This window comes from Myodes glareolus, chromosome 21 (assembly GCF_982192425.1).
Source record: "Myodes glareolus chromosome 21, mMyoGla1.1, whole genome shotgun sequence".
Taxonomy (NCBI): domain Eukaryota; kingdom Metazoa; phylum Chordata; class Mammalia; order Rodentia; family Cricetidae; genus Myodes; species Myodes glareolus.
In genome coordinates this window covers 50,770,962-51,006,043 of record NC_142046.1, presented here as the reverse complement: position 1 = coordinate 51,006,043, position 235,082 = coordinate 50,770,962, and the positions used below count along the sequence as shown (strand labels likewise).

At 40.1% G+C, this 235,082-nt stretch overlaps 6 protein-coding genes and 2 pseudogenes across 21 annotated transcripts; 3 read left to right on the top strand and 5 right to left on the bottom strand.

The window, feature by feature from the left end:
- Positions 1-1,811: 1,811 nt before the first annotated feature.
- Ubr3 (ubiquitin protein ligase E3 component n-recognin 3) lies at positions 1,812-131,133 on the bottom strand. 6 transcript variants are annotated; one of them, XM_087900040.1, is made up of 40 exons: positions 130,580-131,133; positions 106,993-107,132; positions 103,757-103,915; positions 101,633-101,776; positions 100,881-100,930; positions 95,469-95,535; positions 93,967-94,097; positions 92,044-92,272; positions 87,248-87,427; positions 85,882-86,015; positions 78,008-78,094; positions 75,535-75,600; positions 75,353-75,442; positions 74,555-74,683; positions 73,891-73,943; positions 73,656-73,789; positions 73,240-73,325; positions 72,144-72,285; positions 68,224-68,320; positions 63,146-63,287; positions 60,980-61,084; positions 59,108-59,281; positions 58,909-58,941; positions 56,268-56,731; positions 51,693-51,781; positions 50,010-50,159; positions 46,173-46,306; positions 43,035-43,145; positions 40,284-40,496; positions 37,867-38,003; positions 31,299-31,384; positions 28,164-28,269; positions 21,576-21,679; positions 15,323-15,447; positions 12,513-12,620; positions 12,282-12,407; positions 7,425-7,604; positions 5,641-5,850; positions 4,702-4,841; positions 1,812-4,419 (listed from the first exon to the last, which is right to left on the bottom strand). In XM_087900040.1, the coding sequence occupies exons 1-40, from the start codon at positions 131,116-131,118 to the stop codon at positions 4,302-4,304; spliced, it is 5,712 nt and encodes a 1,903-aa protein (XP_087756166.1). In that variant the 5' UTR covers positions 131,119-131,133; the 3' UTR covers positions 1,812-4,301. The 6 variants fall into 6 exon arrangements, with proteins under 6 accessions (XP_087756166.1, XP_087756168.1, XP_087756167.1 ...); XM_087900042.1 differs by having other exon boundaries at positions 40,296-40,496; XM_087900041.1 differs by having other exon boundaries at positions 103,757-103,912.
- An 8,732-nt stretch (positions 131,134-139,865) lies between these two features.
- Mettl5 (methyltransferase 5, N6-adenosine) lies at positions 139,866-150,984 on the top strand. 4 transcript variants are annotated; one of them, XM_085680988.2, is made up of 8 exons: positions 140,228-140,563; positions 142,029-142,112; positions 143,407-143,521; positions 143,953-144,134; positions 145,137-145,219; positions 148,582-148,633; positions 150,415-150,464; positions 150,881-150,984. In XM_085680988.2, the coding sequence occupies exons 1-8, from the start codon at positions 140,455-140,457 to the stop codon at positions 150,917-150,919; spliced, it is 714 nt and encodes a 237-aa protein (XP_085537114.1). In that variant the 5' UTR covers positions 140,228-140,454; the 3' UTR covers positions 150,920-150,984. The 4 variants fall into 4 exon arrangements, with proteins under 4 accessions (XP_087756165.1, XP_085537115.1, XP_085537114.1 ...); XM_087900039.1 differs by lacking the exons at positions 140,228-140,563; positions 142,029-142,112 and adding an exon at positions 139,866-140,002; XM_085680989.2 differs by lacking the exon at positions 148,582-148,633 and having other exon boundaries at positions 140,225-140,563.
- Positions 150,683-164,387, bottom strand: Ssb (small RNA binding exonuclease protection factor La). Of its 3 annotated transcripts, none has more exons than XM_085680986.2 (12): positions 164,240-164,387; positions 161,877-161,968; positions 157,726-157,829; positions 157,362-157,536; positions 156,714-156,821; positions 156,539-156,639; positions 154,471-154,542; positions 153,811-153,850; positions 152,292-152,432; positions 151,612-151,801; positions 151,364-151,501; positions 150,683-151,073 (listed from the first exon to the last, which is right to left on the bottom strand). In XM_085680986.2, the coding sequence occupies exons 2-12, from the start codon at positions 161,940-161,942 to the stop codon at positions 150,985-150,987; spliced, it is 1,224 nt and encodes a 407-aa protein (XP_085537112.1). In that variant the 5' UTR covers positions 161,943-161,968; positions 164,240-164,387; the 3' UTR covers positions 150,683-150,984. The 3 variants fall into 3 exon arrangements, with proteins under 3 accessions (XP_085537112.1, XP_048281665.1, XP_087756164.1); XM_048425708.2 differs by lacking the exon at positions 164,240-164,387 and adding an exon at positions 160,274-160,341; XM_087900038.1 differs by lacking the exons at positions 161,877-161,968; positions 164,240-164,387 and adding an exon at positions 160,125-160,145.
- A 9,089-nt stretch (positions 164,388-173,476) lies between these two features.
- Positions 173,477-174,749, top strand: LOC125394890 (UBX domain-containing protein 2B pseudogene; annotated as a pseudogene).
- Positions 174,750-183,613: 8,864 nt separating this feature from the next.
- Positions 183,614-196,715, bottom strand: Klhl23 (kelch like family member 23). 3 transcript variants are annotated; one of them, XM_048426065.3, is made up of 4 exons: positions 196,546-196,715; positions 193,624-194,838; positions 190,178-190,330; positions 183,614-186,012 (listed from the first exon to the last, which is right to left on the bottom strand). In XM_048426065.3, the coding sequence occupies exons 2-4, from the start codon at positions 194,834-194,836 to the stop codon at positions 185,702-185,704; spliced, it is 1,677 nt and encodes a 558-aa protein (XP_048282022.2). In that variant the 5' UTR covers positions 194,837-194,838; positions 196,546-196,715; the 3' UTR covers positions 183,614-185,701. The 3 variants fall into 3 exon arrangements, with proteins under 3 accessions (XP_048282022.2, XP_048282023.2, XP_085537116.2); XM_048426066.3 differs by lacking the exon at positions 196,546-196,715 and adding an exon at positions 195,985-196,194; XM_085680990.2 differs by lacking the exon at positions 196,546-196,715 and adding an exon at positions 195,648-195,744.
- A 5,772-nt stretch (positions 196,716-202,487) lies between these two features.
- LOC148118726 (splicing factor YJU2 pseudogene) lies at positions 202,488-203,690 on the bottom strand (annotated as a pseudogene).
- A 1,768-nt stretch (positions 203,691-205,458) lies between these two features.
- Positions 205,459-210,953, bottom strand: Phospho2 (phosphatase, orphan 2). 3 transcript variants are annotated; one of them, XM_048425953.3, is made up of 4 exons: positions 210,686-210,953; positions 210,222-210,255; positions 208,342-208,496; positions 205,459-206,227 (listed from the first exon to the last, which is right to left on the bottom strand). In XM_048425953.3, the coding sequence occupies exon 4, from the start codon at positions 206,199-206,201 to the stop codon at positions 205,476-205,478; it is 726 nt and encodes a 241-aa protein (XP_048281910.2). In that variant the 5' UTR covers positions 206,202-206,227; positions 208,342-208,496; positions 210,222-210,255; positions 210,686-210,953; the 3' UTR covers positions 205,459-205,475. The 3 variants fall into 3 exon arrangements, with proteins under 3 accessions (XP_048281910.2, XP_048281911.2, XP_085537118.1); XM_048425954.3 differs by having other exon boundaries at positions 210,819-210,947; XM_085680992.2 differs by lacking the exon at positions 210,222-210,255.
- Positions 210,954-211,060: 107 nt separating this feature from the next.
- Cfap210 (cilia and flagella associated protein 210) lies at positions 211,061-232,276 on the top strand. 2 transcript variants are annotated; one of them, XM_048425951.3, is made up of 9 exons: positions 211,061-211,212; positions 212,136-212,362; positions 216,716-216,889; positions 217,004-217,197; positions 219,365-219,521; positions 221,774-221,913; positions 225,132-225,324; positions 229,397-229,561; positions 231,835-232,276. In XM_048425951.3, exons 1-9 carry the CDS (start codon positions 211,164-211,166, stop codon positions 232,177-232,179), a joined length of 1,644 nt encoding a protein of 547 aa, XP_048281908.1. In that variant the 5' UTR covers positions 211,061-211,163; the 3' UTR covers positions 232,180-232,276. The 2 variants fall into 2 exon arrangements, with proteins under 2 accessions (XP_048281908.1, XP_048281909.1); XM_048425952.3 differs by having other exon boundaries at positions 212,015-212,362.
- The last annotated feature ends 2,806 nt before the right edge of the window (positions 232,277-235,082 follow it).

The following is a 235,082-nucleotide window of genomic DNA, read 5'->3' as shown; positions in this document are numbered from 1 at the left end:
ATGCTTACAAACCACTTCTGCGGTTTGTTTTCCCTTCCTCTCCAAACCACCTATGCTCAGGGCCAGATGGTTCCTCTCAGCCCCATAGCTACTCTGGATCTCTGGGTCTGCTACAGGTCTGAAATGATTCCTCTCCTGCTCCCCAGATGTCACGTGGTGTTTAGTGGTCATCTACATCGCTAGTGCCCACAAGTTTGTTCAAACGCCCCATTCTGATAGGAGTGGCAGTTTCCATTCTGCCTCCAACACATCTTTAACCTTTATCAAGCACAAAACTACGTGTGACCATCTGACTCCTTTCCCCCTTTCCCATTATATTTCTAACATTTACCACACTGTATAGTAAGGGTCCAATAAATGTGTACTAAATAAATAAACTTTGTGTGTGTTTGTGTGTGTACTTGGTTTTTCAAGACAGGATTTCTCTGAACAGCTCTGGCTGTCCTGGAACTTGCTTTGTTTATCAGGTTGGCCTCGAACTCATGGAGATCCACCTGCCTCTGCCTCCTGAGTGCTAGGATTATAAACATGTGCCACCACCGCCTAGCAATAAATGAACTTTAAACACTTCTATACTGAAGAAAACTGACAGCTCCCATCCAATCTAATCTTCAGGGGAGACAGGCGGCCCAGCGGGTAAAGAAGCTTGTCGAGAAGTCTGATAACTTGAGTTTGATCCTGGAACCAAGAGAACCAAGTCTACAAAGTTATCCTTTGACCTCCACATGCATGCTGTTACACCTGCCCAACACACAGAAACATCCTACCCATGTGTGCACATGCACATGCTTGTGCACATACCAATATTTTAAATCTGCTCCTTAGTCAGACAGTGCTGGCGCACACCTTTAATCCCAGCACTCAGGAGGCAGAGGCAGGCGGATCTCTGTGAGGTTGAGGCCGGCCTGGTCTACAGAGTGAGTTCCAGGACAGACTCCAAAGTTACAGAGAAACCCTGTCTCAGAAAAAATAAATAAATGAATGAATAAAAAATTTGCTCCTTAAACCATACAGTGACTTCATCTCTCAAGTCATGCCTGATTAACAGGTAGTTTTTTAAGTATTGTAAACAGAGAAGGAATCACATTGCTCGAATGAACTCTACCCTTTTCAGCTGATTACTCTTGAATTAAAGAGTGCTTAATATAATCCAGCCAGAGAGTAAGGCCTGAGGAAAGGACTGGTGTGGACAGGAGTGGAGCCAGCCTTCATTCTCCCCCTCACAGCTGTAGATGATCCTTGGTGATCTGATTTCAGAGGTTAAAGCCACAGGTTTTGTTTTCGTTGATGCTTTATTTTGTTGTTTTCCAACATGACTTCAGAAAAGCCAACAAAAGGAATTTGAGAATGAGCAGTTACTTTCCCAAAAATGGTATGGAGGGCCTTGGGTTTATGATCAGCATCTTGTATAGATCATAGAAATCAATAAATATCAGAAGTGTAAAACCAAATTGCTACCTTGTGAACTACGAGCAGAGGTGCACTGACGGGACCTGTCAGTTCATGTAGGACCGCAGACTATTCTAAACAAATGCCCTTAGGAAGCCGTTTCCAAGTGTAGGTGGGAACTCCCAGCGGAAAGCAGGACCAGGGCAGTGTGCCTCGGGTCTACACGTGCATCTCTCTTCCATTCCCCAAACACAAGCACTTCACCAAGGCGTGCTTAGGAGAGCACACAAAAGAAGCATGGCCTGTCCTGCAGGAGGAAGCAAGAGGGCACCCAGGCCTGTTGCTGACCCTCTGCAATGCAGTTCCTAATTACATCATCATTCACTGGGAATATCGTTGGAAAAGAACATAAACATTCAACATTTTAAGGATCTTGCACAAAGCAAATGACAGTAGGTTTTATTAACATATCTTACAACGCCACTTATTCCTAGTTTTGTCATTTCTGCTTAATTATAAAGGTTGACTTCGCTTCTACAGTAATGTACTGTATTTAAATGATCATTCACACAAGATCACACCAGTACATGGTTTTGAATATACACACATCACTCTAACTTGGACCTGTTATTTTTGAAAGTGGGCTTATAAATGGGACTTATAAAAGCTAGGGGAAATGGGAGTTCTAATTTAGCAGCATGCATGTATGGATTCAAGTACAATTTTCAACCAAGTGCTTTTTTAAAATTTACTGGTGACTAATTCACCAATATCAAAATAAACACTATCAAATATCCAAATTTTAAAGTTAAGGCTAATATTTTCACTTCACATCCATATGCACAACCATAGACATTCCATTTAAATATGTAGTGACCAAAGTCTGAATACAGTGTACCATGTATATAGAGCATCAGAGTTCCAAACTGTAGAATTATTCAAGTTCATGAAACCTGTAAGAGTATTTACTAGAGATGCAGTTAGCATTTTTCTCCTCAACCACACTTACGAATGGGCTGGTATTCATAATGACCGATGCAAAAAAGGGAACAGGCTGAACTTACAACACAGGATTGTTTGAAAGAGCTGATGCTGGGAGGACAGTGACTGCTGGACAAACCATTCTAGTCTTACAGAAGGGTATCTCAGTATTGGAAATGGACAGAAACATAGCAAGCCATTTCCACACAGAAAGTGCTCCTGGTGACCTGACACTGCACCACGGTGTTCCTCACTCTAACGCAACGCCATCCATCACTTCATGCTAACTTTCATATTCGGTAATGCATGTCATTCCAGAAGTTTAGAACATGGGTCTGACGTTAATTTTCTATTTTCTCATTTGATGCTTCTAAGTTTATTTATTTTATTTTATCTTATTTTATTTTATTGAGACAGGGTTTCTCTGTGTAATCGTCCTGGCTATCCTTGAACTTGCTTTGTAAAACAGGCTGGTCTCGAACTCAAGAGATATACCTGCTTCTGCCTCCAAAAACTGGGATTAAAGGTGTGTGCCACCACCATTTTACTTTTACAAGTAAAAATATAATTTTATATAACAAGCCATGGAAATCCAAAGTACCAGGAATTGCCTGATAGTACTATATATGCAAAATAATCATCAAAATACTAAATCGCCTGTAAAAAAAAAAAATCTTGGAAACAATAGAACATGCTTTTCTGTCATCTTCATCCCCTCTTACTGAGTATATTTTAGATCAACCATTCCCATGCTGAACTAAAACCCCTACTACATAAGCCGATCTTCACAACAGTTTCTGAAAGCAGAGGATGACTCATGAGCACCAGCACCTCTGAGCCTTCTTCCTGTACGAAACCACACAGAGATCGCAGTGATTAGATTGCATGAACATAATACAGATGAGTGCTTCAGTCAGTAGGGAAGTTCCAAAAATTAAAGTCCATCTGTTGGGATGAGGGAGCATTTTCAGTCTGATCACAGAAATAAAAACTTGGTTGGTGATGAAGGTGAGCATGCACAGAATCAAAACTCTGCCATGTGTATGTTCTTAACCCTTTTGATTTTATTGTAAAATCTGTTTGTCACTAACAACTTTAATAGTTCATTCCACTGAAATGGCAAGTTGATTTTTGAGTGTGTGTGGTGCTTAAGCAGAAACTCGGGTTCTGTGAATGTTAGCTGAGTAGTCTGCCACTGAGGGAGACCTCAGTCTGTAAGTTCTTATTCTTGAGGACCTCCCAACTACACAGAAACTCCGCGCCACCCCAGCGCACTGCACTCACTAGACTGACAGCAGCTATCTATTTTACAGCTAGTTCAATTATTTACCCGGGGAAAGCGTTTATGAAATTCCTGAGAATGAATTAAGTTTTCAGCAAAGCCTTAAACTTTTAACAGATTCCTCACAATAAGAAAAAATTTTAAAGTTCTACTATTAGACCAATTTTTACTATACAATATTTCACATAAATCATGTTTTACATTTTCTAATTACATACAGCAAAAACCTCAAATCAATACAGGGTGACAAAGGAAAAGATGCACTGTGTTTAGCAGATGCAGATGAAACACAGAAAGAGCAGTGAGCTTCAGATCAATCACATCCGCTCTATCAGGGAACAGCCGGTCAGGGCATTTAGGAGAAATCGTTTCTGAATGATTTTTGTGGACAAGTTGTGCTTTTTATTAATTGTGCACTTAAAAAAAATGACCACTAAAGAATGATTTAACTTATTTGTTGTCCAGATACTTGAGAAAAATTATTATACCATTAATGTGGTTACCAAGCACCTAATTTTGAAAAGGCTTCATAATGTTTTCTTTTTAATCCCTCAGCAAAGACATCAATCCCCCAAAATTAAATTAAAGCTTATTGTTGATGAAATCAGTATCAATGAGAATGGTAACATATGCGGTGCTGAGGTGGGGGTCACAGTCCGTTGTAGTGTGGACCCCATCTTTTATTGATGTGATCGAAAGTGTGCGAGACCCACTGCTGCTCGAGCACTCGGTACCGCTCCTCGCAGATGTAGAGAGGCTTGCCTCGCCTGCAACACAGACCAAGACAGAGTGTTATGTCATACAATCCAACCAGGCCTTCCTATGCATTTCTTCTTTAACACACCGTGGCAAAGATAACAACAGTATGATTTTATTGTATATAGTCTGTATTTTGGATAGGAAAAATAACTCAGAGATAGAAATAACTATTTAAGTTAAGATTGTCAGACTTTGTAATATTTCAACAGTTATAATTGCAAAACCAGGTGGCACACTGATTTCTATGCTGGAGCTTCAGGAAAACACCTGACACATCCAGGTGGGCTGACCTAAGGTCGCGGTCCTCTTCTCCATGCGCATCCAGATAAACGGAGCCCCAGAGGCAGAAGCGATGGCCTCGGATGATGATAATCACTGATGCGTTGATTAAAAGGAAAATTCCGGTTCCGGCTCCACAATTCTGAGAATGCTTTAAAAAAAAATGCTTTTTTAAATCAAATGCCTTTATATAAAAATCAAGAACATCTTAACCAATAGTTAACAATATAAAGCTATTTAGTTTTAAAATAAGATTTCATCTATTTAAAGCCATAACCCCAGCCCCCACAGCTCTTTAATACATTGGGAAGAGTCTGGGTAAGCATTGTGTAAGAAGCAGCCATAGCTCACCTAGCTGAGGCTAGCACCCTTGGGGCATCAGTGAAGGCTGTTTCCTAGCTGGTTGAAAAGTGGGTAAGAGAAAGAAGAGCTGAAACTGTACTTAAGAGAGGCTTTGTATCTTAGTACAGTCTGGGTTTACCTCTGAATGTACTGTTTAACTCACAGTCTGAAGAGCTGAAGCTCTCATTGCACCACACTTCCCCAAGGCTGGGTTTTATGCCTCTGCCACTTGCTCACCAGCACACACCCAGGGTAACAATGCTCACCAGCACACACTCACGGTAACTGTGCTCACCAGCACACACTCATGGTAACAATGCTCACCAGCACACACTCACGGTAACAATGCTCACCAGCACACACTCACGGTAACAATGCTTACCAGCACACACGGTAACAATGCTTACCAGCACACACTCACAGTAACAATGCTCACCAGCACACACTCAGGGTAACTGCTCACCAGCACACGCTCACGGAAACCATGTTCACCAGCACACGCTCAGGGTAACAGTGCTCACCAGCACACACTCACGGTAACTGTGTTCACCAGCACACACTCACGGTAACAATGCTCACCAGCACACACTCACGGTAACTGTGCTTACCAGCACACACTCGCAGTAGCTCTGCTGCTTGCAGCACAGTCCTTTCAGGCACACAAAAGTGCCACAAACAAGGCAAACAGCTGGGTCCTTAGGAACCTTGGTGCAGACACTGCAGGTTTTTCTATGGTAGTACTGAAAAATGGTGTTGTAATTCTCAGGCAACTGTAACAGGTGTGGTAATTTCCATCTTGATTCTTGGATAAGCAAAGCCTAAAACATCCAAAAATATAGTCATCAGCCTCATGTATATGGTTACTAAAATTACATATCCAATTTTTAAAAGGCTTTTATTTTAGGAAGGAAAATCTGCCTTCAAGGATGTGACTTATTGAATGAAAACCCTTCCTTTTCCATTTTACAAGCAATAAAAACAGATTTTTATTAGTCTTTATTTCTATACAGATTTCAATTATAATAAATGTAAAATTTTAAAGTAAGCACCCTAAAACATGCTATTTTTTAAGAGGAAAAAATGAGTATCTCTGAACATGCATGAAAATGTATCTGTAATTAAAACAGTTAAACATTTTCTGACACCCGGTCTTGACACAAATGACGCTGAAGTCAGGACTCCTATCTCAGGGCTTTACATGAGCTCCTTCCTAGAACAGGTAATGTTCATACACTTCAGGCTGTAAGTACCAGCCTTTAACTCTTTAAATACACTTCCTATTTGCATTCCTGTAAGAAAACTCCAAGTTAGTTAAAGCTTCCCACAAACTTTATTTTCTGATCCCCAGCTGTAAAGAGGTATTGGTGATATTTTCTGTAGATGGTACTCCATTCACAGTACAGTTCTGGTGCGGGAGAATTGTCTGTATTCTGTCAATCATGTTTTAAATAAACGCTAGTTGGCCAGGCAGGAAGTATAGGTGGGTCAACCAGACAGGAAGTAGAGGCGGGCGATGAGAACAGGAGAATGCTAGGAAGGAGGAAGCCCATCCCTCCTATTCCTGCCCAGACCACCGAAAAGCAAGATGTAATCTGCCCTGCTAGAGAAGGTACTGAGCCACGTGGCTAACATAGATGAGAATAATGGGTTAATATAAGTTATAAGAAGCCTGAGTTAATGGGCCTATCAGTTTTATAACTTATGGAAACCTCTGTGTGATTTTCTTTGGGGCTTGCCGGCTGTGGGGGCAGAAACCCCAATAAGCAGGCCCCCTCATGTAACACAGTTCCATATATTTATTAGATGACTGTTTGGGATAAGGCTTCATCACAGCCCCTGGCATCCACATATCCAAAGAGTCTGGAATGTTCGAGTGGAAATTCCATCCCAAACAACTCTGGGAGTTGTCTCAATCCAGACTCTACCTCTGAGAAAGTATGCCAAATGGTGACACCTCCCCAGAGATGCTCAAGACCATTCCCACAGGGTATTTAAACTGCCACCCAAAGAACAAGCACACAAACCCACTTTCAAAAGCTATAGACATAATCTTTTAGTTTTCGGTTCAAATACTTTTAAACATGAGACAGTAGTTTTACACTAAGAATATATTTTACTAACTAATTTTTTTTTCCTCTTTCAACACTACTGTGACAGTTGCTTAAATTACTTAATCAAAATCTACTGGCTTAACCTAAAAGTAACAACTAATACACCCTTTTAACTGACACATTTCTGCTTTAATACTTATGAGTCAACTATTTTTACAACTCTCTCAGTTTGTAGCCTGCTGCCACAGATGACCTGAAATGTGAGTGTTCCCATTACTCTCTTAGCCATGAGCAAGCACACTGTCACCACGGTAGGTGATTCACTCTTTCTTTCTACGTACCTTCCCTTGCTCTGCATGCCTCTCCGTGAACGATCTGATCTCAGAACACCACTGAGTGATAATGTCCAATGCTGTGACTGGCCAGTCCAGACATGAGGCACTGAGGAACGGGTGATCTGTTTGGTAAAAAGTTGGCAGAAGTCCCAGGCAGCTGGCAAGAACTGAAAATTCTTCTTCTTCCTTTTAGGCATGACAGAAAATTTTCAAGATAGTTTAATTTTCATCCTCACCAATTACTTTGGGACAATAGGGTTCTTTCTCAACTGAAATAAGTGAAGGAAGCAAAAGTAACAACAAGGAGAGGCAGCTCCTCTTTCTATTTTATCCACAGACCCTCCAAACATGCTTTCTGTAATTAGAAGTTGATTCCTATGAGTCTTAACATCTGCTGTCTTTCTACAGCTGTCACATCTGATGAACAGCTCTTTAGGAAACAGAAGAGCTATAGTGAGATCAGAAAGCGCACACACTGAGCCAGGTGTGGTAGCACACGTGTAACTTAACACTTGAGGCAGAAGCAGAAATATAAATGCTCACATTTGAAGAAGCAGAGTTTGAAGGCAGCTCGGACTATGCCTCAAAAATCAAGGGCTGCAGATTTGGATGGCAACTATGATTCACAAAATGAGATGTATTCCCATTTTGTGCTGCATCCACTGTGAATTCATCAGATTCACAGTCCAGATAAAAAAGATACGTGATTCCATGGCTGTCATATAACTGACCATGCCTCTTCACTTGTGATCACCTTTACTAACTTGTAGTCACACAAGTACTGCACCTCATAACTGTTTAGACTCCTTTTGGTGATTCCAATCAATTAGCATGTGAGCTTTTCTATGTAATTCCTGAAGAGTGTTAAGTGAAACTGGGCAAGGCATACACCAGGCAGGAACACACAAGGCTCTCAGTGCCTCAGCTCCGGCCACCACCATCTTGCAGAGTTTTCATTCAAACTGGCCGGATTTGAGCAGCTCAGCTGGTGATACCAATGCCGAGAGATGGTGGTGCACGCCTTTAATCCCAGCACTCGGGAGGCAGAGACAGGCGGGATCTCTGTGAGTTCGAAGCCAGCCTGGTCTACAAAGTGAGTTCCAGGACAGATCCCAAAGGTACAGAGAAACCCTGTCTCAAGAAACTATAGTCTGGGTGGACTGAGTGACAGGGTGCTTGCCTCTGTGTCGGTTCACCAGCCCACGCACTGGGGCTGTGGTGGACTGGTTGCCAATGTAAAGAACAACAAAAGCATAGAATTCACAGGAAGAAGAGCTAAATAATTTTCTCGGGCTCTCAATTCACAGAAAATAAAGTCTGTTTTTTTTTTTAAGTGCATGTGTGGTGTGGGATGTGTGTGTGTGTGTGTGTGTGTTGTTTTTTTAATTCATAGAATGACCTGTCAGATCTGAAGCTCTGTTCACTAATAAAATAAAAAGAGAAATGAGAATGAATAACTTATATATTATTTAAGTTTGCTTGCTTTTCTTCCTTTTTTTGAGACAGGATCACACTATGTGATCACACAATGTGATGACATTGGCTGACCTGGACTCTCTAAACCAGACTGACTTCAAAAGTTTTATTTTCTTTCTGAGACAATGTCTCGCATACCCCAGGCTCACTTTACATTCCCTAAGTAGTCTGGTCTTCTTGCCTCTAACTCCTAAGTCCTGGGATAAAATGCCATGTCCAGTGCCGGGGACTAAACACAAGGCTCTATGCAGGCTAGGCAAGAACTCTCCAACTGGGCCACACCACCAGACCCCTTAAGTTTACTTTTAAAGATGCTTGTCAGTCTTATAAACACAAACAGAAATTACTTGGCCCTCTTTATTTAATGAAGAATGTGTTGAGGCTAATAAATCTTCTCTCCTTCATATACTGGGCCAATTCCTATTCCATTCAAAGCCCATCTTCCCAGAGATGTAACTAATGACACTGCCTAGCACCCAGCTTCATTCAGGAAAGGAATCAACATTTGCAGATGCTTTAATTCCTGCATATTTGCTTTTTCACTAATAACATGAAAAATAACTTCACCTCCCTATAAGTCTAGGTCCACCAATGCTTGGCATTTAGTGAACTTTTATAACTGAGCTAATTTTATGCATGAAGTACAACATTCCAAACTCTGTTGCAAGAAAAAAAATCACAATGATATGCAGGCTGAAACTACAGATCCTCCATTTTATACAACTATACAAAGAAATGACTTTAAAAACCAGCTTTACTGAAGCATAACTTATATGCCATGAAATAACACTCATTCTAGCTGCAGTTTGGTGAATTTCATGTGTGCATATAATGCACCCACTGTAGCAAAAATTTTGATCAGTTCCATCACTTCTAATATTCATTTATGGCCCTACGCAGTTAATCCTAGCCCATATTATTGGCAACCAGGCAATCACTGGTATGCTTTCTACCATCACAACGTTGGCTTTAATTTTTTTTCATAGTAAATGGAATCATACAGTATAGTCTTTTGTATCTGATACCTTTTCACTTAGAATAATTTTCAGATTCATGCATCGTGTATATCAGTTTTCCATGACTCCCCCACCCCCACAGAGTAAGGGTCTCACTATGCAGTCCTGGCTGGTCTAGAACTCACTATGTAGAGCAAGTTGGTCTTCAACTCACAAAAATCTGCATGCCTATGTTTCCCAAGTACTAGAGTTAAAGGTGTAAGCCACTACATCTGGCAAGATGCAGCGCAAGCTGGCCTGGAATGCATTATCCTCTAGCCTCTACCTTTTGGCATATGCTACTAGTACATGCCATGACAACCAGCTATTCCTTGTAATTGCTGATATACTAAAATTCATTTGTGCATTTCTAGATGTCTGGACTAGTTTTTCATTATCACAGGTCAGGTTGTTATAAACATGCATTTAAGTCTTCATAAGCCTTCATATAGTTTGCTGTATATCTAGAAACAGAACAGCTGTGCTGTAAAGCAAACATATGCCTAATTCTTAAGAGAAACTAAGAAATCTTTTCCAAACAGACTGTACCATTCTCCATCCCCAGCAGCAGTGAATCACGACCTGGCTCTCCACACCCTCAGCAGCACCTGACCACGGCCTGAGCAGCTGACTTGGTGCCATCGCTTGTGCTTCTCGAAGGACCATCGAGCACTTTTCCTCTACTTGCTGCTCATTCATATACATTTACATATGCTTTTCACAAAGTGTTGAATATTTTTGCTCATTTTTATGTTGACTTTTTTAACTTTATTACTGAGTTTGAAGATTTTGTCACACAGTTGTGAGAACGTGAGGCACAGTTTGTAAACCCCAACACTACCATCGCATGTTCAGAAGGGCAACACCGCACCAATGGCCCTCTGACTCTGTTGTAATAAAATACTTCCTAATTTCATTTTTATTTCTACTTATTTGTATCTATCTCCCTTGAGTCTAGGTCTTTCTATATAGTCCTGAGTGGTCTGGAACTCTTTATGTAGAAGAGGCTGATGAAAAACTCATAGAGATTTACCTGCCTGCTGCCTCCCAAGAGCTAAGAATGAAGGCATGCACCACCACACCTAGTTTAAGTTCATTTTGAGGATAATTATTCCTAAAACATAGAAATAAAATAAATTTTAATAGATTGTTCTTATACCCTAAAACTTTGTGAAACTTGCTCATTAGCTCTAGTAATTTTTAAAAATGACTTCTGAGGGTAGAGATATGGCTCAGCAGTTGAGAGCACTGGCTGCTTCATGCACCTGATTCAGCCTGTTTCTCCTTGGTCTGTCCCTGCATCTGGTGCTCTAGAACAGGCACCACTGGATGCTGACACAAATGCCACACCAGTGCCAGAGTTTCTGCCTCCAGACACCAAGTTAAAGGGTGAAATACCTGCTAATAAAAACAGACAGAGGCAGAAGCAATAAGGTAGCAAGCACAACTGGCTAGTAGCCTGTAAGTGTGCAGGGAGGATGTTAATTTTTCTTGGGTAATCTTCAAGCTCAAATATGCTCAATATATCAGAGAACAAGCTTTCTATAAAGTTAAAATTGTTTTTTTAAAGAATAAAAAATCTCACCAAAAAAGTGGGGGGGGGGGTTCCTCATTATTGAACATTTTAAATTGAAGCAAGATCTTATAACTCTAAGTAGATGGTACTGGTAACAAATATACAGTTTATCTTGGAGCACTTAATAAAAACCAAACTATCAAACTACTTAACATCATATTCAACTTCTTAGTACAGAAGGAACAAAAAAGTTATCTATGTCTGATATAATTCAGGCTTCAAAGGCCATAAGTACAGTGAGTTACAACATTACATCAAACTCTCTGAGTTGGCAGCCCATGTCAGGCCCGAGTCAGTCCCCACACCAGGGTTACCAGCCTCCTAGTTTCCTGCCACGTTTCCCTCTCGCCTGCTCTACTGAACCCACAGCTCTGTGAACTAGATTAAACCAGCAGTAACCCCGGCATTCAATTTTTAACACAATTGACTATAAAGCAAACATTCTATTGCCAGAAAAACCTAAATCTTGCAATAACGTCTACCACCTTCTCTTCTGAACAATGTAACCCTTAAGAATATTAAAATAAACCCAGCAGAATGAACACCATTCTTACTCAAGCATTTGGCCTGAATTTGCACTAAATTGATCTAAAACTGCTGAACCACCCAAAATTAGCAAGGTTATCAAACCAAAAAAGTAGATGCTAACAAACACAAAGGAGTAATACTGAGGACATCTTGTCCTTTGAGCTAGACCAACTTACCCTGATAACACAGTTCTGCATACTAGAGACATAAGAACTCTACTATGAACCAGTATGACTCAGAAATTAGCCTACTGTAACAAAGCCCCTTACTCTCTACCCCAAATTATACCTGGCAGCTTGGTAGGTCTTCCCCGAAGAGGTGGTGCTGAAGAAGGCTGCTGATCCTGAGAAAGGGCAAACAGAAAGCCTGGATGTATTTTTCCATGGACTCGGGAGACCATGCAATAGGACTAACCTAAAGTTAAAAAAAAAAAAAATCCAAGAATTCATTCTCCAATAGATGCAGCTTTTCAAAAGTTCATTCTCAGTAGCAACAAAATTTAATTTAACACAGGCATACCATTGCACACTCCTGGGTTCCTTCTTCACAATATAACTTCCCTTTAGACAGTTCGCTTATAACAAAGCTCAGTAGCACTTCACAAGACTTTTCTGCATCACACGTATTCTGGGAAACAAAATATCAACTTTACATTGGGAACTGAAAAAAGTTCACTGAAAATAATCCCCTTTAATGTAGTAAAATTGTAACTACTACAATTATATTTTTTCTCAAACACACGAATTTCATTGCTTCTAAATCCAGGTTAACTACATACTGTATTCACAAAATTGAGTAAGTGGTTAAAACTATCCCAATTATGTCTTTAAAAGACGACTGCACGCCTTTAATTTCAGCACCTGGGAGGCAGAGGCAGGGGGATCTGTGAGTTCGAAATCAACCTGGTCTACAGAGCTAGTTCCAGGACAGGCCCCAAAAGCTACAGAGAAACCCTGTCTTGAAAAACCAAATAAATAAAATGCAAAAAAAAGAGAGAACTGTAATATATGTGTGCATATGCATGTTTGTGTGTGTGCGTGTTTGTGTGTGTGTCTGTGTGTATGGGATGCATGTAAATATCCCAAAAGGCCTTCAGAGGAGCCCCCTGAATTATGGAGCACTAATTTAGAGAGGTACTTTACAGGCAACAAAAACAACAAATCTGAACTATATGGAAAACTTAACAGCCTCCGGACAGTGGTACAAATCTTTTCGTATGTAATTAAAAAAAAAAAAAAAAGATCACAATGTCTACAAATTCCCTAAAGAGATTTTTCTAAAAGTTTAGTGCAAAAATCTAACTGTGATAAAATATTTACCATATAATATATAAATAGCTGCATTAAATAATGACTTATAAATGAAGCTTAATAACCATTTACATTTTTATAAGAAAGGGAAAAGTTATGAATTAAAACTTTTCAATAGCTGGGCATAGTGGTGTACACTAATCTCAGCACTGGGAGGCAGAAGCAGGCAAATCTCTGTAAGTTTGAGGCTAGCATGGTCTACAAGAGCGAGTTCCATGACAGCCAGAGTTGTTACATAGAGAAACAAATTTTGTCTCAAAAAACAAAACAAAAAAAAATTTCAATAAAAATTTCATATCAAAGAAATATCTTACTCATTGCTATATTAAAGGATAGCATAAATAGAAAATTATAATAATAATGTATAAATCAGAAGAAATATTTTCCTAGGATATCATTCTACTTATTAACTATACTTTTAAAACATAAAGAATAATTGAATAAACACCAAGGAATGTAAGTTTGCTCTGAACTCTTACTGTTATTAATTAAATTTTAAATTAACTAATTCACATTCATACATGTATATAATACATACCGTCCACTCTCATTTCCCACCTCCCTACCATTCCTGTCAAACCTTTCCCTCTAGGGACCAAATTCAGGGGTGAAGGCATGCTAAGCAAGCCCTCTACCTTTGAGCTGCACCTCCAGCACCACCCCAGCCTGGAGACAGAATCTGCTATCCAGTGACACTTGGTTCATTTACCCTCATTGTTTCATCCACGTTTCTGCATTCTTTTTACCTAGACTGTGACTTCCACAATGTCTATAACTATGCTTCTATTTCCCACAGTCCTCTTCATAAAGAAACTCTAACAACAGATAGGCACTGCTAATGAGTGGAACTTTTTTTTGATAATTTGCAGCTTCTGACCTTAGAACTTGTCTGAACATGTTTTTTTTAAATAAGCAAATTCTTATTTAAAGTTTTCTCTTCTGCTTTCTACTGTACCTAGTTGTGTATATTATGTCTTAATTCTAAATTACAAAACATTCCTGATTTTACAACTGCTCTCATAGTGTGATATGCCTCACTCTTGCCCAATTAACAGAATGATTATTTCATAAATATCATCACTATATATTACACATAACTTACACAAATCAATACCTTACTAAACATCAAAACAGTAAAATGCATTTATAAGTGGATCTTTTGAAACAGAGGCAATTTAAATGGGCATATTTTTTTTAACATAACTTCTCCAGGTTTAAGGCTTTCTACAAAATCAAGACAAAACTGTTAAATAAGTTGATGGAGGTCAAATTTAGAGATACAGAAAGCCTAACAGTACAGTATTGGCTCGATCTGTGTCAACTGGAGACAAGCTAAGGTCATCTGAGAGGAAGGAACCTCAACAGAGAAAATGCCTCCATAAGACCAGGCTGTGGGCAGGCAAGTCTGTAGTGTATGTTCTTGACTAGTGATTGATGGGAAGGGCCCAGTCAATTGTGAGTGGAGATAGCCCTGGACTATTGGTTTTAAAAAAACAAAACAAAACAAAAAACAAACAAACAAAAAAAGCAAGCTGAGCAAAGCCATGGGAACAAGCCAGTAAGCAGCAGCGCTCCTCCATGGTCTCTCCATTGGCCCTGCCTCCAGCTCCTACTAGGCTTTGAGTTCCTGCCTTGATTTCCTTCGATGGACTGTGACTCGGGCCATGTGAACCAAATAAACTTTTCTTCTCTAAGATGCTTTTGGTCATTACATTTTATCACAGCAATAGTAAGCCTCAAGACATGCAACACATCATTTTCCTATTTTTTTTTCTTTTTTCCCCCAAAGGTGCTCCATTTCCAATTAAAACAACTTTTAATTCATTTTGCCTCTCAACCACTCTTGGGCTGAGTGACAGCACATTCAGGAGGCCTGAAACCCCCAACACCACAAAAGCAAAACAACAACAAAATTCATACACACAGAAAAACATTCCAAATACATACTCTCATTCATTCCATCCCCAACTTGAATGGCTTCCCAAAGTACTGAGAGAGACGGAGTTCAGGGGAGACTACCTTCCTAAGAGCTCCAGCGTGTTTCCAGGCCGACCGATCTTCTTCGCTGCCCTTCACTGAGAGTGCTGCCAGAGCCTGAGTGTACAGCAGGGTGAAGAGCACCTTCACGATGCAGCTGAAGTGCTCTGCAACAGGAAGACGACAGCACCGCTGGTTTGAAATGCCGACACTCTGAACCCAAGAAAATTTCACGTGTCCATACCTTTCCCTGCATGTGTAATTTTCAGCATTTATGCAGTTAATAACACAAAATTATAATGTGCCATATTTCTTTTATTGTTGCTATGACCAACATTCATGGCATAAGGACTTCAAGGGCTGGAGATTGCTGTCTCATCACCTCAGCTGTAGCATCAGTCGGGGGGACGTTGGGACTCTCAGCTGCTTTCCCTTCCCTTTTCCTGTTGGCACCCAACCTGTGAGAAATACTGCCCACACTCATGGTTGGTTTCTCCTCCCAAGAAACCCCCTCGCAGACACAGCCAAACTGTACTTCTAATCTCCTAGAGAAAGAATACTCTCACTATGTCTGCTAGGCACTTCTTAAAATTCAACCAAATTGGCAGCCTAAATCATCAATCACACTTCCCAACAAATTCAAAATTATAAAAGCACCTCTACTATGAAATTATAAAACACACCTCTAGAGGATGTGTGTCAGTGAGAAGCAGTGCCTTCTAGAAGGTGCTCTCACCTGAGCCTGGTAGAGCAGAGCTGTCATCCCAGCTACTTGGGAGCTTGAGGCAAAAGAATTGCAAGTTCAAAACATACCCAAGTGAGCCCAAGGTTAGCCCGAGTAATTAATGACCTTGCCTTAAGAAAAAGAAAAAAAGATGGGACCTGGGGAGGCAGATCAGTCATTAAAGTGCTTGGCACACAAACATGAAGTTGAACAAAAGATCAATCCCTACTTAAAATGCTTCTAAAGCAAACAGACTTCAGGCGTCACAGTGGTGCCCCACCTTAGAAGCAGGGCCTGGGGAGGCCACGGGCTTTGCCTCTGTTACCAGACTGACACTGGCCGTGACACAGTGTTGGCACTGCAGGCACAGGCCTGGGATTCAATACCAGCATAGGACATTCATTAAGGAGAAAAGGTCTGCTCCTACTGTCTACTTAAGAAAGATAAGAATATATAAGAAGATGAGAAAGTAGAAATATGAACTTGGGACTTAAAAAGTGAATTTTAAAGTAACACATCATATTCTTTGTTTGTTTGTTTGTTTGTTTGTTTGTTTGTTTTTCAAGACAAAGTTTCTCTGTTGCTTTGGAACCTGTCCTGGAACTAGCTCTTGTAGACCAGGTTGGCCTCAAACTCACAGAGATCCGCCAGCCTCTGCCTCCCAAGTGCTGGGATTAAAGGCGTGCACCACCACTGCCCAGCCCCAGTTTACATGCTTAATCTACGATTCTTGACTGCTAAAAAGTGGTAAAACAAGAATAAACTGCCACACCCAACCATTACACTATGTCAAAGGAAATGTCATGAACTCAGGAAACTAACATTTTAAATAAATAATATATTAAATTTTGCCTATATTTCCTATTTCTTCATAAAGATAAAATCTTGAAGAACTACAAAAGCTCTTTTCTCATAAATTGTTTTAGAGTTAAAATAATACAAAAGGGTCTAAATTTCATTTTAGGATGAGGTAAATATACAATGCAATGGGCCTAGGGGAAGAGTGTGCAAGAAAAAGGACAGAATATAAAGATGCATTAAATGCTTTAGCCTTCTCCTAAAAGTGCCACAGAAATTTTTTTGTTAAAACAAAAACAAAAAACAGGATGGTGGTGGCGTGTGCTTTTAATCCTAGCACTCCAGAGGTAGAGGCAAGCAGATCTCTGTGAATTTAAGGCCAGCCTGGTCTACTCTACAGAGTGAGCTCTAGGACAGCCAGGGCTACACAAAGAAACCCTGTCTAGGGGAAAAAAAAAAAAAAAAAAAAAAAAAAAAAAAACACAAAACAAGGAAGAGAGAGAGAAGTGGGGGGAATCTTCTATGGAGTACTTTGCACTACATGGAAATACCAAACTTCCTTATTTTTCCCTTTTATCATCTAGCGTTACTAACTACATGTGACCAATCCCTCCCCCAAAATATAGCCTACAAAAAATTAATTTCTGATATACTTTCCTAGGTCAGGTCAGAAGCTACATTCCATTTTCTCTTTGATGAGTGAAGAACCCAAATAATTTAATAAGATTTTACTTGCCTTAATTATGATAGCACTAAGAAAAGATCCCAGAGTGTACCTCACACTTACTAAGGTAGCTGATGCTGGTCCTTGAGTATACTTCAGGCAGCTGAATTTTTCTAATAATCTGCCTGTTTGGTCGAAAGCTCCCTAACACCCTTTATACAAAAAGTCCAGATTGTTTGGCTGGGAGCTTCACCCCAGCTCCTGGAATAAGCTCCCTCCACTGGGATTTGCCTCAGTCTAAAGCCTGCCAAACGGTGACCCCTCCCCAGGGAAGGTCAGGACTACTCCCACAGGCTATTTAAACTGCTCCCCCGCCCCCAGGGAATGAACGCGTGGTGTCCCTTTCTCTCTCTTTCCCTCTCCATGTTTTCCCAGGACTACCCGGGAGTATTGCACTAAACATGGGCATCTTTAATTTGGTTTAATTCGGTCTGATTGGGATTATTTACGTTGGTGGAGAGGCTCATCTAAGACAAAATACCTAACACTGCCAACAACCCCAAGAACATTATATAAAAGTGATCACAACAGAAGAGCTAAATATTGAAGTGAGAGTAATAGTGTTTTTGAATTTCCAAATAAACAATTATACAGAAAATAAAATCACATCATTGAGAGAACTGGGGCGGGGGGGGGTTTAACCAGAAATCTAAGTTTTAGTTTCAGTTCACTAAAATGAGACAGAGCTAAACAGACAGTCTTAAGAAAAACCACAGCCTTCTGCTGACTCAGCAGGCCCCCAAAGCCCCTTTGCCGGCCCAGCAGGCACACCCCCAGTCTTCTGATAACTAAAGATAGCTTTTCCCTACTCTGCTGCTAGAAGGTCCCTAATCACTAGAACCTTCCACCAATCAGCACCCGAACTAATCTTCCCTCTGCCAATCAACCCCAGATTAATCCCTCCTCTCTGGAATTCCCCTAACTCTACTTGAAAGAAGCTTGTGACCTCCTTTGGGGGTCACCAAGTGCCACCCCAACGTTGGAATTAATAAAGCGCTCTTGTTATTGCATACATGGCTGTTGGTCTTCTTTGGGGGTTTCTCTCGGACCCTACACTCATTCCATTCTGCCAATGTTGACTGACTGTATGTGTTCTGAATGAGAATGACCTATAGGCTGACATATTTGAATGTTTGGTTTCCAGCTGGGAGACTGTTTAGGACAGTGAAGAGGTGTGGCCTTGCTGGAGGAGGTGTGTGACTGCAGGTGGACTTCGAGGTTTCAAAAGCTCATGCCAGGCCCAGTCTCTTTCTGCCTCCACCTTGCAAATAAGACGTAAGACCTTAGCTACTGCTCTAGCACCTGCATGCACCCATGGTCCCCCACAGTCAGGAACTAATCCTCTGAAACTATAAGCAAGGCCCCAATAAACTGCTTTCTTTTATAAGCTGCTTTGGTTATGGTGTCAAACAAAGCAATCAAACAGCAGACAGACTATTACATACCACGTGGCGGGGACATACAAGAACACCTACTGACAGTGAGTGCCAATGGAGAAGCGTGGGCAGGTTAATATGGAGAAAGAAAGGGACGTCTAAAGGAGAGGCCGGAACACTGGGAGTGAGTAAGCGAAGAATGGAGGAAAGCAAACAGTTAAACATGCTGACCATGTCCCTAGCCTGCAAACACAATAACTACCCTGGTTTCTGCCCCATTTAAACCCCTCCCCACCCACTACTGCCTTCACCAGTTCTCTCTGCTTTGTTTTCTCATCTCTCACTTTTTATTCCACTTTTATCCATTGCTTCTATAACTGAAAACACAACTTCTTACAAAACTTTTCTTTGTCTATGGCCAGAAATCCTCAGAAAATTCTTCAATATCCTTTTGAACCCGGTAAAAAATTATGGAGCTGTTGAGAAAATGTACATATACACAATCAACTTTTCCAGACAGTTTCAGAAGATTCATGGTTTCACTGAAGTCCACAATAAAGTCTGGAATCACAGTCTTAAAAGCTCTTGTCTAAAGATGCTACGAAAGATCCAGTAAAGTAGCACACTCCTTAATCCCAGCACTTCTGAAGGCAGAGGCAGGCAGATCTCTGTGAGTGCAATGCCACCCTGGCCTACACAGTGAGTTCCAAGACAGCCGGGGCTGTGTAAAGATCCCGTCCTCGGTCCTCCTCTCCTCTCCACTCCTACCACCCACTCATGGACACTAAACAGCAGCTCCATCTACCCCAGCTTTCCACAGTGTGCTTCCTTGCCACAGGCCATAAAGAAGGAAGCTCGAGCAATGGAGACTCTGAACTATGAGCCCAATAACCCCTTTAAAGTTGATTGTCTACCCCAGGACTTGACCAAAAAGATGGAAAGCTGACTGACCCAGAAAAACAGAACAAATTATTATGAAATCTTAAAGCACAAGTTTTGAAAGCAATTTAACTAACTACAGGTAAATTTAATGACTGCTAGAAATTCATCTACCTGGTTCCCCAAGGGCAAAGTACACATGTTGTTCATCTTTGCATGTCTAGTATCCAATAAGTGATGTTTCAACATGGCCATAGTAGGCATTCACTAAACATTTCTTAGGTCTGTGAAGTGGCTCAGCGGGTAAAGGCTGAGCTTTCTACCAAGACTGAAGACTGAGTTTCATCTCCAGGCCCTGCTGCAGAAAGGAGAACTAAGACCTAGAGGTTTTCCTCTAACCTGTGTCTCACCCAGGCATACGTGAGCACACAGAATCAATATAACTCTGAAAATAGTTCTTGAGCAAATCAGACAGTGACTTCACAACTTAGTACTAAATCAGCATTTGCTCACTAAATATGTTCACAAAAATACTTTTAAATATATTTAGGAGGGATTTAAGGAACACTTATAACATTTCTTTTGAGGGGTAGGTTTCAAGACAGTGTTTCCCTGTGTAGCCTTGACTATCCTGGAACTTGCTCTGTAGTTGGTCTTGAACTTACAGAGATTCGCCTAATATAATACCACTTTTGGGTATATATCCAAAGAATGTTCAATCGTGCCACAAAGACATGTGCTCAACTATGTTCACAGCAGTTTTGTTAGTCATAGTCAGAACCTGGAAACAACCTAAATACCCCTCGACCAAAGAATGGATAAGGAAAATGTGGTACATTTACACAATGGAGTACTACACAGCAGAAAAAAATAACGACAGCTTGAATTTTGCAGGAAGATGGATGGCGCTAGAAAACATTATTTTGAGTAAGGTAACCCAGACACAGAAAGACAATTATCACATGTACTCACTCATAGGTGGTTTTTAAACATAAAGCAAAGAAAGCCAGCCTACAAACCACAATCCCAGAGAACTTAGACAACAATATGGACACTAAGAGAGACTTACATAGATCTAATCTACATGGGAAGTAGAAAGTAGAAAAAGACAAGATCTCCTGAGTAAATTGGGAGCATGAGGACCTTGGGGGAGGATTGAAGCGGGGAGGGGAGCAGAGAAAAATGTATAATAAATATCAATTAAAAAATGTATTAAAATTTTAAAAAAATCTGTAGGATCAGATATTTCAGCATATTGATAATAAAGTAGTAAACTATCTTTCAAAACAAAAGAAAGTTAATTTGCTGACAAAATATTTTAAATGCTTTAAAATAAATCCTATGAAAACTATGGGGCAATAATTAAAAGTTGTTAATTTAATATTGAAGCTGTTCATCTAATATCAGAATACTACCACTAATTTAAAATGATAGAACATTTTTTAGGATATCACATTTTTAATAGATCTATAATTAACTACTGTGTGCACATAAGTGGGGTGGAGATATTAAAGCTGACACTTTGCTTTTCAAATTTTCTTTTGTAAGAATACTTCAATACACAAGGCACTGTGTCCCATAACATCTGTAGTAAAGGGGCAGTACTGAGCTTGCGTTCTCTGTTATATTCCGCTGGAGTGCACCCCATGCACGGGTTGCTCCCAGCTGCGTAGGAACCATCATCTTTTCTGCATCATCTTCACAGTCATTCTTCCAGCCTAGATGTCCTATTTGCTTCTATAATTTCCAGAATACTTCAAATGTAATCTGAGAGTCCAAATTTTAAAGAACTACCTTTGCGTAAGGGCTGTGGCATCATCAAGATCTGGATGAGCAGAAGGGATGTCACATCATGATAAAGGATTGGAACTTCAGGCTGCTGCTCTTCATTTCCCAGCCTAAAAAAAAAAAAAAAGAAAAGACTGCATGGTTACATCCTAGTGCACTTTATATCTTTCTAATTCATTTTGTATCTGATATGTATGTCTACAAAACAGAAACAAAAAATAAGAAAGAGATCTTAACTGAAGTATAAGGCCATATTTTGTTTTACTAACAATATGATCATTATGGTAATGCATAAATTTCCTTTTTCTAATTTGAAAACACCACATAAGAATTTTATTAAGCCTTACCAAAGTAAACATGTAAGCTGCATTAACGTGACACCGAGTCTTTAAAATCACTGAAATTACAGAAGCTAAGTGAGGCATTGAATAGAACATGAGAAAACAAGACAGATGAGGCAGCTCAGGCACCATCACAACTAGCTCAAGGGAAACGCTCACCATACAAGGAAGAAGGGGCACAGATCTTCTCTACTTAATAGTCTCATTAAAAACTGTTAAAACTTTATTGCTGACACAAATTCTAACAAAAGCCTTAACACTTGCAGTTTGAACACAGAGATCAAAGCAGAACATCTCACACTACAAAGACCTAGAGACGCACAGCACTATGAAAACACAGACCTTAAAGCAGAGCCCATACCAAAGGATTCCCTAAGTGCTTTAAGTAGGGAAGGTGGGAGGGTGTGTGTCTATCTGTCTGCCTGCCTGTCTGTCTAGCTAGAACTGAACTCAGGGATCATACATATCTATCTAACAAGCACACTATAGGTGAGTATAGCCCTAACATTGGAGAGTTAATTATTTTTATTACAGGTTTAAATTTTAATAAAACAGTAAATCTCAAGCTTCCAAAACTGATTAAATTCTGAAGCTATATATCTGTCAAGGCTTTAGTGTTGTCTGTGCCTGTGATTAGGCTGTAATCAGAAAAGTAATCAGTAAGTGTTGGCTCCTACTATGTGCCAGGCATTGAACAAACAGCTGGATAAAACAATTCAAGCTTCTGTGAATTTTATGACTGCCAATGAAAGACAGCTCTTTGAATGTCTCCATTCTCTACATGTATATCTTCACATACTGTACTTATCTTCCTCTCTAAGACCATGGCTCCTATTATCTTGTCTCCCCAGTTTTCTATGCTCCTTGCACCTAACTTCATAAGACTAAAATTGGGGAGGGAAAGAAGGAAAGGACCATTTCACTATCAAACTCCCTCATGGAAATAAATTTTCCATATGATAATTATTTCTTAATCATAAAATTTAGTGGACATTCTAAGTCTTCATCTCATTGACCTTTAGATATACTTTGGATACAACTACCTGGAATTATGGTTATCTTTCCTGATACTGCCAGTGAAAATTAATTCCAAGTTATATATACATATATTTATATATTAAATATTATATATAACCCCATGAGAAAACTCTGAGAAGAAAATTTAGGTAAATATTATGAATCTTAAGACTGGGAAAAGATTACTGGTTATGAAAGTAATCAACAGATCTTGAGTGAAATGGGATTCACTGCATAAAAGCAATAATAAAAAGATAAAAACCAAATTTGTTTCATAAAAATTTCAATTTTCTAAATGCTGAGCAAAGTAATTATAAGGTCAAAAGACAAATATACTTTTGGGAAACTATGAAGAAAAAACAACATAAACAAACCCTCACATGTACCTCTTAACCTGACTGTAAACAAAATAAAATTCAGTATCTTAAACCATAAAAAATTATTCAGATACTTTAAAAAATAAGATGCTAGCTAGGCAGTGGTGGCCCACAGCTTTAATCCCAGCACTCAGGAGGCAGAGGCAGGTAGATCTCTGAGTTGGAGGACAGTCTGGTCTACAGAACAAGTTCTAGGACAGTCAGAGCTACACAGAGAAACCCTGACTTGAAAAACCAACCAAAAAACAACAAAAAATAAGATGCCAACAGAAAAAAAGAACAAAGATCCTAAAAGCAAAGTTCACAAAGAACAAAGCAAGATAGTACATGCCTTGTAATCCTAGCACTCAGTGGCTGAAGCAGGAGCTCCATTAGTTCAAGGACAGCCTTGACTACACTGCACTTACACTATCCTTTCAAAGTACAAAAGAAGGGCTGGAGAGATGGGGCCAGTGGTTAAGAGCTCTTACTGCTCTTGGGGAGGTCTCAAGCTTGGCTCCCTCAACAAGAGAAGCTTCTTTTTACGGTACATGGTGATTGATACAGACACAAACACCTTAGTCAAGGTGCAGAAAACAAAACATTAGTGTGTCCACCTCTATACTGTATATAGATATATCATATTCTCTCTACATTGTATATAGATATACCATATTCTCTCTCCTCTACATTGTATATAGATATACCATACTCTCTCTCCTCTACACTGTATATAGATATACCATATTCTCTCTCCTCTACACTGTATATAGATATACCATATTCTCTCTCCTCTACACTGTATATAGATATACCATATTCTCTCTCCTCTACACTGTATATAGATATACCATATTCTCTCTCCTCTACACTGTATATAGGTATACCATACTCTCTCTCCTCTACACTGTATATAGGTATACCATACTCTCTCTCCTCTACACTGTATATAGATATACCATACTCTCTCTCCTCTACACTGTATATAGATATACCATACTCTCTCTCCTCTACACTGTATATAGATATACCATACTCTCTCTCCTCTACACTGTATATAGATATACCATACTCTCTCTCCTCTACACTGTATATAGATATACCATATTCTCTCTCCTCTACACTGTATATAGATATACCATATTCTCTCTCCTCTACACTGTATATAGATATACCATACTCTCTCTCCTCTACACTGTATATAGATATACCATACTCTCTCTCCTCTACACTGTATATAGATATACCATACTCTCTCTCCTCTACACTGTATATAGATATACCATATTCTCTCTCCCTAAGGCTCAGGGCTCATCATGGAAGATGGGACAGAGAGAATATAAGAGAAAGGTAGTGGGCATCACAGCGTCAGAGAATGTCATGACAGCACCACTGCACACATAAACTCAATGGCTGTAAGACCATGCACAAGATCTGCAGAAGATCAAGTCAGTCATAATCCCAGGATGGAGAGCGGAGCTCATCAAGTCCCATCCCTAGCTGATGGCTACCAGGGCTGGGAGAATCAGTTATCTTCAGAGATGCAGCCCTTGAGCCTGCCTCTCTCTCTCTCTCTCTCTCTCTCTCTCTCTCTCTCTCTCTCTCTCTCTCTCTCACTCACACACACACACACACACACACACACACACACACAGATATCTTGTCTCAAAGCATTTTCATACATGATACTCAATTTGTAGATACAAAGAATGAATAAAATAACTCCAAAGGGGAGAGGCTTGGCAATTACTCCCACAGCCAAACGACCAGAGTCGCTGTGGTAAGTCATAGGACAAATCATGCCTCCTGATGTGTAACATCAGGAGCACATCAGTGTGGTGGTTTACAAAAAGTTTATAATCTGATCACTGGGAGATAATGGACAAAAATAAATTTTAAAAACAATCTATAAAATAATTGGCTGGCCTTAGCTCTTTTTTAAAAAATCAGATGTCATGAAATACAAAGAAATATTCAGAATCAATTTCAAAGAATCAATTTCAAATTACAAAAAAATTAAAGAGACACTAAAATCAGATGCAAACATGATCTTTAAATTTGTAATGTTCTTTTGCTACATCTTTCTCCGAGCAATGGGCAAATCTGAATAGAATTTGTATGAGGCAGTAGTCAATATTGTTTTCCATGAGACTATCCAATTAACTCAGAACAACATCAGAAAGAATATGCTCCCAGCTGCTCCATAAACTCGCCTGCCATAAACCCACTATCTCGACACATGGGGTCTGGTTTACTGTCTTTTTTCTACACAAACGGTAGCACAGTCTCCATCTTTTCTCCTGGTTGCTCTCTTTCAACTACATGGCAGTAAACAAAAGCACCTTTACCTTATTCTTTCTTGTTAAATTGTAAGTCCATTTAAATTTGCTACTAAGTAAAGGTAAATAATAAGATATTTTACAGCTATATAAACAAATAAAATAAAATTCTGTATAATATCTATACCATACATTATAATAAATTCCAAACAGATTAAAACCATGCAAGTACTAGAAGAAAACATGGGTAAATTGTGTTATAACAACAGAGTGGGAAAAAAACCTGTTGACTCAAAATGAAAAATTAATAAATCCCTAATTTTAAAGCTTTAACAAAAAATAAACCAGGTAAAAATAAATCTGAGAATCCGGTGACAAGTATTTTCAACTCACAACACAAAGGACTCACATCCATACTCTTAAGCATTACAGGAAATTAGAAGTAGTTAACAGATAAGAGGCTTCACAGTAAGTAGTCCATGGAAGACATATAAGGCTAAATTTACTTTATTACTGAGGCTATACTTTGAGGGAAAAGATTGATTGATTGACTGATTGATTTAGAGTTTTTCAAGACAGGGTTTCTCTGTGTAGCCCTGGCTATCCTCAAATTCAAAGATCCACCTGCCTCGGCCTCCCAAGTGATAGGATTAAAAGTGTGTGCTACCACTGCCTGAAGAGAAAATGTCTTTTAATAGTGGGGGAAAAGATGAACTGAACCACACATCAAGCTGGTGGTATAGGGACGCAACACTGTTATGAAGCTTTTTTTCTTTAACTATATACACCTAATGACACATATACTGAGATCAATAGGTGTCTGGTGAGGTAGTTTATCTGACTGTCTACTTGACAGGACCTAGGATCACTGAGGAAACGAACCTCTGAATGTATCTGTGAGGAAGTTTCTAGTTTGGGTTAAATGAGGTGGGAAAACCCACCTTAAATATCCATGGTCCTAGACACGCCATAGTAGCTGATCCCTGACTGTGTATGTACTGCGACCGCTACCTCCCACTCCTGCATCTGCCACCTCCCTGCCACAACAGCTGCCCCCTTAAATTATGAGCTGAAACCAGCTCCTCCTTAAGTTACTTTTGTCAAGTATTTTGTCCTAGCAGTGAAGAAAGTAACTAATTTATCTGGCCAGCAGTAACAGTGATGCTTAAAAATCAATAATTGCAGATAATTACGAAAATAAGCAGTAACATTAATATCAAGAATCAAGGGTTTTTTCCAAACAAAAAGATAAAAATGACAAAATGCTATGACTTAAAGGTTCTGCAATATTACAATAACCTGACTTAGGAATATTAGTAAGGGAGCTGGAGAGATGGCTCAGTGGTTAAGAGCACTGCCTGCTTTTTCAAAGGTCTTGAGTTCAATTCCCAGCAACCACATGGTGGCTCACAACCACCTGTAATGACATCTGGTGCCTTCTTCTGGCCTGCAGGCATGCATGCAGACAGACTACTGTATACTTAATAAATAAATCTTTTTTTAAAAAAAAAAAGAAATATCAGTAAGAATTCAAGATCTGTTCTCAAAAAACAAACAAACAAACAAACAAACAAACAAACAAAAACCAGACAGCTCAAATGTTAAGAGTGCTGGCTGCTTTTCCAGAGAACCCAGGTTTGGTTCCCAGCACCACCTCAGGTGTTCACTGCCCTCCCCAGCTACAGGGAATTCTGACTTCCATGGCATCCACGCATACATAGCATACATTCACTCAAACTCACATACATATACAAAATAAATTGTAAGGAGGAAGGAAGGGTGGGTGGGTGGACAGATAAGACAGGCAGCGAGGCTAGCAAGCCGGCAGAAATGATGTGAAAACACCAACCCAGCAGTTGTGTTAGACCCCTGAGGGCCCAGACCATGTTTTCTAAACAAAGAGAATTATACAGAGAAATGGCAGGTTCCAGGAATAACGTGGTCAAAATGATCATTACCAAAAAACAAAAGATATTACAAAAGACTATTTAAAACATGTCAAAAGTGAAACAGTCAACCTAGGAGTTTCTCTAAACTAGAGAAACAATGTGCACTGAAAAGAATGACTAAAATGAAATGCATTAAACGTATAAAAATAACACAATATAAAATAAACAAGCAAGTGCAACTTACTGGTCATTAGCAAGAGCTGCCAGAGCGCTAATTCATTATCCTCAGAATGAATAAACTAGGAAAATCAAGCCGTCCTGCTCTCAGACTGTCTCTCAAAGTCAGCAGATGGGCAGTTTTTATCAGAGGTGGTCAAGTCATCAGCTGAAAACTAATGTGAGCCTTTACAAAGGCTGAGTGAACCCACTGACCAAATTCTAACAGAAAACAGCACTCAACCTTTATATACCTTTATTGGAATGTGTCTTAAAAATCAGCAGGATTCATCTAAAGATTGTCTCACTTGGTAGAAACTTTTGTGCAATTTTTACAGAAAGTATAATGGTGAGTAGTATTAAATTTTTATAATACACTAATTGTTTCAAGAGGAAATGAAATGGATCCATATAGAACTTTAATACCATTTTTAAATTTAATGAATATTTTTCTAAAAAGAATTTTAACTGATTTTAACTTTTCAATAATACTTACTGTGAATTCATATCTTCTACTAACTGGGTGAGCTTTTTCCAGGGATTATACTCAGAATCAATAGTATAAAGCCGCATGTGCAAGGCTAATACATGGAACAGCTGATCTGAATAAATTGGGGGAAAAAAAATAATGAGAAAGTTGATACAATTCTTCCAGGACAAAATGTTCTCAAAGTTTTAGTTACTTTTAGTTACTATTTTAGTAACTAAATAGTAACTAAATAGTAACTAATAGTAACTAAATAGTAACTAATAGTAACTAAATAGTAACTATTTTAGTTTTAGTTACTATTTTCTAGTTACTTTTAATAAGGAAATATAATATTTTATTTTGTTCAGTCATTATATATAATTAATCAAGTTTACCCTGTATGTTTCTTAGGTTTTTATTGTTTTAACAAAAGACTATTACCAAAGCACCTTGAGGAAAAAAGTTTATTTCATCTTTCAACTCTCAGGTAACATTCCATCACTGAGAAAAGTCAAGGCAAGAACCTGGAAGCAGGAATTGAAGCAGAAGCCAGGGAAGAACACTGTTTACTTGCTTGCTCCCTATGGCTTGTTTACCTGCTTTTATATACCATCTAGGACCACCTCCTCACAAGTGGCACTCCCTCCAATGAGCTGGGCCCCCAACATCATTACTCAAGAAAACTACCTTCTGGACAATCTTATGAAGGAATTTTCTCAATTAATATTCCCTCTTCCCAGATATGTCTAGGCTTAGACAAAAAATAACTAGTACAACCAAGATCAGCCATTACAAGCTGCAACCACTTCATTCCCGTCTACGGTGCTCTAAACCTAACTCCACATGATGTCTAACAGAACCCAGACTGTCCTTATGCTCAGCCTTCTCTCAGAAGTGGTCTGCTTTTCTCATCTGCTACAGATCTGTTTTATTCTTGGTGAAGTTGCTTGTTAGAAACAGCATACACAGATAGAAGTTATTTAGTGTACATCATGAATTATACCTAAATTATTAGAATTTCCCGAATGAAGGTATCAGAACAAAAAGTTACCTTTTTTGACTAAAGCTTAGGCTAATTTTGTGTTCTATTCTTGTTTATGGTGATGGTGTGGTACAGGTCTTGAACAACCAGGCAAGTGGTCTACCACTTGAGCTATACTCCTCGTGTCAGTGTTTAACCTCTATGAAATCACAGACTCCACTAGAGCTGTAACCTGTGGCTTCTCAACTACAGTAATAAGCAGAAAGTCTCAGACCCAGGTACAGGAGATAGTTGACTCTCATGTGATGCTCTGACACTAATAACTACCCAATGATACCTGCCGATGGCTTCAACAATTTCTACTTCTGGAAAGAAAAAAACCTTACAGCCTATAATGTCACCAGACTCTACAGAGTTTCATATCTATTTTCAAATCATTTCAATAAAGAAGTAAACAGAATAACATTCGTAACAACTTTCTCTTAATAAAAAGTTAAACACTATTTTTTATATTTGCTTGATCCTACAGCTACTGAAGTTCTATCAATACAAACTTCTTGCCTAATTTACAATAGCTCTCTCATTTATCTTTCAAAGCCTTGTTACAATGGCATGCCCACCAAAAGCTTCACCGGTTCCACTGTATAGAAATGATCCCCACCCTTCAAATTCCTAGAAGAGTCACAGGCAACAACCTGTCTTACAGTCAAGGACCAAGTGTTTGTCTCATTTGCTGGACACAGTTTCTAAGGGTCTGCCTGGGGTCCCTGTTGGATGAGGAGGAATCGGGAGCAACACTGCAGGAGCTGCTATGGATGTCTACAGATGGTACTCTTCAGGATCAAGGGAGAAGCAACCAGAAAAGTGGTAAGAAACAGAACAACTGGAAGCCAAAGAAGAACTTGAGAAAATGCCACTAGAATTTCATTCACTCTTGTCAAGATTATGGATAAATTCACCAATTCTAAGTCTCTGAATAAATGTGAATGTCTTGGAAGAAAAATGTGCAAAAACTCTAAAATTCCTTTACTGAGAACCTTCTAGAACAATTCTCTAGAATAGTGCCAAACTATTTAAACTTATGTAACTGTACTTTGAGCTAACTCAAACATATTATAAACTATACTTTCTTCATCTCAACAATTGCCCATTTAAAACACATTACTACACTATAGAGTATACATAGGGTTTAAGTGTATACATTAGAGGTCACTAAACATGTAATAAAAAAAGGACTTCCTAAATCTTTGATTCTAGAAATCAAGTGATAACCCAAAAATAACCAAAACAATTATAAACATTAAAAACTGTTAAATAACTTTATCAAAATTTTATATTTATATTTTTATGGTACAAAATTTGAGGTTCTTTAAATTCATCCTAATACATAGCTTTTCAAAATAATATATACATAGATTATGTTTAAAAGCTGGTATGTATTGCTATTGAATATTATTTTTAGCATGTAACAAAATAAATTCATTTTCCTATATACCATGTATTTTAAACAAGTTATATTTCCTATGCCAGCAACTTAGGTAACATTTCAACTCTAGCATTTTGGGGCTAATAATGGGTATTGTGACATTAGGTAATATTACTCCTAGTATCCTAGTATAAATTCTCTAATCAATGAGCAAACAACATGAAAAGCCATGTTCATGAAAAACTTAGTCTTAGGTTGCAAATTACACTTCTCTTAAGCATATCTTTACAAATGGTGTTGAAGAATTATGTCTATAATATAAAGCATACACATAAAGGAAATAGGTATTATTTTAATACATGTTAGTTAATATATGGCAAAACAGAGCACATTATCCTCATTAGTTAACAGCAACAATATAATAAACATAACTATCCTTATAAAACTATATTTTAATCAACTCAATGTAAAATTTCTTTCAAAAACTTAAATTTAGTTTACTTTTTTGAATAATACATTTTAAAAAATTTTTGAACTAATGTAAATCTGACCAATTAGACATTTATATTGCTGACCTATCATAATACAGATATCCTATTGTTCTTCTAAAGATAGCAGCATTTTAAACATTTGAAAGCTAACATATGAACAGAATTTGAAGAAAAACAACAATACTGAAAGACTACTTTCCCTATATAGGCTTTCAAATCTGACATAAATAGAAATCTCAAATTTAACACTGTTCAATACTTACTCAAACAAGATCTTTTACCAGCTGTGCTTGCACCGCCTGAGCAAAGGCTGCCTCCTCGATGAATCAATTCCAGTTCCAAATTGGTTCTGTAAGCAAAGCATTAAAACCCATCTCAGTCAAAGGCAAAAAGATTTTTCTGCTTTACTGACAGAGTTCAATCAAGCTAAACAATAAAATTCTTCAACTTTATTGCTGGCAAAATCATAGCTTATAGAGTAACGATTTTTTCTTATATTTAGAAATTAAAAGTAACAATTTATCCATCTTTGTTTAGATGCTCAAATTTATACCTGAAAAAAAATTATACATACAACTATGTAATTGCTGCAAAGACTCAGCCCTTGGCAAATACTAAAAATTAGGCCTCAACAACAAAAATCCTGCAATGTATTTCATAAGCCTATGTATAAATTACATGAAAAAATATGTACTTCAGCTGCCAGCTACCAGGTAGATAATTACTGTCATTAAAAGAAATAACAATTTTTTTCTATCAAAGAAATGGTTCTCATTCATTGGAGATTAGATGGTATCTGGAAATCAGTATCATGAAACAAAACAAACACTGAAGTGACTATGATCAACACATAATTAATTAATCATGATCTCTTTTATAAACTTCTACAATTCTTAAAATGCATTATGCAACTATTGATAGAGGTAAAGATCAGTATTGCTCACAAACATCTGAAATTACAAAGTGTTCAACATTTATTAGCTTACAGAATAGCAACTATTAAATTGATGTTTTAAAAAGCAAACCTATGCAGAACTGAAATATTTACTCACAAAGAATAACAGTAGAAGAATGATTTATCAAAATAAAAAAATAAATTTTGAGTTATAACTTCAATTTGCTGCATTTCAATAGTACTTATCACCTTAAATATTTGTTTTCAACAAACAAAACTGAATTAACTAGTTTGTATGCAAAGTATGCTAATGAGACACCAACCAACTCAACCCAGCCTTAAAGAGAGGCAAAGCTTACTCTGCTATGAATTTAAGAAAAACTACATCCTATTTTATTTACAAACAAAATATTTAAACTGGCTTTGGCTACATTTTAAAATGGTATTTTCATGATAACTTGTAAATGCAAAGTTTAAAATATTAATATTCCTGAGTCAGTAAATTTGCCACCCATTTCTAAAGGATGGTTTAATCTTCTTGGGGTGGGGAAGATGCAATTTAACACTGATAATGTTCCTGCTCAGAGCTCCATCTGGTTGCTGCTGATAACGGCATCTGTGTGACAAGGGAATTTTCCACCCTTCAGGAGATTTGCAATGCTCACTGAACTTCTAAAAACCTACCAGCAAGGAAGCAGGGACAAGGATTTCATATTAGTGGACAGAAAGCGAGCGCGGAGACCAGCATGTGTTCCTTCATCAAGGGAATATAAATGAGATCAATACATTTTGTTTTCACAAATCTTCTGTTGCCTAATCTGTAGAAAAAAATTAATGGCTATATTCTCTTATAAAAACTATAATTTCCTAGATAGTACTTTTTAAAGTGCCAACCAAACACACCAACAAATCTTAACAAATGAATGTCAACTTTCATCTCACTATTTACAAAAATGTTCATTAAATTATAAAAACAATTCTGTTTATTGGATCACCATATATACTTTAGAAGGATAACAAATAAGTTATGTGAATTTTATTCTAAAAGAAATATGCCTGTTAAGTCTGACATTATTTAAAATATGCCTGGGAGATCTCCTGTATAGTTCTATTTCATCTTTTAAAACTGTCTAACAAAGGATTAATATAATATCTAGAATTACAAAAAAATCAATGTCACAGGCCCTAACCAACACTATTTCCTTGCTTCATTTATACCGAAACTGGCCCTTTAAGACTCACTAGAGTAAACCACCCAGGTGGCCATGTGTCCCCTGTCTATTACACCTCACAGTTGAAAACCACTGCAATCTGGTTTTCTTTCCTGAATGGAAAATACAAAAATAAAAATAATTTGGGAATAAATTTTCTATGCTTCTTATTCTTGGAGAAAAGTAAATTCTATCCTGCATTTTCTAGCACAAAATGTATCCAAGTGAATTTGGCAGCAGAGAAAACCTCTCCATTCCAAAAAACGACAAGTCTGCTGAAAGCTATCAGTGGACCACTTAGATACACCATGCATTAAAAAAATCCTTTAACTGCATATTAGTTCTTTTTAATCCTTAATCAACATTTGTGCTCCTGTTATGTTCCCCTTCTTACTGTTATTTTTAGAGCAATAATCTGAAAAATGGATGTACATATGCGCGCGCGCGCACACACACACACACACACACACACACAATCAAACCAAACTAGGACAATAGGTTTTAGAAATCTGCAGATATAAGGGCTGGAACCTGCCACTCAGTTTCTCAGCAGGGTTTGGCGGTGGGGAAGCATACCTTCACCCAAAGCAAAGCCTACATTGAAGATGCAGCTCTTCTAGGAAGCCTTTGAGACAGAAAATAAATTATTTCATATACTTTGTTTCGATTTGTTTATAATCCTTGTACTAACTAGTCTTATGCCAACTTGTCATACAAACTAGAATTAGCTGAAAGGACGGAAAACAAATTGAGAAGATGTCTCTATAAAATCCAGCTGTAAGGCACTTTCTTAATTAGTCATTGATGGGCAGGGCCCAGAGTCCACCCTGGACTGATTTCCTAGGTTCTATAAGAAAGCAGGCTGAGCAAGCCACAGGAAGCAAGCCAGTAAGCAGCGTCCCCATGGCCTCTGGATCAGCTCCTGCATTCAGATTCCTGACCTGCTTAAGTTCTTATCTGTTAAAGTTCATTACTTTGGTAATGAACAGCAATGTAGAGAAGTTGAATATTCCTGACCTTCCCAACTTGCTTTTGGTTATGATGTTTCATTGCAGCAACAGAAACACTAAGACCTTTGAAAGTTCTACAGCATCCTGCCTATATAACATTTTTTTTTCTTATTTTATTCTGCTTTAGAACCTATTTTATTCTGCTTTATATGCAGTGTTTCTTAGTTTTGGCTCTCCAACTAAATTGTAAATTCCTGAAGAACAGTGACATGTCTTAGTGTCTAAATCCTCAATGATACTTATTTACATGCTTTACGTAAAAAACAAAACAAAAACCATGGTAAGATTGGGGATGGCTCACGGGGTAAAATGCTTGCCTTGCAAGCATGAGGTCTAGAGTTAAGATCTCCTATACCTACATAAAGCCAGACATATTTAGCAGATCACCAGAAAGCCCAGCATTCAAGAGGTGAAGAGAGAGGATCCCAGGTGCTAGCTGCTAGCCAGGTCCCTAAACAGAAAGCTCCAGAGCCAGTAAAAATGGCCTCAAAGGTGAAGAGTGGCTGAAGAAGAAACTCCATACCAGCTGCAGGGGAAACACCCACACCCACACACACACTTGACAACTTCTATCTTTTGATTTGTAGTTATCTCCTTTTGCTGACCCTTCCGATCCTTAAATGCAACAACAACTAAGGGGGAATAGATTTTTTTTTCCCCAAGGGGAAAAATGAGACATGAAACAAAAGTAAACTCAAAGGTTCAGTCTGACACTGGATATGGTGGGTTTTGCCCACAGTCCCAGCTACTCAAGAAGCTGAGATGGACTGCTTAAGTTTAGAGTGTGGAAATCAGCATGTACAGCACAGTCAGATTCTGCTTACAAAAGACAAAAGGCCGATCACTTGGCACTTTAGAAAGCATTCCTCCTATTTCCAGCATAACTCCTTTCAGAGACCTAGACTTACAGCACAGTATATGATGACAGGTACATTCACTCTACTGAACACAAGTCCACTCATGATGAAAAGACATCTCTGCTCATCCTCAACTCAGATGTTCCTACTTCTTTCTACCATTTCCATTTTTCTTACAATACAGACACCAAGAGCCATAGGCCAATACCTCTAAATTATTTGTGACTTAGATACAAAAGCCCTTAGGTGAAAATCAATTACTGAAAGCTATGTCTTTCTTATTCTTAGGAAGAAAATAATGAATGACTATCGAAGGACACCTTCTCACCTATCATAATCTTTTCAGAATCCATTTTATGACTAATATTTGCAACAGAATGAAAATTTCAGAAACAAGTTGAAATTTGAATAAAGCAGCTATGGTTAATTTGAGAATTAATTTTCAAAAACACATTCCAACAATTTCTCCTCTGTTGCTTTCAGGAAAAATCTTCCAGAGAGTTTTCATACAAGTCAAACTAAAAACAAAGACATATGCCCTCTTCTTGAGGAGAATGAGTTCTGTAGCTATCCTAACGAGTACTGTCTTCCCGAATAGCAGAACTGTTAAGCTTCCTAATGAAGAGACAAAATATTTACACAGCTAGAAATTCAACTAAGAAACTAGAATTGTGTTTTATTAAAATATCAAATAAATCTTCAACAGTTAATTCAAAGTAAGTTTATTGCAACTTATTTCACAAATACTTAGTTTCAGAAATATTTTTCCTGAAATGTAAGCTCTAAAATATTTAGCAGGATTAAAATATCTTAACAAAATAAGTTGCATGTTAGACTAAGATAAAGGCCTGGTATCACATCTTGACATTACCGACTCAATACCATAAAAACTTTTCTCCTTCCATTTAGATTTTGATCTTAAATCACTTTGGCCTTCGCTTGTACAGCACTCATTGCAGTGACTAAGCACTCAAGCTCACTGTGAGAGTGGGGTAGCTGAGCTGATCTGCTAACCAAACAGTCACTGTCTTGCTGCCTCAGAGAAGGATGAGGATGGTACATGACTTTCCTCTCTCTACCTATACCTTTAGCATCTGATACCTGTCCTTGCTTCTCTATAAAAGTTATTATATTTTAAGACAAGAAAACAAGGATCTAAAAGATCACCCAAATTATACTTTAATCAAATTTATACTACAGAAAAATTCCATTTTTGGAATTGCATTCCATTGCACAATTCAGCGTACAAAGAAAAACAATCAATCATTTGAATAAATTCCATGTAGTGATCATTCCCATTCAATCAGAATCTCAGGATCTTCCAATAATGCTAACTCTAGTGAAACTGAAGGCATAATATACAAGTGACATGAGAGACAGAAAGAGAGAATATATGTGTGAGTATAATAGGAACTGCATTCAACCACAATGTTATTATATTTTATATAGAAGATAAGCATTATCCTAGATCCTTAGTAAAGATGAATATATAAAATCTATGCTAAATTTAGTTTTATAAGTATATTTAGTTATGAGTATGCAATAATCGGTAACTCCAGAAACAAAATAGTTACTGTATACCTCTCCACCACCACCATACACAAACACACAAAAAAAATCATTCTGGACAAACAACAGTCTAGGAACACATATATTAGAAGGTCATTTTCTAATCCAGCAGATCCTTCTGTATCAACCTGGGTCCAACATTTATATTTTCACACGTAAGAGCTCCTGAAGAGCTCTACCTTGCTTGCTATAAATCTAAGTCTGGAACCATTTTTCCTGGGTTTAAAAGTTACATATACTCTTTCATTTACTGCTTTGTTGCACTGCTATGGACATGAGGCAAAGAGATTAGAAAACACAACACCCCCTATGAAAGCTGAACACAAGACAGGAAAAGAGGTAACTATCGAAAAAATAAAACCACTGACTCTTCACTCAAATGATCTGAATTCCAGTTCTTTACACCAGGAAGTTGTTGAATGACTTTGAGTCACATCATCTCTCTAAATCTTATTGACTACAATACTATTTAAACAAAATAAGTACGACCCAAAGCTACAGAGAAACTTTGTCTTGAAAAACCAGAAAGAAAAAAAGAAAGAGAGAGAGAGAGAGAGAGAGAGAGAGAGAGAGAGAGAGAAAGAGAAAGAGAGAAAAAGAAGTATGACTACAAAGACATCCAAGGCTCTACAGTGTCAGCTTTGAAGAATGTGTTTGTAAGCGCCTAGCTGTATGTACTGCTTCCTTCCTACTTACTTCTTTTGTGTCTCTCCATTTTCACACATTTTCCAAAATTTCTGTTTCAATGTGTTCACTGGTGATGGTCCACCTACTCAGCAACTAGACTAATGCTTCCTGAGCCTTCCACCAAGCTCGGAACACCTGCCTTCCTGTGCTCTCCTCTCTCTCTCTGGTTTTCTAAACCAGCTGTCATTTCCTAAAACACTGTGAGGGTCAACAAAGAAACAAGTTCTCTTGATGCTGTGTTTTCTGTAATGAAGGAACATAACATTAGGTTTTAGTTGTTGGCATCAGCACTTGACAGGACTTAATCACACATAAAATATCATACTTTAAGAAACTTATCTATCCCAAGTAAGCATTATATCTTCCCCTTATGTTCCATAATGTTCAACAGCATCCAAACTGTGCATCAAAGTAATTTTAAAAATAACTTCAGGAAATAACCTCCTGGGAGGTTAAAAAATGAGCTATTCTTTTAACCAATATTAAAGATACATATCCCTTCTTTAAACAAATATAAATAGCAACAGATAAAACAAAAATTCACTGAACAATAAAGAAAAACTAATATTAAGGAAACACTAATAATTACTACACACACCTACCTAGCAACAGAGTACATAAAGAGAAAATCATTGTCTGGTGAGCCCGGGGTCTTGCTGTAGTCTCTGTATTTCTTCTGAGTGGTGTTTTTAATGTCTTTCATTACAGATTCCATTTCTTTACTTAAGTTAGTTTCTGACTATAAAAAAAGTGAACATACACGTAAAGTTTATATTCATTTTCCTTAATAAAAGCTTAAAACTGAAATATTTATCAAATGAACACACTAGAAAATTAGCCCAAGTCAAAAGAGATGTAACATGAACAACTTTGCACAATTTAGTGTGCAAAGAAAATAAATCAAAAATAAATCTTTTTTTAAAGATGTATTTATTCACTATATATAAAGTATTCTGCCTGCATGTAAACCTGCAGGCCAGAAGAGGGCACCAGGTCTCATTACAGATGGTTGGGAACCACCATGTAGTTGTTGGGAATTGAGCTCAGGATCTCTGGATAAATTGTCTTATAACTGTTTATTCAAATTCTGAATAGCAATTAATAATACTCAATTATGACTAAGCCAATTATAAATTATTATGAGTTAGCCACAAAAATTCTATTCTAATCTAGTGAGTACATAACACTAAATAATATTTTAGAACCATTTCAGGTTTGCAAAAAGCCTGACTTTATTTAAGATTGATTTTCAAAGAAATTTATTATCAGTGTCCCTTATTTTTAGGCAAATTTTAAACACATAAATTTGCATGCACACACACACACACACACACACACACACACACACACACTCAAATTCTAACTTGAGAAAGTAAAAGCCAAGAAACAAATCTGAGTTGTTTAATACAAATTTTTGTTCCAAAAGCTAAGCGTCTTTAGGGGCTAGGAACATATAGCTCAGTGGCACAGCACTGGCCTAGCACATAAGAGGCCTTCAGTTCATTTCCCAGCACTATAAAACTACAGGGTGGCAGGCATGTGTCACTTCTGTAGAGACCATAACAGAAATCTACAATATAGCTAAAACATTTTAAGAACTTAAATCACATAAATTCTGTTGGTGGAGATTACAAAGCAGATTCATTTATTCCAAATTCACATTATAATAGACTAGTTTATAGTGAATTGTCACATAGTATTTTCTAACATACACACAGTAAATAAAGATGTGTGTAAATACATTCTTTTTATTACATTCATTTATTTGGTGAGTGTATGCTTGTGTACATCTGAGTGGGCTTGTGCACACTATGGCACATGGGTAGCAGAGGCCAGAGGACAACTTGGGTAAGTCAGCTCTCTCCTTCCACCATGTGGGTCCTTAGAGATTAAAATCAGATTGTCAAACTTAATCTTAATGTAACAAATATATTTTCAAATGATTACATTGTACTTGACACTTATGTTGTATATTTTATTTGTACATAGAGACAAAAACAGAGAGAGTTGCATACTCGTAGTGGAACAGAATGGGCCACAGACATACTATGACAGTCCCTTTAAAAGATAGTACCTAGAGACATCAAAGTCATTTGGTTTATAAAAATGTACTCTGATGTTCATTCAATGGCAAAATTATCTACTGATGCCATTTTCCAAATGTATCTATTGCTAAATAAGCAATATAACATATATCCTTTTTGTTTTGGTTTGTTTTTAAATATTTCAACTTCTTTAAAAAGCCTAACCATTTAAGCTTGTGATGGCTATTATTATGTCAATTTGATACAAGGGAGACTCAGCTGAGAAAATACCTCTATAAGGTCAGGCTACAGGCAAGCCTGTAAGGCATTTTCTTAGTTAGAGATGGAGGAAGGCCCAGCCTACTATGGGTTAACCCTGGGTTAGTGGTCCTGGGTTCTATAAGAAAGAGGCTGAGCAAGCCACTTGGAGCAAGCCAGTAAGCAGCACCACTCCATGGCCTCTACATCAGCTCCTGCCTCCAAGTTCTTTCCCTGTGTGAGTTCCTGTCCTGACTTCCTTCAATGATGAACAGTGATGTGGAAGTGTAAGTCAAGCAAACCCTTTCCTCCCCAAGTTGCTTTTGGTCATGGTGTTTTGTCACAGCAATGACAGCCCTGACTAGGACAAAGCTTAAGTTCACAATCTGGAAGACAGCCTTACTACATTAAATTATAATGATTTTGACTAAGGAAAAGTACAGTGTCTAATAATTTCTAATATTTTTATTCTGTTTTTAATAAGCACAATTAAAAACCTCTAAAAATCAATTTCTATTAAATCAATTTCTTTATACATTTTTACTAAATGTATAAAGGCCCAGGATAATTTAGGGAAAAAAAGAAAAGAGTGTAAATATAGCAGGGAAGAAGGGAGGGGAGGAGGAAGGGAGGGAGGGAGGGAGGGAGGGAGGGAGGGAGGGAGGGAGGGAGGAGGGAAGGAAAAAACTGAAAAGCAAACTAAGTTAATAAGTTAACCAGGATATTTTCTGCCTTACACTGATGCTTACTGGGAAAGCTCCCGGTCGTCCCTGCAGCTCCTCCACTTCCTTTATGAGATCTTGTGTGCTTTTGTTACTAGGACGTTGCCAAAGGTTACTTTCCACATTGCTTCCAGGATAACATGGAAGAACACTGTTAGCAAACTGTCTACAGAGGGGACATGTGAATTCTCCTTTGTCCACTGAGAAGCCCTGAAGAACCTGGTCATTCTGAAAGATGAAATAAACATGCAGATACCTGATGCACACATTTGCAACAAACAAAAATTACACTACCAGATTTTACAGTAAACTCACATACATATCAAAGTTATCTCTAAAATGTCACAAAGAAATAAAATCTCTGGTTTAGTCGTCAAAGGGTTTTTTGGTGGTTTTGGGGGGGAGGGGTTGGTTTTTCTGTATAATAACCCTGGTTGTACTGGAACTCACTCTGTAGACCAGGCTGGTCTCAATCTCGCAGAAATCTATCTGCTTCTGTCTCCTGAGTGCTGGGCTGAAAGGCATGCGCTACCACTGCCTGGCCTGAAGCACTTCTTATAATACAGCATTATGCCAAATCACATACAAGACACTATCCTCTTTCCTACGCAATACTGCACTTTTCCTCCATATGCAAACCTTTAATATCTTTCTCTGAGGAAGTTATATAAAGTCTCAATTGTTTATATGGACCACAAAGCTCTTTACAATAAGATTTCTAATTAGTTCTTCAAATATACAGATATAGATATAATGACTCAAAAGTACCTTTATTCATAAAATGTTATGGCATACTGCAAATGGTCACTAGGACCCTGTGTATACCTTACAACAGTTAGCATTCTTGTCCACCAAATGTACAAAGGATGGCTAATCTGACTGTCAACTTGACAGATCTAGGACTTCTGATGGGGTGTCTAGATTGAGTCAACTGAGATGGAACGCCTCCGTCCACACGGGAGAAGCAGCGCTAGGGTCCAGACCAGGGTCTGGACTGAATAAAAAGGAGAAAACAAGCAGAGTACTAGCATTCAACTGTGCTTCCTGGCTGTGGGCCAGTGTGAGCAGTGCTTATGCTCCTGCCACCACGTCTTCCCTGCCATGCTGGACGGTGCTCTCACTGGGAGCCAAGAAATCCTTCCTTGCTTTCATCCTTTGCTTCCTTCTAGTACTTGTCAGGTATATCATCACACAATAAGAAAAGTAACTAATAAACACCACAAATTCTTTGAAGAAAGATCTGTTTTGTTTATTGTTCTATCCCCAGGATTCATCACAGAATCTGCAATGCTCTAGAACCTAACAGTTCATAACAATGCATAATGTGCTTAAGAACCATTAACTTATTAATCCTGACAACAGGCAAGCTCAGACCATGGAGTACATGAATGGCATTCAGAGAAGCTTCATTCTATCAAGAGGAAAACAAAAAAGTATTGTCACATGTCACAACTGATTTACATTTTAGGAAGATAGTAAATAATTAGAGTAAAGAAATTAATATTGAAAACAATCACAAAAATCAAGTCAAAAGAGGACATATATATGTGCCAGGTGGTGGTGGCGCACACCTTTAATCCCAGCACTTAGGAGGAAGAGACAGGTGGATCTCTGTGAGTTTGAGGCCAGTCTGCAAGTTCCACGACAGCCAACACTATACAGAGAAACCCTGGGGGTGGGGGAAGGCATACACAAAATATTAGTGGAAACAATGAAGGCAGAATTAATGCCAAGTGACACTCAAGAGCATCCAATAGAATCCTGGCTAGTGACTGACCATGAGTGACGAGGAATAGGGAGGAGAAAAACGCTCCTGAATTAAGGATCTTTAAAAACATGAAATTTACTTTCACAGTAGAAATATTTTTAAACTTCAGTTGTGTGGAAGGTCAAAGGAAGGATTTTGAATGAAGCAGACCTGAGTATCTTTATATACTGAGAAGAGACAGGAGAGACAACAAAGCAACGTAACAAAAAAGATGCTATCTTCAATCATGGCTTCTGCAGTGCTGGAGACAAAGGGCTCCTAGAGTACAGACAGGGAGGCGGCTCCCAAGCAGCAGGAACAGTGCTCCCAGAAGCCGAAAGGAAAGGACATGCTGGCACACAGTCACTTGCTAGGTAACTGTACTTTACATGAAAGGAGGTAAGGAGTGTGATGAAGACGCACTGAAATCTTGGTGGCATAAGCAGAAACAGAATCTAACGAGTTAAATTCTTAGGATTTAGGAGAAGTTCCTGGATGTAGGAAGGCAAAGACCTGAAATAGCTGCTGAGGCAAACAGGAAAGAAACATGATGAAAGCAGAGATATAAATGAAAAAGTGCATTTCTAGGCCATGAACATAATCTCAGTCGAGGACATAGGAAATCCCTTTGTCTTGTGACTTTCTACCACCTTCTGGCTCACTTCTGCGTCAAATCAAAGGCGGCTGACCAATGCTTGGGAATAAAGACAGACGAGGCTTAGCACAAGAAAGTGAAGCTAATCAACTAGGAAACGTGCAAAGGTTAAAAGTGCTGATGGCAGGGAAAATAAGACAGGGTGATCATGTAAAAACATGATCTATACGGCAGTGGGGCTTAGCACTTAGAGCAACAGTAACCAAGACTAACGGAGAGTTGTGGGAGCTGCAGCTAATACATAAAAAACACGATCCCTCAGACTGGAGAGGAAAACTGGATGTGTATGACATAAAAAAAAATTAATGCCTGGAAAGAAAACAGGTATCTTTAAATTTTTTAATTTTTTTTCTAATCAACTTACCCGTAATGATTCCATATAAGATTTATGACAATCTATGTGTAACGTGTGGCCACAAGTTTGTACATAAACACCTCCTTCCCAGCCAATTGATACTGCCAAAAGGCAAGAACTCTTCAAATAGAAAAAAAAAGATAAAAATGAATTAACTTTTAATAAAAATTATGAACATACTAAAATACACCCAAGAAATACATCCAACCAAACCTGCCATGTTTTTATGCATAGCCTAATACACAGATTATAGTTTTATGACAAAAATTAATAAATGACTAGATAGTCCTAAAGCAAGATCTCTAAAATTAGAATACTATAAGTTTTAATTTCCAAATATCTATGCTTACAATAAAAGAGAATAAACATCATAAACAATATTTTTTCTATCTTATAATATATAGCCTTTCAATATTATAATTCAGGGGCTGGAAAAATGGCTCAGTCTGTAAAGTGCCTTCCATAAAAACATAAGAACTTGAGTTCAGTACCCATGTCAAAGGTAACAAGAAACACTACCTCTAAACATAAAGTAAAGTGTGACTGAGGAAGGCACTCAACATCAACCTACAGACTGTGTATACATATTCACACACGCACATACACACATTCATATACAAAAAAAACAAGGGTTGGGTATGAACTACGCTGCTGTTGATCATTTTAGATGTTCTGTATGGCACTAACCTCTCCATTTCTGACATCAACTCACAGTTTCTGTTTTGGAATGCAGACCTCCCTCTAACTTCCATAATGTCAATCTCTCTTAAGTTTCCTTCCCTGTTATACTTACTCTTCCTTTGTTTACCCACCCCTTCAATGTATGTACTTCTCAAGGGAGTGCTATTCTCTTGCCATTAAAACTGTGCCACCTATGGAATTAGTTCATAATTTCACCTATCCTATAATCCTGGGTGCCTTGCCGGATGGATGGATGGATGGATGGATGGATGGATGGATGGATGGACGGACAGACGGATGGACGGACGGACGGACAAACAGATAGAAGAGAGACACACAGAAAGACAGACAAAGATATAGATAGGTAGACTATATAACATAGGGTCTTTGTCCTAAGCCAGAAACTAGAAATCTCTAGTTCAGTGTCCCTCAGTTAACATAAAATTACTATGTCAAAACTCTATCATTCTCCCCATTCTCTTCCCCTTGGCTTAAAGCTACACAAGTGCTTACTCACTGTCAAAAAAATTAAGAGTCATTCTTTATCAGCCCTTATTTACCTACACACCACACATTAGTTCCCAACCTCTATCACACATTACAAAGAAGACAAAGACTTCAAAAAAAAAGGCAATGCTCGGGGGCTGGAGAGATGGCTAAGCGGTTAAGAGCATTGCCTGCTCTTCCGAAGGTCCTGAGTTCAATTCCCAGCAACCACATGGTGGCTCACAACCATCTGTAATGAGGTCTGGTGCCCTCTTCTGGACTACAGGCATACATGCAGACAGAATATTGTATACATGATAAAATAAATAAATATTTAAAAAAAAAAAGTCAATGCTCCCACCCTTTCTCCTTTCCCTATCTCTTATTTTATCATTTGACTTTATAAGTATTTTAAACTATTATATGTTTATCTAATTCAGAATTTATTAGTTTCAATCTACAAAAGGAAGGAGATCTTATTTGATAACCTCCTCAAAAAATAGAAAAAATAAAAATTGACACAGCAATTTTACTTTTTTTCTCGGTGCTGCAGATGGAAGCCATGGCCTCACACATGGTGGGGAAGTGCTCCAGTGGTTAGCAGTGTCATTGCTGCTGAGGTAACGTTTAAAGTCCTGGGACACTACTAATGCTAGAGGTTAAAGCTGAAAAAAGGCTGGAAAATAAACGACCAAGCTCACAGGAAGTAAGAGAACACAGTCTATATTACATTTTAAAAATACCACATGAAAATTCTAGTATTCATCCTTTCACAAAAGTAAAATGTGGTAAAAACATGCATAAAATATTCACACACTACATGAATAATTTGAAGAGTTAATACTTATTTCATTAAAATAAATTAAGTAGACTTCACAATAAACAACATTTAAAACACATATCACACTTACTACTTGACTTTTTGTATAAAGTTGAGAGACATCAAAAGATAGTTTCAGATGGTAACGCAAGTTAGAATAAAAAGTGAATTAGGTACAACACTTGGGACTCACCAAGATAGGATAGATACGGAGTATTTTCTCTGAATTTAGCAAGTGCAAATGGACTGGACATTGTTGGTGTACTTATTTCCTGTATATATTGTATATAGTTTTTCTTATATTAGCTATAACCTTCTTTATTGTAGACAAAAAGGGGGAAATGTAGTGATATTTCATGTGTGTAATCTAATAAATAAAGCTTGCCTAAATATCAGAATGCAGAGCTAAGCCCCTAGTTAGCCATAGAGACCAGGCAGCGGTGGCACACACATTTAATCCCAGGACTCAGGAGACAAAGGCAGACAGATCTCTGTGAGTTCAAGGTCACCCTGGGCTACACAAGATTGAATCCATCTAAAAGAGAAACAGAGCTCACACAAAGGTGATCCCAGCACTTGGGATCACATGCCATTAATCCCAGCACTAGGGAGGTGGAGACAGGAGTGATAGGGCTAGACGGAAAGAACTCAGATGCAGTCTGAGGATTCAGTCTGAGGTTTCATAGAGACAACAGCAGTCTGAGGTTTTAGAGAGAGAGTCAGTCTGACGTTTCGTGAAGACAGCATGCAGTCTAAGGTTTTGTAGAGAGAGACTCAGTCTAAGAATTTGTAGAGACAGATCGCCCCTTTTGATCTGAGCATTGGTAGAGGTAAGAACTCCCAGAACTGATGCCCTCCTATGACTTCCAAAGGAATCAGGTACACACATGACGCACTTACATACATGCAGACAAAACAGGTATATACATGAAAATAAATAAATAAACAAATGAATAGATAGATAGATAGATAGATAGATAGATAGATAGATAGATAGACAGACAGACAGACAATAAACAAATAAATAAAGCAAGCAAGCTATTGGGGTGCTAGGGCTATAGCTCAGTGGTAGAACTCTTGCTTAGCATGCATAGACGCTGGATTCAATCTCTAGCACCACTTAAAAAGAGTTGAAATTGTTTGATAATAAAAATACTTACATCTTTAAAATAACGCTGCAATAAGGAAAGTCTCACATCGTGAACTGCTGCACATGTGTCCCATGGGTAAATCTGTTCCTCCTCAGTGATTGGCAGCTTTTTTGGGTCAGCATTGTCCCGGCACTGCCCTAAAACTAAGTAACAACAGAGACAAAAGTTCACTAAATAATACAAAGATCTAAATAACAATCCAGGTCCTTCACAACAACCAACAGTAAATTTCAAATTTCTCAAATTTTTTAAATATCAAAAATTAAAATTCTACTTAAGTATCAGTAATGTTTAAATCTCTTATTAAAATATTCTGAAGACCTTAATAAAAAAAAAAGAGTCGTTGCCAAGCCTGGTGGCACACACCTTTAATCCCAGCACTAGGAAGGCTGAGGCAGGCAGACCTCTGTGAATTTGAGGCCAGTCTGGTCTACAGAGTGAGTGAATTTCAAAACAACCAGGACTATGTAAAAAGACCCTGTCTCAACAAAACAAAACAAAAAGAGTAGTGTGTTTTTATAAAGAAAGGCCCAACTAGGGCAGCATTTACTATTAAAATAATATTGAGATGTGGTGGCACAGTCTTTTAAACTCAGCACTTGAGAGACAAGGCAGGAGGAACTAACTCTATGAGTTCCAGGCCAGTCAGGGCTACAAAGTGAGACTCTGTCACAATAATAAAAATGAAATATGAGTGTGAATGGATGATGGATGATTTCCTAAGTCTGTCACACACACACACACACACACACACACACACACACACACACAAACCTAGAAACAATGACTTTCTCATATCAACCTACCTCATTTTTTTACTATGTTATTAAAAGAAAGCAGAGCTGCTTGAAGAAAGCAATGAGCCCAGGTTGGAGAAAAGCAGGAGGTGAGCCTGAATTACATGTGACAAAGAGAAGGGCTCCATTACTGAGCAGATAACCTAAAAGGACCTAGGCCAAATTTAAAAAATGTAGTATCAGAAAGAATGATGCCAAAGTCAGATGTTACACTCATGGACTCAGGCAAGAAACACCCAGTGAAAGACAAAAGGCCAATGTGTCACCGATGGAGCACTCTGACATGGAACCCTCCTAAAGCCATCAGAAGGAACAGGCTGTGGAATACCCTCTCCAAAGTGTTTGCTCTGGACCTCACAGTAAGAAAATAATCACACAAATCCACATGTTTCATCTAAGGAACAGCCAATCAGAGAAAGGCTCTGAGAAACTGCTCTAAATTAAAGGAGAGCCACACAAATGACCACCAAAGACAAGAAATACATGCTATACAAAGAAATGACGGGGTAGGTGATGTGAAAGAAATATCAATTAGCTGTACATAACTCACTCTACAATATATACATGTATCAAAACAACACAATTACTAGTCAGAGAAACAAAAAAGTCAGATAATTAGGAGAATTTGAACATAGACATAATATATAATATTAAATCTACTGAGTATGACAGTAGTGCTGTTAATATATAACATAATGTCCTTAATTTTCTTCTGGAAAAGGGTGTTTATGTTCATACCCCTATGCATCCATGTGTTTTCTGGTGCACAAATGTGACAATATAGGTACAACTAGCAGCAGGTAAAAGTTATTCAATTTTCTGTAGACACAAAACACTGAGAAAAAATTAGGAAGACAGACATAAATATGACTAAGGCTACAATTCTGTAAGTATAAAACATCAAAAATCAAAAGAAGAACTACACAGACAAGAATATGACACAGTGCACTTCCAAAGCACCACTGTCAATAGTTTATGTATGTTTGTTTTTAATGTATCATTGAAAAAAAGAATGGTAATTTTTTAATGCATTTGCATGGGAAGAACTGCTTTGGAGAATGGGACTCTAAGGTATATCACATTGCAGCTGGGTTGTGGAGATTTATAGTAGCTATAGAAATAAAGCAAAGAATCAAGGGGATGCTCACAGATAAAACACACAATGTACAATTCACTTAATACACTCCCAAATTCATTCACAAGAATTTTGATGAAGGCTTTTGCATCTACACTTGGTAAACGCATTCTAGTACTTGTGTGGTGTGGAAAATCCTTCTGTCTATGTGTTGCTTTTATTGGTTAATAAAGAAGCTGTTTTCTGCCAATGGCTTAACAGAGTAAAGCCAGGATGAAAGAGATAAACAGAGTGAGTAAGAGGTGTCAAAGAGAAGCCATGTAGCCACCACTGGGGACAGATGTTTCCACTGGAGCCTGCCAAAACTTTGTCCATAGGCCACAACCTCATGGTGATGCACAGACTGATGGAGATGGGTTAGTTTAGGATAGAAGAGTAAGCTAGCAATATGCTCAAGCTATTGGCCAAACAGTATTGCAAATAATATAGTTTCTGAGTGATTATTTCATGGTCTGGGGACCTGGGACCAAACAAGCAGCCTCCACCAACACTTGGTTATCAAGGGAATGCTAAACCTCACATGGTATTTTTGAAAAGGTTCCTTCCTCTGTATTTTTTGAACAAGTTTTAGATGGCTTGGTACTAATTCTTTTAATTTTCAACAGAATTCACTAACCTATACTTTGCTGACAGGGGTTCTGATCTTTCTGCCTACATGTCTCCTGAGTCCTGAGATTATAGACATGCACCATTACCTCCTATTCATGCATTCAACTCAAAGTTTTGTGCATGTAAGCATGTATTCTACCAAATGAGCTGCATAGTGAGCTCAAGCATTTCACCTTCAATCTACTTGCATCTTCAAGTCTAAAATGAATTTCTTTTTTTAAGAAAAAAAAAGATTTTATTTTATTTTTACCTTATGTGTGCATTGATGTTTTGGCTGCATATTTGTCTAGGTAAGGGTGCCAGATCCCCTAGAACTGGAGTTACAGACAGTTGAGAACTGCCATGTGAGTGCAAAGGATTCAACCTGGGTCCTCTGGATGAGCAGCCAGTGCTCTTAACCACTGAGCCATTTCATCAGTCCTACAGTGAAGTTCTTATCAATAGCATACTGTATGATCATTTTTTAAAATATGTCAATCTCCACATACTAACTAGAAAATTAAGTTCACTGTATTTCAAGTGATTACTGACAAAAAAACTTGATTCTGCAATTATGCTATTTTGTTTTCTACTTGTTCCTTAATTCATGCATTATTGTTGCTTTCACAATTAAATTTTCTAGTATGGAATTCTGAGTCCCTTCCCATTTTCTTTTAATATGGATTTTTTATTATTTTTATTATTATTATTGTTGTTGTTGTTGTTGTTATTTTGCTGAAGAAGTCATTTTGTGGTTACCTGGAGGACAGAATTAACAACTTCACTTTGTAATAGTGAACTTTGAATTAATATCTACTTATTTTCAATAATATAAACCTCTTTTCCATTTCATCCTCCACCTTCACCTCTGTGTTTTTGTGTGATGCCTACATTATTTATGTAAGAATACACCAACACTTGGTTTAAACTCTAGATATACAGACTAATTTCCTCATACATCCCGTTGCAGAAGAACTAAATCCATCAAGACTACATTGTCTAAGAACTATTACTACTTCAAAATTCCTCAGAATGGGAAAGGAAGGACAACATTTCAACAGATTGGCAAACAGAGCAATCTCCCTGCTGTGTCAAGAACTACTTCTGTCTGTTTTAAGAACCCAAGAATCCACAGCAGAACTGGCAGGACACACCACATTAACTAGAATGTTGAAGTGAACAATAATAGATGTCGGAGGCTTGTAGATTCTACAATAGTGAACAAGAGAGCTGAACTCTAACACCAGCTCTCATCTCATACTAACAGTTTCTGTTCTGGACGCCACTGTCTACAATGTTCCTATTAAAAACTTTCTTTGACTTCACCTGATGATGCTTGCAACAGCACAACCAGTCCTGCAGGTCTGTCCTCAGAGGAAGGCCCACTTTGTCCACAGATAACACAGTCGTACACAGCCTCAGACACTTGCGGCTCTGCTGTGGCAATTTCCATAGGAATCTCGTTCTCAGGAGAATCTGGAAAGGAAAGCCATAACTCATAGAAGAAAAGTCCCTTTCAATAAACCCTTATCCCCAAAGATCTACTTCAAATACTTTTCAAGTCAAATACTAACAAAGTTGCATCATAACACAACTACTGAGACTCTTATTCAAGTAAAATGTTAGCTCTAAGACCACAGATGTGAAATGATAAAAACAACTTTATGTAATTTATGATTTAATATTTTTATGTTGTACCAATTACAGATAAAAATTGACACTAAAAAACAGAAACAAAAACATCCATATAAGGGGCTGGAGAGATGGCTCAGTGGTTAAGAGCACTGACTGTTCTTCCAGAGGTCCTGAGTTCAATTCCCAGCAATCACATGGTGGCTCATAACCATCTATAATCTGATGACCTATTCTGTCATGAAGGCATGCATGCAAACAGAGCATTCATATACATACATTAAAAATCTTTTTAAAAATCTATGTAAGAGAAAATTTTAATTAAATTTTTAAGGAACAAATAAATCATTAGTTTCAATTTACTTTGAGATTCTGAAGAGAAGAAATTTATAAGATGGCAACTCTTTGAAAATTGGTAGTAGTATATACTAGGGGATAATAGAGGAAAAACTACTTCCTAATTATCTATTTCAGTAATATATTTCAAGTAATAGTCATCAATGTTTATATAAATTAATAAACAGAATACAGAAAATAACAGTGACCTGTTAATATATCATAAACAACAAGGAATTAAGACACACCAGCAGACACAGAAAGATAACCATTAGGTATTTCCTCATATATTCAGAAAATGATAAGCTTAAAGATGATAATCTGAAAGTAGCGAAGGAAATATTATAGGGAGAGGAAAGAGGAAGGAGGAAGGGAAAGCATAAATATATTTTTAAAAGACTATTCATAGTTCTACCACCATATAGGAAAATGGTATTCCTTCTCATTATAAAAATCCTAAAGCCAATATGAATTAAAAGGTGTATGTGATTTTTAGGAATATCAATGTGATGACACAAAGAGACACCCAAAAGTGTTTTTAGAAATCATTACAAGAATCTTAGGCTAACATCAGAGAACAACACCAAAATAAATTATCAAATACTTACTGACAGACCTGACACACATGAGGGACAGATTTATAGAGAACAGGGAGAGCTCTTCTTAACTACTGCCTTTGTTCTACAACACAGTGGCTATAATAAAGATCTGATCCGAGGCAGGCAAGAAGGTGCAGTGGGTAAGAAGGGTATTTCCCCAAGCCTGACCACCTGAGTTCCATGCCCAGAACCTGCATGATAGAAGTAGAAAACTGACTCCACACAGCTGTCCTCTGACCTCCACATGTGCTGTGGTACCGGCTCACCTGTGCCCATGTGCACACACCGTAATTAAGAATTATTCCAATCCCTCCATTACTCTACTGTTTAAATAAAGACTGTAAATTATCTGTACTATTTAGAGCTGCTGAGAGCTTAAATCAAACTATTCCTATAAATAGGAACTAATTGTGAGAGTTTCAAACTAAAACTCTTGACTTACCAACATCCATTGCAGTTTCCATAAAGCTTTTCTGCCGTGAGGCAAACTCTGCAAGCAGTTTCTGCTGCCTTTCTCTGGCCTTTTGTCGCCTAAAGAGAAATGAAGCTGTAAGTACATGGTGTGCTCAACACTAATCTACTGATCAGTGGTCACACAATCAAGAACAACCTGTTTTCTATATTACATATGAAATATCATGTAAGATTTGAATGTCTCTGAAACAATTCTATCCCTTCTAAAAGACTTCGAACCCACTGTTTGCATAAGCAAAGCTAAAGCAGTACCTACAGTATGAAACAATGGGGTAGACAGAAAACCCTAAACATCCTACCAGGGAGCTCTGACAGCTGGTAAACACTTTCAGCAAAGTGACTGGGTACAAGGTTAACTCAAAAAAAAAAAAAAGTCAGTAGCCCTCCTATATAAATGACAAACAGACTGAGAAAGAAACCATGGAAACAACACCTTTCACAACAGCCTCAAATAATATAAAATATCTTGGGGTAATTCTAACCAAGCAAGTGAAACACCTGTATGACAAGAACTTCAAATCTTTGAAGAAAGAAACTGGAGAAGATGGAAAGCTCTCCCATGCTCAAGGATGAGGTTTAATATAGTAAAAATTAATTAGGATTAATATAGTAAAAATGACCATCTTTCCAAAAACAATCAACAGATTCAACATAATTCCCATAAAAATTCCAACACAATTCCTTACAGACCTTGAAAGGACAATTGTCAACTTCAAATGGAAAAACAAAATGCCCAGGATAGCTAAAACAATCCTGAATAATAAAAGAATTGCAGGATGTCCCATCATCCCTGATTTTAAGTTGTACTACACAGTTACATCAATAAAAATGACATGATATTGGCATAAAAACAGCCACGCTGATTAATGGAACTGATTGAAGACCAAGACATAAATCTACACACCTATGCGCATCTGAGTTTTGATAGAGAGAACAAAAATACACACTGGAAAAAAGACAGAATCTTCAACAAAATGATGCTGTTCAAACTGGGCATCTGCATGTAGAAGAATGTGGAAAAGTCCATATTTATCACCCTGCATAAAACTCAAGTCCAAGTGGATCCAAGGCCTCAAAAGAAAACCAAATATGCTGAATCTGATAGAAGAGGAAGTGGAGAACAGCCTTGAATGCATTGGCCCAGGAAACAACTTTCTGAACAGAACACCAATAGCAAAGGCACTAAGATCAACAATTAACAAATGGAACCTCAAGAAATGAAACTAAAAAGCTTCTGTAAGCAAAGGATATCATCAATAGGACAAAACGGCAGCGTATCAAATGGAAAAAGAGTTTTACCAACTCAACATCTAACAGAGGACAAATTTCCAAAATACATAAAGAACTCAAGAAACTAGGTATACAAAAAACAACAAACCCAATAAAAAAGAGTAGTACAGATCTAAATAGAATTCTCAATTAGAGGAAACTCAAATGGATGAGAGGCACTTAAAGAAATGTTCAACATTCTTAGCCATCAGGGAAATTGAAATCAAAATAACCCCTAGATTTCCTCTTACACCTGTCAGAATAGCTAAGATCAATCACACAAGTGACAGTTCATGTTGGAGAGGATAGTTTTGAATGTATAACAACAGGTAAAAAATAATAACAATATCTTTTCTCTTCAGCCTCTAATGCAAAAAAAAGACACACACATAAATTTTTCCAATTCTATTCACTAAAAACACATGAAAACAGCTACATTTCATTATAAAAAGAACAAGGATTAAGTTTCTAAATCCCATTCTCTAGTAAAAGCAACGAGAACTCCACAGGAAATGGCTGGCTTCAAGTGCAAGATTAGCCTGGAAGATCACTCTGCCTACAAAGAGGAGTATGTTCAAGGCATGATAAGAACCAACCAAAAAGGATAAAGATCTTAGCATTAAGGAACTCTTAGTGGCTAAATCTGGAATATGTGATCATCAGAATACATCAGGTAGATGATAACTCAAACTAAAGCAAGAACTTCAGGAGCCCATGACTAGTGAAACAAATTAATAGTACCTTCAAAGGTGATACATGAGAAATTACAGAATCTCAAAGAATAGCCCTACTTTAAATGATGAGCTAATTACAAAGGAGTAGCGTAAACAGACAGTGCAGAAATCTGGCAGGCAGTTCCCTAACCAGCAGTCAATTGTAAACACTACTAACAAAACAAACAGAAATCAAGTGACCTGGTGGAAGCAGCAACATCTCGCCGATGTGCCTGCCAATGGCAGACTAGCCCATGGTGAGGCGGTCTACAACGACCCACTGTCCTAACCTTCAGAGATTCAAAATCATGAAAATAAAGGAAAGATGGAGAAACTGTTCCACTTTAAAAGTGATAAAAAAAAAGATTCAACAACTAAATTCAATGAGCAATAATAGAGTGGATGTTTCTTTGATGAGAAACTTTGAACAACTGTTTAAACATGGGATCTTATAATGTAATCATACTTAAATACAAGGTTAACTTCTTAATCTTGTAGTTCTACTTTGATTATATAAAAAAGGGCTTTTCCCCCTAGGAACTACACACTGAAGTATCCCAGTGTGGAGGGTAACACATCAGCAACTTACTCTGAAACCTTCAGCAAGTTCCTGGTACTGTCCGTAATCCATTTCTCTACATTTAAGATTACTTTGAAATAAAAGCCCATAAAAATCTAAGTGTATCCTCAGAGAAGAAGTGTTCATTGTGTGGATACTCGAAGCATTCCACTAGTGATGCAAAAATGTTCTGATAGACAGTAACTTTGATTAATCCATGGGTGGTCTCTTTTACCAGCACTAGGTGAGCTCTAAAGTTTCAGATTTTTTTCATTAATGCCAATCTACATCTCACTTCTAAGTATATGGCCAATAAAACAATATACCAAAAATAAAATCTGCTATCAAATATAAGAGAATCTCAAGTATAACTAAAATCAAAATGCATTTCTCGGGTGCTGGAAGGATGGCTAAGTAGCTAAGAGCATTCGCTGACCTTGCAGAGGATCTGGGTTTGGTTCCCAACCACCATGTGGCAGCTCACAACCATCTGTAATTTCTGTTTCAGGGTATCCAGTACCCTCTTCAGGCCTCCACAGGTACCAGGCGCACACATGGTATACAGTCATACAAATACCCATGCACGTAAATTACATGAATTTTGTTTTAATGTGTTTATCAGTTTTCTGTGAAACCAGCATTTAAAAAAAAAAAACCTACATTATTGCTTTTCTAAACTAGGTAAACATGTAAATTAAAGACCATTAACAAATGACAATTCTGACAAATTTAGTACATTTCAGAATTATTCTGAAGGTCGAGGACACTGAAGTAGCAAATTAAGAGAAAACTGTCCAAGACTTCCATTTGTACCTTGTGACTAAAATGGCTTCTCATACAGTTATCACAGATCCTTCACATCCTTCATCACTAGCAAATCACACAGGACTGCCAAACTCATAACACCAAACAATCTTGATACAGGTTTTCCTTTCTGATCTCTTATATCTTCTTTAATGCCACTTGTACTAGTCAGCTTTAACTATCAGTTTTACATAGTCCAGAGTAAACTGAGAGGGGAGCCTCAGTTGAGGGATTGCCCAGATCACATTGGCCTATTGCCATATTTGCAGGGAATTGTCTTGATTGTTAACTGATGTAGGATGGTCCAGCCCACAGTGGGCACCACTATTCCCTGGGAATGTTGCCTTGGGCTATACGTATAAGAAAGACAGTTAACCAAGAACCTGTGAATGAACCAACAAGGAGCACTCTTCCATGGTTCCTGCAACTTGAGTTCCAGGGGATCTGATATCCTGATAACGTCTGACTTTCATATGTACCAAGCATACATGCAGTGCAAATACATACATTTGGGAAAAACACACATAAAAATAATAAATCTAATTTAAATTTTTTACCTTTGAAAAATTAGGAAACAAAAGTTGGCAAAAGAAAATTTTAAGAAACATTGCTTTCTCTAATAATTGACAATCATATAGCAATAAACTCAAGTACCAAAAATCCAAATAGTTTGATTTCTATTTTAAGAAATACCTAAGGGCTGGTGAGATGGCTCAGCAGGAAAGACCCTTGCAAGTAAGCCTGATGACCTGAGTTCAATCCCCAGGACACACAAGATGGAAAAAGGGAACCGATTTCCAAAAGTTGTCCTCTGACCTTCGCATGCACACTATGATATGTGTGTTGACATGCAAATATGCACACATGTACATACACAAAATAATTTTTTTAAAAAGTATCTAAAATACTTCTATTTTTACTTAAAGTTACAAGAGAATTCTGAGGTGTCATTGCAATAATAGTATTAGCAATGTTTCTGAAGAGGTTTCCAACTTTCAACACTGGGGCCAGCAACACTCATGTTTTTATCCCCCAAAGAACTGAGCACCACACACACTAGCACAGGCTATGTTCAATCACTTACTTTACGAAGTAAAGTTGTAACTGAAACAACCAGGTCATGAGCCCTGAATGACTGAGAAACAGAAAAACCCAAATCATCAACTGTACAGATTTAAGACACTAAAAATGAAAATACCTTTCCTCCTTGTCCAGAGTCTTCTTCTCTGCTGCAGTGATTTTTTTGGGTGGCACAGGAGGGGTTACTTTCCTGCATATCTCTTCAATGATGCGCTTGTTCATTCTGCTTTGCATGGCAGCTTTTAGCAAAATTCTTTCTACTGCAGTTATACCATCCCCATGATTGTATTTAGGAATTTCTGGTTGTATTAAAACTTCTATGTCATCAAGCCATGGAGGATAGTAAGAGTTTTGTTTTCCTGAGAGTTTGTGATGAAGTTTGATTAGCAAAGACAATATGCTTTCCTTAATTTCCAAAATGGCTGTGGTTAACTGGGGAGCTGACCCAGGAGCTGACCATTTCTTTGGAGTGTAGGGCGGTCGAATCACCTGGTTTGCTTCACTGCTGCTTCTATTGATGATCTCCTGGAATTTCTTTCTACGCTCTGCTACTAAGCTGAAAACTTGAGCTGTGCCGGAATTCTACCAGTAAAGATAAGAAAAACAGAAAAAAGAAGTTACTCAATACCAATTCTAAAAATATATTACTATATTTTTCCAAAGATCTCTCCAGCAGATAAACCTGTTTCTTCCATTTCTTTCTCAAATACAGCCCCGCTTTAAAAGGGACAGCGGTGAGGAAAAGGAGGTCACCTCACTGCAACCGCCTGACTCTATGTTCCACAAAAAACAAACAAAGCTTGAGCCATACCTGCAGCCATATTACCAAAACAAAAAGCCTATAAACTAAGTTTCTCAATAAGGGAAGCTTCTGTATTATCCACCACCCATCAAGAAATTCATTATTCACTTCTGAAAGCCTGCTACAGCTTTCACATAATAAGAAAAGTTGTTTATCTTTTTTTTTCTTTTTGTTATTTTTTGTTATTGCTTTTTTGTTTTTTGAGACAGGGTTTCTCTGTGTAGCCCTGGCTGTCCTTGAAACCACAGAGATCTGTGTGCTTCTGCCACCTGAATGCTGGGATTAAAGGCATGCGCCACTACCGCCTAGCTTTCTTCACTTTTTTTTAAGACAGTAAATCTATAGTGAAAATTAATTTCACATTTAAGGAACTTCAAAAGTTTGAAAATTACAAAGATTTCAAGTTATAAAACTGAAATGTAAGGATAAAGGAATAAATTAATTTGCTTCAAACAGCATATCACCATATGTTATTTGAATAGACATTTTTAGTCAAGTGTTCGTCTCAATAATTTGTCTCTCTTTTTTTTCCTTATTTATTTATTTAAAGAATTTCCACTTTCTCCCCTCCTCCCAATACCCTCCCGCTCCCTCCACTCCCTCTTCTCCTCCCTCACCATTCCCAAGAGCAGTCAGGGTTTCCTGCCCTGTGGGAAATCCAAGTTCCTCCCCCCCTCCCTCCAGGTCCAGGAAGGTGAGCATCCAAACAGGTCAGGATCCCAGAAAGCCAGTCCATGCAGACGAAACAAGACCCAGTGCCATTGTCAATGGCTTCTCAGTCAGCCCCCATGTCAGCCACATTCAGAGAATCCGGTTTGATCACATGCTCGTTCAGTCCTAGTCCAGCTGGCCTTGGTGAGCTCTCATTCAATCAGTCCCCAATAATTTGTCTCTTAAACAGCCTTTTTGCTAAAGCAAACACACATTAGGCCTCTTAGAAATCATCTTTTAATTAAGTTATCAATCAGTTTAATGAATTTCATTCATTTTTCTAAAATGAGCATAAGAAGTATGCTTTTCTAGCTCAAATTATAGTATTCAACGTTATTTTAACATCCAAGATTTTCAAAGTATTTTGTAACATTAGAAGCAAAAGGGGCTCAGACAGAGATTTCAAGTTTTTAATTAAAACCCTTTATAGTATTCACAACAAAAACATGTTGCTAAAAGCAAAAAATAGACGAACAAATAGACTCGACACAAAAAAACACTGAATTCAGTTCTCTTTCTCCACTCACATGACACCTAGTTTACAGGAAAATACTACTTAATTATTTGGCATGTCATATGCTATGGGTGCTAGGCTATATGCATGCCTGGTACTTGGGACTGGAGTTACAGGCAGTTGTGAGTAGTCATGTGGGTGTTGGTACTTAACCCAGGTCCCTGAAAGGGACGTTAGTGCTCTTAACTGCTGAGCCTTCTCTCCAGACTCACTTCTCATTTTATTTTTAAAGATTAATTAAGCATCATGCAAAGAGCTGCTTTTCACAATGAGTTCCCAAACACAATACACAGAATACAAATATTTATGGGCCTGTTTCAGTTAATTGCCACAAAAGCACCCCCTTCAAAAAAAAAAAATCTTTTGATGGCCATGCTGCCAGCACTACATTTGCTTTGACTTAGGAGACAGTCATCTGTAAGGGGTTAGTAAACAGCTGCAGTGCTAATGGAAGCAGAGCCAAGTGGGCCACTTGTCACTGGTCCAGAATACTTTTAACACTAGCAAGAAAACTTTGCTACTAACCACTCAGCATTTTTAATAAGTAACATAAACTTATTTGAAATCAAATATAAATAACTTTATTAAAAGTAAAAAAACATTAAATTCAAGAAATGTTTTAAATTTTATTATATTAATCATATACATACACACACATACTCTAGTGGGTTTTTTTCCCCTCGTTTCCAATTAGTCAGGCTGCTAGTTAATACAAATATCATACACATCTACCTCTCTTTGAAGAACTTTAGGCCGTCGGGAATTCTATAGCAGGTTAAAGGAAAAAGACTGGTTAAGCAACAACATTTAGACATATCAGGAAATAAATGACAACTTCCAGCATTTCCTTCTGAATGCCATAGATTATCTATGCAATATCTCAGTATAATGTAAACCATTCCCTTTCCATTTCCCTCAGTTTTAAACTTACTTGTAAAGAGCCCAAATCATCAGAGCTCGTGCCGGCAAGTGAGTCCCTTTTCAACTCAGGAGCAGTCTCCGGGACTCGCACTCTGACATAATTTATAAAATGTCGCATATTTGATACCAAGTTACTTCCAGGGAACCAACTGTCATGACAACGTTCTGGTCCACCCATTGATACCTAAGACATAAAAAGAGAGTGGATGGATGGATGGATGGATGGATGGATGGATGGATGGATGGATGGATGGATGGATAGATAGATAGATAGATAGATAGATAGATAGATAGATAGATAGATAGATAGAATGAATAAACATGTGTACACCAGAAACTTGTCACTTCGAGTCTGAGATACAATGAAGTTCTCACTCAGTGTGTGCTTCTTCATAATTGATGCTCTCACCATAATACCAAAAAATACACAGACAGCTTTTCTCAACGTTTTTCATTTGAATACTAAATCTTCAATTTCAACAGTTCCATATATAATGTAATTCCATTTAGAGGAAAGCTTCAAAGGACCATATATATTTTCAGAATAAAGGTTTTTTAATGCCAGAGAATTGGCTCAGCAGGTACACTATCTGCCAAGCCCTACAATCTGAGTTAAACCACCAGATCCCATACAGCAGAAGGAAAGTACCAAGTCTTTCCAAAAAACAAAAAAACCATGCTATCCTCCACCTGCACATGTGCATTGTGGTGTACACCCCACCCAGATGCTAAATAAATATATGAATAGGACCATCTTGTCAGGTCTCCAAATTTAAGAATTAAGAATATGGGGCTGGAGAGATGGTTCAGCGGTTAAGAGAACTGGCTGCTCTTCCAAAGTTCCTGAGTTCAATTCCCAGCAACCATATGGAGGTTCACAACCATCTATAATGAAATCTGATGCCCTCTTCTGGTGTGCAGGCATACATGCAGACAGAACACTGCATACACAATAAATAAATAAATAAATAAATAAATAAATAAATAAATAAATAAATAAATAAATAAAGCTGAAAGCTAGAGAGAAAGTTCAGTGGTTAAGAACACCATCTGTTCTCCCAGAAAACTTGGGTTCAATGCCCAACACATTTTAGCAGCCCACGACCATCTCTAACTCCAGTTCTGGGGAACCTGGCGCCACTTCTAGTCTCCATGGGCACTTCATGTAAGTGATACATGGATAAAGATGCAGGCAAATGTCCATATACATTGTAACATGAAGGGCCTGCTTGCTGGGGGTTCTCTGTCCTGCCCGACCCCCCAGCTGTTTAGTCCCAGAGAAAAATCACACACAGATCTCTGTAAGTTATAATGCTAATTGGCCCATTAGGTCAGGCTACTTATTAGCTAACTCTTACATCTCGAGTAACCCATTTTTCTGATCTATTTTAGCCATGTGGCTCAGTACCTTTTTCAGTGGGGTAGCTCACATCCTGCTGCTTTGATGATCTGGGCAGGAGTGGGAGAAATCAATTTCTTCCTCCCCAGAATTCTCCTGCTCTCTTTGCATCATTTTCACTTCCTGTCTGGTTTTTCCGCCTATACCTCCTGCCTGGCCAATCAGCATTTATTTAAAACATGAAAGACAGAATACAGACAATTCTCCCACACCAATACATAACAAAAGTAATGTTAGCCTAGTGGAGGCAGTGCACGCCTTTAATTCTAACACTTGGGGGCAGAGGCAGGTGGATCTCTATGAGTTCAAGGCCAGCCTGGTCTACAGAGTGAGTTCCAGGACAGCTAGGCTACACAGAGAAACCTGTCTTGAAAAAAAAACCAAAAAAAAAAAAAATCCAAATGAAACTTCTTGAAAAGAACTGCCTGATGGCAGACAGAGATTGCTTCCTCTTAAATGTTCTAAGACAGAGGCAGTGCTTACCTCTTCCTCAGAATCATCCTCAGCAGAGTTTTCCAAGCCTAATTCAATCAGATACAACACCATGCACAGCACATGTTCAGACAGATTTTGATGATCCATTAGAATCTAAAAAAAAGAAGAAAACACCTCATAATTAACTTTTTCACAATATATATTGTAGTTAAAGAGATGAAAACATTCTATTACAAACAAAAATCACAATCAAATAATTATCAGATATAAAAATGCAAATCTTAGTGAAAATACAACCTAAAACACTAGGTTTCCTTTGAAGATTATACAGAACTTTTGCTAGATTTATTTAATGATGTGCATGGGGTGTGTGTGCACATAACTGCAGATATTCTCATCAGTCAGAGTCATATATTGAATCCTCCAAGGTTGAAGTCACAGGTGGTTATGAGCTGTACAATGAGGGTGCTGGAAACTTAGCATCCTCTGTAAGAGCAGATATACTCTTAATCACAGAGCCAAGCATCCAGGCCTACATAAGAATATTATGCAGTATCTGGAAATAGCAGTTTGAAGACTTCATAAATAAAGAGTACCACATTTAACAGACAGAAAAGTCACTAATATAAATACAGCAGTATTTACTAAAATAATTTACCAAGAACACTTTACATTATAAGCTCCTGATACTCTCCTGAAGACAGGGTGCAAAATAAATGAGTTAGCTAACTAGCATAATTCATTTAAATGCAACTGTATTTGGCTGACAGCTGAAATCCAATATGAATCATTAGTATTGATTTTGTCTTTAATGTTCTTGGCCTCTAAATTTTGTGTGTGACTATATAAATATGTAAGACAATGTATGTTTTACATTATAAGAATGGAAAAAGGAAAATTCAATGAACCTTACCTTATACATAAATTACACAACTCAAACCTAACTCATTTTCCACAGGATTTAAGGACTGTGATAGGCCAGTGATTGGTCTAAAGATATCTAAACTACTACAGGAACAAGGACATGTGCTCAACTATGTTCATAGCAGCTTTGTTAGTCATAGTCAGAACCTGGAAATAACCTAAATGCCCCTCGACCAAAGAATGGATAAGGAAAATGTGGTACATTTACACAATGGAGTACTACACAGCAGAAAAAAATAATGACAGCTTGAATTTTGCAGGAAAATGGATGGAGCTAGAAAACATTATTTTGAGTAAGGTAACCCAGACACAGAAAGACAATTATCATGTGTACTCACTCATAGGTGGTTTTTAAACATAAAGCAAAGAAAGCCACCTACAAACCACAATCCCAGAGAACTTAGACAACAATGAAGACACTAAGAGAGACTTACATAGATCTAATCTACATGGGAAGTAGAAAGTAGAAAAAGACAAGATCTCCTGAGTAAATTGGGAGCATGGGGACCATGAGGGAGGGTTGAAGTGGAGAGGAGAGAAGCAGGGAGGGGAACAGAGAAAAATGTAGAGCTCAATAAATATCAAAAAAAAAAGAAAGACATGAATAGAAACACTAAGAGTTCTACTTAACTAATTAATGCATGCTTTCTTGAATAATTAAAAATTATCTGTACACAGTCAATGGAGATCTATATACAGAATAGAATATTCTCAGTTTTCTTTCTAATTTTTCAAATGAAGGAAGAAAAATTAAACATTTCCTTTATTTCTAATTATATAACACCTATGCCTATTATTTCATTGATGCTTATTTATTTGAGCAGTATTCTCCAGGTATGATTACCTGATCCTTCATCTCTTATACAGCTTAAATCATTAAAAATCCCACAGTATACATATAAAGCAGAGAAAGCCACTCTAAAGTAAGGTCAATGGTTCACACACTCTGTCTGCCAAGCAGGAGGCTCGCTGACTATTTGCTCCCTTAGTCCACTACATAATTCCTATAACCACAATACTTCTCATTCAACAGAAGCCATAACAAATACTCCAATGTAAAGCTGAAGAAAACAAACATTTTCCACAGACAAGTATAACTGCTTCATAATTGTTCAATTAGGACTTCAAATACATGTAATCATAACTTATACTCACACATTAAAAAAATTATAAACACATTTTGCTTTTTATAAGTGGTACTTTCATATAAATATTATCATTTAGCATTTTGACTTGAAAATTATGAAAATACATTACAATCCACATCATTCTAACCAAACTCTACTCTACCTTGTACAGCAGAGTGAAGAGCACAATGTGCAAAGTTTTGCAATGCAGAAGTCTCAGGAGGCCTCTGTAGCTGGGGCGCAACGGTGCTCTCTTCTTATAGGGAGGCCAGGGATTGCCAGGGAACTTTCCACTTTGTTTTAAACTATAGAAATAAAACAAAATCAAAAGTATATGATAGACTCAAATTTAAACTGATTTACAGGCATTAATTTCTATCACATCTTCTAAACATTACTAAGTGATCATAAATGTTTTAAAAGGCTAGATACTTACTACACAATAAATATTATTTTTTCCTTTCCTATTGGATAAAAGTTTACCAAAAAAGCTAGGCTAATAACTAAAGATAAATATAAAAATACTAACAAAAATAACATATAGCAAAGCTATTTCCTTGTCTAACACTTGACAAAATCAGTCATCTGAAAGTGTTCCCACTGCTAACGGCTGGAAAGTAGGTAAAAAGAGGCACATTCTTCTGATCCCACACTGAGTCCTAGAGGAGAAGTGGACTAGAGGTGTCAGAAGAAAGGGTCACCAGTAGTCACTGATACTGTGGAGATAGTTTTAAAGTCTTTTGGGCGAGTGAGATGGCTGACTAGGTAAGGACACTTGCCCCCAAGCCTAATGCCCCACACAGCAGAAGAGAACTGGCTCCTACAGGTTGTCCTCTGGCCTCCACACAAGCACCTATGGTAGTAACACGTGTCCACAGGCACGCACACTAAACAAATGCAATTTAATAAATACAGTATTTCAGTAGTATGTCTACTGTGCGCTGCTTTGTTGGGCCAAAATTATCTCAGGGCCTGTAGGACTGAGAAAGGCCTGACTCAAGTTTGAGGGAACCGAGAGAGGATGAGACAGCAAAAACTAGGTAGACAGCCCTCCAGCCAGAGGGAGGGCTTGGCTGTCTCTCACTGGCTGGAGGTACCCCCATATCACACCATGTCACTTAACCTATATAAGTTGACACTCACAGTAATAAACTGAGTTCCTGCTTTGACTTGACTCCCTATCGTGTCTGATTGTCCTGCATCATTGGACGGCTGAGCGGGTGGATAGCACACTGACCTTTCCCTGGCGAATAAGAGGGCTAAGGAGGCCTAGCACTGCTTAAAAAGTGTTGGATTCACACAAGGTCCAGACATGGAGATGAGATACCTCTATTGCTGAGACCTAGAATATCTTTTACATCTAAATGAGGAGACTAACCCCCAAGGAGATGTGTTTATCTGTATCTGAACAGAGAAACAGGAGGACCCCAGAAAGACAGTAATTACAATCCTACACACAAAATAATAGCAGGCTCAAAGCACAATAAAAAAAAAAATTGAGAAAATTACATAGAAAAGTTGACAGACCCATGTTACTCATAGCTCAAGGGGAGGGGGGGAGGAAGAGTTTTAACAAAAAAATTAATAAGTCCAAGTCTATAGCTTATTAAGTACATTTAATACATTTATACAAAGTGCACTCAGGGGATTTATAAAAAGTTGCTAAATAATGCAGGATGCCCTGTTAAACAGACAATAAGAGCTGGAGAAAGAGCCCAGCAGTTAATGGGCCCAGAATTTGTTTCCCAGCACCCACATCAGGGGTTCAGAACTACCTGTAACTCCAGCGCTAGGGGACCCAACATCTCTCAAGTGCACATACCCCCATGCATACACGTAACTAAAAGCAAAAGAATTTTGTGAAGTAGAGGCTGACAGGATGGCTCAGTAAGTAAAAGCACTACCACACAGGTCTAGTGACCTGAACTCCATCCCTATAACCCACACAAAGATGGAAAAAGAGAACAAAACTGCCCTCTGAGCGCCACACTTCATGGCATGCATGCATCTACACAAAAACATCATACATACATATAGAATATAATTGTAAATGGAAATTTTAAATATACAATGACACTATCAGTATCTGCTGTATCAATAATCATAGGTGGGACATTAAAAGCTAAAAGAAATAAGGGCCTAAGTTGCCCTTACCACTGTAAAGGATTCCTCTCCCTGAGGACAAAACGTCAAGCACAGTAAAAGGGAGAAGACAATATTAAAGTCATGATTTGAATTTGATTCAAAACCATTAAGCCCTGTGTCTCAGTTTGGGTCTCTATTGGTGTGAAGAAACATCATGACACGGAAACCCTTGCCTTGTTTACAGTTTCAGGGGTTCAGTCCATTATGATCGTGAAGGGGAGCACGGTGGAATGCGGGCAGACATGGTGCTGAAGTTGAGAGTGCTACATTTTGTAAACAACAAGAAGTGAATTGACTATCAAACTGAGGGAAGCTTGAGCAAGGACCTGAAAGCCCATCCCCATAGTAACATCTTCCTCCAACAAGGCCACACCTCCTAATAGTGTCACTCCCTCTGGGGGTCATTTTCTTACAAACCATAGCACCCTGTCTCTCTCCCATTTGGTTTACAGACTAATGTGAGGGAGGCCATTACCTCTGGGAAGATATTTAAAGATACTTCTCTGAGAAGGCTAATCTAAACAACCAGACACAGGCTTCTTAACAAACCTACCTACAACATAGTCTATGAAAACTCTTATTCACACGCACCCAGAAATATCAGAATATGCCCATGACCTGGAAGCTAGACATGGAACAATAGGTAACATATCTCAAGGGCAAGAGATACCAGGGGGAAAGAGGGCTAAAATAAACATCATTAACATAGCATTAAAATGATGCTGCACTATGACCACATGCACAGGATGGCTCAATGGGTAAAGCACATGTTGCACAACATGAAAACCTGAGTTTGGATCCTATAACCCACATAAAAGCCAGGAGTGGTAGCACATTCTTGTAACTCCAGCACTAGAGGGCAGAGATAAGCAGATCCCAAGGGGATAGTCAACAAAACAGTCAGCTCTACGTTCAGTGAGAGATCTTATCTCAAAAAATAAGATGGAGAAATGTGCCTACAAGGGTGAGCACATATACGGGCAGGAACTAAATACACAAATGAGACAAATGGAGAAATGTGGAAAGACAAAGAATAAAAGAGGAAAGTAGAAAATGACAGTTTAAAATCACTTTGTAGATGTGATTTTATATGACTGTATGAAGTAGTTATCAATAAAAAAATTACTTAGACCTAAGCAGCTAATGACAGAACATTGATTAGAAGACATATTATCCCTCCAAGAAAAATTCTAAGTCAGTTTATGCCAACAGGTCTCTCTGCAATAGTAACCATGACACCGCAGTCAAGAAAATCAGGATATAGGGATCAGTTGTCAGCAGCAACTCTACCAGTCATTAGGGAGACAAGACTATGCCTACTTGAGAATTCTGCTCTTAAATAAAGAGAAAAAAAAAAGAAAAGAATAGAAAGGAAGGAAGGGAGGGAGGGAGGGAGGGAAAAAGAAAGCTGGCATGGTGATGCATTCCTTTAACCCCAGCACTCTTGAGGCAAAGAATCTCTGAATTTGAGGCCAGCTTGTTCTACAAAGAAAGAACCTGTATCAAAAAAGAAGAAGAAGAAGAAGAAGAAGAAGAAGAAGAAGAAGAAGAAGAAGAAGAAGAAGAAGAAGAAGAAGAAGAAGAAGGGGAAGAAGGGGAAGAAGGGGAAGGAGAGGAAGGGGAAGGGGAAGGGGAAGAGGAAGAGAGGAGGAAGAGGAAGGGAGGAGGAAGGAAGGGAAAGAAAGAAAGAAAGAAAGAAAGAAAGAAAGAAAGAAAGAAAGAAAGAAAGAAAGGAAGGAAGGAGAGAGGGAGGGAGGGAGGGAGGGAAGAAAGAAAGAAAGAAAGAAAGAAAGACAGACAGACAGACAGACAGACAGACAGACAGACAGACAGACAACTGCTTTCCTATCATAGTGTCTGGCATGTGACAATAGATACACACTATAAAATAAAATTTCCCCCTACCAAACTGTTTATGTGAAATATTATTTTTTCTTTTTTGGTTTGAGACAAGGTTTCTCTGTAGCTTTGGGGCCTGTCCTGGAACTAGCTCTTGTAGACCAGGCTGGTCTTGAACTCAGAGATCCACCTGCCTCTGCCTCCCAAATGCTGGGATTAAAGGCGTGTGCCACCAAGGTCCTACGTGAAATAATTTTTTAATGATTTATTTATTCCTATTTTATATGAATTGGTATCTTGTCTGCATGGATGTCTGCATAAGAGTGTCAGATCCCCGGGAGTGGTAGACAGTTGCAAACTGACATATGGGTGCTGGAAATTGAACTCAGGTCCTTTGGAAGAGCAGCCAGTGCTGAGCCATAGCTCCAGCCTGTGTGTGAAATAATTAAATAGAACTTTCATTAAATTTTTATTAGTTTAATAAATTTAATAGTAAATTTATTAAATTTCTATTAGTTACAAAGTAATAGACTATTAAATTTATTGTATACTTACTTCTTAAATATTCAAAAGGACTAACATCCATAATCATTGAAAAAGTCATAATAACTTATAGATTTTCCTAGCAAATGTTTCCTCTGAATTTTACATCTTTTAATTTCTGTTAGTTTTGTTGTATTTTGTTTTGTTTTTCCAGACAGGGCTTTTCTGGAACTTGCTTTGCAGACCAAGCTGACCTCAAGATCACAGCCTCCGAGTGCTGGGATCAAGTGCTGCCAGCACTGCCCGGCTTATCTTTCAATTTTTACTTTTTCTTTCTTTTTTGATTTGGTTTGCTTGTTCTTTGAGACAGAATCCCATATAGTCCTGACTGTCCTTGAAAGGGCTATGTAGACCACGCTAGCTTTAAATTCACAGAAATCTGCCCACCTCAGCCTCCTGAGTGACAGGATTAAAGGTGTGTGTAACCATGTCTGGTATGTTCCAATCTTTCAACATGAACTTTTCAATTTTACTTGTCTGACAAATACTTGCTAGATGACTGCCTACTAGGAGACTACATCTAGTTTTATATCAAATTTTTATAAAAATTTTGAGAAAATAAATCTCAGCTAAATTGTTTTTAAAAAACCTTTAGATAGCATTTTCTCTTAGATTAGGTATATTTTAATGAGATCATATCATGTGTTACAATGGAAACTTTCCTATAGAAATACAACTTTTCCATAATGACATTAACCAACTCCTTAGACTTACAAGGTTGTGTATCTGTCCATTGCAGACTGCACATCCCGGCGGTAAACTGTTCGAAGAATGACCATGACGGGGTCAAACTCCTGATCCCAGACTTCAGCTATTAGACAAAAGAAGCAGAATCAGAAACCTGACTTCTTAGGAATAAATCAAACTCAAATTACTTAGCAAATTCAGTGAGAATGTTTTAAATTCAAAAATTGAAACTTAAATTTAATTAAATTGCCTTAATGAGATCTTGATGCTGTGATTACTTTTACTAAGTTAAAAACCATAATTTCAATTTTAGGAATGTCCTCTTGGGTTCTACAAGCCTCAACAAGCGAAAGTTTTATAACATAACAATGCCACACTATATAGTTTATTGCTCTTGGATTTAAGTATCTTTTTCTTATTTTCTTGGTAAGGTACATATTAGAAAGAGTGAAATACCTTTAAAATAATTCAATTGTAAAATTATGAAAACTAAATTAAAAATGTACTGATCAGCTGAATCACTTTATAAGTTGTTGCTTTTTGCCCCTCAGCTAAAAATCAGTGATGATTCTCCTTCTGTTCTGTACAATCAAGAGTCACGATCCCATATACTGGGTGTGCACAACTGATGATGCACAGGTTGTTGTTAGTATTAAGTGTATATACAGCATTTTTTAATACTTACATAATTATTTTCAACATGCAATTTTCAGATTTAACAAGTAACTATAAGATACAAATAAAACATATAATCTCATAAATAATCATGTCTGGATAAAGAGAGATTACAAAAATTAACCCACTGGGGGGGAAAGAGCAATGAAACCCTAAGTAAGTAACCTAAGTATATCTAAAAGGTAGCCCAAGGAGTTGGAAAGATGGCTTGGCAGTTAAAAACACAGTCTGCTCTTCCAGAAGGCCCAGGGCTCAATTTCCAGCACCTACATAATGGTTCACAGATACTTTTAACTCTAGTTCCAGAAGATCTTATGCCCTCTTCTGACCTCTGAAGGCATCTGGCATACATGTGGCACATACTTGACACACATATCTGGCACACATACATACATGACAGACAAACACTCATAAAAGTTTTATAATAATTTTAAAAATATGTCACTATCCAGGCAGTGGTAGCACCTGTCTTTAATTCCAGCAGAGGCAGGTGGATATCTGTGAGTTCAAGGCCAACATGGTCTACAGAGTGAGTTCCAGGATAGCCAGGACTGCACAGAGAAACTCTGCCTTGAAAAAAACAAAAAATAAAAATAAATAAATAATGATAACAAAAAATATGTCACATGTGGTGGCTCACACCTTTAATGATAGCATCATGAGGCAGAGGCAGGTGATCTATGTGGCTTCAAGGCCAGTGAAGTCTACATAGGAAGCTCCAGGTCAGGGTTACATAGTGAGATCCTGCCTCAAAAAATAACTGGCCAGCCCTGAAATCACATATACAAGTAACACTGGGTAGACAAAGCAATTTGTATTTATATATTTATACATGAGAGAGAGAGAGAGTAACAATTAAAACGCCATCAATTTGAGTGAGAGCAAAAAGGGGAAACATGAGAGGGGTTAAAAAAAAAAGAAAAAGAAAGGGAGATATTATATAAATATATTTTAATTTCAAAATGGTTTAAATTGAAAATAAATACTAAAATATGTCCTGAGAATAATTTTAGAAACAGTGTATGTTTCACTAGTTTGAATGGTTTTTCTGCTCTCCACTCTCTAGCAAAATCCTTAGCATTTCCAAAGCCATACAGGTTTAAGCTTATCCCACTCTAGCACAGGACACTGCTGACAGCAGTCCCTCGACTACCTTGAACTTTACTGTGCACAACAACCATCCACAGGGCTTGTCTACCAAGCAGTTTCCAGATTTTTGCCCAGAAAGATTCTGGTGAAAGCAGAGAGGAAATGAGGCATGGAATGAGCCTGGTGTACCTCAAAAAGCATGGCATCATACAGGAAGGCTAGTCCATTCCTAAGATCTTCTCAACTTCCAAAACAATGTGCTCTTTACATAATAAAGACATACTCCGCGGGCTGGAGAGATGGCTCAGAGGTTAGAGCACTGCCTGCTCTTCCAAAGGTCCTGAGTTCAATTCCCAGCAACCACATGGTGGCTCACAATCATCTGTAATGGGGTCTAGTGCCCTCTTCTAGCCTGCAGGCATATATGCAAAATACTAAGAATACTGTATACATAATAAATAAATAAATATTAAAAAGTAAATTCTTAAAAAAAAAAGACATACTCTTTATTGGGATCATAGTCCACCTGGATACTGGATTGTTCCTTCTACTTATGAATGTCACAGGAAATAACACATAAGGCTTTTCTTCTATCCTTTGCTAAATGCAGTACATGCTATATGTAACTTCAAAATGCATACTGAACTTTCATTTACAAAATAATGCTGAGGAGGTAAAAGAATAGAAACTTAAACCCTTTCATTTTCTTTTTTTTAAGAGCAGTAATTGCTTTTTTTAAAGATTTATTTATTATATACACAGTATTCTGCCTGTATGTATCCCTACATTATGGATCTCATTACGGATGGTTGTGAACCACATATGGTTGCTGGGAATTTAACTCAGGACCTCTGGAAGAGCCATTTCTTCAGTTCCAACCCCTTCAAATTTTTAATGTGAAAACCAGTGGTTTTTTCTATTAAGACCTCTCTGCCAATCAAAATTCTACCTACTTTTCACTCTTGTCAATCAAATCATATAAAAACATAAGAGGAAACCCTCAGAAAAACAACCACTTAAGGAAAGGACTTCTGTGAGTTTAAACTTATTATGCTGAAAGGACCGCCAGCATCCTATACAGACTTTACCTATCTCAGGTTAAAAGTTAGTGAGCTCAGCATTATGGGAAATACCTTGAATCCCAGCACATGGGAGACAGAGGAAGTAGATCTCTGTGAGTTTGAGGCCAGTCTGGTGGATACAGCAAACTCCAGGTCAGTCAAAGTTACATAGTAAGACTTTGTCTTTTAAAAAAATTCAAAAGGGGCTGGAGAGATAACTCAACAGTTAAGAGCTCTGGCTGCCCTTCCAGAGGACCCAAGTTCAATTCCCAGCACCCACGTGGCAGCTCACAAATGTCTGTAACTCAAGTTCCAAATCTGACATCTTCACATCAATACACATAAAATAGTTAAATAATTTTTTAAAAATTCAACAAAATAAATGAATAAATATAATAAAAACTGCTTCAAATTAAATTTTAAAAGATACCTTCTTTCTTTTATAATTTATGGTTCATTTATGTTAGTGATCACTTACAGAATGAAATAGAGCTCCTAGCTAAGGCTGTTTCTGTAACTTAATCATTTTAGAAAATAAATACTTTCTGTTGTTGTTTGAGACAAGCTCTCTTTATTATGTAGCCCTAGTTATCCTGGACTAGCTATGCAGACTAGGCAGGCCTTGAATTCATAGAGATCCACCAGCCTCTGCCTCCTAAATGGAAGGAATACCACTGTTAAATATAAAAAAAAAAACAATTCATTTATAAGAAATCTGGCAGAAGAATATCAAACCTGAATTAATAAAAAAGGTCACTATGTTAGGGGTAAAGTCAGTAAAGTTCTTGTTTTAGAGTACAAGGATCTGAGTTCCACCTGAGAACACATATGAAAAGGCCAGGTAGCATGCACTTCCAACCCCAGAGCTAAGGAGGTGGGGACAGGCACATCTCTGGGGCCCTCAACCAACAATCAGCCTGTGAAGTGAGATCCGGTTTCACTGAAAGAGCTGTTGCAAAGAACAAGGAGAACGGCTGGAGGAATGAACAACACATTCAAAGCTGACCTCTGGCTTCACGAATACACACACCCACACAAACACGCATGCACACTAAATAAGTAAATACACAAACAAGAATTTTCTTTCAGTGTACACAGGAAAGAATTTACGTGTAAACATACCTTTGGGAGTATACATGCCTTGTTGCATAGAGCCTCCAGGTTCAAAAACAGGAGCCTTAAAATCAGCTACAGCAGATAAAACTGATTCAAAGCTGTAACTTCCAGGAATAATGCCACTTTTGGGGTTGGGATTTTCTGGGATATGATGCATTTGTCAAGAAAAAACAATGACTAGGGCAAGCTTCAAAGTCTGCAAATTACTTCTAATTCATTTTACCAACTAGAAAATGACTGGCCGTAATGTATAAGGCTGGCCACAAGAGGGCCACATAATCAATCAGTATTAACTTTATTATGATGTCTTTTTCAATAATTTAAATCTAGGAGCTAGTTAATAAACTATACAATGAAGTAGTCCCAAGTATACTTTCCCCTGAATAAATTCATCAAACTACATCAAATGAGAGAAAAAACAAGTTTAATTATCTCCATTTTCATCAATGCATAAATATGCTGCACCCTTCTTCAGACGAACAGGTAGAACACACATTTAATCCCAATACTCAGGAGACAGAGGCAGGTGGATCTGTGTGAGTTCGAGGCTAGCCTGGTCTACAGAGCAAGTTTCAGGACTGTAGGAGCTACATAGAGAAACCCTGTCTCAAAGACCCACTACTAAACAATTAGTTCAACACCAAGGATCATGCTGCCAGTAGGCAAAGGATAATCCATAAACTTGAAAATTCAAGACCCAATTCTAACAAAAATCTTCAGAATGTTTAAAACCCCAGCAGTGGTAAAATTATAAAGACTCTCTCTAAGCATTCCAGGTTGGCTACATAAGGAAAAAAAACATAGGTACCATTTACAAAATGTTCAGCTTCTTCTCCCTCATGCTGTTTTAGAGGATTGGGTCCTATGTGTCCAGAACTATCAGTTCTGAGGCCAACCTGAAGTCTAAAAAAATCTTCCCAAGAGACAGTAAGAGAAGACAAATACTTACCACCTGCCAGCACATATCCTTCAGCAAACAACTGAGATTTTTCTCCTTTTTTCTTCGTATTTTCAAGTTTTAAAAAATCTTTAAAAATTGAGATATTTTAATCCATAAAAGTAATTCTTACCACAAGCACCAGATCACAGTTTTAAAGGATATGAGGTCGAGCAAGGAGCTGTGTGTCCTATCATTCATGCACAGCTGCGCCACCATCTCTGCCCTGAGAGTCTCGTCATCAGACATTCCTAAAATTATTAAAAACAGAATTAATCTATATAGAGATGCATTATAAAAATTCATCACATATTTTATTATAATGTTCTACAAAATGTGAAATGCCTTAAGCTAAAGAGTAATGACTACAAAGCCCAAATCAAACTGCAGCTTCACTGCCTTGATATTGCTGCTCCTGTAAGCAAAGAACTTTTTTTAAAGATTATTCTAAACCATGTGTGAATTGTACATGTCAAGATTTTAAAGGTATGTTTTAAAATATCCACATCCATAAATCCAATACTAACAGAGGACTAGGGAAGAGAAAGAAACAGTCATTAATATCACAATTCATGGTTTACCTAAGTGTAAGCGAAGACTCAGAAGAATCACAAGGAAGGTGAGTGCTCCCTCCAGCATTGACCGCTCATGCTCCACATCAAGTACGGTATTGTGGTGCTGGGAAGCCATGGTCAGTAAGTCCACCACCTTAAATCTAGAAGAAGAAATATTGCAAATTCATTTTTAGAGAATAAAACAAAATTAAGTTCAATTCCCAATACCTGCTAATACCTGTCTTATTATACATACGCTTACCTTTCAAAGACAGACGATATAAAGTAATCTGGATCAAGTCTAGAAGCACAGACCTTTAAAACACAAGGAAAGCTTTATTTCTCACATTCAGTGTTGCTTCTTAGATTAGTCATGTTTTTAAATTTTCTGTTTTCTTCTACAAGCCATAAGACACACAAAACCAGAAAAACCATCAAGGTCTAATAAAAGATACTAATGATAGCTGGGGATACCTAATTCCTCAACAGTAGGAAATTCACATAGGAATGCAGTCCCACACAAACGTCCACCCAGTTCATCAAACTCATATGTGGATGCACTGTTTCCCAAACCCTCAATGACTGTAAGGTTGCGCACAGCACAAGCAGGTATAGCACCTATGCTGCAAAGGCTGCCAGAACTATTTAAACTCCTTCCTCCATCCTATCTGGTGTTTCCTATGGAAACCCTCAGAACAGTGCTTGCCTGGGCTTTCTCCAGACTCCTGCTTCTGCCTCTTAACTAAAACGTGATGCTTCCCTTGTGGTCCATATGGTACAGCATCCTTCCTTTGGGAAATTGAAGTAACATATTCTTTTCTCAACGAACTAACTTTTCCCATCATCACTGATACTTCGGTGAATTAAGATACCAGGCACATCAAGGCACTTATAAAGCACAACATCTGAATATCAAGGTGGCTCACCTGTAATAAGTAAATGTCTGGATCAATCATGGAATTGCAAAAATGAGACTGGACATAGGTCATGGCTTGTCCTTTGATTTGCAGACCATTTCGTACCCACATGTTGCTATGAATTTCAGCAAGACTAGCCTAACAAAAAGTGAATTAAAAAAATATATCATCTAAATTCAATAAAATTATATTGTATCAAGCAATTATTTAAAATGTTGACTTAGTCATAATACGAGATTAGCATTCTGTCCAACATTATTCAGTTTAAATACACTTTTTCATTTGCTTGTTTTAGTTTTGCTTTTATATTTAGGATAGGGTCTTACTCTACAGCCCAGGCTGACCACAAATTCACTACGCTCCTCAGGTTGACCTCTGTTCCTCATGTAGGCTTATTTTTAAATATCCAAACTCATGACTGTATGAAGTTTAAGAATGAGCTGGTTTTTCACTATGGCTTTCACACATTTATAGTAACTTCACTAAAATCTTTTTGAAAATTCAGTGCTTATTTTTCATTCTATTTTTCCTTCAATTCTTGCCTTACAAAATATACACATAATGCTTAAAGAATGACCATAAAACAAATCTAATTGATCAATGTCAGTGAATACACTCTATTTTAGCTCAATCTAACTCAACTTTCAACCTAAAAAAAATCTCATAAATAACTAGAACTAAAATCAAAACTCAGATTAGAAATTGTTCTTATTATACTAGAACTTAATTCTTCAAGTCAGCATCAACTAAAAGAGGATGAGACAACAAGAAATCCCATTCACAGTGTTCTAGAAGCCGCATACATACTTGAATTTGGAGGGGATGAATCATTAGTTTCATTAACATCTCCTGATCCGGCAAAAGGGAATCCAAATCTAATTCTTGACATTTCACAGCCTAAAAAATCCATGATTAGAACGTTAGTAATTCAATATTCTCCCCAAATTACAAACAACACCAACAGAGGAATTTGTTATTGACAGTCTCACCTTACTTAAAAACATAGCATAATAACGATGCAGTGGCAGGTGAAAGGTGACCTGGTTAGGTGCTGGCTGGAGTAAACAAAATACACAAGTCAAAGAATGTTTAGCACAAGTTCCAAGGCTTTAACACTGTAGACATAGTCCCACCTAGATTAACTCCTACACTCGTTTTTAATCACCACTTAAAACCTTAGAAGCTTTGAAAAGAACATCTCAACAGTAACTTCTGAAGTTACAAATACCAAACTAGAATAAGTTCTTTGGTGTTAAAATGTAAATTTGACCTCATCACTATATCTGTAGCTATAAAAATACAGACAGATGCAGATATACCTATATCCATATCTACACTCCTACTACTTAATTAACCCCAGGAAGAAGGAAAGGCCACAGCATGAACACAACTACACCCAATTCTTGCTTTCTAAACACTTTTCTCCACTAGAAATCACCAGACAGCCTTACAAATGCTGACTCCAGGAAAGGAATGGGAAAACTATACAATAAGCCTAAAACATCTGAAGGGACATAAAGCACGGACGTGGACACAGAAACCAACTTGAAGGGGTTCTCACTGGTATCAAGTTCAATACAACTATCTGAAACAATATGAGCATCAGATAGAGCACTCTGAGTAAAACAGAACCATGAACCCCTACCATATAAAAATAGGTTAGTGAATTAAAAACTGAATGAGAACATAGAAATATTTGCATAGTTTCAAGGTGTATCCTCACAAAAGATCTTATTACAGTGAGAAAAAGAACTCCATGTTGAAGCAGCCCAGCAGCCATCACACTGAGTGTGTGATCACAGTGAACACGCACTGGGACAGACACGTCACAGACCATCAGACTAGACACAATGAAAGCCTCCAACAGTCTTTCTGGGATGTTCCTGAAAATATATATAATCTGAATTTAATCATGAGGCAAACCTAAACTGAGGCTACTACACTACAAGATAACTAACTTTTTTTTTTTTTTTTGAGGGATGACAATTAATCTATGTCTTTCAAAGTGCCACTCTCTGGAAAGATAAAGAAACATTAAGTGCTCCAGAAAGAGAGCTAAGATATGCTAACAAAATTCACCAAGTGACTGAACCCCAAGAGAAGCAGCACTGAGAACTGGAGAGACAGTAAAATGTACATGAGAACTGTGCTCCAGCTCCCCAGAACTCAGGTCAGAAATGTCAGGTATCCTGCTACTTCCTTATAATCCCAGCACTGGGAAGAGAAGAAGAAGGAGGATCCTAAAGCTATCCAATCAGGCTGGCCTACTTGGTGAGCAACCTGCCAATGAGATCTTGTCTCAAAAAACAAGGTGGACAGCTCCTAAGAAATGACACTGAAACTTGATTGTGACATCCACAGGCATTTGTGTGATTTGCATGTACGTATGTATGTGCATACGTGTGCACACACACAAAATATATATATCAACTACTAAGACAAATGTTTTCTAAAAATTAGATTCTTAGAAGACATGAAATGCTATAAAGTTATACTCTGCTTACGTGAGTGAATATTCTAACTTACAGTGAGTGCATATTAAAGCTTTGGGTAGAAATGGGGATAGAATCAGTAACTCAGATTTCAGAAAAGAAAGTTCTTTGCATTCTTAACTTTTCTAAATTTCTTACCATATTAGAATATTTTTTCAGAAAAAAAAATAAACTATATATGAAGATGCCCATGACTTTGTATGCTAAACTAATTTTTAAAAAGAAGAAGAAAAGAAAGAATTCACCACCTTTACACACATACACAACTGGAGTCCTACCCGTGCAAAGTTCAGAACTTAAACTGGGGAGTTGGGCAATTGGGGAGCACTGTCTGGTCTTTCTTCTGCATTGTGTGTTCTGAGCTACTTCTAATAAAAGGAGTGACTTCTTCAATGCCAACAGAGCGTGCCAGCTCTGTTCATTATTAATAAAACACACCTTGGTTACAGCTCATTCTTCCATTCTCTATCAAGAACACTGCTCAAATACTAAAGCTGGAATAGACTTGTCATAACTTCTTCTCCCCATTCACATCTATGTCAACACTTTTACTTCTTCAACTGAGGCTAATTTTCTCTCCTGAGAAATGACACATAAAGACTTAAAATGGAAAAAATATGCTTCTGTCCTCTAGGATATAAGCAAACACAATTAAGGTATTCTGCATTTTCCAAAATGTCAATCAAAGGACTAGCCATCCCTTTTCCATCTGCGCTGTGAAGTCTTTATGATGCCAATTCTTCTACTCTAAACCCCATAAAAAAAATACTCATAATTTTCAATGTTAAATGAAATCTAATACTTTTTCCTTAAATGCTTTTATAGATGCCAAAAAAACACCCATACTGAGACAGGTTAGAGATGCAGTTCAGTAGGATAGCACTTGCCTAGCATGCACAGAGTCCTGGATTCAACCCCAACACAACAAAATTTTAAGCAATTATTTTATACAAAATATACATAAACATACCTCATCTACAAAGTTAATAGCATCAAACCAATCTTGAAGTGCTTCAAGGCAGTACCTTACAACATTTCGGGTATACTCTTGAGTTTCCTTTAAAACGAAAAAAAAAGTTATGAAATTTCATAGTACATAAACATCCATATTTTCAACATTAAATTACATGTAATAATAATTATAAGCATTGTCTATATAATGGTAAAATGTGCATATTTTCAAGATAACCTATATTTTCTGTTTCAAGAAACCATTTCTTCATAAACTAAAAGTAGCAACCAATGACAATTATGTAAATTACTGAATACAACATGCTGCTTTCTATATATTCTTGAAATTGAAGTAAAGTTGGCAAAAACTTTAAATAAATTAAATGCAGGTTCTATTTCAATGGCTCCCGCAAAATATTACAAATTCATTGCTATTATTACTATTACTCAATAAAGTCTCTTTGTAGATGATGAAAAAGTACTAGACAGAAATAATGGTGATGTCCAAAAATCACCTGAAAATGGTTAAAGAGCAATTTTCAATGGCTATTACAGACAATAAAAAGAAGGCTACAATATATACGTGCTAGAATTAGCCTGTAATATCCTGGTTTGAAGAAGAAATGGTGTGAGCCATTTAAAGCATGAGAACTGTGAAAAGCAATTACAATATCTTATAATAAAATAGATCCACTCAGTTAAGTTTAAGTTAAATGAAAATGTAATTCTAAAGAAGGCTCTTATTTAAAAAAAAAAAGAAAAGAACTATATATGCAAGGACTGGAATAAAAATCTCTTCCCCTACTTCTCTCCAAAAGTATGTGTAGTTCCCAGAAGACCCTGAGAGGTCAGAATTGAAAAGTAGATGGTTATTTTGGTGGACAATGACAATGTCCTATATTTAGTGTAGTGTGGTTGCGCAACTTTGAAAATCCACTATTAACAACTGAATTCTATAACTAAAATGGCTAGAACAGCAAATTTAACTAAATTAAGACCATTATGAAGTGTACTTCAGGAAGCAATGTACAGCATAAAAGTGCATGAAGCGTTTCTACGTCAGTGGCTCAACCTCCACAGCTACCTATATAAATCACCATGCCTTCAAAACCCAAGGCAAATCGTACATTCCTTCCTTTCTTTTCCTGAGACAGAGTCTCCTGTATCCCAGGCTGGCCTTGAACTCCTGAACCTTCGCATCCACCACACCACACTCCCCATTCCGTCTTCTTTCTCCTTTACCTTGCTCTTTTCCACGTCCTGTCACTTCTTCCATGACATTATCATATAGGTCCTCGCCTATTCTGCTGCCACCATCCAGTCCAAACATCACTTATCTGGTCACCTTGCCAACAGTCTCACTCTGTCCCAATCTATCCTGTATAAGATTTATCTTTATAAAAATATTATCTTACACATTCTGCTCCCCATGTCACTGGAAAAAATTTAATGACACTTACAAGTTAATAATAAATAATCTGTCTTAAATAAACTAAAATGGAAGTTAATTCACGTATAAAGAAACTTTGAAGGTCCAGAAAGAAGATGGCTCCGTAGGTAAAGCAATGGCCACCAAGCCTGACCGAGTTCACGCCCAGGACTCACATCGTGGAAGAAGAGAACTGACACCTGATGTCCACACCCACACTGCGGTGCGCTCGGACACACTCAACACCCTCCAACAATCAGCCAACCGGTCAATCAAAATAGATAAAAGTGTGAACTAAGGTTTATATTTTAAGAAAAAGAAACTTTGAAAACCAAATATGCCACTTTAAAAGTCTGAATAGACTGTTACATGAGTGTCTAAACAACAAAACTTTACCACAGAACAACTTAGCCAAAGGCACCAAGAGTGCTTCTGAAAATGGCCTATTAATTCCATTTCCAAATGCAGTGTATTTCAACACTGTGTTCAGTTGATCTCTTCTCAACCTCCCACCTACATTCCCCACCTTAGTGTACATACTGATTGATATTCATCACTTTATAACCTGCTAGAATCAACTTTAATTTTGTCTGAATTTCTCCATAAGATGGGCATAACACAATCTACCTCCCAGTAGTCATGAAGATACAAATGAAATTATGCATATAAGATGCTCTATGTCTGTCTAGCACTAGGTCTCATTAGCAAGTATGTGCCAAGAATCAAGGAGAGATTCATTGAATCTGCAGTAACCAAATATACCACTAGATGGAAGCAATTACACAAAGACAATAAATCATACAAACCATAACTTGTTTAATTCTTAATCCTTTATTTGTATATTTTATAATGGAGAATGTAGATTTTCAAAAAGATGCTTAATTTTAATTAGAATTGTTTGTTCTAGTTTCCATTTCTAAAAACTGTCAGGACTACTAAAAACAGTTCTGGTCATTCTCACTGAAAAATAAATAATCACAATTTGGTAAAAAGCACTGGCTCTGAAATCAGACAGACATGCTTTCAGATTCAGCTTCTACTTATAGCTGGGCAAACCAAGAGTTGTCTAATCTCTGAAGGAAAGGGCTGATACTTTCTGAGAGATGCTCTGAGGGTTGGGAGGAGGTATCTACAGAGCACCAGCACAGCAGCTGGTGTCCTCTTATGCTCACCAGGAAAACACCGCTATAGAAACTGGACGCTTCTTTAACTGAAAAGTCACTCTCTGGGTTACTGCAAAGACTACAGAATAAATTCAACAGGACTGCTTTCTCGGTCTTCTATACCTCTTAGATTAAGGGAATACTTATATCTAGATAAGCATACTATGATTCTGGCCTTCAGAGACTAAAAATAAACCACTGCTTAGAACCAATGATTTATCTATCACAGAGATAAATATAAATCCAGCTTCACAATCCAAATTCATCCTAAGCAAAACTGACAAAATAACCTGCCTAAAACTTTCACCTCCGCATGTCAGTCTATTTTCCTGGACCACTGCGCTGGCTGACAAGGCACCTCCTCCTTCTGTGTCTCCTCCCCTCCCTTCTCTCTTCATGGCTCACATCGCATCTCCCTTCTTGATCCCACCCTCTACAGTACTAAACACCATCTACACGCCAAAAGATCTCAAGCTTATAGTCTCAGCCCAGGCTCTCTTATCAGCGTGGGCCTCACAGCACTGTCCTCTCACTGTTTCCATCTGGACATCTCACAGAAATGCCACACACACCTCTAAAGCTAACTCGGCCCCTCCTCTGTCACTCTGCCCACCTCTGACACGTTATCTGACTGTCAAGTCTTCTCAACAAATATACATCACCAAGTCTATTAATTATGTCTCAAAATACATTTTGAATATTCAAAATATGTATCTTGAATATGACAATTTCATGTTTATGCTTATGATCTCATGTTTAAACTACTATTGTGGCATCATTTAAATTAACTTGAATTTATTTATAGAGTAAAATGTGACATTTTGATGCGTGTGTACACAATGAATGACTATATAAAGGTATCGACAATCATTTTTATTTCTTAAGATTTATTTTTTAGCCGGGCGGTGGTGGTGCACGCCTTTAATCCCAGCATTCGGGAGGCAGAGGCAGGTGGATCTCTATGAGTTCGAGGCCACCCTGGTCTACAAGAGCTAGTTTCAGGACAGGCTCCAAAGCTACAGAGAAACCCTGTCTTGAAAAAACAAACAACAACAACAAAAAAGACTTATTTTTTATTATTTTTAGTTATGTGTAGGTGTGCCTGCATGTGAGTGCAGGTGCCTAGAAGCATCAGATTCCCCTGCATTTTTAATTACAGATGTTGCTAGCTGCCTGAGGTGAGCGGTGGGAACCAAACTCAGGTCTTCTAGAAAAGCAAGTGCTCTTAACCACTGATTCCTCTAGCCCCTTTAGGTCAAAAGGAGGAGGAGGAAGAGGAAGAAGAGAAAGAAGAGGAAAAAGAGAAATGGTATTTTGTGGGGTTTTTTTTAATAACGAGAGTACTCAAAATTTATTCTTTTATGGAATTTGAAATAGTGAGGTAGGCCCAGAGCGATAGCTCATCATGTAAAGGTACATGGCTCCAACGCTTAATGATGTAAGCTTGACCTCTGGACCAGTATGGTAAAAGGAGAGCATCAATTCCAGCACACTGCCCTCTGATCCTCACATGTGAGCCATAGGATTTGAATGCCTATGTATACTAAGTTAAAAAAATTTGTTAAATTTTTAAAAAGAAAAATGTGCAAATGTTAAAACAAGTCCCTCACCCCCCAAAAAAAGTCTGAAATATACACTTTATTAATGTTGATCACCATGCTAAGCTTAAAGTCTCAAAAACATCCCTCTGGTCAGTGTTAAGCCTTGTAATCAATGGTCAAAATCTCCCCTTTTTCCAAAGCTCCCTCACTATCAGTTTCCAGAGAACATCGTTCTTCTCCTCACCTCTAGAAGTACTTTTTAAGAATCATAAGTGAAATATCCATGAAATTGGCTTATCAAAACATCTTAATTAATCTATATGTTCATAATCTTGGGTGTATTGTGTGTTTTTGCGCCTTGCATGTGCTGGACAAGAGCACATCCTCCTCTACATAGTCTTTTATATATAAATCTGATAGCAAACTGTTCTAAAATATTCATAAACCACTCTTTAATTAAACCCAGGACTCTTCAAAGTATCTACAAGAACCTGGACTGCAATCTGATCCCTCTCCCTCCAGTGAAGCATATCTACTCTTGTATTCTAGACACAAACACTTTCCCAGGAGATCGTTTATTCTCATCTACCTCTCCATAACCACCACTAACCTACCCTCTTTTTATTCTTCACACAGCTGGTTCCTTCATATTCTTTTTTCAGAAAGGCCTTCTCTAATTTTCAGATTTACATGCTTTTCTCTCCTACAAAAATAGTGTTACTTTGCCACAGAGCCTAATAGCAAAGTAAATTCCTATGTTTACACTATGTTCATGAAAATAACAACCATGTCTATCTGGTTCAATACCAAAATACCTAAAGTATAGTGTCTAACACAGACCAGCATTTAACAAAGGTGTTTGAGTAAATGACCAACAAACAGTTCTTAAAAAATGCTACAGCTGAGATTAAACAAGGAACTATGAACACAGAAGGAATGCTATTTGATGAAAAGACTTAGTCTTACAAACTTTTTCAAAAGTTAACCCTAATAGTTCTTCACTTGAGTTAGAATTGCTACTCAGATTCAACTGCATATCAAATCAATCAAAATCTCTAACAGTGGGGCTTAGGAATGTATTGGTTTTTTTTTTGTTTGTTTGTCAGTTTGTTTCTTGGGAGATTTGTTTATTTTTACTTCCCAGATAACTTTTCTTGAAAGAAAATCACTGGGTCAAGAAAAGAGAATGAGAAAGTGTTGGGGGCACAGAGGTCCTTGTACTTACAGAGAAGCACTTAGAGAACCAAGAATGTTAATCGCACAGAGATGTCTTGATGGAGACGACAAAATCAAATACCCGCAATCCATCCAGAAAGCTGAGAGTGGATTTTGTTAACAACCTGGTGACCTTTTTGCTATCTGTGGAGGCAGATCTCACCTACCTTTGCTATCGAGGCAGACCTCTCCCTAATTCCCTAGAATGGTTATCCCAGACTCTTCCCTCCCTAGACCATTACCCATCATTAGGGGAGATGTCACATATATTTTATGGTCTGTTGACCTCTATGTTATTGGTCAGAGACAACACTAGATTCTAGGTCTTTTAGCTACAAAACCCATCCTCTCAGGAACATGTGCTTTGTAAAAGAGTCTCTATGTGTTCACACCTTAAGCTTTATTGTGTACATGGAATTGAACTGATTGGAGGAAACCTTTTCCCAAATAGTCCTGTTTTAAATATGCTGACAATAATCACCTGGTATTATTAGACTGCCTGATGCCTGATCCAGGTTGATGAAGTCAATTTGCACTGGGTTTTCAATCTTATTTCTTGGTGGGGTTGTTTCCCTGTATGACACCTGCAGGGAGCTCCCGCTACCACAAGAAAGCATGTACTCCAAAATGAAAGAGTGGAGGGCTACCCTGAACCAAAGCTTGGAAACTAAGAAAGGAACAACCATGGGTCACAGCACGGAGGTGGTGTAAGAGTATGAGTCTACATCTAAGTTAAGGCAAACTGTAGTAAAACTTCAATCATTAATGATACAGTAAATAGCATGAAGAACACAAAATGAAATACAGTGTGGATAAGGGATTCTTTTGAAGCTGTCATGGTGTATACATCTGTAGTCCCAGCACTTGGGAGGCCAAGGCGAGAGGATCATGAGTTTGAGACTCAACAGTGAGAATGTACATCGAAAATAAAAATAAAATCTAATGAAGCAGGGTAACTGAGGTTTGTCTTTGCTTTTTAAAACATGTAAGGTCCTGGATTTTTATTTAACACATAAGTCCCTAGCACTAAACATATACATATTCATTCATTTATAATCTTTGTATAATTTATAATCTTGTATAACACATGGTTATTAGAGATTTGAGACATTTCACATGGTCTATAAAATCGACATGACTAGCATGATGCTTTGAACTTTGAAATTTGAACTACACTAAGTTGCAAGGAATTGAATTTAGAGAAAAGGTAAGTGCGTGGGAGAAAATAGTCAAAATTAAAAAAAAAAACTACTGAAAGAAGCATAAACTTAAAGGACGGAAAGAAACCTCATTATTACCTATAAGGAAAAGCTCACCTTGCTGTCCCATTTTTTGTTTCATTTTGTTGTGTTACATTTGTAAAGGGATTTAAGACAAAAAAAAAAAGACACAAATCTCAAAAAGATGTGATAGGGGAGTTTAGCCAATCATATTCTGTTTTTGGGGCGTGCCGCCCTCAGGCTAAAGCCTGCCTATAAACCTAGCAAACGCGCTCCGCTAGCCCCTTTTTTGACTGGCTCCTGCGTCCGGACGGATTTGGATTCTGGTGTAAGCTGTTGTAAGTCTTACTTCTGTTTATTAAAGTTGTATATTTTGTATCAAGATAGTCTGGGGACTTTTCATTATCAGTCGCCCTGCGGCTTCAAAGATGTTCATGGGTTGACCTAGTCACCCCATACAAAGAGAAAGCAGAAACTAAAACAATGGGCTTTAAAATATTTCCAATGTAAGATGCAACCTATGCAAGGAGTGCGGGCACAGGTCTTTAATCCCAGCACTCAGGGGGCACAGGCAGGCAGATTTCTGGGAGTGCCAGGCCAGCCTGGGCTACATAGCAAACTCCTGACTAGTCAATGATATGTAGTGAGACCTGTAGAACGTTTACTGATACAGGTTAATGGGTTGAGCTTCATGGGGTTTTATATCAAAATTATCATGTAATCCTTAGTTTAAAAGATTTAGAGGAGTCGTTCTGATTTCTAAAGATCCATCAAACTAATGACTAAGTATATATAAAAAACAACTGCAAGTTGTATAAAACTATTTTGTGCTTAGAACCTTAAAATTAGAAACTTTAATCCAGTCATGATAGCACACACCTATAATGCCAACACTTGGACAACTGAAGCAAACGGACTGAAAACTCAAGACCAGCTTGTTAGACAAACTGAGTTCAAGGCCAGCCTGAGCTATATAGCAAAGCTCTGTGTAAAATGATAAACTTTTTTTGAAGACCATCTTTATCTTTGGAAAGACACAAAGTATTAGATAGCCAGGGACAGTTAAAACAAACCAATAATGCTAAAGGTGGGGTATTATGGAGTTTCAACAACTGTTCCAAATAGGGGCAGCTGGGGAGGTTTGGTGATATAAATGAATTTCAATATGCCCAAGAATAAAATATATTGTTTCAGATAAGCTTTCACGAAGATGAATTCAACTTGAAACAGAACTAAACACTACACATTAAATATATTTGCAGGTGTGTTTTCTTTCTTAAGTCATTTCTAAAATGCAGAAATTAATAAAAATACTTCAAACATACCCTAACTTTACAATGTGATAAGAGTCCCCACATCGGCTGTGCACAGGCTTCAAGCTCTGCAGCAAATGCAGCATAGTATGTCTGAGACTCAAATTCCACATGCTCATTGAGTTCTCGCTTGTTCAAGTTCATACCTTGTAAAGAGTAAAGCACACATGGACTTTGTCAATTAGACACAAGTATATAGATTAAAATCAAACACTTCCCTATACTCAACATGTTTTAATCAAGTAGCCCCAATTAATTACACAGAACGTATAAATAAGTTAACAATGAAATACAAAAATAGTTAGTGCTTTTTCTTAGAATTTTACAAACTAACATTCATAAGAAACTTTGTAAATAGCCCAGCAGTTGTGGTGCACGACTTTAATCCTAGCACCCAGGAGGCAGAGGTAGGTGGATCTCTGTGAGTTCGAGGCCAGCCTGGTCTACAAGAGCTAGTTCCAGGACAGGCTCCAACGCTACAGAGAAACCCTGTCTTGAAAAACCAAAAAATTAAAATTAAAAAATTTAAAAAGAGGGGGCTGGAGAGATGGCTCAGTGGTTTAAGAGCATTGCTTGCTCTTCCAAAGGTCCTGAGTTCAATTCCCAGCAACCACATGGTGGCTCACAACCATCTGTAATGAGGTCTGGTGCCCTCTTCTGGCCTGCATACATACACACAGACAGAATATTGTATCCATAATGAGTAAATAAATAAATATTTAAAAAATAAATAAATAAATAAAATTTGAAGAAAATTAAAAAGAAAAAGAAACTTTGTAAATGTCACTAACAGAACTGAATAGCTTTAAATAAGAAAATCAAAAACTGCTGGGTGGTGGTGGTGCACACCTTTAATCCCAGCATTTGTGAGGAAGAAGTAGGCAGATCTCTGTGAGTTTGAGGCCAGCCTGGTCTACAGGCATAGTCCCAGGACAGCTAGAACTGTTACATAGAGAAATCCTGTCTCAGGAAAAAAAAAAAAAAAAAGGAAGGAAGGAAAGAAGGAAGGAAGGAAGGAAGGAAGGAAGGAAGGAAGGAAGGAAGGAAGGAAGGAAGGAAGGAAGGAAGGAAGGAAGGAAGGAGAAATAAAGAAAAAACAATTTTAATTGCTGACAGTCCAAACTGTTATAAATATGTTACAAACCCGAGAAAACAGATTTCAAGTTTCTAAACTAATGGTTTTATGTGCTGCCAGAAAACTACACTTGTTTCTTAATAAACCCTTGCTATGTTACTATGAATATTAAAGTTCTTATAAATAATAACTAATCTAAATAATGAGACATCTGGTTTATAACCTCAATGCTGTGCTATTATTTTTCATTAGTATTTAATATTTTAGTATTAGGTACCTTTCAAACAAAGGTTAAATTCATACCTTGAAAGAAAGAAACAAAGTTCATCCACGTAACCAACAGGCCATGATCTTCCAAAAACCTCTTGGCCACACTTTGATGAGAAAGAATATTAATAAAATCACTAACAAGAGGCCAGTACGTGTTATTCTTCAGTAAGGCTTCTCCACAGTTCACCACAACATGTAAACTATTTTCTTCATCTAAAAAAATCCAAAAATTACTTTTTTAAAAAAAACAACTTCACTAACGATACAAAATATTATTATACACTTTAGAATCAGAAGCACTTAAATCCTAGCTCCAGCATAGCATTTAAAATCTGTATGACTCTAGGCATGTTGTTTAGACTCTTCATTCTTAAAATAAAGTAAGGAGTGTCTCTCCAAGGCATTAAGTGCAATGTTAACGTGAAGCCCTGAATGCACTGTGACCATACATGTCCTCTTCATTGCTGACACTGAGCAGCTACATGCTTACAAAACCTCATTTCCTGGATTCTGTTTCAATCAAAATCACTAGATTAATCTCATTTTAGTTTATCATTCAAGTCTGCTGATTTCAAATGGGACATATTGTTATCTTCTAGTCAAAGAACATGTGAAAATGCAATTTTTTAGCACAGTATTATCTCAGAAATAAACAAACAAAAAACACTGAAACCTCTTTAACACCTCCTCACCCAAAAATCCTTTTAACCTACTCCAACTTAACTAGCATACTGGACTACAGAACCTCCATTCCCACTATGAAACACACCATACTCACAGCACACCAAATGCTCAACACCAGTACTGTTTTCTAGTACACACTGAGGTACACAGTTACCTAAAGTTCATTCTTTTCTGTTCATGCTGATGTTCTTTTTATCATAGATTCAAACAAAGAGTATAACAAATAATGAAATATGAATTCACATTAATAGGTATTACAGAAACTAAATCATATGCTTTGAGATACATTAAAATTAAATGCATAGGGATAAATGGGTTTTAAAAATCTCAGGGATGGGGCTGGAGAGATGGCTCAGCAGTTAAGAGCACTGGCTGCTCTTCCAAAGGTTCTGAGTTCAATTCCCAACAACTACATGGTGGCTTACAACCATCTATATTAGGATCTGATGCCCTCTTCTGGCATAACGTCATACATGCAGGTAGAGCACTCATATATGTAAAATAAAGAAAAAAAATCTTAATAAAAAAAAACCCAGCAACCTCAGGGCAGAAAAGCAAGATTGTTTCAGAAATATGCTAATTCTACTTTAAACAGACTGAAAATGAATTTACAGATACAGTATAGATAAGAATAAAAGGAAAAAACCTTGTAGTGGTCCTAGAGCCCTACCTATTTTATTTGCATTGGTCTCTTGTCTGCATGTCTGTGTGAGGGTGTTGGAGTTACAGATAGTTGTGAACTGGAAGAGGAATTGCCTACATCCAAAATTCTGAAGAAAACTCCCAACTAAAACTCTAACAATGTAAACTGATGAGCCAGAGATGCTGATGAGCCAGTGTTTCAGGATGTTGGGAATAACAAAATAACCTAAATAAAATTTAGAATTGCTGGCCTATTTAACTGAGACTAGAAAATGAATAAGCAGAAACAATAATTTAAAAAAACACTTTTTTTCTAACAGTGCTTTAAATATAACTGTTCTCGTGAAGAAAAAAAAAACACACCTTGTAATCTTTAAAGAAATAAGGCAATTACGATTCCTTTTTTATCCAAGCTGGTACTTTCCTGACTAAAAATGTAAAGAGCAATGATTCAGGGTTAAATGAAATACACTCATCAAGAAATACTTGTTGGGGCTAGAGATAGCTCAGAGGACCCAGGTTCAATTCCCAGTATCCACATGCCAGTTCACAACTATCTGTAACTCCAGTTCCAGGGCTCCAACACCCTCACACAGACATGCAGACAAAAGACCAACACAAATAAAATAAAAATTAATAAATTTAGATCTGGAGAGATGGCTCAGCAGTTAAGAACACTGACTCACTTTCCAGAGGACCTGGGAACAATTCTCAGCACCCGCGTGGCAGCTCACAACTGTCTGTAACTCAGTTCCAAGGATTTGACACAGGATAATGGAAAAGGACACAAGCTTGGTGGGGTTTTCCTGTGCATATTACATGTTGAAGACACATGTAAACAACCAAAAATATGCTCCAATATATAGTCATATTTCCAAGATAGAAGATCAATCAGTGGTTATCAGTATCTGCATTTCTATAGTTATATGATGTATAGTTATAAACTCCATTTTACACAAACTGTTTCATAAGACAAATTATAAAATTTCAGAGACATGAAAAATGAGTTACAGTAGAAATTTAAAGGTATGCAAAACAACTGTGTATATAACAAAGTAAACATATAAGGTAGGGCTCTGGGACCACTAAAAGGCTTTTTCCTTTTATTCGTTAGCTGTTGCTGAGGCATTAAGAATCTTCATTATATTCTCTTTAATCATTACTAACAATAAAGTAATTTTTAATTGTTATCTAGAGGTTAAGAATTTGGCTCAGTGATAAAACACATGTCTAGCATGGATAGGTCCTGGATTTAATCTCAACTACTGTGAGAAACTAAATTTAAAAAATAGAATAGTACCTAGTAACAATTCGTACAAAGACTAAACAGAAGCTATTGAAAATATTTAAAAATTTTAAAAACAGACCTTGTAGAATCTATAACTACTCAATAAAGTTTATGCACATTCTAATACTGTTAACATAAAAATGCACAAATTTATGGTACTTTTGGAAAAACAAAAGTATGCATTCTGAAATGGCATGCTATTATCGAAAGTGATTTTAAAAATCATAGCAAAGTTTAAAGATTGCTAATTGTAGTTTTAGAATATGGCTGGAAGATTGTAATTGATGTAACACACTTAACCAGTAGGCACATGAGTCACACAGTTTTTATGAAGAATGGTTTCAATACAATAGTTATTGGAAAAAAAACTCACACATTTTTTCCTAAATGATCCTCTTTAAAAGCCAAATGCAAACTATATACAAGAACAGCTAAATCAGTTAGTCAAGAAAATAGACTTCATGGACAAGAGCACCTGTTTCTGTCAGTATGAGGACCTGAATTCAAATATCCAACACCCATGTAAAAAGCTGAGCATGACTGCACATGCCTGTAGCACAGAGCGGCAAAGACAGGTGGATCCCAAGAGCACAATAGCCAGCCTAGCTGAAATGGTGAGCTTCTGGTGCAATAAGAGACCCTGTCTCAAGGAAATAAAGTAGAGAGTGACAGAAATCACTCAACATCCTCTTCAGATTCCTGTATGCGCATGCACACTTGTACACACTCAAATGTGTACCCCACATTCATATGTAGTCTTATATACCCATATATATGCATATATATTCTAAATTCTAAGCTTTCTATTCTGTTTTTTAACAAGTCTTTCTATTAAGAATAATTCGGTAAAGAATATCACTGATACAGATGAAAGACGATAGATGCTCTCTCAAAAAGGAAAAAAGAATCTGTGGAATATTCAGCTAACACTCAAATGCCATGATAAAACCATAACAGTTTTTTAATTTTCTTCTATAAAGAAAAGAGGTGTATTGTTTAATATCAATAGTATATTGTTCAATAATTTAATTGAGCTTTCTCTGTCTCAACAATAAGAGGGAAGAGTGACATCGTGACTTAAGGCGCTATCAGGGAGGGAGAGGTGGAGCTAGACACAGCTAGCTCCCTGGAGCTCATTGCCCAGAAAGTCAGGTCAGTCTCTGAGCAGAAAGACATGTAGCACTGGCCTCTCGAGGGCCACCATACACTCTGGCGCTTACGTTGTTTGCATGAGTTCTCAGGATCTTAACTCTGGCCCTCACGTTTGTGTTCTGTGGCAAGTGCTTTAACCACTGAGCCATCTCCCCTGCCCACTTGTTTTGAAGTTTAGTTTCAAATAAGTGAAGAGCCAGTCTTTCAGTGTGGTCCTGTCTTTGTACTGGCACAGAATGGCAGTTCTGACATTAGGAGACATGAAATCCTTCTTGGCACTGTCACCTGTTAGCTGTTGAATTCAACAGTAAATGACTTAATTTCCAAAGGACTTAAGTTCTCATCTTAAAGATGCCAAAGGTAATCTCAGAGACTTCAGACACTGAGCTGAGCTAACACATTTATAGTACTCAGTCACAGTGCCTGGTGCACAGCAAATAGTCAATGGAATGTTAAGGGAAGGTAGATGAAGAGGACAGAAAACAAAAATGGAAAATGTGTGGAAATATTACGTCAAGAAGTAGCAAACACATAGTGGGAATAAAAGATTACAAAAGTTCTTCCTACAGGTATATAGACAATGAAAGATTTATTCCAATTCAAAGAAATTTTAAGAATAATTGTATTAAAATATTTAAGGTAGACAGCAACAAATTTATGGGGGGGAGGGGGAACAAAATAGGAGCCTGGACACTGGGTGGTGGTGGAACACGCCTTTAATTCCAGCACTCAGGAAGCAGAGGTAGGTGGATCTCTGTGAGTTCGAGGCCAGCCTGGTCTACAGAACTAGGTCCAGGAAAGCCTCCACTACACAGAGAAACTTGGTCTTAAATAACAACAACAACAATAATAATAATAAAGTGTTAAGTTATTTGGAAATGACTAAATAGGCATGATTTGAACTTCTTCTTTATACTAAACTACAAACTGTCAAATACTTGTTTTCCAAACATGCATTATTTTTATAGTATTTTAAAGTTATTTTTAAGAATACAAAGTATGTTTAGACCTTGCTACACAAAAGTTACTAGTAATAAACAAATGAATATAATTCTGAATTTACCTTGCAGTTCACTTTTAATAAGGCAACTTTCCATCATGTATAACAGCACAGTGACCATAATATCCAGGAGCTGACATTCTTCTGTCACCTGTCTTGCGAGCTCCTCATTGCTGAACAACTGGACACTAATATGCACAATTCTGTTAGACATTGTGTCTGACTCATGACTTTTCTTCAGTGTTTTCATAATAAAAGCATAATGCTGAACAAAAGTCTTTGTAAAAGCAACCTGTAAAAATTTAAATAGAAAAAAATCAGTTTAACTGCAAATTTAAACTGTTGTTAATATTCTATATTGCATATTATAATCAGCTTTCAAAGCTATTAGTAGCTTATGATGCAATGCAAGTTAAATGAAAAGGTAATTAAATAATGATGGTAATTTTAAGTTATAGTTTGCCTTTTTTGAAACATTAGTAAAATGCTTTGATGGTTTTTAAAGTTAATAAACAGTTTAACCTATTTAAGTTTTAAAACAATTATAAACTATGGTTTAAGAACATAGAATTTAGCCGGGCGGTGGTGGCGCACGACTTTAATCCCAGCACTTGAGAGGCAGAGGCAGGTGGATCTCTGTGAGTTCGAGGCCAGCCTGGTCTACAGAGCTAGTTCCAGGACAGGCTCCAAAGCTACAAAGAAACCTTGCCTCAAAAATAAATAAATAAATAAACAAGTAAATAAATAAATATTTTACTTAAAATTATATGTCAATTTTTTTTGCGGGGGGGGGAGTATCTTTAACCAGGTGGTGATTATACACACCTTTAATTCCAGGACTCGGGAGACAGTCAGTTGGACCTGAGTTTGAGGCTAGTCTGGTCTACAGAGTGAATTCCAAGGCAGCCAGCCTATAAGAAAAATCCCGTTCCTGATGGGGGTGATGGGGTGGGGGTTGGAGATTATCTTTGTTCTTTAAAATCTGAAATCTTAGCTAGAAATCATCACAGTAACATCACTAAACCAAGAGAGTTGGTGTGATTACCCCACAAGAAGTAACTCCCCAGTCCCAGGCTCTGAAAGCTGATCAGCAGCAGTCTGACCTAATGCTCTCCAGTATTAATTACAGTTGGTGTTATTCCCTTTCTATGTCGCAGTACATTTTCTGCTGTACTTTTTAGTGTGTATAAAACTACAAAATAACGCTGCTCAAGAGTGTCTCTCCTAATGTGCACAGGGCCATGCAAGCTTTATGGTTTTCATAAATTATGCTATGTCATTTTGCCATAATCATATAGTGCTCAGAGCTGGGTCCACATCCTTTGGGACTAGAAACTACACCTTCCTATACTTGTATGTGAGTTAGTAACAATTCTCTCACTAACAACATAACCAGCAACTACTAACCTATGCTAAATCCATAATCTAAACTCAATCACCCTACTACATGTTCTCATAGTACCTTGTCATTGTACTACATAGGACTTGACATTTTACATACTACTTGCCTCCTGAATTTTTTTTTATTATTGTTTGTCTCCCATAATTCTCTTCACACCTAGCTCCACTTGGTAAGAACCCGAAACTCACTTGTTTAGTAATATTACTCAGGTGGTTTTAGCTAAGACTTTAGATTTTATTGTTGTCAAAAGTCACAGAACAAAGATAATTTTTCAAAAAAGTGATGTGCAATTGTAAGTAAAATTTTATATTCTTAAGCCATAGTATTTATAACTGTCTTAAAACTTCAATTCAAAAATGGTAATGCTTTGGAATTCTGCTGAGTAATGCTCCATTGAGGGAGAGCTGAATTCTGTGGATTCTGAGCAGATTTGAACAAACAAGAGAATAACCAATGCCCCTTTGTGTTATATCCTTGCAGTTATATTATAATGAGCCTCAGTTCAGGAACGCATCAAAAGAAAAAGATTTAAGGACAAAAAAAGAATGAAACCAAAGCTCCAAAAGGAAGAAAGAAATAGATACCTTATACTCTTGATCTGGAAGCATATTGAGTAAAAAAGTTACCATTTTCTGAGGGAACTCATACTTTATTGTCCAAAACAATAGTTCCTCTAAAAAACTTTTATGTTTCAAAACATCCATTATGGATTGATCTGCATAAGAAAAGAGAAAATTTATCACTAATGAAGTTGCTCATCTCATTTAAACTTTATCATACAACCCAACGGCCCATCACACACGCCTGACAGAACCCCCAATGCAGGTGCCCTCTCAGCCGTACACTGAAATGGGCATGGCTTCCACGGGACACACATAACACAGTTCATCCTAAAATTTTAATATAAAGCAATTATTCAAAATTAAGTATTATTTGTCTTTCTGGTTTTTTTGTTTGGTTTGGCTTGGTTTTGGTTTTTGGTTTCTCTGTGTAAACAGTCCTTGCTGTCCTAGAACTCGCTCTGTAGACCAGGCTGGCCTCGAACTCAGAGATCCACCTGCCTCTGCCTCCTGAGCGCTGGGATTACAGACATGGGCCACCACGCTGAAATATAGTACTTGTTCTTAAATATAGCCCTCTATCTAAAATTTCACTGTTTCAAATTTTAGACTTGATGTTACTAATCCAAAACGTGAAATGCTACAAAATCTGAAATTGAGCACATAACTAGAAAATTCTATGAAAAATTTTCAAAGTTTTTCAAAATTTAAAAAGCATGGTAGCAATAGTAACAAAAAGCCTTTCTTTCCAGCATTAGAGAGGAGGGGAGGAAGGCGGTTCTTAGTGAATTCAAGTTCAGTTTGAATGTACACAGACCTCGAGGACAACCAAGACTACTGCATAGAGAGATTCTGTCTCAAATGAACAAAAAAAAGGGGGGGGGCTCAGCAGTTAGAAGCACTGGCTGTCCTCCCAAAGACCCAGGTTCAATCCCCAACCCCCAACCCCCACATGGAAGTTCACAACTGTCTATAACTGCAGTTTCAAGGGGTCCTATGCCCTCCCACTTCTAGCCTCAGCAATCACTATACACAGACATACACAGAAAATAATAATAAAAAAGAATTTAAAACACTAAAACCAGAAACTGCCCCCAAGTGTTTCAGAACTGCCATTTCCTAACAAGAATAGTTACGGTACAAATTTAAAACAATCTAAAGCTAAAACTAAATATTACTGAAAACATAAAATTTAAAGTTAACATTTTAAATTTATTTAAGTTTAAATAAACCCAGGATCTTGGGTCTCACTATGTAGCTGGGATTCCTAAAGATTAAGTGTTTTGTTTGTTTCTTATCATTTTTAAAGAAAAAAAACAGAATATAACCAGGTGTAGTGGCACACACTTGTCATTAGTAAAATTTAAGAGGCTAAGTCAAAAAGATTGTTGAGTTTGAGATCAACATGGACACCCAGTAGAGTCAAGGCTAGTCTAGGATATGCAGTAAGACCTATCTCAAAAAAAAAAAGAAAGAAAGAAAAAAAGAAAAGGAAAGGAAAGAAAAAGGGGGCAAAATATAAATACCTTTGGTTCCACTGCTTAGCTTTACTCTCTTTCTCTTGCCCAAGCCTTGACTCCCATCCTGGTCCTCCTGGAAGAAACAAAGTCAACATTACCCATAGCTATGCTCAGGTACATACATTACCTATGTATGTTTTATATAAATGTGGCATATACACTCTTACATAATACTGACCAACATAATTCACTTCTATGTAACTACAAGTGTTTTAATGCAACTTTATTGAAATTCATAGTAAAATATCCTTACTATTAAAATACAAACATCTGTAATCTGTACCTATACGGAAAGACTCTTACACATTCCAAAATGCTAAAATAAAAATTTTGTAAGATTATATGCATAACATTAAGGCACAAGGAAGCTAAAGGAATAGGGCAATTTACCATAAGCAGGAAGAAAAGAAAGAGGCAGAACAAAGCAAACAGAGGAAAGACTTCATTGAGTATGCCATGAAATAGCTCAGAAATTCAAATTAAAGGCCAGAAAGATGGTTCAGTGGATAGAGTCACTTTCTATCAAGACTGACGCATTGGGTTTGATCTTCAGGTCCCACATGATATCAATTGACTGGGATTACAAAACGTACCACCACATCCAGCTTTTTTTTAACATGTGTGTGTGTCTGTGTGTGTGTGTGTGTGTGTGTGTGTGTGTGTGTGAGAGAGAGAGAGAGAGAGAGAGAGAGAGAGAGAGAGAGAGAGAGAGAGAGCAAGAAGAGAGAGGGAGGGAGGGAGAGAGGGAGGGAGGGAGGGAAAATAACTTACAAGAGTCAGGGTCTTGAGTTTAAAATTTTGTTTTTTTATTTTATTGTATGGTGTTTTGTCTGACTGTATTTCTGTGCATGTGTGTGCGATCCCCATGGAGATGGAAAGGCAGCATCAACACCCCTAGGACTGGAGTTCCATATGGTTGTTAGCTGCCATGTGGATGCTGCAAACCCAACCTAGGTTCTCTGTAACAGCAGTTAGTACTTTTTGTTGTTGTTGTTTTGTCTTGTTTTGTTCTGTTTTTTGAGACTGAGTTTCTCTGTGTAGCCGAGTGCCCTACAACTTGCTCTGTAGATCAAGCTGGCCTCACACTCATTAGAGATTCACCTACCTCTGCCTGCCAAGTGTTGGGATTAAAGGCATGCACCACCACAGCCTGGGTACTGCTAATGTTCTTAACCCCTGAGCCATGTCCCAGTCCCAAGGAGTTAATGTTCTCCTTGGGGGTTCTCAGGGATGGAGGGCAGGCTGCCAGGCTTGTGCATTTTTACCCTCTGCCAGCAAACCAACCACACAATGATTTGGACTTTTTGTTTTGTTTTGTTTAATAGCAAAAGAAAAAGTTTTCACCTTGCAACAAAAAAGGACCAGGTAAATAAATTATGCATACATGAGGAAAATCAATGCTTATTCAAACAGTCATTCAAAGGTATTATTTTAAGTAATAAAAGCATGCTGCATCTCTTCTACTATAAATCCATGTTTAGTTTAAGAAAGAACAGAACCTTTCAAACAACAATGACTTAACGGTGGGGAATTCCAGGCATTGAGAGAGATGAAAAACAGCTGGGTGAGTGGTGGTGCATGCCTTTAATCCCTGCACTGAGAGACGGGCAGATCTCTGTAAGTTCTAGGCCAGTCTGGTCTACAGAGTGCGGTCCAGGGCAATCAGGGCTCTACAGAGTAACCCTGTCTTGACAAAACAAAACCAAACAAGACAAACAAACAAAAGATAGATGAAAACTAAAGTTGTCATGAGCACAATTTCTCAGCCTCTTCATTCATGATAGGAAGTTCAGAGTCCTTTATGTATCACAGAAAGTATTACAAGGCACTGGGAGAAAACACACTGAATACAGCATTGACTCACATAGATAATACGGCTCTCAGAAACCGTTTCCAGACATTAGTCTGCGGGTAGGGAAGCAGGCACCACTACCACATGTTTTTCCAACACAAATGCATGAATGTAGTAAGTCAAATTATTTTGAGCAGGAACCCTGACAAGAACCCCCAAGAAAAAGATTCATCAATCTTCAAATCGACTTCTCCGCTGAAAAAAAGTTGCCTTTTTTTCTCACAGATTTAGACAGATGAACAATGTGAGCTCCATAAAAAGTTGAGTTAATTCATAGTTTCTAAACAAATTTTTAAAAATGGCAGTGCAGAATGTATAAGACTCCAACAATACTTAACAAAGCAGGCTATGAAGTGAAGTCAAAGAAAACCTTCAGAGACGAGAGTAAGATGAAACGTAAAGTCTAGGGAGTCACTGCAATTTTGCCTGAATCAGCATTTCAAGAACAAGGCTGGGAGGAGTTCCCCCTGCAAAGGGGCAAGCACCCAGGCATTTCATTTACCCACTGTGATTCCTGCCAACTACTTTTAAAAGCTACTTGAAAGACAGACTAACAAAAAGTCCTGTTCCTAAATGATAGCACATTGCTGTCATTAAAGATGCCATCACTATGCACTGGTCCAGATAAATAGATTGCAAAAAGATATGAATTTATTAAATAGGTGAGAAGCTACACATAAAAAGAATATTGCAGGGCAGTGGTGGTGCACGCCTTTAGTCATACAGCACAGGTGGATCTCTGTGAGTTCGAGGCCAGCCTGGTCTACAGAGCGAGAGCCAGGATAGCTAGGGTTACACAAAGAAACCCTTTGTCTCCAAAAAACAAAATATTAAAAATTAAAAAAAATAACTAAAGGTATATATTTAAAGGGAAGACATAAAATTGAAAAAAAATCTTTCTATTGGTCAAAATAATAAAACAATGTATGAAGGGTAAAAATACTGAGAACCTTTTTTTGTTGTTGTTGTTGTTGTTTTTACTTTTTTCAGAGGGGGTTTCTCAACTGCCCTGGTGGTCCAGGAACTCACTCTGTAAACCGGGCAGGCCTTGAACTTTTTCATTTTAAGATAAGGGCCTCACATAGCCCAACTGACCTCAAACTCTAGAGGTCGCTAAGGCCTTGAACTCCCTATCCTCTTACCTTGAACTCTTAAGTACACACTACTCTCAGTAAAATATTGAGAACTTCAAAAATTTTTACTTTCTGTGTATGAGTGTTTGTCTGCACATATATATGTGCTGTGGTGGTCAGATGAGGGCATTAAATTCCCAGGAACTGGAGTTCCAGACAGTTGTGAGTTACCTCATGAGTGCTGGAAAGCCAACCCAGTCTTCTAAAAGAGCAGTAAGTACTCTTAACTGCTAAGCCATCACTCCAGCCCAAAATGATTTGTCAGGACCTCATGCATGCTGATCAAGCACTCTGTCACTGAGCTACATCCCCAAGGTGTGAGAACAACTGTAAAAACTATCAAGCAAAGGAAAAAGTTGTCTTCTAACCAGATAAGCTGGAAGCATTTACACAAAAGTTTACCATCTGTCAAGAACACTGCAAAATGTACTTCTACACTGGAAAAGAAATAAATTAGGTATTTCTAAGAGCTTCCCCAACGAAACTTTATGTGATTCTCCAGTCTCATCCTTTACCATTAACATAATTCCTGATAAATCAAAATACAACTTTAATTCCCAAAAATATATTTACTTTTTTGTCACTGAATTCATTTTTGAAAAATATCTATTTCAATATAAGTTTTGAGAAATTAGATTTTCTTTTATGCAGTACTGAATAGCAGCAGGAATATTCAAATAATGTCTACAAAAATACTTAAACATTTTGCTAATGATTATTTTCAGCTATAAAAGTGTGAAAAGGAAAGGAATAGTCATGAATAAGCAAAACTAATAACAATGATGGCAGGCTGAAAGCAAACTTTCCCTTTTTGTTTTTCCTTTCTTTTTGCCCCATTCTTTCATTTCTTTAAAATGGACATTCAGATGGTCATAGCTTTATGAGAGACAAGAGTTTGATTTCATTTGTACCTCAAAGTCACAGAAACTAATGATCTATTTATGGTTTACATAGATATTGCTACGGACCTCGGTCTATCTAAACTTCCCCTAAGAAGCTATCTGTATAGAATGGTGATGCAGACCTGTAATCCCAGGACTCAGAAGGCCACAGCAGGAGTATCAAAAGTTTAAAGCAGCCTGGGTTACATAACAAGATCATGACTAAAATGGAGGAAAATGCCTTACCGTACAACACACTTCCTTCCCTCTCAGAAGCATCTAATTATAACTAGTCCCACCCACAGATCAGATTGATGATGACTTTCTAGTGAACTAGATTATCTGATAGTCACAAATTTTACAAGTATGTATATTCAATTTTAAAATATTTCATAAAAATTAGATGTGTTCTTGATTTTATTTTTGGTTCCATATAGCACAAACAACATTTTCTGTTATTTCAGATGAGCTACACAAGAAAGAAACAAGAAGTGATATTACGAAAAATGTCATGTATATAAATAGCACTGTTGAGTACACAATGTTCTGTTACTCTAGGGACAACAGAGATAAGTGCCTGACACACTGAAAGGATCAAAATTAAACAGATTGCAATATATATATTCATTCAAATAAAACTCCAAGATAGAAATAAATCTTGCTACTATTGCAGTTTCAAGTCTATTTCTTTTGTATAAATATTTTATCTACATGTATGTAGGTATGCCATATGTGTGGGTGCTCTCAGAGGCCAGAAGATGGTGTCAGATTCAGAACCACTGGAGCTAAAGTTAAGGTGGGTGCGGGAACCAGATTCGGACCCTCGGGAAGAGCAGTGCTTTTAACACCGAACCATTCCTCAAGTCTGTTTTTTCATCTTAAAACTGAAAGTTAAATTAGATATCTCTTCCAATTCAAAATTCTAGTTTTGTTATTCTGCATATGTTGTAGATCAACCCAGGGCAATGTGTTGCTGAACAGCTGCCCTACATATGAAAAGTAACAATCTATTGTAATCGTTTGTCCCATCACAAAGTAGCTGTGATCCCAGAGCTACTCTTGAGCTTCAGAATGTATCTAGATGCATAAGAAACTTACATGAAATAACAACCATAAACCTTCGGTTTTTGTTTTGCTTTGTTTTTTTCATAAATCCTACCTTAATTTAAGTTAATTTTGAGTTGAGGGAGCCAGATGTATGCGTGTTATGTGCAGGTGTGTGCTCCTGCCTGTAATTCCAAAGGCCAGAATCAACAATGGGTACCTGCCTCTATCATTTTCTACTAGATTTTTTGGGAGAGGGGCTCTCACCGAACCTGGAACTCTCCATTTTGCCTAGGCTAGTGGGTCACCTCCTGTCCCTCTCTCCAACTCCTAGCACTGGGGTTACCAGTGCCAGCGCACACCTGGCTTGGGTGCTTAAACTCAGGCCTTCATACTTGCACTGTGAACACTGTCCACTGAGTAGTCTACCTACCCCCAAGCTACAAATCTTTATAGCTCAGAAACACTTAAAATTCTATTTCTAAAATGTTTTCAAATGTAAACTTACCTCATCTGAAGACTCAACCTGTCCCAATGCTCCCGGAGCACCTGCGAGACCTGCGGGTGGAAGAAACAGAGGTTGGCCATCATGACTTCATACACCGAAGTACTTGAAAATTATTGAGATACGAAAACACCAAAACTTTCTATGAGGGAAAACACCACATTCTAAAATTTACCTTGACAGGGTTCAAGGATAACTTGAAATTTAATAACTACAAGTGGTGTTTCCAAAGGAACTTGCTTTTTTTTTTTTTTTTTTTCCCTTTGGTTTTTCGAGACAGGGTTTCTCTGTAGCTTTGGAGCCTGTCCTGGAACTAGCTCTTGTAGACCAGGCTGGCCTTGAACTCACAAAGACTCACCTGCCTTTGCCCCCCAAGTGCTGGGATTAAAAGCATGTACCACCACCACCCAGCAGGAGTTTGCTTTTCAGGTCTGAGCCATGACTGCTAAACACTGAGCTGGTAACACCTAAGCAGCAACTACTGAGCTTCTCACACACATAAGAGCCACAGCACTAAACACTGAACAACTCGCATTTAAGGAAAGCAAAAAAGTAAAGATTCTTTATTATGGTCTGGATATTCCCCCACCCCTTCAGCAGAAAGGAAAGGCCAATCAATTCTTTCTTGATTCTAATATAAAGAATGACTCTGTTAAAGCTCAAAATAAATTTGTTCACTCATGAGGAAAGTTTGAGGAGCTTTCTGTTTTAATAAAATAATGTTGCTACAGTTCAAATTAAATATTTAGACAAACCTTGAACTAAGAGAGTGCTAGTACCAGCAGATGGCTCCTGCATCCCATAGACAAGCTTATCCTCAGGATATGTGAGTCCAGAGCTCTTCAAAGCTATAAGGTACTTCTCATGACTTTTCTTTGCACAAGCATTTTCTCCAAGACCTAATATTTAAAATAAAGTTAGAGTCAGAAGAAAATATTCCACTCAAATTCGAAATAGTCATCCTGTGAACACACATGAGTAAATATTTTAATGGAAGAGGAAACTACAATAAGCATAAAATTCATTTCATATAATATTTTGTGCTTATGTTTGGCATTGACAATTCCAGAATAAGCAACATTTTATAACAGGAACGAATCTGTTATAAACCAGTGATAAAGCAAGGCAAAATAAAATGCTACAATGACAATTGCTGCTAACTTCAGCAGGTGACCTGAGCATCTGTGGCGTTAGGACACCAAGGCTTATCCAGAAAGGAGTGCTCAGAAAGGCTTTCCTGAGAAGATAAAGCTTTAGTAGAAATTTTCAAATATAGCAAATAAAATTACATTTGATTCTTATTTTTTCCAATCTTACCACATCTAAGAAACTAAAAGTATAATTTATAGCCAGGCAGTAGCACATGCCTTTAATCCCAGCACTTGGGAGGCAGAAATAGGCAGAACTCTGAGTTTGAGGCCAGTCCGGTCTACAAAGTGAGTTACAAGACAGCCAGGACTACAAAGAGAAACTCTGTCTTGAAAAATGAAAAACAAAAAGAGAAACCCTACCGGAAGGAAGGAAGGAAGGAAGGAAGGAAGGAAGGAAGGAAGGAAGGAAGGAAGGAAGGAAGGAAGGAAGGAAGGAAGGAAGGAAGGAAGGAAGGAAGGAAGGAAAAAACAAAAAGTATAAATTATATTGAAGCACCACTGAACAATTTCTCTCCACAAGTATGAAAACATTTAGGTTCCACAGTTCATCTTAGAACTTTCATTCAGGCATTTCAATTTACTAATTATTGCTGTTTTTCTTCTTGTTTTTTAATATATTATGGAGAATGAAAAAATAGTGAAAGAAATGAGTAGTAATTCAGAGTTCTTAAGGAAAACTTATTCCCTATATAAAAGCCTAATTCCATGGCATTTGCCAACTCTTAGGTGGTTTGTGTCTTAAGCTCTGAATGCTGCTTACTATGTAATCACACAGGAGTTCAGTGTGTTGAACTTAAAGCCTAGTTCTCCAACTCTAGTTCCGGAAAATCTGATGACCTCTACGGATGCCAGACATGCATGTGGTTCACATACACACATGCAAACAAAATACTCACACATATAAAGTAAGTAAATCTAAAAAGGAAAAAACAAAAAACAAAACAAAACAAAAACAAAAGGCCTAGGGTAGTATCACAGTGAATATTCACTGGTTCTTCAAAACTCTGCCCACCACTCCTTGGTATTCTGCCCCCAAAATTCCAGTTTCCACCAGCTTCAGCAGACCAATATGATGATCGATTTGTGCATTTTTTTAACTCAGCAGGACCACCATGATCTGCTTCAGGGTCATCATGTACAGTCAGGAAATCTCCCAGAACAATCATGAGACTCACACTATTCCTTTTCCCGAGAGTCTACAGTGTGTACTACCTGCCTTGCTATACTTTCAAACAGTTCCCTCGTCTTTTGACCTGTTGCATGTTACTTATGATAAACACTAGAACATCTGTCTGGGATCTAACCCCTTTACCACCCAATTGTATGACCCTCTAGCTCATGACTTGTGCTGTTAGATTTTACTTTGAATAAACATTGCCTTCTTAATGAGGTATTAGCATGTCCCCACCCAAACACCAGGAAATTGATATTCAAGTCTGGTAAGATGGCTCAGCAGGTAGAGGCACTTGTCAGTGACCAGCAACCTGAGCAGAACTCTTAAGTTTCATCATACCTAATGAAGAGACTGGATGCTCCAATAGAAATTAGTTGAGAAGTCTTTAAAAGGCCACGTAATTTTTCTGAAGTTCAGTTTCTTCGTCTATAAGTTTCCTTAATAATTTCAAGCTTTAGAAGTCTATGAAAAATATTAACTTCACTTTTAAATTCTAAAAGATGCTACTTACAACAAATAAGTAGATTGTAAACTTCTCCTACCATTTCACTTACCAGAAGTCAGATCTTTGTAGTTTTGCTGGTTTGTTAACACCTGAGTAAGAACAGACCTCATTGCTCCTCCCATTTTAGTCAGGTCTTCTAAAAAGGAAATTTGAGGCTCCAAAAGCTGCAGGACTTTGTTAAGATCTTTTTCTGATGGCACATCAGCTGCTAAAAAGATTATGACACATATGTTATATATGTATGTATGTATGTATTTACATAATTATATAATTAAGAATAATTTTAAAAGTCGGACCATGGTGGTGCATGCCTTCAATCCCAACACTCAGGAAGCAGGAGGCAGGTAGAACTCCGTGAGTTCAAGGCCATCCTGGTCTATAAGAGCTAGTTCCAGAACGGGCTCCAAAGTTCCCAGTGACTTACATGGGAACACAGGAGATATATAATTGATGTTTGCTTTAGTTTCCAGGAGCTGACATCTAATAGACATTTTAGGGGTAGAGAAAAAGAACCCAAAGCAACTATGAATCCAAGATTTCTGTGAATCCATGAGTTTCTATGATTCTGAATTTATAGTGTGGTCACAAACAAACACAGCTTTTAGGGTTCTGTTTAGGTTTTTGGGAGAGTTTTTTTTTTCCTTTTTTTTTGATTGTTTGTCTAAGAAATTAATGTTAAGCAAGAGAAGAAAACTTAATGAATGCATGTTCATAAAATTTATCCTTATACAAAAATGCTTCCACTAGTTTCTTCATATTTTCAGATTAAAACAAAACAAAACAAAAAAAACAAAAAAGGGGCTGGGTGGTGGTGGCATACACATTTAATCCCAGCAATTGGGAGACAGAGCTAGGCAGATCTAGCTCCATCAGTTAAAGGCCAGCATGGTCTACAGAGCTAGTTCTAGGACAGCTAGGGCTGTTACACAGAGAAACCCTGTCTCCAAAAACCACACACACACACACACACACACACACACACACACACACACACCAAAAAAAAAAAAAAAAAAAGGAAACAATAATAAAGTAAAAAGGTAAAAAGTCAGATGCGGTAGCACACGCCTTTAGTCCCAACACTCTGAAGGCAGAGGCAGGCAATCTGAGTTCAAGACCAACCTGATCTACACAGAGAGCCAGGTGAGCCAGACTACATAATGAGACCTAGTCTCTAAATAAATAAATAAATCGGATAACAGTAGCGTACAACTATCATAGATATGCACTGTACTTAAGCTACCTACCTTTTTAACACTGAATGTTACTGAAGGAAAAATAAGGCACTTTTGTGTGAATATTCTTTTTTTTAATTATTTATTATGTATACAGTATTCTGTCTGTGTGTATTCCTGCAGGCCAGAAGAGGGCACCAAATCTCACTGCATGTGGTTGTGAGCCACCATGTGGTTTCTGGGAATTGAATTCATTGGAAGAGTAGGCAAAGCTCTTAACCACTGAGCCATCTCTCCAGCCCTGTGTGAATATTCTTTAAAGTAATTGTAAAATTTTAAATTCTCACAAAAAATGTTTTATTATTTTTCATAAATAGAATGCTTGTGATACAAAATGCAAATTTCCAAAAAAAAAGCTTAGAAGGTTCACGAGAAATAACACAAAAAACAACTTTGAAAATAGTCCGTCTAGTATCTGCAGTTTCCTCACTCTGAAGAGACAGTAGTCTGGGACTAAATCGAAGCAATATTTTTCTTTATTTTAAGATACATATTCTGAGAAAAGTACTTCAAAATTGATTCTATGTTGTTGCCTAAAACACAATTAAGAGGGTGTAATGGCTTGCTCACAACAGAGAATCTCAAGGATGGTAAGGAGATAACAGAATGGCCATGGTGACGTACACCTGCAATCCCAACACCCAGGAGACAGCGGCAAAGGAGCACCATAAATCTGAGGTCAGTCTGACCTACACAGTGAGCTTCAAGCCAGACAGGAATACAAAGAGAGATCCTGCCTCAAAAAAGTAAAAATAAAATAAAATAAAATAAAATAAAATAAAATAAAATAAACAGATCTACTATTCCTTCACAATTTAAGAATGAGACTAGGAGATAGAAATGTATGCCATATCCTAGCTTCAAACTGAATATAAGATTTACAGATTAAATTGTTTAAAACATAGAAAAATAATATAAAAAGTGGTACCACAGGATAAAAAGTCACTATAGTTAGTATGGCAAAAGACATAAAAAGCTAATAATTTTTTTCTATACCACTATCATCTTTAATTCATAATGTCTTATAACAAACTCTAATATGTGCCTGAATCAACCATTTAAAGCACATTACTCAAGATTATGACAAAATCTTAATACAGTAAGTGTAAGTTGAGTGTTTTTCCTCTTTTTAAGTACTAAAATGCACACTCAGCGCTGATACAGTAATATGAAAGCAAACAATTTCAGTCTATCATAAGTTGTTATATAAAATATCTCAGGGAAGAAAACAATAACAATTTATTATCTAAAAATTTATCAAATTCAAACATTTCTCAACTATATAATCTTGCTCAATCATAATATAATTGCAAATCACTATTTAGAGGCAAAAGTACCAAACTATGCCTCCTATAATGTACCTATAAAGTTGTACATACCATTATTTTTCTATTTTTCATAGTCATTACTTTAAAAATGTTAAACAAAGGAGCATAAGGCACAGCAGAAGACAGTGCAGAAAGGGGATAAGGTTACTTACAATAAAATATAGTATATAAAAATGACATCATGAAGCCCTTTATTTTATATACTATATTTAATGTTTTTTTAAGTATTGAAAACGTTTAAATAAATCTGGACAGTGGTGGTGCACATCTTTAATCCTAACACTCGGGTAGTAGAGGCAGATGAATCTCTGAGTTTGAGGCCAATCTGATCTACAGAACAAGTTCCAGGACAGTCAGGGTGGTTACATGGGAGAAACCTTGTCTCAAAAAAGCAACAATAAAATATTAAAAATGAGTGCTATCTTGGATTGGAGAAATGGCTCAGTGGTTCGAAGCATGAGCTGTTCTTACAGAGGACCTGAGTTCGATTCTCAGCACCCACATCTGGAGTTGCCTAAAACTCAAGCTTTAAGAGATCTGACCCCTCTAGCCTCCCTGGGCACCTGCATTCGCATGCACTAAAACACACAAAGACCACACACACAAATACACACATAGTTAAAAATATAAAATTTTAATAGCTTTATATTTTCACTTTATTATTAGTGCTAAAATTCTATGATGTGATCATTTAAGAGTATTTCAATGAACATATTAAAACATACCTGGTTCATTATAGCCTTCTCTTAAGTATTGAATAAGACAAAAAATAAATCTTGGAAGAACAAATTCAGACATCATCAATAAGTCTTTGGGAACACAGGGAATATTTGAACTTGATTTAATCTGATGTCTTCTGCAAAACCTGTAATGGGGAAAAAAAGGAACTAAGAAAAGGAAAAATAACAATGTCTAGCCAGGCAAAGTTTTATTACTTCTACTTATAATATTTATTAAAAAATACAAGCAAATATTAAAGCCAGAATAATCCTTCTTTGTGATTTTTAAAGCACCAAGCTAAACGAATACAGCTTTAGTAGGCCTTTAAATTAAAAGTGGCACCCAAAGAGACTCTTTCTGAGAAAGACCATAATAGCCATTTCCCAAACAGAACACAAAAAGAAAATCACCATAGTTTTACATTTCTGACTGTAATATATTACTTCCAAGGGCTATTTTATTATTTCCATCCTTTATAAACCTGCGAGTATGCATTCGGGAGGCAGAGGCAAATGGATCTCTTTGACTTTGTGGCTAGCCTGGTCTACAAAACGAGTTCCAGGACAGCCAGGGCTGTTACACAGAGAAATCCTGCCTCAAAATACAAAAGGCAAAATATATATATATATAAACCTGTAAGTACAACTTGATAGTTATCTGAAGTATTTACATTTTTCATTCCTACCTCAATGAATTAATCAGTGATGTAAGTAACCGAAGTTTATTTTAGAAGTTTATACATTCAAGCATATAGACTCTAATTAATCTCCATTACACAGTATTGGAAAAAATGACTGGTACATTGAGCAACAAAGACAAATATTCACAATCCAAATCATCACAAATAAGTTACTTTGCTATCAAACACAAAATTACTAATTAAACATATAAAATGTCTAAAAATAAACTTAATAGGAATACTACAAAAGCTATTTTGGCTTAAAAAGAAGAAAAGAAAAGATTAATGATCTAAATACAAAATAGCACTCTTAAGTAGAAGAATGATTTTATTTCATAAAACACAGAAATTCTTCTAAACTTAAGTGTCATTAAATTTAAAGTGCAACGGAATCAATCAAAACTAATTCTATCATGTGAAACAGTCGATGTGTGAAAAGTGACAGCAACATTTGCAAGAGATAATTAATAACAACAAGCTGATCTATAAAACACAGCACAACTATTTTAACCAAAATTATACGGTAATTTAATAACATGGACTACAACTGAGTCTAGGATAAGGGTATGCAAATTCATGGGTTTAACATATGACTAACACAGCATAACAACTCAATATGGTGAAAAGACTTGAAGACTTTTGTTTGGTTGGTTATTGTTTTTGTTTTGTTTCTCAAGACAGGGTTTTACTGTGTAACCCTGGCTGTCCTGGAACTCACTCTGTAGACCAAGCTAGCCTCGAACTCACAGAGATTCACCTGCCTCTGTCTCCTAAGTGCTGGGATTAAAGGCGTGCACCACCAACAACCAACTGATTTATAAGATTTTTATATCAATTGTGTGTGTGTACGCAAGAGTGCAGGTGCCCACAGGGGCCAAAGGCATCAGATTCCCCTGAGGCTTGAATTGCAGCAGTTTGTGAGCATCCAATGTGGGTGCTAAGAACCAAACTGGGATCCTTTGCAAAAATAATGTGAACTCTTAACTGCTGAGCTTTCCACCCCATGAAAAGACTTTTAACAAACTCTTTTAGGTCAAAATTGATTTATTAAACACAGAAAATAAATTCTATCTCTACCTTAAACAACACAAAATATATACCATTAACATTAAAAATTATATACAAAAAGTCTGAAATAAAATAATATTCTTCATTATCTTGGAGTATAGAAAGCCTATCTATAGATTTAGCTTCTACACAGAGTAACTGGAAAAATACAATATGTAAAACAGATAATTACTGTAATTAGAAACTCTTTAAAATGGAAAAAATAAAACAATAGAAAAATCAGGACATGATATCAAAATTAGCAAAAGAAGTACTTCTTAATAAATATATGATTGTGTCTGTGGGAGGAGGGGCTGAAATGGAAACTTTTATAATTTAATAATAAAAAAATTAAAAAAATAAATAAATAAATAAATATATGAAAAGATGCTTTGGTTCTCTAACAAAGTAATTTTCAAACAAAAAATAGTAATGAGAAAATCATTTTGCAATATCTGCTAGATTTTGTTATGCTCTAACAGTCGTCTCTCTCTCTCTCTCTCTCTCTCTCCCTCCCTCCCTCCCTCCCTTCCTCCCTCCCTTTCCCTCCTCCCCCTCCTTCTTTCCCTCTTTCCCTCTCCCTCCCTCTCCTCCTCTCTCTCCATCTCTGACCCACTCATAGAGGTATTTATTAAGAGAAAGCTTAAGGGAATTGAACTATAACCATACCGATTTTGGTATCCTGGAGGAAAAGAAGGGGCACTGCAATGCATATAAAGTGCACAGCATGAACACAGGGAGTGAACGGCACCAACCTCAAGGGCCAATTCCTTCTTATGAGAAGTATGCAAAATGAAGGAACTAGTTAGTTAAATGACACCTCAAGAAAACAAACAGACAAACTTAAAATGAGACTTTATACATAGGAAAAATTGGTTTCAGTTTCTCTGCAAGCTGTCAGTGTCAGAGGGATCAAGCAGGTAAAAAGGTTACTCTAATCTAAGAGGTTTGAGAGATCAAGTAATCAGAAAAAAATGTGTGAACAGCCAAGGTGATCTGATTAAACTGCACACTAATACACAATAGTGAATTTTATTAGATATGACAATGGCATTGTGATCCTAGAATATGTTCATGGATATTTAATGACAAAGAAATTATTTGGTGGAGACATTCCTTTTAAGATGTGTAGATATCTCCATCTGGATGAATGCTCTGTGGTCTCTCACTCTCTGCACAGTGTCTGCTATTGGCCTATTTGTTCCCATCTGCTGCAGGAGGCAGCTTCTCTAACAACGGCAAAGCAAAGCACTGTTTTATAGGTATTCCATCAAATCCCTCCCAGAGCTCCGGGAACCCTGTGGAAGTAGAAGTGAAAAGACCATAAAAGTTAGAAAGGGTGGAGGACACCAAGAAAACAAGACCGCCTAAATCAGCCAATGCACTTGTGGACACAGAGACCAAGGCAGTATGCACAGGGCCTGCATGCCCTGCATGCACTCCATGCACCAGATGGAGTCCTAGAACTGAAAGGAGAAGTGGACGCATACCCTAAACAGAAGCTGTCTCCAATTGATAGCCACTTGCAAATGAAATTTTAGTTCTCTCCAAGGGACTCTCACTGAGAAACAAACCTACTCTAGAGGGTAGATTGCACGCCCAGCAGTAGAAAACAAACTCAATGGCCTCTTTAGAATTTTGTCTCATAATGGCAGTTCCCCTACACTTTTTTCTTCTTTCTTTTTATTCTACAGTTATTTGAGTCTACATTAAAGCACCTAGTCTAGTGTTATTATGGGATTTCTGAGTATCTCTATATCTTTATCTGTTTCTTGTGCTTTTTCTTGGGCTCTTTGCCTTCTCTTTGTTTGTCATATTCCAATAAGTTAGTTTTTGTTCTATCTTATTTTATTTTATTATTAGCCCTTAGAAGCCTGTTTGTTTTCTAATGAAAGACAGGAAAGGGTGGATCTGGATAGGAGGGGAGTTGGGAGGAAGTGGGAGGAGCAGAGGAAGGAGACTCTATAATCAGAATATATTATATGAGGGAGAAAATCTAAAAGGGGAAAAAGCATAAGAATAAAAGGAAATTATTTGAGTCAGGATGGGAGCACGTGTCCTTAATCCCAGTACTTGGGAAGCAGAGGTAGGCAGGTCTCTGTAAATTTACAATAGGCCTGATTTACACAGCAGTTCTAGGCCAGCCTGGATAGTACAGCAAGTACCTGTCTCAGAGAGAGAGAGAGAGAGAGAGAGAGAGAGAGAGAGAGAGAGAGAGAGAGAGAGAGAGAGAGGAAGAAGGAGGAGGAGGAGAAGGAGGAAGAGTAAAGGAGGAGGAAAAGGGGAGGAAAGAAAGGAGATTAAGCCTAACAAAAATCTAGCCACTATTGATGATTAATGAACATAAAAACTGATCAGAAAAAGCCTATAAGGAAAAATATCACATACATTCATTTGTCAATGACAAAGCAGAAAAATGTTTATAATTCATAATTAGTCAAAGCGCTAACTAAATACAACCCTGTGTTTTAGTCTCAGAATGGCAGAATGCCCCATCTTAGTCCTGGACTCAGTACACATAGCTTACTACCCCAACATTAAGGATAAACTTCTCTAATCTCTTTCTAATCTTAGGACATAATCCTTTAACCTTCTAAGACTGGTTCTTAAAAAATTTCTTTTTTTCATGTTTATATGTATGTGTGTATACCAACCACATTGGCGGGGCAGGGGGTGCATGCTGGAGGAGGCCTAGTGCCAGATTTGCAGTTAGAGAAACAGGTGGTTGTGAGCTGTCAGGTGTTACATGCTAGGAACCAAACTTAGACCTTCTGGAAGAGCAGCAAACAGTCTTATTTGCTTGTTTTTCTTTTTTCTTGGCGGCAGTTTTTGAGACAGCATTTTTCTATGCTGCCCTGGCTGTCCCAAACTTGCTCTGTAGATCAGGTTAGCCTCAAACTCACAAAGATCCACCTGCCTCTACCTCCCAAGAACTCTGAACTCCTAAGCAATCTCTCCAGACTCTCTGCAGTTCTTTAAAATCTTTTGAAAAATTTACTTTCAAATTTTGTAACTACATTAGTTTGACTTTATTTTAAATTATAATTCAGTTATGAGATAAATATTCTGTCACATTTCCTAACGTGGACAGTGATACATGAATACCCATATTGTGGAGTTTTTTTAGGCAAAGTCTCATGACCCAGACTGGCTTCAAAATCCCTAACGTAACTGAAGTTGCCTTTAAACCCCAATCTTTCCACCTCCACATTCCATTGCTGGGATTACAGGCACAGACTACCATACATGGCCCCAGAAATTCTCCTAACTGTACAGAGATATTTTATAAACTCTCTCCTTTGTTTATAAATTAGATGACCAGAAAAAATGTAAGATTTATTAACATAGGGACTCATAACTTACATTAAGATCCCTACTCACTATTATGCAAGCTTGAGGTGTAGTTCATGCTTAGCATGTGTAGGGCCTGGTTAGATTCCTTGTCCAAAGTAAGGAGGGAGGAAGTCCATAAACACAAATACATCACATGTGTGTGTAACTTTAAACACAAGCAATCGAGCACTTCCTGTTTTCTCAATGAGAAAAAGAGTAACACTATTTGCAGCATTAAAGTCACAGTGTGTAGAAATCTAACCCTCTTTTACTTTAGAGTAAATTAGAGGATGAATAACTGAGCAGATATTAAAACTGAAATTATGAAAATTATGACAATATACTTACAGTTTCAGAAATAGAGCTCCTACTTTATAGTTTTTCCTGCTATTTACAAAATATCTGCCAGTGTATATTCAGGAAACTCCATTCCTATACACTATACTCATACTTATATGCTTGCAGATTTTTTTTAAAAAAGTCATAAATCCCTTTATAAGTAGGAATGGGGGTGTCTATATAAGAAATTGTACATCTTGGGATGGAGAGATGGCTCAAAGGTTAATAGCACTGGCTCTTCTTCCAGAGGTCCTGAGTTCAATTCCCAGCAACCACATAGTGGTTTACAACCATCTGTAGTGAGATCTAGTGCCCTCTTCTGGCCTGCAGGCATACAAACACTGTACACATAATAAGTAAATCTTAAAAAAAAAGGAAGGAAAAGTAAAAGAGAAAGAAATTGTACATCTTTGTAACTGACTAAAATATTCTGTTTGTAGCTTAGACCAAATCTTGATTAATAATAAATAAGTCATTGCTAGTCAAAAGGGGAAAGTCCATAAAAAGCATGTACCACTGCCTAGCTCTTGTCCAAACCTTGTTTACCCGTTTAACCTGTTCCCTATATCCAGACTCCTTACTGCAGCTAATAACAGCATCATTTCCCCAAGTATTCATAAGTAACACTTTCCTCTTAACTTTCAGCATGAAATTTAAATAGTTAAGTGACTGCTACATTTAGATTAGTATATGATTTTAAAAAAAAAAAAAGTCATGGTAAAACCAAAACTGCATTATTTATAGTCATTCTTTCATTGTTCTTAGTTTGGATGAGATCTTAAATTAACATATATCCACAGGTTTCCGAACAATTTTATTTGCTTGGGAAAGAAATATAATTTTTAAATTCACAAAACCTGTAACTATAGTACAAAATTTAACCATGTTTCTGATGTTTTGTTTTGTTTTAAAGGAACAGATAATATTTTCTGCCTTTAGGGCCATATAGTCTGTTATAAATAATCAATGCTACTTTTATAAAGTGAAAGAAAGCATAAACAATATGCAAATAAATGAGTATGATAAGTTTTTATTTTTAGGGCCAGGGAGTAAACCCTGGCTGTCCTGGAACTTGTTCTGTAGGCCAGGCTGGCCTCAAACTCACAGAGATCCTCCTACCTTTGCTTCCCAAGTACTGGGACTAAAGTCCTGGGCCACCATCACCTGGAGTGTGATGTGATCTAATTAAATGTTATTTTCAAAAACAAGCATGGAACTTTTGGACAATAGTTTGCCAGCAGAGGAACCCAAAAAGCCAGAGAACAGAAAACACAAATGTCTTCTTAATCCAGTAATCAAACTAGTCCATTATTACACTGATCTATTAATCAAATAAAGTCCTCTTAGACTGTGCAGTGTTTTACACACAGAAATCTGAATCTGCACCAAAGATGTAAGGTAAATCTCAATCACAAAGGAAGAGATGAGAGTAAATCATCTCAAGAACAGGTTCTGATATTAAAATTCTATGCACCCATGTGTAAACTTCAGGACAGGAGCTGGAGAACAGGATGGGCAACGCAGCAAGATCTATATCCCTTACAGCAGAAAATAAGATGAAACCAAGGGGGAAAGACAAAGAATAAAGTTTTAAGAACAATATCCAAATACATCATCTACACACACACACACACACACACAAAGTATTCCTTTGATTTTTATTTGTTGTTTTGAGACAATGTCTCCTACATCAGCCTCACTATGTAGCTCACTAACTGCCTCGACCTCCCAAGTGCTAGAACTACAGGACTTTGTCACACACCTGGTTTCAAAAATGCATCTTAACTATAAAAATACACAGGTTTATATAAGTTGAAAAGACAAAAAAATATTTTACCTATATACTCGAGCATGTCACGACCAATCAAAATAAATAAAATTGTCTAACATTTTTCATTCTAGTCAGGTGTGATCACACATTCCTTTAATTCCAATACCCAGGAAACAAAGGCAAGAGGACTTCTGTGAGTTCCAGGCCAGCTAGGACTACTAAGTACTGTGTCTCTAATTAATTAATTAATTATAAACAATAAGTAGAAGCTAACATGACAGGTTTCCAAGAAAATCTATACATAAGCAGATGGGGATAAACTTCTACTGAGTGTGGGTCCTTTTCTAGGAGATAATTCTTCCCCAAAAATACAGCAGTGCACACTTCTGGAGAACATGAAGACTGTAGAAAGCACCCTTAGGTGAATGCCCTCAGACTGGGACTAAAACCAAGTGGCAGAATTCCTAGTATTATGGTCGTAGATTCAGTGGAGAAAGGATAAAAAAAAAAAAAAGAGGGGAAATGAATTTAACACATAGACTGTACTACAAATATATGCACATAATTAAAGGTATTAAGCATCTCATTAAAAAACATATTTGTTTTCCAGAAGAGAAGATAAGCAATATCACCTTTTCTTCAATATGTTTTAACCAAAACCCCACTTAACTGTAAAGAAAATAAAAACATACATTATTGATTAAAAAACAATTAAGATGCTGAGAAAAATAAAGACAGCAGCAGCTTTGAGCACCCACATTGGAGCTCCAAGGGACCTGATAGACCCATGGAGGCTCAGAACAACTACATAAAAAGGAAAGTCTTACGGGAAGATGCTTTTTAAAAGTGGACTCATGAAACTGGAAAGAAAGATGGTGAAACAGAGCCAGGAGCGGTGAGAATAACAAATTTATACCCTTCACCGCCAACAGGCTGCAAGCACAGAGGCAGTGTGTTGGCCGGCACAAGGCAGTGGCCTGGAGTGCCCACAGTAACGGGTCAATACTGAATAGGGCTGTCCGTAGGTCCATCAGCCAACACCTAGCACGGAGTCACCGTGGCAGGGGGCCATGTGACTTGTCCTACTGGGAGACTGAGAATAGTAGGAAGCCTACAAGCTCAACAGTAGTACTTGGTGAGCCATGAGGGGCGGGGTGATGAGCAGAGGCCTAGAGTTCCCACAGAAACATGTCATTGTTGAAATAGGACCAGTCCTAGACTCTCTGGTCACCCCCCAGCATGGAGTCATTGCCAATGCAGCCTGCACTCCTTGCCTTGCTGGGAGGGAATCTAGCAGTGGCGCTGCCCACAGGCTATAAGCACAAAAGTTGAGCTCAACAAGCCTGGGGTGGCAGACACTGATGGCAGGGAGGTGTGTGATAGCCAAGCACTCTCACAGAACCTGCCCCGAGATGTACTGCTGGGCAGCAACATCACTCTGACTCTGGGCAATAGCAATGGTCCAGTATTTATTTACGTGTTCAGAAATTAGAAACCTTCAACCAGACTCGTTGCAATGAGTATTTGCATGTAAAGCTGAGCAAAAAAATATATTATGTGACATACTACACTATAACAAACGAATATTTGATGGAGAGGTGGGAAAGACGGAGGAACAGCGCGGTGAGTGAGCAAGCAGTAAGAGAGGAAACTAGAGACGCGACTGCGGTGACAGGCGTGAAAGGCTGCAGCAGACGGGGGAACTGGTGTTTGCTGAGTAAGTCCGACAATGTGGTAAGTAGCAGCCTGGAGCTTGCGCAGACTCAGGCCCAGTTGACGATCAACCTGGTTCTGAGCAACAACAGGAAGTCAGTTCATTTTCTGGAATGGACCTCCTTGAAAGACCTCTATGGCCTGTGGGCCTCTGGAGGACATGTTGCTATCCCTGGTCCACTGCCGCAGACCGTGTTCAAGCCCAAGGCTCACGTGGATGGATGTCTGAAATCTGGGCTGCCACTAGAGGTGATAGCATGGTGACGGCCAACTCCAGGAGGCCAAATTAGTGTCCATGCTCCAGGTTGCCGCAGGAGGCCATGTTGATATCTGTGGTACGAGCTGTCACCAAGGGTCCATTCTCCTACTGCAGCTGTGGCCATATCGATGTGTGTGGCCTGTATTACTACCGAAGACCATGCAAATATCAGTGGTCTGTGCTGCCGCCCGAAGCCATGTTGATGTATGTGGGCCATGCTACTGCTGGGTGCCATGTTGATGTGAATAGCTGGACAACCACCTGAGGCCATGTTAACTGTGGTCCATGTTGCTGCCGGTGATCTACTGCAGCAGAGGGCCATGTTGATGTCTGTAGTCTGTATTGCCACAGAAGAACATGCTGAGGTCCATGGCACAAGCAGACATCAGAGACCATGTCACTGTCCATGGTCCGTGCTGTCCCAAAATCTATGTATGTCCAATTATCTGTGCTCCCACTGACTGTAAAGGGCAAGGAAGCTACTTTTGCCATGGTATTGATGACTGCAGATTTCACAGCTGAAAAAGAGGGACATAAAAGGCTTCTGTGACAGTCCCTATCCCTGCCCTCATCCCACCCCACCCTGAAAAAGAAACAGTCTAGACAGAAAGCCATTGATGAGAACTCTTAAAAATTGTGATAAGGATGCTGTAGTGTAGCTCTCCACAATTAGTAGTTTCTAACTGGGTGTGGATGGAAAAGGGCTCAGTTTCCTTTAAGGGGCTGGCACTGGGAGTTTGACCACACCCCAGAGAAAATGTGAGCAACACAAATGGGACCTTTGTTGCTTGTTTGTTTTCCTTTTGGGGAGGGAGGTCACAAGGGTAGTGGGGCGAAACTGGGAGGAATGAGAAGGTAGTGTGATCGGGGTATATGATATGAAATTTCCAAGTGATCATTAAAAATAGTATGTTAAAAAAAAAAAGATAATGCCAGGCGGTGGTGGCACATGTCTTTAATCCTAGCACTTGGGAGGCAGAGATAGGTGGATCTCTGTGAGTTCAAGGCCAGCCTGGTCTACAGAGTGAGTTCCAAGACAGGCCCCAAAGCTACAGAAAAACCCTGTCTTAAAAAATAAAAAAGAAAGAAAGAAAAAGAAAAAAAAGATAACAAGACAGTTGAGATTTTTTTTGGTTTTTTTTTTTTTTTTTTTTGGTTTTTCGAGCCAGGGTTTCTTTCTCTGTGTAGCTTTGGAGCCTGTCCTGGAATTTGCTCTGTAGACCAATCTGGTCTGGAACTCACAGAGATCTGCCCGCCTCTGCCTCCTGAGTGCTGGGATTAAAGGCGTGTGCCACCACTGCCCAGCAGGATATTAACTTCTGCCCAAGATAAATTAAGACACCAAATTAACCTCTTCATCTAAAACAACCAAAATTGAGACAAAATATAAAGCAATGTTTTTCAACACACTAGACATCAAAGAAAGACAATAATCTCTAATAGATAGGAAACAAAGTGAGGTCTACCAATGTCAGCTTACTTTTCTTATGGGATTCCAGGGTACAACACAAAGGAGAATCTAAATGGTCCAGGCAAATTCCTGAGCTGAGAAGATTCTTAGTCTAGGAAGATAAGTGCAGCTACACTCTGTAGGACAGTCATCAAAAATAAAAAATAAAATAAAATAAAAATAATCCAGAGAAATTATCCACTGAATGCATAGAGAATACTCCGGAATCCTTGAGTACTGAACAGCACATAGATGTAAGAAAACTACCCAAGGCCAAGGGTAAACACCTCTGAAAGCACACACACACACAGAGATACTTGGATCAAGAATGGTATCTTTTCTTATAATCACACCAGAAATTACAAAATTCAGGCAAAAAGCCAGATGTGGTGGAATAAGTCTTTAATTCCGACATTCAAAAGACAAAGGAAGGTGGACGTCTGTGAGTTTGAGGCCAGCCTGGTAAGTTCCAGAACAACTAAGGTTACATAGCCAAGACCCTATCTAAAAAGATAGATAGACAGATGGACAGACGGACAGACAGGAAGGAAGGAAGGAAGGAAGGAAGGAAGGAAGGAAGGAAGGAAGGAAGGAAGGAAGGAAGACAGAAAGAAAAATCCAGGCAAGTGCAACTGCTAGCCAAGCACTTTCCCACTTATCTATACCCTCAGCCAAAATTACATTCATTCATAAAGTCAACAACTCAAAAGCATCTTTCCTCAGAAGACAAAACTTAGCCCTAAACTAAGTACTTCAGACCCTCCTAACAAATCATAGAAGACCCAAAAGATAGAAATGTCTCCAAGAAAATAACTTTACACAAAAAACAAAGCTAAGAAATACTTAAAAGAACAATATATAGTGCAACCAACAAGGTACAACTAACAGTGTCAAGCACGGAATCTACAGAAGACAGAGATGGAAGGAACCAAAACTAAGAGAATCATTGATTACATCTGACTCAGAACACACGTGAGAATTAGGCAAAAATCACTAAAAGCCCAAAGGAAAAGCAGACAAGTCAGGGAAGTGGCCCAGTTAAAGTCTTTGTTAAGCAAGCATGAGACCCTCAATTCAGATCCTTGACACCCACAACAAAAAGTGAGGGAGAGAAGCACCCATCTGTAACCCCAGCAACAGCACAGGGGAGACAGGCAGACAGTGGCCAGAAAGTCTAGCCCAAACACCAAGTTCTAGGTTCAACAAGAGATCCAGTCTCAAACAATAGTGAAGAGAAAGGCACCCAGTATCTATCTACCTCTGGCCTCAACACCTCCCTGCATACTAGCACAACTGCATATCCATCAGTGTGTGCACGTAACACATACATAGGCTAGAAGTAAGAGGTGCTATCCACAGTTGCAGGATAGAGCCAGACACTGCTCAATTACAAAGGATCCACAAATCAAATCCATCTAGTCTGATATATTTGAAACCAAAATTCCTAGCTTCAAGCAATCAGCTCAGTCCATGGTTTCTTTTTCTCCTAAGACATTTAAATCCCTTTGCTGCTGGTAGTCAGGGAGAGAGTTTGGCATTCTTATCTCCTTGTCAAAAAACCTGCACTAAAGCTCTTTTTGCAAACACCAGTACCAGTATATTGGCACTGGGCACCAATCTCTTGCTGCATACCACAGTGTAGTAAAAATTATAGCTCAAAAACTAGAAAAGGAAATACAAATATAGCTAAGCCAAAAGAATTTTTTTAAAAAATCAAGTTGGGCATAGGAACTGACTCCTGTAACCGCAGCACTTGGTAGGCTGAGGCAGGAGGACCATCATAAGTTTGAGTCATAAGTCAACCTTAGCTAAGTAAAGTTCCAGGCCAGCCTGGCTACAGAATGAGTTTCCTCTCTCTCTCTCTCTCTCTCTCTCTCTCTCTCTCTCTCTCTCTCTCTCTCTCTCTCTCTCTCTCACACACACCACACACACACACACACACACACACTCCAAAGAAGAAAGAAGAAAGAACAGACAAGATAACTAGAAAACAAGACAACAGACTTAAATATGACTGTAGCTCCAAGTGTTCTTTGTGTGTGAGATGCAAGCATCACTATCAAGAGTTTTAGACTGCGTAAAAAAGCAAAGTCCAATGAAAACAAACAGCTTATCCATTTTTCTTCACTCTATTTTCTTACTTTTCTATGTGTACGTATATGGGGCATGGAGATCAGAGGATAACTTTCAGGAGTTGTTCCTCTCCTTGTACCATGTAGGTCTCAGGGATTGAACTCAGGTCTTCAGGCTTGCAGGCTTTGAACTTTCTCAGTAATTAGTGGAAGAAGTACACAGGAAATTATTAAAAACTCAATGACAGAGTGCTTGCAAAGCATCCATTGAGCTAATGAATACAAAAAGTCCTCTAAGAATTTGAAAGGCTGGGCACCACTACAAAGCAACTACTACAAAACATCAGACCTTTTCCAAATGCATAAGGCACAAGACTGAGAAGTACATTCTATTAATGTATGGCAGTAACAGAATTAAATCAAAATTTACTAGTAGATATTACCTAAACTCCCCCAAAACTTCTACGTAATCAAAGAGGAAATAGAGTTGGTTTTTTGTTTGTTTGTTTTTTGGGGTTTTTTTTGTTTTGGTTTGGTTTTGGGGTTTTTTGGTTTTTTTTTTTTTTAAGATTTACTTATTATGTATGCAGAGTTCTGCCTGTGTGTATGCCTGCAGACCAGAGAGAGATTCAGACCTCATTACAGATGGCTAGGAGCCACCATGTGGGTGCTAGGATCTCTGGAAGAGCAGCCAGTGCTCTTAACCACTGAGTCATCTCTCCAGCCTTTTGTTTGTTTGTTTGTTTTTGTTTTTGTTTTTTCAAGACCAGAGTTTCTCTGTAGCTTTGGAGCCTGCCCTAGAATTTGCTTTGTAGACCAGCCTGACCTTGAACTCACAGAGATCGACCTGTCTCTGCCTCCCGAGTACTGGGATTAAATGCATGCATCACCACTGCTCGGCTGAGAAACGAGAATATTAACTCAATAAAAGTGAAAATACATTGAAAATATGAGATGCTTCCAAAACTATTTTTAGACTCTAAAATTTAGAGAAATGGCAATATTAAAGCTTACTAGCAAAAAAAAAAAAATCACAAAAAGTAGGGCTGAGGAGGTGGCTAAATAGTCAAGCACCTGCTGTGCAAGCGGCAGGAACTGAGAACTCACAGGAAAAGTTGGGTAGAGTGCAGCCTACCTGGAACTCCAGTATCAGAGGAGGGGACAATCAGTCTCTGAAGCTCATTGGCCACCCATCGCAGGCAAACTGACGAGCTTCAGGTGAAGTGAGAGACCCTCTCTCAAAAAACAAAAGTGGAGGACCAAGCAAGTAAAGGTGCCGAGCCTGATGACCTGAGACCAATCCCTGAGGACCACATGGTGGAAAAAGAAACAACTCCCACAAATTTTTCTCTGACCTCCACATATGCATACACACGCATACACATACAAACAAAATTTTAATTGAAAAAATATACAGAGTGATAAAGGCACCTGATGACAACTTCTGGCTTCAACGGGCAAGAAGCATACATGCCTGTGCACATGTATCTGCACACACACATGCAAACACCCACTGATAAATACATACACCACACACACACACACACATATCACATCACACACAAAAACAAAAGCCAGAAAAGACCAATTAATGATCTAAACTGTTATGAGAAAATTAAAACAAAAGGATGAAAGAAAATAATAAACAGATACTAATGAATTTCTAGAGGTGGGAAAAAGAAGAAAAAAAACAAAACCTGGTCTGTCTTCGGTGGCAAGGAGGAAACACAACTCTATGCAGCCCACAGCAATCTGAGTTCTTTACAGAGAACTCTCTACCCAGGGGCATCCAGAATTTTTGGCAGTTTTGACACAGAAACTAATTACAGAACCAGCAAATATGAAGCAGAATTGGAGTTTATTAAAATAGAAAGGCAACCAGGGAAAGAATAAGATTCAACTGACAGTACAAGGTTAGGCTTCTCAGAGAAGATATGTAATTTATTAAAAAGACACTATATTAAAAAAGACATTTTAACATGGATTTTTAAGCAGAGGGATTAAGCATTGAGACCCTCTAAGAAAGAAAGAGACACAGCCAGATGTGGCCTATTAGTCAAGACACTTGCAATTGTATCTTAGCATCATGATATATACTATTTTGGTAACTTTTTTGTTTTTTGGTTTTTTTAAGACAGGGTTTCTCTATGTAGCCCTGACTGTCCTGGAACTCACTCTACAAAGCAGGCTAGCCTCGAACTCAGAGATTCACTGCCTCTGCCTCGGGAGTGCTGGGATTGAAGGCGTGAGCCACCACCAGCTAGTTATTTTGGTAACTTTAAAATTGCATGGCTAAAACAGCTTTTTCTTTTCCTTTTTGATGTAAGATTACAGGGTGGCTCTGGAAACACTCTAAATGAAATTAAATCCAGTGACATACAAACAGGAGCCACAGGCTAAACAAGAAAGCTGAGCATGTATCTTTACTGTAAAGGGAATTTTTAAAGAGAATTCTGGAAAATAGGCTTCTAGCTAGGAAGAAGAAAACATCTCAGGCAATCTTGAGCTGACTGAAAGAATTCTTGAGTCTCAGCTAGCAAGAGGCTTCAACCAGACTTCAGGCAAGGGTCTCTTCCTTGTCACGATAATGTTCCTTGCTTCAATTCCTCCCACCAACTCCAGCCTGAGAGAGTCACAGATACTAGACCTCAGCCCTAAAGACGTGTATGAATGTGGCAGATTTCAGGATAATGACAAACTCCAGAGAAACAAAGAAAAAAAGGGGGAAACAAGGGTGAAGTTTTAGCTATCTTACTAGGGCAGCTCCAAAGCAAGCATGACAGTTATGTCTAGTCCTCTCAATGAGTACAAAGACGTGTTTAACATTATATTTTTGCTCAATCAAGTTGTTTCACAGTTTAAAATAGATTTAAAGTATTAGAATGATAAAAGAAAAATAATTACAAGTAGGAGGACTTCCAAATTGCTGCTCTCCTTAGATTTCATCACCATGAAGTACATCACCATGCCACAAAGTTCTCGCCAGTGGGAAACCATGTCTACACTACTCCTAGTAAATTAGTAATGGCAAAAGGACAATGACTACAGAAAGGGAACTGAGTTTTCTTCAGCTCTTCTTCCTCCAAGGTTTTTATAGCACAAAAGGTATTTTGCTCCTTTGTTTGAATTGTTAGCTTCATGGTTAGATGACTATTTCATTAAAGAAAATTCCAAGTTCATAGGAAAGAAATTTAACAAATAATTCATACAAATACATGCAGACATATAATTTAAGAGATTATCTCTACCAGGAGCGGTAGTGCATGCCTTTAAACCTAGCACTCAAGAAATCACCATGAGTTTGAGGCCAGTCCAGTTTACATAGTGAGTTCCAGGCTAGCCAGGTGTACACAGTGTGACCCTGTCTCAAAAAAGAAAAAATAAGTAATACTAGTACTTCAACCATTAACCATATTACATAATGCAATTAATTAATTTGCTAAAATGTCAGTATGTATAAATGGGATATAAATGTGAGAGTAAAAGCACATATCTTTATTATCAAACTTATACTGATAGTTCATTATAGCTGGAAGTTTCTGTCCTGCCTGGTCCTGCAGCTGTTAAGTCCCAAAGAAACACACAGAGGCTTATATTAATCAAAAACTGTTTGGCCTATTAGCTCAGGCTTACTATTAACTAGCTCTTACAACTTAAATTAACCTATGATTCTTGTTTATGTTTAGCTGTGTAGCTTGGTACCTTTTCTCAGTTCAGCATTCTCATCTTGCTTTCTCTGCATCTGGCTTGTGACTGCTGCATCTCTGCCTTTCCTCTTCCCAGAATTCTTTTAGCCTGGTTTCCCCGCCTACACTTCCTGCCTGAATACTGGCCAATCAGCATTTTATTAAACGAATACAAGTGACAAAACTTTACAGTGTACAAGAGCATTATCCCACAATAGTTCATACCACCACTGCTTCAACAGGTTAACTCAGAAAAAGAAGAGTCCTGGCTAAGCTGGTAGAAGTTCCCATGACCAATGGTAACAACATGATGACATCTGCCATCAATAGAAAGACAACATCTCAGGTACAAAACCCACGGCTTAACAGAAAAGCCACACTGGCAAGATAGGAAATAGAAAAGGCTATACTGAATCTATCACTAGGGTGAGTTAAATGTATACTGCTGAGTTTTCTGTATAGAAGAAAAATGCAAGTAAAAAATTCAAAATTAAAATATTATACATGTTATGTGGGCCAGGATGGAAAGAAACCAATTCATACACTGGGGTGAGTATAAATTGGTTTCTTTAAATGGATCTATCAAAGATTGCAGTGTACACCTTTTTTAACTGAGTTGTAGTCTTTGGGAGTTTATCTTCATACATATGTGTGCACACACAAACTATATGACAATACTGACTACACCAGCATTTACAACATCCCCATGAAAATGCACTGGGATACTAAGTAACTACTGAACAGAAAATAGGTGAGAATGCTGATGCACACTTTAACGCCAGCACTCAGGAGGGGCAGGCAGAACCCTAGGAGTTCAAGGCCAAATGGGACACATCCTGAAAACCTGTCTCAAAAAAGGGGACGGAGTGCTAAAGAGATGCTCAGAAGCTAAGAGCACTGCCTGACCTTCCAGAGGACCCAGTCAATTCCCAGTACTGATATGGTGATGCAAAACCATCTGTAACTCTAGTTCCTGGCATGTAAGTGGTTTGTGGACATACATTCAAGCAAAACACTTATTATAACACATAAAATAAAACAGAAAAGTGTTTTTTTAAAAAAAAAAAGAAAGAAAGAAAAGAAAATGCACCATGTGCTAATATGAGACACTGCCCAATACACATAGGGGAAATAACTGCAGAGAAAGAGTGTTAACCAGATATCACTGCCTCCACTTCAGCACTGTCACAAACCAAACTACCAAAATATTTCCAACAAGACAGCTAAAGTACTGATCCATTATTGCTAGCATCTTTGAAGTGCATAATTAAGGTCAAATGAAAACGAGAGCAATCCCTTATTGAGGAATGGTAAAAAAAGGACCTTTAACTCTATCCACTCATATATATTATAGCCCATATGGACTACTTTTGACATTTTAAAGATGGGGGGAAGGAAGCCATTTCCTAAATAATAAAGCAATTTATCTTAGGGTGACCTTTCAGATATAGCCCAACTTAACATTTAGGGAGCATCTATTAAATGCATCTGTGCTCTCATCTAGGGTGCCTATCTGTAAGTACCTTAAAATCTGAAAGAAAGTAAGCAAAGTAGTAAAAAAAAAAATCTCTAAGACATGATAATATGTTAAAATAACTACATCAAAATTTGAGAAATGTTTAAAATCTCAGTTCTGTTTAGTTTCCCATTATAACCTAAAACCAGCTAGCCAGTGTAGTAAGGAGGCCGCTTGTTTGTCCCGGCCGCCCAGAACCAAAATAATCACACAGAAATCATATTAATTAAATCACTGCTTAGCCCATTATCTCTAGGTTCTTATTGGCTGACTCTTACATATGAATTTAACCCATTTCTATTAATCTGTGTATCGCCATGTAGCTATGGCTTACCAGCTAAAGTTCAGGCGTCTGTCTTTGGTGGGGCTACATGGCTTCTCTCTGACTCTGCCTCCTTTCTCCCAGCATTCAGTTTAGTCTTCCCCATCTAGCTCTGTTCTACCTATTAGGCCAAGCCAGTTTCTTTATTCATTAACCAATAAAAGCAACACATAGACAGAAGAACCTCCCACACCAAGTCAGAAATTATTTTAGATTTCTTTTTTTGCTTTGTTTTTCATCACAGGGTTTCTCTGTGTATCTTTGGCTGTCCTGGAACTCACTCTATAGACCAGGCTGGCCTCAAACTTACAAAGATCTATCTGCCTCTGCCTGCCAAGTGCTGGCATTAAAGGCATGTGCCACCACGCCTGGCTTTATTATTTTAGGTTTTTTATCACATTGTTTTTGTTTGTTTTTAAGTTCACCCAGCCATCGACCATCTCTAATATTGAATAATAGTAACTCTTGTGCATGTGGGAAGCACAGCCTGCTCTCCAGCACCACAGACAAAAACACCATATTGTTATAAATTGTCTTCCTTTTCAAGATTTATTTTATTTTTATGTGTATGTGCTTTGCTACATTCATGTGCATCACATGTGTGAAGTAGCCCCAGAGGCTAGAAGAGGATGCTGGGTTCCCCGGAACTACAGCAACAATGGTTGTAAGTCGTCATGTGAGTGCTGGAAACTGAACTCAGGGTCTCTGCAAGAGCAGCAAGTACTCTTCACCAGCAGGCCATCTCCCCAGCCCAGGACCACAGGGTTGTTAGTACACAGCCCAGGACCACAGGGTTGTTAGTACACAGCCCAGGACCACAGGGTTGTTAGTACACAGCCCAGGACCACAGGGTTGTTAGTACACAGCCCAGGACCACAGGGTTGTTAGTACACAGCCCAGGACCACAGGGTTGTTAGTACACAGCCCAGGACCACAGGGTTGTTAGTACACAGCCCAGGACCACAGGATTGCTAGTACATCGTTCCCATATGTTTTGTGATATCATCTCACAATGAGTCCTCAATCATTCCCTCTTTGTTTCCTGTAGCTGCTAAAACCACTACTACACTGACAATATCAATGATACTAAATCTAAAATGATGCAAGCCAGGACTGGTGGCACATGCTTTAAATCTCAGTACTCAGGAGGCAGAGGCAGGCAGATCTCTGTGAGTTCAAGGCCAGTCTGGTCTACACAGTGAATTTCAGGACAGTCAGAGCTAAGTAAAGAGAACCTGTCAAAAAAACAAACAAACAAACAAACAAAAAAACACCTGAATCTTTCCCTTATTTCTATAATTGCAAATTTGTAAATGAAATGCTAATATTGTTGTGATGGACCATCTCCAACCACAGCAGTCAGACACATGAAAAAGGATTAAGGCACAGCAAGGCTTCTTCTTTTGAGTATGAAGACACAAGGACAAAGTATGGCTCTGGGATAGAGCACATTCCTGGTTACAATCCTAGTTTCAATCCCCAACACTGCAAATAGCCAATACAGTAGTAAGAATCCAGGGAAAGTAGGATCTTTCTGAGATATCCTGAGCAGTACAGTAGAACTCACAAGCTTTTATACTAATGAGAAAAGCAACTTCAAAATATATGAATTCTCAGTTTTAGCTACCTGTAGGGACTGCTGCCCGGGCCAGGGTAACACAGTGCTGTCCACCTGGAACACTGTAATAACACGCTAGTTCTAGTTCTAAAATGACTCCAGAAGCCGCACCTTAGCCTGCACTCCCAGTCATCATCACCGATCTCTCTAAAGGGAGCAGAGTAGGTATTCAGCCCTACTAGTCTATCTAAACCACTAAAGGTTCCAATGTTGTTTCAGTCTTGTCTATTGACACTGGACATAGCAACCCCTGGAACATACAGGCAACAGTTCTATTTTTCTGAGAGAACAATTAAATCAGTAAATATTAAGTGTCAAGTCATGTACAATTGCTACCATGGGCAAAATAAATTCCCCGAAACCTCAATAAAAATACATGGACTTATCTACAGCATGGATGCCCTAAATCTGTTTTTGTTTCGTTTTGATTTAATTTGTTGTTATTGTTTTGAGTTTTTGATGTAGGCTTCTCTGTGTAGCCTGGTTGTCCTGGAACTTGCTCTGTAGACCAGGCTGGCCTCAAACTCAGTGATCCACCTGCCTCTGCCTCCCAAGCACTAGGAGAAAAGGCGTGTGCCACCGCTGCCTAGCTATGTTTGTATTTTTTAAATAAATAAATAAATCATTGCAAGCCGGGCATGATGACTCACACCTATAATCCTAGCATTTGGAGGAATGAGGCAGGAAGACGATTCGCCGCCAGCTGGGATTAGGCATCAAGACTGACCCTGTCTCAAGACAGAGAGAACTGAGTCTCCAGCAGGGTGACTCACATCTATACTCACACTTGAAAGAAGGCGGCAAGAGGGTCACTGAAAGTTCAAGGCCAGCCTGGTCTACACACCAAGTTCCAGGACCCTATGTCAAACAAAACAAAAACCTTACTAATATTATTTCCACTTCCAGAATGAAGCATCATAATTTTAAAGTGCCAGATTTGCATTTTCTCCAGAACAGTCTGATAATTACCACTTTGTTCCAAATTCTAGGAAGAACCAACATTACTTCTTTCATTATTAGTTCCCCTGAATGATAACCTAGAACAAAAGTAAAAATGCCTCAGTGAGACAGCTATAAATCCTCCACGACTTGACGCACCTCTTTTTAAAGGAGGATGATGTGGCTTGTCACAGTCAGGCATCAGTGGTGCAAATCTATAATCCCAACACTTGAGAGGCAGAGGCAGGAGGATTTCAGTGAGTTCGAGGCCAGCCTGGCTATACAGAGAAACCCTGTCTCGAAAAACCAAAAAGGAAAAAAAAAAAAGAGCTTGTCACACAAGCCTGACTCCTAAATTTAATCTCCAGATCCCACAGCTCCAAGTTGTCTTCTGAAATCTGCACATGTGCTGTGTGTCTGTTATTTTTTAATTGGAGGTTTTTTAAAAAATGACATTTAAAATCAAAAAGACAAAACAGCGCTGAAGAGAAAAACCAGTAAGAGTATTTAGAGGCTGGATGTGGAAGAAGGCAGGAGTGCACCTTCTTAGCACGCACAACACAGAGATAAGTCCCCAAAACCAAACAAATTAAAGAACACTTGAGAGATCAGGATATGGAGCCAGCATGCCTAATTTACTACCTGAGTGATCTTCAGCAAGTTTTAAAAATCTGTGCCCTATTTTCCTCTCCAATTCAATGGGAATAATAACAGTAAGTATCTCAAAATTGTTAAAGACTAAATGAGTTAAATTATGTGAAGCAGTTAAAATTTGACACTTTCACCAAATAGAAAAAAAATCCAAAGTTCTGATAACACTGTTTGATAACACTGATAAAGAAGCTACTGAAAAATAGGCTACTCCATACCTTAGTTATAACAAGCCTTAGGAAGGAAATGTTTCTACATCCCAGCTTTTTAATTTACCCCACTGATATATCTGTACAGGTGAGAGAAGGCTAGCACACCGTACACCGGGGTTTTGTACAGGTGAGAGAAGGCTAGCACACCGTACACCGGGTGAGAGAAGGCTAGCACACCGTACACCGGGGTTTTGTACAGGTGAGAGAAGGCTAGCACACCGTACACCGGGTGAGAGAAGGCTAGCACACCGTACACCGGGGTTTTGTACAGGTGAGAGAAGGCTAGCACACCGTACACCGGGTGAGAGAAGGCTAGCACACCGTACACCGGGGTTTTGTACAGGTGAGAGAAGGCTAGCACACCGTACACCGGGGTTTTGTACAGGTGAGAGAAGGCTAGCACACCGTACACCGGGTGAGAGAAGGCTAGCACACCGTACACCGGGGTTTTGTACAGGTGAGAGAAGGCTAGCACACCGTACACCGGGGTTTTGTACAGGTGAGAGAAGGCTAGCACACCATACACCGGGTGAGAGAAGGCTAGCACACCGTACACCGGGTGAGAGAAGGCTAGCACACCGTACACCGGGGTTTTATTTTGTACTAGAACTCTTCATGCCCATCAAATGAACTAAATTAAGGGCAGAAAATTCATGGACATTGTGTAGCAGTTTTTACACAATGGAATCAGGAAACTGATTTACTGATATGAAAGACATCAAAGTGAAGACGGCAAGAGGTAAAACAATGTTACCTTTTGGATGAAAGGAAACAGTAAGTAGGAAACATTTATTGTTGCTTGCTTTGCACTAGAGAAACTAAGCCTTGAGAAGGAACTGGCAGAGAAGAGATCAGAAAGAAGGGAAATTTCGAACGGTCTCTTTATTATATTTTGGCTTATATATTCAATAATATATAAATATTAAAACACTAAAAGTGAAGCAAAAAAATTCAATGTTTAATTGCTAGCCCTGATTATTATTTGCAAGTTCTTCCTATCTCCTTCTAAATCCTTTTTCTTAATCCTTCTGCTCAGAAACCTCTTCCCCGGCCACTAATTTCTTGGCTATTTAAGGAATTTATCACTAACGACTGTAGTGTAAGTGGATTAAGGCATAGGTGCCAACACCAGGTGTACTGCACATATCAGAAACGCATGCGTTTGCCAAAGATGCATGTGTTGAGTGTCTCCTTAAGGACAGATGTTCTCATATTAAAGATTAAGCTGTCCTTAACTAGATAAGATCTAGCACTTATCTCCTAATTCACTCGGCGATTTCCTCCTTCTCCTGGTGGGAGGGATATTCTATATCTGACTGCTCGGGAGCCCGAATCTCCATGTCACTCCAGCACGCCAAATACTCCGCTGACAGCTCAACAGTCCTTTTTATGCAAGCCCCTCCCCTTCCCTCCTCCCTCAACTCCCGTCAGCTCCAGAGCTCGGTCCTTCAGACAGACAGACAGACAGACAGACAGGCACACAGACAGTTCAGCTTTTCCCCCAAGGGTCCTTCCTTGCAGTACTAGACCATCTCCCCGGTCCTCATCATCAGGTGACCCAATTCAGATCCCAAATCACTCCCAGTCAATCCAAATCACTTTTAAGGCTCTTTTCCAGAACCGGGCATGCAGCCGTACAGCCTTTTTCCAGCAAGTGCACAACTGACAGCTCCACGCCAGGTTCCCCCAAGTATCCGCTCGTCTTCCTTGCCCTCTCGCCCCACGCACTGACTCCTGTCTCCCCCATCGGTCGCCCACCCTGACCTCCTCGAAAATCCCCAGCCCGTTTCCCCGCACATGCTGCTCACCCGTCCTCCCCACCCCCTTCCCACCAATGACAGCTCAGTCACCTCCAGCCCCTTGGGTCTGCGCCCTCCCCCAAACGTCCCCCGACAGATGGGGGTCATCTCCCAGATTTCCCCTTAGGCCTCTCCCGACCCCGCAGGACCACACGGCCCGGGTCGCCTCACCGGGGCTCCACTCACCCACTCTCCCGCATTACGTTGCTGTCCCCGCAATCGCAAGCGCCCCCGGCCTGGCTGCGGAACATGTTGAAGTCGTGTCCGGTGTGGTCGCCCTGGTGGAAGCACTCAGCGCACAGCGACATGCAAGGGGAGATGCCGCACGTCCGGCAGCGGTAGGCCACGAAGTTGGCCGTCCAGACCAGGCCGCAGAGCGCCGCGGGGTCGTAGGCCCGCACGGCCGCGCAGAACTCATCGTAGCCGCCGCCGCCGGCCAGAAGGCACTTACACCACTCCAGGGCATCCTCCTCGGCCGCGCCGGGGCCGCCGCCGCCGCCCGCCGCCTCCTCGCCGCCCGCAGCCCCTGCCAGCGGCCGCTCTGCGTTCAGCACCCGCTCCAGCAGCGCCTGCAGCTCCTCGGCGCCCGCACGGTTGTCCGGCCGGCTGAGAGCGGCCTTCAGATGCGCGGCCGTGGCCGCCTTGTCCAGGGCCGGCCCCTGCTCGGGCACCTCCGACTGGGACTGCTGCGGCCCCCCGACGGCCGCCGCGGCAGCCGCCGCCATGATGAGAGCTCAGAATTTGGAGAGTCCAGGGCCCACGGCTCCTCCCGGGAGGGTGGGGGAACTGACGGCTGCGAGGCCCCGGCCCGCCCAGCTCTCGCGATACCCGGCACCGCGAAACACCTCCGCGCGCTCCCCGCCCCTCGTCGGGCTCCGCCCCCTCGCCGGTGGAGGGCACCGTTTCTATTTTCCTTCCCAACCTGTTGGCCCTACTCTCAAAACTGACAACTGCTTACACGGGAACTCGGCCCAAAGACCATCTTTAGTAAGAGTGGGCTTTTCTTTATTTGCCTGGAACATAGGAATTATACACATCTACCAGATGTATCTTAGGCATCTGTATCTGGGCTTCAGATGTTGATTCCTAGTACCAGGGTCTTCATTACTGCTGGATTCCTGCTATTATTGAAACTGCCTCCGAAATATTTCGCTGAGTCAGTTTTCAGCCTCACACTTCTTCCATGTGAATCTCCGAAGATATATTCTTTTTAGAAAGTAAGATTATATTCTTACTGTGTTTTTTTAAATTCCATTTATTTATTTTGAGTAGGGGCTTTCTGATGCAGGTGGTGGTCAGAGAACAGCTTGTGGGAGTTGGTTCTCGCTCCTTCCATTGTGTGGTTTCTTGGGGATCGAACTCAAGTTCTCAGGCTTGACAGCAGGCTGAGCCGGGTCCATAGCTGTCTTGCTATCCTCTTACCCGAACTCTTGGAGAAAAACCAAGCTCCTTAAATTGTCTCTTAAACGCGCCAACATCACTATTTCTCACTGTCTAGAGCAGAGACAGACAGAAGACGACCACTGGAACTGATCATTGCATCAGGAGGGTTTTGGTTAGGTTGGTTTGTTTGCTCATTTGCTTTAAGAGAATATCTTCCGTGGCACCGACTGGCCTCAAGCATTCTATATAGCCTAAAATGACCTTGAACTCTGACCTCCATCTCCCTGTGCTGGAATTACGACTCAGCCTGGTTTATACAATAACAGGAACTGAACCCAGGGCCTCGTGTGTGCTACATAAACACTTTAACAACTGAGCCACATCCCCAGCTCTCTTTTAATTTAGTGGGATAGAGGGGTTGCTGGAGAGATGAGTCAGTGGTTAAGATCCAGGTTTGATTCTCAGCACCCAGAGAGGGAGCACCTCACAACTGTCTTTAACTCCAATTTCAAGAAACTAAAAGGCCTCTTCTGGGCTCTATGGGCACCAGGCATGCACAGAAATACATCCAGACAAAACGCCCATACATAAAAACTTTTTAAGTAGAAAATAAAAGGTTATGGTTTATTTGATAACTGTTTCGAGCAGAAAATTTTTATCCCCACCACATTACGGTTACTTGGTCATTTTCCTGTAGTTTTAAAGGTTGGAATCGGTTGTTTGTTCTGAAGCAACGTGTAACCCAGGCTTCCCTCAAACCAGAGCCTCCGGCTGCCTTAGAACCAGGGTTGCAAGCTGGTTCCTCCACTCCAGCTGGTAAACTTCTCAAGGGCAAAGAGTCCGTCTTTATCACTGCTGGCAAACACTCAAACATCTGTCTGATATTGCTAAATGGGACATAATTCCAATTGGCAACACATTTCTAGACTTTCTAGTGCGTACCAGCTCTTTGATGGTCTTTCTTCTAACCTGCTTAATAGGCCTGTTAAGTGGCAGTAGAGAAAACAGAATTTTAAGTGATTCATATGCCCAAAACCAGACAGCAGGCAGCGTATCTGCCTTGTTCCCAGTGCTCGCCTCAGCCGTCCCAGGGAGCAACTGACTACAACCTGGCTGACATCTGGTAAATAATTCATTGCTATTGTGGGGTATTGACCAGAGAAGACTACTCGGACATGGGCTTAAGCCCATGGAAAGTCTTTATTAGCTGGTTGGCGGCCACACTGAGTGATCTCAGTGTAGCCCTGAGCCTTTGTCAGGAGCGCAAAAACCATTTTCTGGGTTGACATACTTCAGTTAACAAACACAGCCAGAACAGAACTACAGAAGCCAAAAAGTGAGGTTAGTACATTTAGAGGTTTTCCCATAACCATGGCCTTTGATGGATTAGGTCTTTGTTTTCATTTCTGGCAAGTGGTGCTGTCTACGTGCTGAAGTTTACAGCCTGGATGGCACCTCCACCATGGAGTCAGTTATGTTACGGCTCTGTTACACAGCGTGAACAAGGCGTCTAGAAAGCTTTGGGCTTTCATGGATGCAGATAAAGAAATTTCCCTAGGAATGTGTTTAAGGGATGGGGCTGGGGGCATGCAATGATATTAGATGATAACAAACAGACAAACCTCCTGAGAACGACATATGTACCGTCACAGTGTCTTGAGGAGCAGACTGCAGAGGAGTTAATGTAGGCCAGATCGTAAATGCACTGTCATGCCTTTTGCCCAAAAATATTCTAAAACAGGAGCTGAGAAACTTACTAAAAATGCTCTTGTTTCAATATTAAACAAATGAGAGAACAGCAGAAAGTACAGCTGCAAGGTCTAAAGAAAAAAGAAAACGAACCCCCGATCCACGGTGGCGACTGATGTAATCCCAGCACTTTAGAAAAAAAAGTCAGGAAGGTCAGACATTCAAGGTCATCCTCAGCCGTGCAGGGAATTCAAGGCCATCCTGGGCTACCCGAGGACCATCTCAAAACTAAACGATGAAGCCAGACGCGATGGTGTACACCTATACTCCCCGATGCTCCAGACACTTGAGGCCTTCTTTGTTCACACTGCAAGAGCAGCCAAACTTGGCGCCCAGAAAGTTACATCATCACCTATTGCTAGGCCCACCCCTTAAAGGTGCCCGTCAGGCACAGGTCTCTCTCTCTCTCTCTCTCTCTCTCTCTCTCTCCCTCTCTCGCCTTTCTCACATCTTGCTTTACCTGTCTGTCTGTCTGCCTGACTACCTGCCCCTCTCATGTCCCCACTCCCAGAATGCCTTTCGCTCTTTCGCACTCCTTTTCCCCTTCCAAACCTCTATGGTCAAGTATTCAGCCAGTTGCCAACTCTCTTCAACAGTGTAAAGTTAAACTTGACAGTCTCCAAGTCAGTGCAAACAAATATCCCACACATGGAATCCTCGTTTTAGGCTTAAAATAGAGTTTTCTTCCTCTTACAATGGTGAGGGCTCTAATAAATGCAAATTTTCTGTTAACGGCATTTTGGAAGAAACTGTGTTTATCTTTCAGTCATGACTTTTTTCTGTGTAGTTTTATTTTCATTTCAAAGGCAACTCAGTAACGGTGGTCACTAGGGCTGTAGCTCCATGGTGGAACCCTTGCTTAGTGCACTTGAGGTCCCCGGATCCTGGCAAGGGCTGGAAAGTGACGAGGGATAGTAACTCATGCTTATAATCCCAGCATTGAGACAGGAAGATCCCAATCTCTATACTAGCCTAGGACATATGTACTTGAGAGTGTGAGACAATAGGAATCACCACAAATTCAAGGCCATCTTAATAATAATAATGAGATCATGTCTCACAAAATAAATATAAAATAAAAAGAGCTAGAGAGATGGTTCGGTGGTTAAGAGCACTTACTCACTGGCTGCTCTTCACAGAGAACTCTGGTTCAATTCCCAGCACCAACATGGCAGCTCACAAAACCCAGGGAACTTGCGTTCCAAAGGTACTGGTGCCCTCTTCTGGCCTCTGCATGAACTGCATGCATATGAAGGCAAAACACACGTTAAATAAAAATAAAAAAAAATTCTAAGATTTATTTCATTTTTAATGTGTGTGTGTGTGTGTGTGAGAGAGAGAGAGAGAGAGAGAGAGAGAGAGAGAGAGAGAGAGAGAGAGAGAGAGAGAGACTCAGCTTTCCAGGTTGCGATTTAGGTGTTGGGAACTGAATTCTGATCCTCTCGTCAGCCTCTGTTAATAGTTTTCTTGAGACAGAATCTCATTTTCGTTGCCCAAGAAAATTGAAGATCGAGAAAGAAATGAGATTATCAAAGATTTGGCTTAACACTTTGAAATGCTAATATTTCACCAAACAATCCGCCAACTGCTAGCCACTCTTAGTTAAGTTGGATCATGAGCCAGGCAAGGTGGCTCACATCTGTAACTCTAGAGGCGGAAGCAGGAGAGTGGTTAGTTCAAAATCAACCTGGGTTACAGAGTGAGAAAATGAAGGAACAAGAAAGTACCAAGGAAGGGAGACACATTTTACATTCTACAGTGACACAGAACATCTCCTGGCTTCCCAAAATAGCATTTTGTCTTGTTTTTGTTTTTTGAGACATGGTCTTAAGTAAGTAACCCACTCTGGTTTTGAATTCTACATACAACCAAGACTGGCCCCTGGCTCCTGTTGCTTCTGCTCCCACCTCCCTAATCCTGGGTTTACAGGCATGTGCCGCCATGCTAGACCCGGCTCTCACTGACAATAGTTATTGTGTATCTTCTTATTGCCATTCTAGGGGTAGGCATCTCGTTGGAGTTTAATTTGTATTTCTTTAATAACTAGCTGAGCATGTATTGCAAGTTTAATGGATATTTATGTATATATCTTCTTTCATAAAATGTTATTGATTTGTTGGTCATTTTAAAATCTGGGTATAGGGGGCTGGGAAGATGGCTCAGAGGTTAAGAGCATTGGCTGCTCTTCCAGAGGTCCTGAGTTCAATTCCTGGCAATCACATGGTGGCTCACAACCAACTATAATGAGATCTGGTGCCTTCTATGGTGTGCAGGTATACATGTAGGCAGAATATTATATATATATAATAAATGAATTATTTATTCATTTAAAAGAATTTTAAATCTTTTAAAAGGTGTTAATCACATTTTTTTGTACATTTTGAAATCTTGGGTATTTATGAGTCTGTTACAATGTATATCACACTTCCACAAGTCTACAAGCCTATTTTTGTTTTGCTGTGTTTGAGAGATGTTGTTGCTAACGTTGCTGTTATCTGTTTAAAACAAAGGCTTGTGTAGCCCTGGTTAGCCTCAAACCCATTTCTTAGCCAAGACAATCTTGAATTTCTGTTTCTCTTGCCTCCACTTCCTGTGATGGGATTACAGGAGTGAGCCACCATACCCAGATCTAAATCTGGGTGTTTTTAACTTATGTTATTAATGATTATATTGAATGGTTCTCTAATTTTGACATCATGACAAGTATAGCTAAGAAACCTGCTAAATACCTGGGCCTCTATACACAAATAGCTATGTCCCTGCTATTGAAAAAGCCAGGAGGCATTTAAACATTCTTGCTATTGCTGTCCTAGGGCTGAGGAGGAGGTTGATAGGTGGTCGGATTTTGTAGAAATGCATGAATGTGTGGAGACTCCTGAAGTATGTTGGAAGGCTGCATGTGTCAGCAGGCATCATCATGCATAAGCAGGCCCAAGGTCCTTGTTTTTCTCCATGGGAATGTGGTCTTAAAGAGAAACAAGCACACATCCCACAGACACTGATCAATACGTGCTTTGACTCACAGACACTGATCAATACGTGTTTTGACCCACAGACACTGATCAATACGTGCTTTGACTCACAGACACTGATCAGGGTGTGCTGGTGGACACATTATTTCTACACAGTTAGCAGTTAAAAGTGTCCCTATATTTTATTTGCCTTTTTATGGTTTTGGGTTTGTGTGTTGTTTTGTTTTGTTGAGACAGGGTCTCATTTCATAGCCCTGGCTGGCCTACAACCTACTATACAGACCAGGCTAGCCTTAGACTCAGAGAGATTGACCTGCCTCTGCCTCCCAAATGCTGGGATTAAAGGTGTGGATCACAATACCCAGCTAGGTTTTCCAAAATTCTTTTTTATTTACTTTTTAATTTTATGTGTTCGGGTGTTTTAATCTACATGAATATCTGTGCACTCTGTGCATTCAATGCCCTCAAAGGCCAGATGAGGGCACCAAATGCCCTGGAATTGGACTTACAGATGGGTGTCAGCCTCCATGTGAGTGCTGGGACCCGAGCCCAATAGGGAAATCAAGTGTTCTTAACTTGTGAGCCATCTCTCCGGTCCCTTATTTGGGTTATAATTTGGTGATCCATTAGGAGAAATATTGAGAAAACCTTAAATTATGTAACACTGTTAACTGATGATTGTGAAATGATTTACTCATGATATACAATGCTGGGGCACGATTTAACTATATTCAAAGTGTTTCTTTTTGTCTTTTGACTTTTTAAAATTTTTTTTATATATTTATTTATTTATTCTGTATACAATATTCTGTCTGTATGCCTGCAGGCCAGAAGAGGGCACCAGACCTCATTACGGATGGTTGTGAGCCACCATATGGTTGCTGGGAATTGAACTCAGGACCTTTGGAAGAGCAGGCAATGCTCTTAACCTCTGAGCCATCTCTCCAGCCCCTTGACTGTTTTATTGATATTTATTGAGCTCTACATTTTCCCCTGCTCCCTTTCCCCTTCCTGCCTCTTCCCTCCCCCTTCAACCTTTCCCCAAGGTCCCTATGCTCCCAATTTACTCAGGAGATCTTGTCTTTTTCTACTTTCTACTTCCCATGTAATTTAGATCTATGTAAGTCTCTCTTAGTGTCCTCATTATTGTCTAAGCTCTCTGGGATTATGGTTTGTAGGCTGGCTTTCTTTGCTTTATGTTTAAAAATCACCTATGAGTGAGTACATATGATAATTGTCTTTCTGTGTCTGGGTTACCTCACTCAAAATAATGTTTTCTAGCTCCATCCATTTTCCTTCAAAATTCAAGATGGTTTTTTTTTTCTGCTGTGTAGTACTCCATTGTGTAAATGTACCACATTTTCCTTATCCATTCTTTGGTTGAGGGGCATTTAGGTTGTTTCCAGGTTCTGGCTATGACAAACAAAGCTGCTATGAACATAGTTGAGCACATGTCCTTGTGGCACGATTGAGCTTTCTTTGGATATATACCCAAAAGTGGTATTACTGGGTCTTGAGAAACGTTGTTTCCTAATTTTCTGAGAAATCGCCACACTGACATCCAAAGGGGTTGTACCAGCTTGCATTCCCACCAGCAATGCAGTTTTCCCTTTTCCCCACAACCTCTCCAGCATAAGTTGTCATCAGTGTTTTTGATTTTGTCCATTCTTTCAGGTGTAAGATGGAATCTCAGAGTTGTTTTGATTTGCATTTCTCTGATGACTAAGGATGTTGAGCATTTCCTTAAGTGTCTTTCAGCTATTTTAGATTCCTCTGTTGAGAGTTCTCTGTTTAGGTCTGTACTCCATTTTTTTTTTTTAAATTGGGTTATTTGTTCTTTTGGTGGCCAATTTCTTGAGTTCTTTGTATATTTTGGAGATCAGACCTCTGATTGATGTGGGGTTAGTGAAGATCTTTTCCATTCTGTAGGCTGTCGTTTTGTCTTGTTGACCGTGTCCTTTGCTTTACAGAAGCTTTTCAGTTTAGGAGGTCCCATTTACTAATTGTTTCTTTCAGTGTTTGTGTTGTTGGGATTATATTTAGAAAGTGGTTCCCTGTGCCAATGCGTTCAAGTGTACTTCCCACTTTCTCTTCTATAAGGTTCAGTGTGGCTGGCTTTATGTTGAGGTCTTTGATCCATTTGGACTTGAATTTTGTGCATGGTGATAGATATGGGTCTATTTTCATTCTTCTACATGTTGATATCCAGTTATGCCAGCACCACTTGTTAAATATGCCTTCTTTTTTCATTTGATATTTTTTGCTTCTTTGTCAAAAATCAGGTGTTCGAATGTGGATTGATATCGGGATCTTCTATTCTGTTCCATTGGTCGTCCTGTCTGTTCTTATGCCAATACCAGGCTGTTTTCAGTGCTGTAACCCTGTAGTAGAGTTTGAAGTCCCATTGTGATACCTCCAAAAGTTCTTTTACTGTACAGGATTGTTTTGGCTATCCTGGGTTTTTTGCTTTTCCATATGAAGTTGAGTACCATTCTTTCAAGGACTTTGAAGAATTTTGCTGGAATTTTGATGGGCATTGCGTTGAATCTGTTATAATTATTTTTTTAAATCGGCTGTTACTGTGCCTACTTCTTAAACTTCATTTTTCCCCAAATCCACAACTTCTGTTCCCAGTTTAACAAGTTCTATCACTTTTCTCTCATTTGATACCACAACCATATTCTTTATTGTGTGTGTAGCCCTGGGTGGCCTGGAGCTCTCTATGTTAACCAGGCTGGCTGGTCTTGAACTCACAGAGATCCTCCTGGGACTAAAATGTATGTATGCTACCCATGCAGACATATTTCTTTTCTTTTTTAAAATATGTATACAGTGTTCTGCCTACATGACAAAGGGGGCACCAGATAACATTATAGATGGTTATGAGCCACCATGTGGTTTGTGGGAATTGAACTCAGGACCTCTTAAAGAACCGTCAATGCTCTTAACCTCTGAGCCATCTCTCCAGCCCCATAATCTTTCTTTTAAACTCCCTTTTGACTTTTCTTTTCTTCTAGTTTCACTGGCATCACTAACTGCGATGCGGGGCTGAAGAGATGACTCATAGGTTAAGAGCATGGGCTGCTCTTCCAGGGGTCCTGAGTTCAATTCCCAGCAACCATCTATAATGAGATTTGGTGCCCTCTTCTGGCATGCAGGCATACATGTAGGCAAAAGACTATACATAATAAATAAGTCAAAAAAAAAAAGAAGAAAAAGAAAGAAAAGAAGAAACACGATGCTTCAGAAAGAGGGGCACGAAGGGAAGGATGGATGGAGGGAGGGAGAGAGGGAGGGAGGGTGGGCGGAAGGAAAGAAGGAAGGAAGGAAGAAAGGAAGGAAGGAAGGAAGGAAGGAAGGAAGGAAGGAAGGAAGGAAGGAAGGAAGGAAGGAAGACGGAACCTTAGAAGAGGGATGGGAAGTTAAAGCCGAGCTTTCGAATGGAGGACTTCGAAGTGGGTGTGGATCACTACTTTCTAAAAGTTGGGAGAAACCCAGAGAAAAGGTAACATTAGTCTTTATCGCTGTCAATTCTTTCTCTCAAGCTTTGGACGGCTATAGGTACTCAAGACAAAGTTGGCGTTCCCGGGGTCCGTCTCGACTGGTTTGTGACGGGACACGATGGCCGCTTCTTCCGACGTCTCCCAAGCGGACCAAAATGTACTCGAGTGCTAGGCGGAACCCCCGCGCCTGGCGGAGGTTGCCGCTCGGCGCCAGTAGCGTGTGCACGTGCGCATTGGCGCTTCCGGCGCTGCGAGGAGGGCCCGCGAGGATCGTAGTTTGCTTCGTCGTGCTATCCTGCATCCCAGAGCAGCGATCTCGGCGAGATCTGTGGGATTCCCTCTGCATCCTCAATAGTCTGCCCGCTCCCGGCCTGCACCACTAGAGAGGTCCGGGTTAGGTAGATTTCCCTGCAGATCCTGTGCTAACCCTGGGAGCCCAAACTAAAATAAAAACATGAAGAAGTTGAGGCTTAAGGAACTAGAGAGTCGCCTGCAGGAAGTGGATGGATTCGAGAATCCCAAGTTACTCCTAGAACAGTACCCCACCAGGCCACACATTGCAGGTAGGGCAGCTGGTTCATCGGACTCTCTTCTGGGTTTATTCCTGTCCAGTCCATGATGAAAATAAGTAGTGATTTGGATCTAATGATGTTCTTGAGAAACCCCACACCTTTGAGTAGGAAAAGGATTTCTGTGCTGTGTCTCTCTGCCCTACTAAAAACCAGAGTTGCATACATGCTTGTGTATTGAGGATGCGTTTTCATTTTTCACAAATTGCCTCTTGCATGATGCCAAAGATTGATACCGAGAGCGTAGAAGAGAATACAGGAGAATCCATTCATATGTAGCACCTGTTACGTAGTAGCAGGGAATACATCAAAATTCCTTTGGTTGGGGCAATCTTTTTCAATTCCAAAATAGCTATTTGTAAGCTGCCAATAAAACTCGTGGGGGAATACATGTGTTTAACCCTAAAATATTGTCGTAGTTGCAACCAAAGATTTGCATTAATCTGTGTTCAGATGTTATCATTGTTACGTATTTAGTGTGTGTATGTTCATGTGTCTTGTGTGTGGAGGGATATTTTCCTCAATTGCTCTCCGTAAGTTTTTTGAGTCGGGGTTATACTGTACTTAGAGCTTACCTATTCGCCTAAAAAGGCTTACCAGCAAGCCTCAGAGATCGTCCTGTCCCGACTCCCAGCGCTGGGTTTATAATTATGCAGCACCGCACCTGGCCTTTTACATAACTGCTGCGGATCTGAATTCAGGTTCTAATGCTTGCAGAGTAAGTGCGGTACAGACTGAGCTTGTCACCTACCAAGCAAGTCTCTGGCTTTCTCAGTGTAACTTCTTACAGCCTTCTGGTTGTAGGATTTTGTCATGAAATCTAATCTTATCTCCACCACCCCCACCACCCCCCCCCCCCCCCCCCCCCCCCCCCCCGAGGCAGGGTTTCCCTGTAGCTTTGGAGTCTGTCCTGGAACTCACTCTGTAGATCAGGCTGGCCTTGAGTTCACAGAGATCTGCCTACCTGTCTCCTGAGTGCTAAGATTTTAGGATTAAAGGCTTGTACCACCACCGCCTTATCACCTTTTTTTTTTTTTTTTTTTCCTAGACAGGGTTTCTCTGTGTAACAACAGTCTTTGCTGTCCTGGAACTAGCTCTTGTAGACCAGGTTGTCCTCGAACTCAGAGATCCACCTGCCTCTGCCTCTCTAGTGCTGAGATTAAAGGTGTAAAGGTATGTGCCACCATCGCCCAGAGAAATCTAATTTTTAAGAGGCCAGGTATGGTGAAACATACAATAATCCCAGCACTTGGGAGTCAGAGGCAGGTAGATCTCTGTGAGTTCAAGATCAGCCAGGCCAGCTAGTGTTATGTAAATGAGACCTTGTCCCAAAGTAAATATAAATCAGTTCTTTCACACCTAGTTCGTAATGCACATGAGTTTCAAAATACCTGCAACAGTAATCAAGTGTCTCATAGTTGGTTTTAATTTTTTTTTTCTTTTTTTTTGGTGCTGGTAGCAGTGGCTAGTTCTGAAGATCAGCCTGGTCTACAGATCACAAAGATCCGCTTGCCTCTGCCTCCCTTTAATCCCGGGATTAAAGGCATGTATCACCACCATCCGGTATTTGTTTTAAATAAATGTCTGGATCCTCAGATAATAGTAATAGCTAGCAACCCTTGAGTTCTGATATACACAAGGAAAAATTGATGGTATTATTCATGTTTAATATAATGTACTTTTGAGAGTCTTGTTTTTGAGAACTGTATGTAATCTCCGCTACTTCTGCCCTGACCATTTGTTCTGTTATCAGGTCTGTTCTAGATTATGAGTATGTGCATCTACTGACATTACCTCTAAGTTCAGGTGGAGAGATGGCTCAGCAGTTAGGAGCTCTACCTGCTCTTCTAGAGAACCTGGGTTCAGTTCAGCACCCACATGGAGGCTCATAACTATCTGTAACTCCAATCCCAGGAGGTAGCCAGTATCCTCCTCTGGCCTGTATGGGCACCAGATGCCTGGTGTACATCCATGCAGGCAAAACAACAAATTTAAAAAAAAAATCTCTAAGTATATTGTGGATGTAGAAGTTTGAGATGCCTATATTCTTGTGATAAACATACTACAAATAAATTCTGTGCCCTTTGTTTATTGGGGGGTTGCACAAGTCTCTGCCCTCGATCAGTTCCGAGGAGAACTTCTGGCAGTTGGTCATTTATTTCCATCCACCAGGTGGATCTTGGAGATTGAATTTGGGTTGTTAGGCTTCGCAGCAAGTACTTTTACCCACTGAGAGCCATGTTGCCAGCCCCAAATCAGTAAAATTTCAAAATAGTTTTGAAGACATAATACAGGGTTACTAAACTTATTTTACCAAGAATGATAGACTTAATCATTCATAAAAATATCTCAGCATCAAAGGAAAAACTGCACTGTATCTATGTAGAGCAGATATTTTAAACATATTTTTCAGTCTTGGCATTGTCAGCAAAAGCTTCACATAATCCTGTAGTATTTGGGAACCAATGGTGTATATTACCTTCCTTTGTGATGCTTCTTCCTAAATACCAAACTTTATTTATTTATTTTTTTTGGTTTTTCGAGACAGGGTTTCTCTATAGCTTTTGGAGCCTGTCCTGAAACTAGCTCTTGTAGACCAGGCTGGCCTTGAACTCAACGATTCGCCTGCCTCTGCCTCCCAAGTGCTGGAATTAGTGTGCTACGCTGCCACCACTGCCCAGCCCAAACTATTACATTTTATCTTTAAACAATCTAGAGCTATATGTTGGGGAAAGACAGATTATTTTAGAGCCCTTTATTTGCATTAGATTTTAGTAGTAAGCTTGTTAATTAATTCACTAATGTTGGCCTGTTTTTTTTTTTTGTTTTGTTTTTAGCATGCATGCTATATACAATCCATAATACATATGATGACATTGAAAATAAAGTGGTTGCAGATCTAGGATGTGGTTGTGGAGTACTTAGCATCGGGGCTGTGATGTTAGGGGCAGGGTAAGTGATAATTTTTTTCTATTTGGATATGGTGTGGCTTCAGTAAATGTATATAGGATCAACTGCACTATATATTCATAGGACTCTGGGTAAGATGAGGGGAGTAATAATTTGATACAGAATACATTTTGAGTAGGTTAAAGATCAAAACTTTACTTTTAAGAAAGATATCAAGTCAGATTGTGGTGGCGCAGGTATTTAATCCCAGCCCTTGGGATGCAGAATAGGCGGATCTCTCTGAGTTCGAGGTCAGCTTGGTCTACAGAGTGAGTTCCAGGACAGCCAGGACTACACAAAGAAACCCTGTTCGAAAAACAAAACAAAACCCCTTTTGTTAATTGGGTTGAAAACTTCATGGTAAAATAAGTACCGTTTAAAAAAAAAAAAACAAAACTAGGAACCTGTAAGTTGCCTTTTTTTTTTTTAAATAGGTTGTGTGTTGGATTTGACATAGACGAAGATGCACTGGAAATATTTACTAGGAATGTGGAAGAGTTTGAGTTAACAAACATTGATATGATTCAGTGTGATGTGTGCTCATTATGTAACAAAATGTCCAAAGTATTTGATACCGTAATTATGAATCCTCCCTTTGGAACCAAAAATAACAAAGGTTAGTAAAAGTAGAGTATATTTGAATATTTATAGAGTAGTGATCTGGGTTAAGTGATTTTTTATTACTACTGTTTATTAAATTAACCACTTTATACTTATGAAAATTCATATTTGATGTTCAATTGGAAAATTTCATCTTTATTTTCAAATTTGTGTTAATGTATTCTTATTTCTGATTAATAACTGAAAGATTTGACTAGCCCCCATGCTTATAAAACTTTAAAAACATTTTTCTTTTGGAAACTGGATTTTTTGTTGTTGGTGGTGGTGGTGGTGAGACAAGCAGGGACTAAAACGGGGCTCTTACATGCCGAGAACATGTTCTCTATCACCAAGCTGAACATTCAGCTTCTAAAACTTGTTATTAATGCCTGTGGGTTTCAAAGCATGCACACAGGGACTTGCTGTGGTTATTTTTGTGTGTACTGTGGCAGGCCAGAAGTTGCAGTTCAACTCACACCACCACCATTAGACCACGGCCTCCATTCCCGTCTGCCACTTAGAATATTAAAATTTACATTAATCCTATTTTTTTCTAGCCAAACAGCCTATGGTTTCATCAGATTTTATTTTAAAGATTTGAGACAGGGTCTTACTGACTGGCTTCAAATTCCCTCCTTTGCCTTTGAGTCCTTGAAATTGAAGGTGTGTGCCACCACGCCCAGCTTAAGATTTTATTTAATTTTGGGTATAGGTGTTTTGCGTGCATGTCTGCGTCACATTGTGCAGTGCCCCAAAAGGCAAGGACATTGGTCCTCTGGAACTGCAGTTAGTTATGAGTCACTCTGTGGTGCAGGGACTCGAACTTGGGTCCTCTGGAAGAGCAGCACTGAGCTGTCTCTTCAGCCCATATGGTTTTTTGTACGCCTTTTGAATAAATATGAAGTAGGTATTTTAGAGTTTGGAAAGAATACTACTATTCTTTTAATCCTATTCATTTATTCTACTCTGCTAAGAAATACATAATATAAATAGGAATTCTCTTTTTTATTCTTCACAGGTACAGATATGGCTTTTCTGAAGACTGCTTTGGGAATGGCAAGAACAGCAGTATATTCTTTACACAAATCCTCAACTAGAGAAGTAAGCTTAAATCATAACAATATTGTTACTTTTAGCCAGGTAATGGTAGCACACACCTTTAATCACAGTACTTGGGAAGCAGAGGCAGGCAAATCTCTGAGTTCCAGACAGCCAGGGCTACACAAAATAAAAAACCTTATCACAAAAAAAAAACACAATACGTGTGTGTGTGTGTGTGTGTGTGAGAGAGAGAGAGAGAGAGAGAACATATTTTAAGAGTTTGGGGTTTTTTGTTTTGTTTTTCAAGACAGCCTTTCTCTGTGTAACAGTCATGACTAGCATAGACTAGGCTGGCCTCGAACTCAGAGATCCCCTGCCTCTACCTCCCAAGTGCTGGGATTAAAGGTGTGCACCACCACTAATGTTTTTTTATTTGGATGTAGATCTATTTTCAAATGTGTGTGAGCATGCATGTGCCAGGACACACATATGGAGGTCAGAGATCAACCTTCAAGAATCACTTCTCTTCACCCTGGGAAGTTTGGTCCCACCTCAGGGACCAAACTCAGACCCATCAGGCTTGGCAGCAAGTGGTCTTTACTCACTGAGCCATCCACTGGCCCAAGGTTGATTTTTAAAAACATGGCCTAGCTGGGCGGTGGTGGCTCACTCCTTTAATCCCAGCACTTGAAAAGCAGGTATTCTGGTCAAGGCACTTGGGCTTCAGTACATCTATACCATACGACCCTGTATTCTTAAAAATGATAGGCTAAAGCCGGGCAGAGGCAGTCAGATCTCCGTGAGTTCAAGGCCAGACTGGTCTAGAAGAGCTAGTTCCAGGACAGGCTCCAAAGCTACAGTGAAACCCTGTCTCGAAAAACCAAAAATAAGAGATGACAGGCTATATTTTGTATACTTTTCTGGATTAAATGAGTTAATATTTATGAAACACTTAGGTTCATGTCTAGCACATTTTGAAGTATGTCTGTTTGGCATAGTTAATTGATAATTGTTACGTACTATTCTTACCTGAAATAGTATATATACATTTGTGTTTTTAGATTTTATGTGGGTGAGTGTTTTGCCTGTAAGTCTGAGCAAACCATGTGTGCTTGGGCCCAAAGAAACCGGTAGGAGGCATCAGATCTCCTCAACTGGAGTTACAGATAGTTGTGATCTGTCAACTGTGTTGGGAATTTAACCCAGGTCTTCTTAGGAACAGCAAATACTCTGGGCTCTTTTTCTACCATCCTTGTCTTCACCCACACCTGCCTCAAAAAGAACAAATGAGAAAGAAACCAAGTATCAACCTGATCTCTACATGTCATGCTCAAACACAGGTATACATACGTACACACACACACACAGAGCAAAACTCGGGTCAGAGGAATACATTTGGGGTATATGGTAATCTAATAACCCTTGTGAAAATTTAAGATTACTTGCTGATACATGCCTATATTCCCAGCACTTGGGAGGTGGATGCAGGAGAATGATAAATTTAAGATCATCTTTAATTACAAAAGGCTAGGCTTGCACACACTAGACCATTTTTTACAAAGCTTGGATTTAAGCCCCATCACAGCATAAACCCAATTTGTGGGTACACCCCTCTAATTCCAGCATTCAAGTAGTAAATGCAGGAGGAGAAACTCAAGGTCCTCTGCTTCATTAGGAGTTTCAAGGCAAACCGAGATACATTAAGACCCTGTCTCAAAAAATGTAACTAGGCCAACAAAATGACTCATCCAGTAACGGTGCTTGCCAGCAAGCCTGTCAACCTAAATTCTACCCCTGTATTGTGTATTTTGTTGTGATACAATGTCCTGACAAAAAGCTAGAGGAGAAAGGGCTTATTTTAGCTCCTAATTCCAAGTTTCGGTTTATCATAGCAGAGAAGTCAAGTGAGGAACTTCAAGTAGTTAAGAGTCAGGAGCAGAAGGAAAAAATACATGCCAAGCTTATTGGCACACATAATAGTTCAGGATCCAAACTCAGGGAATGGTACTGCCCAAAATGGACTTGGTCTTTCCTCTTAATTAACATAATGAAAACAACCCTCTGGGAGCTTCCAAGACAACTCAAGAGGTTAAGAACACTTTTTTTTTTTTCCAGAGGAATTTAAATGAAATGAAATTTATGTCCTGGCAATGCTGAAGCATGCACGGGCAGCCTATATAGATGGTTTTTGCTTAACCTGTCCATATTGGGTTTCATGGTCTAAGTTGCTGAGGATGACTGACCAGGGCTCTTCCTCAAAGGACCCAGATTCAATTCCTAGCACCCATGATGGCTCTCAACCACCCACAACTCCAGTTCCAGGGAATCTGATGCTTTCTTCTGACCTAGAGCACCAAGAATACACATGCTGCAGACATACACAAGGGCAAAAGACTAAAATCACTAAACCAAAAACAGACAAACAAAAAAACATTACCAACAGGCAAACAATCTCGATAATCCTGCACTGACATTGTTTTCCAAGGTATTTTAGAGTGTATCAAACTGACAATGAAAATCAATCATCATTGGGTTGGAGATGTGACTGTGACTCAATTGTTAAGGAGTACCTGCTACATTTGCAGAGAATCTGAGTTCAGCTCACAACAGTCTGTACTCCACCTCCAGGGAATTTGATGACTCTGGCCTCTGAATACACCTGCACTCAACATTCATATATCCACACACACCCAAATACCTAAAAATTGTGAAGGGGCTAGAGAGATGGGTTCGTGGTTAACAGCACTAGTTGCTTTTGCAGAGGACCTGTGTTCAGTTCCTAATACTCACATAATGTATCTGCTGCTGTATAGGAACACTGTTTAAACTACTTCCTTCTGATCAGATAACACTGTTCAACAGAGTCTGGAGGTGGTGGCACATGCCTTTAATCCCACTCGGGAGGCAGAGGCAAGTGAATCTGAGTTTGAGGCCAGCCTGGTCTATAAGAGCTAGTTCCAGGACTGGCACCAAAAGCTACAAAGAAATTTTGTCTCGAAAAAAAAAAACAAACAAATAAATAAAACAGACAACAGACGAGAAAAATGAGGTAGGTCCAGAATGAATACTTTAGCTAGGGCTACTTTAGTTAGGTACTAAGTAGTAGGACTGAAATCCCAAAGGCCGTGGCTCCAGACTATGCTTTTCTCTTCCATCCTGCCACTGGATGGCATGTTGACCCAGAACTGCTATTCACTAATGAAATAAAGCTACACTGTGTATGTTATGAATTTTGATGGATTTTTTGGTTAATTACATAATTTGGTTCAGATGCTAAGCAGCGAGGCCACTTTGTTCCTAGCTTTTAAAAGTGTACATATAATTAAAATTTGAGTCTAATTTTACTGAAAATTTTAAAGTTTTAATGTTCAGCATTAGATCAGATCTAAACATCAACTCATGAAAATATTATTTGTCTTTAGCATATTCAAAAGAAAGCTGCAGAATGGAAAGTCAAGATAGAAATTATTGCAGGTAAGCTTTATCTCAACCTTAACTGTTTTTTGTCAAGACAGGGTTTCTCTCTGTTGATCAGACTGTCCTGGAACTCAGAGATCTATCCACCTGTCTCCCTAGTGCTGGTATTAAAAGGTGTGAGCCATCAGCTGGCTACAATCTTACTTAAAAGGCCAACAGGCCAGCCTAATTATTGGAGACAGGGTTTCTCTGTAGCTTTGGAGTCTATCCTGCAACTCCTCTGTAGCCTAAATTTTTAAAGTACTAAAAAAAAAATCATGGAATGGTACCCAATTCAGTAGTAGCTTGGAAATGCACTAAACACACTAAACATTTACAAAGATCTGCCTGTGCTTCTTCCTATTTATGCATTTTCTAAACAAAAAATTAATGGCACCTAGGTATTCAGTCATCCAGGCCCTGACAGAAGATTACTATCATCAGTGAGTGAAAACATGGACCTGGACATGGTAGGACTGCTGTGAAGTCCACTATCTGTAAATGCCAGTGATTTATTTTTGATACATAGCTCAACACCAACCTTTCCTTTTCTGGTGGGAATATAAACATCCACAATATAAGAAGAGATGCCTTTTTTTTTCCATTTTACTAAGTTAAGTTTGCCCACAACACAACAGGAAAACCATTAGAAAACAGAAGTCATCCAGTAATTTTGAGAAACTTGAAATAAACAAGACTGGCTTGTGGTAGTGTGCTTCCTTAGCACACACAAGCGAAAACAGGGGAAATTAAATGTGCAATAAAAGGAACATTTTTATTTGTTTGGAAGCATGGTTTCTCTGCGTTTTTCTTTCTCTCCTTCCCTCCCTCCCTAACTACCTGTAGGTGTCTAAGAACTCACAAAGCCTACTAGATTAGGCCTTGTCTGCCTCTGTTTCCCAGTCCTGAGAGTAAATGCACATGCCATCATGCCTAGCCATAGTTTGCCATGAATTGGTCCTATGATGTTAAAGGATCTACCCAAATTCTTCATAAAGACATGTCTGTCTTCCTATTATATTAAGTGTTGTCACAGAACTCAGTACAGAGCAGTTTATATTAGTCCCAACCGTATACTAATCCAGACCTTTGAGTGGTCTTCACATCATCAGCTTTAACAACCCTGGAGCTACACAAACAACAAGATTCCCAGATGACTTGGTCACATATTATAAAGAGCTATGGCCTGTAAGCTATATCCTTATATAGTTATGTCTAATTACATTAGAAATTACAAAAGATACTACTGGTCAATGGTGAAAGTATAGAGAATTTATGTTATAAATTAGAAAGGGCTGGGGTAGTAGTGGCACACGCTTTAATCCCAGCACTTAGTAGGCAGATGCAGGTGGATCTCTGTTGAGTTCAAGGCCAGCTTGGTCTACGAGGCAAGTTCCAGGACAGCTAGGACTGTTACACAGAGAAACCCTGTCTCAAAAATCAAAAAATAAATACATAAATAAATTAGGAAGGAATGTGAAAAATGGACCTTCATTTTGTTAGTGGAAAAAATAACTAGGACTATCCATTATTAAAACATGGACAGGCAATTTTTGAAGCATGAATATCATATTATCAGCTATAGATACATCTGATTTTCATAGAACTCCCCCCCCATGCTTGTGAATTCTTTTAACTAATCTCCATAACCTCAAATTTTGACATGTGATCAAAACAGCAGAAACACTATGCACAACTTGACATGTAAGTATTCAAGGGTATGTCCAAAGTGATGGATGTAAAATGTTATGCATACCAGCACCTAATACTTTAAAGGTGATGTTTGGCTTGTTTTACAGAGCTTCGATATGACCTGCCAGCACTATACAACTTTCATAAAAAGAAATCAGTAAGTTTCCCAATTTTGACCCAATTTTGAATATGTTCAGAATTCAAAAGCTTTGCAATATCACTTTTCACTCACAGCAAGTTGCATGGGTTAAACAGAAAGCCAGCTAGCCTGAGATTGGACAAATTAACTGTTGTCAAAGCAGTCAACATTCTAGTTGAAGTTCTTTGTGAAAAAATTTAAGAGGAAAAAAAAAAGAAAAAAAGTAAACGGTTGGCTATTTTTATACAGCATATATTTTACAAGTTTGTACTAATACATTCTCATATTACAAAGGCAATTAAGAGGAAGAATCTTCCTTTTCATATTTGAATCATCCAAACACAAACAGAACTATACATTTTAAAAAACTTTCATTTAGGTAACAACAACAACAAAAAAGACAAGTAAAACAAATTTTTTTTCCTTTTATACAGGTGGACATTGAAGTGGACCTAATTCGCTTTTCTTTTTAAAAGCTTCTGAAGACAAAAAGCAGCTTAAAATCTAACTAAGATGAATAAAAACACTGCTTACTAAACTACTTGTCTCTGGCGCCATTCTCTCTTTTCTTATGCTTTGATGCAGGCTCTTCTCTGTCTCTTCCATCTCTTGCTCTTTTCATTGGTCCTATACAAACACAAAGAACTCGTTAAATTCAATGTAAGCACTTGCTGTATTAATGTTTGCTACAATTACTAATAATAGCTTCCTTTAAAAATATTAGCAACTTCTCCTCAGGGAGAAAAGGCTTTTCCTTGAGTATAGACTTTCTGACCTTTATAGTTATCTTTTAGCCAACCTCGCAATTGTGCAATAGCACAAAGGAGGAAGACGGCACTAAATGAAAAATATCACTTACACAGAGAGATAGTGTCTTATCAAGTACAGACATCATACACAGAGGACTCGAGACTTACCTGAACCACGTCGATGATGGTGATGATAGTCATCATCATCGAATCTTGTTCTCCTGCCATGAAACTGTCCTCTTCCTTTGGGTCCCCCAGCATAAGGAGGTCTGTTTCCTCTTCCTTTTCCTTTAATAAATCTGCGGCCTGTAGAAACACAATTGAGAACTTAGTCAATTTTAAGCGTGTTGAAAACTAAGATTTTTCTCAAGCAAAGATGAGGTAAAATAACCAATTATTAATAAAAAAATAATGACCTCCTTTCGACTTCCATTTGTTTAGTGATTCTTGCTGATCATCCATGATTTTTTTCATCGCTTCCTTTTCCGCATGTCCTTCTAGTATTTTCCAAGTCACCTTTTTGTTCCTTAATTGTAAGTTACCATTATTTGCACTCCTGGCTTTCTCAAGTGCTTCCTTAGCTTTCTCTTTAAAGAGAATTATTCCCTACACAAAAAGAAAAGAAAAATGAATGTTTCACTCTTCAGTTTGTAGTCAGACAAATTTCTTTATTCAAAGCTATTTCCCAAACCCAGCATATCTATTATTGCTATTTCCAATGCGTCTTACTATATATTAGGAAGGAATGCTTTAAAAGTAAACTTCAGTCTCCAATATACCAAGTTTATATGCCCCCTTCCCCCACCTAAAAGAATTTTTTTTTTCTGGCTCATTATGCCTTCTATAAACCTTGTTGTAAGGTCAGCACACTACCCATCTGACATGGAAAAAAAAGATACCACATCTCGTAAAAAGACTTAAAGATAAAAGTAAATGACTAAGTAGAAACTATTTTAATTAACATGTTTTATTGATTACTTTTTCATTAAACACATTTTTTAAAAAAGACTGTTTCCTAGTAATTTTTATCTTCTAAGAGATAACATTCTATAGACTTTTAAATGAATTGCTAATAAGGATAGAGATGTTCACAAACCTCTTTTGCTCCTCTGACAAAGTCAACCCATTTTATTTCACCGTGATTTGAGAAAAGGATGTGTAAATCTTCTCTACAGGTCTGGTCATCCAAGTCACCTGAAAACTTCAGTAAGCACCCCATCTTTCCTTCTAGAGGTCGCTATAAAAATAATACAAGGCCATCAAAAGGTTTCCTTGAGAGCAACCTCACCAAAATGACTCACATCATTCTATACCTACATAAGGAAAAGAGAAGTCAGTGCTATTTTAATGCAGTTTAACTGTATTTTTCTCTGCTCTCCTGTTTTACAATGGTTTTATTTTATTTAGTTTCTCCTATAGGTGAGTTTATAGCTATCTGTTGATAAGTAATGATCTCAGACAATATTATCTGTCTATCACTGATGTAATGACACTGGTAGAATCACTTAGCCATTCTCTAAGAAGTCCTCAAACATGGCTAGAGGCATAAGCGGTGTATCTGGTATGGGCACCATGGGGACTGCCAGTCCATTCCCAACATCTCCCCCACCCGCTACCACACACACAAAAGTTCTCATACTCTAAAAACTCATTCTAGGGGGCTGGAGAAGGAACACTCCCCACTCCTCCAGTCTACCCAAATTGAGTTACCAGTTCAGATAGTTCACAATCACCTGTAACTTCGGCACCCTTTTCTGCCCACTCCAGGAACCTGCACACATACTGCAAACATTCCCAAGTATACACACAAATAAAAAACAGCCTTAATAAGTATTCTCAGAGGAGGAGCCAGAGGGACTTGAGTTCACTTTCTCACACCCACACTGTACCTCACATATGTAACTAACTTTTGAGGATTGGACACCCTCTTCTAGTCTCCAAGGGTACCTAACACACACAAAATTACACATATGGCTCATCAGGTCCCACAGAGACTGAAACAACAACCAGGGAGTCTACATGGGAATGACCTAGGCACTCTGCATATATGTTACTGTTGTGTAGCTTGGTCCTCTTGTGGGACTCCTAATAGTGGGAACAAGGGTTGTCTCAGATTCTTTTACAGAACTTGGGACCATACTCCTCATACTGGGTTGCTTTGACCAACCTTAAAACATGGGGAGATGCTTAATTTTACTGCAACTTGATATGCTTGTTTTGCTGATACTCATGGGAGACTTACCTTTCCTAAACAGAAAGGAAGGAGTTGACTGGGAAGTAGGAACACAGGGGTCATACGGGGAGGGACTGGGAGGAGGGAGGAGAAACTGCAGATGGGATGTAAAATAAATAAATATATTTATTTAAAAAATAAAATAGAAAAAATACTTAAACATGGTAAGGATTTATCTCTAGATAAATAAAATATAAAGGACCAGCAGATAAAGGTGCTTGCTGCCAAGCCTAACAACCTGGGTGCAATCCCTGGGATCCATATGGGAAAGGAAAGAACTAACAAGCTGTCCTCTGATCTCCACACAACTACAGACAGACAGACACCAACTTCAAAACGACATTCTAACTTAAATTCTCATGTATTAGGTATCAATACTTACTGTTTCAGCACTTCCTGACTTGTGTCTTCCTTCATGTTCTCTAAAAATAAATGTGTTGTGATTATAATATGTTTAAGCTTAACTAAGTAAAAATTCTAATAACCCCAATCACCATTACCACAACCAATTAATCATCAAAAATCAAAGCAATCCTCAGACTTTTTTGATCATACAACACCAGCAATATATGGCTTCCAGGTTATTAAGATATCTTTTCTTCTTCTTTTTTTTTTTTTTTTTGATTTTCGAGACAGGGTTTCTCAGTAGCTATGGAGCCAGTCCTGGAACTCACTCTGTAGACCAGGCAGGCCTCAAACTCACAGAGTTCACCTGTCTGTTTCTGTCTCCTGAGTGTTGGGATTAAAAGAGTGTGCCACCATGGCCTGATTAAAATGTAACTTTGTCTTTTTTCCTTTGGTTTTTCGAGACAGTTTCTCTGTAGCTTGTCCTGGAACTCAGAGATCCACCTGTCTCTGTCTCCCTAGTGCTGAGATTAAAGGAGTGCGCCACCACCGCCCTCAAGGTATTTTAAGACTAACATTTCACTACCAATAAAGACAAACCCATTTCAAAGCTCATCATCAGCTTACCCCAGAACCACTAGCTACACCTGTCAAAGCATTAAGAAATTCAAATGTGTCACATGAATTAAATACTTACTGTTTAGCTTTTAATTTAGCTTCCACTTTGCTCTGCTTTCTTTCTTCATTTTTCTTTGCAAAGTAATCTTCCCTGAAAAACACAAAACACAGACTAAGCTAACAAAGACAAAAATTACTTTAAGTTCTTTTTTTTTTTTTTGAGCCAAGGTTTCTCTGTGTAGCCCTGGCTTTCCTGGAACCCACTCTGTAGACCAGACTGGCCTTGAACTCAAGAGATCTGCCTGCTTCTGCCTCTCAAGGGGTAGGCCTAAAGGCATGTGCCATAGCCCAGCTGAAAATTACTTTGAGTACTTGAAACCCTAGCTCCACAAAGACTATCATACACTTTTTTTTCCCTTGTGATTTTTAAGTCAAGGTCTCACTGTTTATCATACATTGGCTGGGAATTTCCCATGTAGCCCAGGGCTCAAACAAACAATCCTCCTGCCTGAGCCTTTACAGAGATGGGAATACAGATGTGTACTACTGTGGAGAGCTGCGTGGAGCCGCACCTTAAAAATGGTGCTGGCTTCCACCTCCCGCTATCCCGAAAGCAGGTGTTCTTCTTGGTAAACAATACCATATTTGGCTAAGGCCAGGCTCATGCGTTGATCGCGATGATTGTAAGCTGCTTGCTTGAATGGACCTATGGACAATGCCCACATGGCAATCCAGCATTGGCGGCCCAGGCCTACTTAAGGGCTGGGAGGGGCTTGCAAGAAGAGCTCCGGTGTTGCGTCTTCCTTGCTGGTCGAGATGGACGCGACATACTACCACACCCAGAAATTACATACATTTTCTGTCATCTAATCACCTAAAAACTCATGCTACAGAGGTCATGCACATGCATTTTACTAAGTACACATACTATAAAACTTAGCATCAAATAATAGGCTGTATAATACAAAGAAGTATATAACTGTCCTACGATTAACTTTATGAAAATGGTCTAGTTCAACAATTTTTTGCCACAGGCTCATTATGCAGCCCATGCCAGCCCAAACTCTTGCCTTAGCCTCCCACCTGTGACTACAGGAGTACTGGCATTACAGGCATCCACCACCATGCCTAGCCATCCCTTGTGGGTATTGCATGTATGGAGGACAAAAGTGTCTTCTACTATCAATCCCCACCTTACCTTTTGAGACCCCACATGAGTCTCACTAGAACCAGAGAAGCAAATGGCCACTAAGTTTCAACAATGGCCTGTCTCTACCACTCCACCACCCTGGGCCTTCTGCTTGCAGACTGGCACTTTAGTGATCACACCATCTCCACAGTCCTAACCTCATTTTTTTTTAAAGAATTTATTTATTATGTATACAGTGTTCTGCCTGCATGTGTCCTTGCAGGCCAGAAGAGGGTATAAGATCTCTTTAGAGATGGTTGTGAGCCACATGGTTGCTAGGAATTGAACTCAGGATTCTCTGGAAGAACAGCCAATGTTCTTAGCTGCTAAGTCATCTCTCCAGACCCCCAAGCCTCACTTTTTTTAAGGAAAAAAAAAATTTATTCAGGACACAGAGACAGCCAGATCTATGAGTTCGAGGTCAGTCTTGTCTACAGAACCTACAGAACAAGTTCCAAGACAGCCAGAGCTACAGAGTTTAATCCTAAGGACCCATACACAGATAGAAAGAGAAATCAACTCCCCCATGTTGTCTTCTGACCTCCACAAATGTGCCACGGCATGATTGTAAACAATAAAGCTGGAAGCCAAGGGTATGGCTCCGCAGGTAAAAACACTTGGTGCACAAAACTGATGACCTGAGTTTAATCATTGGACTCCATGTAAGGCAGAAGGAGAGAAGCGACTAGAGAGCTGTCCTTTGACCTCCACATGCACACTATGGAACACGTATACCTACACCATACACACCTCAACTCACTAACAATACAAAAGCTGAAAAAAGGTCTTAAAAACCACTTTAATGTTCCCAAAATACTATTATAATTACCACCAAACACAACTTCCAGAGCATACTGAAAATAATATTAATTGTACAGAGGATGCTGCTGTTTATACCTTACTCACAGTATCAATTCCAAATAATAATGTGGCCTGAGAGATAAGCAAAAAAACTTACTTAAAGAGTATTAACAGGCTTGTGTCTTTGTACTTCTGACCAGGGGTATCCACAAAGTTCTTTGCAGACTGAATACTATCAAACACAGCAAATATTGACCCCTATAAAACGACAGAAAAAGATTTTCTTTAAAGTGATATTTTTCAACTAGAAAGTCTATATCAAATAATCATACCTTAAATGTTTTGTGCAATGTTCGTCTCATCTGAATATTCAGTATTTGACCTTTATCATCTAGCCATTCTTTTATGTCATCCAGGGTTGCATCAGTTGGGAAGCCTTTCTGTGAGAAGTGGAAAAAAAGTACAATGATTCCTGGGTAACAACTCTCCCTACAATAAAATTATTCTGTTTTGAAGTGAAGCCAGAAATCTAAGTGTCGAACTTTCTGTTCCTTAATTAATTAATTAATTCTGTTCCCTAATTAATTTATAATTTAGCAACCTTATTCTCTAGTGCAGTAATATGATTCACCTGAGATTTGTTCCAAAATAATCAGTTGGAGCAAAGACAAAACATTATTGTATGTTAAGAACTGAAGTTTGGCAATAGTACATTACACTATTCAGTCTACTTCCTTGTGTTTAAAGCTTTCTATGTATTTAGAAATTTATGAATGAAATTAACCAATGAAAATTACTGTAGAACTCAGCTATTAACAGGACAGGGTTTAACATATATAAATTAACAATGATAAAGTTTAGAAGTACACTTGCAAAAACACAGTAATAGGCCGAACATGTCCTGAGCCTTTATCCTTATTCACTCCATATATGTTCCTTCTAAATAAAAGTAATATGAAATGCACTGAAGATCCACTTACAATATAAACAGATCTGTTTTTTACATCATTCTTATACTCATCCGTCACTTCAGGAAGGGGTCTGCTTGGAGATCTTCTGATTTTAGTTTTGTCTGCACTCACTTCCATAAGTTTTGCCTTAGATTTGCCCAGTGCTTGAACAATTACATTAAAGTCTGTTGTCAGTCGGTTTAGCCTAAAGAGTACACATATAAAAACATTATAAAAGCAAATATAGTAGTAGCTATCAACAGCAAACTTAATGACTCTTTGAAGACTTTTGGGTTTAATTAGCCCCCAAACTAACATAGTTCAATGATAGCACATGACCAAGTTCCTGGGTTTGATCTCCAGAAATGGGAATAAACCAATAAAAAGGTCTTACCTGTTGAATTTTATCATTGTGTCCAAAGGTACCCAGCCTTCATCCAATTTGATCTGTTCCTTTAAAAACTTGTCTCGTGGCAAATTGAAGTCTCCAAAATAATACTGTGAGTAATTATAATGTATTTCAGATGTTAAGAGTACTGTATAATGCTGAGTTCAATCAAATTTTTTTTGAAAACTATTTTTTATACTATCAAGTTCTATTCTTTAAAAATGTATGTTAGAACTTAAGGGACCATAATAGAAACATTTTTTCCTAAATAAACTATTAACAAAATATATACATATAACACATATCAAGAGAAAACTAAAATGCTAATGAACCAGTATAATAGATGTGTTACTAGAATAGAAAGTCTCAAATATAATTAAAGATCTAATAAAAAAAGCATTTCTTTCAGGTTGGAGCTATAGTCCAGTGGTTAAGAAAGAAGTGGTTCCAGAAGACCCCAGGATCAATTCCCAGCAGCTAACAACTGTCTGTAACTCTAAGATCTGGCATGCTCACATAAATATACACGCAGGCAAAACATCAATGCACATAAAAGTAAATAAATTATTAAAAAAAACAAAAATCCTTTCTTTTCCAGTCAATATGGAAAAAAGATTAAGAACTTGGGTTCAATTCCCAGACTAAAAGAGGGGGGAGGGGCGTGTGACTACTTGGAATGTCAAAAGCAACATGAATGAAAAAGGTAAACATTTATTAAGATTCTTGTCAGGCAGCAGTAACACACACCTTTAATCCCACTTTAAGCCCAGCACTCTGGAGGCAGAGGCAGGGGGATCCCTGACTTGGTAGCCAACCTGGTCTACAGAGCAATTTCCAGGACAGTCAAGGCTACAAAGAGAAACCCTGTCTCAAAAAACAAAACAAAACAAAAATCTGATAAATTAAAAGAGAACTCAGATGTAGTGGTTTATGTCCATCTCAGATTTAGCAATCTGAGGCAGAATATCCCTGAAGTTCTAATTTAATAGATCCACCTGCATCTACTTTTCAAGGAGCTGGGATTAAAAATATGTACCACCATATCTAGTCACTCTTAAAAATTATATAACACATAGCACAAACACAAAAAAGTCACTGGATAGTGGTGGCATATGCCTTAATTCCCAGCCCTTAGGCTGCAAAGGCAGGGGCATCCCTAACTTGGTGGCCAACCTGGTCTACAGAGCAATTTCCAGGACAGTCAAGGCTACAAAGAGAAACCCTGTATCAAAACAACAAAACCCGGGGGCTGGAGATATGGCTCAGTGGTTAAGAGCACTAACAGCTCTTCTAGAGGACCGGGTTTCAATTCCCAGCACCCACATGGCAGCTCACAACTGTCTGAAGATCCAGTTGCAGGGGATCTGACACATTCACAACAACGTACATAAAATAGTTAAATAAACCATAAAAATATTTAAAAAAAAACACAAAAGAAGTTTAGCATTACTCATTAAAATCTAAACTAAAATGCCTTTAATTTCAGTGTAGGAAAGTAGAAATAGGTGGAATGAGTTTGGAACTAGACTGCTCTAAGAAGAAAATTTCAGGCCAGCACAGACTAACTACTACACAATGAGAGACTGTCTCAAAAATTAAACTAGAATAAAATGTACATAGTTTTTGTCAATGTAGTGCCTCCTAGGAATTCCATCTTAAACCAACAGAGGAGCTAGAGAGATGTCTTAGTGCTTAAGAGTGCTTGCTGCTCTTCCAGGGCCTGAGTTAGGGTCCCAGCACCTTAGTCAACTGGCTCAGGATGGAATGTAACTCCAGCTCCAGGGGATTTGACACCTCTGACCTGAGGACCATGTACCCATATGCAGACACACACATCATTTAAAAAAAGAAAAGTGGTGGTGCAAACCTTTAAGCCTTTAATCTCAGCAATTGAGAAGCAGAGGCAAACAATCTCTGTCTCAAAAGCAAAACAAACAAAGCTGGATGTGGTGCTCATGCTCTTAATCTTGGCACTTGAGGGGCAGAGGTAGGATGATGATCTCTACGAGTTTGAGGCCAGTCTGGTCTACACAATGATTTCCCAGGACAGCCAGGGATATATAGTGAGACCCTGCTCAGAAACAAAGAGGAGGAGGAAAAAGGAAAGTGGGCAGTAGGCCTGTTTACTAAGATCTATATAAAGAATATCCACCATAGAACTGTTGCAGTTAAAAGATTCTGTACATTAGAGAAGATGAATGGATTATTAATGGTGTATTATTGATGACACAAAACTTTACTCCCTAAAAACATGTCATGTTTGGTGGAGGAGGGGAAAAATTAAGTTATGTACCATTCTAGTTGGGGATATTTGGGAAACCTCTGTCTCTAGGGAATTTTACTGTGAATTTCACGTTACCCTTAAAAATAAAGTCTCCCCCCCTTAAAAAAACAAACAAACAAACATTATTTTAGGGGCTGAAGAGATTGAAGAGATGAACTTCAAGGTTAAGAGCACTGAATGATCTCCCACAGGACCCAAGTTCCATAGCCAGTATCCACATGGGGGCTCATAACCATCTATAACTCTAGTCCTAGGTGATCCAATGCCTACTTCTGGCTTCCATGGGCTCCAGGCATGCACATGACACAGAGACATACATCAAACACCTATAAAATAAACTAAAAATAAAAACATTATTTTGAATATGAAGTGTAAAAAATTTTTAACCCTGATTATCTTTTCTCTAACACTTTTGTTATTGTTCTAAGCATTAAACAGAGCAAATATCACTGCCTCTGTAATTAAAAACAAACAGCAGGAGCTGGAGAGATGGCTTAGTGGCTAAGAGCACTGTCTGCTGTTCCAGAGGACCTTGGTTTAATTCTCAACACACGATAGCTCATTAACTGTCTGTAAATCCCATTCCAGGGAATCTCAGACCCTTGCACAGACACACATGCAGGCTACACACCAATGCACATAATATAAAAATAATTTTAAAAAAACAGCTAAGAGATGCAAAACAAAAACACAAAAAACCCCAATAATTTTGTAGCATGAGCACAATTAATGGACATTTCCTATACAGCCATTATTGTTACTGACAACACTTCAATCTAAACGTCATGCCTAAATTTGAAATGCTAACAACTTGGAGAATACATACTTCGCTAAAGTTACACTAGCTTTCTGAAAAGAACTGTACCTTACCATGAAATGTTATGCTAGCTTTTATTTAAATTAGGCACTAGATCAATTTTTCACATCATATTACAAGTATTACCGCCTTTTATATATTTTTAAATTAATTTATTTATTTGTTTATAAAAATTTCCACTTCCTCCCCTCCTCCCCATACCCTCCCATTCCCCCTCCTCCCTCTCCTCCTCCCTCTCCAGTCCTAAGAGCAGTCAGGCCTTTTATATTTTATAGACTTGGGAACTGAAATGGAGAAATGGCTATATGAGACCCCACGTCTCAAAAATTAAGCAACACTAGTCTGTAGTGTTACCTTTGGAATGTCTGTAATTCTTTTTTTTTTTAAATTGTTTTTGTTCCAACATAATATCTTTATTGATTATCTGGGAATTTCACCTCATGCACCCTGATCACACATACTTCCCAATCCTTCCAGGCCTGACTCTCACCCTTATGACATCCCCCTACCCACCCAAAATAGGAAAAAAGCCCAGTTTGTGTTACCCATATACTAACTAGAGCACAAACTCCTAGTTGCCAGCCTCTAAAGTAAACTGAGTCCTTGCCCACCTGCACCCCTGCCAGAAGCCATCAACTGTAAAGAGCTATACTTCAGTATCCTTATCACACTCTTTCCTTCCTTCCTTCCTTCCTTTTGGTTTTTGTTTTGAGACAGGGTTTATCTGTGTAACAGCCCAGGCTGGTCTTGAACTCAGAGATCCGCCTGCCTCTGCCTCACAAGTACTTATCACAATTTTTAAGAGTTCTCTTTAGCTTTCTGTCTAGGCTATTTCTTTTCTTTTTGGGGGGATGGAGGGGAGGCTTTCATTCTCGAGTCTCCTAATTTGGCCCCAATAATATGAATATGTTTACATTAACTTCAAGAACCAAAGCTAAGCCAAACGTTTGAATAAGTCCACATATGGACATTGGAAGTTTTGTTTTTCATCTTAAAGCCCCACATTTCTTTTGAAGGAACATATAATTTTGCAATTTAAAAACACAAGAATCCTACCTCAATTTGATGACAGATTTTGGCCTCCAGAGCAGCCATTTTTTCATTATCTCCATTTTCAGCCATTGTGGCTATCTGTAAAATTTCTCACACTGGAAGAAAAAGATTATTATTTTTATATAAAATAGCCAAGACAAGAAAGAGAAGGATTAAAAACCACTCTTTTATTAAATTTCAAGAATTTCTAATTTTACAGGTTGTTTCCTATGAATTCCCATGTATCCCAAATAAGCAACACCTTGTATTATGGATGGAAAAATTCAAGGTCAACAACCTGCTATTCCTTTCAGTAAATCACACTTCCCATTCTATTTTGTTATCTTTCTTCCCCAACAATAGTAAATTTAATTGTGAATAAAGGAATGTATATCCTACTCAATGAAAGAACAAAATCATAATCATGATAAACAATTATAATGCTGTGTGATACAAACTCTACAAGTAATTTTGGTTTAACGGAACATTAAGGAAAATATTTATAAAAAATAGTTTACAAAAAAATCCTTATTTTAGTGAAAAACATCAGGTTGGATGGAGTGATGGATCTCATTTCTGCTTTGTTGCTGATTACTAGGCAGAGGCTTTCTTTTACTGGGATTATCTATATTGTTGGAAGTCATTTAATGGAGAAAAAAATCTCAAGATGTGGGGTCTGTGTGAGTCAGTGTAAGCATATGGTCCATCTTCATTTGAAACATGTGATTGCCTTACGTTTCACAAATACATGTTTGTTCTTATAGTTTCCAATTAATCAAAAAAGATTTAATTTTTTATTGTTTTTACTGAGCTACGTATTTTTCTCCACTCCCCTCCCCCCCACACCCCTTTTACCCTCTCCCATGATCCCCACACTCCCAATTTATTCAGGAGATCTTGTCTTTTTCTACTTCCCATGTAGATTAGATCAACGTATGTCTCTTATAGTGTCCTCATTGTTGTCTAGGTTCTCTGTGAACTGTAGGCTGGTTTTTCTTTGCTTTATGTCTAAAAGCCACTTATGACTGAGTACATAAGATATTTGTCTTTCTGGGTCTGGGTTACCTCACTCTTTTTTTGTTATCTTAATGAAGTTGGTAACGCAAGCTTCAGAGAGAAAAACTACTCACTTAACCACTTCTCAACCACATCTAGCTTTAAAAAGATCAGAATTACAGTCTGTCGACATTGTCCTATCGCTCTCAATACTATTTGTTTGGCACAGTTGGCATTTCTTTTCAAATTAGTCACAGCTGACTTACCAAAACTCATTACTGGCAAAAATGAAAAAAAAAATGGTCAAAAGCAAAAGTTATGGTAGTTAGATACTATATAACTGAATATAAGAAAAATGGGAACTTGAGAGCATAGGTACACAAAAACTTTAAACTGGGGTGCCTAACACACGAACACATTGGTTTTAACTCTATAGTCGGCTTCCTGTTTCGCGGCCTGACAGCAATCCTGGAATATGAGAGTGTGATGCTGGTTTGCTAGAAATCACAAACCGGATATTCCGACTTACTAGCTTTCAGCGCTCTGCTCCATAAACCACCCAGCTGTACTGCACTACACTGCACGAGCTCATCAAGACTCTCCGCAGTCGTGGGATAGAGCGACGAGTTGCTCTTGGTGTATTAGCAGAACGGCTCAGAAAGCTGGCTTATAACATGGAGACCACTGAAGGTCCTGCAAGGGGAACCCTACACGGTACATATCCCATTTCAGACTTCACGGCCTCAGGAACCGGTTTGTCTCCCACCATCACTACACAGAGACCTAAGTTCCTGTGCGAAGCAATGACAAAAACGACCTAGTTAGCTCCTGCAAGACTTCTGGGGCCTAACCAATTTTGGAACTGTTTTACAGATACTTCCAAAGAATTTCACACAGGAGCAGCTTTGAAGGGGGGGGGGGGTGAATGGCAATTAAAAAAAATCAAAAAAACAAAAACACTCAAGACAGCACCGCTGGGAACGTAATTGCGGCCCCCACTTCTTTGGCCTCTTTTTCCCCCAGTTGGTCACCACAGACCCCTGCAGCGTTTAACCCGCAGCGGCCATCCCGGGGACTTAAAGGAAGCTCCGGAACATCCGCCTTCGGCCGAAAGGACGCCCTAAGGATGGGGCAGGCCTCTACCCGGAGGCCCCGCGAGAGCCGCGTCCTCCCACACCGGCCCGCCCGGGCCCCCGCCACGTGGGAAGCCCGGGGCGCCCGCATCTGCGGCCGGGGCCCGCTCCGCGGCCTCACCGAGGCCCGCGCCCCCTCGGGCCGCAGTCCGGCACACCGCCACGGGCCGCGGGCCGCGGGCCGCGCGCTACAGGAAGGCGAGGCCCGCGCGGAAAACAACCCTGGGGGGCCGTCTCCTTAGCCTCCGAGAAGCTTACCTCAAAGACGCCGACCCAAACAGACTCCACGGCTTCAAGAACAACGACGGAAGCGTCTCGACTTCCGAGCGCCCGCGGGCCAGCCAAACGCGCTTAAAGATGGGGGCTCTCCCGGCAGGCCTTGCGGGCGGGTGGGCGTGGCCGCGGGCGCGCTCGGCCGGTGCGACCCTCTGCGCGTGCGCCACAGCGGCGGCCTCCCACAATCCTTAGAGTTCCGCCCTCTGGTCGAGAAATTGTTAAATCGCCGGGCCGAATGTTAGGGCGGGGGAATAGTAGGAAGTCTGTTCGTGGAGCTCTTTGTGTTTAGTGTTTCTGAACGTTGTGTTCGAGACTTTGTGTAGTGTTTGACTTTTCTTTTTCAATTTTTTTTTGGTTGTTGTTTTTGCGAGACAGGGTTTCCCTGTGTAACCTGGCTGTCCTGGACTGTGCTCTTGTAGACCAGGCTGGTCTCGAACTCAGATCCACCGGCCTCCGCCTCCACCCAAGTACTGGGATCAAAAGCGTGTGCCTCCACGCTGGCTCTTTTCAGTAATTTTTATATATTTAAGTTGCATCGTGTTGTTCTGAAAAAAACATAGAGTTGCTTGGTTTCTGACAGGGTCTCTCTCTCAGAAGCACAAACCGGCCTGTAATATAAAATCCCGCTTTAGTGCAAGGTGCTGAGACCACAGCTGTCACCTGGTTCTTGTTCCTCCTGCTGCTGCTGGGTTTAATTTGGGTTTGAGTCAGAGCCTCAGTGAGTAACCCAGGCTGATCCTAAACTATGCTTCTGCCTCCTGCCACCCTAGTACAAACAAAACAACTTTTAAAAATAGTTTTATGGAAGCCAGGAATTAAAACAAAACAAAACAAAAAAACCAGTGGAACCATTTAGAATGGTTCAAGAGATTTCACGCTTGAATCGTGCCTGTATTCATCCGCTTGCTGCGAACTGTGTCCTTGGCAAATTATTCAATTTCTCTGTCCCTCAAGATAAAGTAAGGTCATCTAGTACAGAAGCCTTTGTTTTTGCTGGATCCCTTCCCTCGTGGTACAATTTCTGCAAAACAATTTTAAGTTTTTAGCGATGTCATCTCCTATGACATAATCTTTTCTTGCAATATAAAAACTATATTTTAAAATACAGCAAAATATTTTTAACCTTCGATGGCGTGTCAAGATCTCTACACTTTAATAGTACAATAGTACTACACTACAATAGTACTATCCAACCACTGAAGCACGCCTACAGCTTAATGAAACTGTCTACAGATGTGTAAAGATAAAGGGGGGAGAAAAAAATCTATATGCATACCATCTCAAAGGGAAATATTTCCCAAGAAACCAATAAAAATAATTTTAAATCTCCCTGGAAGAATTCTGTTTTAGAGGAGTGTCTGGAAATACCTTTAGACTCAATGTAGAATATATTACAAAACCATTTGTAGGAAAAACAAATCTACGTAGCTTAAAATGTTGGGGAAAGTTATTATAAAGATGTTTCAGTAATTAAATAGTTAAAAGTGGTTTGGTGGACTGGGGATGTGGATTAGTGGTAACTTTAATTTATTATTCCCCTGGATTTTGTGCCTTTGTAGTATTTATCTTGGTTGCTATTTACCTACTTATTTTAAGCAAGTGTTCATCTTTCCTCTTAATTTTATATCCATAATTTGGGATTGTTTTTCTCAGAAAGCCTTCAAAATTGTAGTTTGCCCTATGCTCCATAACTTCTAATATTATATGTTCAAGTCTGCATTAAATTAACAGACACAGTTAAACCTGAACAATAAAAAGGCAATGAAATTGGAAAATGAAACATCCTTCCTAAAGTGGAAGGGTAGCATGTATGTATTGAAGAATTTAAGAACAAGAGGGTTTTTTGCCGGGCGATGGTGGCGCACGCCTTTAATCCCAGCACTCGGGAGACAGAGGCAGGAGGATCTTTGTGAGTTCGAGACCAGCCTGGACTACAAGAGCTAGTTCCAGGACAGGCTTCAAAGCTACAGGGAAACCCCGTCTCAAAAACAAAAAACAAACAAGGAACAAGAGGGGTTCTTAAAATATGGAGGAAATTCTGACCCATACTTTATCAGCCAAGAGGTGGGAAATTATTCTAGAAGCTAATTTACTTTAGGAAATCCACCAGGATGCAGACATTTCCCAGAATGGCACTGCAGAGAACAGGTGTGTAGTGAAAGTACCCTGGTCCGGGGGTCTCAGCCCACAGGTTGGAACCTCGCTTTGAGGACAGCGCCTCCTACGGGAAAATAGCTTTAATCCTGGCTTACTATGTTGAGAATGCAACCAAATCTACTGTATGGCTCAAACATAAGACTGAAGCAATAGATGAACTTGAAGGGGACATAGTAAATTTTGAGAAAATTTCAGGGGTCCCTCAAAGAACAAAACCAGATGGAGTATTACAATAATAAACCATTTGTACACTTTAGAAAGAATTCTCAGGGGGCTGGAGAGATGGCTCAGCGGTTAAGAGCATTGCCTGCTCTTCCAAAGGTCCTGAGTTCAATTCCCAGCAACCACATGGTGTCTCACAACCATCTGAAATGAGATCTGATGCCCTCTTCTGGCCTGCAGGCAGACGCACAGACAAGAATACTGTATACATAATAAATAAATAAATATTTAAAAAAAGAAAGAAAGAAAGAAAGAATTCTCAGAGAGAACTTGGAGCTGCAAACTGTTTTTAACTTTCTTTTTTCTTTTCTTTATTATTATTATTTTTTAAATGTGTGTCTTGTCCCTGTTGACGTCAGTGAATGTGCGCATGTGTGAAGACTAGAAGACAGCCTTGGTATCATTCACTCCTCCTGAGGGCGGCATCCACCTTGTGCAAGAAACCTCAACAGGCTCTCTCACTGGGCCAAGTTGTCAATTAGGATAGACTAGATGGCTAGGGAGACCCCGTGGTCCTCCTGTCTCTGCCTCCCCAGTTCTGGATTACAAGATCATGCCGCCACCCTCCTTTTTTTACCTTAACGTAAGCCCTCATGCTTCTACTGCAAAGCACTTAACCAACTAACCCATCTTCCTGGCCCTTTTATTTTTATTGTGAAGATTTCCAAGCATTTTTCCAAAGTGTAATGTATAAATAGCATAAGGCCCTGAATGTCTATAACCCAGCTTGCCCGTCATTAGCCAACGACTACATCTTGTCCTATCTATATGTTTTCCACTCCCCAGAGCCCTCACTAGGCACACATCCTGATATATTCCACAAAATTTTATAACCATACACTTAAGAATAAGGATCCCTGTTTAAGTCACCATGTTTACCTGTGATCCCAGCTCCTGGAAGGTCGAGGCAGGAAAACAGCAATTTTGAGCAGCTTGGGGTATGTAGCAAGAACTTCACTCAAAATAATGACATTTGAATTTGAGTGAATCAAATTTTTGTCAGTTTTCAAATTCTCATTTTCTTGTAAATATCTTTTCAGTTGTTTGATTCAAAGCTAGATCCCAATGTTTTTCGGCATGTTGCCTTTGTCTTTTGAACTCAGAATTGAACCTTGAGCATCAAGCACACTAGGCTGTCATCACTCTACCAAAGATATCTATACTCCTTTTTTTTAAAAGATTTATTTATTTAGTTAGTTATTATGTACAGAGTGTTCCGCCTCCGTGTATGCCTGCAGGTCAGAAGAGGGCACCAGATCTCATTACAGATGGTTGTGAGCCAACATGTGGTTGCTGGGAATTGAACTCAGGACCTCCAGAAGAGCAGTCAGTGCTCTTAACCTCTGAGCCATCTCTCCAGCCCCTCTATACTCCTTCTTTAAAGCTTTATGTTTATTTATTTAGAGACAGGTTCTCACAGTAGCTCTGTAGCCCCGACTGGCCTGAAAGTCACTATATAGACCAGGCTGGCCTCAAAGTCACTGATCTCCTGTCTCCCTCCGGAGCACTAGGATTAAAGGTATATGCCAACAATATCTGCTCCATTTTTATTTTAAATGGGCTCACTAGGTTGCACAGGCTGGTCTTGAGCTCACACTGTAGCTCAGGGCACTGTGCACTTTTGTTCCTCCTACCTCTGCCTCCAGGTAGCCGCAACTATAAGCCTGCATCACCTGACCTGCTTACTATTCCTCCTATACTTTCTGTAATGCATAGGATCTTCCCCCTTTCCTTCATTTACTTGTTAACGGACTCAGGTCCTGTTCCTATAGAATTTTTTGCACCCTGGATTTGGCTGGTTGTATCATGAGGTGTTATTTAAAAATCAAAGGATTTGGCTGACTGTATCATGAGGTGTTGTTTAAAGTCAAGTCTGGAGGCTTGACACCATTTAGCCTGAGTATTTTGGCAAGAATAGGCCTTGCTGCATTAGAAGGCACACGGTGTCTCTTTTTGGAAACGTACAATCGTCTCTCATGAAGGTGGCACAATGGAGGTAGTCAGTCTGTCATTCCTACCGCATTCATTAGCTGGAATTCCTCCACACACCAAAAGAAGTGGGCCACTTTCTTGAATTGTTTTCCTTGATGTGTAGATACAGAAGACAGATGTTTGCTCCCCCCCCACACCAATTTTTAGAACGAGCTTCTTATTCTTCTGCTACAGCGACTAATTAATTTGACTACAAGTCTAACAACCACGAGCCTGGCACCATTTGAGGTGGCTGCCCCCTGAGCCTCCTGAACAGAAACGCCCGATTGTGTCAGTGGGTTTCTCCCTGGCAAGGCAGGGCAGCGGCCGATCTCTCACACACCCCAGCAGTCTTTTCCCATGGGGACTGGTCTTTCGAGTTATTAGTACATTTTCACTTCTTTATTCGAATTTCAGAAGTTCGTTCTCTCCCTCCACCTTGTAGGTCCTGAGAGTAGAACTCAGGAGTTTGGCCTTGCAGCAGGGGCTGAGCCACTTCTCCAGCCCCTCAAAATGTGGTCAATCTTGAAAAAGTGTCACAATCTATCATTATATACAGATAATAAATCCCAAACCTGGAAATGAGAGCCCACGAGGTAGAAATCCAGGGTTTTAGTTGTGTACCGCACCTTTAGTAAGAAATAAGGGGGGCACCGAAGGAATTTCAGATGCCAGGGAACATAATCTCATAATGAATAGCCAGAACTCACATATCTGGGATGAAACTTTTTAAAAATTAATTAATTTTTTGTTTTATTTCGTGTTTGTGTTTGTTTTTGTGAGATGGGGTTTCGCTATGTGGCCCTGGCTGTTCTGGAACTCACTCTGTAGACCAGACTGGCTTTGAACTCAGAGATCTGCCTGTCTTAGCCTCACAAGTGCTGGGAAACTGTAAATCGGAAGAAAAAGGCTCAAGTTTCAGTGATAGGAGAAGAGAGTAGGAGAAGAGAGTAGTAGCTTGCTAGAATGTATTATGCTACGATCTTTCTGTGTAGTGTGTAAATTATGCTGTGATTGGTTTAGTAAAGAAGCTGACTGGCCAATAGCCAGACAGGATAAGGTTAAACGGGAGAATCAGACTAAGGGCACTGGGAAGAAAGGAGGAGTCAGAAGAGTTGCCAGGAGATACTGAGAGGAAACAGGAGGTGCAAAATGAAAGAGAGGTAACACCATGTGGCAGAATGTAGGTTAATATCAATGGGTTAACTTAAGTTGTAGCAGCTACTTAGTAATAAGCCTGAGTTATCAGTCAAGCATTTTTTTTTTTTGGTTTTTCGAGACAGGGTTTCTCTGTGGCTTTGGTGCCTGTCCTGGAACTAGCTCTTGTAGACCAGGCTGGCCTCGAACTCACAGAGATCCGCCTGCCTCTGCCTCCCAAGTGCTGGGATTAAAGACGTGTGCCACCACCGCCCGGCCAGTCAAGCATTTATAATCAATGCTAAGCCTCTTTGTGGTTATTTGGGAGCAGCTGCTAAGACACAGAGAAACTCCACTTACAAGAATAACCTTCACAAAGAACACAGTTCAGAGTCAGAAGAGACACATACCTGCGTCTTTACAAGGCGACTAACAGCTACAGAAGGCGTCTAATAATTGAAACCTTGCCTTAGATCTGCTTTCACAAGACTTCATATAAAATGAGAGCAGTGTCGCCTTTCATCTGGTAATATGAAAGTCGTAGTTGAAGCTGGATATGGTGGTGCACACCTGTGACCCCAGCCCTCGGGAAGCCGAAGCAAGAGGACCATGAGTTCCAAGCTAGCTTGGGCTACATTGTGAGTTCCTATTTCAAAGAAGGAAAAAAGTCACAGGTGATTTGATAGTAATTATTTCTATGATGTGGTGCAGATGGAAGCCCCAGAGTAGAGTAAACAATGAACAAAGGGTGAAGAATTGGAACCAGAGGAAGACTGGTGATTTCCTTGAGAACTTTTTTCTACAAAAGGGAATAAAGAAACAGAATGCTGAGCCAGGCAGTGATGATGCCTGCCTTTAATCCCAGCACTTGGGAGGCAGAGGAAGGTGGATCTCTGTGAGTTCGAGGCCAGCCTAGTCTACAATAGCTAGTTCCAGGACAGGCTCCAAAGCTACAGAGAAACCCTGTCTCGAAAACAAACAAACAAACAAACAAACAAAAACAATGGTTCTAAAAGGGGGTCTAAGATCAACTGAGTGGGTTTTTTTGTCTTTTTCATTTGTTTGTTTTTGGTTTTTAATCACGGCATTTCTATGATGCTAATGTAAACAAGGTAAAGTTCATATAATAAAAGGAGAAATTAGTGTTGTGGAATGATCTTTTTGTACACCGTGTCACTGACTGGTTTAATAAAAATCTGAATGGCCAATAGCTAGGCAGGATTTTCAGAGCAGAAAGAGAAGGAGGAGGAGGAGGAGGAGGAGGAGGCAGAGATGCTGAGAGACAGAGAACATGTAAGACATGCAGGAGGAGCAGTTACAGCCACGAGCCACATGGCAGCATATAGATTAATAGAAATGGGTTACGTTATAAGAACTAGTTAGGTCAGGCAGTGGTGACGCTCGCCTTTAATCCCAGCACCCGTGAGGCAGAGGCAGGTGGATCTCTGAGTTCAAGCCCAGCCTGATCTACAGAGTGAGTTCCAGAACATGTTCCAAAGTTACACAGAGAAATCCTGTCTCAAAAAACCAAAAGCAAGCAAACAAACAAAAACAAACAAACAAACAACACTATTTAGAAAGAAGCATAAACTATCAGCAGAGTTTTCATAATTAGTAAGAAACTTCTGTGTCATTTTTGAGGAGCCACCAGTCCTGGTGAAAAAGTCTGACTATAAACTAGTGACCAATGAGAGCAGGAAATTGCCAGGCTACATCCCTGAGAAAGCAAGGGTTGGCTTCATAACCTAGAATGTTGCTCTCTGTCTTCATCGAGACGGTGGGAGGTGCAGATGCAGGAGGACCTGGTGGCTAGAACAGGGTCTCTGCTCAGTTGCTTATAGCTTGTTTTCTTTCTCCCCCGTGGCAAGTGCAGGAGAATGGGACCAAAAGATGGAAGGTTGACAAGTCCAGCCAGATGGTGGCAGTGCATGCCTTCAATCTGCCTAATGTGGGTACTAGGGACTTGGTTCCTCTGGAAGAGCAGCAAGCTTTCTTAACCGCTGAGTCATTTTTCCAGCCCCGAAAAACTGTCTTCTAAAAGCAGTGAAGTCGGTGGACTGGAGACCCTAGGGTGTTAGACAAGAAGCATTAACGATAACGTGACAAGAGTCGGGATTAAAGGAAGACTGAGTCTCTGGCGAGTCTTCAGATGAACAGCCGTGGGAAGGAAGGGTGAGAGGCTCAGCGATCTGTAGAAACAGCAGAGGCGTTTGAAGGAAGAGGAAGAGTTTGAAAGTGACAGTGCATCAGGAGGAAAAATCAGCAGGTGACACTCTGGCCCTGAAGAATGCAGGTTACATGGGGAAAAACTGCTCCCCTTGGGGCCACAGGGGGCCGGTGTCCTCATGACAGTGCCAGCCACACACCGTGATATCTAGGAGTAAGGGAAACACTTGGACATGGAAGGCAAGGGCAAGGGAAAATGCTTATTACATACCCGGAACCCCAGGCTCTGGGAGGACATAGAGCAGGTTTGGAGGACCTGGAACTGAATAGAGTGAGAATGAAGGCAACAAAGGAGACCTGAGCTCCTGGGGGCTGAGGAGAGAGGGGCTGAGGAGAGGAGGGCAGAGGAGAGAGGGGCTGAAGAGAGAGGGGCTGAGGAGAGAGGGGCTGAGGCTGCAGAGTTTCTAAAAGGCTGGAGAAACAGATCAAGCCTGCTGTTCTCACATCTGCCATCAGACATTGTTCCTTGAGAAAGCTGCTATCTTCTACGGCCCCCGGGGTCCCCTGTTCCCCAGCTATAGCAGTCCTTACTGTTTGGTAGAAGTATTAACACTCAGTCCTCCTCTTGCCACTTCGTATTATTGGAATCTGCTCACAGACTCTCTGACATCTGTTCAGGGTCACCACCTCAGAAGAGGCCAGACTGGGCTTCCCCAGCATGAAGGCCAAGCTTTGGTAGCTCCACGACACTTGCTCCTGATGCAAGGGTGCACACTCACCCTTCACTTCCCAAGCTTGAGAGGCTAAGAGCCTTGGCTAAAGACTCAGGACCACATATGCAAGTCCCAGACACAGCTTAGGCAGCTGCCAGGGAAACAAAACATCCACATCTACATGGCAACCAACCAGCCATCACAGACACTACTAAGAGAATGAGTTACTGTGTATTCTCACCCCAACGTCGGAAAACCACGTGTGCGGGCTGATGCTGTGCTAATAAAGATAGTCTTGGCCAGGTAGGGCAATGCACACCTGTAATCCCAGTACTTGGGAGGTAGAGATCGGAAGATCAAAAGTTCAGTGTCTTCTCAACAATATAGTGAGTTCTGGGCCAGTCCGAGCTGCATGGGACCTATTTCCAAAACAACCACAAAACTTCTCACTTAAATAGATGAAATAATTCCATATTGAATACTCTTTTGCTGTATTTTAAAATTCTAGGATCAGCAAGATGCCTTAGTGGGTAAGAGGATCTGCTGGCAAGCATGACAGTGTGATTTTAATCCCCAGGACCCACGTGGTTGAAAGAAGCCATTCCGGTAAGCTGTCCTCTGATTGTTACAGGAGTACATGTGACCCAGGAATCTCTCCCCCCAACACATAGACATACAGAGCAGACACACAAAATACAAACACAATTGTGAAAGCAAGTACAATTCTATAAACATATCATTTGAGTTCAAGGATAGCCTGGTCTACAGAGAAAGCTCCAGGACAGCCAAGGCTACACAGAGAAACCCTGTATTGAAAAAAAAAAAAAAAACAAGTTGAGAGAGCGGGTGGAAGATGGCGGAGGGAGGATGCGTGGAGCCGGAGGAGCTGGAGAGGGGGTCCTCGAGGCCCCGGCCCCCGAGTGCGCAGGATTTACAGTTGGCCTTGGCAGGACTGTACGAAGAGAAAGTGAAATGCAAGTCTTCCAGGCCTGCCAGATCTGCAGCTCCCGTCTTGAAGAGCCCACGAACACTGCCGCAGTGGCTTATTCAGGTGAACAGGAATGTACATATAGCTCAGCCTCTACCTGGGAACATTGTGAATGACCTCTTCAGAGAGGCAAGGGAGCATGGGGCCGTCCCTCTAAGTGAAGCCACAAGATCTTCCAGTGACGACAAAGCTAAGTCGTTTACAGGCGGAGGATACAGATTGGGCAGTTCCTTCTGTAAGCGGTCAGAGTATATCTATGGAGAAAATCAGCTGCAAGATGTTCAAATTTTACTGAAGCTGTGGAGCACTGGTTTCAGTTTAGATGATGGAGAATTGAGACCTTACAGTGACCCAACAAATGGTCAGTTTTTGGAATCTGTTAAGAGAGGAGAGATGCCCCTGGAGCTTCAGAGACTGGTCCATGGCAGCCAAGTGAATCTGGATATGGAGGATCACCAAGACCAAGAGTACATAAAACCCAGATTGCGATTCAAGGCTTTTAGTGGAGAAAGACAAAAACTTTGAAGCCTTACACCTGAAATTGTCAGTACTCCTTCTTCTCCAGAAGAAGAGGACAAATCAATACTTAATGCCACTGTTCTTATTGATGATTCTGTGCCCACCACAAAAGTTCAGATTAGGTTGGCAGATGGAAGTCGTCTGATCCAGAGATTCAACAGCACCCACCGGGTCCTGGATGTCCAAGACTTCATCATACAGTCACGTCCTGAGTTTGCAACAACAGACTTTATTCTTGTGACTTCGTTTCCGAGTAAAGAGCTAACAGATGAAAGTCAGACACTACAAGAAGCAGATATTCTTAATACTGTGATACTCCAACAGCTAAAATAGTATTGTTCCAACCCATGTAGGAATAGGTAATGTTGTGCATATTGGTAAAAATACTTCCAGCATAAAAACAACCAAATTATTTTTATTATTCAGATAAATCCTGTTTTTGCTGTTGATCTGCCTTCCAGTATTTGTCTAGATAAATTTAAACCATGGATAGATCTTTGAATTTTTTTTCTTTTTTTAAAATATTTATTTATTTATTATGTATACAGTATTCTGTCTACATGCATGCCTAAAGAGGGCACCAGGCCTCATTACAGATGGTTGTGAGCCACCATGTGGTTGCTGGGAATTGAATTCAGGACCTTTGGAAGAGCAGGCAATGCTCTTAACCACTGAGCCATCTCTCCAGCCCCAGATCTTTGAATTTTTGAATGTTTGAATTTTTAGTTGCAGGTCAGGCTTATATTGGTTGATAGCTGTAAACATCTAGGTCAACAATTTCTTACATAACAATTACTCAGTGTTAATGGAATAATGTTTTCAGATGAAGTGGAAAGAACCTCTTTTGGAAAATGCGTTTGGTAAAATTTGCACTCAAGTTTTTTAATGCAGCAATGACCAGTAACCAGTAAGGATACCTTTTCTGTAATATATACCAGTGTCTGCTCCGAGTTTGAAATTGTTTGATCATAAAGTAATTAAGACTTTGCATATTGTTAATTTTTATATGTCGTTTGAACTATGTTAGTATCACAGAGTATATTTTGCCCTTGTAATTTTATAAAATTACAACTAAATTTTAGTATCTGTAAAGGTCAACCGCTCTTGAGAAGATGGGATAAACAGAACTTTCAAGTCAAGACATTGCAGTCCCGCCCAGGCCTGCCTTGATCACTTTCATTTTCATCCAGCATTTTAACAGGGATCTGGTACACTAGAATCATTTGTAGGTGTGCAACACAGAATGTGTTGTTCTTCAGCGTGTGAACTCAGTCTGAGTGGCTGGAGCAAAACTTGCCAGCAAGATGTTAGTGTTTCCCTTGTCCAGGCACGCCTTGAGTGATGCGGGCAGATTCATCAGGAACAGAAAAGCTTGCTTCCCCGCAGACACCATTCCGTCCTTAGCCACCATTGCTGTGTACTTTTCGGTTGCTGACATAAGAAAACACAGAGCTTGTGACTGAAGTAGCAGAGATGATCTTAAAGGTATGTAGGTCGGACATTGAAAACGAGTTTCTCTGCGCTAGAATTAAGGCGTCGGTGGGACTGCATGGAGACTCTAGAGAATGATTGCCTGGCTGCTGAGCCTCCAAAGGCCACCTGTGTTCCTTACCCATGGTGCTTGCCCTCCTCTATAGCCGGCACTTTCACCTCCCTGAACCTTCTGTAATTACAGTGTGCTCTGCTTTCGAGGACATTAAGACGAGACAGGATGCACAGGTGAACCCATGCTCGTTGCCTAGCGTTAGCTTTATAGTGACCCTAGTCACCCTTCAGGGTTGCTTTTCCACTTCAGTTACACCTTCTTGGGAGTGGGGGAGTTGATATGGTTGCTTACCACGGCCCACATTGTCTTGGAGATTCATCTGCCAAATAAACTCACCCCATTCATACACACACACACACACACACACACACACAGAAAAAGTTGAATAGGCTAATTTCCACCTGTTGGGGGCAGGGCACATTCTTATCCGTTCTTAAAATAGCCCTCGCTGTGCCCAGATTGTCATCTTGTATTATATGTTTACTATCAAGCAGAGCAGGGCAGCATAACATAAGCTGAAACCGAGAGTCTGCTCTGAGTTTGGGGAAGAGAAGTCTTGGACTTCATTCAAGTTGTTTGTACTTAGTTCTGGATGAACAAAGAAGCAGGGTGGGGGGACGGAGGAGGGCAGGACAGGGAGGGAGGAACAGCAGGGCTCCCATCAACTAACTCCCTTGTATTTCCTAGAGTAGCCGCCAAGCCCTGTGTCTTGCCAGTTCTGTGGGCTACCCCCCAAGTCAAAGAAGCAGATGACGCCAGACTCTGCTGCTCAGAAGCCCTGTCACCATAGAAAGTGACCGTTCTGACATTAACTGAGTCATTCTGTGCAGAGTCTGAAGTCTGACTTGCTTGTGGCATCCACAGGCAGGCCCGGCCCCTGTTTCCTGCCACTACGTGCTGGGTGGGCTTTGGAGATCAAAGGGTTAAAGCAAGAGTAGGTTCTTCTGCCCTGTGCCTCAGGCTAGCCCTTGGCTTACTTAGGTCCATCCTGCCTCTTCTCTAACGAGCATTCCTTCATAGAAGGTGGCTAGGGAACAAACAAGATAAACTGGTTTATTTTTTTTTTTTTTTAAAAAGCATATTACTATTCATTCTGGGTTGTTGAATAGCCTTTGATGTTCAGTCACCCTCGTCTGTTTCTCTTACAGTAGCGCTATGAGCACTAACGGGATGAGGGTGCTGGGAACTAGGAGTCTGACCAGTGGGTCTTCCAGGGGGGTGAGGGTGCTGGGAACTGGGAGTCTGACCAGTGGGTCTTCCAGGGGGGTGAGGGTGCTGGGACTGGGTGTCTGACCAGTGGGTCTTCCAGGGGGGTGAGGGTGCTGGGACTGGGAGTCTGACCAGTGGGTCTTCCAGGGGGGTGAGGGTGCTGGGAATTGGGAGGACGATGCTCCTCTCCTTTCTATCTCAATTCTTCCTGGTGTTTGAGTTTTACAAACAGAGAAGGAGGAAGGACAACTGGCGTCTCTGACCCTGAATCATGAGCCAGGCTGAAGCGCTACCTCCACAGATGTTTTGCCAAGTGCTTACAGTTGTTTTCTTCTTGACCTTTGAGCTTCCTCACTGAAAAAATAGCAGAGTTTCAGTTCACCCACTGCGATGGCCAAGAACATCTTTATTTATAGGTGGCAGAGTAAAAACAGGGGTTCGCACAAGGCAGATGCCATTATGGGAAGATGCGCAGTTAGGACTCCTCAAGCTCCTAGAGGTGTGCAGGATGAAAAATCTCACACAAGGAATACAAAACCACAAAAACTGAAGCTCTGTCTGGTCAGGAGATGACTGGTAATTCTTACTGGGCACACCTTTGATTTAAACTGCCTAAGCCTTCCCTAAGCCGGCTGTGCACTGATTTTGGTGATGCTGAGGTGAGGTTTGCATTTGTAGTGCTTCTAAACCCTGTGCCATCCCTGCTCCAAGCCTCGAAGAGCCTTCTTTTTGCTGAGATACAGTGGTGACTCATCTCTTTTTCTTCCTAATTTTTTCTTTTCTTTAACATTTTCTTATGTAACCCAGGCTGGCCTCAAACTCACTATGTAGTCAAGGATGACTTTGAACTTCTGATCCCAGCTTCTACTTCCTGGATGTGCTGTTATGCACATGGGGGATGTGGGGGGGGGGGGAGCCAATGTATCATGCAGGCTAGGCAAGCATGCTACCAAATGAGCTTTGTCTCCAGACTACCTTCTCTCTAATGCCACAAAATAAGGCTTATTTCCGTAAGTTGGGGAAAGCAATCACACCAGCGTCCCAGGACCTTTGGAGGCTGATGTGGGAGAATTCCTTGAGCCCGGAGTTCAAAACCAGTCTGGGACTATTGTGAGTCCCATATTAAAAATTAAATAACAAGCAGAAGTTTTAAGACCAATAGCTTTGTCTCTGTGTGTATGTGTTGTGTGTGAACATGTGTGTTGTGTGTGTTTGTATGTGTGTGTTGTGTATGAGCAGTGTGTGTGTGTTGTGTGTGAGAGCATGTGTGTTGGGTGTGTGTGATCATGTGTGTTTTGTGTGTGTGTGTGTGTGTGTGTGTGTGTGTGTGTGTGTGTGTATGCATGCATACATCAGCCAGAAAACCGCTCTCAGGACTCAGTTCTCCTCTTTCGTCACATAGGCTCTGGGACTGAACTAAGGCTGGCGGCATGTTTCTTTCCCTGCTGACCTTCTCAACAGTACAACTTTATTGTCGTTTTTTTTAGCTTGTTTGAGACAAGGTCTCACCACTTAGTCCAGGCTGGCCTGGAATCCACTGTGAAGCCCAAGTGAGCAAACCTGAGGTCCTCAAAGCTCAGCTTTATGGTACTGAGATTACAGGTATACACGTACGGTCTTGGCAACTTTGCATTTATACATTTATTCCAAGATTCTAGAAAATAATTGCATTTTTCTTCTGTGACTATTGTAGAGTCTTCCTATGATTTCTCAGCTGAGTCTCCATTAACTCTAGACTCACGTTGTAAACTAAGATAGAGAAGAGGGAAACAGTGACTCTCTTTTAAGAGGCCTGTGCCCACCCTCCTAGTGTGTTGTCTTTTCTGAGAGTGTCTTTCTCTTGGTCCTACTGCTACAAGGCCTGGAGAGATGGTTCACTGCTGAAGAACAAAACTGCTCAGGGCTGGAAAGATGGCTCAGTGGTTAAGAGCACAGGCTGCTCTTCCAGAGGTCCTAAGTTCAATTCCCAGCCACCACATGGTGGCTCACAACCATCTGAAGTGAGATCTGGGCCCTCTTCTGGTGCAAGGGCAGACATGGAGGCAGAATGTTGTATACATAACAAAAACAAACAAATAAATAAATCTTTAAAAAAAGAAATAATAAACTTAAAAAAAAAGTACAAGACTGCTCTTACAGAGGCACCGAGTCAGTACCCATTCCTCACAACCACCCATGAGTGCTGGGAATCCATCCCTGGTCCTCAGCAAGAACAACAAATGACCCCCATGGACTCATGTTTGAACACTCAGCTTCAGCTTGTGGCGGGTGCTGTTCTGGGAGACTGTGGGGCCTGCCTGATGGAAGGGGGCCACTGAGGGTGGGTCTGAGATGCGGCCTGGCGGCCTGGCTCAGTGGTCATGTCACAAGCAGCTGCCTCAAGCTCCTGCCCCCTGCCTCTCCCATCATGGTAGCTTACTTAGATCCTCTCATCCGTGGAATAACAGAAGTTCTTTCTCCTCTGTCATCAGGTGTTCTGCCAACCTACAAGAAAAATAACTAATACAGATGTCTGTATTTCTGTTATATTTTACAATAAAGTTTAAAAAATAACCAAATGGTCTCAAATGGCTGCCCAAGCTTAAGGGCCTCATCTCTCTTGACTGGGAAGGCAGTGTGTCTTGTGTCCATGATGAGAAAGGTCTGAGGATGAGAAGTTGGAAGAAGAGGGACATCGCAGGGCTGAGGATGTAGCGGCTGCCTCACACACTTAAGACCTTGGATTCAGTCCTAAGCACTCCATAAAACCGGGTGCAGTGGCACGTGATTGGGGGGGGTGGCCAGAAATTCAAGGTCATCTTTGGTTACATAGAGAATTTGAGGTCAACCTAGGATACAGGAGACCCTGTCTCAAAAACAAAAAAGGCCACAAATAACCCAAGGCACATTCAGGAAGCTACAAATAACACATTTCTGGCCGATCTGTCCAGAAAAGAATTAGAAAGAGAAACTCTCTGTGGGCTTCCTAACAAAAGCTGTAGTTAGCTCCTGACGGGTTTTCCTGAGTGCTTACAGGTAACATGCGCCCAGCTGGCCCTATAAATGCTGATGAGTGACGATTGGGGGCAGGATAATTACTGGCTGTGCCCCATTAAGCCTGCTTGATACAGCCCTGGTATTTCAGATCGCCCAACAACAACCTTTGCAGGTACTTGTAGGTCTACCATCTTTTGTGGTTTGGTTTGAATCTGAGACAAAAGCCAAAAACACTGGTAGTGTCCTGGATATAACAGGGTATGACTTTGTGAACGGCACAAAATGCTCTCCGGATGTGGCCACTTAGAGCCCACACTATTCACCAGGGTGTTAGACAGCATGCTCTCATCCCAGGAAAGCTCCAAAGAGAACATTATGTTCTGACTCACAGCGCCGGAGTAGGAGTTAGCAGTTCCTGACTCGCTCTCTGAATGACAACCGTCCTTCGGAGCCATCATTTCGATAATGACAACCCCCTGGCTGATGAGAATGTTTTCACTGGAATGTTTGTGTCCGCTGCTGTGTTGTACATGACATTCATGCTGTGAGCCTCTTCTTGCCGGTGCCCGGCTCCTTGTTTTGTTTTGCCTTTTCTTTTCCCCCTCTTTCATTCAGAATCTCTTCAGAAAGCTTAAGACAAATTCAACCACCTGGAATGCTAAAGTCAGGGGAAGGCAGTATTTTATCTAATGCTCCCTAAAAATGCCCAACTCCTAATTAATGCCTGGAAACTGAATGTATTAGGTTAGGTGGCAAGCCAGTTCAGACTGCAGTCAGGTATGATGGCTCATATCTGTAATTCTCCTTGGGAAGCAGAGATAAAAAGATCTTGGGCTTGAGGCTAGTCTGGGCTTCATAATAAGATCTCTATGTCAAATAATTTTTTGTGTGTTTTGCTTTTGTTTTTTGAAACAGGGTTTCTCTGTGTAGCCCTCACTGTACTGGACCTCACTCTATAGACCAGGCTGGCTTTGAACTCATGGAGATCCACCAGCCTCTGCCTCCTGAGTGCTGAGATTAATGTGCACCACCACACCACTGCCTGGAATAAAATATTTTTTTTTTTATTTTTTGAGACAGGTTTCTCTGTGTAGCTTTGGAGCCTGTCCTGGAACTCACTCTGTAGACCAGACTGACCTCAAACTCACAGAGATCTGCCTGTCTCTGACTCCTGAGTGCTGGGATTAAAGGTGTGACGCCACCACCACCCAGCCTTAAATAATTTTTTTAAAGGTTGCTAACATTGACACAGTGAGTCATTAATATTTTTATTGTTTCTGTTTTGTTTTGAGACAGGGTCTCACTCTATGTTGCTGGCTAGCCTAGAACTTAAATCCAGAGAACCTGGCCAGACCACTGGTCAGCAATGGAATGCTATGTATGTCACAGGGGGAAAGAGCTAGAGATCAGCAGATTTGGTCTTTGAAAAGGTAAGAACTATGCTGTGCTTCTGTGACCTAAGAAACCACGCTGGTCTTCCACGAGTTTCAGACATTTTCTTTCTGACCTGGCTGTCCTCAAACTCCGAGATCTGCCAGCCTCTGCCTCTGCCTCCTGAGTGCTGGGATTAAAGGACTGTGCCGCCATCACCCAGAGAGTTTCAGGCAATCTAACAGACGGTGGTGGTTTTGCATGTGTGACAGGGTGAGAGAGTTGTCTCCCTCTTGCTGATTTGCACTTCGACTCCATCATATAAAAAGCCCTCTCCTTTGTAAGCTGCATCAGTCAGGTCAGGTTGCCATAGCAACACACCAAGGACTAAACAATTGAAGTACTTTCCAAAGAACGGGAGGCTGGAAGAAATGGCCACCGCGTCCAGGTAAACAGTGAGGCATGGGGGTGGGGGTACAGGTGTCTGGTGATTCGTAAAGACACTTTCCTACTGGACAAAGGCCTATATTCAGGGTATCATATTACTTTAATTACTTCTAGACTATTTAACCCGTTTCAAATATATTGAGGGCTACAGCATCAATATATGAATGTTGGGAAAACACAAACAGTCAGGGACATGATGGGACATATTGACATGAATTTGAAAACAAAGGCTACTATGTCTTTAAACAGCAAGTGCCCTAGATGTTTAGTCTCCTGTTTCAGCTAAACGATCAAGAATAAAACCTGTGAGAAATGGCAACATTAAAAAATTGAATAAAGACATCTTATATAAGTCATGGGTAAAATCATTTCTGCAAGTGTAAATGGTGCTTGCCTTCCCAAAGTAATAACGTTTTTAAAAAATGTTTATAAAATGTATTTATTTCATCATGAGTACTATATCTGCATGCACGCCTGTATGCCAGAAGAGGGCATCAGATACCACTATATGATGGTTGTGAGCCACCATGTGGTTGCTGAGAAATGAACACAGGACCTCTGGAAGAGCAGCCAGTGTTCTTAACCGCCGAGCCATCTCTCCAGCACTCAATAATGGCTTTTAAATTCAAACATACTGAACCAGGCCACAGTGGCACACACCTTTAATCCCAGCACCTGGAGGCAGGGACAGGTGGATCTCTGAGTTCGAGGTCAGCAGGGTCTACACAGTGAGTTCCAGGGCCGCTAGAGCTGCATAGTGAAACCCTGTCTCGAAAAATAAATAACAACAAAAATAATCAAACACATTAAATGTAAGCATTAAATATTAATTAATGTCAAATACATATTTTGATTTATAATGCAGTGACTTGAAAGTTGGGGCAGCTGACAGAAATGTGTGTACTTTCTCAACCCTTCCTTCACATGCAAATCATTGTAGCCGAAAGGATTACTAAAGAAGCTGTAAATGAAAGGTCCCCATCACACACCATTTTAAGATCTGTCAAAAACCTGCAGAAAGCACTGTCTGTGAAAACGATACTATTGTACACTGTACACATGTACAGTACTGCAATGACTATTGTACACTATACATGTGTACAGTGCTACAATGACTCTACTGTAAACCATACACGTGTGCAGTACTGCAGTGACTACTGTACACCATACACGTGTGCAGTACTGCAGTGACTACTGTACACCGTACACGTGTGCAGTACTGCAGTGACTACGGTACACTGTACACGTGTGCAGTACTGCAGTGACTACGGTACACTGTACACGTGTGCAGTACTGCAGTGACTACGGTACACCATACACGTGTACAGTGCTACAATGACTCTACTGTACACCATACACGTGTGCAGTACTGCAGTGACTACTGTACACCATACACATGTGCAGTACTGCAGTGACTACTGTACACTGTACACGTGTGCAGTACTGCAGTGACTACTGTACACTGTACACGTGTGCAGTACTGCAGTGACTACTGTACACTGTACACGTGTGCAGTACTGCAGTGACTACTGTACACTGTACACTGCACATGTGTGCAGTGACTGGCCATTGACAGTACTGAAAACAAGACTAGGGCCTGCTCTTAGGCCCAGCAGGAGACTTGCTGTCACAAAAGACATCTTGTGTATAAGGAAGGAATTCCCTGTGAAGGCGGAGCTAAGCACCCACTGAATGCAGATGAGCGGGCAAAGGTGGGGAAAGTGACTGATTTGTCCTCAGTGGCTCCACAAAGCACACTGTAAAACACTACTGGGAAACGCATTATTTTTCCAGCGTTAACTGTTAAATGTCCTTGAGGAAACAGTAAAATAGCCTACAATTAAAATTACAGATCTTAATGTTCTGTAATTTGTTTCATTGAGTCAGACTGCTTCAACCCAGTTGGCTCAAACTTAAACAGTCTTCACCACAAATACAGTGACTTATTTATTTTTATTGAAAATACAAAGAAAAAAATTCAATAAATTTCAAACCAGTCCGCATCTCCTTACACTAACACCTTGAGTTTATTGAGCACGTCACCTTCCGCATGCATAAAGGCTTTACAGAGGCAATCCTCGTGTGAATCCCAGTTTGCACCGTGCTTCTCTGACTGAGCACAGACACGTCACACTTCTACCGTCTTCCACATAGTGATGCTCATGGCTATATACGCCACCATTTCATTAGCACACTTTCTTTAACATAGAATTCTTCACATTGTTGCTACTCGTTATAATGCAGACATAAACATTCTCATGCATTTATATTTTCATCATTCTCTAGTTTAAAAATAATGGGAGCTCACAGGGCAGAGAACACAGTCCTTTAAAAATTTTAAAATTCACTTCCATTGTGTGTGTGTGTGTGTGTGTGTGTGTGTGTGTGCATACATGTGGCACACAGCACACATGTGGAAGGCAGAGGGCAGCTTTCCGGAGTCCGTGCTCTCCTTCCACAGTGGGTTCTGAGAATTAGATGCAGGTCTCAGGCCCGCAGAGTGAGCACTCTGACCCACTGAGTCATCTCACTAGCCCAGTATGGTCACTTTTATGACTCTTTATAAAAAAAAAAAAAGTACCATATAGCAACTCCAAAGGGTTGTATCTATTTAAAATGCTATCTGACATAAGTATTAAATAGTCTTCTTAAAAGTTTTTTTTTTTAAATCACAAGTAGTTTTATTTAAAATAAAAAATAAGTATTATCTCTTAAAAAACAAAACAATAAACCCAACCTGTGTGGGGCAGATGATCCCACAGCCCACTCAGGTTTGGGTGAAGTAGTGCTCCCCTCCCCTAAGTTAGGGCACATGTGGAGGTGCCCACAGGCACACAGAGGAAGCTGGAAAGGGGAATATCTGGTCCATAGGTCACACAGGGCTCATCTGATTTCAGGTGTTGAGGGGCTTTTGATCTAGACAGATCTGTGTCTGAAAGTGCCAGTGTATATGTATATATATGACTAGGCCAGGAAGCTCTAGTCACGGACGGGTTCAGAGAGTAAAGTCACAAAGTCTGGTCAGCGGCAGTGCTGGAGAGTGAATGCGAAATCTTCTCGTCGATGCATTTTCTACTGCATCCCCACTGTTCTACATGCTCTCTGGCTGTGGATCCAACTTTATATGCAGACATTTAACTATAAAGAGGGTTTTCCAGCATGCTTAAGCCAGACGCCTAAACTAGCAATTTATACCTAAGCTGAAAACTAAACACAGCCCTTAGCATCAGCAAATATTTGACTATTTTCTCTCAGTTTACAACTCTTTTAAATTGCGTTGTAAACTCTTTGAACAATCTTTTGTACAGTGTTTAGTACAGCTCTGATAGTAACTAAAGAATACTAGCAATAAATTATGTACACCGCAAAGGGGAAAGACGGTAAGTAAATCCGCACTCTGAGGAATTCTAAAGGGGAGCATTTTAGAGTGTTAGTTTTGTAGAGGTAGAGAAGGTTCCCTCTTTACATTTCAAATTCCTGCCAGCTGGAGACCTGTACTATACACAGGTACCTCATAGGCTTTGAAAGACAGGTTCTTACTGCGGCCTTGGCTGATCTCGAACTTGCCAGTTAGACCAGGCTGGCCCTGATGTCCTTGAACTTAGAGATCCGTCTGTCCCTGCCTCCCAAGTGCTGGGACTAAAGGCATGCGCCACCGTACCAGCTATACGGTAGGTTCTTAACAGACATTCCTAACACGGCACAAATGATTCTGACTTATACCCAGTGTTGATGCTACCAGGAAGAGAAGATTCAGTACAAAGGTGTCCCACCTTTACCGAGTGTCAGACACTCCAGAGATTCTAGGAGGGGTTAGCTCTCTTAATTAAATGGCATACACGCATATGTAACATTTATCTTATGTTATTCCCACACATCACTGGGTCTGGGAATCGTGCAGAGTTAGAATTAAAAATTTCCAATGCCCTAGCATGTGCCAAATCATAGTAACAAGGCACGCCAAACTCTGCACTCCTTTTACTGTGCCCCAAGTGATGATCTGGTTAGGTCGGCGGACGCAATCAGACATTATACACACAAACACACCCATGAGACCGCATAGCACTGGGGAGATTGCCCACTATTTCCCACTTATTAAGATCTGGGTCATACTTTTCAATGCTCTGGAGATACGTCCCCTTCGAGTAGGAGTACCCGCCGGTGACATAGATGCATCCGTTCATGATGACAGCCCCGCACTCCATCCTCCTCTCCATCATGGCCGCCGTCTCTCTCCACTCGTTTTGTTCTGGGTCATAGCACTCTGTAATGGTAGTCTGTCCACCAACTAAATAGAGCTTGTTTTCAAACGGAACTGAGCACAATCCATATTCTTTTTGGATGGAAAAAAAAAAAAAGAAAAGAGCAAAATTTTAATTCTGATAACAAAAAGGCTATCATACATTGGGTATAATAACTCTGCAATTCAGAACACAAAAATAGAGACATGGTGACATTTAGATTCTGTCACCCTCTGTTGTACACTGGGGCTTAAAATTCAATCCCTGACAACCGACTCAGTTTTCTGTTCCCACTGCTGGGCCATTAGCCCCCAGGGGATAATCACCATTGATGCTGACTCCTAAGAGGGCTCTGCAGGACGACAAGAAGCCCACCCCTCACACCACCGTCTTTCTGGGAATTGCCCAGCATGTGGAGCTCTTTGTTGACATCCATTGTCACTCTTGACAGCTGTCAGCGTTCTAGATGACAGCAGCAGAGTCCTCCTGACAGGACATGATACTAAGGAACTGGTGGAGGTTTCCCAAGGTCTCCACAACCCTGAGACCAAGGACTGACTGCCTGAAGTGTCAGCTACCACTTGCTTCCGAGGATGGTCTGGCTCGCTTCCCGCACACTGCAGTCTAGCCGGGGGCACAGGTGAGAAAAGCAGACATCCAAGCGCTAGGGTTCAAGGCTACCACACTCGGCCATCACGGAAGACGTCCCCCAGCAGAAGGTTGCTGTGGGGATCAGGGCCCTGTGGGACCCACCTCACCTAGACCATCAGAGAGTTTTCATTTCGTTTCTCTCCGTCTGCTGGCTCTTCTAAGTATCATGATATGAGGCAGGCCAGGGGCAGGGAAAACAACACACAAGTGCTTCAGTCTGGGATGTGAGCAGAATTGGAAGCACCGTGGTGAGGAAAACATAAGCCTCAGCTAACCAGGGCAGCTACTCCCTGGCTTCCATCTCTGCTGCCAGGAGGGAATACTGTCACGTTGCCAGAACTTACCACTTTTTTTTTTTTTAAAGGCCCCGAACCACGATTTTTGTTTGGAATCTTCTGAATTTTAAATTTTGGTAACAAGCCAGTCAAAACTAGTTTAAGCACTGTGGCAGCCAAAAACATCATTCTGTGCAAGGTGCTAATTAGTATCTTTAAAAATTATCTCATCAGGAAAAGTTTAATATAAATAAAAACTTCACAACTACAACTGTACATTTCTATTGACTTATACTATATTGGGGGGGGCTGAATTTCAATTTCATGTGCCTTCTAACACTAGACTTAAGTAATATTGCCTTTTAGACTCTTTTTCAAGTATCTAATAAGCCGTATGCAACTCACTGACTTTATGGAACACTTATTTTTTTATTTTTTAAAATTAATTTTTACTTTGTGTCTATGTGTGTCTGCATCTATGTACATATGTGGAACTTGTGCGTGGCTGGAGCCCACAGAGTCCTCTGCAAGCGCTCTTACCCTCTGGGCCAGCTCTCCAGTCCTAGGACACTTATTTTAAAAGTGACCCCTGTTTGGTCGGAAGCATCACCCCCAGCTCCCTAACACCCCTTTACACAAAAAGTCTGGATTGTTTGCCTGGGGGCTTCACCCCAACTCCATTTCAAGCCCCACTCCCCTGGGAGTTGCCTTAGTCCAAACTCCAACTCCGAGAAAGCCCAACCGGTAACCACTCCCCAGGGAAGGTCAAGACCTCTTCCACAGGCTACTTAAACTGCCCCCAGAGAATGACCACGTGGTCTCTGGGCTTTGCATGGTCTTCCCCGCCCCTCTTCTTCCCTCTCCATGCTTTCCCGGGGCCACCTGGGAGCAGTGCATTAAACATGGGCATCTTTTATTTGGTTTAATTTGGTGTGATTGGAACTATTTGTGTCAGTGGAGAGGCTTATCTTAAGAAAACCTTTACAAACCCCCTGCATCATGCACATTAAATATATTAGTGAAAACAACTGCTTTCTAATTGTTTTGTTGTTGTTCATTCTATTTTTTTCTAAACTGGGGGGGTTCATTTTATTTTGTTCTTTTCAAGACAGGGTTTCTTTTTGTAGTTCTTGACTGTTTCTGAACTCTCTCTGTTGACCAGGCTAGCCTCAAACTCAGAGATTCACCAGCTTTAACTCTCTGAGTGCTGGGATTAAAGGCTTGCACCACTGCTGCCTGGCTGTCTTCTTTCTAAATTGTAAATCTGATTTTTCAAGTATTGAGTTTTGGAAAGATAAGTCTGACCACAAAATAAACAGATTAATATGGGACTCAGGATTTAACATGGTGTTTAAAACGGGGGTAACGACGGAGAGCATGGGCCCTAGGCAGGCTACTTGGGCTAAACCTCATTTCTAACAAACATTAGATAGCTGACTTTGAGCAAACCAGTTAGCAACAGTACCATCCTAACTCACAGGATTCCTAAAAGGTTCAAACATGGCAGGGCGTTGGGAAGATGGCTTGGCAGGTGAAATACATGTACACCATACATAGTGTGGACACACACATACCCCACACACGAGCATGTACACCACACACAGTGTGGACACACATACCCCACACATGAGCATGTACACCACACAGTGTGGACACACATACCCCACACACGAGCATGTACACCACACACAGTGTGGACACACATACCCCACACATGAGCATGTACACCACACACATACCCCACACACGAGCATGTACACCACACCACACACAACAAATAAATAAATATATAGTGCTATGGTTTGAATATGGGTAGTGTCCCCCAACGGACACGCTCTCATCAGAGACCAGACCAAAGTGGCACCCAGTCTTGGAAAAGAACCTCACACTGTGAACTAAACAAACCTTTTCTAACTAAGTTCGCTGCCTCAGGCATTTCATTGCAATATTGTAAAGTTGACAAACATAAACAGATTAATACATGGGAAATTATTGAAATAGCGTGCCTGGTCAATCCGAGTAAATATTAGCCATTGGTCAGAAAGTACTACTATTATTACTTTCCATTATGATTTCATTGTTCGCAACAGAAAGTGATGGAGTATTATCTAGACTAGACAACATGTCTGGACTACTAAGACCAATGTCAGAGCCAGGGAGCCTGCAGCCGAAGTCTTCTCTCATGTGAAGATGTCAGCATCCACAGAAGCAGCACCAGACTCAGGAGAGATGCGGGAGCAGCTACATGGGAAGGCAGCAAGAACGGCTGCTCCAGAAAGCTGAAGCTGGGTACTCAGCAATCACATCGCAGATGATGGAATCAAGACGGGCAGAGCGTGGGTCCTGGGCCACCGCTTTCCAAATGTGATTGTGGAAAAGTTTTCTAAGTTACTGACTCCTTCCCCTCATTTCCAAATACGAGAATCAATGACAAACAACCCCTATGCACACAATTTCAGAATGGAAGATAGTGATGCATGTGAAGGACTTAGACAATTCCTAACCTACACAGTGTGCACTCAGTGTTGGTAGCTACTGACAGATATCTCAAGCTTTCAGATTTTAATTTCCCTCTACAGTGACCCCTGGAAAGCCTGTAGAAAAAAAGTGGTTCAAAATAGTAAGGTGAAGTGATGAGAGTTCATCCAAATGCAAACTCTTAAACACATGGCATAACTGTAACAGTCTGCATATTCCCTTCTCCCCAGTGGAGCTGAACCAGGGCCTAACCCATGCTAACCGCAAGTTTTTAATCCCCGGACTCTACTCCCAACACTCTGAAATAGGTTAAGAATAAAAGACAGCAAAAAGGAGCCAAGGACCTAGCTCAGTGGATAAAGCGCTTGACATCCAAGTGTGAGGCCTCGAGTTCAGACCTCCAGCGCTCATGTCAAATGCTGGGCTTAACAAGCATGCCTAAAATCCCAGCAAGGGAACGTGGTGACAGGACAACCATAGGGACTTGCCAGACAGCCAGTCCAGCCAAGTAGGTAAGCTCCAGGTTCAGAGAGCAACTCTGTCTCAAAAGATAAGGTGAGGCAACTGAGGCCCTCTTCTAGCCTACACGCACACGTACACACACACACACACACACACACTCACGTCACAGAAACAAGGCATCTCCTTTGATAGACAATACTTTCCTACATGACTGTTAAGAAAGCACATAGACAGGGCTCTGCATATCTAGGAACAGGTGTTTGACAGTCCCGGAATGCAGAACGAGCATGCTTCTAAAAGAGAAGAAACACTTGCCCAACTGTAATCTCTACGCATTGTCCCGACAATCCTAAAGATGAGAGTTATATACTTGAAAAAGGATTCTTATTACCTGGGTGTGGGCTAGCGGTAATGAGGCTCCATTCGTTGATGTCTGAATTGTAGCTCTGCACCTTGTCATAGGTGCAGCTTCCTCGGTAGCCACAGTGGCCGCCAATGACATAGATGACTTCATGCAGGACACAGGCAGTAGCATTTCCCACACCTGTATGCCAATTAAAACCACATCTTAGATTGTTCATGCTTTTTTGTTGTCTTTGTTATCAGGGAAGATGAATGCAAAAGCACCGTGTGAGGTGCTGAGGGGTAAGAGAGAAAAAGGGAGGCTTCTTGGGCTCTTTTAGGAGTACAAACCATTAGCGCATAGTTAGAGGAGGGGGGAAATACCATAGAGAGAGAGATGCTAACATTATCTGTCAGATCAGAGAGGCATGGCTTCAGACTGGAGAACTCACAGCACAGGGGACATGATTTGCCCTGGGCCTGGTGGTTAGGTCTCCGGCCAGCAGAGGAAGGTGAAGCTGCTGTGCGCAGAGCAAAGCCCCACAGAGGCACATTAGGCAATGCCGAGGAGGCGAGCACAACGGGAGTCGTCACACGAGAATTTAGGACGGAACGTAAGTTGACGCTACATCTGGGCTACATTCGGCAGGACATTTCAGGTTTATAAACAGAGGCAGGAAGAGACTGGAAAGGAAGGAGAGGACTCAGAAAGATGCAGGTACCAACTCACATAAGGACTAGCCGGTGCTTTGGGTGTGAAGGGAAGGGCAGGGGTGAGAGATGGGTCAAGCAGACAGGCTTCAATGACAAGACAAACCAGGCGATTCTGAGTCCTGAACTGGGAAAACTGGGAGACTTTGAAGCCACAGAAAAATGAGGAGGTGAAACAGGTTGGGCCAGGCAAGAAGGGCGGCTCATTTTCCTTGACAACACACAGTTTTCAGCCTTTCAGCCAACTCTGACTAGCACTGTTAACGCGTCCTGCGCAGGTGCATCTCCTTGTTGATCTCTACTTCAGAGGAAAAGTGGGTTTACAAGCAAGGTAGTTATAATGAAAAAGAAAGACCTGGGGGTCCCAAAGAAGCCAATTTCTCCTCTGTATATCATATTCCTAAATGCCCTCCCCCAAAGGAAATGAAACCGAAATTTGACTCTACTCAAATCCAGTTTACCTAACCAGAAAAGGTGTTACTTAACTTCAGAATGTACTGAAAACCAACTGAGAAAACATAACATTATTCTTTCTACTGGAAAATGGGAAAGTAAATTTTTGGCATAAGCTCACTCATCAGAATAGGACAAACAAAGTTGCAGGAGCTGGATCTGCGTGCTACCCTCTCCTGGGTCGCCTAGGCAGAAATCACGTTTTCAAATGAAAGTCAATACACGTCTGCTCCTGTCTGTGATTCACACTAGTGATCCCAACATCTACGAGACTGAGGCCAGAAGACGGTGGGTTTGAGGACAGCCTGGGCTACATAGCAAGACACTGTCTCAAAAAACAAGAGAATGAATCTCTGTGATTTCAAACGCCAGCTGGCATTTGGATAAAAATGGCAGAGTACAGAGATTTCCCATTCCGCCAAGGCTCAGGTAAAAGCATAGGGCTTTCTTTCCCAATAGCTACACATGGCTAGTACTCCACCCCACCCCCAGAAAGCAGTTTCAAATATAACTCCTCATCAGATTTTCAACAGAGTGACACATTTCCATCCTCAAAGATATATTATCTATAAAATCTGTGAGTTGTTATCATTGAGAAATAAAAACAATAAACCTGCAGGTTTACAACTGCTGCTAATGTACTTGAACCTGGCTTGTTTCTTCAGTGGCAGAGGAGTCTGAATGGTCAGGATCGGCCTCTCAATCAGCAAACCCTAGGTACATTCAGGTAAAGCCAAAAAAACCCTAGACAGTAGCAGGCTCTCTGCTCTCTTCTCCCCGTCCCCCACACACATGCAACTGCCTGTGAAAAGCAGGCCCAGTACCAAGGCTTTCCGAGTGCAGCCCTCTACTCCCAGTGGGCTATATGCACAAGGTCCTTCAGCTTTCTCAAGAACCCCAGCTAGGTGATGCTGCTCTCCCTGTCAGACAGATGGAAAACCTGGGCAGAGGGACCAAATCACTCGCCCAAGTTCAGCACAGAAAGTCAGAGCTGGGAACCAGGCACTTTGACTTCAGAGGCAGTGTGTGATCACAAGACCATCTGCCTCTAAGCTTCCGGCTTGTCATCCAAGAATCACATCAGGTCAATTTCTGGTTCGGGTCACATTCCCACACCCTCACCAGTGTTAAAAAAGCAACAGAAAGGCCTGGGAAGAAAAATTCAGGACAAAATGACACCAGCTTGTTAAGAATCTACCAGCTGGTTTTTTTGTTTGTTTGTTTGTTTGTTTTGTTTCTTTTTAAGACCTCTTCCCCCAGCCCTGAGGGAAAGAAGAGCTAGGCTAACTAATCTCAAAAATACAGTGTTTATCAGGCAGACTCTGGGATTCAGTGTGCTTGGCTCTGTGGCCACAGGAAGTAAGACAACTTCGTCTCTGTCCTTTCTTTATTTGGCAAGAAGCCTGCATCCCAAAAGCACGGGTTGTGTGTCTCTGGTTCTCAGGAGAACGTACAATGTTACATCCTGAAGGGATTATTAGCCTTACAAAGTTTTAGTAAGAGACCTCATAGAGATGATCAGTATATTCTAAGGGGGAAAAGCTGGCTATTGAAAAGTGGATTGATACCAGATGTGGCGGTGCACACCTTTAAACCCAGCACTTGGGATGCAGAGGTAGGATCGCTGAATTTGAGGCCAGCTTGGTGTATATAGCAAGTTCCAGGCCAGCCATGGCTACATAGTGAGACTTTGTCTCAAAAAATAAGATAAAATAAAGTAAAAACAAAGCAGAATTGAAAAAAAAAAACATTTTAAGAGCAAATAAAAAGCAAAACCATGAATTAACAAAGGTAGTCAGGTCAGTCTGAACTGGATACAAATTAAGACCAGAAGTAGGATCTAGAAGGATGATGTAAGGAGGAGCATGAATTATACTATTTCCTTACTCACATTAAAACACTTTACGCCACTTCATTAAAAAATTTTAAAGATGGAGTCTTATGTAGGCCATGCTGGCCTTGAACTCACTACATAGCTGATAATGAACCAGGACTTCTGATTGTCTTGTCTCTCCTTCCTGAGTGCTGGGACCATAGGCGTGAGCCACCAGGCCAGTTTAAATGGAGCTGGGGATGAAACCCAGGCTTAGCGTGTGGAAGGTAGGCACTCTACGGACAGTTTTTTTGGGCAGCTTTCTTTAAGTCCAGACAAGCTGGGGACTGTTTTTACCCAGACAATGCTGGGCCAAATTGCTTGTGTAATCTCCTGCTGTAGTTCCTCCGGAATCTCTCAGTGTGCTGCGGTCTTCCTAAGATTGCTTCTCCTGGAGAGTAGACTGCGGCCTGACCTTGAGCGTGTAGAACCACGGGACCAGTCAAAGCTACACTTACCTTTAATCATGTTTGCGATGGGAAGCCACTTCTCTTTCAGCGGATCATAGAACTCAGCTTCTTCTGCGGGAGCCCCTTTCCTATAACCACCTAGAGCATAGACGCAGCCCCCCAGGGTGACTGCGCAGTGGTAATACCTGGCGTTGAGCATGGGCAAGCCTTCGGTCCACTCGTCACTCTCGCTGTTATAGATCCACACTGTGTCAAGAGCGTCTATGTTGTCTGTCCTGTACCCTCCAGTTACATAAATGTTGGGTCCTAAGCATGTAACACCGTAACTCTCCCTGGTATAATCTGGTATTTCTGCTCCCTGAATCCAAACATTTGTCAGAGGATCCCATATGTGAACCTCTGATAAAGGATGCCAGTAATAGCCTCCAATGATATACATGGTGGCTGTGGACCTCTGGGAAATCTCTCTATGCATGGGGTTCAAGGCATTGTAGATGAGGGAACGTATCTTATTTTCAGTTAGCAGGCAGCTTCTCTGAAGGCCTAAAGCTGTCTTTAAGTACACTGGGTCTACATCTATGTTGATATAGCTTAGCAGATTACACAGGCATTCGATTCGATTCTCTACATCATGCGCAGTCCACTTAATGACCGGCTCTATGACAGCTTCTTCCTTCCAGACGTTGAGATTCTTTCTGGACAAGATAAAGAGAAACTTTTCAAGGCTGATTTCGAGAAATTCTTCTTGCTGCCACACTTCCTTAAACCGTGAGCACAGGATTCTTCGGGATTCCTTCTCTAGTTCTGAACACACGTGAAATTCTGCAAAGGAGTGCATCCCGATACAGTTATCAATATCCAGGTGCCTAACCAAGAACTGCTCGCAAGCCTTCTTGACCGAAAGGAACTGCAGCAGATCGGCTGCTTCGAGAAGGCTTTGTACATTTCTTTTAGTTATCTCAATTTGGGAAGTATATGCATAATTTACAAGGCCTTCCAAGATGTCATGGTGGATGCCAAACAGTTTGATTTTACTTTTAAATTTTTCTTTCATGTCCGCTGTGAACATGGCCTTAAAATAATTGCTGCAGGCAGCTAAAACGACTCGGTGACAATGGAAGATTATACCCGAAGGGCACTGAAGGGTAATATCAGTAAATAATCCATCCAAATAAAATGTTCTGAATGCATCCAGAAAATCGACTGGATGCGCTGAATCCTTGAAAAGATAAATGTAATCTTCTTGTCCTTTCAGAGCCATGGCTGCAATAGACATAAACAAAAACGTTTTCAGTCTTGTGTGGGACCGCTAATTATTAACGTTAAATATTCCAATCATCAGACGTTGATGACATCAGGCGTATTCCAAAACCAAACTGAATCCAGTCACCCAAACACCATATGCAAAACGTGCTGAACTATTTATACGATGGTCTATTTAAATTCAGGATAGCTCGGAGCCCTAAATGAGGCCCCTGGATTTTTTCAGTTGTCCATTTGCTAAAAGATCCTTACTGCCCCCAATCACCCATCATCTGCAATCTGTCCCAATCTGGCAGTTCCTCAGAGTTCACACTCCGCAGGCCAAGTGTCCGAGGGGGTCAACCCGCCGCAGCTCGGCCCCAACCCAGCGCTTCTCTCTCGGTTTCAAAGCACACCGAGATGTCACCAAGATGGAGAGACTCTCAGAAAAGGGATCCCTGAGCCCCGCCGCTGGCTGACAGCAGAAGAGCCGCTCGGCCCCGAGCTTGACTCTCCAGCCCGCGCTAGCGCCTGGGCCCGGGCCGCGTTCCCGCCGGGAGAACGCCCCGCCCCGGGGCCCCGCGCGAAGGTTCGACTCCGGGGTGTCGCGCGTCACCGTTGGCCGCTGCCCGCGGCCTCAGCCAGGCCGGGAGCGCAGGTGTGGACGACCTCCCCACCCCCGGGACCCACGCGCCCGCCCTCCCACCCGGCCCCGCACGGCCATTGTCTGCGCTCCGCTGCGCGCGGGCTCGGGGGCGGCCTGGTCTCCCGCGCGGCCCGCTCGCCCCTCCGCCGGCCCCTCCCGGGCTGCTCGGCTCCGACCGACCTACCTCGCCGGCGGCTGGGGAGACGCGGACCGGGGCTAGCGGCCGGCGTGGGTGGGGGCGCCTCCCGACCCTCTGACCATCTTTGGAAACGCGCGGCGGGGCGCGGCGGAGGCCGCCTGCTAGTGCTGCTCCAGCCCACAAGGCGCTCCCGCTTCGGTGGCCCGCGGCTCCCCGCCTCCGCCCGCAGCCCCCCGCAGCCCCCCGCGCCGGCTCCCGCAGCAGGTGGGCCGCGTCCTCGGGTCAGCCCCACTCGGCTCGCGCGCTCACGCCTGTCGCACCGCCCGCTCCGGGATAAACCCCGAGTCCCCAGTTGACGCCGGCGGGGAGTGGGCACGGGTACCTTCTCTCTCCCTGGAGACCTCCTGCCAGCTCAGGCCCGAGGGGTGCGGAGAAGAGAGCGCCCAGAGAAGGCGGCGAAACTAAGGTCTGGGATTAGGGCTGCCTTCAGATGCCACAAGTAGCCGCTTTCTCATAAACTCCATGCTGCCTCCAACAGAGCGCGCAGGAAGGAGCCTTGGGGCTGCTTAGCACACCAGGAGTTAACCTGGAAGCTTCCAGGAGAAGTGGGGGTAGCCTGGGTCAAGGCTTGAGTCCAGGCACTAAGATTCAAGCGGCTCTAAGGGGCAACCGCCAGCCTTCTGGTGATGTCCATTGTGCTGCACGTGAAAGTCCACTTTCTTATTGCAACAAAAGCTAAGAATCACATGCTTTTATCAGCAAGATTTTGGAGAATTTAGGAGCACCTCATAAGGCTGGGAACTGGTAATCGGGTTTGAAAGATGGTCCATGGCTGTCACCCTGAAAGGTCAGGGTAAACTAAGAACTGAGAGAACGCGAGAACTAAGGTGGTTCTTAGAGTATTGCAAGAATGAAAGAGTCTACAGACACATAGTGGCCGTACCTTACATGATGGGAGAACTCTGAACACCCAAGCGCAGAAAACCGAGCCACAACCTCTGCTGAAACTGCACCAGAACAACCAGGAAGCCAACTTCTGTTTCTACCCCCACTTCCACTTCTGGACCAACCCGGGAAATATAAATATGTCAAAACGGATCACAGGCGTTTGTAGCCCACCCCCGGCTTTCCCAGCCAACTCCCTCCAATCAGCTTTCTAGGGTGGCAGAGGTGGAGGCAGCTCTTGCCCCGCCTCCTTGCTTCTTCCTCTCCTTTTTCTTCTATTTTTATACACCCTTCTCATGTCCCTGCCTGCTTGGAGCCTCTGGGAGGGACAAGTGATGATGATTGGCCCTCTTGCCAAGCAAACTCTGAACAAATGCATGCTTGTTCTCCTTTGAGTGGTTTTAGTTTAATTCCACCTCCTAGTGTTGATGTAGTGGTTGTGTAGGACCTCACAACCTCCACTCCAGATTTCGGAAATCTTCATTCTGTTGAAGAGCACCACGTGATATTTAGAAAAAATAAATTGGTCAGAGTCTGGCCAACGATTTAATACCACAGTAAGAAAGCAAAGGAGGCTTTGATTGGGGGGCCTAAAGTTCACTCTGTCACTTACCTAACACAGCCTCGAGCAAGCTACTAAACCACAAACACGTGCATGCGTGTTTTTTTTTCTTTTGTTTGTCTTTTTTTTATCTACTCACCTTTGTGGTCTCTCTGGTTTTTGTCTGTGGTTTTGCCCTGCTGGGAAATGAACCCGCAGTCTCTTTGAAAAAGCACCAAGTGAAGAGTAACTAACTACTCTTGCGATATGCCCCAGGGTCCATGTTTCTCTATGTAACAGACAGCCTTGGCTGTCCTGGAACTCGCTCTGTAGACCAGGCTGGCCTCGAACTCACAGAGATCCACCTGCCTCTGCCTCCCAAGTGCTGGGACTAAAGGTATGTGCCACCACCACCTGCCTGAGAAATAATTTTTAAAATTTTATTTATATGTGTGTGTGCATCACATGTGTGCGTCACGTGTGTGCAGAACCTACAGAAACCAGAAGAGAGACATTGTTGGGTCCCCTAAAACCAGAGTTACAATGACCATGAGCTGCCATGAGAAAACTGAAAACCAAACCCTGGCCCTCTGCAATTGCAAGAAGTCCTCTAACCCACGAACCATCTCTCCAGCATCCCACAGAAATAAATCATAAGAAAATGCATATTATAGGTTATATACCTAACTAGTAGAATCATAACAGTATACGATAGATAACTCTAGAGTAGAGAGCGTCACTATACTGCTATTTGTGCAAAAATTTTGCAGATTGTTAAATTAGAACTTTTGCTTCTAAGCTATCGGCGATACCACACTCCTCTCATCCGAGCAGAGTAGGTGAGAGGATTCTGAGTTTGAGGCCACCCTACAGAAAACAAAAAGACCCTGTCTCAAAACAAAACAAAACTTTTGCTTACTGTGTCTAATGCTCCCTAGTTCTGAATTATTGCTTAAAATGTTGCCTGAGGCTAGGGATAAAGCCCGATGGCTAAGGTGCTTGCTGCACAAACACGAACCCTTGAGTTCAACTCTCACAACCCTCTTAAAAAGCTGGGCACAAAGGCCTGTGCTTGTAATTCCAGTACTCAGAATGTAGAAAGGGATGGACTCCTAGGGCTCACGGACAAGCCAGTGCAACCTAAGCCAGGAGCTGCAGGCCCCAGTGGGAGACACAGTCTCAAAAATCAAAGTAGGTATTTCCTAACAACGCCAGGGGTTGATCTCTGCCATCTACGCACACACATCACGTGTTAATGAGCCTCACCTTGCCAAGAGAAGCACACAGACCCTGGGGCATATTGCGAGAGCAGTTATTCTTCACCTGATGCTTTATCAAGGAGACTACAGGTTCGTTTCCCAGCAGGGAAAGACCACGCCAAACAAAAACCAAAGAGACCCCTGCAAAGGGGAGTAGATCTGATACATTCCAGACCTGTGTGTAGCATTTTTAAAGAAAACAATGTCAGGAAACAGGCTACCCAGGATTCCAAGTCGTAATGAAATATGGGCCCAGCCAGAGATGAGACTAAAGGTTTCTCAGCAGATACAGAGGTTGGCATAGAGCCGACAACGAGTCCACATCATATTTCACCTTCCAAAGAGCTCCTGGCTTCTAAACATCATTATTTTGACTTCATTAAAACATTATTAAGTAAAGCCCTCCCATTAAAGGCTAGATATACTAATTGTGGTATCCTTATCAGCTTGAGTAGGTGGTAGGCAAAGGGAAATTTTTATATACTCTATTGACAGATCAGTCATTACTGATAAAAAATGGTAGGTATAATTTTATAAGGCTGATGAATACAGATATATAAATTGTACACTACTTCCAGCTCAAACTACCCAAGGAAAGTTCAAAGTGCATGCTTTGTACAGTCCGCAGAGATGTATCTATCTGGCTGTCCCCGGGAGCTGACACGTCTCAGCAAGTTCTCTGGAAGTTGTAGTGATATTTCATTTGCATTTTAATTAAATAAAGCTTGCCTGAAGGTCAGTGCAAAGTGGCCACACCAGTCAGCCACACAGGTCAGACAGTGGGTGCACACACCTTTAATCCCAGCAGCCACACCAGTTAGCCATAGAGGCAGGGCGATGATGATGATGCATGCCTTTAATCCCAGCACTAGAGAGGAATATAGGGCGGGATGAGACAGTCTTTCAGTCTGAAGATTTCATAGAAGTAAGAGCTCTCTAGTAGCTTGGCTGCTTTGCTTTTCTGACCTTCAGGTTGAACTCCAATGTCTGCCTCTGGGTTTTTATTATTCGTACTACAGGAATTCTTCCTATAAAATAAGGAAGTGAGCCAGGGGTGGCGCGCACTGCTTTAATCCTAGCATTCGGGAGGCAGAGGCAAGTGAATCTCTTGATCGGAGGTCAGCCTGGTCTACATAGTGAGTTGTAGGACAACCAAGTCTACACAGAGAAACCCTGTCTTGAGTAACCAAAATAAAATTAAAAAGTGAACATTATGGGGTTGAAAAGATGGCCGAGTACAATGTTCGTGGCACAAGCATCATGTCCTGAGTTCAGATTCTCAGCATGAAGAACCAGGCACAGCCAGGCACGGTGGCGCACACCTTTAATGCCAGCAGTGGGCAAAGGTGGGGGATGGCAAGAGGATCTCAGTGAGTTGAAGGCCACCTGATCTTCATAGCAAGTGCAAGAAGAGCAGGGCTCTGTAGAGAGATCCTGTCTCATAAAAACAAAACAAACAAAAATAAAACAACAGCACAAGGCCAGCACTGGAGAGGCAAAGATAGCCTAGCCAAATTGGGGAACTCTAGGTCCATGGACACCTGGTTTCAAAAATAGGGCGGAGAGCAATTACGGAAACACCTGACATCAGCCTTCAGTCTGCACACATAGGCAGTCAGGTGCACACATTCCTGCACACCTGCAATGACCCCCACAGACAAAAGACATTCTAATGACAAATTTTTTTGCAAGTCAGAAGGTGTGGTGTTTTGTCTTGGTTGTCAACTCTCCAAAGCCTAGAATCACATGGGAAGGGAGGTTTTTTACTTTTTAATCATGTTTGCTTTTGAATGTTTGAGATAGGGTCTCACTAGATCAGGTTGGCCTGGAACTCACAGAGATCTGTCTGTCTCAGCCTCCTGAGTGCTGGGATTAAAGGCGTGCGTCACTATGTCTAGTTCTGTGTAATTATTTTTATTTCAATGAATAACATGATGAAGCACTACTTAGTATTATACAGGACACATATGTACATCAGTCCTCTTCAGTCAAACTTAAAATTCTCTAAAGGGAGTTGGAAAGATGACTCAGCAGCACTGGCTGCTCTTCCAAAAGACTTGGGTTCAGTTCCCAAAACCTGCATGGTGGTTCACAATCATTCATCACTCCATTTCCAGGGAATATCATGCCCATTTCTGAACTCTCTGGGTACCAGCGTACACATAGTACACTTACATACATGTAGGCAAAAACACTCATACACAAAAGAACTAAAATAAACTTTTTTAAAAAATCCTCTGCAAGGCATTCATCTTCATGAGATATCCGACACTCAGACTCTGGTATTGTTTGGTAGGTATCCCGGAAGTATTTGGTAAATGACACCCAGAGCTGTACAATAAGGATATCTTCTGGATTTAAACATGCAAGAAACCGTCAATAGTTTTCTCGGGGAATATACTTACTCTTGTATTGAATTTGCTTGTAATCCCAACACTGAGGGCAGGAGAATCTTGAGTTCCAGGTCAGCCTGGAGGACAAACTAAGATCCTGCTTCAAAATTTTTAAACATGTATAGGGTTGGGGAGACGGCTCGGTAGATAAGCCATCTTACCTACTGCAGGCCTGAGTGCCTGAGTTCAAATCCCCAGCACCCACGTAAAGTTAGGCAAGGCTGCAGGCTCCTATCATGCCAACATAGGGCTGGGAAGGCAGGCACATCCCAACAGCTCATTGGCCGGCCAGCCTAGCTCAAACAGCAAGCTTTCAGTTCATTGAGGGACTGTCTCAAGGCGCCAAGGCAGACTATGGTGAAGCAGAAGACGCATACCGTGTTCTGAGTTCTGCATGGGTTCATGTGTGCCCCACATATTCATGGATGTGCACCACACATACACAACCCCCCAGTGTATGTTCATATTTAATTTAGGATAAAATGTTGTTTGAAACTGGTTGAGAAAAAAAGTGACTTTCATATTGTAACAAAACCCAGAATATGAGCCATCAAGATGCCTCAGCCATCAGAGGCCCTTGCCACCATTCCTGACGGCCTGGTAAAGCCCCAGGACTCACAGTGCCGAAGGGGACAACCAACTCACTCAAGCCATTCTCTGACCCCCTCCCCCCACACACTGTGACATGAACACACACTAATATATAAATAACTATAAATGTTTAAAAGTGCCAGAATATGACTGTAGAGTATTAGGAAAAGGTGAATGAAAGTCAGGTGACGAAAACCACCAGGTGGTAGCGGCAGCACGTGCCTTTAATCCCAGCTCTCAGGAGGCAGAGGCAGGTGGATCTCTGTGAGTTCGAGCAGCTTGGTCTACAGAGGGGGTTCCAGGACAACCAGGGCTACACAGAGAAACCCTGTCTAAATAAAAAAAAAAAAAAAAAGAAAGAAAAAAGAAAGAAAGGAAGGAAGAAAAAGTGAACAAGCAAGGTTTTCTTTCTGCATTGATTATAAAACCCTATGTAGCAACCAGTATTTAGCTTTATAAATATTTTTTGACAGCTGCTTACATATACAATTGAAAACCTGTCACTTAAAAGTAAAAGAGAAACTAACGGTTTTTTTCTAAGTAACATTTTCCATAAACAATGAGAGTCTCCAAGAATTTCTGTTAGGAAAACATGATTTGTTTCCATATGAACCACCATCACACAGACATCACACTGCATAACATAAACAAGAATAGATTTAGCTTTTGGCTCCGAATAAATTATCCCATAAACCCTCACAAAACACATCTGAAATTGCCCACAGTGGAGCTAGCACAGTCGTGAGGACAGATTAAATATGGGTAGGAGAGTTTGCTCGGCTCATCCCTCTGCAGCTGTATGTCCTCTCGTCTTAGTAGCTACACGAAGGACCCCTTCTCCCGTGCTCCGGAAGACAGTCTGTCTAGCCAGGGAAGTCACTCTCAACTCCAGACCTACTCACACCATTAACAGAAAATGCTGTACCCATCTAATGGCTCCCTGCAGGTAGCCTTCTGCTCTTAATAGATGTCTCCTGAAACACTGTATGAGATGTTAAAGGGAAATCTCTATCCCTGAGAGATGCTTTCAACAAGGAGATAAAAATTTACATACTGTAAAAATAATGAATACGTGGGTGGAACAGAAATAGTATTGGGAAAAGTACACCAGAGGTATAATTATAACTTGCAATACAAATGGCCTTAAAAGGCATAGTTAGTTTTTTGTTTTTTGTTTTTTTAATGGGTTAAGAGCGCAGACGGGGTGGGGTGGGGGAGCGTGCGTGGCAATTGGAGGTCTCACCGCGGCAGACACGGTCAAGAGGAACTTGCTGAGGGTGCCTTCCTTGAGCCCATCTCCTCTGGTTTCTTGGGTCTGTGATGTCGCTGTAGGGGCTCAGCTGTCACTGTCCTCGCTGTCCCCATATGCACCCAGCTGGCTCAGGGAGGAGGTCACGGGTGTCTGGGGTGCAAGGTTGGCTGTCTTCCTGCTCTCTGGGGCACCCACGGCAGGCATCTGGAGCTGCTCTGCGCCCCTGTTGGCTTCCGCCTTCACCTTCTTTGGCACCACCAATCCGGCCAGCTGTGTCCTGCTGCCCACTGCCTCTGCCTTCCTCTTGGCCTTCGGTGCCTTGTCCAGGATGGCTGTGGGGTTGGGTTTTGCTGCTGAGCATGGTCGGGAAGGCGGAGCTTCATCTTCGGAGTCGGAATCCTCCAGAAGTCTGCGGTGGCGGGCCTTCTCCAGCAAGGCCGCAGTCTCACATTCATCTTCCTCCTGCTGCTGCCGTCGCCACTGTTCCTGCGACAGGCGGTGCTGCAGCAGCATGGCCTCAAAGTCCACGTGTGCCTGCCGCTGGTTCAGGTCCTTCAGCTCCTGCAGGTTTTCCAGCACCTCCATCTCCAGCTTCGAGTCTTTCGTGCGGTTCTCTAGGACCTTCATGGGGTTGTTCAGCTCCTCATCCTCGCGCTCCTTCTGCACACGCTTTTCCTCCTCCTCCAGGAGCTTCTCGGCCTGGAAGTTGCGTGTGGCTCCATGCTCCATGGTGTAGTCCGTGTTCTCAGGGTCTGTCTTGAAGGTGATCTCGGCCAAGCAGCGCGTGCACTTGATATAGAAGCGGAAGATAGGCAGGCCCAGGTAGGCCTCGTTCTGGACAGTTTCCTTGCGTGCATTGAACTTCTTCCCCTTGTAGATGTATTCTCCACATGTCTTACACCTCATGTTGAAGGGGGCCATCAGTCGAACCACGTACTGCCGGTCCTTGGGTAGCTTGAGTTTCGGGATCTTTGACGGGTCGAAGTCAGGTGGGTAGTATTTGTTTAAAACTTTCCGTTCCGACATATTCGCTTCCGGTTCGTCGAGCAAGCGAAAGAGCAGTGTTCTTCGGTTCCCTCGGAATTTATTCCAACAGGCGCCACAGTTCTCTTGACGTCACTTCCTGGGCTGGCTTACTGATGTATTGATAGGCTTTAGCGTTCTCATTGGCTGTGGTATCTGACTGTTCAACTACTAATAGTACTTTCCACGAATAGTAAAACCTAGGCCTTTGGTGGGAGCTCGAATAGTTTTTACAGACGGTTCTCTTAATATTTATTTATTATATATACAGTGTTCTGCCTGCTTATATGCCAGTAGGCCAGAAGGCGCCACATCTCATTACAGATGGTTGTGAGCCATCATGTGGTTGTTGGGAATTGAACTCAGGACCTTAGGAAGAGCAGCCAGTGCTCTTAACCACTGAGCCACCTCTCCAGCTCCCGAAAGCCTTTTATTCTTTTTTTTTTTAATTTATTTATTTAGTATACAATATTCTGTCTATGTGTATGCCTGCAGGCCAGAAGAGGGCGCCAGACCCCATTACAGATGGTTGTGAGCCACCATGTGGTTGCTGGGAATTGAACTCGGGACCTTTGGAAGAGCAGGCAATGCTCTTAACCACTGAGCCATCTCTCCAGCCCCAAAGCCTTTTATTCTTATGTGAATAAAGTATCCAGCTTTTCTTGGCAGGGGTGGGGGATGGAGAGAAAATAAGCTGATATTATTTCTTGCATTTCAAGGACTCTTCAATGGCATCTTTAACACACGGCAACCAGTTTTTGTGGTTCCCTCTCCTGCTTTCAGAGACACCTAAAAATACTCCTAGATTGCCATCAATCTTAATTTGGTTGATCTTCATGCTCAGCACAAAGCTCCTCCACCGACTGGACACACATTGGCTCATCACAACTGGGTTCAAGCATGCACGAGCCTAAGGCCTTGGCAGCTCTGTGTAATTCCCACCTTGGATGAGTGTTACTGGAATGGGGGGTGAGGACGTGAGTCAAAAAATCTCAAGCTAATTCCAAAAGATTTTAATTATATTTTTTATTATAAGGGGCAAACTCACGGAACAGAAAAGTCTAACCTCAGATGTGTAATGCGGGGGGGGGGGGGGGGGGGTGTGAGCGAGCGAGCACCCTGGGCAGGCGGGGTGGGGGGGGTGTTCTCTGGGTACCTAAAAGGTCACGCCCTTAAAGGTTATTGGCTGAAGGAGGTTCCCCATCAAATGAGACCAGTCCTCTTGCAAGGCAGTGTTAGCACCCCCCACACCTCCAGCACCAATGCCTTCCTCAGCAGTGGGTTATGGATGAAGCTCAACCTTGAATACACACATCTCCATGACTTGCTCAGCAGAGGACGAGTGAATCAGGCTGTGTTCAACATTTCTAACTACTGGGTATATTTTTTAAATAAATGAGCAAAATAAGGCCACCTTTTCCAGGAATAAGTTAAAAAAAAAAATACGACTCATTAACCATCCTTAGTATAGACCACGAGTTACATCTACCTCAGTTATGTATTTTTTTTTCCACCTTTTCCTGGGCACACAGCCACCTGGAATGAATGCTGTATTTGGCAGTTAGGGAAGGCACTATCTAGTTTTTGGCTAATGGTATTTAAACAGAACTGTTTGGTATAAATGGAAACTATCCTTAAACAAAAGGTTACAACCCCACTGCCCTGGTTCTCACTGGCCAGAGTGTTTGCTGTGAGGAAATTGACTGGAGTCAAAAGCTGAGGTTGGTTAAGCAACAAAGTGTCCTTAAATATCACCAGAATTCCTTAAAAAGGAAAACCTCTCTCATTTCTACAGGTACTAATATTGGGGGTTTAGTTTTATGTTAGTGAGTCCAATCTTAACTAATACACATTTCAATGGTTGGCACATTACTCTTTTATTAGAAATTGTAAATGAGAAATTATTTCAACACCTGAAGACCAAACAACAACAGAAGATTCTATAGGTTCAAGATTTTGAGACATTCTGGCAAGAGTCCTATGGAGAGTGTACCCTTTCCGTGGCATGGCAACATCATTTTTCCTTAAAAAGGTAACCGGACAGACATCATTTCCACCATCTCCTATATAAACGATCCGTGCATATCTCACTCCCTTCTCTAACTGTTTCTCTATGAATTCTACCAAAACTGCATTTTTGCAAAGGTTCTTCGGACACCTATTGCAAGAATGAGCATGGTAATTTCTCACTGTGAGGCAACCACTGTTATCAAAAGCTGCTGGATTAGTAAACACGTTATCAAAGACATCATGAAAATCAGCAGCTTCTAAAACCCAATCTATGAAGACTGAGTTTGAATCTGAAATAATGATGCAATCAAATTTATCCTTATTCATCCTTAGAAAGCTGAAAAGCTCCACCATCCCCAAAGTGAAAGGCATGGATATCACTGTTCTTCTCATTTCATCTTCTTTCACCCCTTCATCTCCCAAATACTTAAAGACTCTGCCCATAAATTCTGTCCAGAACCCCTTCTGGTAAGAATCTTGCAGTGCCATGGGAAGCTTTTTGTCTGGAGCACATTGTACAATCCGGGTGTCACTATTGTCATCTATGATTGTATTGTCGAAGTCAAACACCAGCAAAACTTTCATGGTTCCAGTAACAGATTTGGGTTACCCTGCAAAAGAAGAAATATTATCCCTAACCATACTGTGTTTACATATCCATTATACTTATTTAGGATCAGAAGTAAACGTTAACCTGCTAAGAGCTAGGTGTGGTAGTACACGCTGTTATCTCAGCACTTAGGAGGCTAGGGAAGAAGGAGAAAGAGGTTGATGGCTGACCTAAAACTTTCTAAAAACATGGAGCTTCCTAAAAAAAAAAAAGAATAAACAAACTAGTTAACATGCTAAAACAAGGAGTATAAATCAGTGAGTAAGGACTTTATTTATTTATATTTTTGAGATGAGGTCTCATTATTGACACCTTTCTGGTTTGGAACTTGTTATGTAGGCAAGGCTGTTCTGGAACTCAGAATAATCCACTTGCTTCTGCCTCCCGAATGCTGGAGTTAAAGAAATGTGCCACCATACTCAACTGTTATACTCAGCAATAAAGAAAAATTTAGAATTTTTCTGCATATGATTATTTTTCTTATGTATTATGTATCACATTATATCTGGTACCCAAGGAGGTCAGGAGAGATCACTGGATCCCCTAGAACTAGGGTTACTGGCAGTGAGCTGCCATGTGGTTCTGGGAATTGAACCTGGGTCCTCTGGAAGACCAGTAAGTACTCTTAAAAAATAAGCATCTCCCCAGGGGATTAAGAATTTTTTTTCAGACTATCATTTATTTTTCCTAAGATAAGTGCCACACTTACTTTATTAGCTTATAATAGTTGTAATAATCTTCATATCAAGTAACAGGCCATAATATGTTATGAATATTCTATATACTAACAAAAATTCTGAACAAGTTTAAGTTCATGTAACTTTATAAAGTAGAAAATAATTTTTAAATGGTTTTCAGATTGAACTCAATGTCAGAGTATGACTAAATGATTGGTTAATGCCACACCTGAAATTCTAAAACAGTTATCTGAGACATGGAAGTCAACTCAATTCTCCAAAATTAGGATGACTTCTGTTAAAGGTTTTGATACACTTATTTGCATTTTCTCTAAATCATTTAGTTTTGAGGTACCAAATGTTAACTTGAGTAAACACACCACATATGACAGGACAGATGTCTTTGTTTTCATTGGAATGGAAATGATTAACTTATAAATCTCCAAAAGAAATGGAAATGCTAAGTTTCATAATAACAGTTATTATGAGTGAAAATTATCACACTAAAAAAATAGCAATCATAGAGAATTCCAAGAAAAAGATAAAATTGGTACATGGAAACAAACAAAAAGGAGACCATGTATTTCTGAACGATCAGTCAGGCGTCTCATCTGATCTCAGCACCTACTACACAGAATGGTCACTCTCATCTTAAAGATATAGAAAGCAATTACTGAAGAGGCGGAATTGTGGTCTCAGGTCAGCTTGGTTCCAGTTTTAGGTTTTTGAGTACAGTATTCTAGGTCTGGTTGGTGGCAATGCCTTTAGTCTTGGCAGGCAGAGGCAGGAGTGTCTTTGTAAGTTCGAGGCTAGCCTGGTTCACATAGTCAGTTTCAGGACCCCAAAAACACAAAACCAAACACAATTAATTAAATGCAACAGTTTAATGCCTAAGAAATAAGATATTGAAACTATTTATTAATTTATTTCATTGAGACAGGGTCTCACCAAGTAGCCTTGACTTGCCGAGAACTCTCCATGTAGAAGTGTGGCTTGGAACTAACAGCGATTCACTTGCCTCTTAGGTACTGGGAAATGTGCCACCACATCTATTCATCGCTTTAAAATAAACACCAAGTAGGTAATTTGTGTTTGTTTTGTGTATCCCTGGCTGTCTTGGTAGAGCAGGTTGGCCTTGAACTCCGCCTGCCTCTGCCTCTGGAGTGCTGGGCACCACCCCTGCCTCTGCCTCTGGAGTGCCGGGCACCACCCCTGCCTCTGCCTCTGGAGTGCCGGGCACCACCCCTGCCTCTGCCTCTGGAGTGCCGGGCACCACCCCTGCCTCTGCCTCTGGAGTGCCGGGCACCACCCCTGCTTCTGCCTCTGGAAAGAGCACAAGAGTAAATAAACGCACATTCAAGGCTGATCTAAGAGCATTTTTTTTCTCAATTTTAGGATTTCCCATCTTTTTAATATATTTTTTATTAAAATGACTTACCTACGATGGCACTTTCAGTCCAATTAATCTTATTTCAGCACAGAGCTTAGGTCATTAAAATCTTTAATTTGACAGCTGTCTTTGCACATTACTCCATTTCTGTATGCAGAGAAATTGCTCTGATGTACAGTGAAGGAATGGAGACTTCTTAACTCCTAAAATTAATAAAGTATTTTAAAAGCTTAAATTTTACACTTCCTAATTGACTCCCTTTTCCTCATATCAAAAAAACATGTACTGGCAATGAAAGAAACAAAATTTGATCATACACATAAATTTGAAATAAATACAAAAAAGAGACTATCATAAGGAAATATTTGATCTAGTTAATAAAATCACAAGTGTTAAGTCAATTGAATTTCATCATTTCAGGTTTTCTTGTCAAAAGGGAAACACATACTTTATTATCAATAAATATAGAGATACTAGTAACATACTGAAAATAAAAATCTACAAAAATTAGGGAAGTGCACAGACTGACTTTTAACAATGTGAATTTAGTGGAAACTCTTTTATTAATATCTGAAACACAGACCAGGCATAGTTGCTCATACCAGTAATCCCAGTGTTCAGGAGCTGGAGCAGGTATTAGGTTGCATGCTGGAGCCCAGTTTAAGTGACAATGTGAAGAGGCCAGAGAGATGACGCAGGTAGTGAAACACTTGCTGACAAGCCTGACAAGCCATGTGTGACCCCTGCAATCCACTCTTGAAGGAGACAAACCCACAGTGGGCAGAGAGGATTCCTAACGGTTGTCCTGACCACAGTACTGCTGTGCTCACTTGGCACATGCACATAAAGTTTTGTTGAAAAAAAAAAAAACAAAGCTGGGCAGTGTGATGCACACCTTTAATCCCGCACTCAGGAGGCAGAGACAGGCGAATCTCTGTGAGTACAAGGCCAGCCTGGTCTACAAAACAAGTTCTGGGACAGCCAGGGTTGTTACAGAGAAACCCTGTTTCAAAAAAACCAAAACAAAACCAAATCAACCAACCACCCTACTCTCAGGACTGGACATATCACTGGTTAGAGTGTATACTGCTCTGGCAGAGCACCCAAGTTCAGCTCTCAGGACCCATGTCTGGGTGCACACACCCTCACACATACACACGTACAAACACACACATAATTAACTATAATAAACATAGCTTATGTGAGAACGGCAGGATCTTAACAAGTGGTTTGATGGTTAGTTTTTCTTGTGATCTTGTTTTAAAAATGTCTACATATCAATTTAAATTCTGCTTCCAATTAGGATACAATTGCTACCTTCTTCAATTTACAACAAAACTCAGGGCAATGAGGCGGAAACCAAGTAACCAACTCTAGATCAGCTTGTATGTAAAGACTGTAGGCTGGAGGAGCAAAAGGAGTTTAAAGTCAAATATCAGACCTTTTCAAATTATAAAATTACTGGCACTTTATGAAGTCCAGCAATTGCAGCTAATTTAGTTAAAGTACTGAGGGTTTTCATCAACAGACATGGTCTATACTGCTTCTGTCTTCTAATGTAATATACTCCATGCCCCACTGCTTCAAGGATGCCCGGACAGGGAACAACATTAAAAGGCATGCATGTTGTCACTCATCCTGTCCTATAACGCAACACACATCACATTCACGTGACCTCTTGCCAACTCTGCATCACCCTATGGGGACAGGGCTCAGAAAAATTAAGGCACAATTTGCTGATGATGCAGCTACCGCTGTAATTCATTGATCCCTCACTAGGCGTCGCGGGTCTCATGCACAACTTTGCAAGCTGTTGCTTGCCTGTGTTACAGTAAAAGCCCCGACCATTGGAAATCTCGTCACGCTTTAAGCTATGCTTCCAAATCACTCGTATGCACACAAAGTTCTATTAATCCTTCCGTACTTACCAGCATTATTACAGTGGAATATCTGACAGAAAACCTGAAGCGAGACAGCACAACTGTGTGTTAGAACTTTCATTATTGAAAATCTTACTTGTTTTCATTGTGAGGGACAGCAAATGTTGCTTAACTGATAGTCCAACTACTTAGTAATAAACTCATTTGTACATCGGTGGGTCAGAAAAGCCTCTTTAGAGATTCATTGCCAGCCTACTTGATCTTATTTTGGTGTCATGAGGGACTGGTTCCCAGGCACACTAATTATAATTTACCAAGCAGTTTAATATATATTAAAGGTCTTAACATGAATGTCCTGGGGACAACATTCACGCTTTAATAGTCCTACGTAATAGCAATAGAGAGGGTCTCATCTAGTCCTGGTCAGGCCGCACAAACCAAATAATGTAAAAACAGTTTTCATGTCCCTTAATCCCCGGGGGTTCTGTGGTCAAGCGGGTTCTGTCCTTCACCTCAGCCCGCCAGGAGCAGTGCGGAAGCTCGCACCGAACCTTGGCCTCGACTCGCACACCGGCCCGCTCCCCACCAGCGCAGCGGGTGCGGAAGGGGACACCGGCCTGGCGGAACCGAAGGCTCCTCACTGACCCAGGCCCGGGTCGCAGCCGGCAGCCAACATCCGTTCCAGCATCGGCCGGTTGGTCCTCGAGCCTGACGGAAACGCGGGACCGCGAGCGCCGATGCAGTCCCGCCGCTCTGCACAGCGCAGGCGCCGCGCTTGATCCGCCGCTCTGCAACGCGCAGGCGCACTTCCCACGCTTGGATTCTCCCGGCCGCGGACTGGGCGCCTTCCTGGTTCCGTGATGACAATAACGTCACTTCCGGCGTGGTTGCCAAACAACCAAACCGTTTGGCAACAGTTCCTGTGCTGAAGTTGGTGTAGCGATAGTCTCCCCATCCCGGTCTGCCCTCGCGGAGCTCAGCTAGTTAGAGATGCAGGTGCGCTTTGGGCGGCGCTCCGGACGGACGAAGGGGAGCACAGGTGAGCTGCCGTGGCCCCTTCCGGAGTTGGGATTATTTCTCGAACCCCAATCTAGGGTGACAAGTGAGGGCTTCGGTTGCCTTTTGAAATGGGCTTTGCCAAGCGGAAAGCATTCCCAACAAGTATCCTTGGAAGTTAGTGAGGTTTGACCTTCGGATGAATGAATGGAATGAGGACTGAGACGTGCATAGTAGAATATTCACAGGAATGGGGGCAGAAAAAGCAGAAAGTTAGACGCCCTCCCAACCCCAAAACTGCCCGGCAGGTCCGATACAGGAGTCTGGGGTTCTTAAGCTTTGTTATTCGTTGAGTAAATTTTGGAATGCCGTTTGGAAATGTTATTGTCCTATTAAGTCGCCATTCTGTTGCAGACCTGCAGAGTAGCTCAAGGAATTAACTCTTTCCACTCTAAAGTTAAAACCCACCCCAAGTCAAATGCTTTGGTAGTGTAAAAAATATGGTACGTAAAGTAAGGTGACATAAGATTTGATTTTGTCATAGATGTGAGCAAGTAGGATTCTTTTTTAAAAAAAAAAAAACAAAAAAACCTTTTATTAAGTCCAGCCACAACAGTTTAATTGTTGTCATGGTAACTGTTATGGTAGATTCTTGGAAATTTGAACCTTTTTCATGTTTTGCCTGAGCTCTGTAGCAATGGCCCCACCTCCACTCCAGAGAACCTGAGTGACTACCTGTCCAGTGAGAACATTACATATCTTGCCCAAGTTTACACATGAAGGAAATCACCAAAGAATCCATCAATTTCCTCTGATTTCATAAAGCCTTGTGTTTTTCCCCTCAGCCATTCTTAAGTCACACATGTGAGGCCGTTTCCAGACACCACTCCACTACAGACATATCTGAGAAAAAAAGCCCGCAAACTCTTCCTGGACAAAGGTTTAACCTACTGTTTAATGCGACAGGAATGAAGAACTCTGAAAAAGAAGAAATTCTCTATCCACCTCTCCTACCTAGCAAGGTAGATCTCCAGCAGGTTACCATAATCCCACATGCCGAGTGGGAAAGGATTCGGGATAGCCTCGGCAGGCTGACGAGAGAAGCGGCGGCCCTTCGTGCAGAAAGAACAGCAAAGAAGAAGATGCATATCCAGTCCCAGGAACTGGTAAAACACTGGACCAACACATACGCAGTAAGTGTCAGCCCCCTAGAAGACGCATGCTTTGAACACTACCTGCGGCTTCTTAGAAGTGTCTTGTATCTTTTATGAATCATTTGATGTTCAAACTGTCATAAATACAACGGCACACGGTTTCAAGATCTTTAAGTAACATACTGTAAATGACACAATTAAGGTAAACGTTTTGTTAAAATTTGACACATTTATGCCTCTGAAACCATCATTACAGTTAGCATAATGAACATATTCATTGCCTAAATTCATTTCCACATCCTGTTTAAATCCTTGTCACTCCTCATAAATTATGGGTTACCACTCATCTACTATTTATTTTATATATATATATATTAATTTATTTATTACGTATACAATGTTCTGTCTGCACTTATGCCTGCATGCCAGAAGAGGGCACCAGATCTCATAGATGGTTGTGAGCCACCATTTGGTTGCTGGGAATTGAACTCAGGACCTCTGGAAGAGCAGCCAGTGCTCTTAACCTCTGAGCCATCTCTCCAGCCCCCTATTATTATGTATTTTATTCAACAGAATCTGAGAGTTCGTTATGCTGTTAAATATACACTTTGTATTGCTGAGTAGTAATCTAGCGATTGATACAGTAAATTTATTTATCTGGTCACTTGATGGTATGGAATCAACAAAATGTTGACATCTGGTGTCTCCATCTTTTGACTGTTAAAGTCGCTGTGAACATTCATACAAGTCTATTTATGGACATATGCTCCAACTTCTCTTGAGTAAATTTCTTGATATAGATGTCTATAGAGAAATCATATGATCACTGAATATGTAACTTTGTAGCTTTCTTTTGTTCTGCTTTGTTTTTCAATACATGTAGCTCTGGGTATTATGGAACTTGCTCTATAGATCAGGCTGGCCTTGAATTCACAGAGATGCACCTGCTTCTGCCTCCCAAGGACTGGAATTAAAGGAATACAGCCCCAGCACCCAGCTTTGTATGTGTAACTTTGTGAGGGGGATGTAGGGCACCTGGAGAGATGGCTCAGCAGTAAAGAGTGCGTACAGTTCTGAGGACTTGTGTTCAGTTTTCAGGACTCACCTTGGGCTGCTCTCAATCACTTGTAACACCAACTCCAGGGGATCTGACATTGTCTTCTGGCCTCTTGGGAAACTGTACACATGTACACACACACTTACACACACATACACACACACAAATATAAATCTTAAAAAATTAACTTTACAAGAAAGTTCTTAAGTGTTTCACAATAATTGTGATTTTTATATCCCCACCAGCAGGATGAGAGTCCTGTTGCTTCTATGTTCACATCAATAGTTGGTATGGTCAATCTTTTTTTATTGTAGACATTCTTTTTTTTTAATTTTTAGATTTTATTTACTTATCATTAAAGACATTCTAGTGGGTGTGAAAATTTCCATATAGCCCAAATTTGAATTTCCATAATAACAAATGTTAAATATGTTTTAAGAATATTCATCGTGCATGCATGCATCATGCACATGTGAAGTCAGAGGACAACTTATCCGAGTCATTTCTCTCTGTCCACCATGTGGGCTCTCAGAATTTAGCTCACGTTGGCCTTTACTTGAACCGTCTCACCAGCTGTCCTAGTTAGCATTAATTGTCAATGACTCAGCCTCCAGTCACCTGAAACAAGTCTCATTTGAGTAATTGTTTTCATCAGATCTGTCTGTGGGCATGTCTGTGAGGAGTTGTCTTTGACTGATAATTGGTGTGGGAGGTCCTAGCCTACCATATATGGCGCCATCACTAAGCAGGTGGGCCAGGACTGTAGAAGGAAGCATGCTTCCTGAATGCCTGAGCAAGCCAGAGGGTGAGCCAGCAAGCAGTGGCCCTGCATAACTTTTGCTTCCATAACTTTTCCTACTTTTCAGTTCCTGTCATAACTTTCCTCGATGGTGGATTATGACCTGGAAGTATAAACCATATAAATCATTTCCTCAGCTGTGGTAGTTTGAATATAATTGGCCCCAATAAGCTTATAGGGAGTGACACTATTAGGAGGGTGGCCTTGTTGAAGTAGGCCTGGCTTTGTTGAAGGAAGTGTGTCATTGTGGGGGATGGGCTTCGAGTCTCTTTTGTTTAAGCTTCGCTCAGTGTCACCATCTACTTCCTGTTGCCTTCTGATGGAGAAGAAACCACTTCTGCCTGCTCTGCCTGCGTGCTGCCATGCTCATCTGGTAATGAACTAAACCTGTGAAACTGTTAGCCACCACCCCAATGTTTGCCTTGATAAGAGTTGCCATGGTCATGGTGGCTTTTCACAGCAATAGAAACCCTAAAGACATCACCTAAATTGCTTTTGGCAAGAGTGTTTTATCACAGCAATAGAAAGGAACATTTACCAAACATCTTTTTGTTTTGTTTTGAGACAGGGTTTTGCCTGTAGCCCTGGCTGTCCTGGAACTCACTCTGTAGATCAGGCTGACTGTGAACTCATAGAGATCCTCCTGCCTCTGCCTCCTGAGTGCTAGGATTAAAGGTATGCCCCACTACTACCCAGTGGCCAAAAATCTTTTGATGAACTTGTTTCTACCTCTTTAAGTTTTTATGATTAGATTTGTTTTCTTATTGATTTTAGAGAACTTTAAAAATATATTCTGAAAGCAAATATGGTGGTGCATCCTTGTAATTAAAATATTCAGGAAACTAAGGTGGCAAGGTCAACCTGGACTACCTCGTGAGTTCAAGGCTAGCCTGGTCAGCATAATAAGACCCTGTCTCAAAACAAATAAGCAATAGCAAAAACAGCGGGGGGGGGGGGGGGGGGGGCTGAGGAGGAGCTGGAGAGATTGCTCAGTGGTTAAAACCAATGCCTGCTCTTCCAGAGGTCCTGAGTTCAATTCCCGGCAACCACATGGTGGCTCACAACCATCTGTAATGAGGTCTGGTACCCTCTTCTGGCCTGCAGTCATACACACAGACAAAACAGATGTCCCGCCCAATCTGCGAAACCCACTCTTTGATGCGGGTGCGCTCTTCCCGAACCGAACCATGAGAATGGATCAATATCCTAGGAGTTGAACAGACACACACAGAAAGACCAGGCTCATTCACCCAAAGAGTAAATGGCAGCTTTATTAAGCACAAGTCGGGTATATATACTTGGGGGCAGAAGGACGAGAGCCCCTTTCCATCCGGAAAAGGGAAAGAGGGTGCCAGGCGCCTGTCGCCACCGGCTAGAGAGCAGCTGCGATTTCGTATTAGGTGCCACCTTGCTTGCAGGTGGAATTACCATATCAAAAGAGGGCCAAGCTCTCTCTAAGCTAATCCCCCAAGCCGGCGGCAGCAGCGAAGGCAGGAAACTAGGAGAAAAACAGCCCTGCATAGCACCCGGGCACCAACAAACATTGTATACATAATACATAAATAAATATTTAAAAACAAAAAACAAAAAAACAGGGCTGGGAATGTAGTGTACTGGTAGAGAGCTTGTTTAGCATGCACAAAACCCTGGATTCATGCCTATTATCCCAGCACTTGGGCGAGGTAAAAGAGAATGAAAAGTTCAAGGTCATCTTTGACTATGCAGTGAGCTTTAGGCTAGCCTGGACTCCGTGACACCATCTCAAAGAAAATGTATATATTTGAAAATAGTTCCTTTCAGTATATATCTTGAATTATCATTTACTTACCTTATCTTTTAAAAGGCAGAAGATTCTTTTGCTTTTTGAGGTTTCTTTATATTATCCAGGTTGACCTCAAATATCCTCCTACCAGGCTTCTGTCTCCAGAGTAGCTGGAGTTATAAGCATGCACCACCATGATTGGCTAATAGAAAAGTTTTTAATCTTCATGAAGTCTTAGGATTGGAGAGCTTCATTATAAATCCCATTAATGGTTTTGGATTTCAAATCATGTAAATGTGCTGCTCACCTAAAAACCTAAATTAAAAATTAATTCAGGGGTAGAGAGATGACTAAATAGTTAAGAATATTGACTTCTCTTCTAGAGCACCTGGGTTTGAGTCCCCACACACACAGTAGTTCACAGTGTTCCATAACTATAGTCCCAGAGCATCCAACCATTTCTTCTGACCTCCACGGGTACCAGGCAAGCATGTGACGGATGCACAGATATACATTCAGGCAAAACACCCATGTACACAAAACAAATAAATAAATTCAAAATATAAGTTCATGTTACTAATGAATTATGCCAACACAAAAATTCATAATGAAATTCAAGTGATCTTATCTTGATAATAACTTTTGGGTCAATTAAATTGATACATAAAAGCAAAATACTGCTTTTGGGTTATGGTAACCACAAAGCCTGGGTTTGATCTCCAACACAATTTAAAAAAGAGAGAGAGAGAAATTGTTTATTTTGTCTTTCCACAGGGAATGAAAGAACAGAAACTTAAAGCCAAGCAAAAGCGTGACGAAGAGATTGAGGCTGAAAGACAAATTCTTGATTTGGAGGAAGAAATATACAAACAAGGAGAACGGAAAAAGGCCATTGAAAAAGCAAAGCAGTATCAGTTTTTCCAGACAGAAAGAGTGAAAAGCTTTCATGTACTATCCAGCTTCTCTCCTATTTATAAATATGTATATTTAGCATGCATAGTTAACACTTTTCTCTAATTACTTATATACAATTTTTTTAAAATAGTGCAATTTTTTTTGTAGTCAGGACTTCTTCTCAGTAGAGTTATGAAGGAGCGCGATGCCCAGATTCAGTTCAAAAAGAATTCGGTCAAATCAGATGAGAAATGGGAGGAACAAGTGAGACTCAATGTGGAAAAAGCTGTTAAAGAAGAGCAAGAGAAAGAAGAAAAACAGCGCCGAGAAAGATGTGCCCTTGCTGAAGACCATCTGAAGCAGTGTGTATACGTGACCTTTTACATGTCTTTCTCATAATGGGTATAGCTTTTCTCCTGATTTTGAAATAATGTGTGCTGAAACATATGGATAAAAAAAATACAAAGAAAAAGATTAAAACTAACCTCTGCCTCTGGGAGAGTTTACTGAGTCACCACGCCCGGTCTCCATCCTGCTTTTATAGCACTATTCAACATCTGGATAAGCTTGAGAGAAACTAGATCTCAATAAGCACTGTATGGGACAGTGAGAATGTGATCTTTTTTAATGCTGCTGGGCTGTCTCAGCCGTCCATCTGTCCATCATAGTGGCCTGTGTGGAGCAAGGCAGAGCTGCATTCCAATGCACTAGCCAACCTGGAAGTCAGATGTGTCTCTGCATTCGCTGCATGATTCATTCTTGGAGTGTGAGGGAAACAGCTGCTGTCCAGGGAAAGGAGAGAAGCTGTCACCCATTGACATTCTTTATAGTGATTCTGTTTTTAATTATCTGTGGGTAAAGGTTTTTACCCTGTTTGGGTAATTTGACTTACTGAAAATTTAGAATGTTGATAGAAATTTCAGGTCCTCTGGTTCATCAAAGAAATAGAAACATTTCTATCTTTTTTTCAACTCTCAGATTTAGAGCAGACTTCAGTCACCCACACCACCTCCCTCCTGCTGAGTCTTGGTTCTCTTCAACCCAATACACTGGGCAGCTTTTACTAATTAACTAGAACTGACAGCATCATAAGAATTTTTTGGTATTGGTGATGGTAAATCTTGACTCTCAATTTGCTTAGATTTTTTAAAAAAACATATTTATGTATATGTATGCATGTCTGTGTGTATAAACCACACAGTATGTTCCTACAAAGGCCAGAAGAGGGCATCAGAAGCCATAGTTCTGTGTAATTACAGGGGGTTGTGAGCCTGACACAGGATGTGCTCTTAACCAATAGGCTGATCTCTCCAGTCCAAAAGCTGCAACTTTTGGTATTTTTTTTGCTTTGTTCTAAACTTAAAAAATAAATTAAACAATTTTTTTTGCAAAATTGGATATTTTTTCTAATATTCTTTAGATCTTTGTTGTCTACTTGTGAATCTGCATCTTCAATGTGATTAGTAAACATATAATATAACAAAATCAGCCAGCATAATTTTGAAAACATAATTTATTTAGGACCATCATTAACCTGGTGTGACAAGGGTAGCACCGCCCTTAGTTTCTTTAGTTCCTTCTAAAGAGAATGCCCTGACCACAAAATGACTTTCTGTTGTGTCTGTGCCAAATTTCTTGGCCTACTTCTCTGGTAGTCATCTATGGCCTAGTAGAAGGGAGTTTTCCTCAGCTGTTGCAAAAGACTCCAGATGCCTGATCATGTGTATAGGGAAATGCAGCTTATTCTTCAGCTGTCTGTTCAGATTGTTGACTTACCCTGAGCTATCTGTTTAGAATGAAAACAGTCAGACTAATAATGCATAGGCTTTCCACGGCAGATCTGTGGGACGTGAACAGTCTTGCTGTATGCTCGGGTGCCCACCAGGTGAGGGATCCCAGGGATCCAGGCTGATGGGAACTCCTGGTAATGATAGTGATGGGGTTTGGGAAGTGAACTGAAGAGGTGGTGTTAGGGAGAAACCTTCCAAGATCAGGCTGTGCTGTTATGCCGACCTTCACATATCCCTGAAGAACTCATCCATGAGCCCTGTGAGTCAGCAAGCATTTGGAGCTCACCACTCAGAAGGCATCAGTAGCCAACTAGCAGGGAACACCAGGCCTAGGCAGGCTAATCTGTGCCGCTAGGGCCAACTTGAGAGTGTATCTTTTACTAGCATGTTTAATTTCTTGGTTAAAGTCTCTATTTGGGAATTTGTGTCTCCACAATTTCTGCACTGGAGCCCACGAACTTTCCCAATCCTCTTACTCAGCTACCTGTCCTGTCTAAAGACAAAGAGCTCTTGGGTCTGCTGTCTGGATTTTTTTTCTTCCAAGCAGTTGGGTTTGGAGCCAGACAGTACGGGCAGTCCTGGGTTGCTCAGATTATCTTTGCCACTGCCGTTTCATGTTCTTTTCCAGAAGAGAATTCGATGTCCTCTCATGCCCAGCTTCGAACCTGATTCTTCTCTCTGAAATGTGACCCACTTGTCTGTCTGCTCTTACTTACACTTACATGTTTTTTTGCTGTAGAATAAAGCAACATGAAGAGGAAGAAGAAAAAAGAAAAAAAAATGAAGAAAAAGATGCTGAGGAGATAAAGCGGCAGAATTTGCTGTATGAAATAGAAATGAAAAAGAAACTAAGCAAGAAACAGGAAGAGATCAATGAAAGCAGGAAACTGTTCCTTGTAAGTTGAAGACACCACAGTGGAGCAGTTATACAGTCAGACGCCTGACTTAGGAAACAAGTCTCCAGCGAGCTGTGTTCCTGAGAGACCCCATGCTAGGAGTGATCGTGTTCAGTACAGTTCTGTGCGGATGTGATTTCGTGCAGGAAAGAAAATAAGACGTATTTAAAATGAGTCTCCTTAAAACAAAAGCTGTGAGGAACGAATGGGGGTGATGTATGTTTGATTTCTGTTGTGATTCTTATGGATGTAATTTATTTGATTTCACGTTTCTTTACTTTTCTTTAGCATTTTAAAATAGTTTTCTGTGTGTGGGTGTTTTGCCTGCATGTATGTCTGTGTACCACATGTGTGTTGTGCCTGCAGAGGTCAGAAGAGGGCGTTGGGTTCACTGGAACTGGAGATACAGATGGTTGTGAGCCTCCGTGTGGGTGCTGGACCCACCAGGGTCCTCTGCAAGAGCAGCTACTGCTTTTAACCACTGAGCCATCTCGCCAGCCCCAATGTTTTTTTAATTTTTAAGTAATGCATATACAAAGTTAAAACATTAAACTCCTAGAGGCAAATGTTATCAGATTTGTTTAACTTTTTCTTTTTGTTGCTCAAAGGTATTATGTATTATTTTATTTTGTCATTATTTGTATTACATTCACTTATATGTGTGTATTTGTCTGTATGTGTGTTTATGGTGCATGGGCACAGCACAGGGGTGACTTTTGGGAGTCAGTTCTCTCCTACCATATGAGTCCTCAGGACTCAGACTGTAAGGCTCAGGTCCCCTGCCTTCTTGAGCCATCTTGCCAGTCCCTATATTTAATTTTTATATTAGGTTCTAAATGGTGTCAGTCTGATTTGTTAGCATCAGCCGTTCTCTGCCCCTTGTCCTGGTTGTGGAGCATTTGGCTCTCGTCCTTTGTAATGCATTTCCATCTCCTCCTCAGTAGTTATCACACTTACGTCATTATCAGGATTGTGTAATTATTTGCCTCTGCAGATCCAAGCTATATACCTGTAGTGAGGAGCTGCGGGCAGGCCTGCTTTTCATCCCGCCCGGCTCCCACACTGCTAGCTTAGCCCCGGAAATAACAACACACAAATTGTATTCATTTAAACACTGTCCGGCCCATTATCTCTAGAGAGTTAGTTACTGACTAACTCTCACATCTTGATTAACCCGTTTCTAATAATCTGTGTAGCACCACGAGGTGGTGGCTTACCGGAAAAGATTGAACATGTCTGACTTGGTGGCTGGCTCCATGGCATCTGCCTCATTTTCCTCTTCCCAGCATTCTGTTCTGTTTGCTCCACCTACCTAATTTTCTGTCCTATCAGAGGGCCAAGGCAGTCTCTTTATTAACCAGTGAAAATAACAATAGATAGAAGATCCTTCCACATCATATACCACAATGGCTCTAGTTTTTTCATTACATGAATTTTCATTTTCATTTTGTTTTAAGACAGGGTCCCCTATGCAACCCTGATTGGCCTCAAATTCATGATTCTTCTGCCTTAGTCCCTTCCCTCTATCACACAGATTACAGGTATGCATCACTATGCCTACTATTACAAATGGTTACTTTTCTGCCTTGATTTTCATCTGTTTAGGGACTACATTTTTGACCTTTTTAAAATTTTATTTTGATGACTTTTTTTCTATATAACCAATAAATTTTGCCAAATGTTTACTGATGCTAATTTTTAATATTTGACTAAAGAATAAACAGTCACTTGTGTTGTTTTTCTTAGATCTTATCCACAGAGACCCCTCCATCTCCTCTCCTTTAGGGCTGCTTGTTCCCTGGGCCTGCCTACTGCCTAGCTGTCCTGAGCTTTCCTGGCCACTCTGTGGGCACAGGTCTTACTCCCGACTCTGATGTCTTCTGTTTCCTGTTTACTCTCTCTCTTGCTGAAGACTATCCTGGAACATCTTCCTAAAGAAGGGTGCTGGGGAAGTCAGTGGCCTTTTAGTTATTTAGCTAAGTTCTAAAGTTTTACTTCACTGAGATGACAATTTACTTAACCATTTCTGCATTATTGACTACTTATTTATTGATTGTTTCCAATACTTTTGTGTTATTAATGTAAATAAACTTGATATAAAGTGTGTGAACATAAACATCTATCCAAATTTCTGGCTATGGGAATAAATTTTCAGGAGAGAAACGAATGGGTGAGAAGTCGTGACCATTTGATAGGCTCTCAGTGAATGTGTTGGGAGGCATGCTGTGACAAGCCATGTTTCTTTCCTCCAGGATCATATGCATGACAAAAACATCATCCGTGCTGTAGAGCGGCAACAGGAGGAGGAGGAGGAGGAGAAGATCAGAAGGTTCATCAAAGCCAAGAAACGCCTCATACAGATGAGGCAGGACAAGGAAGCTGAAACCAACAGGTAGGATTTAAAAACACTTTTTTTTTTGGATTTCTTTACCTTATGAATATGAATGTTTTGCCTGCACGCTACATCCATGTGTGTGCCTGTTGTGTTCCTTGGAACTGAGGTTGTGGCCTGTGGTGAGCCATCATATAGGTGTTAGGAATGTAACCCAGGTCCTCTTCAAGAGCAATACGTGTTCTTAACTGAGCTGTCTGCCCAGTCCCATATCTAGGATTTTAACATAACGTAATTACTAAAGTGCTATCTGAGATTGTTTTTCTTTGGGAATTGAAGTCTCATAGATGAATAGGGTGTTTAGTGACATGATAGTTTCTGTTTGGGGCATGAGAGTTGAGCTGTACCATGGAATGTTCCAGAACTCTCTGTGGTAGACTGTTGAAAACACTGGTATCTCTAGAAGAAATGCTGAGGTGGAGGAGGCTCTAGGAGATGTCGGGATATACATTTCCTTTCCTCATTGGTAGCTGAGCACCTGACAAAAGCCAGCTGAATAGAGGAAGAGTTCGTGTTGACTCACAGTTTAGGATATAAATAGCCCATTATGGCAGAAAGTCATGGTGGCCAGATCTGCTCATGGCTTGGAGGCAGAAGGATGAGGCTGTTTGTTCACATCTACATGGACCAGAAAGCAGAGAGAGATGAATGCTGGTGGATGGCTCAGTTCATTTTCTCTTCCTCTCTTTATCCAGTCCAGTACCCCAGCCCATGTGGGCCTTCCTCTCTCAATCCCATCTGGAAATGACGTACAGATGAGCCCAAATATGTGCCTCACCAGTGTTCTGTCTGTCTGTCTTCCTTCCTTCTTCTTTTCTTCCCTCCCGCTCTCTCTTCCTCCCTGTTCTTCCTTTTCTTGTTTTTTTTTTAATTTTTTTATTTTTTTGAGACAGGATCTCTTTACATAGCCCCAACTGTCCTGGATTCTACTTTGTAGACCAGGCTGGCCGCTAACTCACAGAGATCTTCCTGCCTCTGCCTACCAAGTGCTGAGATTAAAGGCGTGGGCCACCATAGCCCAGAACTCTGTGATCTTTAGTAAGTATCACATTTCCATTGAGAATTTTCAAGATCACCTCAATTAAAAATTGTGTCTTCTAGAATAAAACCCAAAAATACAAAGTGGAAATAAAGAAAAACTGCACACTTTGTTAGTCAGCTCTCCTGTTAGTCAGCAGGAGTTAGTAGACACTCCTGCTGCTGCAGCACAAAGAGAGGGAAGTTTTATTTGGACCCCAGAGGTGGAGGCTTCTGTTCACAGGCGGTTGGCCTTATTGCTTTTGAAACTACGGCACAGCAGTACACCAGGAAGGCAGTGCATGCCGGGGAGAGCTGACCACCTCCCGGCAATCAGTGCGTGCCAGGGAGAGCTGACCTCCTCCTGGTAGTCAGGAAACTGGTACCGTTTTTGAGATGTGCTGACGAAGGTGGAGGGTAATGGAAAAAGTGTGCTACAGCTTTTGCTAACCCTTCCTTTTTCTGTTTTTTAATTCTTAAAATTAGGTTATTCATTTTATTTTATGTGTGAGTGCTTTGCCTGCATATATGCCTACATACCACATATGTACTTGGTTCCCGCAGAGGTCAGGGATGGTCATGAGCCACCATGTGGGGCTTCTGGAAGAGCAAGAAGCACTCAGCGACTGAGCTGTCTTTTCACACATCCCTGCTCTTTCCCTATACTTCTTTCTGGCTGCCATTTTTTTCTTCGTGAGCTGGTGCCTCTGTTATAGCAGGGAGAAGACTCGTTCTCAGGGCCTGGACTGCCATCTTCCACATGTGTTTGCACACATGTCTCTTTTCCACTTCAGACTCTACTTTCTTTCACCTATTCACAGTATCTTCTTCATAATTTGTCATACAAAGCTTCACAGCCTCTCAATAAATTAGTGAACTTGTCATAACTAATTAAAATATTTCTGTTTAAGTCTCCTTCCCTCAGTCCTTTAATTAAATGCACTTACTGTATGTGATGTACCAGACACAAACTTGGCCCTGGACTAGAAAGAGAATTATCTAGCCCTGACCTCAGAAACTTCACAGGGCCAGGGACATATAAACAGATGAAATCAGCATGTCTATGACTTGGTTCTGGGTGGGATGTAGTGGTAGTGTGTTTAGTAGTGTGTAAAGTTGTTTAGTACTTTGCTAACATGTTAGTTATTTCCAAGGTTTTATTTAAGGAAAGGGGTTTTAGAGTGTAGATCCCAGTGCTAGAGCAAGCAGACTATTCCAACAAAGTATTCCAAAATCTGCTCTGGGCCTCACAAGCAGATCCTTGATATACATATTGCTTTTGGTGGTGCAGCTAACCAGTGCTGTGGAGGGAAATTAGTAGATTCTGAAGGATCGCTACCCAGGCGGTCTAGGCAAAATGTTGAGTTTAAGTTCAGAAAAGAGATCTATTCCCCGCCCCCCACCCCCCAAAAAGCTAGGCATGGCAATGCACACCTTTCATCCCAGCTCTTGGGAAACAGGTGAGAAAGTCTCTGTAAATTTGAAGCCAGTCTAGTCCACAGCAGTTCCAGGCTAGCCAGGGCTGCAGAGTGAAACCTTGTCTCAAAAAATAAAAATGCTGGGGCTGGAGAGATGGCTCAGCAGTTAAAAGCACTGGCTGCTCTTCCAGGAGTCCTGAGTTCAATTCCCAGCACCCACATGGTAGTTCACAATCATCTCTAGTGGGATCTCGTGCCCTCTTCTGCCATAAAGGTGTACATGGGGACAGAGCACTCATATACATAAAATAAATAAATCTTTAAAAAAATAAAAGTGCTGAGAGCTACAGGGAAGACACTGCAAACTTCATCCTCTGGTCTCCACTGTACCCACCCATACACTCATGACCACAGGCATGCATGCACCACACATGCACACAAGAACAATATTTTCCTGTGTTATGGAGAATCTTAACACCTTTTTCTTACTCAAGTATACATGCACACACATATGTGATTATATTGTACACATTGATCACTTGGAAAATTTTAGAATATATGCTACTTTGTAGTTATGAGATTAATTTCCTTATTTAGCTCAATATTAAAACTTTAAAATGTATGACAAATTAATTTCCACACACACACATCTATATAGAGCTACAGACTTCTTTTTAGTTTTGTAGATGACTATATAACACCTCAGATTCCCCACTGAGAGTGTTTTAGCTCCATTCCAGAGCTGTCCTGGATGAACTGGCAAATGTGGTTCTTCTGTTATAGGCTGATGGAAGAGCGGAGAGAAAGAATAAATAACTTCCTAAGTGAACTAATGAAAGAGAAACTTGATACTGAAGATTTGATTATTGCTAGAGATATTGCTGAAGCTGAGGCTGAACTGGAGAGAAGAGAAAAAGAAAAATATGAAAAAAATCAAGCAGAGCTGAAAGAAATTGCAGATCATAGAACCTCTGTGGTAAACAATTCGGTTCCAGTGCATAGTGCTGAGACTTTCCTGCTGTGGCTACTATCTCTTTGCCTCTCTCAAAACAAGCAGAGATTTGAGAGACAGTATGCAAATTGTATTCCTATGTTCTTGAAACATTTTTTTGTTTATAAGCTTTATTTTAAAAATCTTGCAAATAAACAGATCCTACACTGAAGTTAACTAGATGCAAAGTCCATACATCCTGATGAATTTCTATACATTTGTCATGACCATTAGGAGAAGATACGTAGCTTTATATTGAAGTTTACACTTTGGTACTGAATTGATTTGTACGCTCTTGTCCTCCACCGAAAGTGAAACTCCATGGCAGAGTTAGCACTGACTGAACAGTTGGCTTTGTATTTTCTTCATGACTCATTAATTGCACCCAGTCCTTCCTCGTCTCCTGTTTAGCTTTTCTTGTTCTCTTTCCTATATGACACACATGTACATTTATTTATACATATACAAATATTCTCTGCTGTGTTCGCATATAAGGGAAAATGTGAAGGTTTATTTCTTCGGAGATTATGTAGCCTCACCTGAAGTTCTACATTCTAAGTACCTCCTATTTCTTTCAAATATTCAGTATAGTTGTCTTAGAATATATAAGGCATATTTTCATCATCCACTCATCTGTTGATGAAAATTAGGTTGAGTCCAAATTTTTTAAAGATTTATTTATTATGTGTACAGTGTCTACATGTATGTCTGCAGGCCAGAAGAGGGCACCAGATCTCACTCAGATGGTTGGGAGCCACCATGTGGTTGCTGGGAATTGAATTTAGTACCTCTGGAAGAGCAGCCAGTGCTCTGAACTGCTGAGTCATCTTTCCAGCCCTCTAATTTTTTGTTATAGTGAATAAAACAGCTCTAAACATCAGGGTTTAATATTTCTGTGGTATGGTATGGAGTTTTCTAGATATTTGCCCATAAGTGAAATAGCTGGGTCATATTGTAGTTTTATTTTTACATTTTTGACAAATTTCCAAACAGATTCCCACAGTGACTATTCATTTGCACCCTTGCCAACAACGAAGAAGGGCTCCTTTCTTTCCACATCCTCTCCAGCATTTATTGATGATGGTCATTTTGACTGGGTGAAGTAGTATCTTGAAGCCATTTTAATTTGCATTTTCCTGATAGTTAGTGATATTGTATACCCTTTCTTACTTTCTTTCATTCATTCTTTCTTTTCTTTTCTTTTTCTTTCTTTTTTTTTTTTTGGTTTTTCAAGAGTGGGTTTTTCTGTAGCTTTGGAGCCTGTCCTGTAACTAGCTCTTGTAGGCCAGGCTGGCCTCGAACTCACAGAAATCCTCCTGCCTCTGCCTCCCGAGTGCTGGGATTAAAGGCGTGTGCCACCACCGCCTGGCTGTACACACTTTCAAACACTAATGGCCATGCATGTTTTTCATTTATAGTGGCTCTTCAGTTCATTTGCTTTTGTTGATTGGCAGTTGTGTTTTCCCGATGTCTAATTTCTGCCATTTGTAAACTCTAGATATTTCTATACTTTGTATTTTTGACATCCTGACTATAATACATCATGGAGTTTCTTCTCTGGCCATGTGTAAGTGGAGTGCCATATGCCTTTTGTTTGAATGTCTCCTTCTTTCTGTAAGTCTGGAAAGTTTTCTGCTATGATTTTATTAATTAATCCATCTATTCCATTTGGTTTTTAACCTCTGCTCCTTCTTCTACACCATGTACTCTCAAGTGTGGCCTCTTGAATGTATCCCAGACATCTTGAAAATAGTTTATGCTCATTATTTTTTTTTCTGAATATATTAATGTTTGGATTATTGTCTCAGCTTTGTCCTCTAACCTTGAAATTAGTTTTTCTGCATGTGCATATTCTTATCTGTTAATGATGGCATCTGTTGTTGTATTTATTTAATTGGCCATCTTTCATCTTAAGTATTTCTACTTGATTGTTTTTTTTTAATGTTTCAATCTCCTTGCCAAATTTTTCTTCTACATGTTGAATGTTTGTCTCTAATATAGTTATGCTGACGTTGGAGACTGTCTTGTCAAAGTATTGAATAGATTTCCTTAAGTCATATAACTTTTTGACTTTTTGTATGGTCATTAATTTTTTTGAACAGTAAGACTAAATTTTTTTCTCAAACATTTCAGCTCTTTCTGTAATTTTTGATTCCCTTATTGGAAGCTGTTCATTCATTTCCCGGCCACCCAGACCCAACTACACAGAAACTATATTAATTTCAACACTGTTTGGCCAATGACTCAAGCATGTTTCTAGCCAGCTCTTACATCCTGAATTAACCCAACCCATTTCTATTAATCTGTGTATTGCCACGAGGCTGTGCTTACTGAGTAAGGTTCTGACTGGCATTTTTCTCCTTTAGCAACTACATGGTGTCTCCTGACTCTGCCTATTCTCTCTGTTTCTGTCCAGATTTCCTGCCTGGCTTTACTCTGCCAAGTCATTGGCCAAAACAGCTTTATTCATTATCTGGCAAAAGCAACACATATACAGAAGTACATCCCACATCACCTTATCAGTTGGTAGGTAATGGGGTATGTGTGGCATATCCCACTGTCGATTATGTATGTGTGTGTGTTGTTTTCATACATTGGTTGACATGGATTTGTTTTGACTCCTTCTCTTCTGAGCCTATAAGGTATTCTGTTTTCTGAGTCATATCTCACAAAGCTCAGCTAGGGGAACTGGTGAAACTTGTGGAATATCAACTGAGCTGCTGAAGTGACCCTTCCTGTCTTGGCTACGTGACAGCAGGACCAAGGGTAGGGCTGTGTATTAAGCAGCACAGTGATCAGCTGGAATCAAAACTTTGGTTGTCCCTTGGATTCTGTGAACATGCTGAAGGCAAGGTACCAAATCAGACCTGGTGAAGCTTGTCTCCTTCCTATATTGAGATGTGGTTATAGTCACAGGCCCAAAGTAACCTCTGGGACCACATCAATATAGATTCCAGGTTCTGCAGTGGAATCCAGTACCACTGGAACCTTGGAAAATCAGAATTCTGCAACCATAATGACCTCAGAGACTCATAGAACCAAGACTCCAGTCTCTCAAGGGACCCTAGGCATATTGGAGCTGACTTCTTTGATTAATAGTTACAGGATACTCTCTGGTCTGCTGATACTGGAGGCCTAGTTGACCAGTGCACTCTGGTTGCAGAAAACCAATACTTATTTTTAGAAGATAGTAAGACCATCAGTTACACACAAGGTGTTTCTTAAGGCTATTTATTTATTTAGTTTACATGTATGGGCTTTTACCTGTATGTACATCTGTGCACCAGAAATAGGGCATTGGATCCCCAGGAACTGGATGGATTATGGGATAGCTATGAGCCACCATATGGGTACTGGGAAACAAACCCAGGTCCTCTGGAAGAGCAGCACTGCTCTTAACTGCTGAGCCGTCTCTCCAGTGTCCCCTACCCTACAAGCTATGTAAGGATGCAGAGTTCTTCTTTAGAACCATCTTAAATGGCAGAATTGTCTTTTATACTTATTTAGATGTTTTAAGAGAAGCCATATAAATTACCTGATTGCATCTCTGTATTTCTTAATCTTAGAAATGGATCCCCACATTATTCCCTATATGTCATCCTAACATTCAAATTACCTGGCTCAAACATTGTAGCAATTAACATATCAGGATTTCTGTACTCTGAGATCTTGCTTTTCTTGTTCCTTCTTTTTCTCCTGCTCTTTCCGTCCTCCTTCAACGCAGAGTTTCACTATTGAGCCCAGGCTCCTCTTGAATTCATCATCTTCCTGCCTCAGTGTCCCTATTGTACTGCTGAGGTTATAGGCATGCCCTACCATATGCAATGTGATTGTTGTCTTTAATCAAAGAGATTGGTCTATATGACTCTCCTTACATTTTCATTAAGTATATCTCTCATATTCAAGAGAATAAAACAAAGCAACCAGCCACACACAGTTTCCTGGCCTCACGTTGCTCCTGGCTCTTTGCTTGAAGCATTCTGGATTCATTTCTTTTCAATGAGAACTGTTGGCTAAAACTGCTTACATTTTTTTTCCTTTGTCATTAAACATCTAGATGAAAAATAAAGAGGAAGAAGAAAGGCAAAGACAAATAGAGTCTAAAGAACAGTTGCTGGCTGTCTTGAAGGCAGATAAGATTTTCCAGGATCTTGAAAAGGAGAAAAAGCTCAAAATCAGCAAAAAGAAACGAGAAATTCAAGATGCTCATGTTCAGCAAATGGTAACTATTCCCACTTTTACAGGAATTTAAAAAGTAAATATGTAATAGAGACTTCACTTTGGTTTCCTTTCTTTTAAGTGGTTTCCTTTTATTGGAGAGGAACAAATGATCATGTGGTGTCACAATAAAGCTATATTAAAAATGTGAAGTTAGTTTTAGAATCTCCGCTCTGTAGTCCTTTTTATGGATCGATCTAACTGGGGCAATAGGAATGAAGAAACAGACATACACACAGAATAGCAAGGATCGGGTGGGCATGACCTCTGATGAAGATACACCAGCAACAGCCTGGAAACTCAGCAAGTTTATTTCATACAGCTGAACCAGGAGGCAGGGTTATTATGTACAGCCGAATAGAGTCAGGCTTAGTTCATCTCAGTAGGAGGTCTCTTTAGGGAAGCAGTCTCAGGCTGTAAACACCCAGGAGGTGGAAGCTGTGGTGGACATTTTCTGAACATGCTGTCAACATGTGCACTTGGACCAGGGGAAGGCTTGGCTGCTCCGTGAGGTATTTTAGTCCTTGACTTGTCTGTGCTCATGTCAGCAATAAACATTCACTCCGGACTTAATCCACTCCCCACAGGTCTCATTCTACGATTTTTGTACATATTTTATAGCCATCTTTAATGCCGATTGTGTTTATTAAATACTAAAAAAAAAAAAAAATGAAGATTCGTAGGATAGGCCGTAACGCTCATCATTGTTCATTTCCCTCTCACCTTTGCTCACGGCATATTCCAGAGCAGTCTGCCTCTAGCTAGATTTCCAAACACGACTTTCCCCATCTTTGCAGCAATATTCCAGAGGCCATGTTGATTGGGATCTTGCAACATTCAATTTTGATACAAGGGAATATTAGCGATTCTAATGTCTAATCATCTCTTAGACATTAGAGATCTTTTCCAAATAGGTAGTCCTCTTTTTCATCCCTGCCAGCCACCTGGTGAGCACAAGTCTCTGTGTTGCCAGGCCTTGGCATTGGCATCTTGGAATGTTAACTGCTCTGATGGAGCGGCTTGATGTGTCTTGTAACTTGGGCCACAGGCTAGGAATACCACCACGCTCAGCTGAAATTACATTTGTACTTATGCTTAATGCATATCAAATTTGCAGCACTTACCACATGACCCTTTATAGCTACTCCTCTTTCCTGTTGTCATTTTCTTAATTTTCACTTTATTCTCCCTGGTCCCTCAGTGTCTTTCTGGAAACTATTACCAAACAAGGATATCTCATATTAGCTTAATACCTTTGGTGAGATTGTTTTAACTTCTGACTTCCAGTCTTACTGAATACTATTTTTTAAGACTAGATATTTTTTATCATCAATTCAACAAACAGAATTTAAACTTTACTTTTAGAACCCAGTAATCATGTGCCTTTCCCTCATAACTTCTTTTTTTTTTTTTTTTTTTTTTTTGGTTTTTTGAGACAGGGTTTCTCTGTAGCTTTGGTGCCTGTCCTGGAACTAGCTCTTGTAGACTAGGCTGGCCTCGAACTCACAGAGATCTACCTGTTTCTGCTTCCTGAGTGCTGGGATTAAAGGCATGCGCCACCATTGCCCGACTTCTCTCATAATTTCAACTAGTAGAAATGATTAGGTTTTATGTTGAAGTTATAGATCATCAAGATACTTTTATGGATATGAAATATAAAAACATATGTAGAAAAACAACTTATATTTAGAAATTCAGCATTTATTAAATGTTACAACTATAAATATGTCAATCAAAACACAGAAAATTCATTAAAAACGCCTCTTCCAATATAAGTTATTGTAACATTGTAAGACAAAGACTTTCTAAAGTAAAGTATTTGGGAGACTGCCTGTATACTTCCTCAGTTCTGAATAAATTTTCATAGATTAATGTCACTCATTGTTCAAACTCCACATTCCTGGGAGACAGAATGTAATCAGTTGCATAAAACTTAGGTATTATTCCTTGCTGGCTTAGTTTTATGTTGACTGACAGGAACAATAATTATTTTTATGCCTTTTAACCTACTGAATATCACATATGTAAATTTAGTTGCCTGATTTTTATCTAAATTTTATGCTTGTAATGATTTTGCTTTGTTTTTTGACTGTATGAGTTTAAACATGTTTGATTGATCCATATTTTGAGTATATTCTTAGCATAGAAGAATTAATGAGTTATAACTTAGTTGTAAAATACTGAGTTTATAAAATTACAACTACATCTTAAAATTATATGGATTTTTGGAAAACTGATGTTTTGATCAATATTAAAATGTATTTTTCTACTCAATAGGCCATAAATAAATTCAATGCAAAACAATCAAAAGAAGAAGAATTAGAATACTGGAGACTTACTGAAGCCCTTGCAGCTGAGAAGGAGAAAGAATTTCAGAAGTATGCCAAAGAAGTAATTGAATCTGAATCTGAATCAACAAAGAAATACACTTACCCTCTGGTAAGAGCTGTACAGGAAGGCGTGGGAGGTGGACGTGGACCACCCTTCGTAGGCAGGGGTGGGATACGACCTAGCTATCAGTCAAAAGATGCCACTGGTGTCCAGCTCCCTTTTTATAACTCTCAAGGATCAAAGTATAATGATTTTCAGAAATCAAAGAGGAGGCTGGGTTTTACATGGTAAAGAAGTTTATTTTTATGATTGATAAAATTTATTGTAGCAAGTATAAGCTACAAATATAATGGAATTTCTGATAATAAAGCCACTCATCTCTACAAAATGTGTTGCCTGATTTGATTCTTTGCAATATTTCCACTAAGAACACATATAAGGTCCAGCATGTGTGTATGTGTGTGTGCAGATTCCAGGGACAACCTTCCGTGTTGTTTTTTTCATTGCATCCAATGTTTTTAGAAGTCTGCATCTCTCACTGACCTGAAACTCAACAAGCAGGCTCAGTTAGTCCCATGTCCACCTCCTCAGCACTGGGCTTACAAGTGTGCGCCATCACACTGGAGTATTCTTTAATGTGTGCTCTAGGAATCAGAGTCAGGATTCATCGTATTGAGTGAGCTACCTCAGCCACACAATGTCAACCTCATTTAGAACATGTTCATTAGGAATGAAAACTCTGCCTACAGCCAAGTGTAAAGTGCATCTGCAGGATTGTAAACTGTGACCTTGTACCCACCGAGCAGTACCTCCCCGAGTCTCCTGTACACAGCCTCTGCTTGTCTGTCTGTCCTAGTTCTTCCGTAAGAATACAGTCCCGCTGTGGACTGCAGTGGACTTCTGTGCTGTCTACCATATTGTCAGTACTCTGTCCTTATGACTCAGTCAGAGATAGCTCTTTCCTCAACAGAAATTCATGTGCTTATTCAATATCATTCAGTTCTTAAAGTCCTTCAAAATTTCATTGTTACTAATATGATTACTATAGGGTTTTGATTTCTCTGTGGTTTATTGTGTATAGTTCCTAGACATGAAATTATTTAAAATAATCCTATATGTAGTTTTGTCGACTTGAAACACAAGTTCATTGGAATTTTTAGGAATTGTGGTTAAAAAAAATAGAACATGAGCTACCATTTTAGCCACTTCTAAGTATGACTTAATAGTGTTAAATATATTTATGCCCTGGGCAGTGGTGGTGCATGCCATTAATCCCAGCACTCAGGAAGACCTCTGTGAGTTAGAGGTTAGTCTGGCCTACAGAGTGAGTTCTTGGACATCCAGAGCTATACAGAGAAACCCTGCCTTGAAAAAAAGAACAACAAAAAAGTGTTAAGTATATTTATATTGCTATTCAATTTCTGAACTTTTTTCATTCTTTACAACTGAAACTCCATACCCATGTAAAGTGTGCTCCATCCCTCCTTCCCTCAACTCTGTGAACAATGGTTGTTTGCTCCTATGAACCTGGCTAAATACCTAATATACCTCCTCTAAGTAGAATCCTACAGTATGTGCTTTTAAAAAGTGACTCAATTTCCATCTGGAGTCCACTCTGATTTAAACATCATTTGAGTTCAAGCTTTCCTGCTCTACCTGCTCCAGTATCTTTGAGTATCTTCTGATTATGCCCATGAGAAAGAGCATTTTGTCCATGAGAAAGAACACATGTCCCTTAGGACATTCACAGGGTGGTGAATGCCAGCCGAGGGCACATCCAGATAGAAAAAGAAACAGATTGCTGCTAGCAGGACTCACATGATAGATGATGAGCCTGCTTTCTCCCAAGGACAGTGTACTGCCCTTTGCTGTGCCTTTTGCCTTTATATAAAACCAAGTCTGAAATAAACTTTGGACTGTGTATTATGAGCTGGCAGCCCTCCCAAATCTATCCTGTTTTTTTTTAAATTTTTAAAATTGATTTTATTGAGCTATACATTTTTCTCAACTCTCCTCCCTTCCTCTCCCCTCCCCTTCTACCGTCTCCCATGACCCCCATGCTTCCAGTTTACTCAGGAGATCTTGTCTTTTTCTACTTCCCATGTAAATTAGATCCATATATGTCTCTCTTAGGGTCCTCATTATTGTCTAGGTTCTCTGGGATTGTGAATTGTAGGCTGGTTTTCTTTGCTTTATGTCTAAAATCCATTTTCCCAATCCTCACGCTCCCTCCCAGGTATCCTAGCTGATTTGTTGGAGCAGGCTCTAACAGTGTATGTTTTGCCTGCATGTATGTATATGTATAGTGCCTGAGTTCTGCCCACAAAGGCTAGAAAATGGTGTTGGATTCCCTGGAACTGGAGTTACAGATAGTTGCAAACTACTGTTGGGTGTTAGGAACCAAACCTGGGTCCTCTGCAAGAGCAGAAAATGCTTTAAACCACCGAACCATGTTTCCAGTTCAGCGTGTCTTTAATTTTTCCCTATTCCTCTTGAGACAGTGACTGTACAGCCGTCTGTTCTTGGGCTCTAAGCTCTCCTACCTCTTCTCTTATGGATTACAAGTGTAGCTTAGCCTTTCTGGCTGCCTTGCTTTCTGAAATGGTAGAACCATTTTGTATTCCCATTAAAGGTTCTTACTATTTTTTTAAACAACATTCTGACTGTGAGGTTGTGTGTTTATGACTAGTATGTGCTGGAATTTAGCCCAGGGCCTTGCAACCTTGGTGGTTGTTATTGCATGTGTGCAAGTGTGATTTCCTTATGTGGCTCAGGCTGGTCTCAAGCCTATAGCCCCTCCACCCAATCTCATCAGCCTCTCAACCATGAGGATTATATTTGATGGATGACCCTTTCATATTTTTTTATGTGTGTGCCAAAGGCGAACCTTAGATGTTCCTCAAGAGACTCCGATTTTTTTTTTTTTTTTGAGACATTGTCTCACTGGGACCTGGCCCTTCTCTCTTCATTCCTCCTTCTCCTGGTGCTGGGATTACAAACGCATGCATGCCACCATGCTCAGCTTTTTAAATGGGTGCTAGGGACCCAATGCAGGTCTTTATGCTTGCACAAGAAGGTACCTTACAGACTGAGCTATTTCTCCAGCACCTGTTTATTTTTAAAAATCAAAGGTGTATCACTGTTCCTTGGCAGAGTCAGTTGTATGAGTGTGCACCTAATTCATTCAACAACTG

Coding starts and splice junctions, on each gene's coding strand:
- Ubr3 (XM_087900040.1), bottom strand. CDS start 131,118: ATGGCGGCGGCTGCCGCGGCGGCCGTCGGGGGGCCGCAGCAGTCCCAG. Junction 75,443..75,534: donor ATGCTATGTTTTTAAGTAAG/GTGAGACTGTCA, acceptor TGGATTTTTTAG/GCTGTGAAATGTCAAGAATT. Junction 12,408..12,512: donor GAACCCAGGAGTGTGCAATG/GTATGCCTGTGT, acceptor TTTTAACTTTAG/GTTAGTCCTATTGCATGGTC.
- Mettl5 (XM_085680988.2), top strand. CDS start 140,455: ATGAAGAAGTTGAGGCTTAAGGAACTAGAGAGTCGCCTGCAGGAAGTG. Junction 142,113..143,406: donor CTTTAATCCCGGGATTAAAG/GCATGTATCACC, acceptor TTTTGTTTTTAG/CATGCATGCTATATACAATC. Junction 148,634..150,414: donor CAAGATAGAAATTATTGCAG/GTAAGCTTTATC, acceptor CTTGTTTTACAG/AGCTTCGATATGACCTGCCA.
- Phospho2 (XM_048425953.3), bottom strand. CDS start 206,201: ATGAAAGTTTTGCTGGTGTTTGACTTCGACAATACAATCATAGATGAC.
- Cfap210 (XM_048425951.3), top strand. CDS start 211,164: ATGCAGGTGCGCTTTGGGCGGCGCTCCGGACGGACGAAGGGGAGCACA. Junction 219,522..221,773: donor AAAGCAGGAAACTGTTCCTT/GTAAGTTGAAGA, acceptor TCTTTCCTCCAG/GATCATATGCATGACAAAAA. Junction 229,562..231,834: donor ATGCTCATGTTCAGCAAATG/GTAACTATTCCC, acceptor TCTACTCAATAG/GCCATAAATAAATTCAATGC.
- Ssb (XM_085680986.2), bottom strand. CDS start 161,942: ATGGCTGAAAATGGAGATAATGAAAAAATGGCTGCTCTGGAGGCCAAA. Junction 157,830..161,876: donor AAATCTGTCATCAAATTGAG/GTAGGATTCTTG, acceptor AATTACTCACAG/TATTATTTTGGAGACTTCAA. Junction 152,433..153,810: donor AGTCAGGAAGTGCTGAAACA/GTAAGTATTGAT, acceptor TTATTTTTATAG/CGACCTCTAGAAGGAAAGAT.
- Klhl23 (XM_048426065.3), bottom strand. CDS start 194,836: ATGGCTCTGAAAGGACAAGAAGATTACATTTATCTTTTCAAGGATTCA. Junction 190,331..193,623: donor CATCGCAAACATGATTAAAG/GTAAGTGTAGCT, acceptor ATTGGCATACAG/GTGTGGGAAATGCTACTGCC. Junction 186,013..190,177: donor TACCGCTAGCCCACACCCAG/GTAATAAGAATC, acceptor CCATCCAAAAAG/AATATGGATTGTGCTCAGTT.